This window comes from Cryptomeria japonica, chromosome 9 (assembly GCF_030272615.1).
Source record: "Cryptomeria japonica chromosome 9, Sugi_1.0, whole genome shotgun sequence".
NCBI lineage: Eukaryota > Viridiplantae > Streptophyta > Pinopsida > Cupressales > Cupressaceae > Cryptomeria > Cryptomeria japonica.
The window spans coordinates 366,049,644-366,338,001 of record NC_081413.1 but is presented as its reverse complement, the minus strand read 5'-3'; the positions used below and the strand labels follow the sequence as shown (position 1 = coordinate 366,338,001).

At 37.1% G+C, this 288,358-nt stretch overlaps 1 protein-coding gene across 2 annotated transcripts; it reads left to right on the top strand.

The window, feature by feature from the left end:
- The first annotated feature begins 66,336 nt into the window (after nt 1-66,336).
- Nucleotides 66,337-244,272, top strand: LOC131076832 (protein LOW PSII ACCUMULATION 1, chloroplastic). 2 transcript variants are annotated; one of them, XM_058014167.2, is made up of 9 exons: nt 66,337-66,672; nt 104,263-104,366; nt 133,603-133,738; nt 134,244-134,475; nt 167,893-168,050; nt 168,172-168,360; nt 187,019-187,119; nt 189,863-189,959; nt 244,056-244,272. In XM_058014167.2, the coding sequence occupies exons 1-9, from the start codon at nt 66,418-66,420 to the stop codon at nt 244,128-244,130; spliced, it is 1,347 nt and encodes a 448-aa protein (XP_057870150.2). In that variant the 5' UTR covers nt 66,337-66,417; the 3' UTR covers nt 244,131-244,272. The 2 variants fall into 2 exon arrangements, with proteins under 2 accessions (XP_057870150.2, XP_057870151.2); XM_058014168.2 differs by lacking the exon at nt 189,863-189,959.
- The last annotated feature ends 44,086 nt before the right edge of the window (nt 244,273-288,358 follow it).

Here is a 288,358-nt window from a genome sequence, read left to right as displayed (position 1 = left end):
CAAGGTAATCATGAAGAGGTTAACAAGAATACATACAGGTTACATTACCATAACATCTATAACATTCCGAATATCTGGACTAATATATGGGCCTCAAACACTGTTCCGTCCAAAACCAGATGACTAGTTTGACATCAATGATAACATCATTCACACAAGTCTAACAAGACCAATTGTATGCTATGAATATATGAGTGTCATATAATGAAGATCATGCCAAGTTGTATGTTGTCCATAGATGGATGTTGTACTACATTGTTAATAGAAGGATGTTGTACTATGTAAAGGGAAGCACTCAATACTTAGAGAAATTCAAACCATTATAAACAAGGAATTAGTGTTTGTATAATATTAATGATTCTATTAAGCCATTGTATCATGTGCACTAGTTATTATGGTCGCACACTCTAATGAACTTGTCTAGGTGGGACACTTAAAATTGAATGCCTCCAAGAGTGAGAGGGTCCTACATTAGGAATTAATGCTCACAAGAGTGAAATATTATGCAACCTAGAATTATGTTGTTGAGAATGAAAACATGTCCCACCTTTAATAACTTTTCATTTCTCACCTTTATATTTCGACTTTTGATTGTCTTTATTTTTTCTTTATAATTATAGTATTTAATTTAACCTCTTCAATAATTGTTTTTCTCATAAATATTTTAGTCTCTCCTTTTAAATTTTTCTCACTCATCAGCTCCCCTTGATTTTTTTCTGACTCTGTGATGTTTTGCTTTCAATTTTTCATCCCTCCTAATTCCCTCTTCCTTTTTGTGTAAAATTTTGATGAATTTTTGTCCATAATTTTACTTGCTTTCATTAGTTGCTCTTTGTCGAGAGTTGTCGCTTCAAGAAAATTACATGTTGATGGAAATATATCATAGTCCTCCATTTTCCAGTGAAATAGTCCATTTAGGGAACTCGTATCATCTTCAAAATAGTCTTCCAACTTGAGAACACCTTCATCATTGGGTTCCATGTCTTTGCATCCTTCATCCATACCCACTCTTTGTCTTCAGACTTTGATTTAGAGGATGCTAACTCCTTTCTCACCGTCTAGTTTCTTAGGTCAATGATGTGTTTTCTCTCTTTACTCTTGTATTCCACTTCTAAGTGTGGTTCTCCTTGGCAGTAATCAACCAACCTCATCCAAGGAGTGCAGTAGATGACTTCTATAATAGAATAACTACTAAGTCCAAGAGAAAATAGTGTCCCCAATGGCTTATTCACATGTTGGTCGACACCTACCAAATGGAAGGTCAACAACCAAAGTGTCAGTTTTCTAAGGCATTACCAATTATCTTGTGGTAGTATGTTTACTCTTGACCCTCTGTCGATAATGGTGTTTGTCAACTTCTTCCCTATTATTTCCATCTCCACTCTGGTTGGTTTCCTCTCAATGCTCATAATCAACATAGGATTAATGGCCTAATTACCTTTGGGGGTGGTTTCACTATCGTATTCTCTTGTGGCTTACATTAGTTCTAGCCAACTTTGTAATCATTGATGTGTTGGTAATTGCTATCTTCAATTATGGCATAGTTTGTAAAAAGTCTATCACCTTGATGGGTGTGATTATCTATAGCTCTTGTCGATCTATGTTCTTCTCTGACTTCAATTGCAATGATGTACATGTATTTTTGTTGGAGGTTATTTATTTTTTCACTTGCACTTGTTCTACTTCTTCTCTAGCTTCTCAAAGTCATTCCTTCTATGCACAAGAGTCTAGGTACACCACCTTCTTCATCTATGCTCTCATGATTTCTAGAATTACCTTGCCTTGCTTCTCCATGTCCATCATATTAATACCCTTTTTCTTCGGCAAGTTAGTGTCTCCATCGTCACCTAGTCCACACCATTTTCACTATAATTTTAAATTGTCTTTCTTATTATGATAGTCTCTCATAAAGTGTCTTCATTCACTACATTATCAACACTATATGATAGGACATCCTTCAGAGTTGTATTATCTCTATGGTTTTGATGGATTAAACTTTGTGTATGTGAAGAGTACTTGCATACTTCTAGTCTTCAAATTATATGGCACTCCTTTATTGAATGACCCATCACCTAACAAATATCACAAAACATCTTTCTAGGACAATTACCTTTCACATGCCCCTCAATTTTTCACTTATTACACCATAGTTCATTATTTTATTTATTGGTTCCTTTCTCTTCCTTCAATTATTTCATCAATCTCATCATATCCTATCATACGACCTGAACCATTTTGTATTCTTTGTCACTACTACCTTCAGTTCTCTCATAATCATTTGTCTTCCTCTTCTCTTAAGAATCTATTTTGTTTTCACTCTTAATGTCCATCGCTTGATTATAAGAATCAATGTGTGAGGATGGGGGTACTACCTTCATTTTCTTCCTTTAGGAGGGAATCAATCTCTCAATGAACCACCTTTGTTCAACCCATCAATTGGTTGGTCTCCATATTACCCAACAACTCTTTGAGCCTATGATTATAAGCTCGTACATTCTTATATTTCTATTGTTTTATGTTCTAAATTTTAGAAATAATCTCACTATTGCCCCTAAAGTAGTCTCAAACACCTTCTTCAACATGTCCAAAGAGGCTATGGAAAAAGCATCATTATGTGAACCAATCGATGGCTATACACCAAAGCGTTGTTGTAAACATTCTCAACAAATAGTCCTTGTCCTCCTCAGTGCTTTCTATCTAGATAGTCTTACACATATTTCATGTTGGCATTATGTTGTCATTGATGTCAACCAGTATAGGATAACTACCAGTATGAGTGATGTTTGTGCAACACTATCATGGAGGAGTATAGGATGAGATATCTCTGATATCACCTTGTGTTGCAGAGCACTAGTAAGGTAAGGAAGAGAATGTCATTCAGATGAATGACCACTAGAGTCACCGACACACAAGTTAGTGTTTGACTTGTGTGGATGAAATGGATAGGTTACCGGTATAGTATATCATCGATAAGGAGAGTATGTCAACTGGTCAGTGAAGTGTTGACAATGAGCAGGATGCTTGGATGTTGCTTGTGATGAAGAAGTAGAAAGTTACCTAAATTACATCAACATCGAAGGAGAAGGATGAATAGGTCACCAAGATGCTGTGAGGTTGCAGAACAACAAGACTCCCATTGGATAGAGATGACTGATAGTGAATGTGCCCACTCCAGATCACATGTGCCTGGTTGAAGATATGTTGCACAAATAGGGAAGCCACATGTGTGCATTGAAGGATGCTGATGACAAGGAATCACTACCACTGGTAAGTGGAGCTTATCTCCTATTATGCATAATGTATATTATAGTTCTATGAGATAAGAAAGAAGAGGTAAAGGTAGATGTTTGAAGGTTCACATCAGGTTTATCAGTGAATCAAAGGAATGCCTCAAGTGCTCAAGGTTATGCACTAGACCGACAGAGATGGCTTGTTAAGATGTCGGTGCAGATAATTTGTGATGGGTCTGTCACTTTAACAAACTGGTTGACATATGGTCTGACCTGATCAGGAAGAAAGCAAGGTTGTGCAGATGCCTTAGATGGAAACTGTTGAAGGATGATGACATGGTGTCATCAAGAGTGTTTACTGATATATAAGCCCACTGGTAATATGGACAAGGTGCGGAAGCAGAAGACTTCCCACCTGATGAGAATGAGCATGATATGAATAGACATGTCTCATGACCAGTTAAGGTGTACCACCGGTAGTTCAGCAAAGGGCAGACATGAAGGTTAACCGGTAAAGTGTGAGATACTGACAGGGTTAGTAAACCAGCAGAAAAGAAGAACTGGTTGTGTGTTTGGTTGGTGATCCTATCTGAACCGACACACCGATCCAAGATAGAAGTTGGTTGAAAAAGGTGCCACATGGAGTCAAGGTGGCGGACTTGCATACAACAATAGATGGAATGTGCACCGACGAGGTTGTTGAAGAGTTGGTTGATATTAATGGTGGATCTCGTAAATCATGGGATGTGTTGCAGAACCTTGCAGAGGTTTGTGGCTCAAGGTATGAAGGACAATAGAGGGCAAGCTCAGAGTGATTGAGGATATTGAGGCAGATGAAGGAAACCACAAGACCAATCTTGGTGATTGACCAAGAAATCAGCTGACAAGGGAAAAAGCAGATTGCCAAAGATAGAAGGTGTGATCAAGAAGGAACGATAATGGTAGTGATGTGCAAATAGTTTTCTAGGTGATCAGATCAGATAAGATCTGATTGGATTTGGTTTGCCTCGAGGTTGATGAGGAAACCCTAACCACTTGTGATTTGAATTGGCTTTTGGCGGGAAGACTAGGCTATAAATATGCAAGCCAAAGATATTGTTAAGGGTTGCTGAGTAGAAGAAGATAGAGTTGTTGGGAAGTGACTGAGTGTTGTATAAGAGAGTTACATCAGTCAGAGTGAAAAATGGTAGAAGATAATAGTGACTGGGGAAGTGAAGGTTAAACCGGTATGGTTTGAGCAACTAGTAAAGCAGCTAGATTGCATCAAAGGAGATAACCAGTAGGTGCTTATACCAGTAGGAAGACAATTGAGAGGACTGAAGAGCAGAAGAAGAGTAGAGGTGAACCGGTAGAGGTTACCGACAATGCAGCAGCAGATGAGAGTAGCAGAAGAGTGAACCGTTGTAGCAGAGAAGGTGTCTCGCAGACAGAAGGAAGTTATGTGTAGAGGTTGCAAAACTCTTTTGTAACCAAAATATTAGTTTTGTATTTGAATGTTCATTGTGGTCACTACGTTGCAGCTCGGTGCAGGGGTTGTAGCAACTTTAGGTTGTAGCCCATAAATAAGTTAGGGGTTGGTGCTCCTTGGGTTGGTGCCCTAAACATTATAATAGAGATTCATTGTGAGGCTGGATTGGAGCAGTAGTCTCCAGTAGCATTGCTCACCGAGGCTTTTCCCATCTTGGGTTTTCCTCATATGCTAGTGTTATGTGATGTCCCTTTGTGTGAATGCATTTGTGTTTAGTCTTCTCACTAACCGGTAAGTCTTCTTTTAGCTAGATCTGTTAATCGATATACTTTCATAAGGATACTTAAAGGGAAAAGTTTGAGAACCACTAATTCACCCCCCTCTCAGTGGTGCATTGTGTCTAACAATTGGTATTAGAGCAAGGTCCATGTTTATCAATCTTTCTCTCGCTTGGGTAGATCCTATCTAGGACACAATGGTCTATTTAGTATTAATTTTTGCACTAGTTTTTTATGGTTCAAACTAGTCCATCTGGAGTTGTAGAATGGAAGTCTACTTGTCCTCTCTAGGGTTTGATTTATGGATGTCAGTAGTTAATGGCCTTCCTAGGAATGTCTGTCCTCCCACCGGCTCTGAAGAAGAAAGAAGATGCATCTGCAATGAAGAAGCCATGAAGGCTATATTCAGTGGGCTCACTGGTGATGTTTCCTCACAGGTGGATAAGTGCAGATTGGCAAAGAGTCTAAGGGATAGACTAAAGAAGCTTTATGGAAATGAACCCTGCACCATTGGATTAGTTTGTGAGAGTGAGAAGAACAATGTTGCTGACACCTGTACAAATGACAGAGGTAGATCAGATTATTGCAGTAGCAATGGTGGTGAGGAGACTCATCTCTTCATGGCCCATGAAACAGATATTGAGAATCACACATCAAAAGGGGTTAATAAAGATAGACCCCATCGGTATGATGTGTTTGGTAGTGATAATGAAGAAGATGAAGAAGGAGATAAGGTAGATAGATCTAGCCAGCAAGATCTATTTGTTAGTGAAGGTGAAGAAGAAGATGAAGCAGAAGTTGATCTTGAAGGAGAGATTGTAAAAGCACTTAAAGAACTCAGTAGAGTAAGAAAGGAATACAACTTATTCAAGAATGTTGCCATTGTAGAGCAGAACCGATTAACAAAATGCCTTTAAGAATCTGAGAAAATCATCTCAAAGTTGAAGACTCAAGAAGAAGACACCAAGGAGTGTCGATGTAATGATCTAGCATCTATGCTAGAAGTTAAAGATAAAGAATGTCTATAATGGGTTGGAGAAATGGAGATTCTCCGAATTGACCTTGAGAAATGTCAGGATGAGCTCAAGGTAAGAATCTGGTTTGATGGCAACAGTGATGCCTTGGACAAAATGTTGAAGAAGCAAAAGCATGCCAAGGACACTAAAGGTTTAGGAAGTGATGTCGGTGAATTCTCCACCAGCAAGAATATCCCCCACAATAACATTTTATTTGTCTCCTCAACTGGAGAAAACAAGGGACAAACCTTCACAGTCAAAAATGCTCCTCGGAAGAAGGTTGACCTAACCACAACCGGTGAAGACTTGTAGACAAGAATGAAGACCAGTGCTGCAAGAAGGAGGAATAATGTAGATCCCAAAGGTAAAGGGAAGATGGGAGAAGACAGCTTCACTGGAAGTAGGAAAATGAGAAGACAACAAAGAGGACCTCCTACCGGTAGAGGACAAAGGAGAGCTACCACCCACAAAACAAGACAGGTGTGGGAAAAGAAGAGATCAAATAGAGTAAATGCAAGGAATGGTCAACCCAGGATCCATCCTCAAAGAAGGATAAATGGAGATGCTAGACCGATAAGATCTCCCCATGCATGGAAGAATACATTTGTAAGTCATATGCCATCCTTTACTGGTTATTTCTTTCCATGTAATGGCTATGGCCATAGAGTAGAAGAATGTGGAAAGGGATCTAGAAGAAACTATCTAAGATCTCATAAAAATGATGCATATGAGCATAATGCATCTAAGGGTAGAAGCATGCATATCTCCTCTCCTGGTTATGCTAGGAAGAATCCATTTGTTGTTCCTAATAATGTAAATATTGTGTGGTATAACTGTAATGGATTACGTCATAGAGAAGTTGAATGCAGGAAGAAGAACTTGTAGTCATATGGAAGTTGGTACAGCAACTATGCTCTGCAAAAAAGTGGGTACAAAGCATATGAAAGTTAGAGACCTGCATGGAACCAATGGAGAAATGTCCCTGCAGAAGCAAGAGGTCCACCGATCTCAGTTGCTAGTCATAGCAACATGACCAGAAGAAGATGGTCAAATCAGTATGTCAAGAGATTCCCCAATCATGAAGTTGGGATGGATGTTGTGTGCTACTATAGCACTACTTTCGGCTATGAGGCATAATCAAGAAATGGAAGAACCCATCAACTGAAAAAGGAAAGACCTGCTCCCAAGACTGAAAAATGGGAAGCACCCATAAAGGCCAAATGAAATTGATAACCCCACTACCTTGAAATGATAAATCCCTTTACTTCTTGTGAAACAAATGCCATTTGAAATTGATTTCATAAAATTAAAAGAGTGATTACACATGATCCATATTTCATGAACGAAGGAAACATAAATAACACATCCATTTAGAAAAATAACCATGCCCTCTTCAATGGAATAAGACATCATTTATAATGATAAAAAGGCGACTGAGGCACATATATCATTTTACAAATGACACTAAGGAAGTAATGCAGATCACAATTCATGCAAGAAAATAAATAGAGGGAAGCTTGCAATTCTTCTTTTAAAGCTTTTACATCCATAGAAGAACATCTATAGGCGATTTAATCCTAGAGACTTCAAAAATTTAGAATCCTTATCTCTTACTCCTTGCAAGCTTTTATAATTTTCCTTGAAGAGCCTTACCGCTCAGCATAAGAAATTTGGGAGTAAGGCCAAGATGGCATTGTCAATTGCTTCCATGTTGGTGAATTTTCTACCATTAATTCATTCTTGATCTTTGGTATGGGGAACATATATTCTTTGTTCATGATTGAGGAGCTAACAACCTACATTATTTTTGTGATCTTCTTGACTTTAAAGTATATTTAAAACTTTTCTAGTTCATGCATGTGCATCCTTTTTGTTATCTATTTCCACCATTCATTCTCGATCATCACCATAATTCTAATGGCCAAGAATCATTACCCATTGAGGTGGATATATGGGTTACACACATGGAGGATTTGCGAGCTCTTTATGGCCTTCTCAACCCCTTTAGTGAAGCTTCCTCATAGATTTGACACGTGGTAGGAAGGTGGATATTCTCAAGGAAAAACCCACAACATAGTTTTAATTCTTTGTGGATGCAACACATGGAAAACAAATGGGAATTAGACCAAAATGAGTCTAAATTCTGAATAGATATAGCTATTTGTCAAGCATTTATGGGGTACACCTTGCCCGAAAAAGTGAAAGAATGTTGCCATCTTTGCAAATGAGAATGAGAGTCAGAAGGTTGGCTGCTATAGAGGAATCTACAGTTCTTGGTGACTCATGGGAGAACCTTCACCTGCAAAGGGGAATCCTAAATCCCTAGTTTTGTGATCTCGATGTTTCATCCATTGGGCTTTCTGGAATCCATGTCGGATATCTCTGATCGGATCTTAGTAATGGGCTTGCTAAGAAAAACCTTCAAAGGTTTATTGCACCTACTTGTTGATATTTGAGCTCCTGCAACCAAAGAAAAATTTAAACATTAGAAGGTTATTAACCACATAGCCTGAACAAATATCAAACCTTTCTCAAGAAACTATGGATATCATCCTGAAAAGAAATACAAATTGGGCTCAAGGAAATCAAAGTGATTGGGCCACAGGGATAAATGTTCGAGGAGATCATAATTTCTGAAGCAAAGGTTTGTCGAATGAAATAAAAGATAACATAACCCTGCACTTAGAGACAAGAAACGTGAGCAGTGAATATCACTTTAGAATATAAGATTTAGAAGAACTTTGATAAAAAAATTGGGTTTATAATATTCAAGTTTGCACATTAGAATTCTATATGTAGGGATGAATGACTTATTTCACCATATATTTAATTTGTCAGATAAGATTCCATAGGAGTATTAAATGTGAATTTATTCTAAGGACTCACAAAGATTCGTGATACATGACAAGACATTCTACATGTGCAAACTATAATTATAAAATCAAGAAAAAATCATCAAGAAGGAAATAAATTTTATATCCTAACACAATATTAAATATATTTATTTTCTCTTTACCCAAGGTGTGCAATTTACATCATCCTTGTGTAATGTGACATAGTATTTGACATGGGAAATTTCTCTGCTTGAGACCATCACCACGTGTCGCCTTTTCCTAAGAATTATTTCTTGGGCCAAAACTAGTTATAGGAATAAAGGTAGACTTGTGCGAAAAGGTTGGCCTGTCTATATAAGAAAGCTTTTATTAACTTGAGGAACTCTCTCTGGTACCAAGAACTACCTACATCAACTAGAAGAAAGAAAGAAAGAAAGAAAGAAAAAAAAAATTATAATTTTGTCTTTTTGAAAATGATGTTTCTAATATCATGTAATTATCGCCTTTAAAAAGATACAAAAGAATATATACAACTTTTACTAGATTTCTTTGAATGTATATCAATTTCCTTTCTCTCTTGCATGGAATTTTAATTTTGATGATGCATTAAGATGAATAATTCTAAATCATGTTGTCTTTTGTTTGTCCCCTTATAAAAAAATGAAGGCTATCGTTTATCGTATAAAAATACTGATAAATGAAATGGAGATACCTATTTCCAATGATATTTTATCTCCTTGTTTTTTCTTTTACCTTTTAAGATTTCCTTATTATTACAACCTCACTTTTGGTCCTTTTCTCTTGGAAATCCATGACACTTCGAAAATGGTCTACAAAATTCTGTAAAGCCCCACCAGGAAACCCCTAAGGGTTTCAGTTAACAACACTCAATTAGAGTGCAAATTTTTTTTTTATAATAATCAAGAGCGTTAATACAAAGTTACAACATTAAGAGAGTTGAAGTTAGCTCAAATCATAATTAGGTATGACATTAAAATACATTGGAGTTATCTGACAACTTAGATATCTCAGCGGAAGGCTCAACAATCCTAAGAGGTTTCCTAACGCGATTACATAACCTTACACCTAACTCAACTTGCGTCATCAGATCCATTAATCTGGATATCTTAATTATGGGATAATGCATAGATCTTAATTACATATGTGTTTCAAGGATATGACATCTTAAAATTTTAGGAGGCGTTCATTCACTTTAGAGGTTAGGAGGCCATCGAGAAGTTATTTATCCAATGCACTTAATTTCATAATTACATTATGAGGCCCCCAAAAGGGTTCATGTGTCTAATATGATGAAGTTCATTCCTTGGGTTTGTGATATCCATTCACAATTGATTTCATCCTTTAATGTTTAAAAATATGCCTATTGAGATTCGTTCATTTAAGGTTACACTACGATTAATTAAACGAGGATTCCTTCATTTGATCTTAAAATATTCACCCTCATTTGATGTCCTTCTTAAATATTAAAAGCATGGTTGATAAGAAAAATTCATTCCTTAAAGATTAACTACAGTTACTAGAATGGGATTCCCTTCATTAGATTCCGTGCATAGTCAACTGATGAGTTGAAGTTCTTTTATGAAAGGTATAATGTGAGTAGTCATGGTATTCATTTGAAGTTTTAATAATGCAGATAAATGGACAAATTTCATTAAGATGGATATGCCTTAGAACACACGAGGGCATCCTTCAATTTAAGGTAACGTCAACTAGATGACATTTATCATTTCAAGATTAGAATAATTAAGATCATAGTGTCATTCTCCTAATTGGGATTTAAAATACAATTATCTTATTGCATATCTCTTTTTTTTGTTAAATGAAATTAATAGGAGAGAGATACTTTTACTAAGGTTTAATGTATAAGCAACTAATCAATTATTTTCCCATTTTAGATCAATTTTAGCAATCATGAGGGATTCCTTTTATAAGGATTAAAATATGGATATCTAATTGAGTTCACCCAATTATAAATTTAATCTGGTGAGGATTATGGATTATAATTACAACATGGATTATTAAGTATATACATCCAGTATACAACAAGAATACCTAATTGAGTCCACACGGTTATCAAATTAATCTGGTGGGTGTTAATGTTAAGATTAAAACGTGAAATAACTTAACAAATTCATCCTATGTAAAGAAACATAATTAACAGGGCGTGATTCATTTGCTAAGGTAGAAAGATAGATATTTATATGATGTTCATCCTTTAGATTTCAGCCTAGGAATTGTGACATAAATTTTAACTTTGTTTCCTTTTTACATTAGTTCCATTTATATTCTTAATAACAAGTTAATCGAATAAAGTATTCTAGCAAGATTCTTTCCACTATTTCATTTTAAATTTACATTATCAAATTACTTTTTTTTTACAACTTTAATTTCAATATTTAAATTACCTTTCCATATTCATAATTCACAACATTTTATAAACTTAAATAACTACATTTATCCATATGAATAATGTTATGCACTTTAATTTGAATTCATTAAATTTCCACCATACACTTTGCAGGAATACAACCATTCAAGATAATTTAAAACACAAAACAAGGTACGCTATAAACATCGCATGACACAGAATATGATCTCGGAGTTCACCCCAGATGGGCTACATCTCCGGGTCTGCTCAACTGCAAGACCCCTTTGGTATTATATATAGTTAAGGTTACATATTTACATGTCTTTACAATCTTGCCTTTTAGGCGATCACAACCAACTACAATGACAATTTCAATCAGTAAATACAACTCTACAAATTTTCCAAACTAAGTTCACATAAATGTAAGCATTTCTCATTCGGGTATTTTACTTAATCCTTAGATACACATCACTGACATGTTGGTCTGGAACTATACACTAGCACCCCCCAACAATTTTTAAATTCCCTTGCATATATATAAAACAAGTATATGTAAATCCCAATTTACGTCTATCCGATTAAAATTATCGTCTGAACACTAAGGGGTAATTCACGGGATATATATTCGTTACGAAGGGGCCAAGAAGCCACATATAGTTAATATTATATGTTGATATAAGAAATTCCTAAGATATCATTTATTAAATATCCACAGCTACCCATAGTTTATGATTAGTAATTATCAATGCCAGTTATATAAATCAGAATGAGGCAGAAAACATATATTTCTATATGAGTTTTCGAATTTTCCAATGTTCTAAATTCCATATATTAATTATTACTCGGCTTATTAATATTAATTAAATAAGGGAGAAAAATCTAAATTTAAATAATAACAAAGACTCCATATAAAATCAATATAATGCTTTCCCCCCTTTTTTTTTTATTTCATTTATTATCATACCCTAAATTTATTGTTTTATTATATATTTTTTTTTTAATACTAAACAATTTTTAAAAACTACATAAAATAATACATAAACAAAAAACTTAAAATGTCAAAAAAAAGAGAGGCGTAGCCCTCACGGGTCGCGCAGGGTTTCCCTGCGGCCCACGGTGGACGCAGGGATTCCCTGCGGCCCACGGTGGACGCAGGGGAATACCCTGCGTGCCACTGTGCACCATAAGGAGAAATGGGGAGGGGGCGGCAGCGGCGGGAGCCGAGCTTCGGCTCCTCCGCCCGCCAAACCCTAACCCATCACGTCAAAAAAAAATTCTCTTTTTTTTTTGTTCTTTCTTTTTTTTTAATATTCTTTCTCTTTTTTTTGTGTTTTCTTTTTAATAGATTTTTCTTTTGAAAACAAATCACAGCTGGAAACCAAAATGTTTTTGAATGAATACTGAAGGCAATACACACAATCACAGCCATTTTTGTTTTTCTAATTTTATTTTTTTTATATATTTCTAAAATGTATAAGCAAGGATTGGGGAAGATTTTCTCCCTTCTAAATGTCCAAGTAGCCATGTCAAAACTTGAATCCAAGAACAACAAGCTCCCAAAACTGAATCTAAACTAAACTTCAAGAACCTTCATGGTTTTTAAAAAAAAACATTTCTTTCTTTTCTTTTCTCAACATTTCATGGAGATCAAAACAATAAACAAACGGGTAGATAGAATCCTACCTCCAAATGCATTCCGGGAAGAGATTTCTTTGACAAAGAGCTCCACCTGCAACTCCCATGCAAATCCCCCATTTTTTTTCCAAAAAAAAAAGCTCCCAAGCCAAAAAAAACCCCCAAAATGTCTCCAAAACTAGGTTAAAAAGGAAAAGCCCTAATTTTGCCCTAATTTTTAATTTCGAAATTAGGCATTTGTTTTTGAAATAAAATGAATGAAAATGAAATGGAAGTCATTCATTTACCTTATTTAATACATCTCATTTGTTTTCCTTATTAAAATTATAATGCTTCTATTTCTTTTTAAATTTTTAATTTCTCAATATCGATTTAGTTCTACATTTATATTTTGGAACTATTGACCGGGTAAGGCATTTTGATTAATTTAATTTTCTAAAAAATCAAACTTTTATACTATATCGACTTTACAAGTAAAGAGAAAATAATTTCATTTAAATAATAATAATTTACCCCTTTTTTTTCCAAAATGCGAAAACGAGTAATTTAATTCTATCTCTCCAATGACTTTAAAATTTTTCCTTTCTAAAACGTATAACTCAATAAATTCATTATTTTAAAATTAGCTATTAAATTAACTCGCTATAACATAATAAAGCGACATTTTTAAATAAATGACTAATCCAATGCAAGGGTCTTGTTTATTCAAATTCCTCAACTACAAATGCATAAATGTTACAAATGCGTAAATGAGCACACTAACCCCAGTTAAATACCTTAAGCTAGCTACAATAATAATTTAAAGCAAATCTCTTTAATTACTGATTAATCGTATAAAAGAAACTACCTATTTAAATTTCTATATCTCTAATGTGTACGTTTAATCATAATTTTAAATTTAATACTTAGGATAACAAACCTCACTTACCTCGCGCAAGGCACACAAATCGAGGAAGTCCTCCAAATCTCTCGACACGCATCCCAATGAAAGGCAAGCCCCACGAATCCACACACGATGCTCACCTAACCATGGCTAAGGCAAGACGAGAGTTATATGACCACTAAATCCGAATTCAAAAGATGAAAGAGCATACTCAACCTTGCAAATTCCAAAGGAGATGAACCTTGCCCTAAGCGGTGTTGAAACTGCAATCTCCTGCACTCATGAATTCATACAAGCATGCATATACAAATACATATTCAATGAAGGCGTTAGCTCAAGATTTATCTCAAGGGTTAGGAAACAACTACATTTACACGAAAATCGATACAAAAGCACAATAATAAGTATGCACAATTTATTTATATTATCTAAACTACACATTGCATATCGGTTAATCTACCATTCAAGAATGCCACATAGGAAGTCAATCAAGGTTAAACGGGTTTTAAAAGTCCGACTAGGGTATGGGCATTACAAATTCAAAGAATACAAAGCTTCCACCATACAAAACGTGCACCTGAGGCACTTAGGGAAAACACCAGATGTACAAACTTACCCAAAAAGGAGAGCACATGTGTTACAGTACTTATTTGAAAGAAAAAATAACTAACCTAACCGACACTGCCCTTAACTAAAAGAAACCATTAACAAGCTTTTTAAAATAACTTCCCTACCACCTTAGGCTTTTTCTCCTTTCAAATTTAATGCGACACTAATAAGAATAGGTGTGTGATAGATGTCTATTGAGGGATCTCTCATATCTTCTAGGGATACTAACATATGTAAACTTGAAAGTCACCACCCTAGAGATAACATGATGGATGACCTTAGCTACAAAGGATCTTGGTTAGAGTTGAAGAGATGGCAACTCTAATCACTTGTGCCTTTTGTCATTGAATAATGCCTCCGATATGACATCCACATGAGGGTTGAATGTAATACGAATTAGGCTTCTTGTAGAAGCATTTTCTTTTAAAGTTTAAATTTTCACACAAATTGGGTTCTAGTTGTTTTCGAGTTTCTTGGCTTCCTCAGAGTGATCTTTAGGGAGTTGGCAATCTTCCACCTGCTTTGATTAACATTCAATTGTGAATGATGAGAAAAACAACTCTAACTCATCCCAAAAGCTATCATCACCAGCTTCATTTGTCTTCAAGTTTTACACCTCTATCTTTTCCTTGTGGAACCATTGATTGCCTTTGTCTGGGAATGCTGAGTTTTTCATGGGGAAAACCTTTTGTGGAGTTGGTTAAAATCTTTCGATAGATTTCTCCTGAGATACTCTTGGAATAGCAAGTTTTGATATAGTGTCTGGTTGTAGAATTTCTTCTTTTTGTTCATTTGAATTACTTGAGCGCCAAACTACTAGTCTACCTTGTTAGACTTTTGTGGATATTATTTTCATTCATATCGAACCAGTTATCTGGTTTGGACCGAACAACATATGCAATTCACTGTTGTCAAACCTATTATTCGGTTTGGTCTGGATGTTGTATGTAGTCGGTATGTGTAGAGAAGGTGTTGTGCCTTCTGAGATGTGATGTAATAAGATGGAGTTGATATAATGGAGTGATTTTTAGAAGACCCCTATCTCTAGAATTCTGAGTTGTGCTTACATTGGTCCCAGTAATGGTTACATGTTCCAGTATCAATGATTTTAGTTATGTCAGGTGTATCTCTTCATGTCTCATGGTTCAGTATCCTTGGTATGAGCAGAGTTTGTATTTTGGAGTTTTGGAGATGGAATGCTTGAGTTTTGTGATAATGGGTTAGTATCTATGGGTCTAAATGAAACTGTCCCATTTTGGTAATCAGGGTATATGCATCAGTAAAGGAATTGTGTAAAAGGAAGCGTGTAAAGCTCTTGTAGAGGCCGATTCAGCTTTCATATTTGTGTTCAAGGCTTTATTGGGTAATGTATTGTGCTAGGTCAATACATTATTCTCATGTATGAGTCCTCTGACATGTATATATATAGAGAAGCATATGGTATGGGATATGTGAAAGTGCATGGTGTGTGTGTGTGAGAGAGTATTATATAGGAGCAACAAAGATTATAGAGAAGAAAGTGTGAAGTGTGAGTTGCGGACAATGAAGGCAGTTGGTGCAGAATCACTATGCAGATAGTGTTGCAGTAATCCTTCTTTGGATCTGCTACAAAGGATAGTTGTACAGAGATCTTTCATTGGATCTATTGTAGGGTTTAATAATTTTGATCTTTTCTTAACTTGGAACTAATCTCATGCATTTGGAGATGCAATCCTTTTTCAGTTCATTCTTACTTGTTGTAGTGGGTATTCCGACAATAAGTCATCTTTGTAACTTTGCAGTGAGCCATTTTTGTATTTTGGTGAGCCACCCTTCTGTAAAACACCATATACTTAATTATATTCTCTTGAGAGTTAACACTCTCTATGTTTTTTCCCATTTGGGTTTTCCATGTATAAATTATGGTGTTTCTCTTCTGGCTATGTTTTCATGTTTATTCCACATTTGTTGTTTTATGTGTGTTAAGTATAATTGATGAGTTTGATATTTTGGAAAAAGGTTTAAGTTTGGAGAAAGTTTTAGAACTTGTGTGAATGTTGATTCACCCCCCCCCCCCTTCGTATTTTGGCTCCTTCAACCAATTCAACAATTAGTATCAGAGCAAGTTGGTCCCTTGTCTGAAAGCTTAACTGCTTGAGGGAGATTTGTGTTGGTTTAATCATGACACCTATGTGTATGATTGAAGAATTTAAACTGGATGAACACTTGAAGATAGCTCTTTAAGATTTGGAAAGTGTTAAATTAGAGAATGGGTATTGAAAGAGAATGTGAAGGTAGCAAATGAATGTGTGCAAAAGCTGAGAGAAAATCTGAAAATTTAAATTGCATAAGGAGGTTAACAATTAATTGAAGTAGGCAAATAAGATTGTTAAATATTTGATGCAGAAGATTGAGGAGAAGGATAAGTTAGAGGAGACCCTAAAAGAAACAATCAAGCTAATGTCTGAGGAATGTGAGAAGCTAGAGAAATAAGTGAAGAAGGTGATGATAGAAAATAAGGCTCTTGATAGTAGCGCACTCTTGGAAGACCTGATCAACATGTAGAAAGCTCATTGGACAAGATCGGACTTGATTTTTAACCCAGTGAATGTTTGGATTAGAAAGATAAGGATAAAAGAAAAGAGGTTAAAGTTGAGAAGAAATCAGAAGATGCAAGAAAGACCTGGAATCAAATTACTAATGTCAGAAGGCCACTAGTTCATCAAACTAATGCACAAAGGTACACATATGTTAATGCTTATTGTTTTCAATGCAATAAATTAGGACATAAAGCTATAAACTATAGAAGCATCTAGTGTTATAGTTGCAAGAGGTTTGGTCATAAAGTAAATCATTGTAGAAACCATGTTGTGAGTCATAATCATATTCCAATTGGAGAAAACAAGATGAATTACAACTCTCATGGATATTTTTATTCTTGCAATGGCTATGGTCATAAAGCTAATCAGTGCAGATATAGATCTCATCTAGTAAACACTACAAGGAAGGCTATCAATTGTTTCAAGTGCAAGCATTCCACACATTATGAGCTAATCAATGTGGAAATGGAAATATGGAAAAATCTACTAAGAAGAGTGTGATGAAGAATGATAAATCAAATAAGGAAAATTTGGTCTAGAGAAAGAAGGAAGTGAACAAAAGAAGTGAGCTTGATGTATCGGAATCCGGTGTAGGCACCTCTTCCTCCAATAACTGAGTATATTGCTTTGGCTCAGGGGAGTTCTCTTTCAAAGGAAAAATATTTCATCCTCCCCTGTCTAAGTGGCTCATGTCGTTGATATGGCATGACTATGTTTAGAAACTATCTAGTAATCGAAGATATTTTGTCAACATCATCGATAAGGCAGTTCTTGGTGGCAAAACCCTAAAAGGAGATTTTTGGTAAGATAAATATTGAATTTTTTAATACATTCTTTCATTATCAATCATTTTTTGGTGTAGCTAAGGTAGGGAGATCCAATGAAGGACATTCCTGACTTGCAGCCTATAACACAAAACACCATGAAAGATACTAGCAACCAGTAACACAATACTAGATCTAACAAATAAACAGATAAATAACAACCCTAATTGGTAGAAGTAACACATGATATAACTGGTAACCAGATAAATCAATCATTACAACCATTTAATGAATTACATATGCCTTCAGTGGCTACACATGCTGGACCGCATCCCAGGATCACAAAACAATCCATACAATGCAAATCTAAGATCCACAGATCTTCTGCTCAACAAATAGGCCTCTGATAAGAGTTTGCATTGTTCTGCACTGATCTAGACCTCAGTCACTTTAGACTTCAGTCCCCCTAGACCAGAATCTCTTCAGAAACTACATCTTCGCTTGATATTTTCTTCCTCTGACCTCTATCCTGCGAAATGAATCTCTAAATTTTCCCTTTATACCATCCGCAAGTAATAACAACTCCATCAGGTCGGCCCAAGACCAATCGGTTCAAGATGAAACATGTAAATAATAACATGTCAGCCCCAAATCACCAAGAACATCTTCAAAATACATAGAACTGCATGCAATCCTCTGGAAACATCGGACAAGGCCCAAAACAACTTCGCTCAATGATCCATAAGTTACAAGAACCACCCACAACTCGATTCATCTTTGCTCCATACACTAAAAGACCAACCAATAAGAACATACCAATACTAGATGAATATCAGGATTGATATCTCACTAGGATCAAATCCAATGTCAGTTTGAACTACTCTGGTGCTCCTGTACTAGACTCTTTGGGTTAATTGAAAAGTAAGTCCCATCACTTGATCTAGTTTGGCGATTTGTTAGTAGGTACTTGCAACTGCCTCAAGGGTTCGATGGTCTAACTACATATTCTAGTTGCCTCTCCTTGGTGATCTACCAGTCCACCCTGCAGCTTGCCTCGGTTCGACGATCTATTCAAGTCTCCACCCACTAACTGCCTCAAGTTCAATCTCTAGGTTTGGTGGTATGATTGCAAGCCTTGTACTAACTCATGTTTGGTGATCTGAACAAGTGTACAAGCTGCCTCAACTTCCTTTCCAACCAACCGATACATAACCAGGTCTTCTTTGATCAACAGGTTCATAACCAACTCTAATACCACTTCGTGCAGTCATCGGTTAGGAGGAACCTCAAAGAGATCAATCTGAGTCGCTCAGCAAGAGTAAACACAACAAAAACACAAGGATATGATGGAGGCAATGCAGAACTAAATTAACATATCATAAAAAATGTTTACAATCAACTGGTAGAAACCGGGTTACAGAAACCGATTCACTGGCCTGCTAAAACATGCTTAATTACTGAACATGTCACAATTGGGATATCAAATATTTAGATCTATCTTCTATGTTCTATCTCTCATCTTATCTCTAATTTCCTTATATTCTACTGCTCAATTACAATGATTTATACGATCCAAAGGGATCTGGTCGGCCCAAAAAGGATCAAATGCCGAAGAACAAGACCTAACGTGTAAAAACAACAAGGTCGGCCTCTGCTAAAGAAATTCCTCTGAAAAATCCAAAGGATGAAGTGTAGATAAAAGAGAAGGTCAGACACATGCTAGGGAACATCTGAATCAACGCTCAGGGCTCCATAAGCTAGGAAAGGGATTCGGTAGATCTCGATAGATTACAACCAAGCAACCAATACTAAAAAAATGTCTCGGAAACCAGTAGCAATATCTTACCAGAAAATGATCCAAATGCTCTATGATTTGGGAATAAGGTAGATGGTCAAATCCTCAAGCAAAATTTAACTCCATGAGATCTGGTGAGCCAATGCCAGAAAATGCACAATGAAATGAAAAATAGAAAGGAATTATTATTTTTTAGTTGATGCAAGATTACCATGAACCGGGGATGCTCCTACATCATTTGTGTTTGATAATATTATTGGCAATTGACACTCATCAAATTCATTTTGTTGTCATTGATGGCAACAAGTTTAGATGGAAATCATTTACCCGCATTAGGAGGCATATACCGGTAGACACTGACATTGGAGTATCCAGGACTACATTAGCACCGGCACCGGCATCAGTACTTGAAGGAATTCGACATCAAGGAAGATTTATTTAGTAAATCATTTTGTAATTATTGTCGAGGCCGACATTGAATATCTTTTGTAATGCATTGTAAGTCGACATAAAGCACATTGTTTGTAATGGGTATATAGGTCAGTCTACTAGGTCATTTTGATAATGACATAGGTGAAATAGAATATAACAGAACTGTATAATGCGAAGTATATGTATGTAGATCATTTGTATGTGAATGTTATATCATGCAATGATCTATAGATAGTTTGGATAGCACTCTTGGAGGAGAAAAGATATCGGTAGTAGTGTTTAAGGTTTACGAACCGGTACAGAGCAGAGCTAGAACCAAAACTAATGCAGAGGTCGGCAACAATAGGGTGATAAACCCACCTACACACCTTGGTCTTCTTTACCTTAAGTTTCCCTCACGGATATGATTCACACCTCAATTGTGAAATCAAACTCTTACCCCTAACCAGGGATGGCACAACACTTCTACCACTTCCTAAGACCTATCAAGATCTTCCACAATGCTATTTTGAAGCACGAGATAAATATTGGCTTTTGAGGCCTAGACAAGCCTACCGGTATAGGTCTACCGGCACAGCTTTCATAGGTTTACCGGCACGAGTCTACCAGTTAGTAGCCCTATTTCATTGTCTTTTTGGACTTTTCTCTAGATAAAACCAAACAAAACCCTAAAAAAAATTAGGTTTCAGACACCCTTTTGGGATTATTATCGGATTCCAAAAGATTGGAATTCCACCCTATTCCTGCACTCTTCGACACCTACTTGGGTCACAGGCCTAATTGATCGAGTTAGACTGATTTCATAAAGGAGGTATATGAGAATGGGATCACAAGAAGGTTCCAACTCTTTAGGAAGTTTCTTCTATGTTCAAATACTCCAACTCCATCAATTCAATTCATCATCTCATCATTGTTCATTGTATGCTCAATGAAACTCATCTAATCTAATCTAAACCCTCAACCGATTTAGACTAGGGCTTGGTGGTAATGTACCAACCAACTCCTCTGACCTCACCCCTTTGGAATCTCAAAATACATGTCCCTAACTTGCATTCTACCCATGACCATCGGATCCCAATGAGTAGATTGCGAGTTAGGGTCTTATTTGCAGTGTAACCCTTGAAAATGGAGGGTTTCAAACCTGCACAGGATAAAACGCTTATAACGTCCACTAAAATTTACTTCAAGAGGTCAAACCAAATGCATTGGAAGGGTGTTTCAGGGTTCTTTCTAACCAAATAAAAAACTCATCAGTAGATCTCACGCTCTGTACGAATAGTACAGAAAAATATCACTGTTATGGCGAAATCAAACTTGTTCTATTCACTTTCTCCACCAAACTTTACAAAACTTTTGACTCCTTCTTCCTATGGTTTTCCAAGCATATATAAACCTTTTCCAATGTCTATAACCAACTTTTGAATAGTTAGGACCATTGGCGAAGTAGTTGGCATCATACTGGCAACTTTGAAAAGTTGCTTGACAACAAATGCTACATTTTGCAACTTAGGAAAACATCGGTTATTAACCATCTAGACCTTATGGAAACACATCCAAGGTCATTATTTGCCATGTCTTAGACTCCAAACACCTACGATAACATCCTAGGTATACTAACATTGAAAATCCAAATTCCAAGCCTTCATGGCCTAATAGACCTCCAGGTTTATATGCTCACCTAAGAGATTATTGACCATACAAATAGGCATTCAATTACATCAAGGGTGATCATTGATCCAACTCATTATTACATCACAGATGAACCTATAGACACCACCATGTGCTTGAAAATAGATGTGTAATGGAATATACTCTACACCATACTCTCGGGACTAAAAGAAACTCAAGTCCCTTGAGTTGGGATATCTACAAAGTGAGTTATGGTCTTCTGAATGGCCTCAAAAGTAATCCATGTAGAATCCTCTAAAGGTTGATTCTTCCATTTGACTAGGTACTCCAAGTAAGTCTTCCTCCTTGTTTTCTTGCTAACCCTTTGATCCAAAATGCACTCAATCTCAGGTTTGAGAGGGGAAGGAAGTCCTTCCAACATAGCTGGACTAGAAGAATCAAATGGACCTGCAACACAAACATCATCCACAGAACCTTTATATTCATATATATCAGATACATTGAATATAGGAGATAAACCAACATCAAGGGGTAGATCTATCTTGTATGCATTTGTTCCACATCGTTTTAGGACCTTAAAAGGGCCTATCTTTTTCATGAGTAGCTTGGTGTACTTCTCCTTAGGGATTCTTTCTTTTTTGGGATGAATCATCACCATGTCTCCCACTTTAAACTAAACATCTCTCCTTATGACATATGTTGCTTGCTTATACTTTTCAGTGGTTTGTATCAATCTATCCCGGACTTGTTGATGTATGTCTCTCATCACTTCAGCAAAATCATCCACTTGAGCACTCATTTCAATATTTTGCACTTCTTTGAGTTCAAGAACACCTCTAGGATGGGTTCCATATACAATTTGGAAAATACTCAGTCCGGTACTTCTGTTCACAAAGTCATTATATGAGAATTTTTCTTGTGGAAGAATAGTATCCCAAGTGACTCCATGGTCCTTAGTCAAACACCTCAACAAATTACCAAGGGATCTATTAATCACCTCTGTCTGTCCATCAAATTGAGGGTGATAAGAAGAAGAGTAGGACAAATGTGTCCCTAACCTATGCCACAAAGTCCTCCAAAAATGTCCTATAAACTTAGGATCCTGGTCTGAGATAATGCTTAAAGGTAATCCATGAAGTCTAACAACCTCCTTAAAGAACAAACTTGCAATATTGGAAGCATCATGTGTAACTTTGCATGGCAAAAATTGTGCCATTTTGGAAAACCTATCCACAACAACATATATACCGTCATATCCTAATTTAGTCCTGGGAAGACCTAAGACAAAATCCATGCTAACTAAATCCCAAGGTTTAGTAGGGATTGGTAATGGAGTATATAGACCTGCATTTGAACTTGTCCCTTTTGCCCTTTGGCATACCACACACTCTGTCACATACTTTCTCACATCTGATTTCATCCTAGGCCAAAAGTAGAATCTCCTAACCAATTCAAGTGTCTTATCAAGTCCAAAGTGTCTTGAAAAACCTCCATAATGCTTTTCTTTTACAATATTTTCCCTCATACAGCAATTAGGAATACAAAGTTGACTGCCTTTGAAAAGTAAGCCTTCTTGGAGGATATAATCAAAAAAATCAGTATGATACCTTTCATTCATGTCCTTACAAACTTCATAGGCCTCCTTGAAATATTCATCTCCTTGATACATGTCTTTCAAGGCATTGATTCCCACGCTTTCCAATTGAATCTCCTGGATTGCTAAGTTCATTCTACTAAGTGCATTGGCAACTTTAGTAGGTACTCCTTTCTTATGTAGGATAGTGAAAGTGTGAGCTTGAAGATAGTCCATCCACTTCATATGTCGGTGATTTAGTTTCTCATGCTTGTTCAAAAAACTTAGAGCATGGTTGTCAGTATATACAGTAAACTCCTTGGGTAAGAGATAATGTCTCCACTTCCTAAGAGACTGCACCATAGCATACATCTCTAGGTCATATGTATAATACTTTTGTTTTCCCTCATTTAGTTTCTCACTAAAAATTGTCACTGGCCTACCTTCCCAACTCAAGACTCCTCCTATGGCCTTATTTGATGCATCACATTCAATAGTCAAAACCTTATGAAAGTCAGGGAGTACCAAAATAGGTTGCTCTGAAATCTTAGTTTTCAAAAAATCAAAAGATCTATTAGCCTCCTTAATCCAGACAAATTGACATTTCCTGCCACCTTTTATGGTTTCTATCATTGGTGCACTAACCCCACTAAAATTCTTAATAAATTTTCTATAAAAACTTGCTAATCCATGGAAACCTTTTACCTCACTTGTTGTTTGATGGGTTGGCCAATTTAAGATTGCCTCCACCTTAGATGGATCCATTTTCAAATTTCCTCGAGAAATCACAAATCCAAGGAACACTAGTTATTCCTGCAAGAAGACACATTTATCCAAAATGATCTTCAACTGCTCCTAATGTAACCTTTGCAACACCAAATCCAAGTGTGTTAGATTTTCATTCCTGTCTTTACTGAAAAATCAATATATAATCTAGATATAATACTACAAAATGATTAATGAAAGGCTTAAGAACCTCATTCATGAGTCTCATGAATGTACTAGGGGCGTTGGAAAGTCCAAATGGCATAACCATCCACTTAAATAGGCCTTCATTGGTCTTAAAAGTTGTCTTCCAATGGTCTCCATCTCTGATCCTTATTTGATGATAACCACTTTTCAAATCCATTTTGGAATAATACTTGGCCCTTCCTAGACAATCCATCAAGTCCTCCATTCTTGGCATTGGGAATCTATATCTGATTGTTATCTTATTGATGACCCTAGAGTCGGTACACAACCTCCATGTTCCTTCCTTCTTAGGAGCTAGTACTGCAGGGACTGCACAAGGACTTATGCTCTTCCTAATGAACCCTTTCTCAAGCAATTCTTGGATCTATCTTGCAACTTCTGCATTTTGTTCAAGGGTAAGCTTGTATGTTTCCTTATTGGTTAGTGTAGCACCTGGTATGAGATCAATACAATGACTGATTTCCCTTTGAGGGGGTAAGGAATTGGTACTATCTGCAACTATTCCCTTATACTGATCTAGCAGATTTTGAACTTCTTTAGGACCTACTTTCCTTTTTGTCTCTTGGTTCTTAGGCTGCTTCTTAGGTTCACTCCTAGGCTTGAGAACTCTGGCAAAACAAGGAGTATCCTTCTCCTTCAAACCTTTCATGAACTCTTTCTCATCTACTAGGATGACACTAGTCACAATGTGTTTATTCTTACTGTCATCCGAAAGAGGTGTCATAGTGAATTTCACCCCATTATTGGTAATGGTGTAAACATTCTTCCTTCCTCATGTCTAGCATCTAAATCATATTTCCAAGGCCTACCTAGTAGTAGATGACAAGCATCTATTTCTACTACATCACACAACACCATCTTTGTATTCACCTATTGAAAATTCTACCCAAACTTGCTCACTAATCAAGGCTTGTTGACCTTTGTTCAACCAAGACACTTTATAAGGATTGGAATGAGGTATTCTTTGCAAGTTAATATTAGTAACCATTTCGACAGAAGCTATGTTATCTGTGAACCTTGAGTCCACAGTGACTTTGCATACCTTGCCTTGTACTTTGCAGGAGGTTCTGAAAAGATATTTCCTCTCAGGTGGTTCTTTGACGGTTGGCACTTTCAAGAAGGTCCTATTGATCATCAAGAGTTCTCCTTGCTCTGGATCTACAGACTTTGAAGTTGATGTGTGTTAGGAGGTCATGCTTTGACTATCTTCTTCTTGTATTATATGTGCCCTCCTATCACCTCCTTGGCTACCATTGCTTAGTTTCTTAGGATATCTAAATGACTGGTGCCTAACTTGGTTGCATGAAAAACACGTACCGGTAAATACACTAGGTCCTCTTCCACTGAATCTTCCTCTACCATTTCCCCTCCTTCCTCTAAAGATACCTATGTTCCCTAATTCTCCCTCTTGATTTTGATGGTTGGACTCTCCTTAGGGTTTAGGAGATGATCCTCTTCCATTGAAACCACTTTGTCTTTGAAACTTGTACCCTTTCCTCTATTACTATATTCTCCTCTCCTTTTTTGGTTCTCCTCAATCCTAAGTGCCATCTAAAAACACTTGTGCACTGATTCAGGGTTAAAAAAACTTAGTTCATCTTGAATATTGGTTTCTAGGTACCTCTTCACATTCCAAATAATTGATCATTGCTTCTATCCAATCTATACACTCTTATGGATTCATATTTCCTGAGAATGTGGGTAGTTCTTCTCTATCATCTCTTCTTCCTACCTTATTGAGGGCTTCAACAAATTGCCTTTGATCTGCCGACATCAATAGTCTCTCTTCTTCCTCTTCTCCTTCTCCATCAGATGTTGATGCAACTCCCTTGCCTGCCTGGTCTTTCTTCAACCTTTCTATCTCCTCCTCCATCTTTTTATTCTTAGCTGCCTACTCCCTGACTATCTTGGCTAACTCCATGTTTTTCATGGGTCTAGTGGGAATCTCCTCACTATTCTCTGTTGCATCTTCCATTGATTTATTCTTATCTAAGTCTCTTCTGACGCTCTGATACCACCTTATTGTTAGGCCCAATATGGAAAGCTAATGTACAGAGAGGGGAGGGGTGAATCAGTACTCCAAAACTTTTCTTGAACAATATCTTTACTGTTATGCATAAACCGAATAGTGCAGTAACATAAAATAAAGTTAAAACAAATAGATAACAATCATACATGATTCACTCCGTAACACATATATTTTGGTTACGCAGAAACTCTTGGCTAGAGAGAAAAACTATGGTGGGGATGGCACCCACAACTTCACTACTGCAATAATAAAGAGTGCTAGGTTAGAGCTATATGTTTAGCTATTTCTGATAGCTTACCCTATTAGGAGTAACAAGATCTGTTAGATCTACCTTGCTAAAGGATTTTACAACACTTGATCCAAATGCTGCACTTGGTTAGAGGCTTTACAATTTATAGACTTGATTAGAGTCTTTTACCCTGTTAAAGGTTTCTCTTTCAAGTTCACAATATTACAATAAAATCATTACAAATATCTGCAACTTTACATTTGAAATGTTATAGCAGATTCTATGTGCTCAGAATAGATTACCTTGCTTATAGCATACCTCGGTAACCCATATAGTAACTCGGTAAACCCTTCTGTTTACTTTGTTCTTCGACTGTTCTCTGAAAAACCTTCTCAGTGACCTCATTGTCTCTATAACAGTCTTCTTACATTCATACATACACCCTTAACTCATGTTGTATAAATAGATCTCTTAAGACAGCGAACCAATTCATTGCTTCGATCTTACAAACACGATTTATTGAATGAATGATCATGCAAAATATTTCATTGGTTAGATGACCTCAAAATCATACACAATCTTCTAGTGCAATTTCCAATGTGATAACAGTTAGATGTGCCTTGATCTTGTAACACGTTTTCGTATGCATGTCCAGGTTCAATGAATTTGGTAACACGTTTCACTCGGTGTATATCAACTCAGTGTGTCATCTTTGCTGCTCGGTAGACATGAAAAGATACTCGGTAGACAGCTCGGTGTATACTGCATTCTGTGACTATTTTCTTTTGTAACTGACTAGATTGTGCATACCGACTTCTTTGTGTGTACCGACTGCATGATTCAATAGTGTTAACCAACTGTATATAGTATAACTTTGACATAAAACTAATGGCAATTTGATAAGTAGTAACAATCTCCCCTTTTGACATTAGTTGAGATGTTTGACAAAAACTACTTTCAAAGTTATAACTCAAAAATCTATATACTTTGCAAAATGATTATACTGACAGTATATACAATAGTCAATAAAATAGTATATTCAGATATACTCCCCTTGTCAATATATTGTACATAACACTAATTTTGCATGCTTGGTGATCTTTTTTGTGTGCTTTGCTTACTGTTCTGTATACTGCTCAATTCATTGCTCTTGGATACTCTGCTTACTTTTCTCGGTATACTCCCCCTATATACTATACTCTGAATATTGTATCAAAACTGTATCACTCCCCAAATATATCGTATCACTCCCCCTTTTTGACAAACATCAAAAACTTAATTTCCATCTAGGGGTGGTAACTGATCAAAAATAGATTTGTACTTGTTCCAAGCGTCGGTGAGAGTGATAGAGAGTGCATCCTTTACACTGTCCATTAAAGAATTTTGCGCTTGAATATCAGCCAAAAGTGATATTAAGCCATCAAGAGTGCTTCTCTCTTGTGTAGTAGACAAGTATGTGGCTCGGTTGATCTGTTCTTGGACTGATGAAAGATGAGGAAGGAATAATGTCTGAAGTGTCATTATGTCCATCCGGATCTTGTGTTCTTCATTTCTTAAGTCCAATTGTTGAGCCATGAGCTATTGTAACCTTGTATAAAAATTCTAAATTGGATTTGGCTCTGTGGTCAACTTGCTTGAGAGATCAATGATCTCTTTCTCAATTGTCTCTGTTTTATTCTTAATGTCTTTAATGAATAAAGAAAATGTGTAGAGTTTCTGAAATAAATAATGAATGTGAGGAGTCAACTCAGCAATAAATTTGACAAGTTTGACTTTGCCAATAGCTAGAGCTTTTTGTACCTCTTCTATCATTTTTGCAGTGAGCTCCTTGTCTTTTAGTTTTCTCAAATACTCAGATGCATCAACTCCAAATGTTTCTATTTGATTAAGGAGTTCATCCAGTTGAATATGGATGGCTGCATCAGTTGACATTGTAGCTGTAGGTAGCATATCTGATAGCAGTGTCTTCACCTTCTGAAGTACTTTATTCTTCTTTTGTATGGCCATCTGTTTTTCTTGTTCGGCCTTTGCTTTGCATAGTTCACCAAAATCAATGAGTGCTTGCCCCTTTAATTTTGATAAATCCACATTGGGAAACACTATTGGTTTAGACAAATCAACTTTGAAACTATGCTTTTTCACCTTCTTCTCTTTACCTTTGGCCGGTTGGACCAAGACAATAGCTTGGGAGGCTTGCTGACCCTCAGTAGGTTTCTTGGTAGAGGCAACACTATGGTCACTTCTTGTAGCCTCTGTGGTGTCTTTTGGTGTCTCGATACTGGGTGTCTCAGCTGCAACATTTTCAGTGCTTGAAGGTGCTTGTGAGGTTTGTTCTTGAGTTGTACCTGTTGGGTCTCAAATCAACAGATTGGATAGATTCTAAGGAAATTCCAACTCCTATGATCAAACCCTCCAATTGACTTGGCCAACTTATAGAGTGAACCTATTTCGTTACTAACTCTCTCTCTTTAGGCTCTGCAGGACCTAGGTGGGTATACCTACTCACTAGTTGTTCCTTCAACTAATGCTTTTTATAGCAGATTTAGTTTCTTAATCTGATATCTCCCAGTTGCAGAATGGCATAGGTTCCTAGAATGGAGATATAGCAGATGAGTCCAAGATTGTTGTTGTAGAAGCTATTCGATCTATGTTTCCTAATTACTTCTATTGCTTTAAAATAACATATGATGAATATGGTGATAAGTGTAATCTGAATTTGACCAGTGCCTTCCTTGCTGTTTGGGCTACAGAGTCATTATACTTTCTTCAGGACTTATCATGCGAGCCTGTGAGACAGTTTTTTAATCCACCCTTTTATAGACCTGTCAGTTATTATTTCTTTTGAGATCAATTTGAATGCTTATATCATATGTTGATTGAATGAATTTAACCCTACCTTTAAGGGACCAATCAATGAAGTACTGCAAGGAACAATTACAATTCGCAAGCAAAACTTTTGTTTCAACCTTATAACGTGAAGCACAAATTTGATTTCAAGAATATGAATAACCTTATCACTTTAGATAATATCACAGACGATTGCCAAAACAAAGTGAAATAATCCACAACACATACGCAAAGAAAAACAACAGTTCATAGCATGTATTCCATCGAAGTTTGTAAAACTTACAGGCTATCATACATCGCCATCTTCTTATTGTGTATCCTTTTTTTTTTTATATTACAAAAACCATTCTCATATATATATGGGAACGAAAGCTATTCATGAAAAGACACGTCTTTTCGAAATGCTAATCATTAGTTTAAACGTTTCTAACAAACTTAAGCAAAAAGAGATTAAGAATTCCTAAATGATGAATATAATCATCATCTTTAAAGGTTTTGATTTTAGCACTTTGTTTCTTCAATTCTTCTCCTTGCGACAGATATTTGAATATCATCTGGTTGACGGTAGGGGCCATGTCTTTACTTCGATCCATTTCTGACAAAGCCCAATCTTTGACGCTGATAAGCTCATTCCGCAAGTCCTCCAGGGATATTACATCTCCTTCTTTATAGACCAAGGGCATTCCAATAGGTCTCCCATCATCCAATTCCTTAAGATCTCTCCTTAGCGCATCTTCGAGTTTAACATGATTCTCCATGTACGCTATCCCTTCAGTCTTCTCCTCTGGCGTCATTGTATCGACACTATTCAGTACTTCATGTAGTCGTGCTTTTAATCTCTCATGCTCTGTTAATGCCTTTATAGTTCCATTATATACCTTCCAATATGGTTCGACATGCGAAAGCATGGTGTTAAACCGATGTCCAATGATATCATTGACCAGTTTATCCATCTTTTGTTGGATACTATTTGCATGTTTGGTGGCTTTATCTGCTTGATACTTCCAGTACAGAGCATCGGAAACATCATCCAAGCTACGTCCTGTGGGGTATGAGGTGTATTCGCTTATGGGAGTCCCTGTCTCAAGTTGCAATATTTTTGCTTGCAACTTTTGATTCTCCTCTTTGGATTTTTCATACAACCCCTTATATGTGACATTTTCTCTGACCAAAAATTCTGTCTGGTCCAGGTTTAATCTGGCAACATCCAAGTTTAATTTAGCGGTGACCCTAGGGTTCGTCTTTCCAACCTGATGAACCATGAGGTGTCCAAAGGTTTCTTCAATATCCACAATGATAGGCCTCTTCCCCTTTGGATATAATGCCCATTGTAGGAGAGCCTTCTTGTCAAGATCATATCCAGAGCCTAGGAATAATTTGTCTATCTCCTGAGGCAACACTTGTTGATTCAAATCTTGATTTTTCAGGAACCCATCAAACAGAAGTGCTGAGTTTATATCCCAAACAGAAAAGATGATTACACTGGCCTCTTTTAGCAATCTTCTCCCTTTCTCAGGGGTCATATCTTTCATGAGGATATCGATTTCATCCTGCAATTTCTTCATCTGTTCTTCTTCTGGTCTTCCAGCCATGCTTCGTTTAACATGTGCCCCTTTGTACTGGTATAAAAATGAAAGGAATTCCCTTGAAGAAGCGAATCCATCATCAGCAACAAAATCTTCATGTTCAGTCATTCTTATATCGACTACATCCTTAATGTTAATCTCACCAGTGTCCACATTCATCTCTGCTTCAAAACCAGGAGGATAATCTTCCCTAGGGGAATTAGCAGGGATACTACTAGCAGTTGATTTTGGTGACATGTGAGCCAATGGTTGACTATCCTTCTCAGTGTTGATAAAATGAAGGAATTGCGGGGGCACTCTATGCATGATCTCTTCTTCATGTTGAAGTAGCCTTTTAGCTACTTCCAGAGGATCTTGGAGGTTCCCAAGTAAATCTCCATCTATCATCCCCCTTGCCCTTTTCCATTTGTAGGCCTCCCAAGTCAATTCACTCTTTTCTCTCAAAATCCTGGCCTCCTCTCTTTCAAGATTTTTAATCAGGTCATCTGGCATTTTGGCCACATGTATTCCAGCTTTGAGTTTTTGTGACGCTCTGGCAGCTCTTATATACCCTTCAGGATCGAAGTTCTCTCTAGGTTCACCCAGAGTCATGCCATAGTAGTCTAACTTATTCTGTAGTAAATGATAGCTTTTTTAACTTTTAACAACAAAGTCAGAAAAAACCAATAAACCTGGAATGATGGACTGCTTACCGAAATCTATAAGGTGTTTGGCACTGACAATAGATAATTGTCTTACAATCTCCAGGCTAGCCACCCTGTTTGGTACTGTAATTGGAAGCATGTGTGGTCTTCCTTCATACCCAAATACCCTGATTTCTGTGTGATTATCGTGGCAATACCAATCACCCCAATTGTGATCAATTTGTGACTCCGGAGAGAAGTCCTTTGGCCTGAGGAATCTCTTTATTTCAGGGGACAGAGTATAATCTCTGTGTTTCCCAAAGGCCGCACTAAGAGGTTTCACAAAATATTCCTAAAAGTGCCAGTACTGGTTGTTCATGAACCTCTGGTCCCATGCAGAAACCCACAACTGAACTGGCTTCTTCAAACCATTCTTATCATAAGCTCTAATGCAGAAATCATCTGACCAGAAGTTGATCTCTTGTCCACAATAAAGAATAATATGCATTAATAAGGAGTACAATGAAAAATGTATGTTCACGAGATCCCCTTTTAACTTTTCCAACCCATGATTTAAGGCATCTGCAACATAAGTGGCATAATCAAATGACCTAGGGTCTTTTGATTGTAAATCAGCACACAAAACCATAACCCCAATATCCATGAGTGGATGAGCCTCTAGGCCCAATACTTGGGCTGCAGCATAATATGTATACTTAAAATATGGATGGAAGTGGTTGACATCAAACAGCACCTTGTCATCTTTGCTGAACGGAACAAATGCCCCACCCACTTTCGGCCGGTGAATAGGTAGTCTCCAAGTCCTGTAGATGTTTTCCAAGCTAAAGAATTCTTGTGACAGTTTCTGCATATCGATTCTCTCCTCCACTTCCTAGTCTAAATCAAATACCATATCAATAGTTTGTTTGTTAATCACCACTAAGGGATTCCCTCTGTAATCGCATATGGTTTTGGTTCTCGGATTATAACAATCTACCAGAGCTTTCATTAATTCAACATCTACAAACACGTTTGGGACTACCAATTTCCCTAAGTTCTTCTTCCATAGATTACTTATGGGCTCAGGAGCATCCCTTCTTTTGTAGCTAAATAGGAATAATTCATGTCCTCTGATTTCAGTCCAAATGTCTCCCAGATTTTCAAATCTATCCTCCAATCCTTCTTCTTCGCTTTTGATCTTTTTAGACCTTACACTAGATGTGGGACATTGGTCTAGCAAATCCTGAGTCAGAGCTCTCCCTTCCTTCTTTTGTCTTTTGGGCTTCTCTTCAAGGTTTAGTTCTTTTCCTTTCCTACTCTTTTTAGAAGAAGAAGAAGAAGGTTCCATGATTTCAGCAAATACGAGAGACAACACTTACTTGGAGAAATGCCCAGCTCTTCTGATTGTCGTTCACAAATTTCCGCAAGTTCTTCGCAATTTTCAGTCTTTTGGCATTAATCTGGCTCCTATGAAAATTCGATCAGTTCAGCTATAATCGTATGGGCAACTTGTGCACAGTTAATGTTCTGCGTCTACAACGGCTACTCAAGTGTTTAAACTTAATTGCAGATGTGACATTCTTCACTTGGGTCTTTAACTCTTTTGCAGGAAGTACAGTTCGATCAAAATGATCGTAATTCAAGTTTTCGATGAAACCCTTGTCTTTGACTGAGTGTTTTAATCTTTCATCAAAAGCCCATTCTCCTCGATATTACCTTTTCGGTGAGTAGCCCATGTCGAGAAGCCATTTTCAAGACTCACCGAAATCGTCTTTTCGTCGACAAACTTTCTTTTGATAAGTCATTTGCAAGTTTCATCGAAATCGTGTTTCGATGAGTTCTGTTCTTCGGTGAAAGTTCATGCAAGTTCATCGAAAGTCCTTTTCCTTCGATATCCTCTTTTATCGATAAAACACCTCTGTTCTTGTTCGACATTATGTTATCGATGAGATTTGCATTTCGATGAATGCTTTATGAGTTTATTCGGTAGTTATATTTCTTCGAAATCACTTTTTGCCTATTGCTTTTTGTTTTCACTTTTCGATGAAACTTGGAGTATCGATGAGCAGTTTCCTTTATTTACCGAAAGTGATATTCCACCGAAGACCTTTTGCATAGTGCTTTACACGTCATGCTCTATTTCGATGAAAGCACTCTTTCAATGAAACTCCTTTTGAAATGCTCGATACAATTTCTTGGCCGAAAATCTTTTAGTCTTTCACGCTTATGGAAATATTTTTTTTTTTATATTTCAAATATAGTGTTCAACAGTACCTTCTGCTGCTATAGACTTGTGACTTTCGGTGCCTTGTGTTGTATTCTGAGGAGTTTCGGTAGAGATAGGTTGATTGACCGGGGGATAAGGCTGAAGTTGTTCTAAAATGGATTCACTAGATACAAGTTTTGCATATGTAGTGCCTTCTATCATTTCCTGCTCCGGTGCTTCTGTATCCATGACATCTTCATCTTTTTGAATGGTGTCAACAAGGTCTTGTTCGATAGCATCAGGACCTTGCTCGGTGACATCAGGATCGTGCTCGGTGACATCAATGATTTCAACTATAGTTTGTTCACCGGCATCCTTGATTTTGAAGATTTCTTGCCACTTTGCTTTTGTCTCATTTTCTACGTCAATATATAGCCCATTCATCAGTTTTAAGGCTCCTTGTTTGACAAGAAACTTTGAATTGTAGGTTGTCAGATGTTCCTTTATTTCAGCTACTGACATATCAAGAAAGAGATGGACTAGACTTCTTTCTCTGATTTGTTTCTCTGAGTCCATTGCATACTTCCACCTATTATCAATATGCAAGTAAAGTTCATTTGGAAGTGACTTAACTAGTTCCAATGGAGCTAACCGGAACTTTAGAAGTGTGCAGATGACAACTTCTTCAATTTGTCTCTTCTCATCTGTATTTCTAGTTTCATACTTGACATATCTAAATGAACCAAATCCTCCATATTCTTTCAGATTAGCATAGAAGTTTTCAACACTATGTATATTTACCTTCTTGCTCTTGACAATCTGGAATTTGTTTGCATCTTCTGATTTGGTATCACTAGACTCTTTTGCCAGAATGAGTCTCAGAGTAGATTTCTTGTATGTCTTTGTTACCTTGGGAACAATAACACTCTTTTGTTTCTTACTCAGTGATGCTCCAGATGCTCTTGTGTTAGGTCTCTTTGTTGGAGGAGGAGTTGGTAGGGCCTTTGAAGTGTCCAGTTTCTTTCTTTTTAATATTTTACCCTTAGGCAATTCGGTGCTTAGTGTTATAGCTGCCTCTTGAGCTTCTGATTCCTCTTCGATGATGGCAAGAGTGCCTTTGACAAGTGTGGAGGAAGATTCTTCTCCAAATTTCTCTGACAATGCTTTAATCATCTTGGTTGCCTTTCTTGTAGCTTTGGGTACTACAATGCTCATTTTTACATTTTCCTTAACTTCCTCATAGGTTCCATACCTTAGCTCGGTAGCATGCCTTGGTAATGTAAGAAATGCATCAATTTGTTGTTGTGTGATGCAAAAGTCAATCTCATAACCCATTGGTGGCAAAGATTGAGTCCTTGGTTCCACAACATTCACATAATAGTAATCAGTGTCTACCTCAAAGCATTTGTCATCTTTATATTTCTCCACTAGCTGGGGTGGAATTCGATACCTGTTATGTATTTTCTCTTGAAATTTACTGAAGTAATCATCCATGGTATCATTGAAATTATCTCCTAACTTCTTAATGAAGTCATTAATCTGATGGGTGATTGGTCGGTGTAGCTCCCAAACAACTTTACCGACTGATGGAAATAATTTTTCAAAGTAGAAAAACATGCATACCAGTAGTGAACCAAACTTTAGAGTATTTTTCGAGTTGTTTTTCTTTGGCTTCCTGATTGTGTTCAGATTCTCAAATAGGTTCTTCAATAATACCTCACATAAGTCAATTTTCATTCCCTTTTTCACAATTTTATAAGCTAAGTCAACTGCTGCACAGGGTACACTGTTTTCACTTGCTGATTGGAAGAAACAGTAACCAATTACTCTAATAGCAAACTTAAGTTCTGCATTAGTGACATTGTTTAGTTTCAGTCCTCTGTAATCAGATTCTACTCTGATTAAACTGATTAATTCCTTCTGTGATATCATCTTCTGTGCCCAGACATGATCATAGATAGGATAACCGGTGATCACATGAATGATTTCCTTGGTGATTTTAAATGGTTGCTCTTCTAGCCACATGAAATCATCATGAACTCTGCTCAGAACAAACTTGACCCACTGGGGTTTGAACCCACGGGGATAGGTTAGGGCTTCAGTTAATCCCTTGATCTTAATATGCTCATACTTGCTATCCATTTTACCATTGGTGCACAATTCATCATATGTGTCTCTGATTTCAACATGACCGAGTTCTTCAACACGACATTTGGTGAAGAATCTCACATCTTCGACTGACAATACTCTGTCCGGGATGAGTGAAAAGGCGGTTTTGTCATCCGGTTCGGAAGTGACTTTGGGAGTCAAAGAGTATTTCAGTGAGGGCTTCTCTACATTCTTGACAACTATGGGATCTTGGATCTTGGGCGCCATTTAAGATTTTAGGTAAAAACTAGTAAAGAGTCCTTAGGGTTTCAGGATTTCAAATGACAGACGCTTTACACTCAGCAGATAATAACAATTTGATAAGATCGGTAAACTAGCTTAACAGTGCGATGAGATTGATGTAAATACCTTGGATTTTCTTTGAATGAGGTTTTGATCGCCTTGGAATCGCTTGCTCTGCTCTCTTGAAAACTTGGTAAGTGTAAATGACCGCAAAAATGCTTTTAAGTACACAAAATACCTTATCAGGCTCCGTGCGGGTTAGGTCAAAAACATTAAATGCACTCGGTTCCTCTTTAACCGATTTACTCTCTTTTATCGTTTTAACCGAGTAACCAAGCTTCCTTCATTTACCGACTTGACAGGCTTCCTATATACACCGACATGACAGGTTTCCTATAAAGTGCTTCAAAAGACTTTGATAGAATTTCAAACTTAATAATACATCTTAACTATGCAGATTTTGAATTTAGTACATAATAGAATAGGAACTGTTATGATTTTAACCTTCAGAGAATGCAGTCCCTTCATACCTTTACCGATTAATTTGGAATAGGTGCACCTAACTTGGTAGGTAAGGTGCTTTCTTCATTTGACACAACTTCCTTCTTTATCCAAATCATCTTTAATTTTTCTTTTATTTCCTTAGTGTCTTTTCTAGGTTGATCTCTGCAATCTCCAGCCAAGTGTCCAACTTTGTGACAATGAAAACATGTCATACCAGGATTTCTCCATGATCTTTTTTTGTTCATTCCAAACCTTATAAAACAGTTGGCACTTATATGTCCATATCTTCCACAACATTCACACCATATCCTTGTATTGTAATCCCATGGTATTGCAGAATACTATCGGTAAGGATCTGTGTGAGTTTGGTAACCTCTAGCATTTGCTCGATGTGCATACCACATGTAGTTCTTTTACTTAAACCAACACTTCTCGGTACTATGTCCATATCTATTGCAGTTTCTACAAAACCCTTTGAATTTTGCCTTTTGATAATTGTTAATAGACTTTGTCCTACATTGATTAGATGTGTGACCATATTTATTGCAATTGTAACAATAACCATTGGACTTAGTGACATTCGGTTGCTTACCTTTTCTGATTTGGCATATGTTGGTAGTGTGACCTTGATTTCCACAGTAGTTTCAAATAGGCTTCTTTCTTTTGATGTTATTCCTATTTCCAGCTTGCTTTGATGATTCTCCTCTCTCGGTAGTATGAATTCCTTTCTCGGTAGAGTCTTTTCCTTTGTAACCGAGTCCTGCATCTCTATTGGGTCTTCTTGTATTTAGTTGCTCATCCAACATCTTTGATGCTTCATAACTCTTTTTCAGTGTTTCTTTGGATTTCTTCTCTATTTCAAGCTCATCGGTCAACTTTGATACTTCAAGTCTCAATGCTTGGTTCTCATCATTCTTCAGAATTGTTTCATGATGTGCATAACCTAGTTGATCTGATAGGTTTTGTTGAATTCCAGTCAACCTTGTGATTTCATCATTCTTATCTGATACTAAGACTTCAAGTTTTTGATTCTCTCTTTGTAGATCTCTTGCTTTATCCTCAGTTGTTCTCAATGCATCAAGATTTTAAGTCATCTGTGTGCTGAAATGTTCATGTTCTCTTTTCATTGCTTTTAGTTGATCAGCCAGTGCTTTGTTCTTTTCTTTCAATACTCCAATCATTTCTTCAGTTTCTTCAGATATACTATTCTCAGATGATGTCTCAATTTGTTCCACTAACTCTTGAGAGTCCTATAAATCATCAGATAATCTTCTTCTCACTTTCAAAGAATTTTTGCATTTGCCTCTGCATGTCTGCAATCACTTGATTAGCATGATCCAGCTCTTCTTGCGGATGCAAAATCCTCCGAGATTGTTTATAGCCTTCCATTGATAAGATCTTTCTCTTTAGGCAGTTAAACCTTTTTCCAAGATTGAAGCTCTGATACCAATTGTTAGGCCCAATATGGAAAGCTAATGTACTGAGAGGGGAGGGGTGAATCAGTACTCCAAAACTTTTCTTGAACAATATCTTTACTGTTATGCATAAACTGAATAGTGCAGTAACATAAAATAAAGTTAAAAGAAATAGATAACAATCATACATGATTCACTCCATAACACATATATTTTGGTTACGCAGAAACTCTTGGTTAGAGAGAAAAACTACAGTGGGGATGGCACCCACAACTTCACTACTGCAATAATAAAGAGTGCTCGGTTAGAGCTACATGTTTAGCTATTTCCGATAGCTTACCCTGTTAGGAGTAACAAGATCTATTAGATCTACCTTGCTAAAGGATTTTACAACACTTGATCTAAATGTTGCACCTGGTTAGAGGCTTTACAATTTATAGACTTGATTAGAGTCTTTTACCCTGTTAAAGGTTTCTCTTTCAACTTCACAATATTACAATAAAATCATTACAAATATCTACAACTTTACATCTGAAATGTTATAGTAGATTCTATGTGCTCAGAATAGATTACCTTGCTTATAGCATACCTCGGTAACCCATATAGTAACTCGGTAAACCCTTATGTTTACTCTGTTCTTCAACTGTTCTCTGAAAACCTTCTCGGTGACCTCAGTGTCTCTGTAACAATCTTCTTACATTCATACATACACCCTTAAATCATGTTGTATAAATAGATCTCTTAAGACGGTGATCCAATTCATTGCTTTGATCTTACAAACACGATTTATTGAATGAATGATCATGCAAAATATTTCATTGGTTAGATGACCTTGAAATCATACACAATCTTCTAGTGCAATTTCCAATGTGATAACGGTTAGATGTGCCTCGATCTTGTAACACGTTTTCATATGCATGTCCAGGTTCAATGAATCTATTAACATGTTTTACTCAGTGTACATCAACTCGGTGTGTCATCTTTGTTGCTCGATAGACATGAAAAGATACTCGGCAGACAGCTCGGTGTATACTACGTTTTGTGACTATTTTCTTCTGTAACCGACTAGACTGTGCATATCGACTTCTCTGTGTGTACCGACTGCATGATTCGGTAGTGTTAACTAACTAGAGTATATAGTATAACTTTGACATAAAACTAATGGCAATTTGATAAGTAGTAACACTTATGCAGAGGTCATCAATAGTAGGGTGATAAACCCACCTACACACCTTGGTCTTCTTTACCTTGAGTCTCCCTCACGGCTATGATTCACACCTCAACTGTGAAATCAAACTCTTACCCCTAACCAGGGATGGCACAACACTTCTACCACTTCCTAAGACCTATCAAGATCTTCCACAATGCTATTTTGAAGCACGAGATAAATATTGGCTTTTGAGGCCTAGACAAGCCTACCGGTACAGGTCTATCGACACAGGTTTATCGACACCGGTCTACCGGTTAGTAGCCCTATTTTACTATCTTTTTGGACTTTTCTCCAGATAACACCAAACAACAACCTAAATAAATTTATGTTTCAGACACCCTTTTGGTATTGCTATTAGATTCCAAAAGATTGGAATTCCACCCTATTCCCGCACTCTTCAACACCTACTTAGGTCACAGGCCTAATTGATCAGGTTAGACCGATTTTACAAAGGAGGTATATGAGAATGGGATCACAGGAAGGTTCCAACTCTTCGAGAAGTTTCTTCTATGTTCAAATACTCCAATTCCATCAATTCAACTCATCATCTCATCATAGTTCATTATATGCTCAATGAAACTCATCTAATCTAATCTAAACCCTCAACCAGTTTAGACTAGGGCTTGGTGGCAATGTACCAACCAACTCCTATGACCTCACCCCTCTGGAATCTCAAAAGGCATGTCCCTAACTTGAATTCTACCCATGGCCATCGGATCCCAATGAGTAGATTGCGAGTTAGGGTCTTATTTGCATGGTAACCCTTGAAAATGGAGGATTTCAAACCTGCAGAGGATAAAATGCTTATAACTTCCACTAAACTTTACTTCAAGAGGTCAGACCAAATGCATTGGAAGGGTGTTTCAGGGTTCTTTCTAACTAGATCAAAAACTCATCATTAGATCTCATGCTTGATATGAATACTATGGAAAAATATCATTGTTATGGCAAAATCAAACTTGTTCTATTCACTTTCTCCACCAAACTTTACAAAACTTTTGACTCCTTCTTCCTACAGCTGTCCAAGCATATATAAACCTTTTTCAATGTCCATAACCAAATTTTGAATAGTTAGGACCATTGGCAAAGTAGTTGGCATCCTACCAACAACTTTGAAAAGTTTCTTAACAACAAATGCAACATTTTGCAACTTAGGACAACATCGGTTATTAACCATCTAGACCTTAACACATCCAAGTTCATTATTTGCCATGACTTAGACTCCAAACACCTACGACAATATCCTAGACATGCTAACATTGAAAATCCAAATTCCAAGCCTTCATGGCCTAATACACCTCCAAGTTTATATGCTCACCTAAGATATTATTGACCATACAAATAGGCATTCAATTACATCAAGCGTGATCATTGATCTGACCCATTATTACAGCACAAATGAACCTATAGACACCACCATGTGCTTGAAAATAGATGTGTAATGGAATATGTTGTGCACCAGGAACTCTATTTGGCATAGTAGATGCAGTTTTGAGTTCATTTTATTGTTTTACTTCAGTGGAAGCTTGTAGTCAGTGAGACTCTTTAGTGATGAGCAGTATGCTCTAGGCAGTGTGCCTTCCTACATGTGCAGGCCCCCATTATATGTAATATCCTTTCATATGCCTAGTGAACTGACATTTTGGGTCACAAATCCTACCGTGGTTTTTCCTATTTGAGGTTTTCCACGTACAAACTCTGTGTGTTATGGTGTTCATTTATATGGATGGTTTTATTTGCTTCATGCTATATGTTTATTTGTTTATCGGTTTATATGTGTATGGTATAAAAGGGTAAAATCTTGTGTTATAGGCATCACACTGATTCACCCCCCCCCCCCCCCCCCCCTCTTAGTGTTCTTGGATCCCAACAATTGGTATCAAAGCTTGGTACCTCGGAAGAAGTTTAATAGCTTGAGGAAGATCCTGAAACCAGAATCTTTGAAGATGGCTATGGAGAAGCAACTTGAGATGACTCTTGAGGATTATGATGTTGAAAGGATGAAGAACTTGAAATTTCAAGATGAATTTAATTTTGTTAATGAGTTCATTCTTATCCTACAAGAAAGGTTATCATCAACTCAAGCCAAGAGAAAAGAACTTTTGCAAAACCCGGATGATGAGGAAAAGAATGCACTTAAGGAACAATGTAAGAAACTAAATCAAGCAAACATGCTCATGAAGAATGAAATACAAGATCTGACTATGAGGCTATCAAAAGATATTGAAGACAAAAAGAAGATGGATGATAATCTTGTTATATCTCTGAAGAACAAATTTGATGAATGTGGCAGATTGACTCATGAGGATAATCTATTGAGAACTGATTTGGCGCACTCCTAGAATAATGAACAAGAACTTGAAAGACAAATAACTACTCTGAGAGATGGTCTGACTACTGCAAGTGAGTATAAATAAAAATTCAGGATTAGTGTTGCAAAGTTGGATGACTTATTGAAAAGACAAAGGCAGATTGATGATTCTAGATGACTTGGATTTGTACAAGGTGAAAGCTTTGGTGTTGCAAATGAAGATCAGACAACCGGTATGCAGAAATCATCAAAACAGAGGAAACCGGTAAGGCAATCTAATGCTTATAAATTCAATGGTAGATGTTTTATTTGCAATAAATTTGGGCATATGGCTAAACAATATAGAAATAAAGCAAATCAAAACTACAATTATGTTCCTGATCAATGCACAAATTGCAAGAAATATGGTCATCGATCAAAATATTGTAGAATGAATGTTAAATGTCATGCATGTGGAAAGTTTGGACATTTTGCTAATCATTGTAGGTCAAGGAATGACACCGGATTTGTCAAAGCAATTCAGAAGAACAATGTTGCATGCTATGCATGCAACAAAATAGGTCATATTGCTAAGTATTGTAGAAGCAAGACTCAACTGGTTAGCAATGATAAAGATAATGAGAAAGGAAAGTAGAAGGTAGATGAAATACAACAAGATGACCAAGAGATGGGTTAGAAAATATAAAGAACCAAGTGGAGATGGATCTACACCGGTAACTCCACCAGTAGAACAATGTATTCCTCCACTGGCAAGAAATTCAACCAGTAACTGAGGCATAAGACTTAGAGGTTGGCAAAGTCATTGCAAAATCCTTCATAATACCCCGAAGGAGATCTAAGGAGATCTAGAAGAAATCAAGAAAGTTGTGTTCATCATAGATAAAGGTTCACCCTGGCACAAGACTGTGAAACCGACACTCGGTAGGGTTGTTCACGAAGCATTTATTACAAACAAAGATTAGGGTTTTATTCACTGATAAAAGGGGTAAGTGAATTCATTTTCACTCACTGAGAATTCAAGCATTCAGAGCAAAGAAAAGGAGAAGTTCAAGTGAATTAAGAGCGTGCAAAGGCATTCTAAAAGGATTTCAAGCAGTTATCTAAGAAGCACTGAATCTTCCACTGACGTTCACTTTCAGGTATTCTTTAAAATGGCATTTGGATCTTCAACTCCTACTTTCATTTCAAATCCCACCATTGTCGAAGTCAATGATAGGTTAAGGCCCGTATTCAAGGAGGTTCCCAAAATTACTAAGAAAGAAGACTCTGCGGAAGCATTTTCTAGGGTTCCTAACGATGTGATGTATGTTGAAGACGTAAGGGCATACATTCACTGCACCCTGGAGGATCTAGGCACAAAGGACATCAAAAGCATGTATCAATTCATGATACTAGGAGACTCTGGAACCATCAAGCTGGAATACAAGACAATTGAGGATCTAGGGTTAACCGGTATTCTGTACATACCAGAATTCAAGGATGAATTCATCAAATACATTTTGAGTAGGCTTCACAATGAGTTCATCTAGTTGGATAGGCCTTACATGATCACTAAGGAGGCTATTCAAGCAGCCACCGACTTACCCAAAGTTGGACAAGAACCTGCTAAGAAAATTTCCAACACAAAGGTCGAGAAACTCACCGGTGCAACTCCTGATAGTAGATCAATGAGGATCAGCACAATCACTAACACTGATGTGAAATTTGAAAGCATGATAATAGGTTATAAGGTAACTCAATCTAATCGATTGAATTTTGTTGCTAGTTCATGCATTCATGTTGCATATCAGATGTTGAGGAATAATGCAAAGTATGATTTATGTGAATGGATGAGGAGTGATTTGATGTTGAACCTTGGAAAGATCAAGGGAATCAAGAAAGGAACTTTTAGATATGGTAATCTCATTGTATGTCTAATGCTTTACTTTCTGAATGAGCTACCTAGTCTTGGCAAGAAGCGTTGGGCTCATGACATATCGGTAGGTATGCAGATCAAGGAAGCAATCACCGGTCTTGGCACCGACAAAGATGAGAAACTTTGGCGGTATTTCAAAACATTCCAAGAAAACATGAGGCAGAGGGAGAGAATATCAAAGAACATTATGGAAAAGTACTCCACTGATATCTGTTTTATGGTGAAAACCAATGAAACCCTTACGGAAGCAGTTGAACCTAGGACAATATGGGTTACAGAGCTTGGATATGAGGTGGATGATAGCATTTTTGAACTCTATGCAAAAATGTTGCTAGAAGCCCCATTGGATGACAAAACAGAGCATTTTGGCACAACAGAAGAGAAGGCCCTTGAAGTCAAAACTGGTTTTAACAGGAAGAGAAGAGAGAAGAAAATAGAAAAGATGTCTGCATATGTACAGGATGTAATTCATAAGATAGAAACTAAACTAGGTTCTGGATCCAAACTGGTAGTAGAATTGACAGTGGCTAGTACTGCAGAGGTGAAGAAGCCCGAAGCTTACATTTCAACCATCACTTCTAATTTTGACCCTCGGGACAATGAACCTCTAGCTTTCAAAAGGGTTAAAAGAAAGAAAGTGGATCAACCATTGGTAGAGCAGAAGAAGATGGAGCCTAGGAGGAGACTTGTCAGAAAGGCAACTAAACCTACAGCACCACCACCTCTGGCAAGGAAGCCTATACAAAAGAGGAAACCAGTTCTATCCACTCTGGCAACCCCAAGTAAAAAGAAGAAGAGTGATGACACCGAGTCCGGTAAGACTAAAATGACATGTGCTGAGCTAATTGATGAAATAACAAAAGATGGAATTTTGAAAAATGTATCTATGTGTTATGAGAACTTAGAAGAAAATGAGCAAAATGAAATAGAAGAGGCTATTTTGTTACATATAGACATTTATAAGAAATCCTTAATAGAAATTTTGAAGGAGATACCTCTATCTTTGTATAATAAACTTGATGCTAGAAGACTTGACATTGTCAAGAGAGATAGGAAAATTAAGGAAGTAGCACTTTTGGAAATGTGTGGTTCAATAAACAATGAGGAAATGAAAAGATGCATAGATGTTACAAATAGGACAATTTTCAGTAGTAAACCCCGACAAATAAGCCTTATGATGGGCAAAGTTAATGAGGTGATAAATGAGACCAATAAGGGTTGGACCAAATTCTTCTAGAAGAATCTAGATTTTCTTACATCTCAAGAAGAATTTGCAAAGGCTACATCTTCCACCATTCCAGATAAATCAAAAGGGAAAGGTATTCTGGATAGTTTAGCTCCAATTTTGAATACACCAGCAGTAACTATAGATATACAGACACAACTGGCTAAGGAAAGTGTACAATCTATACTGGCACAAACTATTTTTGAGCAAGGAAATATATAGGTTACAGGGAATATTGTGGATAATACTCCACCGGCAGTAACTGACACTGCACCAAGTGGCGAAGCCATCGGTGCAAAAGAGGTTGTAGAGGATAGGGTAAAGGGAACTGAATCTACACCGATAGTTAAAACTGATTCCCTAACAAAGGTTTTGGCAATTGACACTTCTCAAGCTGAGAAGAAATCAATCACTAAGATGAGTCCAACTAAGTTGATGATGATGGCTACTCAGAAATTATTGAAGGAGGGTACTACAGATAAGGGAATAATTGATCAATCAGTTACAATATTACATAATTTAATCCCTGATTGTAAGATTGAATATGGAGCAAGCCCTTCCGGCAAGCTCAAGACTCTAACCGAACATATTTATAACAATTTTAAATCTCTAAGGCAGATTGCAGACCGACAAGCTTTAGAAAGATTAACTATAGCTAAAAGAGCATCCTTTGACCAGATCATAAAAATGGAGAAAAGGAAAATTGAGGCCAAACTCATTCTTATTGAGGTTTGTTTAAAATAAGGTACATGTATCTACAAGGTTTGTTGTAACATAGGAATTCTTACGGCAAATGTAGATAGCAGACTAAAGGAGTTATATGATAAGTTAGCTAGCATTGCAAACTCTTTTTATGGATTAACCGCACTAACAACATCTGTTGATGGACAAATTTTATCCTTGGAGAACCAAATTTTTTCTTTTGAGAAGGAGAGAGGTAAATTCATTAGGAGAGCAAGAAGTCTTAGAGGATTGGTGAGTCCCAGATTAGATTCATTGGGTGTTCATAAGAGAGAGTGCATGGACAAGATTTCTAAACCCACACCGGTAGATGTCAAGGAGAAGGAAACACTTGCCCACTTACTAAGTGGACTAGCATCCATATCTGACACCTTCCAAACAATCTGGGATACATATCTTCAGTTGTTGGATAAAGTTTACGCAAAAAATTTGAAGTTGGTCAAGCTCCAGTGAAATTAACAGTATTCATTTATTCTTTTGTTCTGAATTCTTTCAATTCTTTCACCGGTCTTTGGAATTGATGCCAAAGGGGGAGTATATATATATGTGAAAAATATCAGAAAATATCACATGGGAAGGACATCAGGATATCAAAAGGGGTGTATTTCTCAGGGGGGGCATATTTTAGTGGAACTGACAGGGAATCCATTTTTCACACGAGTGTTGCCATCAATGCCAAAGGGGGAGATTGTTGGCAATTGACACTCATCAGATTCGTTTTGTTGTCATTGATGGCAACAAGTTTAGATGGAAATCATTTACCGGCATTAGGAGGCATATACTAGCAGACACCGACATTGGAGTATCCAAGACTGAAGGAAGCCGACATCAAGGAAGATTTATTTAGTAAAACATTTTGTAATTATTGTCGAGGCCGACATTGAATATCTTTTGTAATGCATTGTAAGCCAACATAAGGTACATTGTTTGTAATGGGTATATAGGTCAGTCTGCTAGGTCATTTTGATAATGACATAGGATGTGACATAAGTGAAATAGAATATATCATAATTGTATAATGTGAAGTATAAGAATGTAGATCAGTTGTATGCGAATGTTATATCATGCAATGATCTGTAGATAGTTTGGATAGCATTCTTTGAGGAGAGGAGATACTGGTAGTAGTGTTCAGGGTTTATGAACCGATACATAGCAGAGCTAGAACCAAAACTCTATTTGGCATAGCAGATGCAGTTTTGAGTTCATTTTATTGTTTTACTTCAACAGAAGCTTGTAGTCAGTGAGACTCTTTAGTGATGAGCAGTATGCTCTAGGCAGTGTGTCTTCCTGTATGTGCAAGCCCCAATTATATATAATATCCTTTCATATGGCCAGTGAATTGATATTGTGGGTAGCAAATCCCACCGTGGTTTTTCCTCTTTGAGATTTTCCACGTACAAACTCTATGTGTTATGGTGTTCATTTATGTGGATGGTTTATTTGCTTCATGCTATATGTTTATTTTTTTATCGGTTTATATGTGTATGGTATAAAAGGGTAAAATATTGTGTTACCAATAGAACACTGATTCACTCCCCTCCCCTCTCAGTGTTCTTGGATCACAACAAATATTGCAAATAGTAGAAGACTAGCAGAGAAAGATAGTAGAGCATGCAATCATGGAAGGAAAAATGATTGTCAAAGAATCTAGTAGCATGAAATTTTAGGTTTTGGAAAAGGTATTCTTGTATGAATTCGACCTAGAGAAAATCATAAATGTTGAAGTTGGTCCGAGTGATGTTGAGTTGTAGAGAGTTAAGGAATTGGAGTGCAAAGGTCTAAATCTGTGGACTGAATTCCCTTGGTTTGATAATGCAAAGGTTATCGGGGTGATCCTTAGTTGTGTGTGGGATGAAAACATTGTGTTGGATAAACCCTAAGGAGGTTATCTCGAAGAACACTGGATTATGCGATAATGGAGATGTTTCAGCTAAGAAGTCAATTAAGAATAGAGAAGTGGAAACCGTAACTGGTGTAAAGGGTGATCAATGAGCATTGATCATTGAAAGATTGTCAACCCTATGGTGAGGTATGTTGCCTACAACATTTCTTATAAGAAATATTTCAGGAATAGGGAAGGTGCCACTTCGGCAATTACAGTATATATGACACATATGCTTTTAATGGAAAACAAATCATTCGACTTGTGTGAATTGTTGAGAGAATTATTGCTGGAAAATGTTAAGATGTCAAAAGTGCGAAATTATCCTTTCTGGTTTGGTTCATTGCTTGTATGTTTAATCATGTATTATTTGGGATCCCTTATGGAAAAAGAGAATGTTATATGGGAATCTAGTGTCCCAGTTGCAAGGAAGATATTCAAATATTTGAACAGTCTAGATAGTAAAGAGGAAGCTTGTAATGCATATTTCAAATCCTTTTTGGACATGTGGCATGTTGGCTCGGTATCCCCTATTTCTAGTTTTAGAGGTTCTTCCTCCAGAAAGAGGAAAGGAAGAGAATCTATTTCTATGAGTGTTTTAGAGTCAAAGAAAACCAAGAAGGATTTGCATGAGAGAGATATTCTTGTATTTGAGGATCCACAGTCTCTTGTAATTGAAGGAGAGCTAGTTGTGGAAGCTAAAGAATTAGATGATTAATCAAATTTGTTGGAGTTGGTTGGTAGCATTAATGGAATCAAGAAAATTGGCAAGATGTGGCTGACTTTAGTTGAGTCAGGTAGAATTGAATTTTTTTTGTTGAATCACTTGATCTAGAATAGCATGACCATTGAGGATATTAGTAATTTTCTTTTCGAATCCTTGAGTGAAATTCTTACGGAGAGTTATTTGCACAAGCTGTTGAGGTTGGACTATTTGAGGAAAAAGGAATTGATCTGCAGAATCTGTTGAATGAATGTGTTGATGCATAGAAAGCTCTATCAGTGTGTATTGAGGAATTGAGAGACTATATCTGCAATGCTAGCAGAGTCTACAAGTATTGCACCTCTTGGCCAACAGTTGCAATGAAGCACAAAGCCAAAATTGATGTCATTGAAGATGAATTGAGTGCTTTAGGAAAATGTTTTGATTTTTTGGAAGATAAGGATGGTGAGAAAAGGAAAAGAATAAACTCTCTTCAAGCTAAACTCTTATATTTGCAGAGGTAGAGAGAAGACTTCACAAGCATGTTTTGGAAATTGAAAGAGATTGTTGAGGCAAAGATGGAGCACTTTTCAACATTGCTTGGCAGTGCAGTTGAGTATGAGTATAAATTATCTGCTCCAGACAATTTATCCCATGTTGTTGAGATGTTAGTGGAATGCATAAGCATTTTAGTTAGCATTAAACTAGCCATAAATTCTTGGGAAGTTCTTTCGGAACTAAAGGAGAAATACAAACTTGTCTTTCCAAAGAAGAGAAGCTTAAGGTAATATCTGGTTTGGTTTTTAGCAATTTTGCAACTATGTATATACTTTGTTTTTCTTTCTTTTCTTTTTCATCAAAGGCATCCTTTGTCCTTGATGTCAAAAGGGGGAAAAGGGAATATGAATTTTGGAATTAAAGAGATGTATGAGTTAGGGGGAGTTGAGTTATATGCAGATATGTTTTGGATATGTTTTGCCATCAATGACAAAGGGGGAGATTGTTAGACTTGTGTGAATATTGTCATCATTGATGTCAAACTAGTTATCCGATTTGGACCAGATAGCATATGCGGTTCATTGTTGTCAATCGTATTATCCACTTTTAGTCTGGATGTTGTATGCAATCGATATGTGCAAAGCAGGTGTTGTGTCTTCTTAGATGTGATGCAGTAAAATGGAGTTGATATAACAGAGTGATTTTTGTAACATCCCTATCTCCAGAATTATGAGTTGTGCTTACATTTGTCTCGGTAACAGTTACATGTTTTGGTATCAACTATTTTGGTTATGTTAGGTGTATCTCTTCATGTCTCATGGTTTGGTATCCTTAGTATGAGCAAATTCTGTATTTTGGAGTTTTAGAGATGTCATGCTCGAGTTTTGCAATAATGAGTCAGTATCTATGGGTCTGGATGACCTTGTCCCATTTCAATAATTAAGGTATATGCATCAGTAAAAGAATTGTGTAAAAGGAAGCATGTAAATATCTTGTGGAGGTTGACTCAGTTGTCATGTTTGTGTTCAAGGCTTTATTGGGTACTGTGTTGTGCTAGGCAGACACATTATCCTCGTGTATGATTCCTCTGACATGTATATATAGAGAAGCTTGTGATATGTGAAAGTGCATGGTGTGTATGTGAGTATTATGTGGGAGCAACGGAGATTGCAGAGAAGAAAATGTGAAGTGTGAGTTGTAGGCAATGAAGACAATGGGGGCATAATCAATGTGCAGATAGTGTTGCAGTAATCCTTCATCGGATTTGTTGCAGAGGATAGTTGTATAGAGATATTTCACCAGATCTATAGTAGGGCTTGAGAATTGTGATTTGTGTTTAACTTAGAATTGATCTCATGCATTCAAAGATGCAATCCTTTTTAGTTCATTATTACTTGTTGCAGTGGGCATTCCGACAGTTAGTTGTCTTTGTAACTTTGCAGTGAGCATTTTGGTAGTGAGTTGTTTTTGTATACTAGCAGTGAGCCACCCTTTTATAAAACACCATATAACTAGTTATATTCTCTTGAGAGTTAATCGTGGTTTTTCCCGTTTGGGTTTTCCACGTATAAAATTCTTGTGTTTCTCTTGTGGCTATGTTTTCATGTTTATTCCACATTTATTGTTTTATGTGTGTCAAGTATAATTGATGAGTTTGATATTTCGGCAAAAGGCTTAAGTTTGGAGAAAGTTTCCAAACTTGTGTGAATACTAATTCACACCCCCTCTTAGTATTCTAGTTCCTTCAACCAATTCAACACACCTTTGTAAAGGGAGATTGTTTCTAGAAGCAGAATGCCTGTTGGGAAGAAACTTTCCAAGAAAGGAAGAGGGATATGCCAATCTTGGTCAAGGTCCATCTCTTCTAGGGGATAATCTTCTTTCTTCAAATCTTCGACATTCATGAACCAAGAGACTAAGGTTGGGGATTCTCCCTTCTTTTCTTCTTCTTGGTTTTGTCATTTCTCCATCTCAATGGTCTCCAATTGTTGTTGAAAGTTGCACAACATCTCACCGGTTGTAGGATGATTGTAATTTTCATAATATGACATGATGAATGCATCCTCTGTGGTCATTTGTGGGTATACGTGAAAAAAGCCATCCATTACTCCTTCGGGTAGATAGAATCTTCAACTACAAAAGGAATTCCAATGTCCCATTGGGCATGCCAAGAAAAATTTGTTGATCCTCGAAATCGGCTTTCGCCAATTTCCAATGGTAGTTCAGGAAGTTCACAGGTGTGGGACCAAATGTGACTTATGAAACAACCTCTGGGATTTTAGAAGCCAACTATTCATTTAAAATGGGTTTGGAAAAGGAAGAGGGAAAACCAAAATCCAAACCAAAGCCTTTCAAAGGAATGGAAGCTTCAATGAATGCAGAGATTTTACAAAAGACTAGAAGCAGTTTGCTTGGAGAACCTATTTTGCAGATCAAGACCAGTATGCCACATACCCTTCATTATTGGGAAGAGAACAAAATGAACAAAGTAACTCAAACATAGTTCATAACATTCAAATCTTCCTGTGGGAAGCACCCATAAAGGCAAAACAAAATCGATATCCCTGCTACCCTGAAATGACAAATCCCCTTACTTCTTATGAAACAAGTGCCATTTGAAACTAGTTTTTATAAAACTAAAAGAGTGATTATACATGATCCATATTTCATAAATGAAAGAAATAGAAATAAGACAACCATTATGAAAAATAACATTGCCCTTGTTAATGGCAAAAAAAATCATTTATAATGATAAAAAGGTGACAAAGGCACAATCTATCGATTTACAAATGACAATAAGGTGGTAATGTAGATCACAATTAATGCAAGAAAATAAATGGATGGAAGATTGTAATTATTCTTTTAAAGCTTTTACATCCATAGAAGAACATCTCTAGGAGATTCAATCCCATAGAATTCAAAAATTCAAAATCCTGCTCTCACTCCTTGCAAGCTTTTATAATTTTTCTTAAAGAATGTTGTTGCTTAGCATGAGAATTTTGGGAGTAAGGCTAGGATGACAATGTTGTCTGCTTTTGTGCTGGTGAATTTTGGGCCATAGATTCATCTTTGATCTTTGGTATGGGGAACATCTATGCTTTGGTCATGATTGAGGGGCTAACCACCTCTATTATTTTTGTGATCTTCTTGAATTTAAAGCATCTTTACAACTTGTCTGGTTCATGCAATGGGCATCCTTTTGCTTAGCTATTTCCATCACTCATTTTCCATGACCACTGTTATTCTAATGACCAATAATCATCACCTACTAAGGTGGAGATATGGGCTACACACATGGAGGATTTGAAAGCTCTTTATGGCCTTCCCAACCCCTTTAGTGAAGCTTCCTTGTGGATGTGACATGTGGCAGGGGACAATGATTTTCAAGGGAAGACTCATAGCATAGTTTGAATTCTTCATGGATGCGATCGGTGACGGGAAGACAGGAACTAGGCCAAAATGATTCCGAGTTTCAAATATATATAGCTATCTACCGAGCATTTATGGGGCACACCTTGCCTAAAAAGTGAAAGGATGTCACCAACTTTGCAAATGAGAATGGGATTTGGAAGGCCAGTTGTTGTAGATGAATCTACAACTTATAAAGGCAAGGCCATAAGGAAAAGAGATCACACAATCATAACATGTGGCCCAATGAGATGCAAGGGTAGGTAGGGGCAGGTAGGATAAACAATAGATAATTCCATAAAAGGTGGATCACCCACCTCTCCTACAACCATATTCCTTAGATATGCAATTCCCTAAGTGTTTCATATACAAATTACTATGATATGCATTATCCTAAGTTAACTTAAGTGTAATTACATGAGACATAAATTACATGAACACCCCCCCTTAAGTGCAACTTAGTGGAATGTAGACTCAAGCTAACAATGCAAGATGGGTCTCAAGAACTAGGCCATGTTAGGTAACCATGTACAAATGCAATGCAATCTCTCGCAAACAAAGAAAGAGAGAAAAATCTAGTGGGAAAAAATCCCAAACACGCAATGCTCTCAATGAAGAATGAGAAGAAAAAACCTCATGTGAGGAAAAAGCCCCCCTCCATAAGAGAGAAGAAGAGAGACCATGAAGCCCCACTCAATGTAGAATTTCCTGTAAAGATGGTCCAATGATGTCGACCAAAATTCCTCCCCATTAGGAATAAATTGAGCTAATGTTGCACCAAGAATGTCAAAGTGTGCCAAAACTAAGATTAAGAATAACCAATGAATCATTCACTACAACATAATAAAGATCAGGCATGGAGACAACCTATATGAGCATCAACTGGATACTCAAACTACATACATTCTCATATGAGAGATGTACCAAGTCTCAAAAGATAATTCCTAATCTATTGAATACAGGAGGACCACATCAAATATGCCATTAATGACAAAGTACAAAGAGGTGTGACACTTTATATTAGAGCAAGAACAACATAGCTCATGCAAGAGAATACAACATGATGATGCAAATTTAGAAACATGAAGATGATGCCACCAAAAAGATGCCATGTAGAAGATCGCAGATGAAGATGCTTCTAATTTGTGTGTCACCAAGAATAATGTAGGAGCTATTGGCCCCCCCTAGCTGTCGGTTGAAGGATGTTGCAATATAGTTATGATAGGTGGACAAAAAAAATGTGTTCCCAATTTGCTTTTTTAATGAAATTTTGTTTTTGAAAAACTTAATTAAAAGTTTAATAAAAAAACATTTGTTAAAAACCCCATAAAAAACTTTATTGAAAATTAATGAAGAAAAAATTGATTTTTTTTTTTTTTTTTTGGAAAAAACTCTATTAAAAATAAAGTAAAAAACAAATACATTTTTTTAATTTAATAAATTATTATTTTTTTATTATTTAAAAACTTCATTAAAAAAATTAACAAATTTTAATTTAAAATATTTTAATAAAAATTATTAAAGGAGAAAACTTTATTAAAAAATATTTTTATTAAAACTATTTAATTTTTAAAGTTTTTAATTAAAAAATAGATTTCATTTAAATAAATTTAAATAACCCCTTAAGGGGGCTGCGGGGACACCTGCGTACCTACAAATAAACTATGATACGTAAGGTTTGTGGGGCATAGGTTGTTGGCAATTGACACTCTATTGGTTGGTTTCACTATGTTGTCATTGATGTCAACATGATTTTGTGTTCCGACTTCATATGGTGTACCGACAGGCACTTCACAGATTCTACACTGACACTGACACCGACAGGTCAGAAAGATTTATAAAGATTTATTTGGTCACCGACAATGCAAGCTAACATGATATAGTAAAGGTTATCGATATTGGAGGCCGACATATCTTGGATCCGACATTGGCAATTTGTTTTAATGCTTATACATTTATGTTATCAGACCGACATATAATCAAATATTGTATATATCTTTGTATGCCGACATAAGGCATAAAATTTGTATAGGGTATATAGGTCAGTTTGATTAGATCATTATGAATGGATATAATGGATATGTGAATGTATGTGAGGAATTTATTCAGAGAGATTATGTATGTGAGGAATTTATTGTAAGGGTTATTCTGGTAAAGGGGTTTAGGGTTTCAAACTGGAACAAATAGAGCTTAAACCAGAACTATATTTTGGCGTAGAAGATGTTATCTTAGCAGTTCACAATTCTTCGGATTGTTGTCTAGAATTTTATGTAGTCAGTCAGGCTCCTATTGTGAGTGAGCAGTGTGCTCTAGGCTGTAAGCCTTCCTGCAAGTGCAGGCCCTTCATATTTTGTAATATCTCTTCATATGGCCAATGGAATGATTGTGGGTCATAAATCCCATCGTGGTTTTTCCTCTTTGAGGTATTCCACGTATAAATCTGTGTGTTATGATTCTCATTTATGTGTTTGGGTTATTGGTTGCTTTACTTCTTTCAATTCTGTATGTATTGGTATATCGGTTGGTGTATTTATGTTTCAATAAGGCTAAAATCCACTTTTCTGGTATAACATTGATTCACCCCCCCCCTCTCATTCTTATTGGTTTCCAACAATTGGTATCAGAGCTTTGTGTCTCAGAGGAAGTTTAACAGCTTGAGGAAGATCCTGAAACCGGAATCCATGAATATGGCTTTGGAGAAGCAGCTTGAGATGACACTTGAAGATTATGATGCTGAAAGATTGAAGAACTTAAAGCTAGAAGATGAATTGAATTCTGCTAAGGAATTCAATCTTGTCCTACAAGAGAGACTATCATCTGTTCAAGCTAGGAGGAAGAAACTTTTGCAAAATTAGGATGATGAAGAGAAAAATGCACTTAAGGAGCAATGCCAGAAATTGAGTCAGGAGAACATGGTTACGAAAAATGAAATGCAACTTATAACTATGAGGATGTCTAAGTGTAAAGTTCTGATGCCAATAGCTAACAAGATGAGAGGGGGGGGGTGAATCATACAAACTTAATCTTCCATAATCTCAACAGATTCAACCTCGGTAACTTAAACTTCAACAATATAACCAAAAACTGCTAAACATGCAAACTCATAAACATATAATCATCATAACACATATAACACCAGATTTAACATGGAAACCCAAATAGGGAAAAACCACTGTGGGATTTCGGACCCACTAAGAAATATACTCTTCTAGAGTATTCTTGGTTAAAAGCAAATCCTGTTAAAGATTACAAACACATTGCTAGATGTGACCCGGTTAAGGGATTTCCCTCAGATCTATTAGGATCTTCACTTTGTTAGAAGTAACCTTGTCAAAGGATTTCAAACACTCATTTAGAATGTTACCTTGCTAGAGGGTTTACAAATAAGAGTGTTAAGTCCACTCGGTTAAGAGATTTTCTGTCACTCACAAAATAATAGTAATAAAAATATATCTGCAACTTCACATCTAAAATGCTAAAGCAGATTCTATTTTGCTCAAACTAATCTAGTCATAGGACTTATCTTGTCCCTTTGTTGGGTTCCTTACTTTGTTATTCAAACATGTCTTCAAGCTTTTGTGCTCGGTAATCACTATGTAGCATCCTTGTGCTTACACTTGCCCACATACATTGTTCATCAACAATTTCTTATTTATAAACAATTTGCTAACCACTGAATATCCTTGATCACATTTCCCATGATCAATCTTAGCCATCAGATTTTCAAACTTGACTAGGTTCAATGCATCCTTTGATCTGAAAATGTTTTACCTCACCTTGGGACTTGCATTCCTTTCTTGGAACTTGCATAAGGTTATTGCGGTTCAATCTGTGTTGTAGATCTTCCCGCCGATCTTCTATTGCCGTAGATCCTTAACAAACTTCATACACGACATACCAATCATTTAATCAACTCCATCTCATCAACATCCTTCATTAAATAATGCTTTTATCCATCCAATGTGATCTGTCATAACTCGGTTGCAACTTGGTAAATACTAAACTTTACTCGGTAGACATTCCTCCTTCATTAATCGATATCGATAACCTTAGGGTTTATCGACTAGGTTCCTTAGGGTTTACCGACTAGGTTCTTTGCTCGGTGACATAGTATAGTATTAACCTTACAATTAACAACATATGTAGGATATCAAAACAATCTAAACATCATGATCTCATCATTGTCTAACACGGTAATAGTTGCCCATTGAATAACTTATTTCTCCCCTTATTCATCACATTCTTTTTGTGTCACTTACCAACCACTTAATACTCATCAAATCAATCTCCTCAAGATATGGCAACATCATACTGAATCAGAAAATCAATTTCTTGACATCAATGACAAATATAATGTTATAAAGATAGTTATCATCATTTTTCAGTTATATCAATAATCTTCAACAACCTTCTCAATATCCTTAATGAATATCAACAATCTTTCTTTCTATTGAAATGCCAACACTAAGGAGATTGGGGACAGAAAGAAAAAGGAAGAAAATCTTGTTGTATCTCTGAAGAACAAATTTGAAGAATGTGATAGGTTAGTTCATGAAAATGATATGTTAAAAACTAATTTGGTACAATCCTAGAGTAATTGGCAAGAGCTTGAGAGACAAGTGATAATACTAAGAGAAGATTTAACTACTACAAGTGAGTACAAATAAAAATTCAAGATCAACTCAGCACAACTTGATGAGTTATTGAAGAGACAGAGGCAGATTGGAGATTCCAGTGGACTTGGATTTGAGCAAGGACAGAGTTCCGATACTGCTAATGAAAATCAAAACCATAAGGCACCGGTAAGACAATTCAATGTTTATAAATTCAATGGTAGATGTTTTGTTTGCAATAGATTTGGTCACATGGCTAGGCAATGTAGAAATAGAGCAAATCAGAATCCTAATTCTGCTCCCGGTAAATGTTCTAAATGTAATAATTTTGGTCATAAGATAGAAGATTGCAAAATGAATGTTAAATGCAATGCTTGTGGAAAATTTGGACATATGGCTAATCAGTACAGGTCAAGCAATTTCATTGGTTTTAGCAAAGCAATTCAAAAGAACAATGTTACATGTTATGCATGTAATGAAGTTGGACATATTGCTAAGTTTTGTAGAAGCAAAAATCCACCGGTTAGTAATAGAGGATCAAATAAGAAAGGAACAGAGAAGGTTAGTGAAATCCGGCAAGATCATACTCAGAGATGGCTTAGGAAGACTAAAGAACAATCATTAGATGGGAATGTCCCGGCTACTTATCCAATAGAAGAGGTTGCTCCTACATCGACAAGAAGCTCCTCCGATAACTAAGGAAGATGCCTTAGGGGTAGGAAAAATTCATGAAGATTCTGCAAATGCCCAAGGAAGAGGTTATGGAAGATGTTCCAAACATTGGAGAGGATTATTCGGCATGCATATGTTCTGACCAAGATCTGGTATCTTTCACCGACAGTCATTTATGTCAATAGAAGATTAGGTTTTTTCTTGATGGTTAAAAAGTCGAATACACTTCATTGTTAACCACCCTACATTCAGAGCAATTTCGGAGCGATTCAGAGTGACTAAGTGTGATCAAAGGCTATTCAGAGGCAATTAGATTTCTTCTTGAGTGATTTCACCGGCCTCTGGAATAATTTGTTGAAGGTTTTCACTGAGAGTGATCAAAAGGTATTTATCTTGAAACATAGAAGTGGGATCATCTTCTATTCTTGGTTTTGTTGCAAACCCAACTGTCGTGGAGGTTAAGGACCGCCCCAGGCCAATTTTGAAGCAATATCCACATGTGGCTACCTTGGAAGATTCAGTTGGAGCATTTTATCATGTTTCGGAGGGAGTTGTGTATGTAGAGGATATTAGGGCTTATATTCACTATCCTATCGAGGACTTGGGAACTTCAGAAATCAAGGGAATGTATATGAGCGAGCTAATGGGAGAATCTGGAAAGATCAAACTAGCATATAAACATATTGAAGAACTAGAGTTTACAAACATTCTAGATATTTTGAAGTTTGAGGATGAGATAATCAGATATGTACTAAGAAGAGTACATGGGGAATTCATATGGCTGAACAGACCTTACAAAATCACCAAGGAAGCCATCCGAGCAATTACTGGTTTGCCATCGGTAGGGCAACATCTAGACAAGAAAGTTTCAAACGACTTCATGAGGAAGATCACTGGTGCTACATCTGACAAAAGATCCATGAAAGTGAGCACTATCACCGACACCAACATCAAATTTGGTAGCATGATTATCGGATATAAGGTAACTCAGTCAAACCGATTGAATCTGTTTCCAGTTCATGCATTTTGGCTGCATACAAAATGATGAGAGATAATGTAAAGCTAGATCTATGCGGTTGGATGCTTGATGAGTTGTTAATCAACTTAGGAAATATTAAGGGTGAGAAGAAGGGCACTTTCTGGTATGGAAACTTGTTAGTTTGCTTGATGCTATATTTTCTGAATGATTCACCCGGTTCTGGCAAGAGACAATGGGCTTTTGACATTCCAGTAGGAAGACAATTGAAGTAATCAATTGTTGCATTAGGGAGATAGAGAGATGATAAGATATGGGTGATGAATAATGATGAACAAAAAATACCCTAACTAGTACTGAGAGGGGGGGTGAATCAGTACATAAAAAAACTTCTCCGCAACTTATCAAGTTAAAACAATGCTAACTGGTTCTCTTCATAACTGAACTTAACCATGGCAATACCAGTTAAACACAGTAAGACTTCAGACAACATAAACCAGTAAAAATGAACACTTCAAATACATTCAATACTTGATAACTACTTCACCCATAAACATATGCATGTGGTGTATCAGCAATACCATAACCATTAGCTCTGCATGCATAATCACTCAAACAAAGAATGCTTAATCATCAAATGAAAAATGCACAACTCATGACACACAATTTTTTCACGTGGAAACCCAAATGGGAAAAACCACGGTGGGGATGAATACCCACAAGCTTGTTTTGAGCTCTTTTGAAGCTCACTCTGTTAGGAGCCTAGTTCGGTTAAAGACTTTACAATAAGGTTCTGCTAGGAACCGATCCTGTTAAAGATCACCCGGTTAAAGGATGGCTATATACCTTGTTAAAGGTTGAAACCCTATTAAAGGTTACCTCGCTAGAGGATTTAAAGAACTCAATGAACTTGAGTCACCTGGTTAGAGGATTTACAGTAAGCCTATTAAAGCTACCCGACAAAGGGATTTTCCATCTGTTGAAATGGTTAGAAGACAACAGGTAAAACTCTGATCTGATAACAACACTATATGCTAAGGCAAATCCTTTTCGGTTCCTCTACTCTGCAATCACACTTTGTAGTTTTCACTCATTGGTCTGGCAAGTATCTCATCACTCGGATACATACACAACTTTTGCCAACAACAACAATATCAAAACTCATCGACCTTATAGACAAGAATTAGGTCGGTAACACAAACCCTAAACCCTAAGCATCTTAGGTTTATAGTTACAAGCGATGCAATCCTAACCGTCCAAACACTTTTCATAGAATGAAACAATCTCAAACAGATCACAAGTCATTCTGCATCATCCATTCTTCACCGCACATAGAAATCAGTAACCCATCACGCTTTTTTCTCATACCGCTAAGAAGAATGTTCATTCTTGAGGTAGACATTTAATGCAATCGATCTTCACATGCAAGATCCTCAAGGAAATCCTTCAAGTGCACAAAACTGTCGTGGCATTTCAATCTCATCCTTATTTCTTAGCTAACTCATCACAAAATATCATCGGTTGCATCACACAAGCTAGATTGCCAAATCGGAAACCCTAAAGCTGAGACTACCAACCAGTAGTCACACTTAGTGAAACCCCGACACCGGTTCACTACAACTCTTCATATCAGTTGACCTATACCGCTTCCAAGCTTCATACTGGTGTACTTGCTTGAACACATATTGACATCAATGACAACATACTTTGTCACCGCTTCATCATATGCCAACAATGGGGTTATTTAAAGGCATTTTAAAAATCTATGAGGTCTAGGGTAAGGGTACTTGAGCATATTGTAGAGAAATATTATACCAACATTTGCTTCATGGTGAAGAAGGATGAGACTCTCATGGAAGCAGTTAAGCCACGAAAGATTTGGATCGAAAAAATGGGCTATGAGGTAGATGCACAGATTCTTGATGCCTACGCAAAAATGCTAATTGATGCACCAATAGATGAGACAGAGAAGCCCTGGGGAATTGCACAACAGAAAACTCAAGAGGTTCAAATAGAGTTCAACCAAAAGCAAAGGGAGAAACAAGAAGGAAAAACAAGTAAGTTTGTGCAGAAGGTCTCACAGGACATCAAGGCACTAATTGATGTTGTCACAGAGAAAGGCAGAAAGAGGAAGGATCCAAAAGTTCATATTGAGCCTGTTACTGTAGAATCTCAATCATAGGATGACACACCGTTAGAATTTAAGAGGGTTGTTAGGAAGAAACCAGAGGAAACAAAGGTGGAAGAAAAGAAGCAACCAGTTAGGAAGGTCACAATCAAGCTATCAACACAGAAGCAAGCACCTAAAGCTACACCTGCAACTGCATCCGGTATTGCCAAAAGGAAGAAGAAGGATGACACTGATTCTGGTAAGGTTTCACCTAAAACTTGTGCAACATTGGTAGATGAAATCACAAAAGATGGCATGCCAAAGAATGTTAAATTTTATTAAGAAAACTTAGAGTAGGATGAATAGAGAGAGGTAGAAGAAGCAGTCCTATTATACGTGGATATCTATAAGAAATACTTAATAGAGATAGAAAATCAAATGTCGACTGAGTTATATAACATGTTAGATGCTAGAAGATTATCTGCTATGCAAGAGGATAAACACATTAAAGCTCAAGAACTACTATCTATCTGTGTTACTATAGCTCTAGGTGAAATGGAAAAGACACTCGAGGTGGCAGACATAAAAGTTTTCAATAGAAAACATAGGATAACTAGTCTGATGCTAGGGAGAGTGAATGAAATAATAAAAGAAACTCAAAAAGCATGGGTTAAAGTTTTTAGAGAAAACAGAGGATTCTTTACTTCACCGGAAACCAAGATAGACACTGTAGATACCCCGGTTGAAGGAAAAAGAAAGAGGATTATGGGCACTTCACCATCAGTTTTGAAAAATATTAAGATAGTGGAAATTGAGCCATTGGTAAATACAGATGTACAGATTGAGGATACTGTTTCTATAGAGGAACTGACAGTTACACATGCTGCACCAAGTGGCGAAGCCACCGGTGCAAGTGAAGAGGTTATAAAGGATAAAACATCGGAGGAGAAAACATGGGAATCCGACAGGAAACTAGTTGTTGGCCCATCATTGTTGTCAATTGACATTTCTCAGGTAGAAAAGAAAACCATCACAAAAATGAGTCCCACTGAACTGATGATGATGGCTTCTCATAAATTGATGAAGAAGGGATCCATAGATAAGGGGATTATAGATCAATCAATCACTATTCTACACAGATTGGTCCCAGAATGTAAGATTGAAAATGAAGCGAGCCCTTCCAGCAAGCTTAAGGTAATCACTGAGCACATATCAAAAAACTTTCAATCCTTACAACGAATCTCTAACCGACAAGCACTAGAAAAGTTAACTCGGGCTAAGAGAGTTGCTTTTGGTCAGGTAATTAAATTAGAGAAGAAAAAGATTGAAGAGAAGCTAATCCTAATAGAAAATTCTTTGAAACAATGTACACATATATATAGGGTATGTTGTAACACTGAAATACTTACAACAAATGTAGATAAAAAGATAAAAGAGATTCAGGAGAAAATTGCAAGTATTGCTAACTCTTTTGATGGATTAATTTCATTGACTACATCAATTGATGGTCAAATTTTGATCTTGGAGAGCCAAATTTCTGCTCTTGAGAAGGAAAGAGACAAAATAATTCGTAGAGCCAAAAGTCTAAGAGGCTTGGTGAGTCCACAATTGGATTCACTCTGTGTACACAAGAAAGAATACACGGATATGGTGGGAAAGCCCACACCGACAAAGGTAAATGAGAAAGAATCTTTTGCACATTTATTGAGTGGACTTGTATCTAATTCAGGCACATTCAAAACTGGCTTGGATACTTATGTGGAGTTACTGGAGAAGGCTTATCTAGAAATTTTGAAATCGGTCAAGCTCCGGTAAGACATTTTTGGAGGTATTCATTGTACAGTTCTTATTCTTTGACATTTTTTTTAGGCAGTGATGTCAAAGGGGGAGTAGTATAGATGTGAAAAAGAATAAAAGAGTTGCATACATTAGGGGGAGTTATGGATTTTTGATGATTTTGGAGATATGGAGTATTTTGCATATTTAGCTCAGGGGGAGCAGGGCAGGATGAAACTGGCAGATGAAACCTTGACCATTTTTCACATGAGTGTTGCCATCAATGCCAAAGGGGGAGATTTTTGGCAATTGACACTCTATTGGTTGGTTTCACTATGTTGTCATTGATGGCAACATGATTTTGTATTCCGGATTCATATGGTGTACCGACATGCACTTCACAAATTCTACACCGGCACCAACACCGACACCGAAAGGTCAGAAAGATTTCTTTGGTCACCGACAATGCAGATCGACATGGTATAATAAAGGTTATCGGTATTGGAGGCCGACATACCTTGGATCCGACATCGGCAATTTGTTTTAATGTTTATACATTTATGTTATCTGGCCGACATATAATCAGATATTGTATATATCTTTGTAAGCCGACATAAGGCATAAAATTTGTATAGGGTATATAGGTCAGTTTGATTATATCATTATGAATGGATATAATGGATATGCGAATGTAATATGATGCAAAATTATTCAGAGAGATTATGTATGTGAGGAATTTATTGTAAGGGTTATTCTGGTAAGGGGTTAAGGGTTTCAGATCAGAACAAACCGAGATTAAATCAGAACTATATTCTGGCATAGAAGATGCTATCTTAGTAGTTCACACTTCTCTGGATTGTTGTCTAGAATTTTATGTAGTCAGTGAGGCTCCTATTGTGATTGAATAGTGTGCTCTAGGCTGTAAGCCTTCCTGCAAGTGCAAGCCCTTCATATTTTGTAATATCTCTTCATATGGCCTATGGATTGATATTGTGGGTCACAAATCCCACCGTGGTCTTTCCTCTTTGAGGTTTTCCACGTATAAATTGTGTGTTATGATTCTCATTTATGTGTTTGGCTTATTGGTTGCTTTACTTCTTTCAATTCTGTATGTACCGGTATACCGATTGGTGTATGAATGTTTTAATAAGGCTAAAATCTACTTTTTCGGTATAACACTGATTCACCCCCCCTCTTAGTGTTATCAGTTTCCAACACAGGTTACCTGTTTTACCTGCAGGTGTCTACGATACCTGCAGATACACTTGTGATGTTGCAAGTGTCTGTGGTATGCAAGTGGCCTACATGCCTTACAAAATAATTTTTAGAAAGAAAAACACACAAAATCAAAATGCTCTGAACAAAATGAATGCACCCCCCTTTTACAAAATTATTTTTTATATTTTTTTAATTAATTTTTTTGATTAAGACAAAAGAAAAGGCAAAAAAATTTAATAATAAAAAAAAATCATACCTTTTGCATTAGAATCGTATCACCAAGACAACAACTAGGGGGAGGCAAACTTTTTTAAAGTTTAAGTCAACTGCTTCAATTTTGGCAAATAAACAAGTGATCTTGAGGTTTTTGGGCCTTTTGAGCATGATTACAATGTTAGATTTTGCCCAAAATGCTCCAAAATCGCAGATCGCTCCTAGGTCAAGTGACCACCCTCCACTTTCAAACGACTGTAGATTTGGCCTCTGGTGTCAGATCTAGATGAAAAAAAAGATGATTCTAACTTTCTCGAACCTCCTCAATCCAATGGTAACCTCAAATCTAACCCAATAAGATCCAACATTAATTTACAATAAAAAGACCCCAAATCGCACCAAATTTCTCTCAAATGGCAAACCAATGGCACTCTAATGGCTTTGTTACCATGTAAGAATTGTCTATGAAGGTAGCCACCCAAGATCTAGAGGCAATGGAATGCACAAGAACAAGAGATAGATAATATGTGACAAGAATAAATTGTATTCCTATCAATGATGCAAATAGTTGGATTAACTTACAATATGTACATGAGCTTGGTTATAAAGGTAAGACGATAGGGAAAAAAGAACACACAATCATGAGATGTGGCCCAATGATATGCAAGGGTAGGTAGGGGTAGGTAGGAGAAATAATAAATAATTTCACTAAAGGTGGATCACCCACCAAAGGTGGAATTTCTCCTACAACCATATTCCCTAGATATGCAATTCCCTAAGAGTATCATATGCAAATTACCATGATATGCATTATCCCAAGTTAAGTGTAATTACATGAGACATAAATTACATCAATAATCTCGTAGGATCCTTTGATCCATTCCTTGTGAACTTTGACAATTTTTGCCAATCCACATTCAAACTTGCTGGAGGAGTCACCATCTTTCTCACTACTTACTCCCTTGTGTGTCAGACCTGAGTGGATTGTTCCAACTACTATATTTTGATGCTTTCCCTACACTCTCATCCACTCATGCATCCTCTACACGTCAACTTCCAATGTCCTTAACACTCTAGGCACATCCAGGTTCTGACTCATACCTATGCTCCCTTTGTTCAAGGGTATGCTATTCAGATTCTCCAATTCTTGGTTCCACTAAGATGGATAGATGACATAATATACCTGTGATTTTAGAATTTCTCTCTTCGTACTCCTCATCTGATGTTGATTGTATGAACAAATTGTCTAATCGTTTGACTGGATTTTCCTCAAATGTTTCTTATAATCTTCTTCATTCTCTTTGTTCTACAATCCTTATAGATTGCCTGATTGCTTGGTCTTGACCACCTTGTGGCCTCTTCTTACCTTTATTGGGATCTAAGGGGATGAATCACTCAAAGTTGATTCAATTTATTTGAAGGGAATGATGCCAAATGTTAACTTCTATACTTGATATATTAAATGTAGGAAGTAACAATAAAGATGCCAGTGCATACTAGATACAAGAGTAATATATGTCTATATTCACACATGCAATTATTACAGAGAAGAAGAATAAAGATGGTGGGCCAATGATTATAGTTGATATGTCTCTCTCATATTACCTTCCTTGATGGTACACATCATATTCAAAGGACTCAACGGTTGCCAAGAGGAACACAACCATCAATCAATCGACACATATAACTACCCAAGAGTGACAACAAACTTAACATGGACAATTAATACATTGTCAAATAACTAATATTATCAATTTCATAAGTTGATGATCGAGTTTGGAAGCTTATTGGTGCCACTAGGTTAGTTTGGTGACAATTTGTGTATTAGAGAGATGCACTAAGCCTTGGGATGATTGTTGTAAAGTGTTCCCTTGCTAATTGAGGCTACAACAACCCATTATTAGCTCAAAAAATTCACTCAGATGTTGGATCATCATATAGCAGTATTTTTTTGGCTTACATGAGTGTTGGGTTAAAATGTGGTGAAGGGAGACAATGAATGGTTGTTTATGCATGCTAAAAAAGTGTAATTTCAAAGATTTCCTCTATTGAATAAGATCGTATTTGACCATAATCAGTCTTAGCAAGTGCTCAAAAATAAATATCTGACGTGTCCCTTGCTATCCTTGGAGTACTTTGAGGACTATTATGTAGGATGTGGAGCTGTCATGAGCCAATGTGTGGCGTTTAAGGCATATAGGATTACAAATTTATGGATGTTCATCACTGTTTAGTCCTGCCTAAATCAAGCAATAGTTCTGTAGCATTCCCCCACACACTATCTTAGATTTAAGCATCCTCTTGATCATATTAGAGATTTCTCAAATGGACGTGTTGTATGTATGACATTCTAATGTAATGTCAACCTTTGTTTAAATTCCTTCTTGACTTTATTGCACTAATTGATTGAATGCATGTTTCTTGTATCGACTATGAAATAAGTGAATCCATCATTTGCAAATCTAGGTTGTTTCTCTATCTGTTTAGAAACCAAAAATAAAAGAAGTGACAAATTTATATATTTAGATGCTTGCTTGTTCTCTTCAATCATTGTTTATTTAATTTCTAAAAGTTGATCTAGCAGAAGTTTCTTCCTTGTGACCAACCAATCAATAACTCTTTAGATGTTTTAAATACCAAAAATCTCCAAAACATTTAAAAAAAACGAAACAAACATCATTTTATTAGACACAATATAAAATAGAACACTATTAATACCAAGAAAACTCTAAACCTCTTGTAACTTCATCTTAAATCTATGAACTTGTTCTCTCATAGAACAAAGAACCTACACACACTTCAATGCATTGCTTCCAATTCATACACCAAATAGATCACATAATCTTCTTCAATTGATATTTAGTCAACAATCACCAAGTTAGATATATCCCACCTTTATATTTCCTAAAATACTAAGTATAAATTATCAATTTACCAAATCTTTAACCTAAGAAAAGTATTGTGTCGATAAAAGAGCAAGGCTAAAACAGTGAGCATTGCAAAGAAGCGCGTGTGCAGCTAGGCAGGGTCATGGCCATTGCAAACGTCGTAATTTCTAGTAATATGGTCGTCCAGTGTTCAACACCTACTCGGGGATTGGTAGAAAGAAGAATAGCCACATTCAGACTAAAGCATCTAATATGGGCAAACAAAATTGGTTGTGCCAAAGGGAAAAAATGCAGAGCTGCAGTTATCTGTGCCTCTGCCACAGAAACTACATCCATTAACTCCACAAATGCTAAGGACGCTGTCAATTTGGGGCTTTCCCTTTTCAACCAAGGCCGGGTAGTAAAAATTCGACTCATTCCATTTCATTTCAAACTTCAAGGAGCTTTGCTCTCGTTTCTTAGTTTTTTATTCAAATGAGCTTAATGCAGCCGTACAAATCCTAAGTAATAACGACCTTTTGGGGCACTTTTTTTCGCCTCTCTTAGGTGGATAACGTTTTTCCTATTTATAAATCCTTAAATAAAAACAATTAAATGATAATTGACACTTTTTATTTGAAATCCCAGTGTGAGGAAAACCGTTTAGAAGGGGCACATGCTCATTTTCTTCTCCTTCCTTTCATCAAAAGTGTTTACGAAGAGCTCAGATAGAGCCATTTGGAAGTGGAAAATGCTCGCCAAAAGTATTTACAAAGACCTCATATAGAGCATATACAACAATTACTGTACTGCTATACCCACTCAACTACTCTATGCACTTACAAATCTTACTCCTACAGCCAATTGAAGTTGGCAATTCTCACTTTCTCACTCTCTTTCTTTCGCGGGCTTATGCCTTTTATAGATAGAATATATTAGAATTGTACTTTCGTGAATAGAACTACTTCCGAGCATTAAGGAACATAAATTATTCCGCGTCTTCAATGTAAGCCTCTTTTATGGAAGGCTTCAAAGTAAGTTGCTATAGCCATTGCTAAAATAGGTGGCTTAGACAACATATCTATCAACATTGTTAGTTCCCTTTTAATATATTATCGCCAGATGGAATTATGGTAGAGATACCATCCATTTATAAGGTCTTGCTTGTTGTAATCTGTTTGTTGCCTGCGAATATTGCAAAGGTTGGTGGTTAGTACAGGCACAATAGTTTCTTTACCAAACAAATAAAGTCTTCATTTTTTAATTGTTTGAAACAGTGATACAATTCTTTATCATACAGCAAATATACTCGAAATAAAAACCTTTGAATAACAACAAATAGGCTGATCACCTTGAAGCAAGATGACACCCATATCATATTCACTCATATTTGTTTCTACCTCAAATGTGTTGCAGGAGTATCCTGCCAGCCCGTGCCAAAATAGGAGCTTTAAAACGAAGTCTAGACATGCATCGAATGGATTTAGACACTTGGCAGGTGTAATGTTGAATCCTATAATTGTGCCAGCATCCAGCCTGCCTGTGCCAAGTGCCATAAAAGCCAATGTAATTGTTGGCTACGTGGGTGAAGCCAAGTCAGCAACGGCTGGGTTTTTGTAACCGCTGCCTATATTTGGCAGACATGAGAATCATTCTGAGTCCGCAGTCTCCTTCTCCCGTGCATGTCTTGCACTTGGGGAATCTTTTGGAAGAAGATGTAAATAAAACTTTATGCTGTTTGAAGAATAAGCAATATATACTGGTGATGAATGTTGTACAAAGATTGATATGAAAATATATTGAGAATCCCTTGAAAGTGGATGTAGCCAATTTATGGTGAACCACTATAAATCTGGTGTATTCTTTCTGTGTGTGTGATTGTTTTGTTTTTCATTGTTTTATTTCTGCATTTTTAGTTCTTCATTTGTTCTATGTTTCTCTTAAAATCAACAAATTGGTATTAGAGCTTGGTTGAGAAGCTCAGTGCAGATTTGGTTCATTGGGAAATCTGTGAAGAATTTCCTAAGCCATGGAAGAAGCAGACAAATGGAAGATTGAGAAATTTGCAGGTTAGAACTTTGGCATATGGAAAGTCCAGATGGAGTCATTATTAATCAAGCAAGATCTATCACCCGCTTTGCTTGGAAAAACCAAAGGAAAGGGCTCAATGTCGGATGAAAATTGGGAGAAGATGGACATGTAAGCTCGGGCAACTATCTTCTTATCGCTGTCCAGCAACATGCTCTTCAATGTCTCAGCTGAGAAGACCACGAAGGAGTTGTGGGACAAACTATCTTCCTTGTATGAGATTGCATCAGCTTCCAATAAGGTATTCATCATGAAGAAATTGTATAATTTGAAAATGCGAGAAGGGGGAGTTATGTCGAATCATTTAAATGAATTCAATACATTAGTCACCCAATTAATCTCTGTGGATATTAACTTAGATGCTGAGATCAAAGCTATTTTATTATTGTGTTCCTTACCGAATAGTTGGGAAGGTGTGGTGATGGCAGTGAGCACTTCGGTGGTTGCCAAAAGTAAACTAGTATTTGATGACATTGCTGCTACACTTCTTAGCGAAGACATGAGAAGAAAACATCAAGAGCCTTCTTCCAGTGATGCATTAAATGCTGTAAGCACTGACAATAGGGGGAGAAGTCAAGAACGGGGAAAAAATAAAGATCGTAGAAGATCAAAATCAGCAAAACGATCGAAGTCTCGAGGACGCAATGGTGCTTGTTGGTTTTGTGGGAAACCAAGACATACACAAAAAAATTGTTGGAACTATAAAAAGGCTCAAGACAAAGTAAGTAATAATGAAGTTAATGCTGCTGATGATGGTGTTTTGGTTCTATCAGTAGGTGACATGACTGCAGACTCATGGGTACTTGACTCTGGTGCTTCATTTCATGCCACTCCATGTCGGAGTGCTCTTACCAATTATCAGGGAGGTATGTTTGGCAAAGTTTTTCTTGGAGATAACAAGGATTGTGACATTGTAGGCAAAGGTGATGCCTTATTGTTTTTAAAAAATGGTAATAAATGGTTATTGAAGGACGTGAGGCATGTTCCAACACTCCAAAGAAATTTGATTTCTGTAGGTCAGTTGTATACTCAAGGGTCCAATGTTAATTTTGCTCTAGATTTTTGGAAAGTGACTAAAGGTGTGTTGTTGCTTGCAAAGGGAAAGAAATTGGGAAGTTTGTATGTTTTAGAATGCAATGATGAAGTGGGAGCAGCTTTGACAGTTGTGGACAGCGGTTCTGAAATTTGGCACAAAAGACTCGGGCATATGAGCAAGAAAGGATTAGAAGTTATGCTGCAATGAGGACAACTTCCAGGCCTAAAATCCATTGATTTGGTTTTGTGTGAACATTGCCTTTTTGGCAAACAAAATCGGAGTAGTTTTTTGAAGACGGGCCATGATACTAAGACCACTCCATTGGAACTTGTGCATTCCGATGTCTTTGGTCCAACAGAGGTACAATCAATCGGAGGTGCAAATTATTTTCTAACTTTTCTTAACGATTGCACTCGTAAAATTTGGATTTATATGTTGAATAAAAAATTAGAAGTTTTTTCCAAGTTTAAAGCTTTCAAAGCTCTTGTTGAAAATCAAATTGGAACTACACTTAAATGTCTCAAAACCTATAATGGGGGTGATTTTTGCTCTTTGGAGTTTGACTTGTTTTATGTAGACGATGGCATTCGAAGAATCAAAGTGGTTCCGTTCACTCCTCAGGAGAATGGAGCAACTGAGAGGCTGAATCAGACTAATTTAGAAAGAGTTCGCTGTATGCTCTCCAATGCTGGTTTAGGAAAAGAGTTTTGGGCTAAGGCATGTAACACTACCGTTTATTTGATTAATCGAGCTCCCTCATCTCAATTAGACTCTAACATTCCGGAGGAGAGGTGGACTGGAAAAAGGATTTCCTACAATCATTTGCGTGTTTTTGGTTGTGAATCATTTGTACATATTCCAAAGGAGCAGAGGACAAAGCTAGATTTCAAATCTAAGTGATGCATATTCCTTGGTTACGGTGAGGATCAGTATGGTTTCAGGCTGTGGGATCTAGTTGCTAACAAAATTGTCCATAGTCGCGATGTTGTTTTCAATGAGAGGGCATTTCCAGGTTTGCAAAAAGATAGTATTTCTTTAGATAACTTAATTAAGTTTGATATGTTTGATTTATGGAGATCATTTGCATAAATCACATGGATCCACTGTTACTTTCTCTTCTCCTCTTGTTTCTTCGGTGTCTTCCACTGTTTATTCGCAGCCCTCTCCTGTTTGTGCTCTTTCACAAATTCAAACGCCAGTTTCTACATATGCACTAGTCCAGGCCATGGATGTGCCATTTCAAGCCCTGGATGCGCCATTTCAGACAGTGGATGCGCCGTTTCAGGCTGTGGATGTGCCACTTTAGACTGTTGATGCATCGCTTCATCCAGATAGAGGACAAACTATTGGGGATATTGTACAGAGAAAGGCAGATTTCAATTTTGATCTCGAGGGAGTTCAATCTCAGTTACAAAATTTATGTCTTGATGAAGCTCCTCCACTACGCAGATCAACTCGTGAGAAGAAAAGACCCTTGAAGTATGATGATTATGAACTTTTGCTGTTTGATTAGGCTGAGCCAACCACATTTAAACAAGCATGTAAAGATAAAAATTCTGTCAAATGGATGGCAGCTATGAATGAAGAAATGGAGTCTCTGCAAGTCAATAATACTTGGGATTTGGTTCTTCTTCCACCAAATCGAAAGCCTTTGAAAAACAAATGGGTTTAACGTTTGAAAGATGAAGATGGAGGACGTCATAGGTACAGGGCCAAATTAGTGGTGAAAGGTTTTGCTCAGCAACAAGGTATCGATTTTAATGAAATTTTTTCACTAGTTGTAAAAATGTATACAATTCGTGTTATTCTAGGCATGGCAACTCTTTATGATTTAGAGCTTGAGCAATTCGATGTCAAAGCACCCTTTCTTCATGGGGATATTGATGAGGAATAATACATGGAGCAGCCTGAAGGCTTTGTTCAACAGGGACAAGATCATTTGTGTTGCAGGTTGAAACGGAGTTTGTATGGGCTCAAGCAAGCCTCAAGATAGTGGTACTTAAAATTTGATAGTTTCATGACACAACAACATTTTATTAGATGTGAATTAGATCTGTGTGTCTACTATAAAAGGCTTGCAAATGGTGAGTTTGTTATTCGTTTACTCTATGTTGATGATATGTTGATTGCGGGCACTAGTGTGTAGATTGTTAGTGAGTTAAAACACCTTTTAGCTCTTTTTTTTGCCATGAAAGACTTAGGGGCAGCGAAGAAGATTCTTGGGATGCATGTAATCAGGGATAGAAATAAAAGAGAACTTAGATTATCTCGAGACAAATAGATTCATAAAGTTTTGGCTAAGTTTAATATGTCCAATGCGAAGCCTGTCAACACACCCTTGGGTGATCACTTCCGTCTATCATCAGCTATATGTTCGAAAACTCTAGAGGATCAAGAAACCAGGGACAACATTCCATATTCTCCTGTGGTTGGCAGCCTCATGTATGCTATTGTTGGTGTTGGAAATAAGCCACACCCGGACCAACGATGGACTGGTCCAAGAGGGGCCAGTAGCTCAGTGGTAGAGCACTCCAACAGTGTATGGAAGGTCCTAGGTTCGACTCCTAGCTGGTCCATGTCTCAACATGGTATTAGAGCCAGGAGCCCCAAGCACACGAGAGGTGTGGCTTAAGGGGGGGTGTTGGTGTTGGAAATAAGCCACACCCGGACCAACGATGGACTGGTCCAAGAGGGGCCAATAGCTCAGTGGTAGAGCACTCTAGCAGTGTATGGAAGGTCCTAGGTTCGAGTCCTAGCTTGTCCATCTCTCAACAGCTATGATTTGTACAAGATCGGATATTGCTCATCCAGTGGGAGTTGTGAGCAGATTTATGAGTAATCCAGGTAAGACACATTGGCAAGCCAATCAATATATTCTTTGTTATTTGAAAGGCACTTCTAATCATGTTCTATGCTTTTGAGGTAAGAACCCTCAACTTCGTGGTTATTTTTACTTTTGCTGGGGCAGCGATCAGTTGGGTATCTCGCTTGCAACAAGTGGTTGCTCTCTCTTCAATTGAGGCTGAATACATTGCTCTAATTGAAGGAGCCAAGTAAATGATATGGCGACCAGCACCTTCTCTGCTACACCGATTCACCTCTCTTTGCTGCTGCTTTACCAGTTTACACTCTACCGGTTCTCTCTGCTGGTCGCCTCTTCTCTTAACTGCTTTGCTGCTCTCCACCATTGGTCTGGATAACTCAGTCAGATATCTATCATCTGATTCCTACCGGTCCTCAACTTCCCTTCTTTGCAATTTGCTATGGCTCTTCTATGCCGGTTTAGTCACCATTGCTTTCCTCCTCTCTCAGACTCAATGGCCGACTACTGACTACCTTGCTCTTACCGGTTGAACTCTTCAACCTGATTCTCTCTCACACTCTGACTCTCGATGAGAACGTGACTGATTTTCTCTCTTTTGTAGCAGCAACACTCTCTCCTACAACACTCAATCACTTTGCAGCAGCTATATCCTCTCCCACCCAGCAGCTCTTAACAATATCTTTGGCTTGCATATTTATAGCCTAGTCTTCTCGCCAAAACCATATTCAAACTTGGCGCCTTAGGATTTTCTTCACAGATCATGAGACACATAGAATCCAATCAAATCTAATTGGATCTCGACTCAGTGATGGCCATCCTGCACATATCTGCTATCTTCACACCTTTCAAAACACGCCTTCCTTTTTCAGCCACCTGCAATCAATCTGTTGGCACACCTCTTGGTCAATCACCATTAATGAATCGATGGATTGCTTCAACAACTTCGATCTACATCCAGACAATCTGCATCGATCAGTGCACGCCATGGATATGGTCAGATTCGTTCTGCCTCGAGCCGCAACCCCTCTGCAAACATCCCTCGAGCTTCACAGTCACCATTAATGCTGGACCAACTGCCAACTACCTCATCATCACTCTACACCGACCTGTGCAAGTTCGCCACTTCACCTCCACGTGGCATTACTATTGGTATCCACCTTGGCACACTGCTCTGTCGGTTCAGCTTAGTCATCGACCACCCACATAACCGGTACACACATACCGATTCACTGACCCTACCGGCACAAATCACCGTGCCGGTTATCCTTCTTGCCATCAACTTTTCTATCCTGCCGGTGTAACCCTTATGTCTGCACTTCACTGCTTTGCTGGTGAAACACCTCTATGAATATGTTCACTTACTGGCAACATAGCTACTCCGACATCTCTCTTTATCCTTCAGTTTGCTGCACTTCTCTTTATCAGGTGAGAACCTTATCTTGCTTGTCTCTTCTCTGATGTTTCACCGGTTGACATAACATGTCTAGTATCACCGATGCAGATTCCGGTAGATGTGTTTGCCGGTGGACAACATACTTTCCTTCTTGCCGGTGAGACACATTGATGACACCAAGTCATCAAACTCCAACTGTTCATCATCAACCTTCATCGGCATCCCAATATCACCATGTATGTTCCTGCAGACTCACTAGCGTCCTTCTTCATCTAATCGGTTCTCCTCTCGACTGGTTTGTCAAGATGACAAACACACCATCTAACTCTTCATTCTTCCTTCAATGTCTCAGTAGCACACCTTGTTTTCACTTGCTTATCCGGTGTGCATTTCTGATCTCATGCTCTGGAGGCTTCCTCATCTTCCACTTGTTCATCCGGTCTCTACATTCAATCACTTGCCTATCTTAGGGAATCATTCTGCCGGTACAAGTGTGACTTTACCGAGGGGAGGATACATCTTCAACATGCATATGTCCCGATATCTTTCCATATGTTAGCTTGCTCACAGAAGCATCTTACTTTGTCAACCTATCACATAACCTGTGATAGCTTCTTCATCCGGTGGGAGTCCTGCTAGTTAACCTTACACTAGCAATCCGGTGGCCTACCCATACTTCACCTCCGGTGTTGATGTGATTCAAATAGCATTCCACCTCTTCATCACAATCAATAGCCCATCATGTAGTCTCTTCATTCCAGTTGTATGCAACACCATATCAACAACCCTTTTATTGAGTGGTCACTTTACTGCACCTCTAGCATACCGGTACATACTAGTTCTTCCTTCTGCATGAAGATGGTCACCTGATTGTCACCAATGACAACACATCATTTCTTCTCCCATACCGGTCCATCTTCTATTCCGGTTGACATCACACTCTAATGCCAACAGCCTCTTGTTCACTTAGTTGACATCAATGTCAGTGATACCGGTAACGTCCTATACCGGTTGACATCAATGACAACACAATGCCAGCACCAGCTTAGCCTCTAAATGAGATTAACTACAACCACCCTGGAAGGATCTTTGACCTTTGAAGATGATGATCCCAAGGAAAGATTTCATCACCTCAAAATATACGTGCCAAGGTCACCATATGGTTGCCTAAATTTGCTCATCAATTGATAACAGTTTCGCACCACAATAAACACTCAAGCTTCCATATTGAAGCCCAGTCAACCTTTAATCTGACTGAAAAACCTCATGCTACTTTTGCTGTCTTATGTTGACTTGCTCAAAGATCTTTTCATTGCCTGAACCTTCTGTCCAGTCCCATGCCAATGAAGGCACCTCATACCCAATGATGAAGTTGCACAAAAAGGGAGGAATCCACACCTTGTCTTTGCCTTTAAATCGTTCAAAACTTTGTCCAAAAAGGTAGTGATCAAAAGTAGCAGCATCCAACATATTTAACCCCAAGACCCTCAGTAAGAATTTCTATTAAACTTAATGCTCCAGGCATGGAATATTGCTGCTCTTAGTTGCCTGATGTAATAAGTTAATCCCACATCTAATCATAAGTCATCTCTATGCCTAGTGCATTATGAAAAAGGCAGCCAAAAATAATACATTCTTGCCTCAGCTTGCAAGCCAATCTTGAATATGCAATTACTCTTCAATGATTATGGAAACTGTAGCTGCTCGAGTGGGAAGAAACCACATCTCGATCTTACAGCATATCAACCCAATTCTAAACTCCATATGTCTTGCTGAAAACTTCTTTTTACACAATGTAAAACTTGTTTGGGTTTGCCTCTGAAAATGCACTAGGAATGAGGGTTTTGTCCCTGCTAAAACTTTCAACACCCTATCGATCCTTGTATGTATCTGCTTTAGTGAAGCAGGAGGGCTTTCGTCCTCAACTCCAATAAACCATTGGGGTTTTTGTCCTATTGGCAAGAGTTTGGCCATACATACAAATGTTTGAATCTTTGTAGAGAAAACAACAAACTTTTGAATCCTCTGTATGTCACAAATGAGATCCCCAACTATCTTTTATAACCATCTTGAGAACTTTTTGGAATGTGCAATATAAAGTCACTTTATAATTTATTTAAACCTTATACCCTTGAAAAGTGAGTTATTTAAGTTTTTAATTATTTTGTGCGCTTTAGGCACAAGGTTAAGTGTTCAAAATTTAAAAATTTCCATTTTCTTTCCAATGAGTTATTATATTGAGGTGCTCGCTAAATTCTTTTAATTAAATTGGCAATCTTAGTAAAATTAATTAAAGTATAGCTCAATATAACACCTGAGTTATAGAATCACTCAAAAAGCATCAAATTGAAAATTGATTGTAGAGGAGTGATACCAATGATGAATGATGATAATCGGACCGGATTGGGTGATTTAATATAAATAGATGCTCTTTCCAAGAATCTTGGAGAACACACCAGAAGCTAGAAATAACCTCTAAAAGTGCCCTCTAAGTCCTATAGACCATCTGAGCTCATTGGTAATGCCAAATAACCACTCTAATAGGATTGGCACACACCCAAAAGGCCAGAGCCAATTGCAAAGCAAGATAACAAAAAAATGGGGACATTACCGTCCTCCCTTCCCGAAGATTGGCTATCATCGAGCAATGACAACTCATCCCCAAATCCTCCAAAGTGATCCATATTGAAACCAAATATGATCCTAGGGTGCCAAGTTAACCTAGGATGTAGCTCCATCCACTCAAAACACTATCCTATTGGACACTTGTACAAGAGACATCCTGAAAACCACATGTAAGAAGAGCAATCAAATACTACAAAAACTTGGTCAACTCCTCAAATAATTGCTCTTCAAAGAAACCAACCCAAGGCACCATAGGAGTAAGCTCAAAATAGTCAAAATTAACTCTCCCATGCCCAACACCTTGCACTCCCTCATAACTGTCATTGAAATCTAATTTGCTGTCCCAAACATAAGTGCAAGCTAAATATAAGCATAACAATAATTTGGTGTCCGAACATCTAACTGACACCAAAATTAGTTAGTCAAACCTGTCATTCTTTCCATCTGAGGCTCAAAATTAACTCAGACAATGAGCTTATTTGACAGAAATTGATCAAATCTGCAGTTCTGCAAGTCTAAATAATCAAAGTACAACATTTGCAAAGGAAAACATTTGCTGCAATACTGAATTATCCTGGCCAAAATGAAATTTCTGACCGTGCCCTTGGCTAGAAGTGTCTTCCCAAAGTCACCTGCTTAGTAGGAAACCAAGTTTTACTCACAATCTCTCTCCAGCCCACTTGCAGTAACTCAAATGGAATCATATGATGACTGAAACAAGAGGTAACAACATTATTATCACTTTTTAGGTTCACATCTTGCCATGGGATGTTTCTTCCATCATCATTAGTCACTAATAACCCTTGACAAAGATCTTGTGCATAGATACCAACCCGAAGAGTGTCTTACCACATTGTTGTTGCGCTACTTTGATTTCCATGTGGACCCCACCAAGAGTGCATTTGATGACACTTGTAGATTCAACATCAATGGTGTCCTCTTCGTCAAACTATAGGCCACAACAGTACTCACTTTCTTGTGCTAAACCCACAAGGTCAACTGTCAACCCATGAGGATCCAATCTACAATAGTCTGCTGCAAGAAGTAAACAACAACGATCCTGGGTGGCCCAATAGAGAATTTAGTTGGATCCACCTCATAATCACACACCACACTTGGATCCTACATCTCACTTGTATCATCAAGAATAGGAGTCACCTCATCATCCAACTGAGTGGATTATCTAAAGTCTAATCAACAGTCATCACAAATAGTGGGTTATCAACCAACTAAAAATTACTCCCAATTTCTAATTTAGACCTATCTTCTTGGTGCCTGATATATGAACATGCCAATTCAGGAATCTTGTTCTAAGTCAAAGTCTTCTTGGATTTGGTCGAGCTCTTCAATCACTTGCTTGATTTCCTTTGCCCTTTCTCTGTTTTCCTTCTCTCTTCAATATAAAGTAGCTGATTTTCTGCTTCTAGAAGAACCATTTGCATATTCTCCAAGGCCTCCTTTGTAATGTTCCCTTCTCTGCTATAGTTTGCTTTGGGCTCTATTGGCCAATTTTGAGGCCCGTTGGTCAGTCAGAGGCAAAATTAGGGTTTCCTATTTTCTAGGAGGATGTTTCGGCATTTTTGGTGACCTGCATGTTGGAGTTTGTCAGTTTGGGTTTTGGATTCCTTCTGGCTTTTCGGAAAGCTTTGCAATGATGGTACATGCATAATAAGCAGCAGAGTTTGGCAAACTTAACTTTTTTTAGTAAGTGGAGGCGAGACTAGCTTATTTCTTTGGGTTTTCAGAGAGCTTCGCGATGGTGTAACATGCAAATGAATCTGAAGACTTTTTCAAACAATTTTTTTAGTAAGTTGCGACGATTGCTCAGAATGTGGTAAAACTCACTTTGGAAACACTTACTATTTTTAGTTGTGTGCTATTTATAGTAAGCACTATTTTTGGCAGGTTGCTGTGGTCCAGTTTAGAAGCTATGGCAGGCAGTGCAGTTTATTAGGATTCCAGCCTTTAGATTTTTTTGAGCAATATTCGGTATATGACAATTAAAGTATTTTTTAATACTTTATTATTTTCCCCTTGGCCTAGGCGTAAATGGTGTATGACATAAAGGGGGTCGATTTGATATTTAATTTATCAACTTATAGCCTAAGTTTGGACGCCCATGGAGGTGTTTTTCATTAAAAGGGATTATGACTTTACAATATATTTGATATTTGCTTAAGGGAGAAATACATTATTGCTAAATAAAATATTTAAAAGTCATTTCCCTAAGTTTATGTTGAGCGCTCACTTATTATATTATTGGCAATTTTAATAAAGTGACTCATCTATGCACTTGGGCGATTTGGGAAGGAGATGGAATGAAATGAAATGGAAGGCAAATTAAAAGAAATTTGAATGTCAGTGTTTAATCCCATATCGGAGGGAAAGGAAGTTCGATTTGGAGAGAAGATTATAAATAAAGGCCTTGGGCTCTCATTTTGGGTATCCTTTAATATAATAACGAATTGCTATCGGAATGCTGATTGAATGCTTCGAGGATTGTCTCCTCCTAGATTGAATGCTTGGCTTCTCACTAGAAAGATAGCGACTAGTTGAGACTTGGGACTGTTCTTCACTCAGGAGAATAGATGGAATTCATTGCAAAGTTTGTGTTCGAATTTTTCTGATTTTGGAGTGCTGTGTGTGAGTTCCAGGTTGCTGATTTTCAGTGTGCTGTAGGTGTGTTTTGCTCATAAGTCTCTGCGTGGTCTTCTGCCGGTTTTGGGTATTGGCTCGTTTTTCTCTATGCTCTAGGCGATCATTCGTGTAAGTTTTTGGCGCTTATCTTGGAGTCTTTAATTTTATAATTGCAAATCGATTTTCTGCCCTAGCCGTACCATGTTGGATCTGCCTTGGGATGCATGCAAATAGTTTTGGGTATGTTTGATGTGTTTTATCAGTTCTAGCTTAATCGCCTATCTCTAGCTTTTAATTGCATTTGATTTGGGGTCATTCCGTTTTGTGTGGGCAAAGTTGTGAGCGATTTTGTGAGTTTTGTAGCTACTGGTCTGCGTATTTCCAGCTTGCTGTTTGCATATCAGATTCTGAAATTGATAGTGAGAAGTGTGTTTTTTGGAGTGGTTAGTCATTGGTAGTTTTGGAGTGCATATCTTATCATTTGCAGCAATGGACAGTGATGTTCATATTCTGAAATCTCATGCTATATATTGTAAAGCTGATTAGTAGTACTAACAACTATTTCTTTCTAGAATTGTAACACAAGATCCACTGAATAAGTGGAAGAGGTTGGCCTTGCCGCCTATCTTTCTTATTGTAATGCTGTCCTCCCACTGAATAAGCGGTTGAGTAGATTGTATTTATCATTTTCAGTCCTCCTGCTAAATAAGTGGTCGAGTGATTGTTATTTATTTCAGTTTCTTAAATTTTGTAATTTGGCTAGTTGCACCGCCAAATTGCTGTGGAAGTCTCTCTCACCCACTGGATAAGCGGAAGGGGCTGGCTTGCCGCCCAACATTGTAATCTGCATTGTAATTTCCAGTTGATCATTGAAGCTAACGATCCCCTTGTCACCGTATGCTCTCACCTTCCCACACTGGGCTCTTGGTGATCAGAAAGTGGAAGGGTTACTTTCAACAGTGTTTTGATTATCATTTTCTAACCCTAACGGGTGCTTGTAATGTTTATAATTGGAAATTTTTGAAAAAAAAGTAGGGGGATATTTCATCCTTAGTTTCCTTAAGCTCTAAGGTGAGCTTATTAACTTCATCCTCATTTCCTTTCAATGCATCAACGTACACTCCAATAATTTTGAAGATGTAATCCCTGTTTGAAAGTAATTGCAAATAATCTGATTTCATTGACTTGAAAGATTCTTCAACCACCTACAAATCTACAAGAGAAAATTCATCTTCCATGCCCTTTTGTCTCCTCTTAATTTTGGGCTTCCAGTAGAGATCTTTAGTGATCTTATGAGGGTCATGGAAATGTACAAAGGCCGCAACAATCATATCCTCAGTGAACTTCAGCTGATTCTTCAAACTTTTTGTCTCAAAACTAGCACTTTGAAATATTTATTTGATTGGCCTTCTAAATCAGCCTCCTTAATGCCATCATCTTTACATAGTTTAGGTTCACAAGTTAGTACAGCCCCTTGGTTAAAAGGAAATTCATCAAATGCTGCAATAATTGCAGATCCATATGATAAATTGTCTTCCAACAACTTGTTGATTCTTCCCATTTCTGTAGTCACCAAGTAAACATCCTCATCATGATCAACCTCCTCATCAAATTTGGTATCTTCCAAGTTCCTCATTTTTGGTTTCCAAAACCTCATTATGAATAATACAATCATGCATCAGTGAATTGCTGCTACAAAACACACATGATTCATTATACCTTTCAATGGTGCTGTTAATAGCATCAAAGGCCTCATAAGCCTTGATGGATTGATTTGAATATATAGCCAAGGATGCTGCTTTGTCATCTTTGTTAAACAAATCTTCATCAAATGAAGATTCATGCACTCTAGCGTAGTCATTCTAGGACTTTGTCATACATCCTTTTTAAGGCTTTTTCTTCAAGCTGTATAGCCTCTGTAATGTCCCCTTCCTTGTGATGATGCATTCAGTGGTCCATTGGCCTATTCCGAAGACCCGTAGGCTATGTGGAAAGGTGATTTAGGGTTTCCATGCTCTTTGGAGTTCCGACCAAGCTTGTCAGGGGTGGAATGTGAACTTACTATTTTTAGTAAGTTAGGGTTTGGCTGTCAAGATGGTGCAGGATTGCTAAGCTCGCCAAGCTTTTTCTCTGGTTGCGAAGATCACGATTTTCAGAGCATTATTTCATGACTTACTATTTTTAGTAAGTGGCAGTTTGGGCATTCTATTTTTGGCTGTCCTGGATTTGGTCCTGTTCCTGTTGCAGCACAATTTAGTGATCCCCATTGCTCAGCCTCATCCAAATTCTGTTGATAATCAGTACTGGAGTTATAAGCGATTTAATTAAATATTATTCCTTATCCTAAGGTTATTATTTAATTATTTTATTATTGATTGATGTTATGGGGAATTGTGCAGAAATTGATATTTTTCCTAAGTATTGCCTAGGCGAATTATTTGATGGATATAAGGAGACTTTATTTTCGATATACTTTAAAGTTATATCATGCCAAAATCGTGGTCTTCTTCCTAGGCGTGATTTTTGGACTTGGGAAGTGGGCGCCATTTTGGGTCCACCACATGAAATGCAGTTTGAATGAGGTGAATTTGGAGGCAATTTCATTTGAATTCCAGACTTGAAAGGCTATTTAAACAGGTGTTTGGCTCCTCATTTGGGTATCCAGAGAAAATATATCGTTATGCTATCGACTCCAGACTTCTTCGAGGGTGAATACCTCCTAGATCCTTCCTTCCGGTTTCGACTGTGAGACATCACTCCTAGCTGTGGTTCGAAGCTGTGAGCTATTTGGTGATTTTTGGGTGTGTTGGTGAAGAGTTGTGTGCTGCTGCGTTTTTTGGTGTTGCTGGTGTGTGTTGGCTGGAAGTGTATTTTGCTCGTAGCTATCTGCGTGTTGAGTGCATCATTCTAGGTGAGGGCTCGTTGGAAGCGTATCGGAGGGACAATAATTCTCCTACATTTGTGTGGCATTTGGAGAACTCTCCAATTTACAATTGCAAATCAAAGTATTCAGCCAAAACGCCATTTCCAGAATTGCCTTGGGTTGCGTGCATCGCAGTTGTTTCTCTCCAGTCGCAGTTTCAAGGTATTGATTTGATTGTTTATGTTATACGCCTCATTTGCATTTGGTTTGGCATGATTCCATTCAGTTTTGAGAGGGTTACAAGCATTTTATTGGTTTTTGGGATGACTGGTTCTGCATTTCCTTGTATCTGATTTCAAAACAGCAAGTAGTGTTTATGGTGAGAATGTGTTATTGAATTCTTGAGATATGTACTTCATTCTACCTTCTTTCACATCTCTATCTTTGTAAGAATTGCTTCAGTAGTACTGACCAATTCATTGTATGCTGCATTTCCCACTGAACAAGTGGAAGAGGATGGCTTAGCCGCCTGTATGTTTTGTAATTCAGCTTTTCCTCCCACTGAGCAAGTGGTTGAGTGATATTGTCCTCCCGCTGCATAAGCGATAGAGTGATTTGGTTTTGTTATGCTCTTGCTACCTTGGCTGGTTTACCGCCAAGTTCTTGTTCGTCATCCCGCTGAAAAGTGGAAGGGGCTGGCTTGCCGTCCAGGATTGTATTTGCATTGTAATTTCCAGCGGATTAGTGAGCTAACGAACCCCTTATCACCGTATGCTCTCACCTTCCCACATTGGGCTCTTGGTGATCAGAAAGTGTAAGGGTTACTTTTCTGTAGCATTGGGATTATATTTCCTAACTTTAACGGGTGCATTGTAATATTTGTTGTGTTAAAAAACCGAAAAAATAAGAGGGAATATTACAGTGGTATCAGAGCTGGTTTTTCCTGCCAGCCTGTGAAGTCAGGGTAAATAGAGTTCTCCATCAGTGACAGAGACGTCTGCTACTAGAACAGAGAACAAAGACGTCAGCAGTATTAGATTCCCGCAGTGCGTTTTGAAGAGGCTTTTTCAGAAGTCTTGAGAAACAGAGATAAGGAAGTTGATTCAGTGGACTTAGCAGATTCAATGGGGGAAAGACTATTTTGACATAATGAACCAACTATGGCTGTAGAGAAAATAGAGAAGAAATTTGACACTATGATGGACATGATGTCCTTGATGATAGCCACCTTTAGGCAGAGTGCTGGAGGAGGGCATAATCAAGATCCAAATCAGAATATGAGTGGTAATAATGTCAGCACTTCCAACAACTCCGGTGGTAATGGAAATGGCAGCAACAATGGTAGCAATAGTAATGGAATGCTTGTTGGATCGATGACTAGGCCATTGCAACCTGTTTTCCTTCCGAGGGAAACACCGCCTCTTGAAGTGGAAGTTCCTGTAGCTGAGGAGATTCGGGCCAGCTTTGTGGAGTATGCAGCATTTCCCCCAGAGATTCAAATTGCTATGTCTCTTGACCAATACATGAATCAAAGGAAGAGAAGGGAAGGGAGATATGATAATCATTACTCCACTCCCAGAGATTTTCAATAGGCCCTTGGGAAGGTCACTCTAGCACACTTCGATGGAAGCAGTGTGAGCACTACTAGAGCTTGGGTGCAAAAGTTGGACAACTACTTGTCCTTGAGACCTATGCCCGAAGAAGAGGCCATCAAGTTCGCCACCTTGCACCTAGATGGAGCTGCTCACGAATGGTGGTACCATGGGTTGATCACCCTTGGTCACAACTTGATCCATACCTATGCTGAATTCACCAACAAGTTGATAGAAAGATTTGATATCAAGGATCCGGAGGTGAAGTTTAGAAAGCTAGCACAACTCAAACAACAGGGTTCTGCGGACACCTTCATAACTAAATTTCAAAGTCTTTCAGTTATGGTTAGTAGTATCTCGGAGAAAAGACTGGTGGTCCTATTCACTGAAGGACTTGAAGAACCATTGAGAGATTGGGTAAAAGCCTTTGACCCGCCCACTTTGGCTGATGCAATCAAGAAGGCTAGAAGCATGGAGTTGGTTGCCCCTAAGTCTAAATTTCAGTCAGCCTTTCCCATTCTGTAAAGACAAGAAGAAATTTTCTAATCAGCCTAAGATGTTCCCTCCCCGGATGGATGATGAGCTCCATCAAGATCTTCGGAGGAAGAATTTGTGTTATTCATGCAAGGAACCTTGGGTTCCGGGCCATAGATGCCATGGAAAGGGTAATGCTCAGCAAATGAAAGCATATTCAGCTGATGGATCAGATTCTGAAAATTCAGAACAGCAGCTTGATTCGGAGGAAAGTGAGTATGAAGAGGCTCCAGAAGGGCCTGAAAGTGATCAAGATGATAAGGGTATAGTTGCCCAACTCTTTAGCTTCCAATAGTTGCCCAACTCTTTAGCTTCCAAAAGAATGAATCATTCAGAGTTCGAGGAGCATTGGGAGAGCACCGACTTGTTGCTCTAATTGATACCGGAGCAACTCACAACTTCATTGATGCTAGGATTGTTGCAAAGAGAGGTCTTATCACTAATGATGTTGGAGACTTCAAGGTCATGGTGGCTGATGGATCAACAATTTGTTGTAAACGGATGGTGTCGAACATGTCAATGAAGCTTGGTAATTATGAAGTCAAGGATGACTTCTATGTTGTCAATATTGGAGGGACTGATGATATGGTCCTCGACATTCAGTGGCTGCAATCTCTTGGTGAGATCACTCTTAACTTGCAAACCATGGAGTTAAAGTTCATGACTGAAGGGAAGAAGGTGGTTTTGCGAGGGATGTCTAATGGGGGTCCTCGGATTGTATCCTTGAAGAGGATGGAGAGGCTGATCCGTCATAACCAAGTAGAGTAGGCAGCAGAATGTGTGTTAATGCCATCAAACCCATTAGAAGACAAGGGCAACTACACTACTGATATTCAAGCTCTAATCACAGACAAGAGCAAGGTCTTTGGAAATCCGCCACTTAGAAGATCTCATGAGTGTATGGTCATGCCATCCCACTCATCTGAAGAAAGGAGAAGTTATCCTGAAGACATTCAGGCTTTGATTTCAAAGAGGAGCAAGGTGTTTGAGACTCCACCCCCGGGTAGGCCGCCTGAGCACGGTACTGAACACATCATTGAGTTTTAAGAGGGTACTAAGCCTATCATGATTACTCCTTACCGTTACCCAAAGAAGTAGAAGGACGAGTTTGAGAAAGCCATTAAGGAGCTTCTAGACATGGGTTACATTAGGCCAAGCAAGAGCCCCTTTGTTTCGGCTGTTGCATTGGTGAAGAAGAAGGATGGGACCATGCGTATGTGCGTGGATTACCGAGCCTTAAATCAAAAAACCATCAAGAATCGGTACCCCATTCCTAGGATTGATGAGCTCATTGATGAGATGTATGGTGCCGTGTACTTCTCCAAGATAGACCTCAGATCGGGCTACCATCAAATCCGAATGAGGGCTTCTGATGTTGAGAAGACTGCTTTCAGATGCCACTATGGGCATTTCGAATTTCTAGTCATGCCTTTTGGTTTGACTAATGCTCCAGCCACATTTCAGTCCTGCATGAACATGATCTTTCAGAAGCAATTGAGGAAGTTTGTGATCATATTCTTCGATGACATTCTCATCTTCAACAAGTCTTGGAAGGAGCACTTACAACACTTAGATGAAATTCTTAGCATTCTAGAGTCTGAATCATTGTTTGCCAAAGAATCTAAGTGTGAGTTTGGAATGAGGGAGTTGCTCTACTTGGGGCACATCATCAGTGCAAAGGGTGTGAAGGTGGATCCCGAAAAGATTAGAGCTATCCTTGATTGGCCACCACCTGAGAACATAACTCATTTGAAAGGATTCTTGGGTCTATGTGATTTTTACAGAAGGTTTGTGAAGGGTTATTCTCAGTTGGCTGGCCCCTCACAGATCTCACTAAGAAAGGAGCCTTTGAGTGGTTTGCAAAGGCACAAACGGTGTTTGATCAGTTTAAGGAAATCATGAGGTCATGCCTGGTTTTGGCCTTACCAGATTTCACCAAGCCTTTTGAACTGCAATGTGATGCGTTAGGAGAAGGTGTGGGTGCAGTTCTTATGCAAGACAAGCATCCTATTGTCTTTGAAAGTAGAAAGCTGAGAGGGCCTGAAAGGCTATATTCAATCTACGACAAGGAGATGCTTGCCATAATGCATGCCCTTGCGAAATTCAGGCAGTATTTGGTGGGAAGTAGGTTCGTTGTTAATACTGATCATAACAGTTTTAAGCATTTCATGCACCAAAAAGATTTGAATGAAAGGCAACAAAAGTGGGTTAGTAAGCTTCAGGCTTATGACTTCGACATCGAGTATGTGAAAGGGAAGAACAACATAGTGGCAGATGCCCTTTCACGAAGACCCCATCTAAGCTCTATATGTGAGCTCATTGCTGATTGGAGGAACCTATTGCTTACTGATTATGCCAAAAATAAGTTTGCAACCAGCATTATTGAAGGCACTTTTTAGGGTGAAAAGTACAGTTTGGTTGATGGATTGATTTTGTATAAGGGAAGGATCCTTCTACCTGAATCGAAGTTGAAGGAGAAGGTATTGCAGACTTTTCACGACATTGCTCTTGCTGGCCACTAAGGTTTTTTCAAGACTTACAAGCAAATCCGAGAGAGATTCTCTTGGAAAGGGTTGAAGAGAGGTGTCTTGAAGTACATTAGGGAATGCCATACTTGTCAGAAGAACAAGGATGAACACACAACACTTGCTGGTTTATTGCAACTATTGCCAATTCCCAGTCAAAAATGGGAAAGTGTTTCTATGGATTTCATCATTGGGTTGTCAAAGGCTAGTGGGAAAGATTGTATCTATGTGGTGGTGGATAGATTGACAAAATTTGCTCATTTTTTTGCCATCACTAGCTCATTTACAGCAGCTCAGGTTGCTGATTTGTTCTTCCGTGAGGTGTTTAGGCTACACGGGCTGCCTAAAAATATTGTGAGTGATAGGGACAGCAAGTTCCTAAGCTCCTTCTGGCAAGAGATTTTCAGATTATGTGGTACTGTGTTCACCCCAAGCACGAGTTACCATCCCCAGACAAATGGACAAACAAAGATAGTAAATAAGTGGTTGGAGGGTTACTTGAGGAACTACGTTTTAGAGCAGCAGAAGGCATGGGTAAGATGGCTACATCTTGGTGAATATTGCTACAATTCCACTTATCACATGTCCATTAGGATGTCACCTTTCATGGCACTTTACTGTTATGAGGCCCCTAGTTTTGCTGATTTGGTGTTTGGAGATAGCAGAGCACCTCAGGCTAGGGATATGGTTCAGCAGTGTCAAGATATTCTGAAGGCATTCAAGGACAACCTCCAGATTGCACGGAATCGACAGAAGTTGTATGTTGATCAGCAGCGTATTGAGCGCTCATTTGAGGTTGATGATATGGTCTACCTAAGGCTTCAGCCCTTCAGACAGTCTACTCTCAAGAAGAGTGGAGCGGGAAAACTCAAGCCACGTTTTTATGGACCATTCAGGGTCATCAAGAGAGTGGGAGTTGTGGCTTACATGTTGGAGCTACCAACGAGTAGCCGAGTACATAATGTCTTCCACGTGTCACGCCTCAAAAAGGCGCTTGGGCACAATGTGATAGTCTCTTATGATTTGCCTCCTTTGGATGAAGAGGGAGAATTGGTGCTAGTTCCTTAGGCCATCCTTGATGTCAAGAAACAATTGTTGAGGAGGACTATTCGAGAGTATTTGGTTAAGTGGAAGGACTTACCAGTGGAGGATGCTACATGGGAGAATGAGGAGGTTTTACAGCATCCTGGCTTGTGATTGCTTGAGGACAAGCAATCTTGGGAAGGGCGCATTGGAGTGTCCCCTTCCTTGTGATGATGCATTCAGTGGCCCATTGGCCTATTTTGGAGACCCGTAGGCTATGTGGAAAGGTGATTTAGGGTTTCCATGCTCTTTGGAGTTCCGACCAAGCTTGTCAGGGGTGGAATGTGAACTTACTATTTTTAGTAAGTTAGGGTTTGGCTATCAGGACGGTGCAGAGTTGCTAAGCTCACAAAGCTCTTTCTCTGGTTGTGAAGATCACGATTTTCGGAGCATTATTTCATGACTTACTATTTTTAGTAAGTGGTAGTTTGGGCATTCTATTTTTGACAGTCCTGGATTTGGTCCTGTTCCAGCACAATTCAGTGATCCCCATTGCTCAGCCTCATCCGGATTCTGTTGATAGTTAGTAATGGAGTTATAAGCGATTTAATTAAATATTATTCCTTATCCTAAGGTTATTATTTAATTATTTTATTACTGATTGATGTTATGGGGAATTGTGCAGAAATTGATATTTTTCCTAAGTATTGCCTAGGCGAATTATTTGATGGATATAAGGAGACTTTATTTTCGATATACTTCAAAGTTATATCATGCCAAAATCGTGGTCTTCTTCCTAGGCGCGATTTTTGGACTTGGGAAGTGGGTGCCATTTTGGGTCCACCACATGAAATGAAATGCAGTTTGAATGAGGAGAATTTGGAGGCAATTTCATTTGAATTCCAGACTTGAAAGGCTATTTAAACAGGTGTTTGGCTCCTCATTTGGGTATCCAGAGAAAATATATCGTTATGCTGTCGGAATGACTCCAGACTTCTTCGAGGGTGAATACCTCCTAGATCCTTCCTTCCGGTTTCGAGTGTGAGACATCACTCCTAGTTGTGGTTCGAAGTTGTGAGCTATTTGGTGATTTTTGGGTGTGTTGGTGAAGAGTTGTGTGCTGCTGCGTTCTTTGGTGTTGATGGTGTGTGTTGGCTGGAAGTGTATTTTGCTCGTAGCTATTTGCGTGTTGAGTGCATCATTCTGGGTGAGAGCTCGTTGGAAGTGTATCGGAGAGACAATAATTCTCCTACATTGGTGTGGCATTTGGAGAACCCTCCAATTTACAGTTGCAAATCGAAGTATTCAGCCAAACGCCATTTCCAGAATTGCCTTGGGTTGCGTGCATCGCAGTTTTTTCTCTCCAGTCGCAGTTTCAAGGTATTGATTTGATTGTTTGTGTTATACGCTTCATTTGCATTTGGTTTGGTATGATTCCATTCAGTTTTGAGAGAGTTAGAAGCATTTTAGTGGTTTTTGGGATGGCTGGTTCTGCGTTTCCTTGTATCTGATTTCAAAACAGCAAGTAGTGTTTATGGTGAGAATGTGTTATTGAATTCTTGAGATATTTGCTTCATTCTATCTTCTTTCACATCTCTATCTTTGTAAGAATTGCTTCAGTAGTACTGACCAATTCATTCTATGCTGCATTTCCCGCTGAACAAGTGGAAAAGGATGGCTTAGCCGCCTGTATGTTTTGTAATTCAGCTTTGTCCTCCCACTGAGCAAGTGGTTGAGTGATATTGTCCTCCCGCTGAAATATGCGGTTGAGTGATAGTTTTATGTAAAAGTCCTCCCGTTGCATAAGCGGTAGAGTGATTTGGTTCTGCTATGCTCTTGCTACCTTGGCTGGTTTACCGCCAAGTTCTTGTTCTTCATCCCGCTGAAAAGTGGAAGGGGCTGGCTTGCCGCCCAGGATTGTATACGCATTGTAATTTCCAGCGGATTAGTGAGCTAACGAACCCCTTATCACCGTATGCTCTCACCTTCCCACATTGGGCTCTTGGTGATCAGAAAGTGTAAGAGTTACTTTTCAGTAGCATTGGGATTATATTTCCTAACTTTAACGGGTGCATTGTAGTATTTGTTGTGTTCAAAAACTGACAAAATAAGAGGGAATATTACAGCCTCAACCATTTCTTTGTCCTCAACACTACTTGGCTGCAATATTTTACTTTCTTTATTGATCCCACATATGCGATCAGGTGTCCAAGCCTTTTGACATGTGAAACATGGTTGCACTTTTCTCATTTGGTTCCTGCTCTTTTTGAGAGATCCCGTAGCCTATAAACCCAATGAAATCAATTCCTCTTTAGTCAACTGGTTATTAAACTTCTCAACTTTTTGCTCCGCTGATCTTTTTGAGAACTCATGAGTTATAGGTGAGACATCTTGCTTCCTCCTCCAAATGGCCAAGAAGTTAGATTGCAACTGCTTAGAGATATCATCATCCTCATTTAAAATTAAGCATGAGTTCTTTAACATTGTTTGAACAATGCTTTCTGATTTTAGCAAACAAGCATTGGACCACTTGGAGAATTATATCATTGCACTTGAGATCAAGAAAAATAACACATGACCTAACCTTAGTCATAACTTCTAAAATCTTAGCCCTCTTATAAAAAAAAGGATATCTAGAAGCACCCAACCCATGAGAGATTTCAATAGTCAATTGTATAATCTCCCTCATTATGTCATCATTGTAGGGAGTTCCATGAGTTGTAATCTTTGTGATCTCATTGAGAAAGATGGTGCATGCAATTCTCACGTTTTCATCCAAATATCTCATAATATGGGATTGTATTAGTGCAATGAAATATACTTATGTTCCCCATTTCAAACACTCACAATTTGATTGTTCTAACTTTGATAAATATTTTCCATTTCTCCAAACTTGCTAAGAAGAACATTATTTGACTGATGCTGAAACTTGTGCTGCTTTCCCAAAGCATAAAGAATACTTCCCACTTCTATTTCTTTCTTGGAGCCTTGAATAAGTCTATGCCTTTCTGAAATGTTCTGTTGAAGGACTCTTTTCCCTATCACCCATCTTCAATCATTGAAACAACACAAAGGTTGGCGTAATCTTTTGCTCTGACACCACTGTAAGAAGCCACCCTTGTTACTACTGATTTTTCGCTCTTCTTCTGTGGTTCAGATTTCAAACATTATAGCAAATAGTTTGCATAATTGCTGGCCACCTAGTTTCCAATCTTAGAAAGGTGATAATGTTTGTTGCTGATTTGAATTATCGAAGGTATTAATCAATAATCGATGTTTATACTGCTGTGTAAACTCTGATTTTGCTAGTTTATACAACTCTTAGTTCATGATATTTAATTGCAATGGTTTAACATGTTTATTGACATGCATTAACAAATAAGGAACCCTTGAATTTTATTGATAATACGATCCATATATTAAAATACTTAAATAGAGCAGTTTACATATAATTTTCTGACTTTTGAAACAACAATACATCGCCCCTTTTGAAGATGTTAAACACAGATTGACTCCATGGTCTTCTTACTCAGAAGACATAGCAGATAATTAGAAATTGAGCAAGGATAATATAACCTCAAAATCCACTCGCCAAGGTCACCTTATGGTTGCCTAAATTTCCTCATCAACTGATAATAGTTTTGCACCACAATAAACACTCAAATGTCCCTGGTGAAGCCCAATCCACCCTTAATCTGACCTGAAAACCTCACGCCACTCCTGCTGTCTTATGTTGATCTGCTCAAGGAGCTTTTTATTGCCTGAACTTGCTGTCTAGCCCCACGCCAATGAAGGCAACTCATACCCAATAATGAAGTCGCACAAAAAGGGAGGAATCCATGCCTTGCCTCTGCTTTTAAATTGACTCAAAACTCTGTCCAAAAAGGTTCTTTTGATCAAAAGTAGTCATGTCCAACATTTTAATCCCATGACCCTCGGTAAGGATTTCTAATTCACTTGTATGCACCAGTCATGGAATATTTATGCTCTTAGTTGCCTCATGTTATAAGTTTATCCCACATCTAATCATAAGTTATTGTTACGCCTAGTGCATCGTGAAAAGGCAGCCAAAAATAATACATTCTTACCTCAGCTTGCAAGCCAATCTTGAATCTGCAAATACTCTTCAATGAATATGGAAACTGTAGCTACTCAAGTGGAAAGAAACCACATCCCAATCTTATAGCATATCGACACAATTCTAAAATTCCATACACCTAGCTATAAACTTCCTTTTGCACAACTGCATAACTTGTCTGGATTTGCCTCTGAAAATGCACCATGAACAAGGGTTTTCATCCCCGCTCAAAGTTTCAATGTTTTGTTGATCCCTGTATGGAACTGCTTTGGTGAAGCAAGAGGGTTTTCATCCCCAGCAACAATCAACCATTTATGTTTTTGTCCCACTAGCAAGAGTTTGGCCACAGACACAAACGTCTGAATCTCCATAGAGAAAACAAACTTTTGAACCTTTTGTATGTCACAAATGAGACCCCTAGCCTTCTTTTATAACCATTTTGAGAACTTTAAGAATGTGCAATATAAAATCACTTCATATTTTAATTAAACCTTATATCCCCCAAAAGTGATTTATTTAAATATTTAATTATTTGAGGCACTTTAGACACAAGGTTAAGCATCCAACATTTAAAACTTGCCATTCTCTTTCCAAAGAGCTAATATACTAAGGTGCTAGTTAAATTATTCTAATCAAATTGGCAACCTTAGTAAAATTAATTAAAATATAGCTTAATATTACACCCGAGTTACAAAAATGGTTGAAAAGCATTGGAATAAAAAATTGATTGCACAAGAGTGTTACTAAGGATAAATAATGATAGTCGGACCTGATTAGGTGACTTACTATAAATAGACGCTCTCTCCAAGAATCTTGGAGAACACACCAAAAGCGAAATGTAATCTCAAAAAGTGTCCTTTGAGTCCTCTAGACCATAGAAGCAATAGTCAGGAAAAAAACCCGATTACTCCCGATTAATCGGCAATCGGGACTGTTCTCGATCAATTCCCCCAAAAAATCGGAATTTTCCGATTTTCAACAATTTTTTCCATTTTAAATCGCCAAAAAAACGCGATTAATCGCCGTGCGAAATCCCGCCAAAAAAAGCCGCCGCGAAAACCTTAGAATGTCCGCAAAAATCGATAAATAGACGAAGTTGAAGCCGAAAGGAAGCAAATAGAAATCCGAAAGGAAGCAATTAGAAGGTTTTTTTTGGTTGCGTGATAGGGTATTACCGGCGACTTCAAATTTTGAGGTATTTTTATTTAGTATTTACGATTCTTCCTACACTAGTTCCAAAGATTCTAAACTATAAATTCCTTGACCATGGAGACTTGCGGGAAACAATTGCTACATATATGAATTTTCTGTATGTTTGCCATTGTTATGTATGTATATGTTTGCGGGAAACTCATATTAAAACTAATATGAGACTGCACAAGACAGGTTTTTTAAGAATGGAGACTTGCAGGAAACCTAATATTAAAACCTCTCTTATATGTTTGCCATTGTTAATGTATGTTTTAATATATGTTTTAGTTTTAATAAAATTAAGATTATTGATATATGTTTTAAGATTAGGTATAAATTAATATATGTTAAAACATAGATTTTTAATATATGTTTCAGTTTGATGGCTATGGTAAATGCTATCTTAATATATGGTAAATGATATATTAAGATTAGGTATAAATTAAGATTAGAATTGATATATGTTTTGATATATGTTTTAATATATGTTTTAGTTTTAATATTAAACCTCTCTATGTATAAATTAAGATAATTTTGTTATTCTACTAAAGATTGTGTAATGATTTATTTATTTTGATGACAATATTCATATTTAATTTCAGATCTCTATTTCAGTCTGATATTATATGATTTTCAATATAATCTATTGATTGAATAGAAATCACTTTTTCATGCAAACTCTTGGCTTAAATTACTATGGAACATTTGGTAAAATCTGGAGCAAATATCCATAGGGGATATTACACTAACCACACCAATGCATAGTTAATAGGCTAAATAAATGGGAGAAGGATCAAGGTTAGAGATTGAAACTATTTTAAGAGGCCTAAGAAGGTAAGTAGTTTAATAAGCCTGTTACTGATCTACTAGTGAAAGAATAATATTGTTTCCCATGCATTATTCTATGGGATTGGTTTTACTATGTCTACGATTATTAAGAGGGTCAATATAATGAAATCTTTGGTTTAAGGAGTTTATTCTTGGAAAAATAGAAATCAAGGATTGAAAAGAGAGTTTATGCTTTAAGACAATGTAAGATTTTAAATAAATGATGGAGTAAAAGGGGGTTTATGAGAGGCCTAACTAGGATAACTAAATCTGGTAAATTTGTAAGCCTTAATGCATGAAATCTTAGCCTCATTCTAGAACCACAAATAGTATAGGGCATGACCAATAATAAACCCATCCATGGTGTAATATCCCCTTTTTCGCTCTAGTTTGTTTTGGGGACTGTTGGCCAATTCCAAGACCCTTTGGTTAGTTAGAGGAAGAATTGGGGTTTCCTATTTTCTAGGAGGATGCTTTGGTAGTTTTGATGACTTGCATGTTGGACTTTTACAGTTTTGATTCTGGATCCCTTGTGGGTTTTCAGAGAGCCTCACGATGGTGTGACATGCAACTGAATTTGAGGACTTTTCCGAACTTACTATTTTTAGTAAGTGTTGGTGAAGACAACTTATTTTTTTTTGGTTTTTAGAGAGCCTCACGATGGTGTGACATGCAAACAAATCTGAAGACTTTTTCCGGACTTACTATTTTTAGTATGTTGCAACGGTTGCTCAGAATGTGGTTAAAACGCATTTGGACACTACTCTTTTTAGCAGTATGCTATTTTTAGTAAGTGCTATTTTTGGCAGTTTCGGTGGTCCAATTTAGAGGATATTTCTGGTAGTGCAGTTTTCAGTACTTTTGGCCTTCAATTCACTTTGGTAGTTATTTAGCACATGGAAAAAGTAGTTTTAGCATATTTTAATGCCCCCTTGGCCTAGGCATGTGACTTATGTATTTATGGTTATGACTTGAGGTGATAAAGGATTATTTTATGTCATAAGGTTTGGGCGATTTATTGTTGAGGAAAAATACTTTATGAAGTGAAATATTAATAAGGCAAGATGGACGCCTTATGGAGAAATAAGTCAATTTTATAATATATTTCACTTATCTACCTTGGGCGCCACATTACTATTTTATTATCATTTTAATAAAGTATATTTGCTTCTATGTAAAGGTCGACTTGGAGAAAGGAGAAACGAAATGTAATTTCAAAATAACGTGAAGTGAATGTGCATTTGGGTTTGGCGTTCATTTGGACGGGAATGTGAATTTAAATTTGGAGACACAAAGTCTATAAATAAGAGTGTTGGGCTCTTGTTTTTGGTATCCTTGAATATTGCAACGTAGTGCTGCCAGAATTTCGGTTGAATGCTTCAAGGAATGCTTACCTCCTAGTTGAATGCTTAGCTTCTCGCTTGAAAGATAGCGACTAGTTTAGATTGTGAGGCTATTCTTCACTCAGGAGAATAGATGGAGTTCATTGAGGAGTTTATGTTTGATATTTTTTGATTTTTGGTGTGAAGTGTGCGAGTTGCAGGTTGCTAGTTTTCAGTGTGGCTGTAGGTGTGTTTAATTCATAAGTTTGTGAGGATCCCCTGTTGGTTCTGGGTATTTGCTCATCCTCTCCCTAAGCCCTAGGTGATTCTTCATGTCAGTTTCCAACACTTAATTCAAAGTCTTGATTTTTATATTGCAAATCGTACTTTCTGCCCTAGCCTTACCAAGTTGGAGCTGTCTTCGGATGCATGCAAAATATGTTTGGGTGAGTATGTTGCATTTTGTAGGTCTTAGCATGATCACCTACCTCCTAGATTTCATTTGCAATCAATTTTGAGTCATTTCGTGTAGTATTGATTGAGTTGTGAGTATTTTAATGTGGTTTAGTGTTGCTGGTCTGCGTTTTCCAGCTTGCTGTTCTTGCATATTAGATTCTGAAATTGAAGTGTGTAGTGTGTTTTGAGAGTAGTTAGTCTTTGTAGCTTTGGGAGTGCATAACACATCATTTGCAGCGATGGACAGTAATATTCTCTAATTTGAAATTCATGCTATGTAATGTAAAGTTGATTAGTAGTACTAATAGCTTCTCATTCTGAATTGTATCACAAGACCCACTGAATAAGTGGAAGAGACTGGCTTTTCCACCTATCCTATCTTATTGTAATGCTGTCCTCCCACTGAATAAGCGGTTGAGTGGATTCTTATTATCATTTTCAGTCCTCCCACTGAATAAGTGGTTGAGTGATTGTCTCTTTACTTCAGTTGTTTTGGATTTGTAATTGGCTGGTTACACTACCAAATAGTTGTTAAATTTCAGTATTTCTTTATCCCACTGGAAAGTGGAATTGGTTGGTCTAACCGCCAATTTATATTGCTCTCTATATTTTATTATGCTAATGCTAATGGGTGATTGCATTGTGTGAAAAAAATTGAAAAAAATTGAGGGGGACATTTCAGTGGTATCAGAGTAAAAGTTCCTACCATCCCGTTCCCTTGCTACAGTTATGCAACTTTCTTTATAACTGAGAGAGAAAAAAGATACATAATAAGATGACTACAGAGAGTTCTATATCTGGGTTGATATGAGAATTGACCATGCTTATGAGAGATCCTGACATTAAAAGGGCATACTCAATGAGTGCTGCAAAATCCAAATGTTTGGATGGGAAGGCTGCCTTGACATATGAAGAATGTGTGACAGAACCCCAAAATACTCCCTTAGACTTGTATGTGATTGGAAATAATGATGATTGCTTTGGTGAAAAGAACAAAACAATAGTTCTGAAGCCTAATTCAGATTCATTCATTGATGGTCTTGAGACTAATGAGTCCACTAATGTAGAGCATGTTGAAGGTAGTTTTAGTGGTGTTGTAGAATCAGCTCATGAAAACTTTCATGGTGATGACGTCTATGATGATTCAGATGAGTTCCTATCTAATCATGTTGAAGAGTTGGTGTTGGAAAATTTCCCGCTTGTTGTTGTCCAAACTTCGCAAGAGTTTTCACAAGAGGATTTTATGACGAGTAAACAAGAAGACCTCTTTGGTATGCATGTCACTATCAATGATAACCCATTGTTTGAGATGGGTATAGAGAAGACATATGACAATCCACTTTTTGAGTGGGAAGATGGATCATCACTTGGTTCTAGCATTGCTCCTGGTGAGAATAGCAATGTGTGGAAACCAAAAAAAGATTCAAGATCTAAATTGAAGTTTGGTTTTCAGCCATTTGTTGATCCATGTTCACATTATGAAATAATTGGTTATCCTCATGTTATACCCCCAGATTTGGATGATACTTGGAGCTATGGTGAGCACTTTTTAATTGAACAAAGTAATCAACCTTTTAGCATTTGGGATCCAGGTGTGATAGAAATTAAGTATGAAGAGGATCCAATATGGAATGAATTTACTTTGGATCCTAATATTGTATTGGTCTTAAAGAGCAATGTTTACATGGAAGATGGCATTGATGGTATTGATGACATGACTGATTTATCAATGCATGTTGCTGATCTTGAGCATAGACATAGTGGCTTCGTTGATCTAGATTCATAGTTCATTGTTGAGGGTGATAAAGAAGAGGCACATGTGATTTGAGACAGCCTAGAAGACTTTGATGCCAAGTATGATAGTTGTGATTTTGGTATTCTTTATAACAGGAATACCTTTACCTTGCATGATTACGATTGGAAGAATGAATTGTTGGTTTCTGCTGAGAATGAAATACACACTTTATCTAGATTGGAAGACATTAGAAGCCTAGTTGAAAAATTCATCTTCATGACACCAAGAGAACAATATGAACAAAATGTTCCCCTTGTTGATTTGCACATGATCAAGAACACAATGGAAGGAATAAAATTGGTTTTCTTACACATGATGCATGATAGAGATGTTGCCATCAAGTTTGCAAATGAGACTTTTCTTTGAATAAGCAATTGAGGGGAGAGGTTGGTTATGTAATATCCTAGTAATTTTTTTTTTTTTAACAGTAAGAGTTACAAGTAAACACAACAACCCGTTAAGGTTAGAGAAATCATCCAAACTGCTGAAAGGGAACCCTTCCACCTTTTGTTCACCGAGAGCCCAAGCTGGGAGGGTGAGAACATACGGTGTTCCGGGGATCGTTAGCACCATAAAACAAACTGAAAATTACAATGCCTGGGAGGCAAGCTAGCCCCTTCTGCTTATCTAGCAGGATAGAAACTAAACTCTTGGTGGAAAACCATCCAAGGAAAACATGACAAGAACTGAAACTCAATCACTCTACTGCGTATTTCAGCGGGAGGACATTACATTAAGCTATCACTCTACCGCATATTTCAGCAGGAGGACCATTGTATTGAACTTATCACTCGACCACTTATTCAGTGGGAGGACTGAGTAAAAAAAACTGAATTACAAAACTTAGAAGGCGGCAAGCCAACCTCTTCCACTTATGCAGTGGGGTTTACAATTAAGAGCAGCAAGAAGGGATGATCAGTACTACTGAAACAACCTTACAAAATAGAGATGAGATGAGAAGAGTAATTGCAGATTTCTACAAAAAGAATATAATTTTCTGTTACAACTAATCTGCAGGCTGAAAGTACAATTCAGCAGCCTATGGAAACACCAAAATGCTCATAACTCCCTCATTTTTCACCAGAATCAATTCAAATCAATCCCAATGCCACAATATAACACTAACAACAACATCCAATCCAAACTACAACCCAAACAACCCACTATTCATTTGGCACACATCCCAATGCAAGTGCAAAAACCCACGCTATACCTGGGAAGTTCGATTTTATCTAGTAAATTCATTGCTCATTTAAAACTGCTAAAAACTCACACATCGTATCGCCATGGCTAGGAAGGAAGGATGAGCCAGTACCCAGAATGATGGAGTCGCCTGGTTAAGAGGTGTGAGCAAAATATACTTTCAGCAGTCTCGCGACTAGCAACCAGAAACACTCAAATCCAGCATAGAACACTCCATTTTCTGCAACTCATTCACCAATCAGCAATGGGAATACAAGGACACAACTAGGTACTATCTTGCAAGTACGAAACTGAGACTTAGCTAGGAAGCCAACTTCGAAGCTCAGATTTTCAGTAGCCAAACCGACAGCATAACGATTCAATTTTCAAAGATGATGCAAATGGGAGCCTAAGTCTCATATTTATAACTTCACTCCTCAAATCCAAATGCAATTCCTCCAAATTCAACGCCTTGCATTTGCATTTCATTCCACTACATGTGGACCCCCAAAAGTGGCACTATTTCCCATAAGTCAAATCCCACGCCCAAGGCATGGACCCACGATATACTTTGGCCAATATTTAGAGATAAGTCACAAAATAATATTTCTTTCAAATAATTCAACATCTCCTTAATAAACATGAAGCTCGCCAAATACTTAGGAAAAATATGGACATTAATCCCAAATATAATAAATTAGTAGCAAAATCAGATTAATTAAATATTAAACCTTAGGATAAGGAAAATAATATTTAATTATGTCGCCAATGACTCCCGTACTGATTATTATCACAACCAGGATGAAACTGAGCCTAGACGGTCACAGAACTGCTGCAGAATCAGAACCCTGTCTACTGCCAAAAATAGAATTGTGCCACACAGCCACTTACTAAAAATAGTAAGTCAAGAACTAATGCTCAGAAAAGCATGATCATCGCGTCCAGAGGCAAAACATGGAGAGCTCAGTAGGGAAGTAACACCAGAATGGCCATTCCCTGACTTACTAAAAATAGTAAGTCCTTGTTTCATCAATGTTGGACCCTCATTCTCCATTCCACCTAGCCTATGGGTCTCAGGAATAGGCTAATGGACCACTGGAAGGTCATCAATGAGAAGGGGACATTACAAGTGAGTTCACCATTGAGCTTGATTCCACTAGGCTTGCTTTCAAAAGTGTCCAAGAGACACTTCTTGAAGCAAGTGATCAACAATATGAGGCCAAACATTTGAGAGAGCAAGAGAATAGAGAAATGGCTAAGGAGATCAATCAGGTAATGGAGGAGCTTGATTGCATTCAGGAGTATGATCTTTCTCTTTATCCCCTAAGATCAGAAAAAGTGATTTTGGAGCAGCAAAATATTTGGGTGGAGCATGATTATGATGGTAATCAGCAGGTTGATAACCTGTTGTTTGATATAGATGCTGATTGGACATTTGTTAATCCACTTTTCAAGTTTGATGTGGGAGTTCCTTTTGACTTCAGTGATGAGGGTGGATCACATTGCAGAGTTTGGGACCTAGGTGTAATTTGCAACCATGAGATATTATTTCAAAATTGGAGCATTGATCAAATGCATACTTTTGGGCATCTTCTTTGGAAAAGAATGGATCAGATTTTTCAGATTTGGGCTTGCTGTTTGGTTGTAGATTAGTCACTTCACTTTATGGTTTGCTCTCATTCAAGGGAGTTGGTTCAATTTTTTTGGTCATGCAAGTAATGGTTTTCAATTGGAGATTGCTTGGAAGTGTTTTCTAGCCACTTTTATTTATTTTTGAGCATTGGAATGCTCAACTTTCATGCTTATACTTGGAAAATTCATTGGTACTACTGTTGTCCTCTATGTAGAGCACTTCAATTAGATTGCACTTAATTGATTTCAATCATTTACAGCAGTAGTTATTGTTTATTTCAGACCTTCCAAACTCAAGGAGTTCTCTTTATGAAGGTTCGTGTTGTAAAATTTAACAGTTTAACTCCAAAGTTGGTCCAGGACAGTGAACTTGTTTATGCTATGGCTCATATTTCAGAGAGCCTTGGAGTTGTGACAAGGGGCGTTAGCATTACTGTCCACAATCTGATCAACTTACACATGAGTTCAGATTCTAATCAACAGATGTGTTTGATGGTTCCTTTTGCTCATCAATTAGTGGATTGGGAAGATTTTCTGAACAAAGGATGATTCTATGTGGAGTTGGAGTCATTAGAGAGGATATTTCCAGCCTCGGATGTAAGCAGATGTGTTGTTTTCGATGACGATTTCCTGTGTTGCAGTAGTTGTTCATCTTTTTGGATGTTGATTTTCCTAAGATCAGATTTCAAGTCAATCATTTCAGATTTGGTGGGCTGCTGGTGGGCTTTTTTCAGACTTCACAGTCTCTTGGCAAGATGGGTTTATGGTCTTAAATGAGAGGTATGGCGAGTTGGGGCAGTGAGTATTCGTGTATGGGAAGTGTTCAAGCTCTAACTAGTGGTTATCCCTATGCTTTCTCTTCTACTTATGGTTGGGACAATGAATCTTTGTTTTCTTTGATTCATCATTCTGAGGTGCTTGGAGTGGGAACTGTAAGAGATTTCAGAAGTCTCCATGGTTGTATCAAAATAATTCAATTGAGGCCTAGTAGATTCATTTGGAGTTATGGGGATGAGTCTGTTGAGCTCTTGCAAATGATTGTTTTCCTCTTTATAGGGAGATTTGGAGAAGTCACATTTACGGTCATGGCTCTGCTTGACACCTTGGGGAGATATGTTGTGGAGTTTGATTGTGACTTGAGTAGACTTTATTTCCTATTGCCCAGGCTTGTGATAGACATTGGCATTGTTGATATTGATTACTCAAAGCTTTATGGGCATGAGATGCTGCATGATATTGATTTCAGTCCTTCAAGATTTTTCAGTTTGAGTATCATGGATGGTAACGTTTTGGAGTCACAAGGGAGGTTAGTGTAGTTTTGGCATGAGGTTTTCACTGATTTGATTAGAGTGGCGCAACATCGGCATGGTGGGTTCTTCTTGAGATGGACATGAGACCCTGGGATTGTGCTTGCTTTGGTGTGGATCAGTTTAAAATTTTCTGGAGTTGTGGTGGCATTGCTTGAGGACAAGCAATTTTGGGAAGGGTGGACTGTAATGTCCTCTTTTTTGCTCTAGTTTGTTTTGGGGACTGTTGGCCAATTTCAAGACCCGTTGGTCAGTTAGAGGTAGAATTGGGGTTTCCTATTTTCTAGGAGAATGCTTTGGCAGTTTTGATGGCTTGCATGTTGGAATTTACAGTTTTGATTCTGGATTCCTTCTGGGTTTTAAGAGAGCTTCTCGATGGTGTGACATGCAACTAAATCTGAGGACTTTTTCGAACTTACTATTTTTAGTAAGTGGGGGGAAGACAACTTATTTTTCTGGGTTTTTCTAGGTTTCCAAAGAGCCTCATGATGGTGTGACATGCAAGCGGAACTAAAGACTTTATCCGGACTTACTATATTTAGTAAGTTGCAACGGTTGCTCAGAATGTGGTTAAAATGCATTTGGACACACTATTTTTAGCAATATGCTATTTTCAGTAAGTGCTATTTTTGGCAGGTTTGGTGGTCTAGTTTAGAGGCTATTTTTGGCAGTGTAGTTTTTAGTACTTTTGGCCTTTAGTTCACTTTGGCAGTTGTTCAGCACATGGAAAAAGTATTTTTAGCATATTTTAATGCCCCCTTGGCCTAGGCGTGTGACTTATGTATTTATGGTTATGACTTGAGGTGATAAAGTATTATTTTATGTCATAAGGTTTGGGCGATTTATTATTGAGGAAAAGTACTTTATGAAGTGAAATATTAATAAGGCAAGATGGACGCCTTATGGAGAAATAAGTCAATTTTATAATATATTTCACTTATCTACCTTGGATACCACATTACTATTTTATAAATTTTTATTATCAGTTTTATAAAGTATATTTACTTCTATGTGAAGGTCGACTTGGAGAAAGGAGAAACGAAATGTAATTTCAAAATAATGTGAAGTGAATATGCATTTGGGTTTGGCGTTCATTTGGAGGGGAATGTGAATTTGAATTTGGAGACACAAAGTCTATAAATAAGAGTGTTGGGCTCTTGTTTTTGGTATCCATGAATATTGCAACGAAGTGCTGCTTGAATTTCGATTGAATACTTCGACAGATGCTTACCTCCTAGTTGAATGCTTAGCTTCTTGCTTGAAAGATAGCGACTAGTTGAGACTATGAAACTATTCTTCACTCAGGAGAATAGATGGAGTTCATTGAGGAGTTTATGTTTGATGTTTTCTGATTTTTGGTGTGAAGTGTGTGAGTTGTAGGTTGCTGGTTTTCAGTGTGGCTGTAGGTGTGTTTAATTCATGTCTTTGTGAGGATCCTTGTTGGTTCTGGGTATTTGCTCATCCTCTCCCTAAGCCCTAGGCAATTCTTCATGTTAGTTTTCAACACTTAATTCGAAGTCTTGATTTTTATATTGCAAATCGTACTTTCTGTCTTAGCTGTACCATGTTGGAGCTATCGTGGGATGCGTGCAAAATATGTTTGGGTGAGTATGTTGCATTTTGTAGGTCTTACCTTGATCGCCTACCTCCTATCTTTCATTTCCAATCAATTTTGAGTCATTTCGTGGAGTATTGATGGAGTTGTCAACATTTTAATGTGGTTTAGTGTTGCTGGTCTACGTTTTCCAGCTTGTTGTTCTTGCATATCAGATTCTGAAAATTGAAGTGTGTAGTGTGTTTTGAGAGTAGTTAGTCTTTGTAGCTTTGGGAGTGCATAATACATCATTTGTAGTGATGGACAGTGATATTCTCTAATCTCAAATTCATGCTATGTAATGTAAAATTGATTAGTAGTAGTAAGTTCTAACAACTATCGCATCCTGAATTGTATCTCAAGACCCATTGAATAAGTGGAAGAGGCTGGCTTTGCCATCTATCCTATCTTATTGTAATGCTGTCCCGTTGAATAAGCGGTTGAGTGTATTGTTATTATCATTTTCAGTCCTTCCGCTGAATAAGTGGTTGAGTGATTGTCTCTTTACTTCAGTTATTTTGGATTTGTAATTGGCTGGTTACACCGCCAAATTGCTGTTGAATTTTAGTATTTCTTTATCCCACTGGAAAGTGGAAGTGGCTGGTCCAACCGCCAATTTGTATTGCTCTCTTTATTTCATTATGTGAACGCTAATGGGTGAATGTATTGTGTGAAAAAAATTGAAAGAAATTGAGGGGGACATTTCACATGGATGAGCATCTCTAAGTCACAACCATCCTCCTATTAGGACCTAGGTATGGTATAATATTTGTTTTACCCACCAAGAGGTGGCTTGAGTCAAATATAATCTAAAGGTCAGGGGTAAAAGATATAATATTTCATTGACACATGTTCTTTTCACTTTTTCCATTGTTAGACTTGATGTACAATGCAAAGGTAAGTATCTCCCAAGTCTCTTGTTTATCTAGGCTTGTGGATTCAATAACTATTTTGATCATTTTAACAGATTCGGTTAACACCCTGGCAATCTCCAAGCATTAACCTCATTATGACTATTCAAATTAGGCAAAAATTTACTGCCTCACATATACCAGTGATGATTTAGTGCTGACAGAGTTGCCTTATGAATTCAGCTGTTTATTCCCATGGGAAGCAATTACAGTTTTATTCATATCACTGAAGTCTTTGAGATGCATTTGAAATCCAACCATAGCTTGTTCTGGAATCAATCAAGCTAAAGAAAATTCCATCCTATTCATGCATTATAGTATCGATACTTTGGCATGCATGTTAAATATTCCAATTTATATTTGAACTATGCTAGGACTTCAAATTTTGGCTGTGCAAACTTCCGGATCCAGGCATTAGTTGTATTGCTGTCTGCTTCTTGTGTTAGTTGAGTTTTTGTTTGCTGTAGAAATGTTTGCTGTGAGTAGAAACTTTTCATGATTCAAAAGTAGCTTGAGTTGCTGAACCATATGCATTCCTACTTTTTTATTTATAAGTTCATTGGATTTCACAGATAAAAGATGCAATTATTCAGTTTGAAAAAGCTCTTAGTCTAGACCCAAGTCCAGATGAAGCAAGAGCAGCTCTATACAACAAAGCTTGTTGCCATGCCTCCAGGTACAAATATCATTTACTTTACTATTATGCTGTAATCAACCAATAGTGAATGGAATATAATAATTTTTGTAGCTGCACAACCTCCATATAACATATGTTGGAATTTCAAATTATTTGTCAGGAACCTCTAGATAGAAGTTGATTTGTATTCTTGTCATGTTCAACCAGTAGAAGGTTGTTCAAAGCATACTGAAAGTTTACTGTACTTGTGAAAACATTATGTTTAAAGCAGAAATTTATCCTTCATTTCTGGATTAAGGAGGATACAAATGCAAAAGAAAGGGATAAGATGATTTTTGTGGATCACTAGATATGTACATTACATAGATATAGCATGGAAAAGTAGATAATATTAAAAAAACGCTTTAATTTTGTATATGTGTGTGTGTGTGTAATGTCTCGTTTTAGGAACAAGGCAATATAACCACAACATGCAATGCTTTGATACCACTTGTAATGTCCCCTTATGTTCAAACTTAGGAAATAGGGACAATTAACTTTCAAAAGAATTAATTGCAAGAGACTTCTTTCCTTAAAGTCTCAAATAACACTTTAAATGATAATGAATGAAGTAAGAATAATAGTCTATGATACCACTTCTATAAGATTGTTCTTATGCTATACAATTGATATAATATACGTGAACAATATTACTGCTAACAAAGATGATTTTGATCACTATATCTGCATTTAGTGCAATACAACAATATTAAGATTATCTCTGCTGTTTTTGTTATGACTGATATCAATTATGCAAGGATGATCTTTAGTATAAATTATCTTTCCAATCGCTTATAGCGATGAATGCTATTTCCTGATCTCACTTTATAAACTTGCAAGGGTTCTCAATATGCTATTGCCATGTCTGATCTTTCTTAAATGTATGCAATAATTTTTCCAATCACTTGTAGCAATCGTGTGACTTGCTGCTCCTGATTTATCTTGTTGAATATGTAAAGTTATATGATATCGCTTATAGTGATATGATGCTGTTTCTGATTCGTTTTTATGAACTTGCAATGCTGGTGCTTGTTTTGACGTTTTCACACATCGCCCCATTGCAAATGGGGACCCCCACTTTTTTCTGCTTTCTAGGTCAGTTGTAGTGTCTTTTTCTATTAACCTTTTACTTGAGGTAGTGTAGCTCTGAGGTTGTCAAGAGCTGATCAAGTCATGTCTCTTTGAGTTGAAGTGAGGTTAGTTAGCTCTCAGGGCTTAGGAGGAGAGCGATTTGGGATTATCATTTCATTTGATTATCAACGTCATATGCCTCCAAAATCAGAGATAAAATCGAGTCTAAGCATGGAGGACTGTCAAAGAAAGTTCAAGGATGCTTGAGATGAGGATAGTCACAGCATAGGCAAACAGGATGAGGGTGTGTTGATGACAAAGGGCCCTAAGATTGAAGAAGTAAGTGTCTCTATCAGTGAAATTACATAAGTGAGGTCACTGTTAGTGACCCCCTAAAAGTCTGACCTACTTCATCCCACAATCAGTGCCCCCTCAAAAGTCCGACCTCATTCAGTCAGTGTGGTGTCCAAAGTCTGATCTCTTTCTTGCTCAGTCAGTGACCCCCTGAAAGTCCGATCTAGATGAGGAACCCCTTTTTCTTAGCAAGATAGACATTTCTAAGGGTAAATGCTTATGTTTGATGAGATTGAGTTAGTTGAGCAAGCATAGCTAACATCTTTTGTTCTCAGTCAGTGCCCTATCAAAAGCCTGACCTCTCACAGTCAGTGCCCTCTCAAAACCATGACCTCCTAGAATGACTGTCAGTGCTTGGTGAAATCTCTGCCCAAGGATAGAAGAAGGTTCTTAAGTCAATGATCATGTTAGTGGTGAAGGAAAGATCAATTCAATGTGTCAAGTATGATGAAGGCAGGATTAAGGTAGATCATCAAGAAGTTTGAAGGTATTGTCAATGCCCTCCTAAAAATTCAATCAGGCGGGATGTGTCCTCATTTTGGTGAGTTTGAATGCTGGTTGAAGAAAGTGCCTAAGGTTCTGAAAGTTATTGTTGTCTTAAGGTTGGTGAAGTTTCTGAGAATGAGTGGAAAGTCCTTGAAGTGCTAAATGAACAGGTTATATTCATGCTCCAAGCATTGTCAATGACCTAGCAAATCCCTAATCAGCTTGCACTTATTGTCAATGACCTAGCAAATCCCCGATCAGCTTTTACTTATTGTCAATGACCTAGCAAATCCCCAATCAGCTTGCACTTACTGTCAGCTTGCACTTATTGTTAATGACATAGCAAATCCCCGTTCAGCTTGCACTTATTATCAATGACCTAGCAAATCCCTAATCAGCTTGCACTTACTGTCAATGACCCATGAAATCCCCGATCAGCTTGCATCACTGTCATTGACCCTTGAAAACCCCGAACTTCTTTGGAGGCTTCTAGTGAACACTTAAATTCTCCTTCATGCTATTAGGAGATGAATGATTTTGAAGATCAAGAATATCATGCAAGTGATCAAATGTTGAAGGAGATGCAAAGGAGAAAGGGAGGAAGAGATCACTGTCAATGCCCTATGAAAACCCCGACCTGCCACTGTCAATGCACCTCTAAATCTCCGATCACTTTTTGATGACTGTCAGTGCCCCCCTTAACGCCTGAACTCCTTAAGGAGTCACTTTTAATCCACGCCTTGGGAAGGTAGTGAGTAGTAGAAGGTCCCAGACCTGAAACCAATGAAAATTAAGACATGCATCAGACCTAAAGTCAATAAAAATCAGACATAAAAGTGGAGTCTCAGAGTAAAATATGACTTCAGATTTTAGAACATCAGTGAATCAGACCTTGAAATGTGAAAATCAAAGATTAAACAAATGGAATTCATTTCTGATTTAAAGATCGAAGTTGTTCTCTTCTATGTCTTGATCAAGTTGTGTTTTCTTTCCAGGTTTTGGAAGCAAAGAAGAAGGAACTTCATCAACAGATAGGGACATGCAAGGGATCAGCTCATGGTGTTCAAACCTAAGGACATGAGAAGACAAAGAAGGATTTGCAACATTAGGAAGATTATGTATCCAAGATAAGTTGCTTCACGACATCAAATTTGCTAGGGTGCAGGGGACTCACACATCAACACCAGCATGCTCAAAGCAAAGACAAGGAACATTGTAACCTTGCTAGAGCGAGGCATCATAACCCCATCCCATGCATATGCAATGATTACACCCTCAAGAATGCCGTTGAATGAAAGGTGTCCCAAGTTCAAGGAAGCACAAGATTCAGCATGAGAGTGCACGTGCTAAAAGAAGAAAATTTTCACAATCTTGAATTTACTCCGAAAATCCAAGAATCATCGCCAGTACATTAGGGAGATTGTTCCAAAAGAGTTATTCAAAGTTAGAAAGACTGATCCCCAAGGATGATGCAATTTGGGAATATCTTCTACCTTCATCTCATTCCCTCCATCATCATTGTAGGTGCTTGGAAATGTTGAATATCAAGAGATATGCATCAATCACCTACAACTTGTGATGAGTTACAAGGTGTACAACTAGCTAAGGTGGCACCCAGTTATCACTTATCCAATCTTATCATTAGGCGTCCAAGTTCGGTGCACTTGACTCATCCAGCAAGGCAGATAACTACCACATGGAGACACAAAATCCGATGTACCTACCCTCACCATCTATTGGTCGAAAATTCAAAGGAGGACATATGCCCCATAAAATGTAATTTTGTCATTGGTAAAGCATTAAATGCTTTGTAATGGGTGTAACAAACCCTAATTAGGGTTTCTATCTTTTGATCTTGGCCATTGATTGTGAATCAATATGAGCCACTCATTGTAAAGAGCTACCTATATAAGGCTCAGTTTTTTCATTTGTAAAGGTTAACAGTTTAGCAATAGCGAATAGTCAATAGTTAGATAGCTAGAGTAGATTAGGAGAAAAGAGAGATTGTTGTCAAGACATTGTTGCATGAAGAATGTAAATTTCATTGAAGATATGGTGAACTTCATATGTTGATTCAAAAATTTTCATGGGGTCTACTTCTCATTTATTTTTATGTTGATTAGATGGATGGAAGATCTTTGTGTATGATTGATGGTGAAGCTCCTATGTTCATGCTTCATACTACTAGTATTTCATTGATTGTGAAGTATCTTGCGTAGTCAAATGAACTCATATATCCAAGCTTAACTTCAATTTCTGCTTCTTCACTGATATGCATCGTCTTGATGGTGTCTATGTTCGTGGTAGTGATTTGAACATCATATGCTCTTCTTAGAAGATTGCACTAAACTTTGTGGAGTTGTTGCTTTGCATGGCAAAGAAAAGTATTTGATGAAAAATGGTGTTTTAAATTAAATTATAACTTAAGGCAAAGGTTGGGCGATTTATTTTAAAGGAATTGCTTAAGTTATATTGATATCTAAGTCATTTCCTTAATTATATATTGGGTGATTTATTGTTGAGGAAAAATACTTTATAAAGTGAAATATTAGTAAGGCAAGATGGACGCCTTATGGAGAAATAAGTTAATTTTATAATATATTTCACTTATCTACCTTGGATGCCACATTATGATTTTATTGTCATTTTTATAAAGTATATTTGCTCCTATGAGAAGGTCGATTTGGAGAAAGGAGAAATGAAATGTAATTTCAAAATAATGTGAAGTGAACGTGCATTTGGGTTTGGCGTTCATTTGGAGGGAATGCGAATTTGAATTTGGAGACACAAAGTCTATAAATAAGAGTGTTGGGCTCTTGTTTTTGGTATCCAATAATTTTTATAATGAAATGCTGCCAAAATGCAGAGTGAAAGCTTTGGGGAACGCTTCCCTCCTAGCCATAGCTTGATTTCTTGCTTGCAATGCAACTAGTCAAGCCAGAGACTGCTTTTCATTTAGAGGAGTGGATTGAAGATAATTTTGCAGATTTATTTGTTCGATTTCTGATTTTTGGGAGTGCTGTAGTGTGTTCTTGTTTCTAGTTGCGGAGTGTGTTGAAGTGGATTTTGGGTTGCAGGTCTCAGCGTGTCATTCTCCTCGTTCTGGGTATTTCATCTATCTTTCTTTATGGTTTAGGCGATTCATTTTGCAAGTTTATAGAGCTTAAAATGGTGTTTTGGATTTTATTTTTGCAAAATCGTACCTTAGCTAGCTGTACCATGTGGCTGAGCGCTTTGGAATGCAAGCATAAATTATTGGAGTCAGTTTGGCATGTTTTGCTGTCCGAGGAATGATCACCTACCTCCTAGTGATCAATTGCTTTCAATTTCGTGTCATTTGGTTAAGAATTGGGTGAGTTGTGAGTGTTTTAGTGGGATTTGGTATTGCTGGTCTGTGTGTTTTCAGCGTGCTGGTAGTATATCAAAATTAGAGTTTTTGGTGTTTGGAGTTGTTTTTGGGGTGTGTGAATTCATTGGTGTGAAGAGAAATGACTTGGTTTCATTTGCAGCTATTGGTCATGTTATTGCACTTGGTTCATCACTCTTATATGCTATGATTCATATTGTAATTCCGGTAGTAGTACTAACAACAGTTTCTATTGTTCTTTCTTGTCCCACTGCATAAGTGGAAGAGGCTGGCCTTTCCGCCTATCTTTGGAATAGTGATTTCCCTTAAATTGTAATCCATATTGTGCATTGTAAAGCTGGTTAGTAGTACTAACAACTATCTAATTGGATTATTGCTCTTAGTCTGACTGCATAAGTGGAAGAGGCTGGCTTTGCCGCCTATTTTGAATATTGTAATACTGTCCTCCCGCTGCATAAGCGGTAGAGTTGATTGTAATTTCATTTCTAGTCCTCCCACCGAACAAGCGGTTGAGTGATTGCATTCTCCAGTTCTTTAGCTTGTCCTTGACTGGTTTACCGCCAAGTGATTGCATTGTTTTCATTATCCTGCTGTATAAGTGGAAAGGGCTGGCTTGCCACCCAAAGATTGTAATCATTTTCAGTTATTGGCATCTAACGATCCCCTCGACACTGTATGCTCTCACCCTCCTAGATTGGGCTCTCGGTGATCAGAAAGTGGAGGGTTACTTTCAGCAGCATTTGGTTTTCATTTCCTAACCATAACAAGTGTTGTGTTGAATGTAATTGTGAAATTTTTTTGGGAAAAATTAAGGGGGATATTACATCATTCCATGCTTAATGGTCATTAGTTATCTTTAGGCTAAAAGCTATTGATTAGTCTTTATACTCTAATCATCTTATAACCTTTAATTACAGATTTCCCCCTTTACAATTATTTGTTATTGCTGTTCATTGCCAAGTGTTTGACCTTGATTTTTTGTTTTGCTTCCTATTTGGAATAGCAATGGTCTTGATTAGCTATTAATTTGTCCATGATAGTAATCAGCGATGTGGAGCATTTAGGCTGCACCATAGCTCCGATGCATATTACTACCCATGACACTCTTGAATGATATCCTCATGCTTTACCATGGAAATATCAATTGCTCTGTTCATTATGTAAGCTCTTAATATCAACTTAATATCCCCATGCTGCTGCACATGTCATAGTTGGCATTTGGTCTTTAAGTCGCTGCTCTACTTTTAATATCTTTTGTTGATATTGGGCTTGCCTTGTTTGTCAACTTCCATCATAAATTCCTTGTATTCGTTGTATTAGTGGGATTATGATCAACATGAGTATGGTTGTAATTGCCATTTGTTGCATTGTCTATGTTTGGTTCATGGGTTTACATGGGGACATCACAGTCTCCCCTCCTTGAAAATGCTTGCTGACAAGCATTCTTAAATTGTCAAGTCTATAATAGGGTCCCAATTAAATCAATAGAAAGCTTCAACACACCTCCTTTGCTTCATGTTGTCATCATTGAACTCACAAAGTGTAACAATCCTTATCATACTATGAGACAATCAAATGCCATGATGTTTGTTTACCAAGGTAATTCTTGGATTCCAAATTGTCCTTATGAGTGTACCATCATGTTGCCGCTGCTCCACTCTGATTTTAATAATCTGATTCTCCTGCCCAAACTGTTATCGCGTCTTTGGAAATCTTAGGGAGTGTTTATTGTCTATCTTCCAACCGAAATAGATGTCATGGTTAGTCTTGTCCTTGACTAATGGAAAGACTTGGTTCAACCATATGAACAAAATTTGAACACAAATCCTCATGAATTCAAAAGATAAACCCAATTGTTCCAACTTATTGCAATCATGAATGACCTAGAACATTGGTAGGAATCACTGTTCATTGTGATGGAGGTGAAGATCTGAATTGTACTTGGAGAATCTCTCATTATTAGCTGTCCCCACACTATGAATGGTTTAAAATCCATTTGACTACCAATTGGTAACCTTATAGGAAGTATGTGCATAGTCGCAATGACACTCATTAGACATTTGATATTTGATTATTGAGTGAAATAGTGAATTCCACTTATATATTGATTGTGAATTGTATTCTCATACAATTTGTTGGGATGGTGACCAAAGATGACACCACTTGAAATCGTCTTGCCACTTCGAACACAACTGAAAGCTTCATTGTTGGAAAATGTATCAGGATCCCAAGCTTTGATTTCAATCTAATCATATGGTTTTTGAGGAGATGTGTTATTTAGTTCGAAAAGAGGGTTATCATATGTTCTATGAGCTTCAACCTCAAACAAATATCCATAAGTTGAATTGTATCATTAGTTCCAAACGTAGATTTAGCTATTTCCAAACCTTATTTGATTCTTTGGGCTAACGGTCATAAGTACTATGAGTATAGCTTAGTCTCTTGTTTTCTTTAATTCTTCCTTTGTCCTATGGATCTTGAATTTCTGCTTCTTGTAGGGTTTGATGGTTATTTATCAGTTTAGATTTCTCCAAGGTTTCATGATTTTCAGCTATCAAACTCTTCATATTCTCTTCCTTAACCATCAAGAACTTCAATATCATTTGTTGATTGCGTGTGTGAAACTCTTGATGCCATATCGTGCTTTATTTGACAGCTCATTTCTTGTTCATCCAAGTGATCATGTCTTTGCTTGATTTTTTGCAGATTCTCTTTTGCTTGTGAAGTGACCATCTTGGCATGCGTAGCCTTCTCATTCCATCATTCACACAGTTGAAGAGTTCTTTCCACATCCTCGGCACTATCCATGATTCGTTTCTTGCCATAGCTTCATAAAAGAGTCTTCTCATCTGCTTGTCTTTATACTTTGATATTGCATTCCCTTGTTTATCTTCTTCAATGTGATTAGATTCGACACACAATGTATCCTCTTGTTCACTGTCATGGAAAATGTTATCCTTCTCATCCACACCCATTGACTTGTTAGTGGATGCCATGTACTCTTCAAGAGATGAAGGAGAATCATGATTGCCATTCTTATTTCTAGAATCACTAGACAAGTTACCCCTCAATACATGACCCTTGGGATGGAGTGAGTGCTATTTCATCCTCATGAGTTATTTCATTGGTATATGGAGACAAAATTTTATTTTTGGATATGTTGGAGACTACTTTCTTGTCTTGTCTTTCTTGAGATGTTGGCATGAAATCACGGGTTGTTGTTAGCTCCTCAGTAGCATTACCCTTAATGGTGATTTTTGGATAAGTGATTAATTTTTCCTTTAGTTACTCCTCTCCGAATAGCCCTTTTGTAACTTTGAGTTTTTCCTCTGTGATTTCTACTTCCTTTAGGCGAGTACTTCATCCTTATATCTATGTAGTTTCTTAGAGGCACACCATTTTGTAATCCTCCATTTATTCAATCTTGACGAAATTGCTCATGTAGATCCATCAACGTTGGTTCATTGCATTGACGTTCAACTCTAGATGGGAATGTTGGTGTTAGTGATTTCGAACATGCTATAGGTATATGCTTATTTGGAGTTTGATTATTGATAGATTGAGTTTTTGTGCCTCCTTCATTGCCATTATCATTTACTTGTTTTAGCATGCCCAACAATTGAGTCAGTTTCTCTTAGGTGTTTCTATTGTGCCATGGATGGATTCATTTTAGTATTGAGTTTGTACCAATCCTTGAATGATCCTCATCTTCTGCCCATCTGAAATGTTTTCCCCACAAGCTGGTAGGTTCAATAGCTTTGATACCACTGTAATGTTCCGTTTTAGGAACAATGCAATATAACCACAAAATGCAATGCTCTGATACCACTTGTAATGTCCCTTTATGTTCAAATCGAGGAAATAGGGACAATTAACTTTCAAAAGAATCAATTGCAAGAGACTTCTTTCCTTAAAGTCTCAAATAACACTCAAAATGATAAGGAGTGAAGTAAGAATAATAGTCTATGATACCACTTCTTTTGTTGATATTGGGCTTCCCTTTTGATCTATCAACTTCTATCATAGATTAATTGTAGTTGTTGTATTATTGGGATTATGATAACATGAGTATGGTTGTAATTGTCATTTGTTGCATTGTCTCTGTCTGTTTCATGGGTTTAGATGGGGACATCACAATGTGTATAATATATATGTAGATATACATATTTATACACACATATATATATGTAAATATAGTGTTCCATGAGCGTTGGGGATGGGGGGACAAAGGGCCTAAGTTTTGGGATGGCGGGGGGATGGTAGGGGGACGACGGCGGGGGGTGGTGCTGATATGCATAGAGTACTTGAAAAACTAGTTGTGAAAAGATTTATAAGAATTACATTTGAAATGAAACTTTGGCAAATTAGTAAAATTATAAAATAGTAAATTTGTAAATACTAAATACTAAGATTTTTTGAATACTAAATAAAATTTGACAAATGAAATTGTCAAATTGGAGATTTCTATTTTATTGAAAATATCATAAATATGATTACATAATTACAATGAGTAGCATATAAATATCATAAAGATTATTACAATTACTAGCATGATATCAAAATAAGTGCAAATGTTGAAATGTCAAAATGCAGTGAAGGGAGGCCTCTAATCATTTGCAAAATCCTCATCATTGGAACTACTGGACTCCTCATGGTTCAAGATCCTCCAAACTAACACCAACCAACCTTGCATCTAAGGTTGTAGCATCCTCATCAACATGTGATGACTCCTTTGGCTCTACATCCCATAGTGCATCTGGACTCTCTTTGTACACAAGTGTCTTGTGGACAATGAGACGCAAAACACTATGTACCACAAGCTTCTTTTCTCTCCTAGAGGTACGTCTATTCGTCTTAAGAGAGTGACGTAGACCAATTCCTCTTAGGAGCTGAAAAACTAGAAACCCGAGACAACAAATGAATTGCTAGAGCGGTCAAAGAATTCTGTCCATGACAATTCCACCACAAAACTGGATCCTCCTATGCCATAGTTGTTATATCCTTCGTAGTTGCGTCTAAATAACTACTAAGAGTGGCAAATTTGGTCCACTTAGTGCGAATTGTGTCGACATTTCTAGCGTCATACATCTTATCAATTCTCCTAAAGAACCATACCTTCACCTCATCATCTTGAATCGGTATAACTCTACTAGGCCTAGCCTTGTACCACTTAGGATTCAAGGCATAGGCAACCATATGCAAGGGAGTGTTGAGCTTGTCCCATCTGTGCTGAATGACTGGCCAAATGTGCTCATTGTAGAATGCTAAAGTGGGGTCTTTCACTTGCACAACAACCCTCATCTCGTCAAGCATAGAATCGATGCACTCATACACCTCTCCAAGGGTAGGTGCGTCCCCATCCCCATATCTGATGACCTAGAAAACTGGAGCAATGATGGAGACTATGTATTTTGCATCACTCCAAAACATGTCACTCTTCACTATCTCCTTCGCCCTCCTTGTCTACTCCAACAATAATAATAATAATAACTCTAATTGAAGTCTCAACCCGAAGTTTGGAAATTCATCTAGTAAAGTTACTATTTTCATGGCTAGTGCTCATTTAGTTATCAACCCAGGGACGTAGTACTTGAAATGGGTCTACACTATATATGCACTAAGTTCCTTCAATGGCTATTCTGCATTATTGCAACAACTAACATTATGCGAAAAGGAAAGGCAAGATTGGAAATTATGAAAGGCTACAGGAAAAACTTATAAAAACAATGCTGGAAAGATTTAATATAGATAACAAAAATTACTCTGTTCTAGCTTGGCTGCAGGAACAGTCAGTGGATCTGTTTCCAGTGGTTGCAGGAACAGTCAAAGCAAGAACTTCTACTGCAACTAAAGAAAAACTAATTTCAATGAGCACACACAGGATCACTCACCAAGTGGGCCCCCTTGGATGAGTGATATCAAGCTTCCAGAAAACTACCTTTAACAGATTAGAACAACATGATTTTTATTCATTGCTTCTGGAAAGTGATTACATGCTTTTGAAAAGAAACTTAAAAATGCTTATTAAAAATCCTCTGCTCTATTCCTTTCTCTTCTGTCTAACCTCTGAGAAAAAAGGAAGAGCTTATTAATAAAGAGAAGATCGACTACAATAGACAACACAAATCACACTCAAAAGAAGAGGCGGATGATTGACTGATAAAGAAGATAACTAGAGCTTGGCTACAGGAAACGTGGATCTAAACCAAACCACAGTCTTTGCATGCCATGGCGGTGTTTTGCAAATTCAATGCCTACTAGAGTTAAACTTCAGTAGTGTTGCTTGGCTGTTCCGCCTATGCCGTACCTTGCGCTCGCTCAACTCCTCTTCAGTTTGATCTTTAATTATCTCTTGCGTGATCTTTCCTTCTTTAGGCGCAAAAAGAGAATATCCACTGCGGCATCATTTATTACCTGCACTACAACAAAAACAACATACAAGGACATACATACGCATTTTATTTAATTAACACATCTATTAATTCACATATGATATTACCCTAAATAATCTGCATAGCAACAGGATCAAATCACATGGCTGCAGGAATAAATGGCATGGCTGCAGGAATAGACCAGCAAAGTTCAAACATGATTTCATAAGTTCAGGTTTAACACATGGAATACATATAGTCAATTTACAATACATCACTACTACCATGCAAACCAAAAGATGTCAAAAACCTAAGAGTTTTGATGATAAAAACATGACAGTCTCAACTTATCATGCCCCCCAACTTTAAGAGCTTGCTGATCCTACAGCAAAAGGAAAATTTCTGACTCTTGCAGTAACTCTCAAATCACCAATGGTGCCCTGACCTGTCCCCCTTGAAGCCAAGTTCCAATAAAATCCTTTCATTTTTTCCAGCCTGGACCATCTAGCTGATTCTTCTGTGACTGCATCATAGTTTTGTTCCGCAGGCTGACATGCCAAAAGCGGCCACATAAGGATTGGGGGCTGAAAGATCAATGGTAGCCAATTGTTGGCTTTCTCCCTGCTTAACTGTATATATCTGGGGGCTCTTTGCATGGCTGCTTGAAAATTTTGTAGTGAATAAGGTTCTCCTTGTTTTAACTGTTCTGGTAGATTATTCCAGTGCTGAGTTAACCCTTCTATTGCAGCTGTCCTGTCATTCTGAACCAAATGTTCATATGCTTGATAGATTTCTTCTCTCATTGGAAGCACTAATTTTCTAACATCATCTCTTACCAGTAATTTCTGCCACTCATAATAAAGAACTCTTGGTGCTTTTGATTCTCTCCTTAATGGTAATGGACAGTCAAACTCTAATTTTTCATATTCCTTGGCTTGTGCCCCCATGATCTCATTTTGGATCCATGACATTAAAGCTTTAATATGGATATCCCCAATATACAATAAAGGGTTCCACTCACTGTTTGAGGGTACAATATAGTTATGTAAGTACAATTCACATAGCAAAGTCTTCACAGCCGGTGGAGAGGTTTGGTAAGCATAAAAGAATTCTTCAAGTGTTTCTAAGGAAGGGCTAAGGTCCCTAATTATGCGGTTCAGTCTGAAGTTCAAATAACGTTCCTTCAAGTGCACTGCATAAACCCTTGGAGGTGACCTACACTACATCAACTCAGGAACCATACCAGCAATTATTTCTACCTTAGCCTCTAATTCCTCAATTCTGTTATCTCTCTTTTCAATTTCTTTTTGCTGTTTATCAATAATCCCTTGCAACCTAGCCCTCTCTATTTCCCATTGTCGATAAAATGTTAAAGCAATAGATAAACTACTTAGGGATGAAGGAGGTCTAATAGGTGCTACCTTAGACCGTGGGATTTCCTCAATAAACTCCTCAATCCGTGCTGGCATTTCTCCAATATTTTCCTCAGGTTGCTGTGGAATGTCTCTAATAGTTTCTTCAAACTGCTCAGGAATATCTCCAACAATTTCTTCAGGTTGTTGAGAAATATTTCCAATAGTTTCTTCAAGTTGTTGTGCCACAAAAGCAAGATTTGCTAGTCTATCCTCATCAATTTTTACTTGGATTTCATCATCTGCAGGGCTTCCTTCTTCTTGAATTTCAATATTTGCAGGGCTTCCTTCTTTTGAAGTTTCCACTGTAATAACCTCTGCCGGATTACCCTCAAAATGAGCCTTTTGTGTCTTACTATGTGTTCTTCTCACATAAACCTTTTGAGTGGCTGCAGGAGTTGCTTCAGTTGCTGCAGGAGTTTTTCTTTTTTTCCTACGCCTCTTGGTTGCAGGAGGAATTTGAGTTACCTGCGGCTGGGCCATGGGTTCTTCATCTGTTTCATCCCTTTCCAACTCCTTCCCTTTTCTTCGAGGAACTGATGAATCTCTTTGAAGAGAAGTACAGGGTTGTTCCATATTTGCTTCAGCTGTCTCTTCCTCCATAATAACTGCGGCTCCTTCAGCAACAAGCAAATCCTCGTCTTCAGCAACTACGGGGGAAGAGGGTTCCACAACATTTTCTTCTTCAACCTGCGGATTCTCTGCAGCAGGGGCATCTTCAACCCTAAACTGCAGTATATCCTCAAATACGCCCCATTCCATTTGTGAAACGTCTCTCAGGGACCGTTGTACAAGAAACTTAACCAATCCATGATGGCTAACGGAGCGATTTCCATTTTTCTGTGTCTCCTTAGCGCTTGTAAAAATGAGGTGGTATAAGAAATTAGGAACATTCACTCGCCGACCATGCCGTAGATGACTAAGTAATTTAAAATGAGGTGAATGCAGATTTGAATATCGCCCCTCACATGTTATGTATTTCATAACATACAAAGCTACCAGAGGCCACTTTGCTGGTAGAGAAACCCTTCTAGTTCCTTGTTTGTCCACCATTAGGGGTCCATCCGTGGAAATTGTGAACTCTGCCCTGACGCTCCTTGCATCTTTTGATTCTGGAAATAGTTCTCCTTCCTGCGGCAACCCCGTTACTTCTGCTATTCGCTGCTCCGTAGCAATAACCCTCAAACCTTTAACTGTAGCTTCTCCTTCATTAAAGGAATGCATAAATTCTGAAGCAATTTCTTCGTTATAATCTCTGATTTTCAAGGAGTAATCCAGCCAGCCGTTGTGTCTAAAATAGTGCTCACAAAGAGCATCCTGCAACAACACTTTATGAACCGTTGGCTCATGGTGAATTGGATCACCACCCATCTCTTACTCTGCTATTTTTTACTCTGCAGCTGAGAAACAGAAGACCAAAATATCTAACAGACTTGCTAAATTGAAATTCCCATACATATCTCAATTCTGGCGGCAGAATTTATTATTCCCTTACGTGAAATAATAGCATGATAAGCAATGATGGAAAGAAATCAATTCGGAGTACCAAAAAGGACGGATAATCAATTACTTTGGAAACCTAACCATAAAGCACCCCCCCAACTTAACCTAGCACGTGTCCACACAAGCTGATGAGATTTCGGGGAGTGAAGCGGATTTATAATCATAATGAACTAATAAATGCATAATTAAAACAAAATACAATATACACATACCTGCACTTGTATGAAAAATGATGGCAAAATGAAGTGAAATGATAGGTAAGAACGTGGGATGGAATGACATGGATGGAATTTTATTTACGGAGAAGAATATTCCCATAGGATATGGAAATTTTTTATTATGAAACGGCAAATATGTTCACTGCAGAGGCTGCAGGAACTTTACCTTTATTACTTTTCTTAACCGCAACAGGAAGCTGATGAGTTGCTGCAGGATCATTATCAATTGTTGCAGGAACCTTATCAATTGCTGCAGGAACCTTATATGTTTCATCTTGTCGAGCAAATTGCTGCAGGAACTCTTGTTTAGTGGTCGGCTTATGATATAAACGCAGTCGGTGACCATTTACTAAGAGTTTGAATCGAACAGGATCAACTATGGACAAACGAACAACTCCATTCTGGAAAACTTCTTCTATCTCATACGGACCTAACCACCTGGTTTGAAGTTTTCCCATAGCATCTTTATATCTGGAATCATACAGTAGTGCCCAGTCACCAGCTTTGAATTTCTTGTCCTTGATATATTTATCATGCCACTTTGCTCTTTGATTTTGAATCAATTCTGTCTATTGAACAACTATTTTCCTCCATTCATCTAGAGCATTTAATTGCTGAATGCGTTCTTTCTGTGGTTTAGATAATGTCATATTTAATTGCAAAGCTGTCCTCAGAGTTTTATGCTCAAATTCAATATGCATCATTGCTGAACCATCTCAAAAGGTGTAAAACCAATTGGTGTCTTCCAAGTTGTCCTGTATGCCCAAATTGCTTTTGGAAGCCTCTGAGACTAGTCTTTTTTATGAATAGATACTGTTTTTGTAAGAATAGCCTCAAACTCTCTATTTGTAACTTCTACTTTTCCATTCGCTTGTGGATGATATGGAGTAGATTTTCTATGCCTTATATTGTATTCATTGACCAAAGCTGTTATCAATGTTGAAGTAAATTGAGGTCCCTGGTTTGAGACAATTTCCCTTGGTACTCCATATCTTGTAAATATCTCTTCATAAAGAAACTCAACCACCTTATTATCTCTTGCATGTGTCATGGCACGAGCTTCTACCCATTTTGTTACATAGTCTGTACATACCAAAATATAAGATCTGCCATTAGAAGGTGGATCAATTGGGCCAACAAAATCTAATCCCCACTTATCAAATGGTGCAATTGATATTTGTGGATATAGTGGCATCTCATTAGATTTTGTAGGTCTTCCCATTCGCTGACATCTGTCACATTTCCGTGTGTACTGTGCTGCATCCTTATGTAATGTGGGCCAATAGTATCCTGTATTGAGTATTTTCAGTGCTGTTCTTTTGGCAGCAAAATAGCCTCCACATGGCTCATCATGACATGCATGCAGGATGTCATACGTTTCATCTTCTCTGACACATCTTCTCATGACTTGGTCAGGTCCAGTATAAAATAGACAATCAGCAATCCATGAGAAGTTAAAACTTTTTTCAACTAGCAACCTTCTTTCCTTAGGAGAGAAATAAATTGGCATCTTAGCAGCAGCTAAATAGTTGGCAATATCAACATACCAAGGAGTGTGAGCTTGAATGAGAAATAAATGTTCATCTGGAAAAACGTCATCTATCACTATAGAATCTTCTTGTAATTGAAGTCTTGAAAGATAATCTGCAACCACATTAGACTTCCCTGGTTTATCAACAACCGTGATATCAAATTCTTGCATCAACAATAACCAGCGAGCTAATCTACCAGTAATTGATGGTTTATTCATGAGATATCTAGTTGCAGTATGATCTGTATGCACAAATATGGGATATCCTATGATATAATGTCTAAATTTGTTAAGTGCATATATGATAGCTAGCATTTCTTTTTCAGTGACTGTGTAATTCAACTCAGGTCCCTGCAAGTTCTTGCTAATATAATATATTGCATTTTCCAATTTGTCAATTTTTTGTCCTAACACTGCTCCTATTGCATAATCAGATGCATCTGTGTGGATTTGGAATGGTAGAGACCAATTTGGGCCTTTAAGAACTGGCGCTTGAGTCAAGGCATGCTTAAGCTTTAAGAAAGCTTCATTGCATGTTGGGGTCCATTTAAACTCCATATCTTTAGTAAGCAGTGAATATAAGGGGCTTGCAATTTTACTGAAATCTTTGATAAACTGTCTGTAGTATCCAGCATGACCAAGAAAACTTCTTACATCTTTTTGCTTCACAGGGTCATTGATATGCTGAATGACTTCAATTTTTGCTGGATCCACCTGGATGCCTTCTACAGAGATATGATGACCAAGGACTATTCCTTCTTCCATCATGATGAAACATTTCTCACTATTTAATGACAAATTGTAGTCTTCACATCGCTGCAATTTTTTTTTGAGATTACCCAATGCTTGCTCAAATTCAGAACCATAAGTTGTAAAGTCATCCATATAAATTTCCATAATGTCTTGAGAAATACCAGAAAAGATACTGATCACTACTCTTTGAAAAGTGGCTGGAGCATTACACAACCCAAAAGGAAGAACAAAATATGCATACGTGCCCCATGGACAAGTAAATGTTGTCTTCTCTTGATCCTCGGGGGCTATCTGGATCTGATTGTAGCCACTAAATCCATCAAGGAATGAAAAATATCTTTTACTAGCTAGAGAATCCAATACCTGATCCACAAATGGTAATGGAAAATGATCTTTTCTTGTTGCTAAATTCAGAGCTCTATAATCAACACATACCCTCCATTTTCCTCCTTTTTTAGGGACTATGACCAGAGGTGATACCCATTGGCTGTTAGAGATAGGATAGATAAACCGAGCCTTTAATAACTTCTACAATTCTTCTTTAACTATCTCTTTCAAGGCAGGATTGATTCTTCTTTGAGGCTGTTTGAGTGGGCAACACTCTTCCTTTATATAGATAGGGTGGGTGCAAACTGCTGGATCTATCCCATGCATATCCTTCTATTCCCATGCAAGAGCATTTTTATGAAGTTTTAGCAAGTCCACAAGGCCCTCTTTTTGAGTATCTGATAGATCTCTATTGATATTCAAATATTTATTCAACTCCACTTCTATCTTAATAGTAAGATCAATTTGGTTCATCTCAAAAAAATGAGAAAACGGTAATTCCTGCGGCAACAGAGTATGCAATATATCAGTGGCTGCAAGAAAGTCCAAACCTGCAACATGCGGAACCAATTCCTGCAATTCTTGGTCTTCTATTAATTCATTTATCAGAATTTATAAAGAATTGATTCCTCATTATGTAATTGCATGAATGGGCCTCGATTAATCATCATGATTAATAGAGTCAACTTCCTCAGATTCTTCTCCCAAAATAGGTCAAACGGCTTGTTGTTGTTCAAGCTGGGCTTGTGCTGGAGAATACAAGGCTAATGTTTTTGTAGAACTCCCATTTGAAATAGTCATATCCCCTGATCTACATCCAATATATGCATCAGCTGTGGCGAGCCAAGGTCTACCAAAAATCACCGAATATCCTCCCAATGTTGCTTTTGGAGATAAAATAATAAAGTCTGCAGGATATTCCCAAGAATCCAAAATAACTACTACATCTTCAATGATACCATCAGGTCTCACTGTAGAGCTATCAACAAGCTGTAGAACTGTAGGTGTAGGCCTTAAACTATTGATCTCAAGCTGTTTCATTACTTCCCCATTAATGGCTGCCCCTAAATCAATCAAAACATTCTTTATTTGACTGCCATTAATGACTATACTCACAACAAGACTACCTCGATCAGAATACTTTTGAATGACAATTTTGCCTAACATAATATCTGCCAGTTGACCCATAACATGCACTGTTTTTGGATCCTTTTTCTTCCTGCCAGGGTTTTCTAGACATGCTTCTCTCAATGCCTTACCATATATGGGAACATCTTTCATTGCTTGCAACAATGGAATTTTAACACGAATATGCTTCGGTTGATCAATAATATCAATGCTTTGTTGTTGTTCTGTGGGAACTTCCTTTTCTTGCAATCTGTGGGGGAATGGTGGCAATATTTGGTTTTGAGGTATTGTATCTGTTGGATGAGAGATTTCTTGCTACTCTTGTACCTCAGTGATAACTGGATGAGAGGGATTAGGCAGAGTTGTCCCAGACCGGAGGTGCATATCATTTAGAGATAAAGAATAGGTTTGGTATTGATTCAGATCAGCTGAATAAGCTTGTGGTTGTTGCTGAGACTTAATATTAGGATTTGGCAACAATTGAGTAGGCAACTGCGTTGGTTTAGGAGGTACAACAGTAGCTGCAGGAGGAGGCATTAGCGTAGAAGGTTGTGGCTGCTGGATAGGTGATTGATAACCAGAAGATTGGGCATTCCATGGCTGGCTCCCCCTCCATTGAGAAGTAGGTTGCCAATTCCCTTGAAATTGGTTTCCTTGGCCCCGAGGTGGGTACCAGTTCCCTTGTGGCTGCTGCCACTGTGGCATTTGATTACCAAAATGCTGCCCTTGGCCTTGAGAACCATACCAATTTTGATAATTACCAAAATTTTGAGAATATGGCGATTGCCATTGGTTATTCGGTGCATAAGAATTTCCACTATAACCAGAGAAAGAAAGTGGATCTGGAGGCATACCTTGTCGTTGGAAATTTGGTCTTCTTTGAGCAACATAGAAGACTTGCTCGTCCTCACCTTGAATTGGCTTGAAATCAGGTACCTCGACATTTGCAACCATTTTACATCTGCAATCCTTCTTTCGCTATTTACAATGAGGACAGAATTCTGCAAGAAATGCATCAGCTTCCTCATGCTTCTTCTTAGCTGCCAGTGTATCCAACTGGGTAGCCATATTGTTTATAATGTCCTCCTTGAAGTCATTTAACAAATGACTAAGCTCCAATCTAGAAACTCCAGTTCTAGATGCTGATGATGGTGCTCTTGGTTTAAAACGCCTGTTCTTTTTAGAAGAAAATCTGGAATACTTGCAAATTTGTCCTATTTCAGCCCAAGTGGACTTTGTAATGTCACCTCCTCCCATAAGATCCAAGGAATCAGTGCATTCATCATTGATTCCCCTCAAAAATATCAACTTGAGGGAATCTTCATTGAGAGTACTATGCTTGGACTTTTTGACACTAAATAGGAACCTTTCCAGATAATCTTCAAGACTCTCCTCTTCAGTCTGTGTCATTCTAAAGATATCATCACCATGACGATCAGTACCTCTACAATAATCTTTGTATTTTGCAAGAAACAACTGTTTCATCTCATCCCATGTATTGATTGTGCTACTAACCAAGCTCATAAACCATCTCAAGGATGACTCCTTCAAAGTGGCAGGAAAATTTTTGAGTCTATGGCCATTTGTAGTATAGTCAAAACTCCTACAGAGAACATCAAACTCAAACAGGAATGTGTCCGGATCCTCTGTCACCAATCCATAGAATTTAGGGAGTGAAGATGCTGGAATGTTCTTGAGATTAGCATTATCATGCTGATCAGATATGGGAAACTCAAACGTTGGACCTGGTGGTGGTGGTGGATTATTCCCACCAGGAGGTGGGTTCCCTTGCATTGGACTTTTGGTGGTTATTACTATAGGAAATTCTTTTGCTTGAAGACCAAAAAAGAACTGAAGACTACCAGCCAGAAATTCGGATTCAGGATGGTTCAAATTCTGTGGGGCTTGGTAAAGTTCAACAAACGGATTTATATCTGGGAAATTATCTTCTGCATGATTAGAATAATTGGGCAGGAATCTACCTCTGGGGTCTCTTCTTCTATGCATGTAGATTCATGAAATTTGTGAAATGATCAGGTATACCAAAAACAATTGACTGAAAACTGAAAAGAATAATAACTATAAGAGGTTCTTAGTTTGACACCATCCCCGGCAACGACGCCAAAAATGGCTACTCCAACAATAATAATAATAACTCTAATTGAAGTCTCAACCCGAAGTTTGGAAATTCATCTAGTAAAGTTACTATTTTCATGGCTAGTGCTCATTTAGTTATCAACCGAGGGACGTAGTACTTGAAATGGGTCTGCACTATATATGCACTAAGTTCCTTCAATGGCTATTCTGCATTACTGCAACAACTAACATTATGCGAAAAGGAAAGGCAAGAATGGAAATTATGAAAGGCTACAGGAAAAACTTATAAAAACAATGTTGGAAAGATTTAATATAGATAACAGAAATTACTCTGTTCTAGCTTGGTTGCAGGAACAGTCAGTGGATCTGTTTCTAGTGGTTGCAGGAACAGTCAAAGCAAGAACTTCTACTGCAACTAAAGAAAAGCTAATTTCAATGAGCACACACAGGATCACTCACCAAGTGGGCCCCCTTGGATGAGTGATATCAAGCTTCCAGAAAACTACCTTTAACGGATCAGAACAACATGATTTTTATTCATTGCTTCTGGAAAATGATTACATGCTTTTGAAAAGAAACTTAAAAATGCTTTTTAAAAATCCTCTGCTCTATTCCTTTCTCTTCTGTCTAACCTCTGAGAAAAAAGGAAGAGCTTATTAATAAAGAGAAGATCAACTGCAATAGACAACACAAATCACGCCTAGAAGGAGAGGCAGACGATTGACTGATAAAGAAGATAACTAGAGCTTGGCTGCAGGAAACGTGGATCTAAATCGAACCACAGTCTTTGCATGCTGTGGCGGTGTTTTGCAAATTCAATGCCTATTAAAGTTAAACTTCAGTAGTGTTGCTTGGCTGCTCCGCCTATGCCGTACCTTGCGCTCGCTCAACTCCTCTTCAGTTTGATCTTTAGTTATCTCTTGCATGATCTTTCCTTCTTCAGGCGCAAAAGGAGAATATCCACTACGGCATCATTTATTACCTGCACTACAACAAAAACAACATACAAGGACATACATACGCATTTTATTTAATTAACACAGGTATTAATTCACATATGATATTACCCTAAATAATCCGCATAGCAACAGGAACAAATCACATGGCTGTAGGAATAAATGGCATGGCTGCAGGAATAGACCGACAAAGTTCAAACATGATTTCATAAGTTCAGGTTTAACACATGGAATGCATATAGTCAATTTACAATACATCACTACTACTATGCAAACCAAAAGATGTCAAAAACCCAAGAGTTTTGATGATAAAAACATGACAAAGTCTCAACTTATCACTCCTCCCCTTCATTTTCTTGGCCTTGGCCCACCTATTCCACTTTGCTGTCATAACCATGAGTTGTAGTGCCTCTTGCAACTCAATCATTCTCTCCAAGAGAATGAAATATGATGCATACCTAGTCTCAACTGGTTTCAAGAACTCCTCCTTCAAGAAGGTCTTGAAGAGTGCATGTAAAGTGTGGTGTTTGCAGATAAACATCTACACATCTCTCGCATCATTGACCACTCCTCTAATCCAATCAATCTTTCCCATGTCCTTGAGTGCATTGTTCATGGCATGCACACAACATAGAGTGCACCAAATATGTTTGTAGGCTGCCTCAATAAGTTTCCTTGTAGCTCTTCACACATGCGCTACATCTGTCATTACGTGGACCGCATTTTGTGGCCAACCTCCTCAATAGTCTCCCTGAGGACCTCAAACTAAAAATTAGCATCTTTGTGATGCCCTATAGAATCAACTGCTTTGAGAAAGTATGGGTCCTCTGCACATGTAACCATGATGTTGATGAGTGGGTGATGGCTAATGGATGCCCACCCATCCATAACTATGTTACATCTAGACTCCATCCAACATGCCTTCATCTTCTCCATCAAAACATTGATCTTGGATTAGTTCTTACCCAAGATTGTGGTCCTTAATTTGGTCTCACCTAGTGGCACATATGATGGTCCTCCCCTTGCTACCATCGATATTATCTCCTTATAATAAGGAGATTGAGCTACATGAAATGGGATGCCATTGGCAAAGAAGAACTTGCCGATGGCATCATCTATCTCATCCTTCAGCTACACATCGGACAATTAAGCTATGGGATTACTTTGCAACTTGCATTTCCCCTCACTCTCTTGTTATTGGGCCACAACATTGGAAATGGACAAAAGTCCTAACATTACTCCTCATGTCTACAATGTATGCCTAGATGCATGTAGCTGGCCCTACTGAAGTTGTGCCCTACCAAACAAATTAGTAGGCATTGCAAATGCACTGTCATCAAGAATGCCCCAAAGCTTGTTGATCTCAATTCATTCAATGTTTTTAGGATCTTCCAAAAAACGACACAGGCCCACACCTTTTCCTTAAAGAAAATGGAAGTGCACATTAACTCTAGTAATGTTGCCAAACCGTGTAAAATCACAAATGTTGCATTGCCACTTCCTTGTGCCACCACCTGTCCCCGATGCGCTTGGTATTTTTAATGCAAATTGTTTGAGAGGAGACCTAGGATCATAAGGATCCTTAGCATATTGTGCCAGTAATTTGGAAGGGCAATTTGTACTAGTTGCTGCACTTGCCATGGAACTAGATTGGGCTCTAGGATCAGCCCCATGGTAACCCCCCTCAGCTTTAAGTTCATATTCTGAATCATTTCCACTATGATAATGAATTTCTAACTTATCCTCATTGATGTCACGAGAGCTCATTGTGACATTGCATTTCACAAAATCAAAATGAAAATAAATTCAATAAGCACCTAGTTTTAGCCTAGATTAATAAATTTGAAGACAAATTCTAAAATTTGATGGTGAACCTTGAGGGAAAAATGATGAATGATACCAATGTTAACTAGCATTGGAATCATTCATCATTTTGCCCTGAAGATCCAACACCAAATTTGATATTGAAAATGAAACAAAGAAAAAACAACAAAAAAATTGAAAATCAGAAAATGAAACAAACAAAAAACAACAAATAACCTACCTGTGCTTGAAAAATCTCTCCAAAATGTTGTAAAATCCTCCTCTTTTTCTTTCTCCTCATCACTCCTCTTACACTTGCACTCACTCAACCTATCACTTTTCACTCCTCCAATCACTCTTTTTTGAGTTTTCTTTCCTCTTCACCCAGTTGTTAGAAAAAATCATAAAAACAAATGTGTGAAAAAGAGAGGATTTAAGGGGGTTTTCTAAAGCATAGAGGGCATGGGTGGGGCCTACATCAAATTAGGGTTTGACGTTAACCCTAAAAATGAAAACAAAAAATGAATTTAAAAAAATACTGCACCCTTTTGATGTTTTAATACGTCTGGCAATGGGAGATACCTAGACATCTCTGAGACGCTCGAGGGATGCTTGCATGTCCTTGAGACGTGCTAGAGATGCTTGGGCGTTTCCCCATCTTTGGATGTTTTGGCAGGGCACCAATGATGGCGGTGGGACGATAGGGGACACCTTGTCCCCATCCCCATGTCCTAGAGATGTCCTCATCCCAAAAACGTGGGGCTCGTGGGGGGGGGGATGCGTCCCCGTGGTTCATTGCATATATATACATACACATACACATACACATACACATACACATACACACATACATACATATATATATATAATATGCTACTTGATGTGAAGGGAAAGAATAAATAGTTGCATAAGTGTGTCAACAAAATCTAGGCATATGAGTTTGATATAGAGAATGTTGTTGTGCATGTTGCACACACACCCCTGTCTCGAACAGGTGACCCCCCTTGCTTAGTTTGCTCGAGAAAGAAAGTGCGATGGGAAGCCAAAATCAACAAAGCATTGAATTTAACCATGACATTGACCAGTGTAGGGGTTTATCATTTGATATCACTTCTACGTGAATACTGAGACAATCCCAAAGGATCATGACGTGATTTCTATCAAACACCTTCAAATCGCCGAGCAAAACCCCGATGAGATCAAGCATGGAATCACGTGTTTTCTCCTAAATGCCTGAGTCTCCTGAGCCATCTCCCGTGTTGATATGATCCCAAAGTATAAGTTACGATTTCCTCCATTTTGCCGATAAAATCCCAATAGCGCTCTACGTTCGGCGAATGGAAGCCAAACGATGAATTTACCTCTGCAAATCACCTTGCAAAGCCGAAATAAACCCCGAACTCACATTCTTTCCCAAAGGCCCGAGTTTGGTAAGCAGAGAGGGCAAACAATGAAAATCGCAAGTCGAACGCCTTCAGAAGAATCACACATTTTCCTTTGCAGACAACAAGGCCCTAGTCGTTGCATCACAACCAAGTCATGTTGACAAAAATCGTGCATTTCAAGCCAAAAGCCTGAGTTACAGAAGGCATTTTGTTTCTTAAGTCCAAGGTTGCTGAGAAAAGTCGCACATTTTCAACCAAATGCTCGAGTTTTGTGAGGGGCATCTTACATAGAGTCGCATTTTTTTTAGTCAAGTGGTCATGTTTTGTGGCAAGTGGAAGGCGTCTAAAATGAAACAGAGACAAGTTCGCGCATTTTATATGCAATACTGAATTTCGTCAGGGCTAATATCGCGCTACTTCCCCGAAGTTCTCAGGTAAAACAAAATAAAAATCGCCCAAAACACCATAGGATGCTGAATTTGTTTCATGGTTTGAAATCGCACCATTTAGGCCCGATATTTGCCCCTCCAATTTCGCCCATGGAAATGTAACTAAGGGGGGCGATCTAAAGTTTAAAGTTGGCCAATAAATAAAATCGCACCAAAAAGACTAAAGGGCCGAAATCCATAAAAGTAATTAACTCACAAATGCCCCTCATAGGCCGAAAAACTCTTCTAAAGTCCAAGTTCGCACAAAATAGCCAAATGTGCCGAATGAAAGGGAAAGACAAGCCTCTCAAAATTGACTTAGAGGCCGAAAAGGGTAGGAAATAGAAGTCGAAAAACAAAAGAAGTTCAAAATCTCACATTAGGAGAAATAGTCAAAATCGCGCCAAAGGTCTAATTTCGCCAAGAGGGTCTTTCAAACTTAAAATTCAAAAGCTTGCAAAATTGACTTGTAAACCGAAAATGATTAACAATTCGCATTCACCGATTAGGTCAAACAAGCCGAGAATCTTGAAGAAGACTAAAATCACGCAATTCGGCCAAGTTAGCCGAAATTAGAAGCCAAAATCATGCAATTTTAATCATTTGGCCAAAATCATTCAAAAGCAAAAGTCGCATAGGGGGAGGGCATTTTAACTTAAGGGTTTAAATCTCGCCTTTTAGCCTTAAAACCCTAATTTTGCAAAGGGGAGTTTATATTATTTTAAAGTGCAAACGTCTTCCATTTTCGCCAAACCAAACCTGACATCGCCTAAATTTAATGTTTGTTAAATTAATTTATTTAATTTTTCAAAATGATTATTAAAAGTGGAATTTACTATTCGTAAGTTGAGGACAACTTGAAGCACAAAGTGAAGCCTTGATCGCGATCGACGCCGAAAGAGGAAATGCTGGACCGCACCATAGAGCGAAGACGAAGGACGGGGAAGTGCACCACGGACCACAAAATTGAAGTCCACCAGCCATACCGAAGACAAAGAACACATAGAGTGCTACAAAAAGTGCATTCTTGGAAATTCACTGTTGGAAGAAATTCCAGAAAATCAGTTTAAAAAATTGAATTGTTTTATTGTAAAAGACTGCCTATGGGCACCACCTAATGAATTCAAAGTGAGGGGACACAGGTCAGATATTTCCAACTACCAGATAGACCCAAATTGAAGCCAAATAGGTGTAGGTAGTTGAAAATGTGGTTGGAGGGATAATTGAGAATTGAGTAGGCATGGGTTAAAGATGCTAGGCTTCTAGAAGGCAGATCAGGGCCCTTGGATGTAGTCAATCCTGGCCCTAGATTCAAATTGTAAAATCTATAAAAAGCAGGAGGCCTTTCTTTTGTAAAGGGTTAGATTTTTAGACAGTTAGATTGTTAGATTTTAGTTAGATAGTTAGAGTTCTATAGAAGGTTAAATTTTAGTAGTAGCATAGAAATGCTGCAGAAATTGTTGTAATGCCAGTCAAAATCAATATATGAACATTGAAGAATGGTGTTTGTTATCTTGGTTTTCTTCTGTTTGCATGGTTTCTTTCAGCAGGTTTAGATAGATCCTTTTGGTGTGCAGGTATTTGATGGATTCGGGTTCATACCATTTGGGATGTGCTGAATGTGTATCCCTTTGTATGGTTAGCCCGAGCCTTTAAAATTGGTTTAGTTCAATTGCAGGTGTCTGTTTGAGCTGCACCAGAATTAGGTGCTTAGGCATGCACCTGCAGTCTGAAAACCTTTAAGTTCCCTTGAAGATTGCACCATTCTTGTGAGGTTGTGAGTTATTTTGGCCAAGCAGGAATTGGTTATGTTGGATCCGTCTACTCGCACACCAGTCTTGTTAATTTTAGGTCTCCTATCTCTTCTCTTTTGCTTTTATTTTGCAGTCCGAGAATTGCAGTAGACCAACTTGTTGCAAAACGTAAGGCCCCTTGTGCTCCCAGCAAAACACAACGACCGTTGAGTTATCCCACAGTCATGAACTGACATTTGGAACCTTGAGGTTGTCCCCTTTGATCAACTAAAACAGCATTAGGGATTTCCTTATTTCAAGAGAGGATAGGATACTCAGCGAGAACATGCTATTCTGCATTGGTCGAAGAGAGTTGTAGCGATACGACTTTAGCCACGTCAACAAATGTGAAGGGAAAGAAGAACATAGTTGCATATGCACTATCTAGGAAACCTGCTATTTACTCCTTGGCAGCGATTTCAATTGATTGGAAGGCTTATCTTTTAGTAGAGTATACCAAATTTCCAAGAACACCTTTGCATGCAAATTGATGGATGGTAAGGTTCAGGATGATAGATATAGGGTGGTGGATTATATCATCTACTATAAGGACAGAATTTACTTGGTCCCTGAATCAAATCTAAAAGAAAAGATTTTGAGAGCCATTCATGATACCCCACTTGCAAGACATCTAGGGTACTTCAAGACCTACAAGCAGGTTAGAGAGAGATTCTTGGGGAAGGTTCTCAAGGATGATTGCCTTGTGACATGTTTGTGAATACATGTCCACTTGTAAGGCATTAAATTAATTGTTTAATGTTATCCAATACAGCACTTTCAGATCTGGTTGTTAGTCCAAATAATTAATGACAATAGCAAAACTTACTAGTGACAACCCTTGAACAATGAATGAGTAATCAGTATGAATTTTTTGATTCGCTTTGGAACTAAGAATCCCCTCACAACTTACTGTACTGCTGTACAAAAAAAAAAATGGCTATACCGAATTGGTGCTAGGCTGAATTACAATTCTAAAAATTGATATGACTGGCATAGGCTGCAACAGTTCCAAAAGGTTTGAAAGTGGATAGTGGAAGGCTAAAATCATTGATATGTATGGCGTAGCTGGCTTAGGAAGAACCTTGTATAGTTGAGTTTATTAGTAAGAAAAATCCTTAAATTCTTGCTCAAAATGCTAATAACATCTGGGCAGCCAAGTACCAATTTGGAACAGCTATAGGAGGCTTCAAACCCTCAATAATATTGCTGAAATTACAATTTTTTTGCAAATATGAATCAGAATAACTATGCTTTAGATTTTTGAGTGGAATAGCTCCAAATAGATATGATGGTTTTCATCCTTTTAATTTCACACACTAAGGGTTTCAACCTTGAATGAATGTGCACTTTTGAAATTTGAACTCAAAATACTGACAATTAGATGCTTTACTTTGGGTGCTTGCTTCTCTTTTATAGGCGCCCCTTTCTAGGCCCTATATTAATATCACTTTTCTCTTTCTGTGATTTAAAAAGTACTGTGAAAATAAAATAACACATGAGCCTTATAATATTTCATTTATAACATTTAAATTATCTTTTTCAAAAAGATAATTGGGCCCAAAGTGCAATGCTATTATGAAATTATTTCCCTTATTTTGTCTCATAACCTACAGGAAATAGAAATAGAAGTAGAAATAGATGACAGGTCTTTAATTAAATCCTTCATCTTTAGAAGAAAACATAACATTGGAGGGTTTTCTTTGAGTCAAATTGAATAAAACCTTTGGCCTCGTGTTCAAGTGTGTACTAGCCTTTGTCCTAGGGGAATCCAAAAAGATACACAATTTTATTTAGCACGATCATGAACCACCCTAGAAAACATTGTAAAGATTATGAATAGGAATTATAAATTATTCAAATTAGGTTAGTTTCTATTTATAGAGAGCTTCTTCTTTTAATTTGAAGAGTGGTTCTACTATACCTCTATTCCATTTTATGTTAATTTGAAAGATATGAATTAAATTGCTAATACTTACAAAGTTTAATCTAGAGCATGGTTGTTTTTAGCATTTTTCTGCAAATTTTATTTGCCATAATTATGCTTTCCATAATTGGCTTGTCATTATCTTACAAGGAAGAATAATATATTTTACCGAAGCTGATTTTGGACAATTTTGCTTATTCAACTAATGCAAGTGATTAACTAATGTTTCGTACAAATATTTGTATTGTGGTCTAAAAGTATATGGCAAAATAGTTTAAATAATTAAAATGTACATATATTGTATTGTAATAAACTTGTTTTCAAAACAGAGAAGAAGGAGGAAAAACAGCAGAAGCTTTACGGATGGCTTTACGGGATTATAACCTCAATTTTAGTGTAATTCTCAATGATCCAGACATGGCTGCATTTCGGGCTATGCCTGAGTTTAGGGAACTTCAAAATGAGGTCAGATGACTTGTACAATGGTCCTTTAATTCTGATTGTATTTCAATCTGAGACATATTTGATGTAGAAATTTTAATATAACAGATCTTTGGTTGCTTTGATTATTTTTTTGATTTCAGATATATACAAATGGTTGATTCTGATGTTAAATTTTTGCTATCAACATGTTTCTAATTTTTTTTCTCTCAATTGCACAATTTTAAGATTAGTTTTGTGTGCCTCCTATTTCAAATTTATATAGTAAGGTTGAAACTAAGCTATTCATTGTAGCACTTGTTATATACTTGGAAAGTATATTGTTACCTTTTAGGATAGTTCATGTGGTTGATAAATCCAAAATTCTAATAGATGACCAACTACGGTTGCAGAAAATGTGGTCATATGAGTTGTTTGGTAGTTATGAATTCTTTTGAGTTCAACTGTGCAGCTCTACATATGTTAACACCTTTAGCTAAAACATTTACTGTTAATAATAGTATATACAATTGCTTTTCTGATTGTGCAGGCTAGATTGGGTGGTGATGATATAGGAGGCAGTTTCAGAAGAGACTTGAAGCTTATTAGTGAAGTGCAAGCCCCGTTTCGAGCTGTCCGAAAATTTTTCTATGCAGCCCTGTGTGTTGCTGCAGGAATTTCAACCTTTTTCACTATACCCAGGCTGTTTCGATCTATTCAGGGGGGTGATGGTGCTCCAGAGCTTTGGGAAACTGTCGGGAACACCGCCATTAATATTGGAGGTAAATGGCTTCTGAGGGTTTAAGAAGTAAACATATAATTAAGATACTCAGGACTTATGCTAAACCTTCTTGACAGCTAAGTACTCTTCAGAAGTAGCTTATTTGATGGAAGTTACATACTCATATTGATGTTCCCTTATTGACTTATATTCCAGGCTTACATGATAATTAAGAGTGACATTTTCTGTATGCTTTAGTGCGACACAGAGGCTGCTTTAACCACCCATTGTGCATGGCTAAAGATGGTTATCTGATGAGAGTTACCCATTTAGGAATGAATAGATACTATTCCAGCTGATAAGTTGACTTCATATGAGCGGATTTTTATCTCCAACCTTAAAATTATTTGGCCTGATTGACCACGCTTCTGACTTGGGCAGACTAAGTATCACACATATTAAGAATAATAAACCAAAGGGCATTAGCTCCCTATAGCATAATGTTATGAATTTACATATATGATACAATAAGATAACTAATATTTGGAAACATCATAAAGGAGGTTGATATCATTATCACTTTAGGAGTAGGGCCTCCTGCCAGAAGAAAACTACTCATATGCAGTAGGCTATCATTCCCCGAATTGCTCATTTTAATTTTTAGGGATAATTTGTTTCTGTTCCCCCATCATATCTAAGATGTCAATGATAGTTATGTTATTTGGGGTTAAAAAGGCTGTAATGCCCACTTCGCTTATCCCAAATTGTGCACATGCTTGGAGTAGTAATAAGGTCAGTCACACAAGTTTTTAGCAGTATATTTTATGCTAGAATGGATAACAGGTAAGTTTGTGGTTGAAGGATGATTTAAAGGAATTCTCGGTGATGGTCTGGAACATTACCACAGTGCTCCAGGATGTATCGAATTATCATATGTGCTGTATGAAAATTTGGGCATTAAAACATTGTTGTGTATTTGTGGCTAATGATTGCTTTTAGTTGCTGACAAAGTAAGTTGAAGGTGGACAAAGCTGTTGAAGTATATGTTGTTGTTTAATGAACTGCTGTAGGATGCTTCTTTGTTGATAAAGTCACTAGTAAAGTTATTCTGTTGGCTGATGAAGTGCTGTAGGTGACTTTGGCTGACAAAGTGGTCTGAATGGCTGCGGAAGTTGAAAGCAATTGATGAAGTGAGAAATGAGTATTCTGTAGCATATATGTTGCTATTGAAGTTTGTGGGTGGAAATGTTGGCATTTTGAAGGTTGAAATGGCCTTGACTTTGGAAAAGGCTGTGAGACTTTACCTTGTTTGTGTGACTGTTTTGGGTAGTAAAATACAAAGGAAGTGGACTGTATTTGGTTTTAGAAACAACCACTGAATGAGGTCAATAAAACAATATTATTCTTGTTGGTTGGTTGATAAATTTGGAAGACCTCTCGCTATGACCTTTGGAGTCTTGAGGATCAGTGATTTGGTTGATTCTTGGGCAGTTGGGCAGATGCAAATATCCAATCATTCCACTTATCCAACTGTTCATTTCCTAGTGAAGTTGACTGACCAAAGGAGAGGAACTATGTTGATGATAATCTCGAGGTATGAGTTGAAGAGGACTTAAAATGTTGGATTCATTTTTTTGGATCTTTTTCTCTTAATGACCTTGATTAAGTGTTGTTCTTTTTCTAAGAGAAGATGTCCAATGTGTAAGCCTGTTGAGAAGAATGATAAATGCAAGTAGTTTCCTATAATCAATGTGCCAGAAGGGAAGAGAGGAAGGGAGTTTTAGATAACTGCAATTACAGTCCATAATGATATTTAATCTCCCTCATAACTCGATCATGATAAGTGCAGTGGGGAATGATTGACTTAGCTTTAGAAAATTGTTACAAATTGTTTTTGATGTACTTTATATATTAGTTACCAAAAATAATAGAGCATACAAGTTCACATTTGTGTTATTAGCTTTTGTTTGTGTTTTAATTCATATCTTTTAGTGTGACATAAAATAGAAGGGAAAACTCCCTGCAAAATAAAAACTAACATAATATGAACATTATGTACTTGCTATTTACAATCTGTACAATGGTTTGCTAGGGTGGCTCGCTCATGTTGAATAAAATTAAAATTTTGTCTTTTTAGATTCACTTAGAGCAAAAGGTTGAGTTTATGTTTTTTGACTGAAAGTAAATCCTAGACATTATGCTTGCATTGTTGAGCTATAAGCAGAGACTAAACAATGTAAACACACAAGAACTGATTAGCTTAAATACATACAATAAATATTATGGGCTAAGTAGGACTGTTGTATTCAAAGCTACAACTACCACTTTAACACCTATTGCAACACAAAGCTTTCAACAAATAAGAGATATTTAACTCATAAAGGTACAATAACACATAAGACAACAATTTTTACAGTAATTTAGTAGCAAAATAGGTGTAGAATAAAAATCATGATTACTTGGTGAATGACAATTTAATCTCTCATAACTTGATCATGCATTTATACGAATTGGGGAACGATTGACTTAGCTTTTAGAGTCACATTTTTTTTTTATGTACCTGATATATTGATTACCAAAAAAGATTAGAATATATAAGCTCACATTTATGTTACAAATTTGCGTTAGTGTTTCAATTGACACCTTTTAGTATGACACACAACATTAAAAATGTGCAGTAGAATAACTCTTAGGAATTAGAAGGGGAAGATCCCTATAAAACAAAAACTGACCAAATATACTTGCTAACAATCTGTACACCAGTTTTTAAGGGTGGTTTGTGCTCTTGCTGATTAAAATAAAGTGTCTTTTTAGATTCACCTAGAGCAAAAGATTGAGATGCTCTTCAGCTCAAGGAAAATGATTTTTATGCCTTTTGAAAATCCAAGACACACTTGTGTTGTTATTTATAAAGCGAAGATTGATAAATACAAATACACAATAATTTAATAGGCTTAAACACATACAACACACATTATAAGCTAATCATGACAGTTGCATTCAAAGCTACACCCATTGACTTAACACCTAATTCAGCACAAAGCTTTTAGTAAAAAAGTGATGTTCAACTCATAAAGGTATTGTAATACTTAAGAAATAACACCTTAAGAAATAACACTTAAGCAATAATTTAGAAGCAAAATAAGTGTACTAAATACTATTGAATGAATAATAGATTGTAGAATAAAAATTATGAATACTTGGTGAATGATAATTTCAGTAACAAGAAAGCATGAAATTACTATTAAGAAATAAGTGCAGAATAATATTGATTTATAATGTTTATAGAGCTATTGCATGAAAATAAATAAAAACTGACATGGTACTTCAACTCTATCTATTGACTTGATTGCATGTAATGTAATATATATTAGAAAATCCTATCTTTTAAAACTAAATATTGAACCTATGATTGCCAGTTATATTGATAATATAAATTATTACAAATTACCAATTTAAAATCTCAGGTCTCTCACATGACAAAAGATTGAATGGTAGATGATTAAATATAGTCAACTCTAGGCTAATAATAGAGAATGTTAAAAATACCACTTCTTGAAATATGCTTTAATTATCTATGACATCATCTAAAAACAGTGTAGGCTATTTTGAAGCCATGTTTGTAATATTCCCAGTTATTTTTTCGGTTTTCAAGCACAACAAATATTACAATGCACCCATTAAAGTTAGGAAATATAATCCAAATGCTATTGAAAAGTGACCCTTCCACTTTCTGATCACTAAGAGCCCAATGTGGGAAGGTGAGAGCATATGGTGATAAGGGGTTCGTTAGCTCACTAATCATCTGGAAATTACAAAGCAAATACAATGCTGGGCGGCAAGCCAGCCCCTTCCACTTTTCAGCGGGATGAAGAACAAGAGCTTGGCAGTAAACCAGCCAAGGTAACAAGAGCATAACATATCCAAATCACTCTACCGCTTATGTAGCGGGAGGACTTTTACATAAAACTATCACTCAACCGCATATCTCAGCGGGAGGACAATATCACTCAACCACTTGCTCAGTGGCAGGACAAAACTGAATTACAAAACATATAGGCGGCTAAGCCATCCTCTTCCACTTGTTCAGCAGGAAATGCAACATAGAATGAATTGGTCAGTACTACTGAAGCAATTCTTACAAAGATAGAGATGTGAAAGAAGATAGAATGAAGTACATATCTCAAGAATTCTTTAACACACTCTCACCATACACACTACTTGCTGTTCTGAAATCAGATACAAGGAAAACGCAGAACCAGCCATCCCGAAACCCACTAAATTGCTTGTAACTCTTTGAAAAACTGGATAGAATAATGCCAAACCAAAAGCAAATGAAGCGTATGACATAAGAAAACAAAACAATAGCTTGAAACTGCAACTGGAGAGCAACAACAATGCACTCAACCCAAGGCAATTCTGGAAATGGTGTTTTGGCTGAATAGTTCGATCTGCAACTGTAAATTGGAGAGTTCTCCAAATGCCACACCAATGCAGGAGAATTATTGTCTCTCTGATACGCTTCCAACAAGCCCTCACCCAAAATGATGCACTCAACACACAGGTAGCTACTAGCAAAATGCACTTGCAGCCGACACACACCAGCAACACCAAAAACACCAGCAACACACAACTCTTCACCAACACACCCAAAAGTCACCAAATAGCTCACAACTACGAACCACAACTTGGAGTGATATCTCACACTCGAAATCGGAAGGAAGGATCTAGGAGGTATTCACCCTCGAAGAAGTTTGGAGTCATTCCGACAACATAACAATATATTTTCTCTGGATGAATAAATGAGGAGCCAAACACATGTTTATATAGCTTTTCAACCCTGAAATTCAAATGAAACTGCCTCCAAATTCACCTCATTCCAACTGCGTTTCACTTCAAGTAGTGGACCCAAAGTGGCGCCCATTTCCCAGGTCCAAAAAATGCGCCTAGGAAGAAGAGCACGATTTTGGCATGATGTAACTTTGGAGTACTTCAAAAATAAAGTCTCCTTATATCCATTAGATAATTCGCCTAGGCAAGACTTAGGAAAAATATCAATTTTTGCACAATTCCCCATAACATCAATCAGTAATAAAATAATTAAATAATAACCTTAGGATAAGGAATAATATTTAATTAAATCGCTTATAACTCTAGTACTGATTATCAATAGGATCCGGATGAGGCTGAGCAATGAGGATCACTGAATTGTGCTAGAACGGGACCAAATCCAGGACTGCCAAAAATAGAATGCCCCGAACTGCCACTTACTAAAAATAGCAAGTCATGAAATAATGCTCCGAAAATCGTTATCTTTGCAACTAGAAAAAGAGCTTGGCGAGCTTAGCAACTCTGTACCATCCTGACGACCAAACCCTAACTTACTAAAAATAGTAAGTTCACATTGCACCCCTAACAAGTCTGGTCGGAACTCCAAGGAACATGGGTACCCTCAATTCATCTTTCCACATAGCCTACGGGTCTCTGGAATAGGCCAATGGGCCACTGAATGCAACATCACAAGGAAGAGGACATTACAATCCGCCCTTCCCAAAATTGCTTGTCCTCAAGCAATCGTAAGCCAGGATGTTGTAAAACCTCCTCATTCTTCCATGTAGCATCCTCCATCGGTAAGTCCTTCCACTTAACCAAATACTCTCGGATGGTCCTCCTCCTCAACAATCGTTCCCTGACATCAAGGATGTCCTCACGAACTAGCACCAATTCTCCCTCTTCATCCAAAGGAGGCAAATTAGAAGAGACTATCACATTGTGCCCAAGTGCCTTTTTGAGGCGTGACACGTGGAAGACATTATGTACTCGGCTACTTGCTGATAGCTCCAACTCGTAAGCCACAACTGCCACTCTCCTGATGACCCTTAATGGTCCATAAAAACATGGCTTGAGTTTTTCCACTCCACTCTTCTTGAGAGTAGACTGTTTGAAGGGTTGAAGTCTTAGGTAGACCATGTCATCAACCTCAAATGAGCGCTCAATACGCTGCTGATCAGCATACAACTTCTGCCGATTCTCTGCAATCTGGAGGTTCTCCTTCAATGCCTCCAGAATATCCTGACACTGCCGAACCATATCCCTAGCTTGAGGTGCTCTACTATCTCCAAACACCAAATCCGCAAAGCTAGGGGCCTCATAACCGTAAAGTGCCATGAAAGGTGACATCCTAATGGACATGTGATAAGTGGAATTGTAGCAGTATTCACCAAGATGTAGCCATCTTACCCAAGCCTTTTGCTGCTCTGAAACGTAGTTCCTCAAGTAACCCTCCAACCACTTATTTACTATCTCTGTTTGTCCATCTGTCTGGGGATGGTAACTCGTGCCTAGGGTGAGCACAGTACCACATAATTTGAAAATCTCTTGCCAGAATGAGTTTAGGAACTTGCTGTCCCTATCACTCACTATATTTTTAGGCAGCCCATGTAGCCTGAACACCTCACGAAAGAACAAATCAGTAACCTGAGCTGCTGTAAATGAGCTAGTGATGGCAAAAAAAGGAGCAAATTTTGTCAATCTATCCACCACCACATATATACAATCCTTCCCACTAGTCTTTGGCAACCCAGTGATGAAATCCATAGAAACACTTTCCCATTTTTGACTGGGAATTGGCAATGGTTGCAATAAATTAGCGGGTGCTGTGTGTTCATCCTTGTTCTTTTGACAAGTATGGCATTCCCTAACGTACTTCAAGACATCTCTCTTCAACTCTTTCCAAGAGAATCTCTCTCTGATCTACTTGTAAGTCTTGAAAAAACCTTGGTGGCCAGCAAGGGGATGTCGTGAAAAGTCTGCAATACCTTCTCCTTCAACTTCGATTCAGGTAGAAGAAAGATCCTTCCCTTATACAAAATCAATCCATCAACCAAACTGTACTTTTCACCATGACAGGTGCCTTCAACAATGCTTGTTGCAAACTGATTTTTGGCATAATCAGCAAGCAATAGGTCCCTCCAATCAGCAATAAGCTCACATATAGAGCTTAGATGGGGTCTCCGTGAAAGGGCATCGACCACTATGTTGTTCTTCCCCTTCACATACTCAATGTCGAAGTCATAAGCCTGAAGCTTACTAACCCACTTCTGCTACCTTTCATTCAAATCTTTCTGGTGCATGAAATGCTTAAGACTGTTATGATCAGTCTTAACAATGAACCTGCTTCCCACCAGATATTGCCTGAATTTCGCAAGGGCATGCATTATGGCAAGCATCTCCTTGTCATAGACTGAATATAGCCTTTTAGGCCCTCTCAACTTTCTACTTTAAAGGACAATAGGATGCTTGTCTCGCATAAGAACTGCACCAACGCCTTCTCCTGACACATCACATTGCAACTCAAAAGGCTTGGTGAAATTTAGTAAGGCCAAAACCAGGCATGAGCTCATGATTTCCTTAAACTGATCAAACATTGTTTGTGCCTTTGCAGACCACTCAAAGGCTCCTTTCTTAGTAAGATCTGTGAGGGGGGCAGCCAACTGAGAATAACCCTTCATAAACCTTTTGTAAAAACTGCATAGACCCAAGAATCCTTTCAAATGAGTTATGTTCTCAGGTGGTGGCCAATCAAGGATAGCTCTAATCTTTTCGGGATCCACCTTCACACCCTTTGCACTGATGATGTGCCCCAAGTAAAGAAACTCCCTCATTCCAAACTCACACTTAGATTCTTTGGCAAACAATGATTCAGACTCCAGAATGCTAAGAATTTCATCTAAGTGTTGTAAGTGCTCCTTCCAAGACTTGCTGAAGATGCGAATCTCATCTCAGAATATGAGCACAAACTTCCTTAATTGCTTCTGAAAGATCCTGTTCATGCAGGACTGAAATGTGGCTGGAGCATTAGTCAAACCAAAAGGCATGACTAAAAATTCGAAATGCCCAAAGTGGCATCTGAAAGCAGTCTTCTCAACATCAGAAGCCCTCATTCGGATTTGATGGTAGCCCGATCTGAGATCTATCTTGGAGAAGTACACAACACCATGCAACTCATCAATGAGCTCATTAATCCGGGGAATGGGGTACCGAGTCTTGATGGTTTTCTGATTTAAGGCTCGGTAATCCATGCACATACGCATGGTCCCATCCTTCTTCTTCACCAATACAACAGCCAAAGCAAAGGGGCTCTTGCTTGGCCTAATGTAACCCATGTCTAGAAGCTCCTTAATGGCTTTCTCAATCTCGTCCTTCTGCTTCTTTGGGTAACGGTATGTAGTAATCATGATAGGCTTAGTACCCTCTTCCAAATCAATGATGTGTTCAGTACGGCGCTTAGGCGGCCTACCCAGAGTTGGAGTCTCAAACACCTTGCTCCTCTTTGAAATCAAAGCCTGAATGTCTTCAGGATAGCTTCTCCTTTCTTTAGATGAGTGGGATGGCATGACCGTACACTCAGGAGATTTCTAAGTGGCTTGCTCTTGTCTGTGATTAGAGCTTGAATATCAGTAGTGTAGCTGCCCTTGTCTTCTTATGGGTTTGATGGCACTAACACACATTCTGCTGCCCACTCTACTTGGTTATGACGGATTAGCCTCTCCATCCTCTTCAAGGATACAATCCGAGGACCTCCATTAGACATTCCTCGCAAAACCACCTTCTTCCCTTCAGTCATGAACTTTAACTCCATGGTTTGCAAGTGAAGTGTCTTAGCCTTTGCAGTGAAGGGATTGAGTCAGGTGGATCTCCTCAAGAGGCTAGGTCAATTGAGTGATTAGGGGTTATTTAGATCATTCCTAGGGTGTTTTTTGTGTACTATCCGGTCGCACTTCAAGTTGCTAAATCAAACCTTGGTTGAATGCATAATGTCCTCCTAGGTCCCATCCCTTACATCAAGGACAGAGCGAATTCGCCTTAAGGAGTCTGGAATGTCATCTTGATCCTCAAATATCCTGAAATTTGGCTGTCTGGAATGTCATCTTGATCCTAAAATTTGACTATTTGAAAAATTGAAGAATCCTCCAAAAACTAGATTTTGCATTATAACTCCTGGAGGTCCGAAACCACTCTCAAACATCCTGACAATATATATGGAATATAACTTAAAGTATAAGAAAGAAGAAATACTTAAATGTTATATTCCATATATGAAAACTGACTGAGAGACTAACATGTCAAATTTGGCTGCTGACCCTTCCAAAGGGTCCAGAGCGAATTTCCTTATATCTCCCTTCTTGGTCCTAATTTGCCTAATAAACCTTATCCCTATGGCATGGTTGAGAGAGTATTGAGGTGTGAAACAAAGTGAAGTGATGAAAAGTGAAGGATTTGAGCATAATTGCAAATTTCTCTCTTGACCCTTCCAAAGGGTCCAGAGCAAAATTTTTTTAAGCTCCTGACCCTTGCAAAGGGTCCAGAGCGAAATCCTCCTAATAGCTTATTTCTTCACTAGGGACATTGAATGGTGGTCATGCATGGCAGAGAAAAGGATCAAGGATCAAGTCTAAAGCAAAGATGAGTGAAAAAGGATGAGAATTGAGCCTAATTGAGCAAATTCGCTCTTGACCCTTCCAAAGGGTCCAGAGTGAATTTCTTCATAAAACACTATATCTTGCTCAAACCTATGAACTAACTCATTCCCAAGCAATTTTGAAGGCAAAATTCTTGTTTCTAATGATTAAAGGATGAGAAATGGAGTTTTGTGAAGGAAAATCAAGCAAAATGTAAATTTCGCTCTTGACCCTTCCAAAGGGTCCACAGTGAAATTCCTTTTAAGCTCCTTACCCTTCCAAAGGGTCCAAAGCGAAATTCCTAGCAAGACTCTCTATTTTGCTTAATGCACTAGAAGGACCTTGTTTTAAGCTAAATAGATGGCGAATTGACTTGATTATGGTAAGAGGAGATTTGATAAGTCAAGTTTGAGGTGAGTTGAGAGGAAAAAAAGTGTGAATTGAGCCTAAAGACAAATTTCGCTCCTAACCCTTCCAAAGGGTCCAGAGCGAAATTTCTTAAACACCTATTTTCTCCTTGTTTGAGGTCAAAATCTTAGTTCCTAAGGCATGGTTGAGAGAAGATGGATATATACTTGCCTAAAGAAGTGAATGGAAGTAAAGTCAATGATGGATTTGAGGTCAAAAGACAAAATTCGCTCCTAACCCTTCCAAAGGGTCCAGAGCGAAATTTTTTCCAAGCTCCTGACCCTTCCAAAGCGTCCAGAGCGAAATCCTTAGGAGGACTCCTTATTTCATCTAATGCACCGAAAAAGATCTTGTTTTAGGCCAAATTGAGGGCGAATTCACTTGATGATGATAGAGGAAGATTTGAAAAGAAGAATGGTGTCAAAATGCAAATTTCGTTCTTGACCCTTCCAAAGGGTTCAGAGCGTGTCATGTCCCCTTTCTAGAGTGGACATCAGAGATGGAGTAGTTGGCCTATCATTGGAGTCTCGCAGGCTAGCAGAGGTTGATTGGGACTCATTCAGTGCATATAGTGACTGGATTTTGGCTTTACAGGCAATTTGGAGCCAGTTTGGAGCAGTTCCTAGATTTTAGGGGATATCCCTAAATTTTAGGAGGTCGTGACAGTTGCCAGTCTTGAGGTTATTCATGACCTTTCAGATGGTTTCAGTTTCAGGAGATTTGGGTGTGTTTCCTAGTTTCTAGGAGCATCCCTAGATTTTAGGTATGAGACTGCCAGTTGATCCATGATTTCTGACATCAGTCACAGACAGGTGACAGGTTCAGTTTCAGGCTTTTGGTGTGTTTCGAGCTTTCTGTAGCTATTTGGGTTATATTTTTAATATGTTTAAATATTTCCTAAGTTAGCGTTTTAATATTTTAAATAAGGCTATGTCTATAGCCATTTCAGAGTAATAAGGGCTTTTTGGCTTCATCTGGATTCGTATGCCCATGTGTTATAGCTCGTTGGAAAGGTCTTGAACTTTTCTAAATGATTTTCACTTGCCAGGGTCCTTTTGGCGCTTGGAGTTATTTTATATTGAAAAAGTGGTGTTTTTTCTATTCTTGGGCGCCCAATATTGGGAAATATGACTTTATATTAAAGCGCACTTTTCATATATCTTTAGGGTTCGATTTGGAAGGAAAGAGATATAAGGAGAAGGAAAACTAATTTCTCATTATCTTTTACATATTGAAAACTTGTTTGGTGCGATAATGCTCTGGTAGAGCAATTCTTCAATCTGGGACGCAAACCCCATGATTGGTACTGGCTGGGACGTAGCCCTCAGCTATTGATTGGCAGTGGATTCTTTTGGCATTGGCATTATTGGTCAGAGTGTATGCGCTATTCCTTGTGGAGATTCAGATTGCTTGGTGAGGGTTTCAGTAGGGTGGTTGAATTTCCCAGTTGGGGCGTGATTGTTTCAGCTTGATGCCACCATTACAGCAGGTACACTTTACACTAGAAGTGGTGAAGACTTTCATTCAGCCATAGCTGGTGTTCTTGGTTTGTGTTCATCATCTACCCTTCAGTTGGCACCATTATTGGATGTAAGCACATCCCAGTGCATAGGGAATAATCTGGATATTATAAATCAGAAATCTGCTTGGTACGATTTGTATCAATTATGATTTAATTGAATGTTCTTACTTGTTTCAGCTTCCTTCCTTATTTGCCGTTCTTTATTCATTACTTGCTTATATATTCAAAAAAATACAAACAGAAACCAAACATTCTGCAGCTTCTCTCTATTCTGTAAGACCATCAGCAAAATCACAGGAAAAATATAGTTTATTAGTTTTAAAATTACAGCGGATCAGCAAGGGGATCCATCAAGGATCTTTCAGAGCGAAATTTCCTAAAAACTATATTTTGCTCCTTGTTGAGATCAAGATCTTGATTCCTAAGGCATTGTTGGGGGAGAATTGTTAAGTCTTGCTTTGAGAAGTGATTTGGAGCAAAGGAAATGATAGAATTGAGGCTAAATCACAAATTTCTTGAAACCTCTTTTGCTCCCAATTTTGTGTCAAGCCTAGCGTTGATTGAGGTGGATTGAACTTAGAAGCATCCTTAGCCATGCATTTGAGTGAGTTGTGGTCACAAAATGTGAAGAATTTATCCAAAAATGCCAATTTCGCTCCTGACCCTTCCAAAGGGTCCAGAGCGAATTTCATTATAGGTCCTATCCTTGGCCAAGGTCCAAAGCGAATTCCTTCTTTTAGGCCTTTTTGGGGGTCAAATCAATGATGTCTTCAGGAGAGAGGGATTGAAAGGTCAAGTCTAAGACAAGGCTAAGTGAAAAGGAGTATGAATTGAGCTTAGAGGATCAAATTCGCTCCTGACCCTTCCAAAGGTACAGGAGCTAATTCTTTCAAAATCTACATCTCACCTCCAGTTTGGGTGGAATCCTTGGTTCAAGAACCTTGCATAAGGAAGAATGACCTTATCCAAGCCTTAAGGACCTATAATCATGGTTTGAGCTAGTAGAAATGAGTAAACTTGATGAATTTGAACACAAATGTCAAATTCGCTCTTGACCCTCTCTAAGGTACAGAAGTGAATTTCTTCTAAAAGTGTGTCTTTTCCTCCTAGCTTCAGGGGAAATTGATTCAAATATCTTCTTATTGATGATTTAAGGTAAGAAATGCCAAGTTAGAATGAATATATATCATGTATTCTTAATCATCTTTTGTTTGTTTTTTAGATCAACAAGACCGGGCTAGAAGGAAGAATAGACAACGGCGACCTATTCAAGTTCGATCATCATTAAAGGCACCTCAAATTCGTGGAGGAGGATTCAACGTGCTTCTAAAGTGTTGGAAGACTTCAAGTGTTTAAGGAGTTGCAAGCTATCCTCAAGATCTTCATTTTACCACATGGAAAAATCATAGGATGACAGAGAAGAAGGATCTTACAAGCACTTCAAGGCGAAGTATGCTACTAGAGAAGGAGTGACTCGACCGTGAGGAGGCCTCATCAAACACATGGGAGTCAAGGAGGTACGCTATTCATCAGATACATTAAGGACGAAGGAGGATCAACCAAAATCAGTGCAAAGGTACATTGAAGAATCGGATAGTTTCAGAAGAGCTAATCAAAGCTAGCTTCTCATCATCATCACATTGAATATGAAAAATATACAATGTTCCTTGACCAAGCACAAACGCAAGACAAGGTGGCATCCCAGTCATTGTTCCTCCAGTCAAATAGCTCCACCTCAGCATGTCCAGATTCAATGTACCTGACTCACTAGTGATAACACAAACTACGAGGCACCTACCCCTGACATCAATTGGTCCATTCTCATGAAATGTAATTTTATCATTGGCTGAAGGAGTTTGTTATAACAAACCCTAATTAGGTTTTTTATCTTGTAATCCTAGCCATTGATTGTAAATCAATTAGAACCATTGAAATGTAAGGAGCTCTCTATATAAAGCTCTGGCTCTTCATTTGTAAAGGTTAAGAGTTAGTTCATAGAGGTTAGAATAGCTAGTGATTAATAGCAAATAGAATAGCAATTAGAGTAGATTAGGAGAAGGCATGAAATTGTTGCCTAAATTGTAAATGAACTCCATTTTCATTGAAGTTAAGGTGAAATGTGTTCTTTCTTGCAATATGCATGGTTTCTTGTTGAATCTTCAATTTTAGATGGTAGATAATTAGATTGAATGGAGAAAAATTGTTGAATGCACTCACGTGGAATCCACCTAGTCCAAACCACTAGCCTCTTGCTGATTGTAAGTGCGCCCTGCGTGGTCAAATGACATAGAATGAGCTTAATCTCAAGTCATTACACGTCTATTGTTCATGCATTAACTTGAATGATGATCAGTGTTTGACAGTAATGATTTGAACATCTTCAAAACTACCCTAGAAGATCGCACTGAGCTGGTGTTGAATTGTTCAGTTTGATTGTGAGACCTAGCCTAGTAGGACTCCACCTAGTCGTTCATCCATCTTCTTGCATTCTAGGTCTTAGATTAAATTCTCCAAACCTTGTATCTTTTGCCATTTCTTTATCTTCCAGCTAGCAGATATGATTCAAGTTCCAGCAAATTAAACGCTCAGGCAGTCAAATGTAAGTCCCCTTGTGATTCTAGCATAATCACATCATACCACAAGAGCTTATCCATACGTAGAGACCCTACATATAAGAACCTTGGAGTTTTCTCGAATGATCCTTAGGCGAAATCTTCAGCATTCAAGGAAAATTTGTTCATGAGAGGATAAGATACCTTGGTATTTTATTCTGTGTTTGCATGTGCATGAAAAACACATCAACAGGTATCGATATGGAGTAGTCATAACCGGCTTAGCTCCTCCTTTAAGCTCAATGATGTGTTCTGCACCTCTTTCGGGAGGTCTACCAGGTGGTGGATTCTCAAACACCTTACTTTTGTTGGTTATCAAAGCCTGGATGTCTTCGGGATAGCTTCGATTCTCCTCTAATGATTTGGAAGGCATGACCATGATCTCAGGAGATCTACCAAGATATGGCTTCCCAAGGACCTTACTTTTGTTTGTGATCAATGCTTGAATGTTTGCTTAGTAACTGCCCTTGTCTTCCAATGGATTTGACGGCATTATCAAACACTCTGCTGCCCACTCCACTTGGTTATGGCGGATCAGCCTCTCCATCCTCTTCAATGAAACAACTCTAAGACCACCATTTGACATTCCTCTCAATACCACCTTCTTCCCATCAGACATGAATTTCAGCTCCATGGTTTGCAAATTTAATGTGATCTCGCCAAGAGATCTCAACCACTAAATCTCGAGGACCGCATCATTAGTCCCACCAATGCTAACCACAAAAAAATCATTTCTAATTTCATGGTTTCCCAACTTTAGAGACATGTTGGAAATCATCCGGTTGCAAGATATAGTGGAGCCATCCGCCACCATGACTTTGAAGCTTTCCACTTCCTTTGCCACTAGCCCCCTCTTTGCAACAATTCTCTCATCAATAAAATTATCAGTCGCTCCTGTGTCAATGAGAGCAATGACACGGTGTTCTCCTATCACACACCGAACCCTAAGGACTCATTCTTGTGAATGCTCGAGAGTTGAGAAACCACTCCTCTGTCTTCTGACTCGATTTCAGGCCCTTCAGGAGCCTCTTCATACTCGCTGTCCTCAATTTCAGTCTTCTGTTTTGACATTTCAGATACTGATCCATCTGCAGAATAGCACTCCATTTGATGCAAATTGCCCTTCCCATGAGACCTATGCCCTGGGGTCCAAGGTTCTCCGCAACAATAGCAAAGATTCTTCCTCCGAAGCTCTTGACAGAGCTCATCATCCATTCGTGAAGGAAACTTCTTGGTCCGATTTGTAAACTTCTTCTTATCCTTTCGGAAAGGGAAAGTCTTGGACTGAAATTTCTTCTTTGGGCCAGCCAACTCCATGCTTCGAGCCTTCTTGATTGCATCAATCAAGGTGGGCAGGTCAAAGGCTTTTACCCAACCTTTCAATGGTTCTTCTAGTCCCTCAGTAAATAGGACCACCAACCTCTTTTTTGAGATGCTGCTAACCATAATTGAAAGACTTTGAAACTCAGTTATGAAAGTGTCCAAAGAACCTTGCTGTTTGAGTTGAGCAAGTTCTCTAAATTTCACCTCCGGGTCCTTGGTATCAAACCTTTCAATGAGCTTGTTGGTGAAATCAGCATATGTGGTGATCAAGTTATGACCAAGGTTGACCAACCCATGGTACCACCATTCGTGGGCCACTCCATCCAAGTGCAAAGTAGCGAACTTGATGGCGTCTTCTTCAGGCATAGGCCTCAAGGACAAGTAATTGTCCAACTTCTGCACCCATGCTCTAGCTGTTCTCTTAGTGCTCCCATCAAAATGTGCTAGAGTCACCCTTCCAGGAGCTTGTTGATAATTTCTTGGGGCATAAAATTTGTTGTCATTCCTCCTTCCTCGCTTCATTTTCTGATTCATGAACTGATCCAGGGTGAGGATATCTCGGATCTCTCTAGGGAGAGAAGCATACTCCATATAGCTGTTCCTTATTTCATCAGCTGTAGGTATCTCAATTTCAGCTTGTTGTGCTTCTCTTGGTAGGAAGACAGGTTGCAGAGGTCTCGAGGTTGAACCTCCATTGTTGCTCCCATTGTTACTCCCATTTCCATTTCCTACAGGAGCATTAGAAGTACTGGCTTCCGGTCCATTGTTAGGTTGATTAGGGGCCCTAACAACATTCTGGTTAAGTTTGGCCAGCAATTGAGACATCATATCCATCATGGCATTGAATTGTCTCTCAGCCTTCTTATCAGGTGCCTCATTCTATTCTGTAGCCTTATCTACCATTGAATCCACTGAATCTGTAGAATCCACTTCTTTCCCTCTGTTTCTCAATACCTCTGAAAAGGTATCTTCTTCCGGCACTATAGGAATTTGAAACTGTTGTCTCTTTTGTTCTCTGTTGTAGTAACGAACGTCTCTGTCACTCATGGAGAACTTTGACCCCTCTAAAACTCATAGGTTGGCAGGAAAACCAACTTTGATACCACTATAATATTCCACTAATTTTTTTTTGTTTTTTCAGAGCAATATCATGTTCACACCAATCACCCGTTAGAGTTAGAATAATGAAATCCAAACAACTGGAGGGAACCCTACACTTTTTGATCATCGAGAGCTCAGACTGGGAGGGTGAGAGCATGTGGTAGCAAGGAATCGTTAGAGATAAACTGCTAAAATACAATAACAGGCGGCAAGCCAACCCCTTCCGCTTATCCAGCGGGAAAGCAAGGAACTTGGCGATAAACCAGCCAAGAGAACAATACTTCAAACACAAATCACTCTACCGCAATATTTCAGTGGGAGGACAAAATTACAAAACAACTCAACTCGATCGCTTATGCAGTAGGAGGATCATTACAATCAATATCACTCATCCGCTTATGCAGTGGGAGGATCATTACAACCAACATCACTCATCCGCTTATGCAGTGGGAGGACTGAATTACAAAATATCAGATACAGGCGGCAAGCCAGCCTCTTCCACTTTTCAACGGGATATGAAGAATGCAATCCAGAATGGTTAGTAGTACTACTACTTAACCTTATAATAGAGAGGAAAGAGAGAGTAGAAGTATATTGCTGAACACATGAGATTATGATCATCAAACTAACTCAATACCAAAAATAGCAGGCTGGAAATGTATAACTAGCAACCCATAAACTCACTAAATTGCTCATATCTCACTCAAATCTCCTTCAATTCACCCCAAATCACTCCCAAACCAACACTAGACAAGCAGCAACTAAGAACAACCCAAAGAAGAGCTACCGAACACTCCAAAACACCCTACACGCATCCCAATGCACTCACCAAAACCCACGCCTAGCTAGAATATTTCGATTTGCAATATAAAATCTAAAACTCAAAATATGGTGCTACAAACTTACAAGATATATTGCCAATAGCATAAAGAAGGTTTGAGCTAGTACCCAGAATGACCAGTCGCTCAGGTAGGGAGGTATGATCGAAAACTTGCTTCAGCCATAGGGAAACCAACAACTCCAGAAAACACACCACACTTCGAAAATACTGAAATATGCATTGAAAATGTCACAAGTATACACCACTCAGCTAGGTACTATATCTCAAGTACGAAACTGGTAATACTAGGGAGTCGCACTCCGAAGCTTCAAAGTTCATACGCCAATCCAACAGCATAACAATGCAAATTTTCAAGATGGCAAAATGAGAGCCCAAGGCTCATGTTTATAACTTCATGCTCCCCATATTCAAATGCAAATGGTGCTCAAACTCAACTCAAACTCCTTTCATTTCATTTCAAGTTTCCACCCAACATGGCGCCCACTTCCCTTCTTCCTAGGAAAAGTTCGAACTTTACCTTTGGTGACGTTTTTTTGCAACATAAAAAATATAAAACATGAGATGTTTTATCCTTCCAAATTGCCACCACATATTACGCCATTGACTTAGGAAAATAACATATTGATATCAAATAATTATTTTCCCCTAAGTCATCCTCAAAACATTTAATCAGTAAATACAAATATTTAAATATTAACCTTAGAACAAGGAAATAATATTTAATAAAATCACTTATCATACTGATCGTCAACAAAACCAGGATGAAGCGGAGTAAAGAAGACCATAGAACTGTTGCAGGATTAGGACCCTCTCCACTACCAAAAGTAGAAATGCTCCATACTGCCACTTACTAAAAATAGTAAGTCATGAATTACTCCTCCGAAAAGCATGATCTTCGCACCCAGTGACAAAGCATGGAAAGCTCACTAAGAGAGTATCATCCAAACAGCCAACCCCTAACTTACTAAAAATAGTAAGTTCTCGCTTCACCAACATTTGAAACCGTAATTCTCCATTCCACATAGCCTACGGGTCTTTGGAATAAGCCAATGGACTACTGAAAGCACATCATTGAGAAGGGGACATTACATGGATATTCCTAAGCAAACTTTGGTGGAAGGATGTGTGATGGAGGTAAATCAGGCTTGTGACTTTCACAGATGGTACTTTGCATTGATGGCAAGAATGGAAATTTTTGAGAAAACCAAAGAGGATTACAATAAGTTAAGCACCATGATCAAGGAATTCATGATAGGATCCTCATTGCAGCGAAGGTTGTTCTTGGAGGGGAAGTGATTGATGAGAAGGATATGGAATTGAATTAGTTGAAAGATAAATGAAAGCTATCTTCTTCAAGGCAACAAGATCAATTTCAGAGGATCATTTCGAGGATGCTTATTCATGATTTTTGTGAACTTTGTTCATGATCAAGGATCAGAATGGGAAAAGACGTTTGGCACATGTACAACTGACTTGGCGTTCATGGAGTATAAGGTGGAAGTTGCGCCAAGTGCACCAATGGAAGAGATCGATATCATCATGTTGAGATTCATTGCATTTTCTATCAAGGAAAAGGATAAGGGGCATATCATCCTAGATGATAGTTTGTTATAGTCTTAGGTGGCATAGATTTTTCTATTTGTTCTTGTTCCTTGCATTTTGTGCCAATGAGGATGTTTTATTTTCCATTAGTTGGTATTTAATAAAAGTTAGTGTTGTGCGTGTCGCATACACACCCCTATCCCGGACAGGGGACCCCCCTTTCTTATGTTTGTCCAGAGAAGAAAGTTCGGTGTGAAGCCAAAATCAACAAAGCCTTGAATTTAACCATGACATTGACCAGCGCAGGGGGTTTACCATTTGATACTACTTCTACGAACATACTGAGAAAATCTCGAAAGGAGCATGACGTGATCACTCTCAGACGCCTTCAAATCGCTGAGGAAAAACCTTGATGGGAGCAAGAAAGGAATCACGTATTTTCTCTTGAATGCCTAAGTCTCCCGAGCCATTTCCAGTGCTGATGTGATCCCGAAGTATACTTCGCGAAATCCTCTCATTTGCTCGAAAATCAGAAAAAATGAGAATCACGCAAATAGGCTTCTTGAGTCAAAAATGATAAAAGACTCTCAAATCGGCCTCTAAGGCCGAAGTACAGGTTCGACAAAGTTCTCCAAAATCGGCCTCTAAGCCGAAAATAACAAAACCTCCAAATCACTAAAACTCACAAAATAGTTTAAGAATCCAAAAAGGAAAACTGTCGCGCATTCTTGTCTTAGAGCCCGAAGTTTGCAAAATGGCTCTATGAGCCGAAAACTGTAATACTCCCCTTAATTTTTTTTTATTTTTCAATATCAAGATTACAATCACACCAATCAACCGTTAGGGTTAGAATAATGATATCCAAACAACTGAAGGGAACCCTACACCCTTTGATCACCGAGAGCCCAGACTGGGAGGGTGAGAGCATACGGTAGCAGGGGATTGTTAGTAATAATTTGCCGAAGTGTTGAATACAATAATGGGCGGCAAGCCCCTTTCCGCTTATCCAACGGGTGAATCAAGAAGCTTGGCAGTAAACCAGCCAAGAGAACAACACTCCCAAAACATGAATCACTCAACCGCAATGTTTCAGCGGGAGGACTGAACACATCAAACAAGCTCAACCCAACCGCTTATGCATGGGGAGGACCATGTAACAAATATCAAAATATAGGCGGCAAGCCAGCCTCTTCCACTTTCCAACGGGACTGCTTACAATCCAGAAATGGTTAGTAGTACTACTACTTAACCTTACAATATAAAATAGAGACATAGAATAGAGAAGTAATGCTGTCCAATGCTGATAAATTTCTTCAAACAGTTACTAACTCCCAAAAGATCCTTCAACATGAATTTATGAAATCCTAGGATCAATAACACGCAGACCAGCAACTTCAAGAAACTAAGAAATTCTCAATTTTCTCTCCAAAACTCACCCAAAGCACCCCAAGTCACTCCCAAATCAACTAACCTACTCAGACTACGAAAGGCACTCCTAAACACCAACTTCTGGAAATCTGTAATTTTATGAGAGCAAGTTGAAAACCCACCAAATCACTCATATCTTTCTCTATACTCAACGGAAAACCCCCAAACTAGATGCAAATGAAAGATACAAAGAAGGTGATAAGGATATAATAGATATACAACAACTAACAATGCCCCAAACACAAGACACACAACCCAAAGCACCTCCAGCACAGGGCATACCAAAGCATAAGTTCGATTTGCAAGATAAATTTCAATACACCACGAAAATCAATGCAAACTTACAGGAAGAATCGCCTAGGACATCGAAAAGCAAGGAGCCAATACCCAGAAGCAGTAAATGAAAATATGCTTCAGCCATTACTTCCCTAGCAGCCTGAAAACACACCAATACTTGAACTACAGCAGAACGCAGCAATTCCACACTTCAAGAAACTCGCAAATATCACTGAAAGGACATGTAAAACAACTAGGTATTGTCTTGCAAGTACGAAACTGCACTTAGCTAGGAAGGCTCACTTTGAAGCTCAGATTTCAATTGCCAAACCGACAACATAACAATGCAATTTTTCAAGATATCCAAATGGAAGACCAAGCACTTGTATTTATAGTTTTTTCCCTCTGAAATTCAAATGTAAATGCTCACAAATTCACCTCTCCAAATTTCATTTCATTTCACTAACATATGGTGTCCAAATGACATTTCATTCCACTTCCCAAGGTGGGCGCCCAAGTTGCATTTTAACCAATAATTAAACAAGTTCAAACTTGCCTAAGTCTTCAACAATAACTTAATGCATTCTCCAAATTTCAACGCCTAACTTAGGGAAATATAACATTGATATTAGATATAAATATGTCTTTTCCTAAGTCACCCAATATATCATTAATCAGTAATAAAATAATTAAATATTAAACCTTAGGATAAGGAAATAATATTTAATTAAATCACTTATGACTCCAATACTGATTATCAATAAAATCTAGGATGAAGCTGAGCAATGAAGACCACTGAACTGCTACAGGAACAGGACCCTGTCCGAACTGCTAAAAATAGAATTGCTCAATACTGTCACTTACTAAAAATAGAAAGTCATGGAATACTCCTCCGAAAAACATGATCTTTGCACCCGGAGAAAGAGCTTGGAAAGCTTAGTAAGACAACATCATCCAAACAGCCAAACCCTAACTTACTAAAAATTGTAAATTCTCACTTCACCAAAGAATCAAATGCATGTTATGCCACCCTGGAGCTCATCAAAAACCCAGAAGGAAACCATAGACAGAACTGAAGAATTCCCTCTTGGTAAACCCTAAAAAGCATGAGAAGAACTCCACAAAAGTTGGAAACCCTAATTCTCCTTTCCAAATAGCCTACGGGTCTCCAGAATAGGCCAATGGACCATTGAACTAATCACTGCAGAGAAGGGGACATTACAATCCACCCTTCCCAAAATTGCTTGTCCTCAAGCAATACCATCACAACTCCCAAAAATTTTAAACTGATCCGCACCAAAGCAAGTACGATCCCAGGGTCCCATGCTCGTCTCAAGAAGAACCCACCATGCTGATGTTGCGCCACTCTGATGACATCAATGAAAACATCACGCCAAAATTGCACTAACCTCCCTTGTAACTCTAAAATGTTACCATCCATGATGCTCAGATTGAAAAATGTTGAAGGACTGACATCACTACTGTGCAGCATCTCATGCCCATAAATCTTTGAGTAATCAATATCAACAATGCCACTATCTATCACAAGCCTGGGCAATAGGAAATAAAGTCTACAGAACTCACAATCAAACTACACAACATATCTCCCCAAGCAATCTCCAATTGAAAGCCATTACTTGCACGACCAAAGAAATTGCACCAACTCCCCTGAATGAGAGAAAACCATAAAGTGAAGTGGTTAATTTGCAACCAATCAGCAAGCCCAAATCTGAAAATCTGATCCATTCTTTTCCAAAGAAGATGCCCAAGAGTATGCATTTTCAATGCTCCAATTTTGAAACAATATCTCATGGTTGCAAATTGCACCTAGATCCCAAGCTCTGCAATGTGATCCACCCTCATCACTGAAGTCAAAAGGAATTCCCACATCAAACTTGAAAAGTGGATTAACAAATGTCCAATTAGCATCTGTATCAAACAACGGACTATCAACCTGCTGATTACTATCAGAGTCATGCTCCACTCAAACATTCTTCTGCTCCAAAATCACTCTTTCAGATCTTTGGGGTCAAAGAACAAGATCATACTCCTAAATGCAATCAAGCTCCTCCATTACCTGATTCATCATACTCCTCTTGAATGCAATAAGTAATATTCCCCTTAATTTTTTATTTATTTATCGATAGCAAGATTACAATCACACCAATCACCTGTTAGGGTTAGAATAATGAAATCCAAACAACTGAAGGGAACCCTACACCTTTTGATCACCGAGAGCCCAGACTGGGAGGGTGAGAGCATACGGTAGCAGGGGATCGTTAGTAATAATCTGCCGAAGTGCTGAATACAATAATGGGTGGCAAGCAAGCCCCTTCGGCTTATCCAGCGGGTGAATCAAGAAGCTTGGCGGTAAATCAGCCAAGAGAACAACACTCCCAAAACACAAATTACTCAACTGCAATGTTTCAGCGGGAGGATTGAACACACCAAACAAGCTCAACTCAGCTGCTTATGCAGCAGGAGGATCATTACAAGAAACATCACTCAACCGCTTATGCAGCATGAGGACCATTACAAACAGATATCACTCAACCGCTTATGCAGCGGGAGGACTAAGTAACAAATATCAAAATATAGGCGGCAAGCCAGCCTCTTCCACTTTCCAGTGGGAATGCTTACAATCTAGAAATGGTTAGTAGTACTACTACTTAACTTTACAATATAAAATAGAGAGATAGAATAGAGAAGTAATGTTGTCCAATGCTGATAAATTTTTTCAAACAGTTACCAACTCCCAAAAGATCCTTCAACATGAATTTATGAAATCCTAGGATCAATAACACACAGACCAGCAGCTTCAAGAAACTAAGAAATGCTCAATTCCCTCTCCAAACTCACCCAAAAACACCTTAAATCACTCTCAAATCAACTAACCTACTCACACTACGAAAGGCACACCCAAACACCATCTTCTGGAAATCTGTACTTTTATAACAGCAAGCTGAAAACCCACCAAATCACTCATATCTTTCTCTATACTCAACAGGAAACCCCTATAATAGATGCAAATGAAAGATACAAAGAAGGCGATAAGGATAGAATAGATAAACAACAACTAACAATGCCCCAAACCCAAGACACACAACCCAAAGCACCTCCAACATAGGGCGTACCAAAGCATAAGTTTGCTTTGCAAGATAAATTTCAATACACCATGAAAACCAATGCAAACTTACAGGAAGAATCGCCTAGGACATCGAAAAGTAAGGAGCCAATACCTAGAAGCAGTAGGAGGTCACACAGAGACTTATGAATGAAAATATGCTTCAGCCATGACTTCCCCTGCAGCCTGAAAACACACCAATACTCAAATTACAGCATAACCAACAATTCCACACTTCAACAAACTCGCAAATATCACTGAAAGGACAGGTAAAATAGCTAGGTACTGTCTTGCAAGTACGAAACTGCACTTAGCTAGGAAGGCTCACTTCGAAGCTCAAATTTCAATTGCCAAACTAATAGCAGAACGATGCAATTTTTCAAGATATCCAAATGGAAGACCAAGCAGTTGTATTTATAGTTTTTTCCCTCTGAAATTCAAATGTAAATGCTGACAAATTCACCTCTCGAAATTTCATTTCATTTCACTAACATATGGGATCCAAATGACATTTCATTCCATTTCCCAAGGCGGGCGCCCAAGTTTCATTTTAACCAATAATTAAACAAGTTCGAACTTGCCTAAGTCTTCAACAATAACTTAATGCATTCTCCAAATTTCAACGCCTAACTTAGGGAAATATAACATTGATATTAGATATAAATGTCTTTTCCTAAGCTGCCCAATATATCATTAATCAGTTTTAAAATAATTAAATATTAAACCTTAGGATAAGGAAATAATATTTAGTTAAATCACTTATGACTCCAATACTGATTATCGACAAAATCCAGGATGAAGTTGAGCAATGAAGACCACTGAACTGCTATAGGAACATGACCCTGTCCAAACTGCTAAAATAGAATTGCTCAATACTGCCACTTACTAAAAATAGAAAGTCATGGAATACTCCTCCGAAAAACATGATCTTCGCACCCAAAGAAAGAGCTTGGAAAGCTCAATAATACAACATCATCCAAACAGCCAAACCCTAACTTACTAAAAATAGTAAGTTCTCGCTTCACCAAAGAATCAAATGCATGTTCTGCCACCTTGGAGCTCATGAAAAACCCAGAAGGAAACCATAGATAGAATTGAAGAATTCCCTCCTAGTAAACTCTAAAAAGCTCGAGCAGAACTCCACAAAAGTTGGAAACCCTAGTTCTCCTTTCCAAATAGCCTATGGGTCTCCGCTATAGGCCAATGGACCACTGAACTAATCACTGTGGAGAAAGGGACATTACAAAAACCATAACAAAGCCCAAATTTGCAGATTCGACCTCTAAGGCCGAAAAAACACTTAAACCTTTAAAAATTGGCTTAAAGTGCCGAAATGCAATGTTCTCCCAAGTTCGCGTTTTAGGCTTCATAAACCGAAAAAGAGAGGGAGGGCGTCTAAGTTCAAAATCGCACACAAAGTCGCTCTCTAGGCCGAAAATCACCAAACTTCCCAAATTGCGCAAAAGGCTTCAAAGAGTCGAAAAGGGTTAATCTCGCAATATTGTCATGTAGGCCGAAAATCATTAAAGTCCACAAAGTTGCTCATTTGGCCAAAAAGAACAGAGAGTATAAAATCTCTCAAAATGATTCAAAATACTGAAAAAGTTAATGAAAACCAAATTCGTGCAGAACCAGCATTTAGGCCAAAAATAGAGTAAGAGCTCTAAATCGCGAAAAGCCCCCCATTTAACCGAAAATGTCTAGGTTGCATTGAGCCGAGAATGATAGGTAAGTCATTAGTTCGCATTTCGACCTAGGAACCTGAAAATCGCGCGTCTTCTTCAAAAGGCCGAAAATGAAAGACTAAAGTCGTGCAATTTGCCTTAGTAAGCCGAAAATCCAAAGCTAAAAAGCCGTAAGCAAAAAGGGGAATAAAAATCGACACTTTTAGTCATTTTGAAAGAGAGACAAATCGCACAAATTGGCTCAATTAGCTGAAATTCGAAATTCGAAAGGAGAGCCTTTTAACTTGAAAGTCGAAATCTTGTAAAAGGCCTTTGCGGCCCGAAATTCGCAATAAACAAACATTGTGATTTAAAATAAAGATAAGTTAAAGATCGTCCCTCATTTCACCTATTGAACTCGAAAATGCCAAAAGGGCTTATAACCTAAAAAGTAAATCTCTCAAAACCCCCCAGTATGCTCGAAATTCCAAGACTTAGGTGATTAAAAAGGTAAAATCACACGAAATTTCACAAGGGTGGTGTTAAAATGGAAAGCCAAAATCTCACATTTTAGGTGAAGCGTTCGAAATTGGATATGCTTTTTAAAAAAAAGAAAAAGAAAAAGGCTTACACTTAACATCTCGCAGTTCACCTCTCAGGCCTGAATTTTGTCTAAATTGGAGAGCGAATCAAGACGAAGGATCGGATTTCACATTTGCAGAGAGACATTTAAAAGATACATTTCACAAAGAGCTTCTCAAAGCTCGAACTCCACTGAGACGAAGCCAGACATTAAATAAAATATAATATTTGTCAAATTAATTTAATTAATTTTTCAAATTGATTGATTAAAGGTGAAATTGATTGTTCACAGGAAAATGACATCGGGAGGGGCTAAAGTGACAACTTAACACAAGATCAAAGCTAGGCACTGGAAGCTGGAGAAGAGGATGCAGAGTGCAGGATCAACGATGAAGCATTGGGAAGCACGCCACCATGAACAACAAAGTTAGAGTCCTCCAGCCAGACTGAAGACCAAGAACACAAAATGCTACCAAGTGTGCAAACTCATAAATGCACAACTGGATTTAATTCCATAAATTCTGTTTAAATAATTGAAATTGTTTAATGTAAAGCTGCCTGTGGGTCCCGCTCAAGATATTTTGAAACAAAGTGGAACACAGGTCAGTTGTGGACAGTTATTCCCAACTACCAGGATGTAATGTCCCATACCTGATCTATTTCAATATATTAAAATTGATTGATATTCTTTAATTAGTTATTATCAAGTGCTTATCTATTTTCTTCATTAGATGATTAATGTCATTAATCATAGTTCTTAATATAGATATCAAACCTTGCTACTACTTCTATTTTAGGGGAGAAGGGAGAAGGGTTTGCGTATGTTACCAAAGCGCTTAGAGACTAACTACAATAGGTTCCCTCAAAGTTTACAGATCCAAGCCCTTACCTATCTTGGGTCTATACCCTCAAGGCTTATGGGTCACTGATCCCCACCCTATCTTGGGATTTAACCTATTGCTTGGATTTAGACTGCCCCTCTTTGGAACATCTCATTCCCATCTTCTTAAATACAGACAGTAATAACATGATTTAGACTATAAGTATAAATATTTCTTATGTATTATGAATATATATGTGAAATTACGTATGACTGTCATACATATTGCAGTCCATATTAATATTACTATCATTTCCGCATAAGAACATTATTGGGCTTCATATATTAAGCATACTTATTAAACACATCCCATGCATACCACCAAGAACAAGGATGTTACTGCCTATAACTTAATAACAGATTTGATATGATCTGATCGATGGTGATGTTACTGGATACTTTGATTCCTTTTTCTTTATATCTCTCAATGTGAGGGAGAGGTCATACCTCTTCATCATGTATGCCCTTTGGTAAGAGACGCACCCTTTCATCATTAACACCCTTTGAAAGTGTGCAACTCTTCATTATTGGTTCTCTTCTCCCTTTTATATCTTATTGTTGAGGAAGTCACAAATTTTCCTTCCATGTCTTTTAACCATTCATTAACTTAATTAAATTTTAATTAATTATATTTAATTATATTCTTTATATTATAATTTAATTTTTAATATTTTAATTTTATTATTATTATTTATTATAAAATTATATTTCAAAGTGGGGACATTACACAGGAGGACCGAATTAATGCCAAACATGGATAGGTAGTTGAGAAGGTGGTTGGGTGGATAACTGAGAAGTGAGTAGGCATGGGTAAAGGCTGCCAAGGTTCTAGAAGGCGGATTGCAGTTGTTGGATGCAGCCCATCCTAGCCTCTGATTCAATATGTAAATTCTATAAAAGGTAGAGGCCTGTCTTTTGTAAAGGGTTAGATTATGGTTAGATTTTTAGGGTCAGACTGTTAGATTTTTAGGCAGTTAGAATAGGTTAGAGTTTTGTAGAAAGTTAGATTTTAGTAGCAGCATAGAAATGTTGCAAAAATTGTTGCAAGCGCAGTTAAAATCAATATATGAACATTAAAGAATGGTGTTTGTTATCTTGGTTTTCTTCTGTTTGCATGGTTTCCTTCAGCAATTTAGATAGATCTTTCTTTTGGTGTGCAGGTATTTGATGGATTCGGGCTCATACCATTGAGGATATGCTGATTGTGTATCCTTTTGTATGGTTAGCTTGAGCCTTTAAATCGTGCTTAGTTCAATTGCAGGTGTCCGTCTAAGCTGTGCCAAAATTGGGTGCTTAGCCATGCATTTGCAGTCTGAAAACCTTCCAAGTCCCCTTGAAGATTGCACCGTTCCTGCGAGGTTGTGAGCCATTTTGACCAAGCAAGGATTGGTTATGTTGAATCCGTCTACTTGCATACCGGTCTTGTTAATCTTAGGTCTCCTAAACCCTTCTCTTTTGCTTTTATTTCCCAGTTCAAGAATCAGATACGGACCAACTTGTTGCAAAACGTAAGGTCCCTTGTGCTCCCAGCAAAACACATCGACCGTTGAGTTATCTCGCAGTCAAGAAATGACATTTGGAACCTTGAGGTTGTCCCCTTTGATCGATTAAAAGAAGCATTAGGGCTTCCTTATACAAGAGAGGATATGATACTCGACGAGATCATTCTATTTTGCGTTGGCCGGATAGAGTTGCAACGATGTGACTTTAGACACGTCAACAGTTAGGATATTAGGTAGTTAGTTGTAACTAACCCTAATTAGGGTTGCTTTGAATAATCTTGGCCATTGATTTCAAATCAATCTTGGTCCTTAATTTGTAATAAGAGCTCTATATAAGATTTGCTCATTTCATTTGTAGAAAGAGACTTTTGTGAAATTTTTGCCGAGATAGTGCCAAAATAAATACAAACTCATTGAAGCTTGGTGAGCTTTTGTGTCGTTTTGGGTGTTAGCATGGTTTCCTATTTCTCAAGTTAGATAAAGAGTTGTTTACATGAAGTTAGTTGAATGGAAGATATTGTTGTTGATTCATGGTGAAACCTACATGTTTATACCATTTTGAATTTGTTGATTGCAAGTTGCAGTGCATGGTTAGATTGAACTCCATTAAAGCTAACCTCAATTGAATTACGCTCGTTGATTCGCATTGTCTTTGGTGTTAATGTGTGTGGGTGATTTGAAAATCATTTGCAATTCCTTAGAAGATTGCATCATATTTGTGTAGTTGTTCCCAATGGCGAAGAAAAGTGTGATTTGGTTTCACTAAGTTATCAACAATTTCTTGCATTGTTAGAGATAGATTAGACTCCTAAACTTCATCTTTTTGCATTTTATTTCAAAGAACTTTCATAGATTTAGTTGAAAAGAGCCCTATTGCAAAATCATAAGTCATTTTGAGAAGGAATTAATAGAATCCTAGAACAATTGTGTAGGTCCCTTTGTGTGAACCAGCATATCACATCTATACCCTAAGTCTATCCCCAATTTAAAGTTGATTGTTCACATTGTAAACCTTGGGGTCACCTTGTTTGATCACAAAAGCTTAGCATTCGAGGTTTCCTTATTCGAGAGAGGATAGAATACTTGGTATTTTTTTTTGTGTTTGAGGTGTCGTAAAAAACACATCAATAGAAACAAAGTAAATGAGAATGGTGAAGTTGTGAGGAACAAGGCAAGATTAATATGCTCAAGTCGAGGGTATTGGTTTCAAAGAAACATTTGCTCCTGTTGCTCATCTTAAGGCTTTAAGGATGTTCTTAGCATTGGCTAGTTTAAAAAAATTCAAAGTCTAACAAATGCATGTCAAATCATCATTTTTGAATGGAAACTTAAAAGAATTGTATATTGAGCAGCCTAAAGGGATCATTCTATCGGAGAATAAGGACTATGTATTTAGATTACAGAAAGCACTTTATGGATTGAAACAAGCCCCTAGGGCTTGGTACTCAAGACTGGATAAGTATCTACAACAAAGTATCAAAATTAAAGTTGATCATCAGTTAATTGTTCTAGTTTATTTGAATGACATCATTTTTGGGTAGCAATGATGAGATGTGCCAAGACTTTGCAATTTGGTGAGTTATTTTTCTTCCTTTTGGCTACAAAGTCTCAATTAGATAGAATACTTCTTTCACAGACCAAGTACATTAAATAAATGTTAATGAAGTGAGTACACCCATGGTCACAGGATGCAAGTTGAATAAAGATGACGAATCTTTTGATGCTAATCAAACACATTATGGATCAATGATTAGGAGTTTGTTATATGTAATAACTTCAAGACATGATATTATGTAGGCAATTGGTGTGGTGGCAAGATTTGAAGCTACACCTAAAGAAACTCATGTGTAAGTGGTTAAAAGGATCTTTAAATATTTAAATGGTATTTGGAGTTTGGATTGTGGTATCAAAAAAATCAAGATTTCATGTTAGCGGCATACACTGATGGGGATTGGTCTAGTAGTGTGGATGACAAAAAGTACAAGTGGAGATGCATTCTTTTTAGGAAATTGTTTTATTTCATGGTTAAGAAATAGGCTTTGGTTTCCTAATCTACAACAGAGGCAGAGTATATTGCAACAACATCTTGTTGCACATAGGTGTTTGGATGAAGCAAATCTTGAAAGATATCAAGATAGAATATAACCATCCATATTCATATGGATAATACAAGTCCAAACAATATATCAAAGAATCTTGTGATACATTCTTGAACCATACACATTCCAATCAAGTATCATTTCTTAAGGGAACAAGTGGCAGACTAATAGATGAAGTTAGAATATATTGCTACACAAGAACAAATAGCTGACATCTTTACAAAACCTATCCTAAAAGAGACTTTTGAGTACCTTAGACAAAAGTTGGGAGTCATATCTCCTTTATTTTGATGCAATATATGATTTAGGGGGAGCTCATAACTACACTATCTTGTAGCTCCAAGGATTCCCTTACCATTGATGTCGAAGGGGGAGAAGTAGAGAAGGGTGGAGCATTAGAGATAGGAGCATTATATATTCACATATTATTTCTAAGAGAAGTTGCCATTGAAGAGAAAGGGGGAGATTGTTGGAAAATTGTTGTCAAATTGATGTCAAAGGCAAATTCAAGTAAATTGTAAATGGCTGAAAACCACCAATCAGTTTTATCTTAGCAAGCTTTTGCCATGGCCAACTGCAAATTGAGGTGTTGAAATTAAATTAAATATCTTTGCCTTGGGCTGATCCATTTTGATACCCAATTAGTGTTTTGAAAATGCATCAAACAAATTTTTAATTTAATGGTCCGACCCATGTCTTGCAGCCCTCCTTGGTGTTTGGTGCCTATTTTGAAGACTTTAAATTTCAAATAAATATATTATTTTTCTTGTTGTGGGCAGACCTATTCTAGCACCGCTTTTGGAGGATTATTTTGCAAATAAACAATTTAAATATGGGGCCAACCCCTTTGCATTTGGGTGCCCATGTTGAAAAGGTGCATCTACAACAAGGGATTGCCTCCTTTGTCAAATAAGATGTCTCTTCATGAAGTTGCCTCATTTGATGAAGATATAAACAGGTTGTGGATGATTGTGAAGAAGGATTTGATGACATAGAAGACAAATCATATATACACTAGCAAATTTGAGAGCAAAGAGAAAATATAGAAGGCACATTTTATGAGGGCTTTGTAGTAGATTTATGATCAGCACCATAGAAAATGTATACACAGCACTATAGCAGATTTATGAGTAGCATTATAGCAGATTTATGAGGAGATTTATAATAAAATTTTGTAGAAGATTTTTAGAGTTAGAAGTTGGTGCCTCTTATATAAGAAGATTGGTGTTTTGCTGAGTTGGCGCTCAATTGTGGGGATTGGTGTCTCCAGTGGGTTGGTGTCTACAAAACATTAAGACGGGATTGTTGTCTCTTGTGGATTGGTGCCTATGAAATTTGTAACAAGGTTTAATATAAGCAATATTTTGCCAATGTTTTTTCACGCAAGGGTTTCCACGTAAATCTTGTGATCCTCTTGTGGTGCATATTTGTTTGATCTTGCATGATTGATATTTCTTTGATAATTAAGTTTTGAAAAAGTAAAAGGTTGTCTTATATTGATCCCCCCCAACCCCCCTTCCCCCTCTCAGTATAAGCTTGTTCTTTTCACTCCTTTAATGTAAAACAACTGTATTACAATATGTTACAAGAAGATGAAAGGTTTCATGAATTTTCACCTGTACAGGCCACTTTAGCTTCCCCAAGTGTTGGCTCCTCTGTAAGATGAAGTGTTGTTTAGCTTTGTGGGTGTATACTGTACTGTCTCTAGGGTTTTATCTAGTCGTACACAACAAAACTGAAGCAATGTATTCTGTTACACAATCAATGTCAGTCTTAATATTAGGTAAGCAAGGAAGGTGAAAGTGCAGTAGTGTTAGACAGCTTGGTGGGTGAATGTTGCATAAGGTGCAAGGTGTGAAGATGGTTTGGAGAGGTCCTAATCCAGTCTAAGGTGCTTGTGATGCTTCAATCTTTATAGCCACTAATTTTACACCACTTTTTATTCTCATATAGTGTATCGCTCAGCCTTTCCAAAGAAAATTATATAAAGATATGCTCAATGAATTAAAAATTACAGTTACTCAGTTTCAATGCTGTCAAAAGAAAAAATATTTCAAGTCATTGTAAAAAGGAAAAAGATGTGTAAAATGGCTAATTAGGATCCATTCTTAATTCTAACAACTTCTTTGACTTTTCCTCTGCAGTTTTCTTACCTACCATGTGCAAGATAAAATGAATTATAGGTTTCTCACCAATCTTAGGCTTATTGCAGGAATAGGTCTGAAGCATGCTGGTCTAATCCAATTATGATTTAATGAATTCAATGGCCAACTAACCTGGTTAGCCCTACAAACAAATAATAATTAATGTGTTAACTAAACCTGAACAAATTATGTTATGTTCCCATTAGGTTGAAAACCTACCAATACCAGTGAAAATAATCGTAAAATGATCTATTATACACATTATTCCACATTTCTCAGTTTTCACATATCAACTAATTTGCTACATAGTGTGTCTGTATTTTGGAGACCTAGCAAAATTTCCAGAGCAATCTCATTATTTTTCAAGAGATGAATGTTATAATGACATCGAAGACAAGTACTAAAGTACCAAAAATAATGGCCAACCTCCCTATCCCTAATAAACATAGTAACAAAAATTGTTTTCAAGCACAAGTAAACACCGTAATGTTTAGAGAGCCTGAAATCCCAGCAAATGCTTCCGATAAAAGAACAGTTTGAGATGCCTGTTATCCAGTCTATTACTTGAAGACTTTGAAAACATAAATTTATTTGCTACATTGTTGATTTCAACCTTTATATCAACTAATGAATTTGTATCAAAGTATATATTATCTCTTTTGGCCAAGTTCCCTCTTATTTGACATTCTTACCTATGAAGCTCTCCAAAGCTTATTTATTGAGACTCAAGATTAAAATTATGAAAGGATATTCTTGTAAGACAGAGTTTTCTCGTAGCTTTTTTTCCTGTGTTTTCTCACTCAAACTCAATGCCAATGTATCTTTCTTAGAAGAACAGTAATTAGGCCTTGTAGTGCTTTAGCACATTAGCAGCATTACTTTTGCTTAAATTAAGAAACGTTGTATATTATATGTTCACCATTGTAATGTAATGGAATGTTGTCTAATCAAACTCCCATATGTTTGCAGGTATCATCATACTTGTAGCACTGATCATATGGGAAAACAGGAAAGAAGAGGAGCAAATTGCTCAAATTTCTCGCAATGAGACACTATCTAGATTACCTTTGCGTTTGTCAACTAATCGTGTAATTGAACTTGTACAGTTACGAGATACAGCTCGGCCTGTGAGCATTTTTAGAAGTGTACTTCATTGATTTTCAATTGGTTGTAAAGCAAAGAACTTTGTATCTTTTGGGTTTTGTCTTCACCTATTCATGCAGTATTCTTAAAGAAGTTTATTTGTAGGTAATTCTGGCAGGAACAAAAGATGCAGTGAATAGAGCAGTTCAAAGAGCTGAGAAATTTCGTATTGAACTTATTGAAAGGGGAGTTCTTATAGTGCCCTTAGTGTGGAGAAATGAAAGAGAAAACCCAATCAGAAAGAAAGGCTTTGGGGGTCGACGAAAGCTCGCTACTGCAAACTCTTCATCTGCTGTAAGATAAAAATTTGGCGCTACATGTATTTACACTGTGCAGTTTGTTGCATTCTTAGTTAAGGGACATAAGTGTAGCCTTATAGCACTTATTTCCATAATTTCCTTTCATGTACTTGTGTAGTGCAGGTTATTGCACCTTTAGTTAAGAGGAACATGAATGGAGCCATATAGGACTTGTTTCCATAATATATTCCTTGAGAGTTTTTATAATGATTTTAACATCCTTAATAAGTCATAGGAGACTTCTGGATAAATCAGTGACTGGAAAAAAGTGAAATTCATAGCCCCGCATGGAACAGTCGTGAATAGAAATTACATGCTTTATGCCATCTCCTGGTTCTTAAATACGTGTCATTTTGATTTAATTTAATTTTTGGTTGTGTAAAGTGAGTTTATTTCACTTCATATTCGTGTGTGAGGAGAAGGGTAGTTTGTTCTATGTTTGGGCAATTGAGCTAAGCATAATGTCGGATTCAGTTCAAGAATAACTATGAGAGGGTTCTTTCTGATTAATATGCCTAGAGCCTTTAACTATAAGTTCATTATTTTTATTTTTGCAGTTAATCTTTTGATTGTGCTTTATTATTTGATCTAGTTAATACACTAGATGCTTGAGATGTGATTTCCCCATCATATTTCTGAAATCAATCAAGCATAAGAAACATATTTTGGTCCAGGGGTGGCAGCCCTAGGAGATCCTCAAATTAGATAGTAATAGAAGCAATACTTGTATATGGCCAGAGTAATCAAATAAGAAACACTTATTAATTTTATGCAGCAAACAGTCATGTTGAAGCTCCTTATTATCTTCGCTAATGAAGAAAGACACAATCTTCAAGAGGGTAACTTAGTAAACATGACAGCATGACAGTAGGCAGATGTTAGGACAGTCATATTAACAAATAAATGCATAATATAGGGTTCTCCAAAATGAATGATCATAGTCAAAATGTGAGGTCATGCCTACAAAACAGTGACAAGAACACTTAGAGGATCCAAGTAAATGATAATCACTCAATCATGAGCGAGCCTGAATTCATGGAACACATAATGACAATGGCAGCTCCCAGTAGTAAGGGACGTGGTTGTATGAATGAATGAAGAAATGTCAAAACAGTGAACATTTTCACCTCATTGCTGTCCCTAGGAGGAAGTATAGATCGTGAAAACAAATACTCAAAATTTCCAAACCAAATTGCGGATCAAGAATCATTTCAGAACGATTCCCTTCCAGAGACAATCTCTATATTATCACTGGCCAAGGAATCCAGGGGGTATCGCCAGATTAAACAAATGGATGATTAGTTACATTAACCGTGATCACTAACTAAGAGGGCAAACCAATTAACGACATAATTAGTTAATGTTTGCAAAGGTCTGGGAGATACAACTCATATCATACTCCTTCAATTGATATATGAGGTGTTGACGGAAATATATCAGATTGTGAAGTCACAAGGAGAGCATCGGATCATTTTTATTTATTTCTTTATCTATATTGGATCGCTCTTTAAGAGCAGTTGCCTTATTGGCATAGAAACGGTGGCATACAATTAGAGATTATAATCATAAACAGTCCATACCTTGCTTACTTCTAAAGTCGAATCAGACAGCAATCTACATCATCGCTATAGGTGATCAAGAAGAGACATATAGCATATTAACATCGCCTTATCTGGAACAGCTCAAGCAGTAGAAAGGAAAGACTTGCAGCATATTAACATTGCCATATCAGACACGGCTATAAGCATTTAAGAAGTCAGTTGCAGCATAATCTGCATTATCAAACCAGGAATAGAAAAGGTGCAGATCAGAGCCTAGCAAGAGATCATCATTGCATAATCCACACATCCCATATCAGAGATAGCAAAGATTTCTCTATCTTATTGCAGAGCTGATAATCAAAGATATTCGTTGCATCATTCTTGAATAACATATATTGATTAAGATTACAAGTAATATATCATATAATCTTTAATATTACCATAATATAAGTAGTATCAATTAGATAATCATTATTAAGTGGCATCAATTATTATCAATTTGTGTTTTTAGAGTCTTGATTGGAAAGAAGTCTCTTGCAATTGAAATTATAAGAAATTAGTCCCAAAAACCTAAAAGATTCATAAGGGGACATTACATGAGAGTTCCTAGTGTAGCTAGGAGGTGTATCCCACCATTGGCTTGTACATATCTCTCAATGTCTCTTTGGGATGTCTATTATTGCCGTAGGCATCTCTTATTGTATGTCAAACCTATAAGCATTAGGTATCTCTTCCTTTGCATTCTACCTTCTATTTGTAAAAGCATTCTATGTAAGACCTATGGGCATTATGCATTGTAACAAGGACTCTGGGGGCTGTTTTGAAGAAGCTCTTTAAGAGGGATCTAACAAGAAACTCCATGAGAGCTCTTTTAGCATAATTTTGAGAAAAGTGAGATCTAAATTATGACAATAGGTTTATCATGTAGTCTGGAATGTATGATCTTCATCTTGACATATATTTTATCCTCTGGCATGCTAGTCAATGAACTCTTGCATCATGGAGGATCTTCATCTTTTTTAATGGCATATAGCTCCCATAAAATGACTTATTTTATTTCTGCTTTTGACATAAGTCACTTTATAAACATTAATTAAATAAAGTCACCTGCAATTTTAGTTTAAGGCAACTTAAATTAATTAATCAAAATATTTTCCTTTTAATTTTGAATTAACCTATGAGAATAAAATGGGCTAATGAAACACTCCTGAGCACTTATGTCAAATTAGGGGACATTACATGGAATATTCTAATTGATTAAATAATTTTCTTTATTCTCTGAATTAGCCTATGGGAATAAAATAGGCTAATGAAATGCTCCCAAACACCTAAGTCAAAGAAAGGGACATTACATAAATCCTTTTCTTGTAGATTGAGCATTTGTGTTCATCTTTTTGCTTGAGGATGAAAGGCCTCTTGGCATAGGGATTTGGAGGATGAAAACCCTTTGGATTTATTGTGTGGATTGAAGGACAAAAACCTTTTGCTTCGTTAGAGTGATTTCATTCAAAGATCACTAGTGTGCTGAAATTTTGTAGTTTATATTCAATTTTAGATGATTATTTGAAGATCTTGAAGATTACAAGCTTGTGGTTATTCTCTAGTTCTGGTTTGTTGTTTGTTGATTCTTGTGAATCAAATATTTTATATTTGATGTGTTTGAATAGTTGTTCTTGATTGTTTTCTTATTAAGTGTAGAGTATTCTATGCAGATTTTAATGGTCACATCCTTCCTTTTTACCAGCACTACAAAAGAAGATAAGGGACTAGAACTAGAGCTAATATGCCCCATGTCTAGTAGCTCCTTGATGGATTTCTCGATTTACTCCTTGTGTCTCTTTGGGTGACGGCAAGGAGTAGTGATCATAGGCTTAGCTCCCTCCTCCAATTCTAAGCTGCTCAAAACCTCTCTCAGGTGGTTTGCTTGGAGGAATATCACTACAAACCTCTCTCTAAGGTTCACCTCCCACATGCCTTAAACTTGTTTAATCTTCATCACATGGCCACCAAAATGGATGGTTCAACTTCCAATTATGATCATGTCCCCATTTTTGTGCCTTCCTGAGCATTAGTTCTTTTCATAGGTTAGCCTATTATTAGTGATCCCTGTAGGCTAATGTGGTGATTAGGGGGCCCTTTGAGGGTGATTCAGGGTTATTCAATTGACCCTTTGGGTGTCTATTTCGGTACTCTCCATCTCAGTGCATCAGTTTATTTGTAGTTTTCCTTCCAGAGGTCTTTCGTGCTCTATTTGTACATACTTGCTATTTTTAGTATGTCTCTTGAGCATTTGGACCCATACTACTCATAGAAAGTTATTTGGATGGTTGGAGGCACCATGACTATTAATGGGTAGTTGGCATAATTAATTAAATATTTCGATATTGACATTTATTGGAGTTAATGATTATATTAATTTATAAGTTTTGACTTTAATAATATTAATTAAATTAAAGACTTTATATTAAGGGGATATAAGGAGTATTAATTGCATAAGCTATTTTAATGATTATAAAGTCATTTATTAATTCTTATGAGGGCGCTAACTACATTAAATGATTAATTGAGATGAAATGAAATTATAAAAGTGCATTTCATTTTGTCCAAGTCATGGGTTTTTGAGAAGGTTATAAAAGGGCTCTTGAGAGCTCATTAATTCATTCATGTTTTGCAAATTGATGAATCTTTTTGGAGAGCAAGGGTTTGTTGCTGAAAATTCAAGCTTATTGAGAATGAAATCCCTCAGTGAGGATAGCGTTTGCAGGTGTGAGAGATCACACAAGAGAACTTAGTGGATAATCTCATCCATAGATTATACTTGAGCTTACTGCATGTATTTGGCATTGAGAAGGAGCTGGAAATGGCATTTTATTTGCAGGTTTGCAACTGCTAGGGTTTGGAGCAACTTCAAAGTGATTTGCAAGCAAAATTCCAAGTTGGATATTTGAGATTTTGTGAGATATGGAAGATTCAACCAAGAGGGTTTCATGACAGCATTATGGCAATCATTTTGATATCTGCTGGTTTAAGTTTGCATAGCTAGGTGCTAGTGTTTTAGACCCTTATTTTAAGAGATTTTAATAATTTGGTGATCAATAAGCTCCAGCGGTGACTTAGACAAAGACTAATCATAAGAAGATCTAATATAAACCTTTGTCAAGACCCCAACATTCTATGGATTCAACACTTGGTGTCTTGGAAGAATAAAAACATAAAGCCAACAAAACAAAGAATGAACTTGTCCACTTAATGGAATTCACAAGGCTTTTGATAGTTATTGCCTCAACAATTCTTTATACCCTTTTAAAGTGTGTCTTTCCCTTTCAAACACCAAGGAGATCTTCCTGAAGCTCTCCCTTAGCTCATTGTGCAAGTAAGTTGACTGTCACTGTCATGAAGAATATGCTTCATATGTTTCAAGGTGCTATTATTCTCTCATTGCATATCATACCAAAATCTCTTCTCCCAAAATACCTGATAGGGTGACATGATTGAAAGGTTTACGTTATTGCATTTGATAGCCATCTCTAGCATTTTGCCTTGTGTGGATTGTTGTAATATCCCCTTGATTTTTTTCAATTTATTTCTAGTTACAATCACAACAAGAACCTGTTAAGGTTAGGAAATCAAGATACAATAATGCTGAAATTAACCCTTCCACTTTCTGATCACCGAGTGCCCAATATGGGAAAGTGAGAGCATACGGTGTTGACGGGATCGTTAGCTTCAAATAACTAGAAATAATACAATGCTTGGGTGGTAAGCTAGCCCCTTCCACTTTTCAGCGGGATATGGAGAATATTAAAAATCACTTGGCAGTAAACCAGCCAAGGATGATGCAAGGAACTGAAGAACAATCACTCTACCGCTTATGCAGCGGGAGGACTAGAAATGAAATAGCAATCAACTCCACTGCTTATTCAGCGAGAGGACAAAATTACAATAGATAAGAAGGCGACAAGCCAGCCTCTTCCACTTATGCAGTGGGCCAAAGAACAACAATCCAAGTATATAGCTGTTAGTACTACTAATCAGCTTTACAATGCAAACATGGATTACAAAATTACTAGAATCATTGTCCAGACTAGGCGGCAAGGCCAACCTCTTCCACTTATGCAGTGGGACTAAGAGAGTTCAAAAAAATTACTGTTAGTACTACTAACAAGCATTACAATATGATTCATCATGGATGTTCAAATGCCAAAACCCAAACTAACAGCTGCAACTTATTACCAAGACTCTTCACACCACACCCATAGACTCACACTCCTGAAAACCAACTTCAACCCCAAAAAACTAAATCTGATATGAATGAACAGTAGGCTGGAAATACAGACCAGCAACACTAAAATCCTCACAAACACTTCTAAATCACTCCCCACACACTCAAATTATCTCTAAACACACTCCAAAGAACCCACACACTTTAAAACCAACTCCACACAAGGAAACGCTCCAAACTAACAATTTTTCAGATTTTGATACGCAACCCATGCACTGGAAACACACAGACCAGCAACCTAGAAACTCACAAAAATGCTCGTAACTCTATTCACACTCAACGAAATGACCCCCAAACAGATGCAAATGAGAGATACAAGACAGACGATGAGATTAGAACAAACAAACTGCACCCAAAACCCCCAAATGAATTTATGCACGAATTCCCAGGCAACCCAGCATAGTGCGGCTAGGAAAGAACTACGATTTGCATTCAAAAATTAAATACTCAACATTAATCTCTACAAACTTACAAACGTGATCACCCGTGGCATAGGAAGAGAACGAGTCACTACCCAGAATGATCTGAAACACGAACTGAGAGTTATGAACTAAAACGTGCTACAGCCACGCCAAAAACCAGCAACACTGAAATCCACACCACACTGGAAATCTGAAAATGCACTAAAATCGAACCACACATTCAGAAGATCCAATCACAGTTAGGAGTGATGTCTCACACTCGAAGTCTGTCAAGAGCCCTAGGAGGTATTCACCCTCGAAGATTGTTTGGAGTCAATCCGACAGCATAACGGAGTAAATTGTCTGAGATACCAAAATGAGAGCCCAAGTCACTTATTTATAAATTTTTGCCAACCAAATTCAAATTCAAATGCACTCCAAATACGCCCAAACCAAATACCATTTCATTTCATCCACATTTAGCATTTCATTTCATTTCATTTCCTTGCACAAGTTCGCCCAATTCACATTCACCCAAAATCGCCCTTTTTAATAAATATGTGTCATAAAATAAAGTGTAAAGTGGGTGGCCAACTATGACTTCCAAATAAAAAATATTACTAAGGCAATATACTTAGAACATTGCCCCATTTGCCCTGAGTTATAATTTAATTATTAACACCATGACGACCCCCTTGAAGTCATATGCAAATTTTGCCCAAATAGACTTGGGATAAAATTAATATTTTCTCCCTTCCTAAGTCGTCCATCCATAAAATAATCAAATATTAATACCTCATGCCTAAGGTATTAATATATTAAAAATAATACCTTCTCCTCAAATATTGATTATTGCCAAATTGAGCTGGAGACTGAAGTGCTGGAAATCACCAAAATTGAACTGAACTGCTAAAAATAGTCATCTGAGTGAATACAAGATCCTGCCAAAATAATACTGCCAAAAATAGCCACTGAGTTGAGCTGCAGAATCCTTGCCAAGAATAGCACCAAAAAATGCTTGAAGAACAACTGCTCAAACTGACCTGTCGGAAATAGCCATCTGAACAGGCCTGCTGACATCCTGCTAAAAATAGAACTGCTAAAAATAGTACTTACTAAAAATAGCATACTGCTAAAAATAGTAAGTGTTTCCAAGGTGATTTTAACCACATTTTGAGCAGTCGTCGCACTTACTAAAAATAGTAAGTCTGGAAAATGTCACTCGATGTAGATGCATGTCGAACCATCCTGAAGCTCTCTGAAAACCTAGAAGAAATCCAGAATCCAAATTGTCAAACTCCCACATATACCCCCTAAAAACACCAAAGGATCCTCCTAGAAAATAGGAAACCCTAATTTCTGCCCCAGACTAGCCTACGGGTCTTCGAACTAGGCTAACGGCCAACAAAACTAATCACCGCGGAGAAGGGGACATTACCATTGCCTTTTCTTATCTCTATTGTCATATAACCTTTTTTCACTGTCACATTGTCAAGCTATTGTCTTTGCTTGAGATCTACTGTCATCACTGTGATCCATGATGTTTTTCTCCGAGTTTGGATTTCTTTTCAAGCTTATGACATCGTCCTGCAATACTTTATTGGTCTTGTGGCTTGCCATGTAATTCAACTATAACACAATATATGGATGGTAGGACAAATGTAACCTATTGCTTTCTTTAGTGAAGGGCTAACACAGTTGAACGATGACAATTTGGGGCAACCTATTGCTTTCTTTAGTGAAGGGCTAAAGGACTATGAGCTTAAGTATAGCTATGTAGAAAAGCAAGTCCTCACTATTGTAAGGGCATTAAAAAAGTTCAGGCACATGTTGTCCAACAACAGGATCCAGCTCTTAGTTGCACATGCAAGTGTCAAGGATTTCCTCCTAAACAAGGACATCAATGAGAAGAGGGCTGGGTGGATAACCAAGGTCATGGAGTCTGACATCAACATCAAGATCACCAAGCTTGTAAGAGGCAGGGGCCTATGTGAACAACTTGTCTCATCTTCTGAGACTACTTCAGAGGTTGCCCTTGTGTTACAAGAAGATCAACCGAATGACAACAACACTCAATTCGGTTGGGTGAGTGACATGACCACCTTCTTAATGGAAGGTAGATACCCCCAAGGTCTAGACCGGACCAAAAGAAGGCATTTCAGGTTGCAGTCCATTCCCTATGTCTTAGTGGAGGCACTCTTTTCCGAAAAGACTCCAACGGAGTCTTACTAAGATGCATCGAGCAAACCTAAGTCAACAGACTGTTAGAGGAATTTCATGATGGCTCTTCAGGGGGGCACTTCTCTGCAAGGACTACGACTATCAAAATAATGAGGGCTGGTTATTACTGGCCATCCTTATTTAGTGACTCACATAGATGGGTGAAGAATTGCAAGAAATGTTCTCTCTTCTCTGGGAAGCAAAGGTTAGCTTCCCTACCTCTTCATCCCATCCAAGCAGATCAACCGTTCGCCCAATGGGGTTTAGACTTCATTGGCATGATAAATCCACCTTCCAGTGCTGGCCATAAGTGGATCTTGGCCGCAACGAATTACTTCACTAGGTAGACAGAGGCAGTTGCATTGAGGGATGCCACTGAGGCCTCAGTGTTGGAATTCCTTGAGGGAATTGTGACAAGATTTAGTGTTCCCTCCACCATCATATCAGACAATGCCAGGGCATTTGTTGGAACCCAAATCAGTTCTTGGACAGTTAAGCATGGTGTATACTTGAAGACATCATCCAACTATTACCCTCAGGGTAATGGCTTAGTTGAAGCCTCCAACAAGAACCTCATCAGGATAGTTAAAAGGACAATTGAAGACAATCAGAGGGCATGGCATATTAAGTTGAAGACAACCTTATGGGCTAACAGGATCACACCCAGGAGGGCAATTGGTAACTCCCCTTTCATGCTAGTATATGGGAAGGAAGCAAGACTCCCAACTTCCCTAGAGTTACCCTCTCTTGAACTAGCACATCAGCTAGAATTGATAGAAAATGATGCCATGATAGTAAGGCTAGTAGAGCTGATGGAGCTAGAGGAGGTTAGAAGTAAGACTATGCATACACTTGAGACTCATCAAAAGCAAGTCAAGAAGATTTTTGACAAAAAGACGACTAATAAGGTCTTCAAAGAGGGAGATCTAGTTCTCAAGTGGGATGTAGACAAAGCCAAAGCTGGGCGACACTCCAAGTTTGATGCTATCTGGAGTGGTCCATATGTCATCACTAGTTGCAAGGAGGCCAATGCATTTCATCTCTCCAAGCTTGATGGCGAAGTTTTTTCAATCCCAGTGAATGGGATTCATCTCAAGCCCTGCTTCTGAAGAGGGTATTGATAATTCATAAGTGCTTATGCACATGCCACGTTCTCCTTAAGAGGGTGTGCGCTCTAGTTCCTAGTTTTCCTCCAAGTGATGGAACACGCATGTTTTGGGTCTTTTCAATGACTCAGTGCCCAATGGATTGTTCAAGGCTTCTGGACTTCATGCTTAGCAGGCAAGCATCCCGCAAAAATTGCCAAAAATGTTGTCATTTTATGACACCCTTGGTCCATTAGTGAGAACCGATTAGAGATATGTTCCATGGACCAGCGCAGCCCCAGTTGATCAAGGAGAGAAGAATCATGAGGTGTGAAGTGTTGCCTTGTTGGGAGGAAGTTCCTCCCTTGGCCTTTTCTTCTTCCCTGAAACTCCGGAACCTCGAGGTTCCGAAGTTCCCTTCTTTCCCTCATCTTTTCTCCAGTTTCTCCGGAACTCCGGAACCCTGAGGGTCCGAAGTTCCTTCCTTAGCTTAGCCCCTCCTCTCCTTTCGCCTGGAACTTCGGAACCCCAAGGTTCCGAAGTTCCTTGTCCCTTTTCTCCTTTCTCTCCGGAACTTCGGAACCCCAAGGTTCTGAAGTTCCCAGCCTTCCTTTCCTTCGCCTCTTCTCTTAAGCTTCTCCTTTCCTCGGAATTCCGAAACCTCGAGGTTTTGAATTTCCCCTCCTCTTTAACCTTTCCCTTTCTTCTTCGAAACTTCGGAACCCCGAGGTTCCGAAGTTCCTTTGCGCAGTTCCCTGGAACACCGGAATCCCGAGGGTTCCGAAGTTTCCTTCCCTTGCCTTGCTCAAAACCCTGGAACCTCGAGGTTCCGAGGTTCCCTCCTCCCCCTTCTTCCTTCTTCTCCTCGGAACATCGGAACCCCGAGGTTCCGAGGTTCCTTCCCCTTTTGCCTTCTCTCTCTAGTTCCTCCGGAACCCCGAGGTTCCGAAGGTCTTTTTCCTTCTCTTCTTCTCTCTATCCCGAAACTGCAGAACCCCGAGGTTCCGAAGTTCTTCCCTTGTCTTCCTCACTTCGGGAGTCCGAGCTTCCGAAGTCTCCGGGCTTCCTTCCGACTGGCGACACTTCCGGATGGCGTGATCGACACTCAAGGCTTTTAATGCTCCGATAGCTTGGTGACTTGTACACTTTCTTTTGTGGAGCCACAAGGGTGCATTAAGTGTTTTTGGCAGGATTTCCATCAAGGAAGGTATGGGGCCATGCTTGGTGACTTATGTCATGACTGACTTTGGAAGATTAGTCAATCCACCTTCCTTAGAATTGCCTTTTGAGGTATGGCTAGGTTGCTTGCATGTACAAGCCAAGTGCATGCACTTCCCTGCACTTCCAGACTGACATGAAGGGGTCATGATCACCATTGTAACCCATTTCTCTATATAAGGCTGTTAAGCCTCATTGTAAGAGGTTCTCTCCCTGGTGCCTTGAGCTTTCTTATGCTCTTCTCTTCTCTTGAAGACTTGTAATCTTTTGCATTTCTGCAACTATAAGATTAGCCTTTGGCCTTATGATTAATTGAAAATCTCTATTCTTGCCTTCCTTCAACTTATGTATGATGTGTATGTGTTCTTACCTTCATTATAAGTGTATGTTCGTGGTTTCCTTTCACATGTATGCTATGTTAATTGGTCTTCTGAGTGTGACTTTGTGGGATCCTTCTCCCCTCTTAACATTTAGAAAATTCTACCCTCCAAATATGCGTTTGGGTCACTCATGCAATTGAAGCTTAGGCTTTTCAGTTGATTCCTTGTGCCATTTCGGGTGGGGAGAGGAACTATCTATTCTTGGTGCATCACCTCCTTTTATTTCAAGCAATTCTCTCTTCCCCTTACCTTTGCAAATTGTTAAGATAGGCTTAGGAGTTAGTTTTGAAGTGTTGAGTTGGTTCAACACTTGCACCTAGAGTGAGGAGGCAGTCTGCCTTCTCCGGAGATTCAACCCCCTTGCGCAAGGTCCCACACTTCGGGGTTGTTTCCATGTTTCACAAGGTTGCTGAGTTGATAGCTTAGCAAGGGTGCAAGCTTTTGTGATAACAACAACTGTTGAAGTTTACAACTAAAGTGTGTAAATTAACATATGAGATATCTTTCAGTCATGATCCACTTTCCCATGAACTGTTCCAGAAGCATCTTCAAACTTGATATAATCTCCTTCATTCTTTGCATCTTCTTTTGTTACACAAAAACCTTCAGTATACAATGCTAGAAAGATGTTTGAGAGATTACAATCCAATTTGGCTATAGGAACTGTTATTTTTTCAAAAAGTGCCCCTTGTATAGTATCCAAGTGAAGATTTGATATTTGTTGGCTAAACAGGGATTCCCATGTTTGCAAAGTTCCTCCAAAATCCATATTCTTCACTATCAAAGAAGCCACTTGTGTACGAGACAAACTATGGTGCCCCATTTTATCATTGCACTGCAATCATGATTGCTGAAATAGTTTTTTCGTGAGATTTTACAAAAAGGGTATTCAATTCATTGGTGTTGCAAGAGAGCCCTTCAGTATCATTCATGAATTCATGAAACAATTACTTTCCCTTTTGAAGAAGGTCAAACACGTATATTAAGGCATCGAGCCATATTCATTGTTGTAATCTTGATACAATGTTAAGGTGTCTTCTTGCATTTTCTTTACAATCATAATGTTTATCTGTACCACTTCATCCATTTCTTTAGAAACAATAAATGGTCATGATTGTTGGTTAGAGTTGACAATTATCAAGTTACTTTCAATAAGATACTTCTCCAAAGAGACCTTTGAATTGTTCCAAGAATGAATATGTGTGATGTCCCCATGAACCCGTCAAGTATTCTTAATATTGAGAAAGCTCCTTGTATTATCTTTCTAAATAATAAAGAGCATTCAAAACCCATACAATGAAGACCTTTATATTTCTGTAAATTACGGGCCTAAGAGTTGATAAAAGATTTAATAAGTTTTAATTTTAAATTGAAATTTATTCATAACAACGGAATGACAGCTAGAAATGGATATGTGAATTGGAGAGAATCATCGATTAAGGAATGTATATTGAAGAGGCTGAAGTCTCACAGCCGCGAGAAGCAATATATAATTATTTCATCCCATATGATCGACGCTCTATCCTGAGGAAAGTCGGAACTATCAAGCAAAGAGCAAACAATTCCCTTAATACATCAATGTTTGCATACATGATGAATTGTCTAAAGTGATGTGGTTGAGACTAGAAAATTAGGAGTATGAGAAGGCAACAGGTAATACTAAGTCTTCCACTATAGCGGTTAAGGAAGAATTCATATCGTTGAGAATTCAGAATCCTTATCAATATGACAGAACTTGTAATAATTAAGATCAACGGACATGATAAATACCAACAATGGTCAATGAAGGAAAGTACCGACTAATCAATAATTAGTCAAACCAATGATAATTAATAGACAAGGCATCGATGGATAGTGATTAGAACTAAGGAACATTATTACTAATTGAAGAACACCCATAATGAGAGGAGTGTGATAATTCCCTATTTAAGAGACTAATCACTAAAGATAACATAACCAGCGATTAGAGGTGCTAATGAAAGGACATGAGTCATGTCCTATACACATGGCTTTCCAACCCAGCAACAAGATATAAGGAGGCACTTTTCCTCATTCAAGGAAATCATCAAATAGATATCACCTCTTTCCTTCTCATCCACTTGGATATGCTTTGTTTAGAGCCAACAGCCTAATCGGCTTTATTGGTGCAAGTACAAACATCATATATCAAAGATGACATATAAGGGATTGCACAGTTCAGATTGTATATTAGATACAGCATCCATTAAAGTGCAAGTATCATTGATAGATAGACGCAGCGCTGATCGCTTCTAAGTGACTACTTTCCCACTACACAATATCATTGATAATTCATATATTGCAGCATTGCTATAAGCAATAGATATCGATTGCAAGTTTCCATTGTAAATCAGAGATAGCATTATCAATTTATCACTGTAAGTGATAGAATTCATCCTTTACATTGTATAGATCCATTACATATCAGACACTACAGTTGCCATATTAAACATATTGTATGCATCTTAATCATACATCAGACATTACAATTATCAGATAATGGTCATTGAGCATATATCTTCCATTGTATATATATCAAAGATCCCATCTATATTCATTGACTTACTCAATTCATATTCATTTGACATAGTAAGAAAGGAAGATTGGAGTAATAGCCCAAGCATACCTTCATAACCAAAGGTGTAAGGACCTCCATAATTTAAAAATAACTTAATTCACAAATTTACGTGTCCCAATATACAAGATTAGATTTGAGAAATTATATTTTAACATAAGGTTAGAGTACATAAGGATTAGTACATAAGCTAATATCAAGGCAGAACACTAGGACTATTCATTTACACTGGACCACAAGGTCAATTACAAAGAATACATAGGGGTCAAATCCTGAAGACAACCATGATAGGAACTCTGACATTTGTCTCCCACGATCACATCAGGGGTGAGAACATTGTTGGAGCACGTATCCGCCCTACCACGAAGTAGTTACACTTCCCCGGAATCTTTCATGAAAAGAAATATTCCCGACCCAACACGAGGGAGTCTAACCATGCAAATCTGGCAAGAGTAATGGAATTGTGCAATATGGTATATCTTCATTCTAACGCTAGTGTAAGGATGGCATAGGCACACAAGGTGCACAAATTACGCATAAGAAGACAAAAGAAACAATTCTTCTTATCCATCTAAAATCATTTCAAGATTACAATTCCATCTTAATCACATTTATCCCAACAAATAAGCATAACAAGAATTATCTCAACATGGAGGAAACACATGATTCATCCATGCATCTATTCTTGAAGCCCTACTTTATTCTATAGATAAGAATTACGTACATGGGATTCTTAAAGAGAGTACATCATATCTAGTAATTCCAAAAGGCTTCTTCAACATAGAATCTCACTATACTACACATGCATATGACAACTTCATCCTTGATACAAACTAAAATAAAGTAAGAAAAAACACATAATTGCACACAAATGCATCAAACCATGCTTATTCACAAGTATAGTTATAAAACTTTGTTAACATCTTTCAAGAAATTCATTCCAATAAGATATATGAAGCAATTGAACTCAACAATAATAATCCTTATCATGCATTAATATTGAGCGGTCAACATCCTTCCAAGACCTATGAGAGCTCAAGCTTTGATAGTCATATTCATAATACATATTACTAACCTTCAAATAACTAAAATAAGTAGGAAATAGCTAAAATTTTCCATCATTTGTTATTAATATGCTACATATATTGTTGGTTAAAAGCAGCTTTGAACATTAATATAAGAAACCGAACCAATCAATTACTTAATATTGAATCAAGATTAAAGATAAAATTATAGTTCCTATCCCTAGATATTTAATATCCAAGGAATCCAACCATTAACAAGAGTCTTTTCTTAATTTGACCCTAAGCATACCATTTCATATTTGATTCAAGCCATAGGACTTATGGTCTTTATCGACACAAGGATTTAACTACTCTCAATTGCAAAGAAATACAAGTATTTGAATATAATCATTTCTTATTTATTCAAGCTACTTAACCCTTAGCTGTAAATTGAATATCACATATTATCATGCCAAAGATGATCCAAAATTATTTTATCCGGAAGCATATAATAGATTATCTCTTAACCCCTACAAGAAACAATTCTGTGTAATGCCCTTCCTGGCATGTATTATAATTCATTAAACATGTGCATGAATCCTTCATAATCATAACATGCGTAGATGAATATACATGATTCCATCATCTACATACAACCATGTATGTGAAGAATATTCACTTACAATCATATTGAAAACAGCAATGGAAGTAATACAAAAATGCAGATTCTAGGGAGTAACAATATAGGTATCTGTCATTAAAAGAAAGTAAAAACCACCAAATATACCTTGACTGCAATAATTCTAGTTTCCTTTCTGCAATCAACTTCTTTTATGCTCTCAAACAGATTGAAATTGTCTTCAGAAAGAAAAATAAAAATATATCTTTCTCATTATAATTTATATCTTCTATTGACTAGACTAGACTCTAATTACTGATTTCTCCTTCCAGACTATGTTTTATTGCTACACTTAAAAACAAAGATTACGTAACCCCAAAATGAGAACCAATTCATTGTTTATATATAAAACTTGAGAAAGGATTAGATTTATTTGTTTTTAAAAATTGTTTTATTACATCTTATCTTATCTTATCCAAGAAGATATCTTTTATCCTTCAAGGAAAAACATTTTTATCTTTATCTAAACTTATCCTCCCAATAATAATTATCTTAATTATCTTAATTCATAATAGAAACTAAAGAAATAAAATCAAAAACCTTTTTCCTTATTATTAAATTCATTTTAAAACTAAATTCTTATTCTCTCTCCTTAATCTTCTTCTTCCTACGTGGGAAGCTAAGTTAGAAATTTCTATTTTCTGATTTTTATTAACAAAAGTAAGAAAGCTTTTTATGTTAAATATAATTTTAAAAAAGATATGTTTTTTTAAAGTAGTGAAATTTCTTGTTTTTACTTTATAAAACTATCTTTATAAAGTTCCCACGTAATATGCATGTCATCCTTATTTCTCTACTTTCTTATTTTCTTATAAATATTCTTTTTTTTATTATTATTCATTTTATATTTAAATAAAATGATAATTTTGTTTTTAGATTTTTAATATAAAGAATATTTAATTTATAAATTAAATATTAGATAAATTTTTAAATAAAATATGTAAATATTAATATCATGAGATATCTTTTAGCAAAATATGAAAATTCTAATATTGGTAATAAAATAATAATTTCTAAACAATAATTTAGTCATTAATAATATCTTGATAAAAAATAGTAAAGAGTTATATTTTAATTACAATTCGATGTTCATAGATAACATAACCATTAATATATATACATAAATAATAATTAATGAGATGATTAAATAAATAATTAATAAAATAAGGTTGTGACATATAGGGGACATTACAATATGTTCATCAAAGAAGATTTGTACTTTTGTCACCTCACCACCAAGAGTAGTCAAAGGGTAACCCTGGAGACTTCCTACTGCTTTTAGTAGCAAAAAAATTTCAAAAGACATGGCGTATAGACTATGAAAATATGCTTTTGATCCCACATCAATCTACGGGTAGCATGCTGCCTATACAAGAGGTGCAATGATCTTGTTCACAATTCTCTTCACTGCAGCTACTATAGCAGTAATATCCAAATACTTTGTTTGGAAATAGAGGTAATGGAGGTGCAATCCAACATATCTGATAGTTGGCATTCCTCTTGTTCTGTTGCAGCAACTGGCAGCTTATTGAAAGAAACCATCTTCTTCCATTTTATTTTGAAGATTTAGCGGGAAATTTGCTTCAAAAGCATTCAAGGATGCTCAGACACTGCTTCCATGCTTAAGTATCAAACTGTTTTGATGGAAAAAACATAGAACTTTCTGTTTTTGCCTTATCAAGATAGTGGTTCAGTTCTGAATGAGAAATATTTACAGAACAGAAAACTTCAAGCAAAGGGGTATGCCACAGGTCAAACAAAGACTTCTGAAGAGAATTTATTTGTACAGTAGGTTTCTCCACCAAAAATTTCAACTCTCCAAGGGCAAAGCTTCAAGCTTTTTTTCTATATTCCTTCATGCATCAGCATAGCTCCAGAGCTTTCCAAGTCTTCAAACTTTTATAGAAATGAAGCAAATGCAGCCATAACATTAGAGATGCATCCTTCTGTAATATGCATTCTGACCTCCTCTTCAGTTCAAGAATGGCAGCAGCACATGATGCATGAGGACAGTTATGTGCATGAAGAGTAGTATATCATCAAGATGCCATCTTTTGGTCTTTTCATGATATTTACTGTCTAGTGTCTAAGACTCTTCCAACCATTATTTAGAGCCTTGAATCACTGAATAACATGGCTCTTTGATACCAACATTTTCCTTTTCTTGTTATGAGCATCAAACTAGCAGATCTAACAAAAAATCACTGGCAATACTTGCTACACAATTTGATGATGTCCTCATACAACTCCAAAACCTAATAAAAGTTCTAAAATATCTTCATGAGTGCATAACTTTAGGCAACCTGAGGCATACCTGGCAGAAAATAGGAGAGGAGCATGCATATCCAACAATGTGGACAAGATCCAAACTGACTCTTAGCCAAGTTTCTCACCTTCTCCTGTAACGTGGATAGACCCTTCTTCAATAACCTGCAACACGGACAAAACTTAGGGTAGCAAGGTGTTGGTATCTCGGCAAACATGGAGGCCTCTATTATTGCAGACCAACACAAGACCCAGAAATGCTCATCTACGTGCCCTAATCCAGCTATGAAACTTTAACTTACAATCCATCTAGATTCAAAACCAAGAATTTAAATTACTGGAACTTCTAATGGAACTTCTAAAATACTCTCCTAAGAAGCCATTTAGGCCAAGCTGGCAAAAATCTGAACTGTATTGTATATAGTACATACTATATGTCACTGGTTCTTAAAGAATACAAGTCACTATTTGTGCCTATTCACATTCTTAATATGTAAAACTATATACAAACCATATTTGATGTTACAAATACATTTTTGAATGCCACTAAGCTCTTGGATTCTGAAAACTTAACCCCATGTTCAGAATTAACCTCAAATTGACCCGATTGAAAGATTGTCCCTTTATGTGGGACACAATCCACAAACCAAAGTTTCTTTGTTATCATAATGATTTTCATTGTTGATTTATGGATTTTAATAGTCAATTTCAACAAAAATTCATAGAATAAAAAAGAAAACTAATATTTCTAATTATGCTCTTTGTAGGTTTGTCTGATGTAACTAACTCATAATCAATTTAACAATATTATCATGCTTCAAAAGAAAATTATATGTGAGATATTTTAGTGATGAAATTATTCAACTATATGAAGTCTATCTCTTGATTTGACTTTGGTGTTGTAGGTCATTTACAAATTCCAATGAAAAAGTGGTTGACATTCATAGTAATTTGCTTGACCATTGTTAGTTTTGATTTTTGGTAGGGTGAATTTGGCAAAAGAGCAAAAGATATTGTCACGAAGACGATTGTAGAAGTTGAGAAAAGATTCAAGGCAGAGATTGTTTCTCCAAGTGCATGGGAAAGGTAAATGTAGACCCTTACAACTAAGGAAATAGGAAACAAAGATAACTCAAAAAACCTTGAAGATAGAGAGAAAGGCTTCTTGTCCTGTCTTCAATTCAATTGATAACTGAAATGGGTAAATACATAAAGTGAGAGAGATGGCCAATCAATTGTCAACTAACCTTTATTTACAAGGCTAATTAAATGCACCTTTCCTTATTACTAAGTTACAAAGCATAATGTTGTGTTTTTATATTTTGCATTTATCTCCAACATTTATGTATTTTTATAAGTTTACATATGATTTGCATTTATGACAATTAGACAACCTTAATGGAGATATATGTATAATAATGAAAATCATATACTCATGTCCTTTTCCCTTATGTTTTTGGTCCATTAAGACTAGATTGTACTATATGCATCAACTAGTGTGTAAGATAACATATTCCATGTGGAAGTTAGGAAATTAAGTTGTTTATATTAATCCTGCCATCATTCACCCCTAGTATTTGATTTCAATCTCCACATTTATCATTTGTCACCCTAGTTCAAGTCTGTGAGTGTAGAATTAACTGAGACCATATTCACACCTGCAGATCTGAACCTCTAACTTTTAAATTCAAATTGTGGTCCATCCCTCTATTCCCACTTACTAAGCTGACTAAATCATGAATATTTCAAATTGCATACTAGAAAGCTGAAATTGAATTGCAAAAAGACACACAGGATTTACGTCAGCATTGCATCATCATCCTAGGAGTATATTACTTGTTTTCCTATTGTTAGCAACCTGTGTTCATCACCATTGAATTGGCTCATCCAAGGGTTTGATTAAGGGGAACAAGACCCTTGCAATTGAGTAGATCACCAAAAGTATTATGTCCCTTGCAATAAAAATATAAATCTATCCTTTGACTTAACGAACTTTTCAATACAGATAGATTTTGTAAACATATCTGCCACTTGTTCATGAGTTGAATAATATATAAGCTCATTAATGCACCTCTCAAACAACCAGTAAACAAAACCAAAATGAACTATCTGTGTTTTTTACCTGCATGGAAAACTGAATTGTTATAGTCTTAAGTTCTTAACCACACCATGAATATCACAAAATATACCTGTAGGTTGCTTTTGATGTAATTGCAAATTAGACAAGATCTTCTTCAGCCAAGCTGACTCACATACAACTAACCAACAGCCTTGTACTGTGATTTTGTCAAAGACAAAGCAACAATTTGTTGTTCTTGCTTACCCAAGTTGTTTTGCCTGATCCAAGATCAAAGATGCATCTTTTTTTCTTTACTTCTTGTATCAATTGATCAGCCCAATCTTATGCTGTATGATAAACTAACTAAAAATGAGTAAAGACAGGCATATATGTTGCAAACATACACTCCCCATTACAAATGGGGACCCCCACTTTTTCATTTTTGGCCTACTATTTTAGGTTTAGTCGTCTTCAAGCTTGGTAGTTTTCTTAGTCTTTAGCCTTTGCTTGTGAGAGGAGGTATGTTTTGTGAGTGTTAGGATTGAGGGAAGTTGTCACTGTTGTCATGTTGCAAAAGGATGTCAAATTTGTTGATGTTGTTCAAGTGCAAGATGTCGTTGGGCAAGGAGTGGTAAGTTTGCTTGTAGTTCCGTTAGGAATTGCAAGCACAATGCCTAAGATCATGAATTATAAGTTTGCTTAATACAAGACCTAGAGGGGCAAAGATAGGGAAATTTGACTAAGTTTGGAGCTAATCCCCCTACATTGTGTACAAAGTTGTGAATGTACATATGCAATATGCCCTCAAGATTGTGCAAATACCTACTTCAAAGCCACCTTCATTGTGCATGTTGTCATATGAAAATTTTCTCTGTGTTGGTTCAAGGGGGGCTTCAATATGTATGTTTTGTGCAAAAACAAACCCTAGTATGTGCCCTAGGTGTGGTATGGAGGATGAAAATTTGACTGAGTAGAAGATCAACCCCCTTTGTGGTGTGTATGGTTGTGCAAGCATGCCACTGTGGTGCGCTCCCTCAAGAATGTTTTGTGCAAGCCTAGGTGTCATTTGTGTTCCACCTTCACCACCTTGTGCTAGAGCACTTGCAATAATCACACCCTTTTTTGTGCACATCAACACCTTCTACTTGTGCAAGAACATGTGTTAAGGATGCTCCATATCCTATTGTGCTTAAAGCCTCATCAAACCCACTCCAACATCTTTTTGTGCAAAGGTAGGTCTCGTATGCACTCAAGGCTAGCAAGGATGTGTAACATAAAATTGCCTTAGTCTTGAAGGACCCTCTTGTGGCATGCATGGACTAACCTAACTTTATGCATGCCCACACCTTGAATGTGCCCATTTTGCCTTGTGCAAGCATACCCGAAAATCCTGCTCAACAATTTGTGCAAACCAACATGCAAGATGCGCTCTTCATTGTGCAGAGCTACCCTTGAATCCCGCCCTACACTAGGTTATGCAAGATCCTCCTCTATATGCACTCAAGGGGAAGGCGATTCTAAGGTTGTCTAAGAGTTTAAGCTCGCTCAGGGTGTTCATTTGTGCAAGGTAACCCATAGATCTCACTCCTTATGCTTTTGCGCAAACAAGGTCTCCAAGTGCGCTGAAGGCAGCCTTGTGCAAACATGATCTTAAAATGTGCCATGCTTCTCATTTGTCTCCAATGTAAATAAATGTTTATGTTTATCATCATAATATTGATTGTTTGTCTTAGCTGATGGTTGATTCAGTTTTTGTTTATAAATCTGCAGTTGGATTCGTGAGCAACAAGAGTCTGAAGGAGTAACACCAGGAGAAGATGTGTACATAATCTTACGCTTGGATGGTCGTGTTCGAAAATCTGGTCAGGTATGTATATCGTGGCCAACGCTTTTCTAAATTCATATTGACATTCTGTTTGTGTCATTTCTCATTCTGTGTGGGCAGTGTAGTAATGCTTCCATGCGTGAATCTACGTTCCATAAAAAAAAAGAATGGAATATGTCATTTATTTTTTAGGATACAATTATGATTAAACTAGATAATTATATTCAGATAAATGATTTCGTATTATTAAGAAGTGTTCCAGCCAGTAAACATTGGTTTTACAATACAATTTCAAATTTACTTAATTGCCAGGATTGCAGCTTGATTGCTCTAAAAAGAATTCTGGAGCTTGTACTCCTAGGTAATTAGCATCATTTGAAACTTGCAGGCATTTGAGCTTCTTATGGTAAATAAGAGTTTATGATAACCACCCCTCAATTACTACTATTGTTTTTTGAAACTAGTTCTTAGCTCACCAAGCATCTTTCATCTAACTTAGAAATGCTGACTTCATAACTTCTCCAACCGCACTTATAGTGATGGATCTATGCCACCACTCATACACTTACACTTGAAAGCCAACGTTTGGGTTATTCCTAGACCTAGAACTAAATCTTTGTGGGTTTTTTCATGATGACCTTGCCTACAAACCCTTTTTTGGGAATTAAAGGCTCCATATTTTGTACATCATATGTAGAAGAGATTCATTGTCACCTCTTGTATGAGATTTCTGTTCTGTCTTTTATATCACAACTATTCATTAAGCTGTTCTTTCACTTAATTCAATTAAAATAGAATGGTATCAAACACATTCCAAGCAAATATTGGTTCAATGCGATCATTACTATACAAACACACAAAATACCAAATAGGGACAATATCATTCCAACATCATGTCTCCACATACAGATGGCTCAAGTATGCATCATCTATGCACAATAGGTACACATGGGGGTTAGCTCAAGCATATGTCATATAGTCCTTAGTTGATTAGCTCATACCCATATAACATGTACACATAAATTGTAAGGGAAAATTAGTGCGTACAACAAAACATTCTGGTTTTTGATGAATGCTATTTCCCCTAACTCATTTGTTGGATTAGAATTTGCCCCTTGTTATGGGGAAAGTTTCATTGCATACATAAGAGTACCAAGAATCCTTTGCATGGTATAAGCATGGATTTCTTTAAACTTAAAACATGGAGAACTCAAGGATGTATGTTAGGAGTGTGTGTCAAAGACAAAGTTGGTAGTACCCTCAATTAATAGGTTGTAACTATTGTAATACTTGTGATGTAATCATAAGTTTAAATGAGGTATTGGATGTATAGCTCTACCATATAGGTCAAAAATACATTGAGAAAGAGTGTTTATCAATCATGTTATAAGTAAATTGAGTTGTTTTCAGAATGTTCAAATCTAATATCTATATGAATGTAGATACATATTGAAGGAACAATGGATAGATGAAGATCGTTCTACATCAACTCATAGGCATGGCAATTGTGAACTAACATGCTATGAGTTTTGAAATAAACTTGCTTGGATTGAAATTTTGCTCTGTTATTTTGATTTACACTAGTGATGCGTTTTAAATTCACATAGTGGGTAACTTGACATTAACCATTAGACTTAGTGGAAGAAGATGAAAGTAAACTGAATATATGAGGTGTAACCTAACTACAAAGAGTGGTCTTTGATACATGTTATTTCAATACATTGTAAGGTACCAAGGATTAATTGGTAACTGTGTGTACTCTATGGCATGAATATGAACCTATCTCATGGAAAATCAACATAAATTGAAAAAATAGAGGATTGCATTGACTGTCGATATATGTGCTTTCAAACGAGATGGAGGTCCCATGTAGTTCTCTTAGGATTTCAACTATCAAGATGAGAATTGACACTTGCTAAGTTAATATTACCTATACAAAAATTCTACATGTCATAGTCAAAATAGAATAAATCTAGTCATATCCTTCTTAATCGAAACACAACATGCATCAACAAGGCCACATAAAAATGATCTTTAACTTTTAAGGAATTAACAATAATGATCAACTTGCTTTATGCATGAGCAATACTCAAGTCACACTCAAGATTGTGAACTACACTATATCTATTGGATCATCATATCAAGATATACAATCAGTAATAATAACATGCAGTGTCCCCATTTTCGGGTTCTCTTGCTTTGCAGTAGGCGTTCACTTTTTGGGTTTGTGTCAGTTTGTTCAAAAGAGTAATTTGATGTTACCAATGAGCTCAGATGGTTTGATGGAGTTATATGACACTTTCAATTGCTATTTTCAACTTTTGGTGTGCTCTCCAAGAATCTTGGAGAGGCTGCCTATTTTTAGTAAGTCTTTTGATTGGCTCCATTTGTCATTATTTTCATCGGGAACACTCTAGTATGATCAAATTTCGATTTTGATGCATTTCATCAATTTTCACAAATTGGTGCATAAATGGTTTATTTTTAATTTTCGCTAAGGTTGCTAAAAAGTAATTGAAATATTTTAAATGCACCTTTGTGTGATAGCTCATTAGCACCAAGGCGAAGAGCTTTAGATCATGGATGCATAACATATGGACCTTTTGTGTCAATTTTTTGTTATTTTAATGAAAAGATTTTTTCAGGAGTTAAAGTGGCGTTTAAATTAAAAAGTGAATCTTAAATGGAGTTTTTTGAGATTTTAGAAAGAAACTGTATAAATAGGCATTTTAAAAGTGATTTTTTTTCAAATGGTTTTAACATGGGCACCTATCCTATAGCCACTCAAACCCTTAGCTTTCCAGATGCTCTGTAACTCCTTGATGACTCTTCTAATCTCCCAATGGACAACCTTTCTCCTTCCAATCCTAGGCACCCAAAGCATGACCCTTCATATCCCAATGTGAACCCCTCAAGGAGGGCAATTTATCCATTTTTCTTATCAGCATTACATTTTTTAACTGTTGAAAATGCAATTACAATTAGTCATAAAGTACAAATATTAAATATTTTCCTCTCATGTTCTATGGAAAACTTTCCAAGGAACATGGAGACACATGAATGCCATAGGAATTGAAAGGTTAATGTCATCTTATCTTAACATTCTCCCATTGACATCATACATTGCAATTACATTCAGGAGATACATAAAATAAAACTAAGTACAATGATGAAGGACCATGGCTTTCCTACACAAAGAGAACTTTTTTGTGGTCATTGGCTTCATAAGAGAATCTACAACATTATCCAAAGTGTCAACCTTTTTACCAAGACCTTAGCATTCCTCGCACAAAGTGATATTGAACATCAACATGCTTAGTACGAGCATCACACATTAGATTCTTGGCCAAACATTTAGCACTCTGGCTGTCACATCTGATCCTCATATACCTACAATCAAAACTAATGTCAAGACCAAGTCTTTGTAACCATACTGCCTCCTTAGAGGCATGTGCAGCATCAATATGCTCTACTTCAGTGGTGGACAAAGCAAGTATAGACTGCCCCTTACTCATCCAACTCACACCACTCCAAACAAAGTAAATACATAGCCACTAGTGGACCTTCAACTATCCAGGTCACTTTCCCAATTTGCATCAACAAATCCTTGTATGTCCAACGACTTAACAACATCATCAATACCATGATAAACCAAACAATAATTAGAAGTATCTTGCAAATATCTAAACACCCTCTTAACAAATGTCCAATACTCTTTATCAGGATTAGACATAAACCTACCTAGAAATCCCACTACATGGGCAATAGTTGGTCTAGTGCAAAATCATTGCATACATTAAACTCCCAATGGCACTAGCATAAGAAACTTAGACATATCCTCAAAATCATAGTTGTAAAACTTGGACTCGACAGGCCCAAAAATTTTAAAAACTTGAGACTTGCCAGAAACTCGAGGAAAAACTCGGCAAATTTATCGAACATTTGAAAATATATAAAGTTTTTAAAATAGTCTTCAAAAAGATACATATTATTAGATTTGTAGAACATATGACCCATTTCCATCACATGTAAATCAAAATTAAATACCATCTACACATATATTAGTGCTAATGATAATTATAATCCTTAAAAGATATTAATATAAGTTATAACAATTATTTTCATTTTTGCAAACTTATAAAATATCTATTTGATATTTAAAAAAAAATATATAATATTTCATATAATAAATTTAAGGATATTCAAATTATTTTATTTTCAAAAATAGATATTAAATAGAAATTAAATTAAATTATTTTAAAAAAATAAAAAAATATATATTTAAAAGTAGACTATACATTTAAAATATATTCAAATTATTTTCTTTCAAGAGTATTTATTAAAATATACATTAAAATATTTTAAAATATACTCTTATCTAGCCCTCTAATAAAGTTAATGATAAATTAAATATATATACACAATGAAACATATATTGGAACTCGACAATCATTAAACATATATCGTGTTCCTTATTAAATTATGAAACAAAATATGAAACTCATTAAACATTGATAATTTAATAAAGTATGAAACTAAATTAAACCTATCTCTTTTATATTGCCTCCGTTAATCGTGTTGTGTGCCCTAAACAACTGTCGCATGCAAAGCAAAGGTTGATCAAAGTGGGCAAAAAAAATGGCATTTTTTGTAAGTTTTCCATTTTACCTTCTAGTTGAATGATTATTGAGGCAAGTATTGACGATTTTATCAAGAAAATTCATGGTGAGTTTATGCAAAAAATCGGCCGCAAGTTAAACCACAACTGACTTGGGGCCATGAATGAGGCACAAGTACTTTCAATTCTTGAGAGTTTACTGCAATGTTTTCAACTATACTCAAAATCATCATTAGAACTCGGACAAATGTCTAAACACAACTTAGTACCAATCGGAAATGGAATACTTATTAGCTTACAATCATGCAATTAAACCTCTACAAAATAGTATCAACATACTTACTCTGGATTAACCAAAGCGTTATGTGAAACCAATCTCTACTAATCTCCATCCCAAGCTCATATTTTGCAGCATCCAAGTCTTTCATATCAAATGTGCCAAAAAGTTGATCCTTGAGTTCTCTAATTATCACCTTGTTACCAATAAACAACATGTCATTAACATACAATACAATAATTAGTTTATGATCACCAATAACCTAATATAAACACAATGATCCTCCTTACTTCTCATGCAAAAGCATCAAACTTCTGGTACCACATCACGGGTGATTATTTCAAATCATGCAAAGATCTCCTTAACTTGCAAACCAATTGTTCTTATCTTTCACAACAAAATTGTCAGGTTGTCAATATAAATCAGCCTCAAGATCCCCATGCAAGAAAGCAGTTTTAATATCCATTTTCTCTATCTCAAATGTTAGTTTTCATGATCAGATTATCCACAATAAACAGAAAACTAAAGTTGCACAGTAAAGCATACAAATAGAGGATCACACAACACAAGACTACCCTGGGAAAACCTCCCTCTTGGAGGAAAAACCCAGCAACAAATCAGATCTAGATCCTTTTATTAATTGTAGAATACAATGGCAATAAAGATCAGATTACTTATCTGATATAACTGTCAACCTAGGGCAGAATTAGAGTTATAGTCGTAACCCAGCTAGGGCACAATGTAACAGCAGAAGATAGCAGACTTATCTCTTTCTTATATAAGAACATCATCAGCATATAGCTTCCAGCTCTTCGTAGTTCTTCATTGAAGATTGCAGACCTAATGATGTTTGTAGACCTTCAAGAGGAACTCGCTATCCTCTTCAATGTATTCACTGTCCAAGATCGCATGTATGGCAAATGTTGATGGCAGAAGTAATTCGCTGATTCCTTGATCAGAAGTGGTTCGCTTGCCTTCAATGAGGATTTGCTAACCTCCAGAATGAGTGGGCAGATCTTGCAGAGCTAACTTCACATTGATGATGAAAACTGAGTGATGAATGCATACACATTAATCTCTATTTATATTTGGCGTGGAGACCAATTCAAGTCGGCTTCACCTTAAGTTTTGTGCCAAGACTTAATTACAATTATAGGGCTTATACGTTACCTTATGTCTTGCTCTATTTTGGCGTACTAATAATGATTAAGTTATATTGCAAGGGGAGTGCACCTATTTAGGGCCACACGTTACATGAAGTGATATGGGGTCGGCCCTATAATATGATGAACATGTTTCATGTTGCTTGGCGTGTAGGAGATGAAGGGCCCAACCCTATTCGAGTTTGTGCACATAGAGATAGGGCCCAACCCTATTTACACGCCTCCTTAATGAAGCAGGGCCTAGCCCCCTTTTGGGATTCGGACAACATTGGAATAGGGCCTAGCCCTATTTGTTTTACACATTACATATAAATACAATAGATAGGGCCCTGCCCTATAAGGATTCGGATGATGCCTTAAGGCAATCCGAATCCTATTTATTTTCCTAACCTAGTTACAAAATCAACACTCCCTCTTAACTAGGGAGGAAAATAAATACATAACCAAATTCACATGGACAAACCCATGGTATGAACATTTACAAGGTTTAGGATTAAGGCCCAACCCTAATAGTTCAATCAATATACAATTCGTGATTTGATCACGCAATTACATTACAATGAACCTTTACATGATCTTCTTAGCAATGCCTGCAGAGGAAGAAGCCAATGCTTCACACTTTCCTGGGAACCTGCATATAACACCATTATCTTTCATCATGCACATCCACAGAGGATGAAAGAGACCTTTCCATATGCACACCTACAATAATTAATACTCAAAGATATATGTAACCATATAACATAAATCATGCACAACCGCAGAGGATACATAAACTTCTCCCAGAGAAGGACAATCTGTCACCTTGCACACCGCAGAGGGTGAACTCACCTTGCACTCCGCAGAGGGTGGAAAGAACTGCCACCTTGCACTCCGCAGAGGGTGGGAAATAACCGCCACCTTGCACTCCGCAGAGGGTGAGAGAGAACTGCCACCTTGCACTCCGCAGACGGTGGATGATACACCCAGTGTATCATGGTTAGTATCATCATAAATAAACAATAGACAAGGAATATACATTAGATATATATTATCAATTCCTCTATTAAGCCATAATGATTAGAACCCAAGAATGAAATTGAGATATTAAAAGATATCAAGACTCCCTCTAAAACCCTATCTAAATAAAGAATTCACAGACCTGATGATTCATTCTTACTTACAAAGTGGACCCATAGCATCTTAAAAGAGAGAGATGAAAGGTAGACTTTCATAATTAGTCCGATGACAAGATCTGATTGAGGTAGGGCTTCTCAGGTCATGCATGAATGCTTTCTTTAGAGAGACATAATTTGAAAACATTATCTTCAAGAGTAGACATTAGGTTACCTTAGAGACATGATATAGTAAAACAAAACACCAATCCTTACAAACCCTCAAAACACAGATTCAAACATATAGATAGAAGTCATTTACCTATATTGGGATCCTAATACACATCCATATATATATACTATCACTATTCAGCCATGAACACATTGAATATATAAGTGATAGCAGGTATATGATAGCAGAAATATATAAGGATGACAGTAAGTATCAAAATAAGGTAAGTTTCAAATCACCTACAACTTCACTTACCTATCTCCCTTGAAATAAATTGAGATTCATCACCTTTGAAGGTTCTAAGATACTAAGAGGATGAGGAATCCATTGATGCAAATGAAGGACCTTGACTGTGCATGTAATCATCTGAAAACCCTAGATCTGCACTTAGAAGTCCAGGCTGTAAATCTGATCATTGCACATACAAACCTAGGCTCTGATACCATGTTAGTTTTCATGATCAGATTATCCACAATAAATAGAAAACTAAAGTTGCACAGTAAAGCATACAAATAGAGGATCACACAACACAAGACTACCCTGGGAAAACCTCCCTCTTGGAGGAAAAACCCAGCAACAAATCAGATCTAGATCCTTTTATTAATTGTAGAATACAATGGCAATAAAGATCAGATTACTTATCTGATATAACTGTCAACCTAGGGCAGAATTAGAGTTATAGTCGTAACCCAGCTAGGGCACAATGTAACAGCAGAAGATAGCAGACTTATCTCTTTCTTATATATGAACATCATCAGCATACAACTTCCAGCTCTTTGTAGTTCTTCACTGAAGATTGCAGACCTAATGATGTTTGTAGACCTTCAAGAGGAACTCGCTATCCTCTTCAATGTATTCACTGTCCAAGATTGCATGTATGGCAAATGCTGATGGCAGAAGTAATTCGCTGATTCCTTGATCAGAAGTGGTTCGCTTGCCTTCAATGAGGATTTGCTAACCTCCAGAATGAGTGGGCAGATCTTGCAGAGCTAACTTCACATTGATGATGAAAACTGAGTGATGAATGCATACACATTAATCTCTATTTATATTTGGCGTGGAGACCAATTCAAGTCGGCTTCACCTTAAGTTTTGTGCCAAGACTTAATTACAATTATAGGACTTATACGTTACCTTATGTCTTGCCCTATTTTGGCGTACTAATAATGATTAAGTTATATTGCAAGGGGAGCGCACCTATTTAGGGCCACACGTTACATGAAGTGATATAGGGTCGGCCCTATAATATGATGAACATGTTTCATGTTGCTTGGCATGTAGGAGATGAAGGGCCCAGCCCTATTCGAGTTTGTGCACATAGAGATAGGGCCCAGCCCTATTTACACGCCTCCTTAACGAAGCAGGTCCTAGCCCCCTTTTGGGATTCTGACAACATTGGAATAGGGCCCAGCCCTATTTGTTTTACACATTACATATAAATACAATAGATAGGGCCCTGCCCTATAAGGATTCGGATGATGCCTTAAGGCAATCCGAATCCTATTTATTTTCCTAACCTAGTTACAAAATCAACATCAAAGTCACAAGCAGCCACAGTAGACAATAGGAAATAATGGAAAAATGGTACACATGGGAAAAACTTAGCTAATAGTAGTGCTACTCAGCAATGAACCTTCAATGGGACAGTTAACTCTAGGCCTCATATGCCTAACTTTAATCAAAGAAATAACACTCCAATTGAAAATGAACCAACTAATCAAGAATATCATAGGGAAGTATGGACGGATTGGGAAATGAATTTCAGGCTGAAAGGCCATTTCCAGATTACTTGGCTTTCAAGGAAAGGAATAGACCATGTACAAGTGGAAGTGGTAGGCCAGATAATCATGAATTGCATAAGAAGGTTGGTAAGTTAGCAATTCATTACTTTGATGGTTATAGAAAGACTACCACAAGAGCTTGGGTGCAAAAACTTGATACTTACTTTCAACTTAACTCTATGGCTAAAGATGAAGCAATAAAATATGCAACTTTACATTTGGATGGTAGTGCACATGAATGGTGGTACCATGGGCTAATTACCTTAGTCCATGATGAAATTGTTTCTTATGCTGAGTTTATAGAGAGCCTAATTGATAGGTTTGATAAGGACCTGAGATCACACCTCAAGGAGTTATCACAACTGAAACAATGGAGTTCAATGGATACTTATATTGCAGATTTTCAGAGGTTGTCGATCATGGTCATAGATATTTTAGAGACGAAGTTGATTGTATTGTTTTTTGATGGGTTGTTCAATCCTTTCAGAGGTTGGATAAAGGCCCTTAACCCACCCACACAGGATGCCATCAAAAGGGCAAGAGACATGGAGTCTTCTACCTTCAATAGCAAATTTCAATCAAAGGGGTTCCAAAATAAGAAGGATAAGGACAATAAACATTTTTAAAAAGATTCAAATCAGAATAAGGTGTTTACAAGACTCTATTAAGACCAACTCAATGACGATTAAGACTAACTCAATGACCTCTGAAGGAAGAAATTGTGCTTCAGATATAAAGAACCATGGGACCCAACTCACAAATGTTCCATCACAGCCAAAGCTAAGAAAATTAAGTTCTATTTAGTTGATGAAAATCGGACCAGCAAACTGATCCAGAAGATAAAGTGGAGGATAGCTCTGTAGAAGAATCAAAGAAGGAACATGAATGTGGAGGCATACGTGTCCAAATATCTAGCTTTCAAAAGGTTGGATCTTTCAGAGTTAGGAGAGTATTATGTGGATAGCAGATAATCACTCTTATTGACACAAGTGCTAGACATAACTTTATTGATGGAGTGGTAGCCAAGAGGGATTTAAAATAGAAGAATTTGATAGCTTTAAGGTAATGGTAGCTAATGGGTTTACCCTCACAAGCACCAGGAAGATACCTAACTTGAGGATTCAGCTGGGTGATTATGAGATCAGAGATGACTTCTATATGGTGAGCATGGAAGACACAAATGTAGTCCTTTGTATGTAGTGGTTGTATTCTATTGGTGAGTTTTATATGAATTTGCAAACCATGGAAATGAAATTTGAAGCAGATGGGTTGAAGGTTCTACTTAGAAGCATGTAAAATGGTGGGCCATGAGGAACTTTTGATGTCATGGATTTCATATTCCATGAGTTTTATATACATTTGACAATACTTATGTGATTGATGTATACTTGTGTATGTTATCAAATTAGCTTCTATTTGATGATGTTATTGTGTCTCTAGGTTTATTTAATATAGGGTGCATAAGTTTTAAATCCTTAGAAATCACTAAATTTCTTGGGTTTTTCACTTTGTCGAGTTTCAGTTGATTTTTTTCGCTGAGTCTAAGTCCAATCCCGAAACTTGCTGAGTCTGAGTCATGTCCAAGTCTCGTAACTATGAGTTCTATTCCTTTGACAATTTTGTTGTTGCCATTGAGTTCAGTTTTCAATGTGTTTCACAGTGATGTTTTAAGAAGCATTTGTGGCCACCCAAGTTCAGATCCACATTTTTTAGAGCCCATGACTATTTTATAATGTCACTGTTTTGGCTTCAATCATGTCTCCTCATCTTCAATGACACCTTGGCACATTTAGTTTCAACATTTGATGCTCTGTTGGTATTTCCATAATTCAATGGGGATGATTTTAATTAAATGCTTTAATTATAATATTTTATTATAAAGTACCACTTAAACATTTAATTAAAATCATCCCTGTTGAATTACAGAAATACCAACAGAGCATCAGACGTTGAAACTGAATGTGTCGGGGTGTCACTGTAATTATTTATCAAAGTGACTTATGCCTTGGAATGTGCACCCATGTATTGGAAATGATGAAATATTTTATTTAATCAAACTTTATGTTTGTTTGGGTGTTGAATTTTGGGAGACATAAGGGATTCAATAAATTAATATTTTATTTCTCCTTGGTGCGTTGGGTTTTGGGAGAAATATAAAAGGCTATTTTTGAGCTCTTCTTGGTATCTGAATATTTCTGTGTTGCGGATATGCTGCTGGCTTATGCAGGAACTCTTTGAAGATGAAACCCTTCTTAGAGAATATCATCTACGGTGATGTAAGATCCTCTCTAGGTGATTGTTGATATTCTCACATAGAGACTGTTGGATCATCATTGATAGTAAATTTTCCAGAGTTTGATTTGGGGTTTTTGGAAGATGAAGATCTTTAAATCTTTTTGATTGCAAGTATTTTCCCTTTAATTTTTGGAGTGATTACAGAGAGTTGGAGTCACTCTTTGAAAAGGGATGATTGCATATGCTTCTGGGTATAGTCCTACAGCTTGTTAAGAAGAACCAAATCTTTCTTTTTGACTCAGCTAGAGTTTAATATTCGTGATCTATTTCTAGGTATTATTCCAAGTGATCTCTTCATGCTAGGCACTTGATTTGGAAACAAATTATTTTATGAAGAATTGAATTTTTAAGCAGCAAATTGACCCTCCCAGCCAGCTGCCCTTGCTCATGGTGGCTTGATTTGGCATTTGATTTATTTCTAGGCTGCTTGGTTAATGTCTTCTTCTTCATGGGGTGGCATCGAGGGTTGAAGATGCTTGTGTGATGGTGTTTTGACTGAGTTAGAGGTGATGAAGCGCAGAGTAAGTGTTTTGAAGTTAGCCATCCCTTATTTACCATATCCAGTTTGCAATAGCAGTGGTTAGGAAGGATCATTTTGCTGCATGAGTAACATATCTTGCTTATATCAGTCCTAAAAAGGAATTTTGAGTAGGTTTCGTGAAGTTCCATGTGTTTGAAGAGGATCGGAAGATTTATTTGCTGCATTTGGAGAGCACGTTTCAAACGAAGAAGACTTCTTGTTTCCTGCTGTTGACTGTCCACTGTCTCAGCTTAATCTCAGGTCTTTAACATTCAGTTTGGCTACTCTTTTGAGGCACTTTAGTGCCCTTGACTTGCTGGTTAATGTAAAAATCAATGTATGTTGGTGTTCCATATTAGCCATGATGTTATTTCAAGTATATTGTTACACATTTTAAATGAATGATAAAAAGATAACTCTGCTCAGACTTTATCAGCAAATAAACTTAATTTATGTTGTCAAGAAAACTCTGTAATTGGCCAAAATCTTTCAAAACTAATCAGGGGTCTACGCTACAGTTAGGATGATAGAATCGCTCATACTTTCTTTCTCTTTCCACCTTGACAAAGCAATATTCTAGTGTTTAAATTTATCGAAAGGAGGGCTAAGGTTGATTAATTACCACTATCAGGCTTATCTGAAGAATTACCTCTATTTTTATCCTTTGATGGACATCCATTCTTGTTCAAAAGATTTTCCTTCAGTATAGGTAGGGAGAAGGCTGCCAAAGGTTGTGGAGTCTGAATTTTCCCTACATTTGAATTTCCTTGAAAGTTTCCAAGGCCTTTTCATCAACCCATTTTGTGAATATTCTGCAAAGAATTAGAGACCATCACACTACATCTCTTTGAGGCATACTGCGAAACAGTTAACTTCCCTTCTGTATCGATCAAGGCATTCACAACTACTATCTCTAACAAAACTCCCCTTTCCATTATACTTTGATGACAGTCCAGACCCTCACTGAAAGCTCTTATTTTGGTGCAGGTGTGGAGGATGCCAACAAAGGTGGTGGCATCCAGGTTTACACCTGCCAATTGCATTTGCTTGAAGGTTTTTAAATTTTTTCAACAGATTAGTTTGTGCATATCCAGCAATCCTAGTATTCCATGAGAACACATTTCTTGTTATAAATTTCATCCAACCTCATGTGTCCTCTGTGCTCCCATATTTCTGCATACAATTCTCCTGGGCAGTTGTAATGACAGCTCTTTTCTTTTGGTGAAATTCCTCTTCAATTGCAAACCCTCCAGCCATGCCCAAAATAAAACTCCTTACAAGGTCACGAAACTGCTTTAAATTGCCTCCTTCCTACATGTTATTGTGGTAGTCCTTTCTAGTGTGAGGTGAGAGATGAGGATGGGAATGCCATGCCTCATTAATGGCATGACAAGCAACCTCCTCCTTCCCTACTATCCATGTCCTTGCTCTTTATTTGTCATCTTCCCAAAATCCCTTTGTCCTTTTGGCTTTTATGGATGTCCATACCCTATCATGGCGCTCGTACCTACTCATTAATTTTGTCCCTTCCATCTCTTTCTCTTTTGTTTTATTTTTATTTAGTTTTTCACCCACAACGGGAATGTGTTGACGTGTATTTTGTACACCATCATACACAGAATAAAATACCAATAGGCATCTTATCCTCTCTTGAGAAAATAGTCTCTAACTGCTGAAGATTCGCGTAATGGATCAGTTAGGTGGACTCCAAGGTTCTTTTAGTGGGGTCTCCACGTGTGGACAAGCTTTTTTAGTGGTATGATGTGATTTGCTGTTTCCTCCAAGGGGTCTTACGTATTCAAAGTTCGAAGATTTTACTAAACTAAAAGGAATTTTCAAAAAAAGCAAAAAGATAGGGTTTAAGAGGTCTAATCTAGCCTAACCCTATGAATGACTTAGCATGGACGAGATTTGGCAAGACTCAACCAACTTCAATTTTGCCATAAGATAACAACTCAATTGAAATTAGTGCGATCTTCTAAGGTAATATAATGATATTCAATGCATCAAAGACCAAGGACACTACTACGAAGGTACATATCCAAGACACAATGATAATTGAAGATTAAGGACTCAAAGTGTTCTCCAGTCGACCACGCAAGGCGTTCCTACAATCAGCAAGAAGCTAGTGGTTTGGATTGCGAATCCTACCAAATATCAAATCTCACACTTAGTCTTTCAAATTAACAAACTACTTCGATTGAGCATGATTCAAGTGTATCAAACAACCATGAAGATAACTCAAGAAATTTGCAACAAAACACCATAACTTCAATATTTTATTGATTTCCAAGTCATCATGTACAACAATTGCTTGAATTTCTCTCTTCAAGACTCAATCTTACTACAAAATAAAATTGTTTTAATCTCTCTTCTCTATTACATCAACTATTGACTCTTCGACTACTAACTCTTTAATGAAATGAAAAATGGGGGTATAAATAGCATCCCCAGTTACAATGAAAGGTCCAGATTGAAAGTAAATCAACGGACAAGATCATGACACCTAAACCCTAATTAGGGTTTGTTACAAATGACCTCCTTTTTACTGAACAATATTAAATACATAGCCAAATATTAAATTTGGCACAAAAACCTAGGAGGTATCAACCAATGAGGAATAAGATGTCATGTCATCTGCAACAACCTTTCATCTAGAATCTTATTCCCTTTCCAATTCTCTTTCTTAGCATATGCAATGAATTTTGTCACGATTCCTTCGATTTCTGTGATTGGAATCTCGGGAAGATTCTTGATACTCTCTTCTAAGTGGATGACCTGATCGAATGCATCTAGAAGAGCTGCGTCCCAAGTAGGTTCAAGTTCCTTCGTTCTATCAATCAGGAGCATGGTGGCATACATCTGATCATACTGCTCATCTGTAACATCTGCGTCCTTGCGAAAGATGATCTTGATTCTATCCTCAAATTCTTGTATATCCACATCTGTCTCGACCTTGATCCTTCTACCAAGAATGGTACGAAGTACCTCAAATACTCTGTCCTGGATCGGGTTGATCACCTCCTCAACTTGACCACATCTAACACTGATGTCCTCGAAGAGAACACTCTTTATATGGAGTAAGGTTGACCACTGAAATAAACTGTGAGAATCACCTTCCAAGATCCTCTCCTGCGCTAAAATTCTTCTGGATGTGTGTCTTATTACTTTCAAGACAGGGATGACAACGTCCTTGGTATGGGCAAATGCAGCTACTGTTGCCATCAATCTGTGGATTATCTCAAGAACTTGGATAGCTTGATGAATGATCTTTGTCACTCTTGAAACGAAATCTATGGCCACTGTATGAGATCTATCCATCCAACTACATGTACGCTGGACCAGGTTCCTGAATCTTTCTGCCTCATTGATCGATTGAAGGGGCAATGCTTGCACTGGTGATCTAACTGGATCCTGACGTCCCAAAGGTTCATTGATGTGACTGAAATATGTCCTCCATGCACCTCTCTCTCTCTCAAGCTTTCTATTCTTTTCCACTTCTTCTCTAAACTTGTCCTTCAATGCCTCAAATGTGTCGGTGGCATCATCTAAAGTCTGCTCTGCTGTGGATGGTCCTAACTCAATAGTCTGTACATCATAATCCTCTGCTAGGATCTCACCCTCATATTTATCTGCTGCCGGTGTAGCTATCTGCAGTTTTCTAGATCCAGTCTCATCTCGAATCATCTTGGACATCTTTGTAGCCTTCTTCTTCTCTGTTACTTCATGTGAGCGTCCAACAAGGCTCTCTAAATCAATTGCATTGTCCTCGTCCTCAATTACGATCACCTTGGTTAATCTTTCCTTCAACCAATCTGGAATATTCGATCTTGTCTCTTGAACTTGAATTTCTTTATGTACTATTTCTTCTTGTCTGGGAGGAGATGTTACTTCATTATCTTCTTCTAACTCATAGTCTTGGAGAGATCCATCTGACGAAACATGCTGTGCCTGTCCTTCCTCTTGCCTGTCATTCTGTACCATAGACTCCATGGACTCTTCCACTCGAACTGTTCTATTCTCTGGTCTAGAAGAAGTACCTGGTGTTTGATCTTTGTTGGCACCTTGCTTTTTCTTGGAAGACTCCTTCTTTTCTGATCTTTCCTTTCTCTTCGAACCTCTCGAATGGAGATTGCCCTCACTGGCACATCGAAGGTTACCTTCACCTGAATTCCTAGGATTGGGATTGCCTTCACTCACACTGGCTCCGCCTTCGGCTGGTTTCTCTTCCAAAGTAAAAGACATAGCTATGCCTTGTTCTCTCAACTTCTGATGCTGAACGTCTACCCATCTGCGAGTACAAGACAAGACTGGTGTCATCAAATCATCTAAATCCACGACGTCAGGCTCATTCCAATCCAACCTTATTGTTTTGCTTTCTCTATCATAGGAAGACTGGATGTGCCTGCCATTGTCCTGAGCTTGGTCGGCCACTCTGTAAATCCTGCATTTCCTGATGAAATCCAAAGACAATCTAGAATGTATCTTTCGTTTCACCTCGAGATCATCTAGGAGGTTCATCATAAAATCCTCAATTTGGTGCTCATGTCTAAATCTTCTACCGACCGTCTCCTCTAAATGTCCATGTGGATCAAAGCTATTTCTCCAAGCAAAAGATGAAAAAGAATACAAGGCTAACTCCTTCTTTGCGTCATCCATGGCTAAGACATTAGGACATACCTCAACTGAATTACCCAAAATAATAGGTACCTGAACTCCATTCTGATGTCTGTGTCTGAATGCCTTCACATATGCTGCCAACTGCCTTGTTACTTCAAGTAACACAATTCTGTCTGTCGGATACCTCGGCAACATGTATGGAGGTAAAGGACATCCATGCACTCTAATGTAAGTGAACTTGGGAAACTGAATGAACCAAGCACCGTACCTCTTGATGAATTCCTGGGCATCCTGAGATAATCTGTTGTGAATCCCTCCTTGCAACGTCCTTGTGATGTTCATCGTGAAAGTATCATTAACTAACTTGTAGTTTTTCCCTGGCGGATGATGCAAGTAGGCATAGGAATCACAAGCTCTGACCTCGCCGGGTCCTCTTCCAATCATTCCTCTGTGAGGTAGTCCTGCGTACTCAACACTCCTGATCAAAGCATAGATGACGTATGAACTCATGTGGAAGGACTTAGTAGCCCTGAGTCTTCTCAACTGTACGTCTAAGCAATGGCTAATTATCCTAGCCCAATGTATCGTACCCTTTCCTTGAACAATCACTTGGATGAAGTAAAACATCCACTTCTCAAAATAGAAGGCATGAGGTGCTCCTGTAACTCGGTTGAGCATAGTAATCAAATCTCTGTACTCCTCCTGGAAATCAATCCGATGCGGTGTGTTCGGTACCTTGCTTAGACGGGGACGACTCTTGAGTAGCCAGTTCTTGTTGATTATGCTTAGGCAAGCATCTGGATCATCATCGTACACTGATCTGGCTCCTTCAATGCTCTTATATATCATGTCCCTGTGCTCTGGAAGATGGAAAGCTTCACTTATGGCTTCCTCTGAAAGGTACGCCAAAGTGTTTCCCTCATTGGACACAATTGTCCTGGACTGTGGATTGTAGTGACGGGCACACTCGATCATCAACTCGTGGCACTGAATGGCTGGAGAAAAACCGGCCGCCTTAATGATGCCACTCTCTATTATTCTCTGGGCGACAGGTGATGGCTTGCCAATGTAGGGGACCTCTCGAAACTTCTTCGTGCTAAAGTTCCCCAAGTTGGTATCTCCAATGCTGCTCCACTTCGACACGATCTTGGTCTCCACTTCTTCGGTCTTCTGATCTTCTTTCATGAGAGCTGAGCGACTGGTGGATGCTCCCGCCTTCGGGGTCGCCATACCTACACAACATTTCATTATAAGAACTACATTTTGCAATGAATAACGTAAATAAGAGAGAGAAGTTTTTAGGAAACGTCATGATAAGTCTTAGAGTTATCATTTCCTAAAAATAGCAACGATTGAGCCAAGAGATTCGAAACTCAAAATTTCAAAATTTAAAATATGACGACGAATGAATAAAACAATAAAAATTAAATCGCCATACCTCAAAAGAGAGCTAACTTCTAAAATGCAAAAAGGAAAAGATCGCCTAGGCAAAATTGATGGTAAAAATAGATCTTCAACGTGGTCTCCTCAAAAAATATCAACTTCGCCACCCTTGGATTGAACGTGATCTTCAAGTCTTTAGCAAATTCGCCTTTGATGTGATCTTCAAACTCGCTCAAATGGGTCTTCAAGTTCGCACCACCCTAGATAATTAAGCGCCACCTTTGGTCTTCAACGTAATTCGCACTCCACACAAGATGATATTAGCGCCACCTTTGGTTTGAAATCGCACTTCTTTCCTTCTCCTCAAGATCGCATGTGAAAGGATAAAATGATGATGTGAAAATGATAATTCCACTCCCCTTATATAGCGCTTGCAATCGATTTATCCCTTAGGCCGACTTGGAGATAAAAAACACTTTTTAAAAATGATTTTAAATGATTTGCAATAAAATAAGAAGGCCGACCTCCTTAAATGAGCGCTTGAAATCGATTTTATATTAATTAATTAATTAATTATTAATGCCTTGCGTTTTTTTATTTGCAAATTTCGATTTTAATAAAGGCAAAAATAATTAATAAAGATCAACGCCATATTAAATGCCAATTTAAATAGGATTTTCAATTTTTTATCGATTTTAGCATTTAAGGAAAATTTGAAATGTTTATTTGGCGCCAAAACTATGAAAACAAAGGGGACGTACCTTATCGCTCTGGTCCCTTGGAGAGGGACAGGAGCGATCCATTATTTTGTCTTGATTTTGCATTTTTTCACGTTCAACTCCTTCATCTCCACGTTCAATATCGATCATCATGATGAGTCCTTCGAATTTGATCATCTTGCATGCGTACTTAAATGCCTTTTGAGTGTTCATCGCCCTTGTCCCTTGGAGAGGGACAGGAGCGATCTCCAAATTTCCACGTTTAATATGCATCTTTGTTCCTCGATCTTTCATTGTTGGCGAATAACATCCTTTGTTCGTGTCTTCCACGTTCGTTCCATTTGTTCGCATGAGATTTTTGGGTGTATTAAAGGGATCATCGCCCTTGTCCCTTGGAGAGGGACAGGAGCGATCCATGTTTTCTCCTTGACCTTGTCAACTTTAAACCTTGATCTTCGTTGTGATGTCCTTCAAACGTCGTCCTTCACCTTACCTAACTTCGCCTAGCTTTGATCTTGAAGGAATATGCGTGCTTTTGATAGTATCGCCTTGGTCCTTGTCCAAAGGACAGGAGCGATGTGAGTTTTTTAGTATGTTTGACAATGCTTGGACGTTCAAAACTCTTGCATGTGGTCTTCAAACGATGCCCTGAACCTTGTTCAACCTTATGAAATCTTGTCCTTACGTAAATCGTGCACAAAATGACCAATGCATCTAACATCGCCCTGGTCCCTTGGAGAGGGACAAGAGCGATCTAGGTCTTAGGGTGCGAATTTCTTCATTATAACGTCCCTTGAGTACTTGTGCTTGCTAAAGACGCCTTGAAATGTCCCTCGCCACTTTGTCTTGACTTGGATCGACCTTGAACTTTGGAGGAACGACCTTGAACTTGCATAGGAAGTATCATTACCATTGTATCGCCCTGGTCCCTTGGAGAGGGACAGGAGCGATCCTCCCTTTATGGCCATTATTTTCACCTTGCCAGGTTCCAAGTTTATATTCAACGGACTCGTCACGCTCTACTCCATTCGTCCATGCCTTAACATCATCTGTAACTTTGCAAGAAAATCATTTATAACAAAAATCGCTCTGGTCCCTTCCTGAGGGACAGGAGCGAACTAGGCATTTAGGACCTTGTGGACGTCTAAAAAATCTTCAATTTATATTCAACGCGTTCATCTCATGTTCTTCCTTGCTTTTGAACGTATACTTGTCTTGATTTTAGCTCGGATCTTGCCTAATGAAGGAAATCGCTCTGGTCCCTGGGAGAGGGACGAGAGCTACAAGGTACCTCGCCCTGGTCCCTTGGAGAGGGACAGGAGCGATTTGGTCATTCTAGGTCATTCTCCTTCATTTTTGCATCTCAAATTATATTCATTTGGTAAAGCATCTTCCTCAGGACGTCCTCAAATCATCAAGTCATCAAAATCTTGCAAGGACAAGGCGAAATTTGATTTGTAGCTCCGGTCCTTCACTGAGGGACAGGAGCGATTTTCCTCCTGGAGGCATTTCTGTGCTCATGAAAATCTTCAATTTATATTCAATGGAAAGATATCGCCGTTCTCCATCACTTCCAACTTGAAATTTGTCTGGACTCTGCAGGGATGATGAGATATTTGAAAATGAGCTCCCGTCCTTCACTGAGGGACAGGAGCGATTTAGCTCCTACAGGCCAAAATAACATGATTTTTCACATTTTAACACTTCACGAGGCGAAAACAAATCAATTCCAATGCCCAGGATCAAAATTAAAAAAAAGTCAAAATTTGGTCAAAATATTCAATCGGACAAAAATTCCCATTTCACTTTCAGTACTTAGACAAATTAAAGTTCTGCATCAACATTCCAATTGAAAATTAGACCATTTTGGCGAATTTATTACATTCAAAATTTGCATCCTAGAAAAGGAAGCTCAAAAGCTCTCAAAAACTACTGGACTCCGGCCTGAAAAGACAAAATTTAAAACCCTAAGGCTTGACCCTAAATCCAGACGACTAACTAACTAGCAAAATCCTAAAAACGAAAACAAAAACGAGCGAAAAACAAGCAAAAAGAGGGGGTCCCCATTTGCGATGGGGCGATGTGTGAAATGGTCACAACAGAATGTAATGCATAGAGCAATGTAAATAATTATACATTACATTTAACCATATAGAAAAGAAGCAAAAAGGATCACAATAAAGTCACCATATACTTAATTCTTATGTCTTTCCGAATATGCTAATAAAATAGCATGTACCAAAGGTCATATTATAAAACTTTTCACATGCAACTTGTAATGTCCCCTTCTCTATAGTGATTAGTTTTGTTGGCCGTTAGCCTAGTTTGGAGGCCCGTAGGCTAGTCGGGGGCAAAAATTAGGGTTTCCTATTTTCTAGGAAGATTCTTTGGTGTTTTGGGGGGGTATATGTGGTAGTTTGATAGTTTGGATTCCGGATTCCTTCTTGGTTTTCAAAGAGCTTCAAGATGGTTTGACATGCATCTGCATCGAGTGACTTTTTCTAGACTTACTATTTTTATTAAGTGCGACGACTGCTCGGAATGTGGTTAAAATCACTTTGGAAACACTTACTATTTTTAGCAGTATGCTATTTTTAGAAAGTACTACTTTTAGCAGTTCTATTTTTAGCAGGATGTCAGCAGACCTATTCAGATGGCTATTTTCGGCAAGTCAATTTGAGCAGTTGGTCTTCCAGTTGGTGCTATTCTTGGCAAGGATTCTACAGCTCAACTCAGTGGCTATTTCTGGCAATACTATTTTGGCAGGATCTTGTATTCACTCTGATGACTATTTTTAGCAGTTCAGTTCGGAGCCCCAACTCAGTTCAGTTTTGGTGATTTCTAGCACTTCAGTCTCCTGCTCAATTTGGCAATAATCAATATTTGAGGAGAAGGTATTTTTAATATATTAATACCTTAGGCATGAGGTATTAATATTTGATTATTTTATGGATGGACGACTTAGGAAGGGAGAAAATATTAATTTTGTCCTAAGTCTTTTTGGGCGAATTATTTCACCTTCTTTTTGGATGCCAAAGTGTAATTTCATGAATATTATTTTTTAAGCATTATATTTATCAAAAGTGGCTATATGGATGAAAATGTGCTTAAGTTATAATGTTTTTATGTTGCAAAGTCTGGACCAAGGGAAAAGTTCGAACTTTAAGACTAGGTGGTGGATTTTCATCTTGGGCACCATATACTTGAAGGAAATGAAATGAAATAAATCGCCAAATGTGAGTGGAATGAAATGACATGTGATTTGGGCGAATTTGGAGGCATTTGCATTTGAATTTGAATTTGAATTTGAATTTTCAAAATCTATAAATGAGAGGGTTGGGCTTCTCATTCATCATCTATGAAGAAAATTATAACGAAGTGTTGCCAAAATTTGGAGTGAAGCTTCGAGGAATGCATACCTCCTAGCTACTGCTTGGTTTCTTTCTTGTAATACAGCAACTAATTGAGCTTGTGACAGCTCTTCATCCAAAGGAATAGATTTGAGGAACAATGTTGCAGATTTGTGTGTCAGTTTCAGATATTTTGGAGTTTTTTTTGAGTGTTCATGTTGCTGGTCGCGGTGTGTGCTGAAGCGTGTTTTTGTTTGTAGCTCCTTGTGTGTGCGTTAGGTCATTCTGGGTATTCGCTCATTCATCTCCTATGTCATGGACAATTCATCTTGTAAGTTTTCGTTGGTTTTCTTGGAGTATTGAATTTTATTATGCAAGTCGAAGTTTTCTGCTGTAACGCCTTATGCTGGGAGTGCTTTGGGTTGCGTGTTGAGTGTTTGGGGTCATATTGCTGTTGTTTTTCAGTTCGTACTTGGTCGCTCAATGCTTCTTGTTGGTTTGGGTGTGTTCTTGGGTGATTTGAGTGGGTTTTGAGTGAGTTAGGAGATTTTTGGTGTGGATTAGTGTTGCTGGTTATGCATTTCCAGCTTGCTGTCATATATATCAGATTTTCGAAAGTTGGATTTTGGGTGTGTTTTTGAGAGTGTGAGTAGATTGGGTGGTTAGGTGATGACCGGAGGTGTTGTTGCATTTGTCATCTCATAATAAGCACTTGATTATCAAATTTCATATTTATTGTAATGCTGGTTAGTAGTACTAACAACAACATTTTGGCTTTCTGCTGTCCCAGTGCATAAGTGAAAGAGGCTGGCTTAGCCGCCTATCTTAGATTAGTAATATTTCTTATATTCAGAAATCATTGTAATGAATTTGTAAAGCTGGTTAGTAGTACTGACAGCTATCTTTCAGATTTCTTATTGGGTTCCCACTGCATGAGTGGAAGACGCTGGCTTGGCCGCCTATCTTGAGTTTGTAATATTGTCCTCCCGCTGAATAAGCGGTGGAGTTGATATTAATTTCCATTTCTTGTCCTCCCGTTGCACAAGCGGTTGAGTGATTGCATTCTTCAGTTGATTGCATTGTTTTAATATCCCGCTGTATAAGCGGAAGGGGCTGGCTTGCCGCCCGAAGATTGTAATCATTTTTAGATATTGGCATCTAATGATCCCCTCGACACTGTATGCTCTCACCCTCCCAGATTGGGCTCTCGGTGATCAAAAAGTGGAGGGTTACTTTTAGCAACATTTGGTTTTCATTTCCTAACATTAACAAGTGTTGTGTTGAATGTAACTTTGTGAAAAAACAATTAACGGGGATACCACACAACTGTTCATTTCTCACATACCAGCCTAACATGCGAAGCGGTGTAAACTTGGGTGGGAAGAGTGATTTCAAACCAGCTAGCAAGGAGGGAGTACCGGGTTCGAATCTGGAGGTAGAGGCAGGGGAATAGGAAGCAGGAACAGGACATAATGATTCAGAAGGGGCCTCGGGAGATAAGCCGGATGGTCCATAGAGGTTTCTTGAGGATCTCGGAGGGACAAGTGTAGCATGCTCTGGGGAATTGAATTTTGGGGGTCAAATTTGTGGGGACCCATGTGCTATTGTTGAGGTGGAAAAAAGGAAGGGCAAACAGGGACCGAAGTTCCATAAACCACAAGTCTCGCTTTTTGGGGTGAAACCCACTGGAAAATCCTCTCATTCCTTTTCTTGCAATCTCTCAGATCCTAAGCATGGTAAGTTCGCCATTGCTGTACTTGATTCTGTTATTGACTTTAACATTTCTCTTATGGGAACCTCCTTAGTCAGAAAGTTCATGGGACCTAGACCAAATATTGAGGTTGTAAGAGCTTTTGTTAAAAGAAAATGGTGTCTTAAAGGTCAAGTGGAAGTTTCTACGCTGCCAAAAGGTTTCTTCTCTTTTGGCTTTTCTTGTGAGGAGGACACAGTGGCTATTCTCTGTGGAGGACCCTGGGTTATTGGTAAGGCTTTTTTAGCTTTAAAAAAATGGTCCCCAAAACTAGATCTGTCGGATTCTGCCTTTGAAGTTGTCCCTATTTGGGCCCGTCTTCTTGGGTTACCAATGGAATATTGGAATGAAGATGTGTTTAAGGGGATAGCTAGCTCTTTTGGGGAACTTCTTTCTATTGATCCCATGACTGCTGCCAGGAAAAGGCTTGTGTATGCTAGAATATGTGTTGGTATCTTTCAATCTAAGTATATGCCCACCTCGATTGATATTGTGTTTAAATTGGGAACTTGGGCACAACCTGTAGAGTTTGAGACTCTACCTTTTGTTTGCTTTAACTACAAAAAATCAGGCCACTGGGCTAAAAAATGTCCCTCTAGAATCCAGAAGAAAGTGGTGAAGCCAAATGAAGGGAACCAGAAAGTGTGGAGAGCTGAACCCAAGGATGGGGAATGCATTCCTGAGATGATGGAACCATCCTTGAATGCAAATGAGCAAAGATGCGATAAGGAGCAAAACATTGTTAGCAAAGATGCTGAAAATGATTCTTACAATGAGAAAGAGGAAGGCCAGGTGTCCGAGGAGCTAAAAGAAACCCACAATTCCAGATCGGTAGGGGAAGTACATTTGGAATCTTCCACAGGGACAATTGGTAAGTCACCATCTTTGAATAAGGATGAAGGTACTGTTGTGGTTGATTTTGGGACAATGGAAAAGGTAGATATTGCTAATCCTAACTTTGGTGATGGAAAATCATTTGGAGTAGATATTCCTCTATCTCCTAAAGTGGTTCGGCCAACTTTTGGGGATCAGAGCATTAATGTGCTAAATGGGGAATGTTCTATCTCTGTGGTTTGTTTTGATGATTCCCCTATTTCTAAGGAGAATCTTAGTTCTTTTAAAAAACCAAGATCTGGAAAGCCAAAGCATATGGGTAAAGAAAATAAAATCTAGGAGGAATCTGACGTGGAGGATGATCTACCCTTTACACAAGTGGAAAGGAAAAAGGGAACCAAAAAGTCAGCAACTTCTGGTGTCTCAACAAGAAATAGGCTAAAGGCTTGCTGTAGTAATACCAAGAGTTTGGGACGAAAGTCGTCAAAATGGCATAGGGAGCATGACAATCTTTAGAGCATTGCAGATGGGATTCAAAAGACTATCCCTGAAATATGCTTAAGCAATACCCCTCGTAAACTATGAAGATACTGACTTGGAGTATAAGAGGGCTCAATGGCCCGCATAAGCAGGATATTCTATCAAATTTTATTAGAGATTATAATCTAGACATTATGGTTACTCAAGAGACCAAGATACCAAAAGAAAAAGTTTTGAGAACGAATTTTTTTAAGAATTGTGGGATTCACTGTAATAGTTCTGATGGGGCATCAGAAGGTTGTGCTATTTTTTGGAATGACTTTTTTGTTATGGGCTCTTGCATATGGGAAGATGCTAATCATGTAGTTGTTGGATTCAAGCATATTCATGATTATTTCTTCTAGATTTTATCCAATATATATGCCCCTAACAATAAATCTAATAGGAGGAAATTTTTGAAGAATCTAGCCATGTTTAGAGATCAATTTCCTAATGAGAACTGGTTAGTAATTGGTGATTTCAATACTCCTCTTCAGGATATGGAGAAGTTTGGTGGTTCTCAGGTTCAAGTTGATAAAAAAAAGACCTTTTGGACTTTATCAATAACTAATGCCTTCATGATCTGGATCTAAGGGGAGCTTCTTTTACTTGGACAAACAAGCGTACTGGTAACGACCTTATTCAAGTAAGGTTAGATCATGCTTTAATCTCTAATGGTTGGTTTTTTCAATATGCCTGCACTCTGAATGCTCTTTCAAGGGTTGGGTCTGATCATTATCATGTTAGCCTTCAAGTGGAACCTATGATGGGTAAGAAGAATCCTCCCTTCCATTTTGAGAGAATGTGGATTGAACATTCTCAAATTAAAGCCAAAATATTGGAATGGTGGAGCACTAAAGTTGAGGGTACTGCCATGTTTCGGGTGGCCAAGAAATTAGAGGTGATCAAATCTGACATAAGAAAATGGAACAAAGATTGTTTTGGAAATATTTTTCAGAATAAAGCCAAAATTCAGTTAGATTTAAAGGATATTCAGGACAAAATCCAAAAGGAAGGCTATATTGAGGACTACTTAATAAAGGAGAATGAGATTCTTTCCCAATACCATGATATCATTTCAAAAGAAGAGGAGTTCTAGAAACAGAGATCTAGATCAATATGGTTGGCCTTTGGGGATAAGAATACTAGATTCTTCCATATGTCAACTCTTAAGCATAGAGCGGTGAATAGAATTTCTAGGATTCAAAGGAATAGGACAGTTTTTGAAAAGGAAGAAAACATCAAAGAGGAAGCAGTGAGTTTCTTTTCTAACTTGTTAAAAGCTGAAAGCTCGCTCGATGAAATCAAGCAAGAGGATTTTATTGATGTCATTCCTAGACTGGCTGATGATGAATGCAACAAACACCTAATTGCTATTCCCTCATTGCAAGAAATTAAGAGAGCGGTTTTCTTGTTTGAAGGAAATAAGGCCCTGGGCCTTGATGGCTTTCCCATGTTTTTCTTTTAGATGTTCTAGGAGATTGTGGGGGAAGATGTGGGAAATGTCGTTAAAGAGATTTTTGGCTCTAGAAGAATTCTGAAGGAGATTAATTCTACATTCATTGTGCTTATCCCAAAATACCCTAGAGCGGATTCGTTTGAGGCTTTTCTCTCTATAAGTCTTTGCAATTCCATCTATAAAATCTTTTCAAAAGTTCCGACTTCTAGAAATCTGGAAGTACTTCCTCATTTCATTGCAGATCAGTAGAATGGTTTTTGTTCCTGGTTGCCAGATCCTAGATTCTATCATTACAGTTCATGAAAATATTCATTTTCTTGAGATTACAAAACACCAAGGATTCTTGCTCAAATTGGATCTATTGAAGGCTTATGACAAAGTTGATTGGAAGTTCCTGATAAAGGTTCTGACGGCTTATAGATTCTACAGTAAGTTCATTGATTTGATCTAGCAACACATTTCTACTTCCAGACCAGTGGTGATAATTAATGGAGCCCCTTCAAATTTCTTTAAAGTCTCGAGAGGCCTTCGCCAAGGAGGCCCTTTATCGCCTATCCTCTTCACCTTGGTGGCGGAAACCTGTGGTAGATATAAGCCCAAAATGATTAAGTGCGGAGGTTTGAAACGGTTAAAACCTACATCTGATATGCTGGTCTGCTCCCACCAGCAATTCATAGATGATACCATTGTTATGGGGGAAGCTTCAGTGGGGGAAGCTCGATCCTTAAAGAAAATCTTGGAAGATTATATTAAAGCTTCAGGACAATGCATAAAAGCTCTTTGTATTTCATAAACACCCTTGAAGCTAGACATAGGAAGATTTCTAAAATTCTTGGATGCTCTATTGGAAGGCTTCATGCCATTTATTTAGGTCTTCCTCTCTGCTCTAAAGTGCCTGATTCTTTTTGGATTTCTTTGATTGATAAATTTCACAAAAAATTGGCTGGATGGAAGGGGGCTTTGTTGAGTCAAGTTGGGAAAGTGCAGCTTTTAAAAGAGATTCTCCGCTTGTTCGAAATTCCCACTAAATTTGCTGAAGCAATTGATAGTATCCAAAATAATTTCCTTCGGTTGGGAGTTGAAGAAAAGAAGAGAATGCCTCTTGTGGCATGGGACTCTATTTGCAAACCTAAATGGGGTGGCCTGGGTCTAAGAAGTATCTTGGATTTTAATAATGCCCTCCTTGCTAAGCAATTTTGGAGAATCTTTAATTCGAAAGGAGAATTGACTATTATTTGGAGAAGGAAATATCTTCAAAATATTGACTCTTTTCAGACTCTTCTCGATGCCAATGATATCCCTTTTGGCTCTCCCCTCTGGAACTTCACTGTTCGTGCTTGATCCATTATTAACACTGGAGTTGGCTGGAATTTGGGGTCTGGAAGGGGCATTCTGTTTTGGGAAGATACATGGATGGGTCAATAACCGCTCTGCAACCACACAGTTTTCAGTAAGTATATGGAAAGATGTAAAGTCAGGTTTGGAATCTGGGTGGTTGACTATTGCATTGATAACAGGTGGGTTAAGTTAGGTGAAATTAATGCTGACTTGCAACCCCTTCAGAAGGCCTTAAATTCTTTCTTGTTGGATAGGAATGTGAAAGATCAAATGATTTGGAAACTATCTCCTTCGGGAGAATATTTAGTGGCTTCAACTATGACCCTTTGTGTTGTGAATCATAATCCCCCCCCTTAGGTTGGTGTTTGGTCGAAAAACCTCATCCCTAAGATTGATATATTTCTCTAGATCTTGATGTAGAACAAATCCTAACAATTGACAATCTTTGCAAAAGAGGTTTCTATCTCACCAATAGATGCTTCTTATGTGAGGAGGCTGAAAATATCCATATGGGGATATTTACTGTAGTTATAGAATGTAGATTGGGTTATTCCCTCTTCTCTTTTGGATGCCTTCAATCAATGGAAAGGATTGATTGCTAATCATTCTTTGAAGTTACTTTGGTCCTTTTCCTTCCCACATCTGGTCTAGGGTCTATGGAAAGAACGTAACAATAGAATTTTCCGGAATGTTGCTTCTCCTCCTGTAGTTGTTTTCAACAAGATCTGAATAGCTATCACTGAGAACTTTCTCTTGGCTAGAATCAATCAAAACACTAAGGGGAATTTTATTTCACCTTTTGATTCAGATATTGCATCTAGATGGAACATTAAGTTGGATTATCCTAAGGATCCCAGAATGGCTAAATCTCCCAGAGATTATGCTCATTGGACACTTCCCTCCTCTGGATGGGTCAAAGTCAATTTTGATGGGGCGGCCAAAGGAAATCCAGGGTTGGTTGGGTGTGGGGGAATGATTAGGGATGAAAATGGTAGGTTGTTAGCAGCAATGGCACTCCCCTTGGGATGTCAGACCAACTACCTTTTCGAGGCTGTAGCCGCCTACCATGGGTTATTGTTGGCCAGAAAAAATTAATGCTAAGTCAGCATGGTTGAAAGGGGACTCTAATAACATTATCCAATGTCTATTGGGTAATCATAAACCCTCATGGAATATAAAATGTTGGATTGAGAAAGCTAGGGATTTATTAAAAACTTTCCAAAACCATAACATTTCTCATGCCTACCGAGAAGCCAATGGTTTGGCTGACCACTTTGCTTACCTTGTAGTTAATAGAAATGATGAAAAAGAATGGGGGTTAGAGGATAATCTATCGGCTGAAATAAAGGCCTTAATGTTATATGATTTGGCCCAGGGGAGACAGGTTTTAAATGATCATATAATGCCTTTCTTTGATGGCTTGCATTACAATCATTAAATGTGTCATTTTTGCGTTACTTCTGGTTGGGTCACACACTTTCTGGGTATTTTGTGGTCTACTCTGGAATTACCCGACCCTGCTCATTACCGCCGTTGTTGATCCCATGGGACGAGAAAGGAAAAGGGTGGAGCCCTTGAACTGTGAAGAGCTCAAGAAGAACAAAACAATTTGGTGTATCCTGGATCAGGGAGGGCTCACTCCATTGAAAGATTACATGGCGCCAATGTAAATGTCACGAAGAAATTTGCTAAGGGTTTAAAGGATGGAAAAATTCAAATTGAGGGCAGAACGGTGGAAGTTGATGACAAACTCATTGCCAATGTCGCGGGCCTATCAATGGAAGGGGCGAAGTTCTATAGGGACGGGAAAATCGTTGATGTTGCAGTCAAGAAATTCCCTAGAAATGAGAAGGAGAGGGCAAACCTCGCAAAAGTCAACAAAAGTAGCTATGACATGGGTAACATTAAATCTATCTGGCGCTTTGTTCTTGTGGTTTTGATGGAATATATTACCCTTGATGGGAGATTTACTAGGGCCTATGGGCATCATTTTGTTTTGCTCAATCATTGTAGGCATAAAGAGAAAATCTCTTTCCCCTTCTTCTTGGTGGCATTCATTAATGCAAGTACTAAGGACCACAAAAAAATAAATCCCTTGTCCTGCATGGTGGGTTGCTCTTCCTCATCCGTGAACATATCAAAACCCTACCCTCTCCCTCGACTAGGGTTCTTGGTGCTTCTAGTGATTTTGAGAATGGGGACCATGTTAGTCTTTCCTCGGATGAAGAAGATTGGAACACTGATTTGGAAGACTCTGAATCTGAGCCAGAGTCCTCTTTGAAAATTGGCCACCAAGCAAAATGCGGCAGAACCTCTCTTGTTTCAACTTCAAATTTTGATTCTCATCCTTCCCACCAATCACTTACAGATAAATTTGTTCAGGCCCCTAATCGAAGTGATAGACCTCCCTTCCTGAAGGAGCTAAATATCAACTCTCCTTATCTCAACATGGAAAGGGAGAATCCTGATGATGTTTTGTCCTTGGCCCATGATGTTGTTGTTGACAATTTCAGTATGTTTAAATGGGCCTTCCATGATATTTAAGATATCAATGTGAAAATTCAGGCAATTAGCAGTAAACAAGATTCTCAAGTCATAGAATAGTGGATGGTTGATAAGAGAAAGGCAATTGTGGATTCGATGCAGAAGACTTTGGGAATTGTTAGTGATATGAAGAAAGACTATGAATGTAGGATTTCTCAGCTGGAGGAAAAAATCAAGAAAGACTTTGAACGTAGACTAAGTAAGATAGAGAATAAATACCAGAAAATTAATGAAAATTTGATATCTTTGGTTACTTTCAGTCATAAAGTGGTTAAGAATTTGGTTGACAACTTAAATACCATGGTTGGCAAACTTGAAGCCATCCATCAGGAAGGATCTATAGTGGGTGTGGAGGCACTCGATAAAACGCCTGAGGAAATAGTGGGACCTTGCAAGAGAACCAGAGCAAATCTGAAGAAGGAAACTGCTAATCAGGATATTCAGGAGCTGAAGAAGATTACATTAAATATGACTCCGCTAGAATTTGAGGCCGTTGAGGCCCTTAAAAACTTGTACTAGTTTCTTCCTTTTTGCTGTCTCTTTCCTTGTTTTTGGCTTTGTGTTGGTTTTTTGCTACCTTTGGGCTGCGGTGTGTTGATGTGTGTTTTATGCACATAACATTTAGAATAAAATACCAAAGTACTTTATGTGTCTGCGGAGCTTGAGAAATGGGTGCTCCAGGATGGAGTACCAACTGATTTGACGGTTGTGGAACTTGATTCATTATTGGCGTATAATGCACCAAAGCTTGACTTAAATTCTGAATTTGATCTGCAGCCGCGTGCGACCCCAAATTGAGCAAAGGTCCACTAAGATTTTGACATAGTACCTTGCTAACTTCTATTGCCTTTGCATATGCTTTGTTCAAATTTGCTGGAGAGGGATTAGTTCGCACAAACATTGTTGTAAGTGGATCTAGAGCATGATAGTATATCTCTCGAGCATTTGGAATAAGATAAGGAGTCTGCAACCTTATATAAGCCTTCTGAAACCGGTTGTTGAATGAAGTAATAGTTTCGTGCTCTTGTCTTTTACATTCAACAAACTGTCTATGCAACTCCGATGGGGAAATCTGGATACCAAATTTTCTAATGAATGCATCCTTCAACTACTCCCATGAGGTGATAGATCTTGCAGGTAAATGGATAAACCAATATTACGCCTCTTCCCCCAAGGAATAAGGGAAAAGTCTGCAAGCAACATCTCCATACTCAATTGGTCTATTTCTCAAATGGTCTTCAAACATCTTAATATGATCTTCCGCTGTCCGGTTCAAATCATTAGCATTGTACTTCGAGCAAAAGTTCTCCGGATTCTTCGACATCTCATGAATGTCATCAAAAGCAAGCAGTGACGGGTAGGTGACCAACCAGGTGGCACCGTTTGGAGGTGGACCCTGATTTTGATCCATCTCTTGGTCTTCCCCCTGAAACTGCTAGTCTCCCTCTTGTTCTTGATCTTGAAATAGAGGATTTTGAAAAATATTATCTCCTCTTAGTACGTCCTCTTGATTGAACAATCTGTCTCTATCTGCTATGTCTGAACTTGGTGAAGCCTCTCGCCTTCTAAATCTGGATCTACGAGGAGTCCCCAACTCGCAATGTCTGTGTTCTCCTGGAGATGATCTTAGAATTCTCTGAAGTCTTTCAAGTGAAAAGGAATTGATGCGATCCAGCGTGACCTATCTGGGATCAATTTGGACTTGTTGTAATTCTTGAGCAAGTAGATCCCTTTCAATTTGCGCTTCAAATTGTGCGTCAATTCGTGCTTCAAATTGTGCGTCAATTCGTGCAGGTATCTCTTCTTCTTTGTCTAGCACAAAAGAAATTCCAATGTATTGTGGTGCACTTGTTTTCACTTCCCAAGCAAGATTGTTCAAAATGGATATGATATTTCTTTCGTCTCCCAAGTTCGGTTGCTGGAACTCAAATTCGTCTAGGTCAAGTTCGTTACTTCTATCAGGATTAGGCAGCACCATCGTGACTCATACTAAACTTGGAAATCCTCCACTGATTCAATTTCTTCTTTGTTGATTGGTAGATTGGTTCTGACGATCAATGGTATAAGAAACAATGACAACCGGAGGCAAGTTTCCCAATCACTCTTCTTTATCGACTACTGCTCTTACTCGTCTGAATTTAGCGTGACCACTTTGGTTTCTCCAAGCAAGAGTGTTGAACTGTGAAATGATATCTCTTTGTTCACCTTGAAAAAGTTCTTCTTCAGGCAACACCATTCCGGAACATAATCTTCAAAAGATAATTGCAAAGGCCCTCCTTCTAGCGCCAAAAGATGTTGATGTGTGTTTTATGCACATAACATACAGAATGAAATACCAAAGTACTTTACCCTCTCTTGAACAAAATCACCTCAGATGCTAAGGGTAAGATCAACTAAAATGATTCCAAGGTTTCTATAGTCAAGTCTTAACAAGTGGGTAACTCAATGGTCGATGTGAACTATTGTTTTCACTTGGGGACTTACACAATTATTCGAATTAACTTTGCTTATCATGAATATGGAATGGGTGTGATGATAACTTAGGATTTGGCAATGTAGTTCTGGACTTAATTCTAACAAGACATTCTAAAAAAAGGACAAAAGGGAATAGGGTTCAGGAAATCTATTCTAAGCCTAGGAATGTAGGAAATGGTGAACAAATTCAGTGGAATCAAACTAGGCAAGGTCTCACCATCAAGTCGAACAGATTTTGACACGAGCTTAGTGCAATCATCTAAGGTATACTTATAGATTTTCAAATTATCACTATCAAGCATTGAAACCATCAAGTTAATGCATAACAATGGATATGTAATAATCGAAGTTAAGTTTGCATAAATTTCCAGTTCACCACGCATGGCGCACTTACAATCAGCAAGAGGCTAGTGGTATGGATTAAAGGATTTCACACAAATATACTCAACAATTCTTTCATTCAATCTAACAAACATTGAAAGCAAATTCTATTCTAAAATTCTAATCTAACTTGGAGGAATTGAGAACCTTGAATGCAAGACAACACTTGAAAAACAAAATCACTATCAAGTCGAACAATGATTTATATTTAAAAGTTGTAGCATATACCAACAATTCTACAAAGTCTCTCTTACAAAATGAGAGGCAATGAGGTATATATATAGTCTCATACATAATGGATGGCCAAGATTAAAACTAAATCAAGGGCCAAGATCATGCCATCAAAACCCTAGAATTGCCCTAATTAGGGTTTACATCAAAAATGGTGCCACCAACATATGGCCCAATAGAAAGATATCTAGTCATCAAATAGGGAATCTTCTAGAAGATTGTCCCACATCTCTCTCTCTCCTAGCATACTCCAAGAATCTAGCCAATGAGGAATAGCGGCTATCTCCATACCATCATCGAGACACATCTCTCGATCAAGCCCTCTCAATGCCGAGATAACATCATCATCATCATCAGGAGTATCCCTGGTCAAATCATATACATTCTTTCCCAAACTAACCTCTAAAAGAACAGTAGGGGATCCCAATTGATCATCATCCTCATTTGGTGGAGCAAATGTCACTTTGGCATGTAAATCCTAAATATTTTCTAGTAATATCACTGTGTTTGAACTTTGAACATTGCTCAAACTCTCTGTTATGTTTTGGCACTTCAACTTCCTTGATTGATGAGACACTGAAAGGTGGTGAAGGAATGATAGGCAAAGGAATGATAGTCTTTTGCTTCTTCTTCTTGACCTCCTCAATCTTCTTCCCTCTAGCCTTGACTTCTCCTGGTGTGTTCTTCCTTCGCTTGGGAGCTTGACTCTCCTCATCCGCATGAATCGTGATATCACTGATACTCCTCTGATCATCCTCGGAAGCAGATTCTTCCTGTTTCATCTTTTCATAAGTGAAGGAAACACCCATATCAACTAATTTGTTCATTTGAATATCTACCCATGCTCGGGAGAAACTCAAGATCTCTCTCATCAATACATTCAAATTTGTTTCTTTTGTTAGGAACCGAAAGGGCAACTGAGAGGGGGGGGGGCGGGGGTGAATCAATTGTCAATGAATTCAAACCCAATTATAACTTAATCAAACTTGATACTTAATACCGGTAAACTAAACTTATTGCCGGTTAACAGATTAGCAATTAATATCAATACCGGTGAAACTTAATGCATGAAACAGAAAGAGAAACAACATCCACAACACATAACATAGAGATTTTGACATGGAAACCCTGTGTCATGCCCAAAATTTAGGGCAAAAATGGAACGATTTTTTTTTTAAAATACTAATTAATTAACAAGTTCGCTCACACGACAAGCGTTAATGAATTTGTCATAACTATATTCGAGCTAATTCTAAAACGAACCAAGCATCGATTATTGTTTAATTTTATTTGCGGAAATCTAACTGGTCTAATTTTATCTCCACGAGATACCTAGTCATTAAATTTTATTAAATCAATCACGTTAAAGAATTAGGAGAGGAAGATTAATTCAATCTCCACTATGACTATATAGTCTAAACATCCATTTTTAAATTTTAATGCTCTAATTAAATTAACTAGGGCAAAATTAAGCATTTATCACATTAAATACATTTGAAATTATAAGGCTAGGCTTTATTCTTAAAATTATATATTTCTCTTTCTTTTACCTCCTATTAGTAATCATGCGGAGGTATTTAAATATTTAAATCTCTTTTAAATACTTATTCCAAAATATAACCAGAATATATATATATATATATATATATATATATATATATATCCTTAAAAAATAACTTACCAATGTAATGGTCAGTATGCCTTCCAACCCTAATTAGGGATTTTTTATTATATATATATATTAAATGACTCTAAACTATCATATTATTTTTATTTCATTTACCCTAGCCCTACCTGAGCTAGGGTTTAATCTTTTTTTTTTTTATTACCACTTAATTTTCCACAGGGCCGAAACCCCATGGCGGCGGCCACGATTCTTTTTTTTTATGCAGGTTTTGTTTTTGAAGGGGCGACGGGGCTGAAGGCGCCACTGTGTGTACACACAGTGGCGGCGCGGCACCACTGTGTGTCCACAAAGTGGGAGCCGCTGGTGGCGGACCCCACTGTGTGTCCACACAGTGGGAGCCGAAGCGGCCCACACTGTGTGTTCGCACAGTGCAAGCCGCGCGGCCCACACTGTGTGCACACACAGTGGGGTCCGCTAGCAAACCAAAATTCCCCTTTTTTTTAATTATTTTTTTTTTTAAAATATATTTTATATAAATATATATATATATATATATATATATTTATATTTATATTTATATAAATTTATAAATATAAAAGTTATAAGGGTGAAAATATATAAATATATTTTTTTTTCAATAAGTTTTACATGCAATTTTTTTTAAAACAAAATAACAAAGGAAAAACATTATGTAAAATCAAATTACATGCGCACATATATATATATATATATATAAACTTAGGCTCTTTTTATTTATTTATTTTAATTGCTGATAAAAAAGAATGAAGCAAATCTATTGTTAAGCTATTTATCAACACTATTTAGAAATACAATTTAGAAATACAATTTAGGAAATACAATATACTTTTCTATAATAAATACATTCATTGATTTCTCAACTAATAAAAAAAACAACTAATTTATTTACATGTTAACAGCAAATACAAATCATGATTTTCTGCAATTAAAATGGAGATAGATTCTCAGCTAAAAAGAAGAACTCAGATTTAAATAAAAACTGACTTTTTTTTTTTATATTACAAAAGAAGCTTTTGCATGCAAATCAAAGCAATCCCTTTACTTTTTCAAAATAGAAATAGAAACATATCTGGCTTTTTACAACTCTTTCAATATTCTGCAAATATTACAAGATGTTTCTTTATTTAACTACAATAATAAATCACATGTCCTATCTCAAAATTACAACTTGCCTCTCATTCAACGAACGAGGTATATTTCTACTAACAAATTTAAACAAATAACTGCAAATGGATTTAAGTATCTTCAACAATAATCTTCTGCATCTTTTCACTGTTCCTATTCTCTTCTCCTGACTTTTCCTGCATAATAAAACACAATATGACCACGGAGTGCTCACCTCCCAGCCTAGGCTAACTGGTAGCCACCCCCGAGCTCGGAGAACCAATTCCTAGACGGGTAACAAACAGGCAAACACAGAGAAGGCAAAATACATACAGATTTTCAGACACACTCCCAACTTGGCTTCACAACACCACACTTTGGTGATGATCTTTTCAAGGGTGGTAGTGGACCAATACCCTGAGGAGAACTGCAAGTATGGAAAAACAAGTAGCCACCTCATGGCACAATAAATGTATCAAGAATCTCAACCCCATATTCCTTATGCCCCCCAAAGGCATTCTAGCCTTATATCCCTCCTTATGACCCCCATTGCACAAACAGGCCATGCAGCAAGGGTCACACAAAGATCCCTTGTGATCGCTCTCAAACGAGAGTCTCTCACTCGAGGGTTGTCACTGCTACCACCCACAAGATCCTCTTCTCTCCCAAGAGTAAGAGGTCTTGAGAAAACTCCCAAAACACAACAAGCATAATGAAGGATTTTCAAATGAAATTCTAAAACAAGACATACACAAAAACACAGATTTCTTTCACCATTCATACACTCAAACACATGCAAGAAAATAACCATTTTAAAGAATAATCAAACCAACCTTATTCTGCCCAATGGTAGATTTGATATTTGAGGAAGAGCTGACCAATCCACGAATCTTCTTCCTTCTACCCTTAGTCAATTTTTCTATTCCAAACTATTATTTTCTTTTCAAAATTTCTCGTTTCCAAAAATGGAGAGTGGGTGATTACCCTCCAATTCTCAAAAATCTTGCTTAAGAAGCTCATTCTCTGAGTTCTCACAAGTTTCTAAAAACCAAAAAGGAAAGAAAAGCAGAATGCAAAAAGACTCTCATTCCAAAAGGAAAAATCTCAACTAGATTAAAACTTCTAATTTTCAATTTTCGCACAACTCAAAAAAACCAATTTTTAAAGCGTTAAAAAGATCATTTAAAAGTAGAAACTTGCCTAAAATTACCCCTAACCCCTAGGTATACCTTATGGGATTTAGGAAACCCTATTAAACTACCCCTAGGTGTTCATTTAACCCATTTTAAACTCCTCTGAAGTTTATTTTCGGGTCAAACATATGTTGACCACCCCAAATATTATATTCCCAAAGTATTCATGACAACACATTATATTATTTAAGAAAACTATAATTAAACACTTTCCCACCAAGAGACAAAATAAAACATTTAAATTTAAATTCACGCATGTGTCAAGTGACACAAATAAAACACTTTTACAAAATAAAACATGAAATTGTCTCTTGTGGTTTTTACATATTAAATTTAAATAACACTTAACACTCATGCAGCATATACTGTTACAAATAAAATACAACACAAACGGGGTGTTGTCTCTCCAAATAGACAACCCCGGGCTTACGAACATACATAAGTCTAGGTTTGGTTTTCCGTAATTTTCCATGGTCACATGGTAAATTTCTTGCGCATCTCAATTCACACATTAGTACTTCCAAATATCCATATATAATATAATTCAAAAGTATAACAATACACATCATCACTTGCATAAAATTTTCATCTGCACAGATTAAATACATCTTTCATCAAGCAATTTCACATAAGCAAATTTCATCCCAATTCACATAAACTAAACCACACATCATAGTTCTATTATCATAGTAAAGTCCTGCAAATTAAATAACGACATCTACCATTGCAATATCATCCTATCTAACAATCAAGTAGTGTTCTATCTCATAAAGCATATAAGTAAAATCATCAAATCATAGCAATGTTATCCAAATCCTGAAATCATGTAAGTTCTAAGTCTCAAAATGCATCAAAATAAAGTATCCATAATAGTCTAAATATAAAATCCACTGAATGACAGACTGAGTCGAGGTGAGGCCTCACACCCTGTAAGGGGAAAAACCACGGTGGGAAACCTTACCCACAATCAAATGATACTACTGCAAATAGTATGTGTATATAAATGGGGTCTGCACATGCAGAAAGGCCAACCGCCTAGAACACACTGCTCAAATGGGAGTCGCAATGACTACAACAGGATGGTTAAATCCTAGAATAATGTACTGCTCAAAATAGCATCTCCAATGCTGGATTCAGTACCGGTTAAGCTCTGATAAACACCTTCAAACCTTCCTTGAACCTTCTCTATGGTCTGCTCATATGATCTTCAATATTCGCACATACTATGTTACAATACCATACCATAACCATATCCTATCTCTCATCTCACAAATGAGATCTTACATATATAAAAAACCTAAGACCAAATGTGTAGGTCGGCTCACTAAGAATATTACAATTAAATTAATTACAAATAAGTCTTGATGTGATGCATCATGTCGGCTCAATACATTTACAACAATATTTAATCAATAAATCATCTCCATAACGTGTTGTGTTGATCTGGAATAGATAACGCATACTGGTCCATAACCTAGACCAATCTTCCAGTAACAACAAATATGTCAACCCGATTAGACCAATAACCAAAACACCAAAATCAAGTATCCAAACCATGTCTTCGACATAATCAAGTGATCTCCAGATGATAACAAGTCATCAACTATGCCGGTGAACCATATAACCTGTCGGTAAGCATATACCGGTGACTGTGCATAAGTCACTGACCTTGCCGGTGAACACAATGTGCCGGTTCAACAGTAAACCAATATAACCATAATGCTAAATTAACAATGTAGATCTTCAGAAGGATAAGTGTTGACATTAATGACAAAACTAATGCAACACGTCCATAATACCAACAATCTCCCCCTTTGGCATTGATGGCAACACTAGATGGAAAAACATCTAAGTGTCAAAGCAGAATGCCAAAAACCAAAAACCAACAATCTCTAGAGTAGATCAATACCAGAAATCAAAATCAAAATACAAAGAGTACATATCTCTCCCTCAATGAATAATGTCTCCAAAAGAATAATGTTTATCCATAGATCTCTCTCCCCCTTTGACATCAAATGCCAAAGCAATTAAAAAAAATTACCAGAACATACAACCAACTACTCCCCCTGAGAAGTAGCTCTCCTCCATCAAAGCCGGAAAAAGATTTCTCTGTTAGTTTCTGTCGGTTTGATGCCAATCTTCAATTATCTAAGTCTCTACCGGTGAGGGTATTACCCCAAGCTGCTCTCTGAGACATTCAAAGGTTTCCTTAGGCAAAGGCTTTGTATAAAGATATCTGCAATTTGCTCTTTAGTATTCACATAAACCAATCTTACTTCTTTTGCTTCAACATTCTCTTTCAGAAAATTATATTTGATAGAAACATGTTTAGTCTTAGAGTGAAATACCAGATTCTTTGATATATCAATTGCTGCTAAATTATCACAATAAATGATTATAGGTTCTTTGCATTTTACCTTTATGTCCTTCAACATTTGCTTAATCCATAATATCTGAGTACAATTAGTTGTTGCTTCAACATATTCTAATTCTACTGTTGATAATGATGTACAACTCTGCTTCTTGCTTATCCATGAAATAAATCTACTACCAAGAAAGAATGCTCCGCCAGTGGTACTCTTCTTGTCATCTACATCTCCTGCCCAATTTGCATCGGTGCCTAAATCAAAATTTTCATCTTTAGGATACCACAAACCAAGATTTGTTGTGCCTTGTAGATATCAGAAAATCCTTTTTACTGCTGATTCATGATTTTCTTTAGGATTACTCTGAAATCTTGAAACAATACATACTGCATTCATTATATCAGGTCTGGTTTATGTCAAATACAGTAAACCTCCAATCATAGATTTGCATCTTGTCGAATTAACAGAAGTTGAATCATCCTTCAATGTCAATTTATCAGTTGTAGTCATAGGAGTACTTACTGGTTAGAGTTTTCCATACCAAATTTCTTCAGTAGTTCCTTCAAGTATTTTGTTTGACATATGAATATACCTCTATTAGTTTGTATAATCTGCAATCCTAAAAAGAATTTTATCTCCCCGATCATAGACATTTCAAGTTCTTCCTGCATCTTGTTAGCAAAGTCCTTACACAATCCATCTTCTCCTCCAAAAATGATATCATCAACAAAAACTTCAATAACCAAGATGTCATCATTAGTCACTTTGAAATATAAGTTGCTGTCAGCATTACCTTTAGTGTAACCAAGCTTCAAAAGATATTTGTCCAATCTATCATACCAAGCTCTAGGAGCTTGCTTCAATCCATACAAAGCTTTCCTTAATCTGCAAAACATATCTTTAACATTTGTCAATGAAAATCCACCAGGTTGTTCAATGTAAACTTCCTCTTCAAGATCACCATTCAGAAATGCACATTTTACATCCATCTGATATACTTTATAGTTCTTATGAGCTGCAAATGCAAGAAATAATCTAACTGCCTCAATTCTAGCTACTAGTGCAAAGGTTTCATTATAATCAATTCCCTCCTTTTGTGAATATCCTTTGCAAACTAATCTTGCTTTGTTCCTGATTACCTACCATCTTCATTAAGTTTATTTTTGAATACCCATTTAGTTCCAATTACATTTTTGTCTTTAGTCCGAGGAACTAATGTCCATGTATTGTTCTTTTCAATTTGTTCTAATTCATCTTCCATTGCTTTTATCCAATGTTCATCTTGACATGCTTCAATAACATATGTTGGTTCAATTTGAGAAATTAAGAATACCTCTTCATTTGTTTGTCTTTTTCTTGTCATAACTCCTTGATACTTATTCTCAATTATCTGATTTTCTGGGTGATTCAGTCTTACATACCTAGGTTTATTCACATGTTGTTCTTCAGTCACTGCAGAATTCTCTGATGATGCCGGTATGAGTGGATCCACATTCTATACTGGTGCACTCTGTATTGGTTCATTTATGATCATCTCAACTGTTGGTTCAGAATCTACAGACCTTGAATTTCTTCTAAGGTGTTCATCTATCTTCACATTAGCACTTTCAATGATCTTCTACAATCTTTTATTAAAACATCTATATGCCTTGCTCTTAGATGAATAACCAAGGAAAATTCCTTCATCACTTCTAGGATCAAATTTACCAACATACTCATCTCTCCTAATATAGCATTTTCTTCCAAATATTTTGAAGTATTTAAGAGTAGGAGTATTACCAAACCATAGTTTATAAGGGGTCTTACCGGTTTCACCTTTGATGTGAACTCTGTTGAAAGTGTAAACCGCTGTATTCGCTGCTTCTCTCCAGTACACATGAGGTAGATTTTCTTCCAATATCATGCTTCTAGCTGCTTCCAAAATAGTTTTGTTCTTCCTTTCCACAATTCCATTCTGCTGAGATGTCCGGGGTGCTGAAAGTTGTCTTTTGATTCCATTCACTTCACAGAATGTATTAAATTCCTTAGATGTAAATTCTCCTCCTTGATCAGATCTCAAACATTTGATTTTCTTACCGGTTTCATTCTCTACCATTGCCTTGTATAACTTGAATTTTCCAAAAGCTTCTAATTTCTCCCTGAGAAAAGTAACCCAACACATTCTAGAATAATCATCAATAATTAGCATAAAATATCTATCTCCCTATAGACTTCTTGTTCTTGCCGGACCACATAAGTCAGTATGAATTAAATCAACAACATTATTGGATTTCTCAGAAATACCCTTAAAAGTTGTTCTAATTTGCTTTCCCATTTGACATTCCTTACATACCGGATTATGAGGTTTCACAATCTTAGGTAGATCCTTTACTGCCTTAGTTGAACTGATCTTTACAATGCAATCAAAATTCACATAACAAAGTCTCTTATGCCATAACCAACTTTCATCAATATGTGCAATCAAGCATGTCTTATCACTGTTGTTCAAATGAAAGATATTACCTTTAGTCTGATTGCCGGTTACAATTTCGAATCCAGTTCTGTTCATGATTTTGCATTTACCATTCTTGAATTGTAACTGAAATCCCTTTTCAACTAATTGACCAACATTAAAAAGATTATGCTTCAAACCTTCAACATAATAAACATTGTCAGTATTGTGCTTACCATTCAAAGATATAGTGCCTTTTCCTTTGATTAAACAAGCTTTATCATCGCCAAATCTTACTAGACCTCCATTATATTCCTGAAAAGATAAGAATTTACTCTTATCACCAGTCATATGATGTGAACATCCTCTATCAATGATCCACATCTTTTTCTTCAATTTTAGCTGTTAGGGCCTGCTCTACCAGTGGAATAGTAGGTGTCGGGTGATCTTCTTTTATTGCAACAAATGCCCATCCATTGTCTATCGGTTCTTCATCAGAATCATCTGTAACTCCTTCATCAGCATAGTAACATGATTTATCTCTGTTCTTCTTAAATCTATATCTCTGATATTCAGGGTTAGGCTTTATGTTCTTTTAGCTTCCTCTCTCAATCTTGCATGTCTACCAGGACATCTAGATGCTATATGACCAACTTTATTGCAATTAAAACATTTAAACGATGTTTTACCTTCATACTTCCAACTGGACCTTTAAGCATTTTCCTTGCAAATAGTGCTTCAAGTTCTTCCAGTTCTTCATTTTCCCTCCTGATATCTTCAAGTTCTTATGCATAAAGTGCTTTCCAATTAGTTTTGTCAGATGATGATGATGATGCTCTGAAGGCTAAATCTGTCTTAATTGTAGCAACAGGACCAAATTCCTCAAACTCAAATGCTGAAAGTTTTCCAACCAAGGTATCTCTAGATACTAATGTATTAGGCATTGTTCTCAACTCATTAATAGCAGTTACTTTCATTTTGTATGTCGGTGGCAAAGCTCTTAAAACTTTAGAAACAATTTCATCTTCACTTAAGGATCCTCCACAACATTGTATTCCTAAAACAATTTCATTAACTCTTTCCATAAAAACAGAAATTCTTTCATCTTCTTCCATTTTCAAATTTTCATACCTAACCCGGTAACATTCCAGTTTTGCAATTTTGACAATGGTATCTCCTTCATTCAATGTTTCCAATTTATCCCAAATAGCTTTAGCGGTAGATTGGTCTAATAATCCCATGATTTGCTGATCTGATAATGCGCTCAGAAGTGCTTCTCTTGCTTTGCAATCATTTTTTTGATCTTTACCCAATGTTGGTGGATTAGGTTGATTCGGAGTAGGACCAACATAGCCATTCTTTGTAACTTCCCATATGTCTCTTCCAATGCAATTCAGATGTGCCTCCATTCTGATCTTCCATATGCCATAGTTAGTTCCATCAAGTTTAGGACTGTCCTTCTTGAAAATGTTTGTTGCCATAGGATTTCCTCAAGCTGTTAGGCTTCTGCAAAAAGAGGACTTAGCTGTGATACCAATTGTTAGGAACCGAAAGGGCAATTGAGAGGGGGGGGGGGGAGTGAATCAATTGTCAATGAATTTCAACCCAATTATAACTTAATCAAACTTGATACTTAATACCGGTAAACCAAACTTATTGCCGGTTAACAGATTAGCAGTTAAAGAGAAACAACATCCACAACACATAACACAGATTTTGACATGAAAATCCCGTAAAGGGAAAAACCACGGTGGGAAACCTTACCCACAATCAGATGATACTACTGCAGATAGTATGTGTATACAAATGGGGTCTGCACATGCAGAAAGGCCAACCGCCTAGAGCACACTGCTCAAATGGGAGTCGCAATGATTACAGTAGGATGGTTAAATCCTAGAATAATGTACTGCTCAAAATAGCATCTCCAATGCTGGATTCAGTACCGGTTAAGCTCTGATAAACACCTTCAAACCTTCCTTGAACCTTCTCTATGGTCTGTTCATATGATCTTCAATATTCGCACATACCATGTTACAATACCATACCATAACCATATCCTATCTCTCATCTCACAAATGAGATCTTACATATATAAGAAACCTAAGACCAAATGTGAAAGACCTGAGTGGAGTAGATTTCAGAACCAGTGCAAGGAAAAATATGGATCTATGGTGGGTGACTATTGGCAAGATGGACAGTGGAAAGATTTATCTCAAGTTGATCCTTCCTTGGGAAGTCTGAACAAAATAATGAATTCTATGGTGGTGGTGGAAGATGAAGATCAATTAATCTGGAAACTCACAGTAAATGGTAAATTTACTGTGGCCTCTTTTTATTATCAGCAGTTTTCTAAAATGGAGAGTCCTTGTTGGGCTAAGGCTTGGGTGAAAGCCCTAACCCCTAAAATTAATATTTTCTTCTGGACAGCCCTTCAAGATAAAATTTTAACTATTGATAACCTCAGAAAAAGAGGTTTGTTTTCTTTGTATGCAGAACGAAGAGACCATCAACCACCTTCTCTTTCATTGTCCCTTCTCTGCTGCTGTCTGGGGAAGATGCCTGGATCACTTCAATATCAGTTGGAGTTTCCCGGAATCAGTTCAAGAGGTTTTTAATTCTTGGCAGCACCCATCAAGGAATAAGTCCACTATTTTGTTGTGGAATTTGGCCTTACCCCATATGTGCTGGGGTATATGGAAAGAGAGAAACGAAAGAGTATTCAGAGAGAAGGTGTCTAAGGCTCAAATTGTGTTTGAGAAAATAAAAAGAAATATATTAGAAAATATGAATATCATAGGTGGTATTGCTAATCCTCAAGACAGGGATGATCAAATAATTTTCAAGAAGTGGAGATTAAAAGGTCGTGATCACTTTCAAACCAATCCTAGAGAGGGTGTGATATGGGAATGTCCTCCCAACGGTTGGATGAAAATCAACTTTGATGGAGCTTCAAAGGGTAATCCTGGTATTGCGGGATGTGGTGTGATTCTAAGGGACGAACGGGGAAAATGCAAAATTATTAAATGCATACCTATAGGAAATCAGACAAATCATGTTGCTGAGGCTATGGCAGCTTATCACGGGATGGTCCTAGCAAAGGAAGCCAACTGCATCAGAGTCTGGTGTGAAGGAGACTCATTGAATATAATCAACTATTTGAACAAGAAGTTCCTGCCATCTTGGTCAATAAACAATGCTATTAAAGCAGCAAAGAAAATAAGTGAGACATTTGAAATGTGTGTTTTCACACACGTGTACAGGGAAGCAAATTCGTGTGCTGACTGGGCCGCCAACCTGGCCTGTCAAACAGAGGAAATCATTACTATTAATGGTGAGAGTGAACTCGCATGTGAAGCGAAATCCTTGCTCGATCTGGACCCTATCCAGACGAGGCAAAGTGGCACCATCAACCATAATTTCTAAATGCCTCTTCCACTTATTTCGAAGCAGGTTTACTACGGAGGTGATGTGCATTTATTTAAGTGTCTTTTCATAATTGCTTGGCACGGATTCAGGGCTGTTTTTTATGGCAACTACAGAAACCAGAGAAGAAGAATCAGAGCCGAGAGAAGGAAATTCAGGGATTGCGAAGGAAAAATGGGAGGGAATAAAAAAATGTTCGAACCTACCTCTTGCTCGGAATGAAGGAAGAACAAGGAAGTTTGGGAAATTCTTCAGGAGGGGGGTTTGAGTGTGTTTATGGAGAGGCTTAGTAGGAAAGATCCAACGGTCACTAAACACTTTGTCAAGAATTGGAAGAATGGCAAAATTTTGGTGGGGACCCAGATGATGATTGTGGATGAGGAGATTATTGCTGAAGCCACGGGGATGATGACAGAGGGTATGAAATTTTATAGAGATTGTAGCATTTCTGATAAGGCAGCAGACAAATTTCCTGTCATGGAAGGTGAGAAGAAGAAAACGGTGAAGGTCGACAACTCCTATCACTCCCCAAAATGTATATGCAAGCCATGGAGGTTCGTTTTATTTGCTACAATTACCTGTATAACTTTGGATGGCAGGTTTACGAGAGCTTACGAACACCACTTTGTTTTGCCCAACCATTTTCGCCATGGGGAAAAGGTGAGCCTGCCGTATTATCTTGCACGTTCCATGAACCATACTATCAAAGAGATACAGAAAGATCCCAAGGGAGACCATGCTCTTCACTAGGGTCTTATGGCTCTTGTATATAAAGTGTTGAAAGGGAAATGCATTGAAAAACCTATTAAAGGTAAAAATGCAAGAGATGAGGACACAGAGAGTGAGGTTAGTGGTTTTAACTTCGACTTGGAGACTGAAGGTGACTCGGAGGAGCAAAGTAAAAAGGAGAGGAACAAGGCTAAAAGGAAAAGGATAGTGGTGGATTCAGATATTTTAGAGTCTGAGGCCGAGTCCTTCGAAGGTAAATTCATCAAAAATAAGAAAGGGAAAGGCACCGGAAAGCAAACCCAGAGGAAGAAGAACATCACCAAGGGAGGTAGCAAAGATATTAATCAAATTTTGATTGATTCTGATGAGGAGGCAACGGAGAATAAAAATGATGATGGGTAGGATAAGGAGGGGGATGAGATTCCGGTTGTGGGCAACAATGAGGATTTGAATACTCAAGGTATGCAGAAAGAGGATCAAGAGGACAAAAGGGGTAAATCTAGTGATTGTGTTGGAGAAAATGAGAGTATTAAGGGTTTCTGTGATACCGTCAGCACAATGGTGAAAGACATAGGCAGCCTGAAGAAAGATATGAATGTTGTCAAAAGAGCCACGATAGGCGACAAATCCCTGTCTGAAAATGTCAAAGAGTTGGTGGTGGCAATTAATAATGTTGAAGCCATTGAAAGCATGGTGAGTAAAATTATTGCAACTGAAAAAAAGGTTAAGGAGATGGAAGAAAATAAGGAGGTGAAAGGGATGGAAATTGCTATGAACAATTTGGGTAGCAAAATTGACAGGATGGAACTCACAGTAAAGAAGATAGCTGAACAGAACTTTCAAATTCTCAAAGCCTCGGTGGACAACATGAACATTTTGATTAACAGATTTGATAACATCAAAGAGAAAGAAGGCGACAAGGATCAGTTGGAGAAAAAAGGTCACGAGAAGAGGACTAGAGCCAATACCAGGAATAAGGGCGACATCAAAGGTCGAGAGCTGGATGATTTAAAGACCTCTGTGGACAACATGAAGCAAATGGTGGTCCACGCTGAAGATATCATGAAAAATATCTAGCTGTCTCGGTCTCGGTCTCTGTCTCTGTCTTTGTGTTGTCTTTTTGCTTTCCTTTCGCTGTCTTTTTCTGGTTCTTCATGTTATGTGTGTTGAGATCCCTTTTTGTTCGGATGGGATCAATTTTTGTTTCTGAAGTGATCAGGCACAGTTCTTTCTAGCTCTTTTGCTCTCCTGATATGTAAAAGGTTCGGGTTCCTTTCAAAAACCTGTTTTTACTTAATCAAAACTTAAGACCAAATGTATAAGTCGGCTCACTAAGAATATTACAATTAAATTAATTACAAATAAGTCTTGATGCGATGCATCATGTCGGTTCAATACATTTACAACAATATTCAATCAATAAATCATCTCCATAACGCGTCGTGCTGATCTAGAACAGATAACGCATACCGTTCCATAACCTAGACCAATCTGCCGGTAACAGCAAATACGTCAACCCGATTAGACCAATAACCTAAACACCAAAATCAAGTATCCAAACCATGTCTTCAACATAATCAAGTGATGTCCAGATGATAACAAGTCATCAACTATGTCGGTGAACCATATAACCTGTCGGTGAGCATATACCGGTGACTGTGCATAAGTCACTGACCTTTCCGGTGAACACAATGTGTCGGTTCAACAGTAAACCAATATAACCATAATGCTAAATCAACAATGTAGATCTCCAAAAGGATAAGTGTTGACATCAATGACAAAACTAATGCAACACATCCATAATACCAACATCTTCTAGTTCTGACCAATTAGACAATAAAATCGCTTTTTTCATTTCACTCTTATATTGTGGATGCGTAAGGTCCTTATCATCTAATACTTGATCAGGAATGAGAAAAAGTCCACACTTCCTCATGAAATCCACTGACATTCTGGACCACATTCTTCTCTTTACTGCTTGCTCGTCCATCAGGTTGGCCCAATAATCTTCTATGTCTACCTTGTGGATGAACTTATCTCCCCTGATCCTTCCAACTTTCTTATCTGGATAAAATCTTTCTCTTTTCTTGTATGTTGCAAATCGATAGAATGCAAGCTCTTCAACTGCTGTGTTGGTTGCTCATGCGGATTGACAAACCTCCAATGTCTTTCCCATTAAAATAGGAAATGACATGCCTGTTATGTGCTTTTCCTTCTAGATGGAATCATATTCCAGAAGCTGTATCACCACTTCCAACAAGATCATTTTGTCAAAAGGATACCTAGGAAGCCTGTAAGGTTCGGATTGAAATCCATGAATCCTTAGGTATGTGAAAGTGGGAAACTGTATATACCATGATCTATATTTCTCTATCAACTCTGTTGCCTCGAACAACCTCCTGTGGACCCCGCCTTGCAACATTCGCGTGATGTACATAGTGAATACATCATTCACTCTCTTATAGTCTTCAATTCGATACATGTTCTGCTGTGGATAACACTCATAACTCCTGAACTGTCCTTGTCCATTCCTAACTTCACCTCTGCATATCAATCCCTTGTAAGTAACAAATTGTGCAAGCAGGTACACCAAATAGGAAGCCATAACGAATGACCTGGATCGCTCCACATTCCTCAACTGAAAATTCAGATTGTCACTTATGATTCTAGACCAATTAATCAACGTTCCTTTCAGACAATCTTGGATGAAATAGAACATCCATCCATCATATATTGCACCCTGTGGCATCCCCATCACTCAGTTAAGCAGGAATACTAAATCACTATATTCATCTTTGAAATCTGTGCACATGAGTGTTTTGGGAGCCTTGGAATGATGAGTCCTAGGATCAATCATCCACTCCTTGTTCACTATGGTCTTACATGTATCCATCTTCTTCTTCTATCGGTCTTCATATTCATCCTTGGTTATATCTTTCATGTCTGCTCCATGTGGAATTCCAAACACCTCAGCAATCGCATCCTCAGCAAGGTAGGCAATGATGGCACCCTTAGAAGTCTTGATCATTCGGGAGCGAGAATCATAACATCGTGCACACTTCAGGATAAGCTCACTGCACTGTATGGACTGCGGGAATCCGGTGGCCTGATAAATGCCACTCTTCGTAATGTTCACATAAGCTGGGGAAGGAATCTGACTTCCAATTCCGAACATCCACTCTCGCATCTGGCACATGTTCAAAAAATGCATGTTCATGTTTGTAATCTCCTTCCATCTGGATGACATCTTGGATTCTAGATACAATCCCGTCTCAACTATCCTCAGTTGTTCTCTCCTTTCTTTGAGTCCGGACTTCGATATCGTCCCTGTACGAAGCTAAAAGTTAGAACTTTGGAAAATATCCCTGACAAAAATTCTGATTTCCAAATGATTTAGACAAGTTGGAGTATGGAAATCAGGATAATGATCCACATTCTCAATAGATTTCAACAATAGAATGCAAAATGTGACAAGGTTAGAGAATAAAACCCTCATGAAATTCATTAAAATCAATAATTTTCAGACACCTCCTTATACTAAGAAATTCTATTCAAATTGGAGTGCAAAGGAGTATACCGGATCAAACAATGACTATGGAAAGGTGTGAAAGGTTGTGTTTTCACACAAAATTACGTCTGAGGACACCTTCCGAGGTCAACAATGGCTGCCAGCAAATCTGAAGACAACCTACAACTTCACAAATTAATCTCTAAAAACATGTTGCAATTACCTGAATGTGCACAAACTTGATGAAAATTGATTTTCCAAGGCAAACATGAGAAAATCTGAGTATGTATGTAGGGTTGGAAATAAAAACTTAGTCTGAAGACAAGTCTGAAAATGGAGTTTTCAGATTTACCAGCACCCTTAGGAATGATGATAAACTCAAAAAATGGCCCTGGAATGAAGCAAAAATGCTTCCCAAATGAAATCGCCAAGTTAGGTCGGTGGCTGGAAATGATAATTTTTTGAGGACAGCCCCCCTACAACGGAGTTTCAAACCTGCAACAGCGTGTAAATGGTCTGAAAATGCACACAAAACTCCACAAAATTCCTCCAAATGCAAATCGCGTAGGTTGGAGTTGGCTAGGCAATGAAAAATTAAGTCTGAAAATTAATTACCAGCCAACAATGGAGGTCACACAAGCTGCAATAATGGCGTCAAACTCAAATCTGGAAGTTACCACAACAAGGAATGACAATGGCAGCCACCAAAAATGGTGCCAAATAATTTTTAAAATAAAATCGCCCTCCAACTATGGCGCCATCTCCTAAAATCACACAAGTCTGAAAAAATGTCTTCAAATGTACTCCAATGGCTGTCAAGAAAAATCTCCTAAGGCTGGGAATGGAGAAAAATGAACAATGGAAACAACTTCAGCCTTCAATGTGTCAACTTGACACTTCACTAAAAATCGCCAACTGGAGAAGATTCACCCAAATCAGCAACACACTTGGCAAATATAATAATATTATAATGTTGGCTTTCTCCTTTTAAATTTGCTTTCACCTTTTACTTTCACCACACAAGCAATGTGGGATAAAACACTTGTACTTATACTTGCTTGGCAAAAGTTGATTTGCTTCTAGAAGGTGAAAATTATTAAATGCTCATTGCAAATCATTTATTAATTGTTTTTATTTTTTAAAATAATCGTTGCAATTCATAAAAACAATTAAATTTGGGGCCCATTCATTTTAAATATTCCAAAATTTGAATCAAAATGGCCATTTGGGGGAAAATCGATTTTAGTTGGGACAAAAATCCCAATAAAAATCATTAAAAATTATTAAATACCCCTTGAAGGGAAAATTGCACTATGTAGGGATAAAAATCCCATTAAAAATCTTCATCAACTTTGCACAATTGGGTCCAGGGGAAAATCAAACCATATTGGGATAAAAATCCCAACTAAAAAAATCACTTAGCACAAAAAATCATCCTAGGGGAAAATCGACCCGTCTGGATAGTCATCCGAACACAAAAATCATCAAAACATTCCTAGTGGAAATTCGCCTAGGGTCTGGAATCACTACCCACATAAAAATCCATAAAATCTCGTCACAAAAGTCCTGGTGGAAAATCGATCCATGTCAGGAATCATCATAAAAGTCCTCCGCAACTTCATCCATACTCCCAGTGGAAAAACGAAGGTAGTCAAGAAAACTCCCAACACTTAATCAAATTCTCAGTCATCAGGTGGAAAATCGCCCCTAGTATGGATTTTGAATGGTGGAAAAACAGGGCATGTTTGGATTTTGAGGGAACCATGTCCAGTCTAGATTTTGAGTGTGGAAAATCATGGGTAGTCAGGAATATGAGGGGAAAAACACCTCTAGTGTGGAATTTTGACCTTTTAACTCTTAGAATATGGATTTTCATCCGGAATATGATGATTTTTCCACTCAAAACCACTAAGAAACTTCAAAACTCAATAAAACTCGTCTGGACTTGGGCAAATTCACCAAAAATTTGAGTAAAACACTAGGAAACCTATCGGGATAAAGTGCGAAATCAACTTGAATACCTTCGTAGGAGCAAGAAAATAACTCCAAAAAGTCCTGAAACACCTTAGCACTTTAAAATCACCGACATGGACAATCAAAAACATGTTGACGCTCAAAAGGTTTACACTTAGACAAAATTAAGATCATTTAGAATCTCAACTTTACGTGCTTGATCCTATAACTTCAAAAACCCTAAACGACAATTAGGCATGATAAAAAATTCGAGACTCGGGAACGGGAAATCAAAATTGCCCACTATGCTACCAAAACCCTAAACTAAACAATGCAGGAAGCAAGAAAGAGGGGGGTCCCCATTCTCAATGGGGCGATGTGTGAAAAGGTCACAACACGGTGCAAATGGCGTATCTTAATGCAGCTTTTTGATATAGTTCTTTGTTAAAGGGTTTCGATTCCCTTCAAAACTTGTTACTATTCATTTCTCACATTAACATCGTACTTTAATTGAATTATTTCACAGTTAGAGAAATATAGTAAGCCATTTTTACAGTCCTCTGTTCTCTACATCTAAATCTCTTCTGCCAAAATCCTCCAGATCCTTTCAATTGCAAAGTGCTTTGCCTGATTATGAATGACAGCATACCATGGGTAGATATCCAAATTTTAAACTAGTGAAGTAGAGAATCTTTAGGATTGAGTTTGAAACGTTTCACTAATCTTAACATTAACAATGCCATCAGCTTGTCTGGAAATTGTGTCCACCAGCTACGTCAACTATGCCGTTGATTGCTGCAAATTAGACATTCCTAACTATTTTACTAGTCCAAAGCTCTTCCACCCTGCATTTAATCAACAAAATTTGTGCTGGCTGGTCTGAGTTGTTGATTTCCACAAGAAGTTGCACTTCATGTCAATCAGTGATTACATCCATCTTTCAATTGCCAGTCATCCAATAATCAGTAGAACTGTTTTATATAGCTTCTTCAAGGAGGCGTATTTATCTCAAAGACCTTGATAAATTTCTGCTCACTTCTTATTTCTTCCTAGCATCCTGATTTTTCGTCGTATGGTAACCCTTCATTAAGTTTAATCCTTCTTTATGTTTCTTGTTCATCCCGCTTTTCTTAAAAAATGGCTTATAGAAATTTGCTATATTGGCCTTAAATCATCCAGCATATTACAAAACCTTTGAGATCAGTACAAATCTGGTGAATTGGTGTGTGGTTTGCTCTACACATTCCTCATTAAAACCCTTTTACCTTGTTTCTTCTTTACTTGTTTCAAAGTTAATGCATTTCCGCGGAAGAATTCAAACTTGAAAACTTGGAGGCAATCCTTTTACCTTGTTGCATATAATAATGATTTTATTGTAATAAAAATGTTTTTCTTTTCCATCGCTCAGACTGTAATTTAGGCACCGTCTCTAACATACACCTATTTGATCAATCTCCATAAATCGATGTTACAGACATCCAGTGCTTATTTTGCCATGTGGAACAAGTACACTTTTCACGGGCTGCAAAAGCTCCAGAGGTATAAATCTTAATAGTCACTGTTCTGGCAAACAAACATTATTAACTGGTACAAAATTTATACATACTAACCGACTATGTAGCGCGTAGGCTTTGGGTTCTTAAAAATTAGCTTAAGTATTGTATTCCCCTTCCCTGAAATCACTTCTCGTTATCAAATTATTCCCCAGTTCTACCTTCAACGATCCCAAATTGTCGATTTCTCCAGTCACCCTTTTACAACCTCTTATGGATTATTAAACCTTCACACAACTAGAAACTTAAGCACAAAAGGATTTGTGAATAATAATGTTAGGATTGTGATACAGTGGTAATGACGGGAAGCTTGCAAATGCGACTTCAAAAACTGTTGTCTGTGCCTTCTTCAACTCCTCACACATACAGGGCACACCGAAGTTTACTATTTTGATGACTTCAGCTTTTTCCTTATCACAGTCCTGTTTATCATAAAGTTACTTTACAAAAATCTCTTCAATTTCTGGGCGCCCACAGGGTCACCTCTGTTTACATTGAGGCTTGTAGGTACCATTCAGGTCATGTCTTTGGTAAAACGTGACTTCATATCTCTTCTTTTACTCTTTAAAGATTTGATATAAAAGCAATGAATTTGACTATGTGAGTGGTGTTTCCGTTTTGTGTTCCAGGGTATGCCGGATTGGGGGGAGATGATTAAGGAATTGCCTCCACTGGACTCCTTCATCAGCAAATTAGAAAAGTGATTAAGTTATGCAACATAATTTTTTAATACCTTGGACAAGATGTATAAATGACAATTACGTTCAGTTATAATTTTGTTGTATTTTCAACTTGCTTTTCTTGTTGAATTGATAAAAATAATAAAAGTAGTTCAAATTTCTAGTACTAATTATGCTCGTTTTTGGTTTTGAGTGTGTGTTTGTTTGCATCAATATTTGTGATCCATCATCAGGATGATAGAAAGTTCAAGGAGTAGAAAAATTATGGATCATAAACTTCAAAAAGGATTATATGAATAGTCAATGTGAAAATAGACTCCTTCATAAACCCGTTTAAATGAAAAAAATTAAAAAAAATTAAAAAAAATAAAAAAATAAATTGATAGTATTGGTAATGAATAAGATATTTTCCATATTTTATTACAACAGTCATGGTCTTCCTCTCTCACAATGGACTAAATACAAGAATGAGTCTTCACCCCTACTTCATTCCTTGCTACCAATGTTGAGTATATATGAAAGTGATTATCAAGATAAAATTTACAATTAGTTTGAAGTGATTACTAAAACACAATTTATGATTATTCTCTTGTTCCAGCAAACTAATCTATTCTTTAACTATTAATCTTTAATTAATAATTATTGATTGATATTATTCAAATTAAAAAATATATATATCAATAATATCAAATATTGATTGTCTAAGGGGTTGAGCGTAACTGGCTAAAACACTAGGTTCTCACTGTGGAGACCCAAGTTCAATTCCCAATAGGGACATCTGAAGAGGAATTCTAAGTAAGGTCTTGGGGTCCATCTAATGGAACTCTAAGTTGTGACTCTTGGCCTTCCATAGGATGGGAAAGTCTTGGGGTCAATCTAATCAAACATAATAATAATAATAAGTCAAAAGCTATTCAGGCTTCGGCCAATTACCAATCAAAAAAAAATATATATCAAATATTGATTATAGATTGTGATTTTAATGCAATTTTAAATTATTAGAATAAGAAAGGGGTGAGAAACAAGAATCAATCACAATTAAATTTTATAGAATTTATCATTATTGTAAAACTTTAAAGATAAATTCATAAATAAATTATTTACATGGATAAATTGATGAATATATTTCAACAATATTACTAAAAGATTAGATAGATTTATGTCTAATGGTGATTAGACCTTTCTTCCCTTTTAAGTAAATATAATATTCTTCTCAAAGCTCAAACTACTCTTCAATCCAACTTTTTTTTTTTTTTAAAGAATGAAAATTGGAAAAGTGTCTCTTTAAATTTGAAAATATGTGGATAGGGGATTTTGAATGAGCAATCAATGTTGATAATTGATGGTCAATTGGTCATTTTGAAAAAGGATTTAAAAAGTTTAGTACTTTTAAGAAATTACAATATATTAAAGATATCAAAAAAAAAAAAGAATTGAGAACATTTCAAGAATATCCTTGAAGAACTAGAAATTGAAATAAAGAAGTTATTGATAAAGGAATGATGACATAAGTGAGGTATAAAAAAGAAACAACATTAATGGAAAACTATTTGAAAATGTTAGTAAGGAAAAATATTTTTTAGATATTAAAATTGAGAGAATTATGGTTGAAAGGTGGTGATAGATTTTTATTTTTTTTTACATCTCCACCAAATCTAAATCTAGGAGAATTCTAAACAAAATTACAAGTATTAAAACACAATAAGAAGATCTTATTGACAGTAAAAAAAAAATCAAGGAAAAAGTGGCTTGTCCCTTAAATAAACTTCTTAACAGTATGGAAGGTAACTAGACTTAAAATATCAAGAGAAAATTTTAGAAGACATGCCCAAATTAGTTAATCAAGGTCTAAATAATTTCTTATATGCTCCTTTTCAAAAAATGAGATAAGACTAGCAACCATACAACTTCGTCTAGATAAAGCCCTTGATTTTTATGGATTCCCAACAAGATTTTTTCATAAACATTGGAATATTGTAGACAAAGATGTATGGTTAGTTGTAGAAGAATCAAGGAAGAAAGGAACTCTTCTAAAAGATTTAGATAATACCATTATTACCCTTATCCTAAAGAAGGAAGCTATTATAACTTTTGATGGCTTTCATCCTAAATCTTCGTGCAACACTATATGCAAAATTATATCTAAAGAAATTGTGAATAGGCCTTAAATACTAAAGAGCAAAGTGGTTTTGTTTCTAGTAGATGTATTATTGATGGAGTAACAATATCACAAGAGACAATCCACTTCATAAATTATACCAAGAGAAATTGTATGATATTAAAAATGGACACTAAGAAATCTTAGGATAGAGTGGAATGGAGAACTCTAATGAAAATTATAAAAAAAATTTGGTTTTTGTAAGGAAATGTTAGATTCTAATTTTAGCTTTATAGCTAGCCCAAGATACCCCATCTTAGCAAATGGTAGTTCACAAGTTTTCTTTGAGGTCTCCATCGAGGTGATCTAATTTTCCCATTTTCATTATAATCATAGTTGATGCTTTGAGAAAGACCATTCAAGTAGTTAATAAAAAGGGAAATGAGAAGGAATTATTGTCACTAAAAATTTGAAATCCTTATCTTGTCGATAATTTGTTGATGACACATTGATTTTTGGATTCCAAGATAAAAGAGACCAAATCAATAAAGAAAACACCCAACATTTACATGAGAGCTTCCAGACAATAAATCAACAAAACAAAATTTGAATTTTTTTCTTCTACATTAAACCAAAACTTCAAAAGAAAACTATGAAAATTTTAGAGTTCAATTTCAAAAAGCTTTCAAGTACTTAGGTACTCATTTATTTGAAGGTTGCTATTTTGCCAAGCCTTTGGATCCACTTCTTGTTGTAGGAGTGATCAACCTCTTAGGAGCACAAACAACTATAAAGTTCACAAAGAGAAATGACAAATCGTCGGAAAGAAAAAATGTATTGAGATGGCAAACAATGTACAACCCTTTGATTATAAAGGCAATGGCAAGGATGCAAGCACCAATGAGGTGCGAGAGTAGGTGCAACTACTTGCTAACTACTTGAGACAAATATTAATGTAGGAAGGAAATAGCTATTGACAACTAATCTAAGGTTGGACCTAAGCATAATGAGTAAATAATAATTTACTCCAACACTCCCCTCCCTTAAGTGCAACTGAGGGAGAAGATTATTGTGCAATAGAGAAACATGCAATATGGGTCCTAACTACAAAATCATTTTAGGTACCTATGTATAATGAAAATGTAATGCAATGAAATGGAATTCTTAGAAACGGAGAAAATGAAAAAACCTCATGGGGGAAAACTCCTCTCCAAAAGAAAAAAGAAACAAGATGCATGGATGGATGACTCAATCACAACCCATAAGGACTACATACACCATGTATATACAATCAAATATCCCCCCATAGGAAGGAAGAAAGGAGACTACATAGCCCCCCTATAATGATTAATGTCTGACGAAAATGGTGAGTGCTTGAACACAAAACATAGTTCAATGCCTACAAACAACTTTTCTCCCCTTGGGAAGAAGATATACTAAGTACAAATGCAAGAATGTTTTTGATTCTAGATAGGAATTGGTAGGAAGTTGGATCCAAATGTAGGAAGATGATGTCTCTAAAATTTTCTCATGTGTTGCCAAGAACTTGGATGAAGATGTCACAAACCGATCAAGTACATGCTCAATAATAAGAGAAGATGACAAATAATGAACCAATAGAAACTAATCTCAAACAAGATCCAAAGGAAAAGATGAAGTGATAACAGTCATATCCATCATCAAATTGGAGAGATAAACCCTCAAATGTGTCTTCCAATCCAAAATGTGAGACTCCACAAACAATGCACCAATGTTTGGCAAATAGAAACCCCAATCAGGAAGACAATGATAAACTTGTTATTTGGGAATGATGAAAGTCTCCAGTGAAGGCTAATCAACTAACTTTGACAAAGAATCAAGAACCTCTGAAGCATATGAAACCTCATTTGAAGTTTCCAAATCCTCCAAAGGATCACAACCATGGGTTATCGGCTATAAAGAATGAATATGTACTTGAGAATTGAAAAGAGGATCACCAAGAGATGGTGGAGTATCATGATCTCTATATAACCCTTGAATATGAGTCCAAAGAGCATGACAACACTCAAAGTGAACAAGTGAATCTAAAAAGTCATAATCGACATTATCAAAAATAATTCTAAAGATATGAGCCCTATAGCCTTTCCAAATACTATACTCTCAAGGTGTGCTAGTGAAAGGAATTTCATTATACAAATAGAGCAATAAATTACCCTCATTAAGATGAGTGATGATAAAATCATGTCATTGTTAATAATTCCCTTTCTCCAAAGTAAAAGAAAAACCCATAATGATGATTTTTTAAAAACAAAGAGATACTACCATCACAAATATAGCTTCCCCAAAAAAATAGCCAACACTAGAAAACCTTATTTGAACTTTAAAAAAACAAGAGGGGGTCCAATATGGGTGATGATTTCATAAATGAATCGTGCAACAAGTCAACAGACCAAACCACCGAGCTAAGCATTCACCAAGTTGGGTACAACTACTTGCCAACTATCTGACACAAATATTAATGTAGGTAGGAAATCTCTATTGACAACTAACCTAAGGTTGGACTAAAGTATAATGAGCAAATAATAATTTACTCCAACACTTACAACTTGTCCTCATATAATAACTTCAAGGAAAAGCATATGTTTATCATGTGTAGGGAGGGTCCTAATGCTTAGGAAATCATCTTTGCAATTCCAAAATGTTTAATGACATGCCTAAAAATCCCTTTGTAAACGTGTCAAAATGTTGAACAAAAAATGAGAAACAAATTTAGGCAAGGCTCTTTGGAAGAGAGAAAAAATCCTTTGAATACATGTGATAAAATTTGTAAACCAAAATATGTTGTGCTGGGTGGGTGGGTTTATGAAACCAAATGATCTAAAACAAAGCTTTAGAGCCAAATCAGTATGATATAAAAAAGAAATGAAATAGAAACTTCATCACGATGATTTAAGATGAAATTTGATGGAGATTCAAAAGGTAATATGCAAGCATCCAAAGTAGGATATATTATTAGAAATGAAGATGGTAATCTGATTAGAGCAACTTTTAAAATTTTCAAAGATGACCAATGATGTAGAGATTCAAGCTCTTACCCTTGGTCTACAAATTTTTCAATATTTACAATTGCAAAACTTTAGAAGTAGATGATGATTCAATAACAATAATTATTGAAGTTAAAAAGAAAAATTATCCAAATTGAAAAATCAACAACTTGGATATGATGGCTCATCAAGATTTCATATATGCAAGAAAAATAAACAAACAATAGACCATTTTTTATTGAATTGCCAATTTGCTAAAAAATGTTAGCCATGGTTTTGGCTAGATTGGGTTGGAAGAGTACCTTAATGATATACTTAATCTCTTTCAATCTTGGCCTATTTTGAAGGAACATTCTACTCTATCTAGAATTTGGATAATTAGTCCATCAATTATAAATTTAGAAATCCAAAAAGAAAGAAATAGAAAAAACTTTCAAGAAAAAGTACTGCTAGAGTTAAATTTCTTCAATAAATTGGAAGCAATGATGGTTGAAGTTGTTAATAACATAATTGTATCACAATCTCTTAAAGTGAATATTTTATTATCTAGACAATGAAATCACAATAAATTATCGCAGTCTTAAAGTTTCCCTTGTTAATTGGGATGAAAGAGTTAATTTTTCAAAAATTAGAAAAAGATATAAAACAGAAACTTCATCATGATGATTTAAGATGCATTTTGATGGAGCTTCAAAAGGTAGTACAAGAGCACTTAGAGTAGGATAAATTATTAGAAATGAAAATATGATTGGAGGAACTTTGAAAATATTCAAAGATGGATCCAACGATGTAGAGATTTGAGCTTGTACCCTTGGTCTACAAATATGCAATATTTACCATTGAAAAACTATAGCAATAGAGGATGATTCGATAACTATTATTATTGAGGTTTAAAATAAAAATTCTCAAAATTGAAAAAACAACTTTTTTTTACAATTCTAGTCTACCTTAGATGTGTTAGAGAGATTATTTGTAAATCATATTTACAAATAAGTCAATGTTGAAACTTATTTCTTGCAAATTATATAATAAAAATGAAAGATGATTATATAATAGATTCTATTATGGATCCTTGACAAAAAGATGGCAAGAGTTAAGTAATTTCATTGATCCAATCTAAGCAATCAATTTCTAGCACTCTTACATCCGTGAAGAATTCATTATCAAGCACTTTTAGAGATCTTCAAGGTTTCATATTCTTCATTCAACCATTGTGGAGCAAAATTACATCATTCCTATGCAAACATGTGTGTGTGATTAAGGTTTTGTCATGTTCATGTAATTTCATACTGTTGGGATCCAAGAACACTGAGAGGGGGGTGAATCAGTGTTCTGCCGATATGAACAATTTTTATCCTTTTATACCATACACATATAAACTGATAAACAAATAAACATATGACAAGAAGCAAATAAACCATCCACATAAATGAACACCATAACACACAAAATTTATACGTGGAAAACCTCAAAGAGGAAAAACCATGGTGGGATTTGTGACCCACAATATCAGTTCATTGGCCATATGAAAAGATATTACATATAATAGGGGTCTGCACATGCAGGAAGGCACACTGTCTAGAGCATACTGCTCATCACTAAAGAGCCTCACTGACTACAAGCTTTCTGCTATGCCAAATAGAGTTCCGGTTCTGGCTCTTCTCTGTACCAGTTTATAAACCCTGAACTACTACTGGTATCTCTTCTCCTCCAAGAATGCTTTGCCAAGCTATCTACAGATAATTGCATGATATAACATTCGCATATAAAATGATCTTCATACATATATTTTGCATTATACTGTTCTACTATATTCTCCTATATCCACACATTTTTTTATATATATTCTTCAAAATAACCTAGCAGACTGACCTATATACCCATTACAAATAATATGCCTTATGTCGGCTTACAATATATTTTATTCTCCATACCTTATGTACTATATGTATTTCGTGTGTATGCTTGATGTATTGAGTTTGTATATAGAGTGTTTAATGTCGGCCTCGATAATAATTACAAAATGATTTATTAAGTAAATCCTCTTTGATGTCGGCTTCCAATGAAGTATTGATGTCGGTGCAACCCTGAATGCTCCAAAGCCAGTATATGTCGGTACATGCCTCCTAGTGTCGGTATATGACTTCCATTTGATCTTGTTGCCATCAATGACAACAAAATGAATCCAATGAGTGTAAATTTCCAACAATCTCCCCCTTGTTAGGATTCCCACAGATACTGAGAGGGGAGGTGAATCAGTATCTAACCGGTGAATTGAATTTCTTAACTTAAAACATGTAGAACATATTATAACAGTGTACTGATATGCAAGAAATAATGCAATAAACAGAATTAAAAGCATCCACATGAAAAGCACACCATGACACAAGGATTTAACGAGGAAATCCGCTGTGGGAAAAACCTCGATGGGATTTATGACCCACAATATTCACTTACTAGCCAATAAGAGAATATTACTTACAAGAGGGGCCTGCACATGCAGGAAGGCCAATTGCCTAGAGCTCACTGCTCAATGGGAAGTCTCACTGACTTACAATGTGGATTATACAAATCCAATAACTTGTACTGCTTTACAATAGCATCTATAATGCTAGATCCAGTACCGATTTCTGCTCTGTTCTTTACATAAAACCTTTAACCTATATTTCGCATAATAGGTATGCCTAATATCTTTTTTCTTTTTCACTTCCTTTCACTTACAAAATGTCTACAATGATCTCTCTTATATATAAGAGTCATTTTACAACTTGCCAAGTCGGCTTACAAAGTTTTTACAATAATAAACAAAATATAATATATCAAAAATCCTGTCGACCTCTGTGTCGGTATGCTTCCTTTCTCTGTGCTGGTGCCGGTGGTCTGAGTGCCGATGTAGAGTGTGATCTGTTGATGCCGGTGAACTATCTTTCCAGTGTAATGCCTTGTCGGTGCCATAAGATTGTAAGGTTTCCATCAATGACAAAACCTTCAATCACCTACAATGTCTCATTGGAGTGTGCATATGCCAACAATCTCCCCCTTTGGCATTGATGGAAACACTCATGAGAAAATTCAAAAGTGTATCCAAAACTTTAATCCAAAAATGTTTCCAAAAATATGTTACCAAAAATATAAGAACTCCCCCTAAGTAGATAAGTCTTTTGCCGGTTATTTTCTCATACTACTACTCCCCCTTTGGCATCAATGACAAAGGTTGTCAAGATGTCAGTAGAGTTGTAGTCTCAACTTTGTAACTGGGTAGTTACAATTTGAAATAGATCCGCCAAAATCAAGTTTATACTCTCCATAAACTTCTTATTGTCTCTGTTCTTTTAACTGTACCGGTGAGGTGCTGCATATCCTCTGCTGATGTTTTCTATCCCTATATCAGTGCCTCAGATATTTCCTTCCGCAATGATGATAGATAGTCCAATCTTGGACTCAGTTTTAGTCTCAGAATTCTTTGCCTTATCCACTATTCTCTCCTTTTCTCTTTCGAACTTAAGTAACTCTTCCTCAAAATTTGTCATCCTTTGCTCAAAAACTGATAATGTATCAGGTGAGTTAACAAAATTATCAGCAAGTTTATTGATTTCATCCTGTACCTTGCTCATTTTCTTATCTATGTCTACTGTCAAAAAGTTTGTCTTGCAGGTGTCTTTGTACAGAGTTTTGTATTCTTTCAATAAGTTACATAGTTCCGGTAGAAGTGTGTCAAATTCCCTAGTACACTTCTTTATCTGATCTTCAAAGAATTTTTGTTTTTCAATTTCTACCTTATTCTTCAAAGTCTCTTCCTTTATTTGCTCGACAGTCACTGTGTTCTTAGTGATGTATTTACACAAAGTATCAAGTTGTTTTAAAGAATCTTTATTGTCTATGTTACAATTAGGAGCAATTACCTTCAAAATTGGGATTGTGTCATCTATAGCTTTATAAGCTTGTGAACTACAATCTGTTATCCTTTTGATTGAATCTAAGAGTACTTCAGTTACATTTGTTGATTTGTGGCCTGCTGAGGAGGAACCAACATTTTGAATTCCGTCGATGGAGGAAGTAACCAAGCTTGTTGTGACCTCTGGTAGGTCCATTTGTGTTTGCATTTCCTTAAGCAACGGTATGCTTCCTTTCTTTGTGTCGGTGCCTGTGGTCTGAGTGCCAATGTAGAGTGTTCTTTTATCTGGTATTCTCTGATATTTTTCACATATATGCATACTCCCCCTTTGACATTAATGTCAAAGACCAGTGAAAGAATTGAAAGAATTTCAAAACAAAAGAATAAATGAATGCTGTTAGTTTCACTGGAGCTTAATCATCTTCAAGATTTTAGGGTATGCCTTTTGCAATAACTAAAGATATGTATCCCAGCTAGTTTTGAAAGTATTAGAAATGGATGCTAGTCCACTTAGTAAGTGGGCAAGTGTTTCCTTCTCTTGGACATCTATCGGTGTGGGTTTAGCTATCATGTCCATGCACTCTCTCTTATGAACACCCAATGAATCTAATCTAGGACTTACCAGTCCTCTTAGACTTCTTGCTCTTCACATGATTTTATCTCTCTCCTTCTCAAAAGCAAAAATTTGGTTCTCCAAGGACAAAATTTTTCCATCAACACATGTGGTCAGTGTAGTCAATCCATCAAAAGAATTAGCAATTTTAGCTATCTTATCATATAACTCCTTTAATCTGCTATCTACATTAGCCGTAAGAATTTATATGTTACAACACACTCTGTAGATATTTGTACATTGTTTTAAACAAACTTCAATAGGAATAACTTTTTCCTCAATTTTCTTAATCTTTGTTTCTATAATCTGATCAAAAGCTATTCTTTTAGCTGCTATGAATTTATCCAAAGCCTGTCAGGCTGCAATCTGCCTCAGAGATTGAAAATTGTTAGAGATATGCTTTGTTAGAGTCTTGAGCTTGTCGGAAGGGCTTACTCCATCTTCAATCTGATAGTCAGGTATTAATCTGTGCAAAACTGTGACCGATTGATCAATTATTCCTTTATATGTAGTACCTTCCTTCAGTAATTTTTGAGTACCCATCATCGTCAATTTTAACTGCCGGTATGGACTCAGTTGCTTTTACCTTGTCCATCTCAACCTCTTTTGCATTGGTGGCTTCACGACTTGGTGCAGTGTGAATTACTATCGGTGGAGTATTATCCACAGTATTTATAGTGTCCTATACATTGCCTTGCTCAAAAATGGTTTGTGTCGGTACAGACTATACACTCTCCTTAACTGCCAGTTGTGTCTGAATATCTATAGTTACTGTTAGTTGTGTCAAAATTGGAGTTGAACTACCCAAAATACCTTTCCCCTTTGATTTGTCAGGAATGGTGGAAGTTGTTGCCCTTGCAAATTCTTCTTGAGATGTGAGAAAATTTGGGTTTTTCTGAAAGAATTTGGTCCATCCCTTACTAGTCTCATTTATCACCTCATTTACTCTCCCCATCATAAGGCTTATCTGTCGGGGTTTACTACTGAAAACTGTCCTATTTGTAGTATCTATGCATTTTTTCATTTCTTCATTATTTATAGCACCACACATTTCCAAAAGTGCTACTTCCTTAATCTCCCTATCTCTCTTGACAACGCCAAGTCTTCTAGCCTCAATTTTATTATACAAGGATAAAGGTATCTCCTTCAAAATTTCAACTAAGGCTTTCTTATAAATGTCTATATACAAAAAAATAGCCTCTTCTAATTCATTTTGCTCATTCTCTTCTAAATATTCATAATACTTTGATACATTTTTCAATATTCCATCTTTTGTAATTTCATCAATAAGCTTAGCACAGGTCATTGTGGTCTTACCAGTTTCAGTATCATCACACTTCTTCTTTTTTCTTGTGATTGTCGGTGACTGGTTTCCTCTTTTGCATAGGCTTCCTTGCTGGTGGTGGAGGTGCAGCAGGCTTAGTTGCCTTTCTAACAATTCTCCTCCTAGGCTCTGCCTTCTTCTGCTCTACCGGTGGTTGTACCATATTATTCCTTTGTACCCTTCTGAAAGCCAGAGGTTCATTATCCTCAGAATCAGAATCAAAAGTGATAGGGGAAATGTGAACTTGTGGCTTCTTCACTTCTGCAGTACCAACCTCTGTTGGTTTAGCTACCTGTTTGGATCCTGAACCCAGTTGAGTGTCTATCTTATAAATTACATCTTGTACATATTCAAACATCTTTTCTATTTTCTTCTTTCTTCTCTTCCTGTTAAAACCAGTTTTCACTTCAAGGGCCTTCTCTCCTGTTGTACCAAAATGCTTTGTTTTATCATCTAATGGGACATCTAATAGCATTTTTGCATAGAGTTCAAAAATGCTATCATCCACCTCATATGCAAGCTTTGTCACCCATATTGTCCTTGGTTCAATTGCCTCCATAAGAGCTTCATTAGTTTTTACCATAAAACAGATATCAGTGGAATAGTTCTCCACAATGTTCTTTGATATTCTCTCCCTCTGCCTTATGTTTCCTTGGGATGTCTTGAAATACCCCCAAAGTTTCTCATCTTTGTCGGTACCAAGACCGGTGATTGCTTCCTTGATCTGCATACCTATTGGTATGTCATGAGCCCAACACTTCTTCCCTAAACTAGGTAGCTCATTCAGGAAGTAAAGCATTAAACGAACAATCAAATTTCCATATCTAAAAGTGCCTTTCTTGATTCCTTTGATCTTACCAAGGTTCAGCATCAATTCACTCCTCATCCATTCACATAAATCATACTTTACATTATTCCTTAGCATTTTATATGCAACATGAATGCATGAACTAGCAACAAAATTCAATCAATTGGATTGAGTTACCTTGTAACCTATTATCATGCTTGTAAATTTTACATCAGTGTCGGTGATTGTTCTTATCCTCAGTGATCTGCTATCAGACATTGCACCCATGATTTTTTCGACCTCATTGTTGGAAACTTTCATGCCAGGTTCTTGTCTGACTTTGGGTAAGCTGGTGACTGCTTGAATATCCTCCTTCGTGATCATGTAAGGCCTATCTAGCCAAATAAATTTGCTGTGAACCCTGCTTAGAACGTATTTGATAACCTCATCTTTGAATTCTGGTATGTACAGAATACCGGTTAACCCTAGATCCTCAATTGCTTTGTATTCCGATTTGATGGTTCCGGAGTCTCCTAGTATCACAGAATGATACATTCTTTTGATGTCCTCTATTCCAAAATCCTCCAGGGTGCAATGAATGTATGCCCTCACATCTTCAACATACATTGTGTCATTAGGAACCCTAGAAAATGCTCCCGCAGAGTCTTCCTTTTTAGCAATTTCGGGAACCTCCTTAAATACTGGCCTTAACCTATCCTTGACTTCGACAATGGTGGTATTTTCAATGAAAGTAGGAGCTGAAGATCCAAATGCCATTTTGAAAAATACCTAAGAGTGAATGCCGGTGGAAGATTTAGTGCTTCAGATAATTGCTTGAAATCCTTTCACAATGATTTTCCTCACTCTTAACTTGCCTTTTCTTCACTCTGAATGCTTGAATGCTTGGTGAGTGAAAATGATTTCACTTACCCTTTTATCAGCAAATAAAACCCTAATTTTCTGTAATAAATGCTTCACCAACAACCCTACGGATGTCAGTTTCACAGTCATGTGTCGGATGAACCTTCATTGATGATGAACACAACTCTCCATATCTCTTCTGGATCTCCTTAGATCTCTTCTGGGGTAATATGCAAAATTTAGCAATGACTTTGCCAACCCCTAAGGCTTATGCCTCAGTTACCGGTGGAATTTCCTGCCGGTGGAGGAATACCCTGTTCTACCAGTGGAGTTACCGGTGTAGATCCATCTCCACTTGGTTCTTCAGATTTTCTAACCCATCTCTTGGTGTGATCTTGTTGTATTTCATCTACCTTCTTCTTTCCTTTCTCATTATCTTTATCATTATTAACCGGTTGAGTCTTGCTTCTGCAATAATTAGCAATATGACCTATTTTGTTGCATGCATAACATGTAACATTGTTCTTCTGAATTGCTTTGACATATCCAGTATCATTTCTTGACCTACAATGATTAGCAAAATGTCAAAACTTTCCACATGCATGACATTTAACATTCATTCTGCAATCTTCTGATCTATGACCATATTTCTTGCAATTTGTGCATTGACCAGGAACAAAATTATAGTTTTGATTTTCTTTATTTCTACATTGTTTATCCATATGCCCAAATTTGTTGCAAACAAAACATCTATCATTGAATTTATAAGCATTAGATTGCCTTACTAGTTTCCTCTATTCTGATGAGTTCTACATACCGATTGTCTTATCTTCATTTGCAGTACCAGAGCTTTCACCTTGTACAAATCCAAGTCCTCTAGAATCATCAATCTGTCTTTGTCTTTTCAATAAGTCATCCAACTGTGTAGCACTGATCCTAAACTTTTCTTTATACTCACTTGTAGTAGTCAGATCATCTCTTAGAGTAGTTATTTGTCTTTCAAGTTCTTGTTTATTGTTCTGGGAGTGTGCCAAATCAGTTCTCAACAAATTATTCTCATGAGTCAATTTGCCACATTCATCAAATTTGTTCTTCAAAGATACAACAAGATTATCTTCCTTCTTCTTTCTATTCTCAATATCTGTTGATAACCTCATATTCAGATCTTGTATTTCATTCTTCATGAGCATGTTTGCTTGACTTAGTTTCTGACATTGTTCCTTAAGAGCATTATTCTCCTCATCATCCAGTTTTTGCAAAAGTTCTTTTCTCTTGGCTTGAGCAGATGATAACCTTTCTTGCAAGATAAGAATGAATTCATTTGCAGAATTCAATTCTTCTTGCAATTTCAAGTTGTTCATCCTTTCAACATCATAATCCTCAAGAGCCATCTCAAGTTGCTTCTCCATAGCCATGTCCAAAGATTCCAGTTTCAGGATCTTCCTCAAGTTGTTAAACTTCTTCTGAAGTACCAAGCTCTGATACCAATTGTTGGGATCCAAGAACACTGAGAGGAGGGGGGTGAACCAGTGTTCTGTTGGTATGAACATTTTTTATCATTTTATACCATACACATATAAATCGGTAAACAAATAAACTTATAACAAGAAGCAAATAAACCATCCACATAAATGAACACCATAACACACAAAATTTATACATGGAAAACCTCAAAGAGGAAAAACCACGATGGGATTTGTGACCCACAATATTAGTTCACTGACCATATGAAAAGATATTACATATAATAGGGGTCTGTACATATAGGAAGGCACACTGTCTAGAGCATACTGGTCATCACTAAAGAGCCTCACTGACTACAAGCTTTCTGCTAAAGTAAATTACTGAAAATGAACTCAAGAATGCATTTGCTATGCCAAATAGAGTTATGGCTTTGGCTCTACTCTGTACTAGTTTATAAACCCTGAACTACTATCGGTATCTCTTCTCTTCCAAGAATTCTTTGCCAAGCTATCTACAGATCATTGCATGATATGACATTCGCATACAAAATGATCTTCATACATATATTTCGCATTATACAGTTATGCTATATTCTCCTATATCCACACATTTTTTATATATATTCTTTAAAATAACCTAGCAGACTGACCTATATACCCATTACAAATAATATGCCTTATGTCGGCTTACAATACATTTACAAAAGATATTCAATGTCGGGCTCGACAATAATTACAAAATGATTTATTAAGTAAATCTTCCTTGATGTCGGCTTCCAATGAAGTATTGATGCCGGTGTCGGTGCCGGTGCCAGTGTAGCCCTGAATGCTCCAAGGCCGGTATCTGTCGGTATATACCTCCTAGTGCCGGTATATGAATTCCATATGATCTTGTTGCCATAAATGACAACAAAATGAATCCAATGAGTGTCAATTGGCAACACATACAACATATGTGATTACATTCAAAGAACAAAGCATCATCATCAGCAATTGTAGATCTAAGGTATATCTTTCCAGTATTTATTTTAGTATTTGATGTTGGCAAGAGACTCTACAGGTATGTTGTGATGTTGTCATTGATGACAACTCATATCATTTTTGGCATCTACACCTCATATTTTCATCATTCTGGTAGATTGAGTGAAAATTGCTCGAGTCTGGTAAGGTTCGGTAAGATGAACAGGGTATCTGGAAAAATGTATAGTGTTTTGGTTGGTAGATTATTCTGGTTGATTATTTTTCTTTGCAGATCCATGAGATGTGTTTTGGATATGTAATTTACCTTATTCCAAGTTTATAGCCTCCGGTGATAAGTTTTGTGTAAGTTAGAAGATCTGATAATCATGTTTTGGATAGAACAATGGTTATCAGTGGTAACATGTGATAATTTAGTTTGTGGATCTTGCGGATCAATTTTTGCAGTTAATTGTGTGTTCTAGGTTGGTGATCTGACCTATGGAAAGTGTGTAAATATTTTGTTTTGGTCCGCTTAATTGTTTTTGGATAAGATTGAAGCTAACGTGTGTACACATTTCATCATTTGTGACGTGTTATTGTAGCCGACTTGGTCATGACCTAAATTAGCGATGCAAATATATAAGATAGGTTTATTTGATCATTTTGGTGTTCGATGATTGTGCGGGATATGTGTATGAGCGATTGTGTGCAGTTTTGTGTGCGCAAGGTAAAGATTTGTGCTTCGGTATGTTGCACAATATCATAACAGAGTAGTATTGCAGAATAGAGTAAGAATATGTTTTGTGCTTAACTGAAACTATTCCAAGCATTTATACATGCTATTTAATAGTTCATTTTCATGTATGTTACCTTTGCAACTCATTTGTAAGGCAGTGAGCCTTCCAAGTTATAGCCCTTATTTTTAAATTGAGTAGTGAGCTCTAAACAGTGTGCCTGAATGCATGTGCATTCCCCTATGTAATATTTCTATACTTTTAACAGCGCATATTCATATTGTGGGTTAGAATCCAACCATGGTTTTTCCCTTAACTAGGTTTCCACATAAAATCTTTGTGTTATGGTGTTGTTGATCTTTTCTTTGTGTTTCTACACTTTAATTTCTTTCATATACATTAAGTGATTTTATAGTTAGATTGTCAAAGTTAAAAAATTGCAGAACACTGATTCACCCCCCTCCCATCTCTTAGTTTTCATTGATTCCAATAATTGGTATCAGAGCCTAGTTCCTCAAAGGAAGCCAAACAACTCGAGGTTGATCTGAGAAGGTGAATCAATAGATTCTGGTAGACTTAGAAAACAGCTGGTGGTTTCTCTTGAAGATCTTGATCATGCACATGATGAGAACCAACAAGTGAAAGAAAATCTCAGAGATGTTGAATAATACATTGAAACATTGAAGGACCAATTGAACAAATCAAGGGAAAAGAGAAAGGAACTTGTTGATCAGCTTATGCAAAAGGAAAGTTAGAGCATTGATGAAGAAGCCTTGAGGGAAAAGACAGAAGAATGTGATAGACTAGCTAGAGTGAATATAGTCTAGAGGAATGAAATGGAAGCTATTGTGATGAGATTGACAAAAGAGATTGAAGAAAGCAAGAAGAATGAAGAAAATATTTCTCAATCCCTAAGAGATAAATCTAAAGAATTTTGCAGACTTGAGAGTGAGAATGGACAACTGAAGCTTGATCTACAAAATGCTAGACAACATGAGGAAGATCATTCTTATTAGATATGATCTTGATGTTGCAAATGAATAGAAGGAGAAGTTCTAGATCAGTTTAGCTAAGCTTGATGAAATGCTTGCAAGTCAAAAGAATCTTAACGACACTCAAGGTCTTGGGTATGAGAAAGGAGAAAGCTTCGAGTTCAGTCAAAGCAATCCTAAGACTCAACAATAGAAGAACAACTCAAGAAGGCCTCTGGTAAGACAACCTACTGCTCATAAATTCAATAGAAATTTTTTTGTTTGCAATAAATTGTATCATATGGCAAGTCAATGTAGAAATAGGATGATCAATAATGCTTCATCTTTTACTCGTCAATGTTTCAAATGCATTAAGTATGGTCATAAGGCAAATGTTGCAGAAGTATGATGAATAACCTTCATGATAAGAGGAATACCAGATGTTATGCATGTGGTATGTTTGGACATTTTGCTAATCAATGTAGATCAACAAGAAATCAGATGAATTTCAGACCTATGCAAGGAAATTTTGCTTGCTATGCTTGCAACAAATCTGATCACATTGCTAAGTATTGCAGAAGCAAAAATGTGAATAGGAGAGGTCTGGAAGAAAAGAATAAGAATGAGAAGCCAGACGAAAAGGGAAAAGCAAAAGTTGAGGAGATCAAAGATAAGATGAAGAAGACATGGGTTAAGAAGACTAATTCAGAGGCTGGAAGTGGGTCCGCACTTGATTCTGATGTTGGACCTACATTCGGTAACTGAACCTAGGCATTCGTCCTTGGGGGAGTTATAAAACAAATCTTTCAAACCCCTTGTTTAAAGATATGTGCCTGTTTTTGGTAGGTTGCAAAGGTATTTATGATTGTAGATGTTTGTGGTAGATTTCTGAAAGACTTGAACCTATTTGGAGATCCGGTGAAGAATTTCTGATAGATATAGAGCATCCGGAAGAATTAGGGTAGAGTGCATTTATTTTAGTGAAAAGTTAGGTTAGCGAAGAATAAAAGGTAACTTTTCCTCTTCATTTCTCACTTTGCGATTGAAGAGAAGAAGTATAGAAAACTATGTGAAGAAGGTGAACAAGCGGAATCTAGTGCTATTGATTTCTGAAGAGATTTGGCAAGTAAACCTAATCTAGCGTCAAAGGTATTTAGCAGTGAAAACCCTCTATCGGTTGAAGTTTGAAATTTGAATCTGTAAAAATGGTTGCATCTGGTACTGCAACCTCTTTGGTTGTCAATATCACTGAACGTGCTTGTCCCAACTTCAAAAATCATCCATTCATTTCAATGGAGGATGATCCAAAGAGTGCCTTTTCATCTGTACCCCATGGAGTGCTACATATTAAAGATATAAGGGTATACAATCATAGTCTGACTGAAGAATTAGGAAGCTCACAATTGCTAAATATTTTCAACAATCGGTTATCCGATCAAAGTTCCATGTTGAAATCTGAATTTCAAGAATTGGAAAGAAAGGGTTCTGTTTAATTTGTACAATTTCTTATGGCATATGAGTAGGAGTGGATTCGGTTTATTCTGAGTCATGTTCATGATGAATTCATGTGGTTGGATAGGCCGCATAAGATCATTAAAGGTGTGATTTAGGCAGTAATAGGGTTGTGTGCATCCAGTCCATTGCCATCTTTGAAAATAGTGAAGAATGACATTGTAACCAACGCAGTTGGATCAAAGTTTGATAAACCTGCAATGATTATTGATGACATTTTGGAGGATGACATCTAGTTTGTATCCATGGTGATAGGATACAAGATTTATTACTCCATCTGAATGAACTCTATATCAGGTACTACAATATACATTGCATATGAGATGTTAAGGGAGAACAATAAATATGATCTTTGCAAGTTTCTTCGAAGTGAGCTCATCAAGAATATAAAGAAGATCAAAGAAAACAAAAAAGAACCCCTTTAAATATGGTACCCTACTTCTGTGCATATTCTTCTATCTCAAGAATGGGATTCTGGGAGTTGGTTTGGTACAATGGGCATATGATAGGCCTATGGAAATATAGATTAGGGAGTATCTCTACAACTCTGGTGATTTTAAAGTCCGAAACAAAAATTAATAGGGATATTTTAAGAACTTTCAGGAGGAAGTGCATGAGAGGAAGAGAATTCCTAAATCTAATATGCTGACACCATGTGTTTCATGGTTGACATTGATCAGTGTTTGATGGAAGCGATGGAACCTTGAACTTCATGGATTTTACCAATGGGATATGAGGTTGATGAACAAATTTTGGAACTATATGCACAACATTTATTGAGCCAATCGGTGGACTCTAATGAAGAAAGGTTTTGAGCCTATAAGGAGAAGAGCCTAAATATTCATCAGTAATTTAAGAGACCAATCATTCAGAAGAAGGTTTGGAAAGAGGTTGAAGCTTTTGCAGAAAGCATGGGGATATCAAAAGAGGTCGTCCAAAAAGCAAGAGAGGAAAAAATTACCTCTAAAGGGCAATCAGTAAAAAATGAAGAAGGAACTGGTAGTAGTCCCTAAGGCTAAAGACAGAACCAGAAGTATTACTCCAATATCTCAGCCTCCCAAGACAAAATCATCAGTTAAGTCATCCGGTGGAGTGGAGAAGAAGAAATCAGTAAGATTTATGGTGGTTGATGATGAAGAAATTGAATCGGATGAGGCAGTAAGAGAAGTAAAGGGAAAAGCTCCTAAGGCCACCAAGGTCTCTAAGGAGAAGCCATTCGACAGAACAAGATCTAGCAAGAAACCTAAATCTGAGCTTGATGAGGCATTGAAATAAGGAAAAATTCAAGGTAACTACACTATTGTGCCTCATATTTCATTAGATCATATTGTTAATTCAGTTGTCGAAGATGGTAATTTGAAACCACTATCTAAGTGGTATGGAAAATTTGATGAGAGTGGGAAAAGGTCATGAGAAGAAGTCATAGTTGAATACATGAATGTATATAGTAAAGCCTTGATAGAGATATCATCTGTAATTCCAAAGAGTTTGTGTGACATTTTGGATGCTTGGAGACTAACAACAAATAAAGAAGATGATAAACTGAAGGAATATATATTAGTCAATTTGTGTGCAGTTATTACTAAGGAGATAGATAGATAGATTACTCCAGTTAGCAAAGGATAATTTTTGAAGTAAGCACAGAGTAAATAAAGTTATGTTTGGTAAGATTGATGAAGTTTGTGAGGAAATAAAGAAAATGTGGAGAAAGTTTTTGCAAGAAAATCAATATGAAGTCAATCCGATAAAGGATCAAGTTGAATCCCATCCAGAAACTAAGAAAACCAAGGTGGATACACCTTCAATTTTGGAAGTGCATTCAGTTGAGCAGACAGTGGGTGATACTTCTGTTCTAGAAGTTCAATCAGTAGATCGTGTAAAATCCAATGCTTCAAGAGAAAGTGGAATAGAGAATGATGCAGGTCTGGGTGAAGCTGATAAAGAAGATAAAACATAGATCCTTCTGGTACTTGGAAAGGAAGTTTTTATAGAGGAAAATATGGAGAAGAAAGAAGTCAAGGTTGAAGTTGAAACTGAAGCAAGAGACACTGTGAAGGGTAAGTGGGTCATTAATGACCCAAAGTTTATACAAGGACCTATCAATCTTGCTTCCCTATCTCCCATTCAAAAACTTCATTTGGCATCTTTTGCTCTAGCCAAAGCCAGTGAAGACCTTCTAAAATCTCACACTGAAGATAGTTTGTTGATGAACAAGGGAATCAATACTTTGGAGAATTTAATACCCTCATTCCAAAAGGATACATCTGATACTTCATCCGGGCAATTAAAATTTCTAATTGATTATGTTAATTCTCATTTTGAATCCTTTGAGAAATTTGCAGAGGTAAAGGTCAGGAATGAATTTGAAGCTAAAAGGCTCTGCACTTTGAAGAAAATGATATCAAATGACAGACCCACATTGAGTAATTGTGTGAAAAGCATGCAAGATGCAATAGCCATAGGTGGAAACTTGTATAAATCATGCTTATCTCCGAACAAGTTCACTGCAGATATTGAGAAGTCTCAGGAGTACAAGGATCAGTTGGAAATCATATCTAAGTCAGTTGATTCATTGTCAAATTCTTTGAGCCAGCATGAAAATTAGGTAATCTCTTTTCTTGAGAAGATTTGAAGTCTGAGCTATGACTGGGAAAGGATAATTGGTAGAGTTGGAGAAATTAGGAGTCATATTGTCCCTAAGTTGGATATAATGCTAAATTCTCTTCAAGATGCTTAGAGTGCTCTCTAGTTAGGTGATCCAAATGATCTCAACATCGTAGAAGCACAGTCTTATCTTCTGAGTAAATTTATAGTAGTTTTTGAGAATCTGCAAAAGGGTTGGGATAGTCGCTTGGACTCTTTGAAGAACCTGTATGCAGATATCTTCAAGTTTTTGTGAAGAGTGTACAACATTTTTAGCCTCAATTCTTAAATTTTTGGTATCTTACCTTTGTCATTGATGTCAAAGGGAGAGTGTATAGGAGTGAAAAATATTGATCTAAGGGGGAGTTCCTTAATTCTTTGATTCTTTGAAATCCAGTGATCTAATTTTTGGTTGTAGTGCATATATTTTGGTTTTGATCTAACACTTAGTCATTTTTCACTAAATGTTGCCATCAATGCCAAAGGTGGAGATTGTTGGCAAGAGACACTGCAGGTATGTTATGATGTTGTCATTGATGACAGCTCATATCAGTTTTGGCATCCACACTTCATGTTTTCATAATTTTGGTAGATTGAGTGAAGATTGCTTGAGTCCAGTAAGGTCCGGTAAGATGAACAGGGTATCCAATAGAGTGTACAATGGTTTGGTTGGTGGATTATTGTGGTTGAGTATTTTTCTTTGTGGATCCGGGAGATGTGTTGTGGATATGTAGTTTACCTTATTCCAAGTTTATAGCCTCCAGTGATAAGTTTTGTGTAAGTTAGAAGATTTGTTAATCATGTTTTGGCTAGAACAATGTTTATGTTTATCAATGCTAACATGTGATAATTTAGTTTGTGGATCTTGCAGATCTATTTTTGCAGTTAATTGTGTGTTCTAGGTTGGTGAGCTAACTTATGGAAAGCATCTAGATATTTTTTTTTGGCCCACTTAATTGTTTTTGGATTAGATTGAAGTAGACTTGTGTACACATTTCATCTTTTGTAACGTGTTCTTGAAGCCAACTTGGTGGTGACCTAAATTGGCGATGCAAATATGTAAGACAAATCTATTTGATCATTTTAGTGTTCGATGATTGTGCAAGATATGTGTTAGGTCCAGAGACAACTGAGAGCGGGGGGGGGTGAATCATTTGTCCAATAAATTCAAACCAAAATTAACTTAACCGAAACTTAATGCTTAATATCGATAAACCAAACTTTATGCCGGTAGACAATTTTATTAGTTAATTGTAGTATCGATAAATATTAATGCATGAAATAGAAAGACAATAACATCCACAACACATAACACAAATATTTGTACGTGGAAACCTTGTAAGGGGAAAAACCACGATGGGAAACCTTACCCACAATCAAATGATACTACTGCAGATAGTATGTGTGTACAATATGGAGTCTGCACATGCATAAAGGCCAAGTGCCTAGAGCTCACTGCTCAATCACAAAATTAGAGTCACACTGACTACAATTGGATGGTTAAATCCAATTATAATGTACTGCTCAAAATAGCATCTTCATATGCTGGATTTAGTACCGGTTTAGCTCTGATATGCCTTCTCAAAACCTTCCTTCAATCTTCAAATGATGTTTGTGTGTATAGCTCTTCTTATTTTCGCATATTTGCACTTACTTACATTCCCATATCAATCTCATAAATGAGATCTTACATATATATCGAAGCCTAAGACCAAATGTGTAGGTCGGCTTACAAAGAATATTACAATAAAATTAATTACAAATAAATCAATATGCGATGCATCATGTCGGCTCAATGTATTTACAATAATAACAAATCATCTCCATAACATGTCGTGCTGATATGGAATAGATATGCTTACCGGTGCATAAACTGGACTTATTTGCCAGTAACAACAAATATGCAAACCCAATTAGATCAATAACCAAATCGCCAAAACCAAGTGATCAAATAATGTCTTCGACATAACCAGGTAGTCTCCACATCATTCCAAGTGTCGGTGAACAATATAACTTGTCGGTAAACCAAATACCGGTGACTGTGAATAAGTCACTGACTTGCCAGTGGACAAAACCAAAGATCTCCAAGTGCTGATAAGTGTTGACAAGTGTTAACAAGTGTTGACAAGTGTTGACAAGTGTTGACATCAATGAAAAAACCATATCAACATATCCAAAATACCAACAATCTTTCCCTTTGGCATTGATGGCAACACAAGATGGAAAAACCATCAAAGTGCCAAAACAGAAATGCCAAAAATCAAAAACCATAATATCTCCCCCCTAGGAATAATCTCTCCAAAAGATAATGTGTTTTTCCATAATATCTCTCCCCCTTTGACATCAAATGCCAAAGCAATACAAAACCAAATACAAATACAAAATACCAACTACTCCCCCTGAGAAGTAGCTCTCCTCATCAAAGCTGGAATAAAAGATTTCTCTGTTAATTTTGTCGGTTGATGACAAACATCAACTGTCTAAGTCTCTACCAGTGGGGATAGAACCCCAAGCTGCTCTCTGAGATATTCAAAAGTCTCCTTAGGCAAAGGCTTGGTAAAAATATCTGCAATTTGCTCTTTAGTATTCACTTAAACCAATTTCACTTCTTTTGCTTCAACATTCTCTTTCAGAAAATTGAATTTGATAGAAACATGTTTAGTTTTTGAGTGAAATATCGGGTTCTTAGATATATCAATTGATGCCATATTATCACAATAAATAGTTATAGGTTCCTTTCATTTTACCTTTATGTCCTTCAACATTTGTTTAATCCATAATACCTGTGTACAATTAGTTGCTGCTGCAACATATTCTGATTCTGCTGTTGATAGTGATATATAACTTTGTTTCTTGCTCAGCCATAAAATTAGTCTGCTACCAAGAAAAAATGCTCCATCAGTGGTTCTTTTTCTGTCATCTACATCTCCTACCCAATTAGCATCTGTGTATGCACATAAATCAAAATTTTTATCTCTAGGATACCATAAACCAAGATTTGTAGTGCCTTGTAGGTACCAGAAAATCCTTTTTACTGCTGATTCATGATTTTCTTTAGGATTACTCTAAAATCTTGAGATAATACATACTGCATTCATAATATCAAGTCTTGTTTGTGTCAAATACAGTAAACCTCCTATCATAGACTTGTATCTAGATGGATTAATAGGTGTTGATTCATCCTTCAAAGATAGTTTATCAGTTGTAGTCATAGGTGTACTTACCGGTTTAGAGTTTTCCATGCCAAATTTCTTTAGTAATTCTTTCAAGTACTTGGATTGACATAAGAATATACCTTTATCAGTCTGTGAAATCTGCAATCCTAAAAAGAATTTTATCTCCCCAATCAAAGACATTTTAAATTCTTGCTGCATTTTATTAGAAAAGTCTTTACACAATCCATCTTCTCCTCCAAAGATTATATCATCAACAAAGACTTCAATAACCAAGATGTTATCATTATTCACTTTGTAGTATAGATTGCTATCAGCATTACCTTTAGTGTATCCAAGCTTCAAAAGATATTTGTCTAATCTAGCATACCAAGCTCTAGGAGCTTGCTTTAATCCATATAAAGCTTTCCTTAACCTACAAACCATATCTTTGTCATCTGTCAAAGAAAATCCATCACGTTGTTCAATATAAACTTCTTCTTCAAGATCTCCATTCCGAAATGCACATTTGACATCCATTTGATATACTTTATAGTTTTTGTGAGCTACAAAAGCCAATAATAGTCTGACTGCCTCAATTCTAGCTACCGATGCAAAGGTTTCATTGTAATCAATTCCTTGTTTCTGTGAATATCCCTTACACACTAATCTTTCTTTGTTTTTGATTACCTTGCCATCTTCATTAAGTTTATTTCTGAAAACCCATTTAGTTCCAATTACATTTTTGTCTTTAGGCCAGGGAACTAATGACCAAGTGTTATTCCTTTCAATTTGTTCCAATTCATCTTCCATAGCTTTAATCCAATATTTATCTTCACATGCCTCATTGATAGTTGTAGGTTCAATTTGAGAAATAAGATATACCTCTTCATTTGCCAATCTTCCTCTAGTCATAACTCCTTGATATTTATTTCCATTTATCTGATCTTCAGAGTGATTCAATCTTACATACTGGGGTGTTTTTACTTGCTGCTGTTCTTCAGTGACTGTTGAATCCTTAGATGATGCTGGTGTAACTGGATCAACATTCTGTACTAGTGTACTCATAGTAAGTTCATTTGTGATTATCTCTATTGCCGGTTCAGAGTCCATTGACCTTGAATTTCCTCTAAATTGTTCATCAATCTTCACATGTGCACTTTCAACAATTTTTTGCAATCTCTTGTTAAAACATCTATATGCTCTACTCTAAGATGAATAACCAAGAAATATTCCTTCATCACTTCTAGGATCAAATTTTCCAATATACTCATCTCTTCTAATATAGAATTTACTTCCAAATATTCTAAAATATTTAAGAGTAGGAGTATTACCAAACCATAGTTCATGAGGGGTCTTACTAGTTTCACCTTTGATGTGAACTCTGTTGAATGTATAAACTGATGTATTGACTGCTTCTCTCCAATATATATGAGGTAGGTTTGCTTCTGATATCATGCTTCTAGCTGCATCCAAAATAGTTTTGTTTTTCCTTTTCACAACTCCATTCTGCTGGGGTGTCCGAGGTACTGATAACTGTCTTCTGATCCCATTCACTTCACAGAATATATTAAATTCCTTAGATGTGAATTCACCTCCTTGGTCTGATCTCAAACATTTGATTTTCTTACCGGTTTCATTCTCTACCATCGCCTTTAATAGTTTGAATCTCCCAAATGCCTCTGATTTCTCCCTGAGAAAAGTAACCCAACACATTCTAGAATAGTCATGAATGATTAGCATGAAATACCTATCTCCTTGTATACTTCTAGTTCTTGCTGGACCACATAAATCAGTATGAATTAAATCAAGAATATTGTTAGATTTCTCTAGAATACTCTTGAAAGTTGCTCTAACTTGCTTTCCAAATTGACATTCCTTACATACTGGATTGTGAGGTTTAACAATCTTAAGTAAATCTCTTACTGGCTTAGTTGTACTAATTTTCACAATGCAATCAAAATTAACATGACAAAGTCTCTTATGCCATAACCAACTTTCATCAATATGTGCAATCAAACATGATTTCTCATTGTTATTCAAATGAAAGATATTACCTCTAGTCTGATTACCGGTTGCAATTTCTAAACCAGTTCTGTTTAAGATTTTGCATTTACCATTCTTAAATTGTAACTGAAATCCTTTCTCAACTAATTGACCAACACTCAAAAGATTATGCTTCAAAACTTCAACATAGTAAACATTATCAGTATTGTGCTTACCATCCAAAGATATAGTTCCTTTTCCTTTGATCAAACAAGCTTTATCATCTCCAAATCTTACTAGACCTCCATTGTATTCCTGAGAGGTTAAGAATTTACTCTTATCACCAGTCATGTGATGTGAACATCCAGAATCAATAATCCATTCATCCTTATCTTTAATTTTAGTTGTCAGGGCCTGCTCTACCGGTTGAACAGTAGGTACCAGTTGATCTTCTGTTATAGCAACAAAATCCCATCCATTGTCTATCGGATCATCATCAGAATCATCAATAACTCCTTCATCAACATAGTAACAATATTTGTCTCTATTCTTCTTAAACTAGTATCTTTGATAATTAGGGTTAGGCTTATATGTTCTTTTAGCTTCTTCTCTTAATCTTGCATGTCTATCAGGACACCTAGAAGCCATATGACCAATTTTATTGCAGTTGAAACATTTAAAGGGTGCTTTACCTTCATACTTACTTCCAACTGGACCTTTAGGCATTTTCCTTGCAAATAGTGCTTCAAGCTCTTCCAGTTCTTCATTCTCCTTTCTGATTTCTTCAAGTTCTCTTGCATAAAAGGCTTTCCAATCATATTTATCAGATGATGATGATGATGATGCAGATGTAGATGATGCCTTAAAAGCTAAATCTATCTTAATAGTAGCAACAGGACCAAATTCCTCAAGTTCAAAAGCTGAAAGTTTTCCAATCAAAGTGTCTCTAGATACTGATGCATTAGGAATTGTTCTCAATTCATTTATAACAATAGATCTATCTGATAATCCCATAATTTGTTGATCTGACAATGCACTCAAAAGTGCTTCTCTTGCTTTGCAATCATTTTCCTCATCTTTAGCCAAGGTTGGTGGATTAGGTTGACCTTGAGTAGGAGCAGTATAACCATTCTTTGTAACATCCCATATGTCCTTTCCAATGCAATGCAAATGTGTATCTTTGTTGCTGTTTCAAGAACGACATGAACGAAGGACACACATGACTACTTCACTCTAACTTCTTAGTATGTTTTGCTAACTTGGGATTAGTGGGAGGTGTGAGCTTGCAGCAAATCAATGGATCTGGTGTGATCTATCCGAGGAGGGGGCGGGTGAAGAGAGAGTGGCATTGGTGCCTACAATCTATCCATAGATCTTATTTTCTCCATATCCATCCTGATCTTCCATATGCCATAGTTGGTTCCATCAAGTTTAGGACTGTCCTTCCTGAAATAGTTATAAGACATTAGATCTCCTCAAGTTGTTAAACTTCTACAAAAATAGGACTAGGCTCTGATACCAATTGTTGGGTCCCGGAGACAATTGAGAGGGGGGGGTGCTGAATCAGTTGTCCAATAAATTCAAACCAAAACTTAATGCTTAATACTAGTAAACCAAACTTTATGCCGGTAGACAGTTTTATCTGTTAATTGCAGTACCGGTAAAGATTAATGCATGAAATAGAAAGACAATAACATCCACAACATATAACACAAATATTTGTATGTGGAAACCATGTAAGGGGAAAAACCATGATGGGAAACCTTACCCACAATCAGATGATACTACTACAAATAGTATGTGTGTACAATATGGAGTCTGCACATGTAGAAAGGCCAGTTGCCTAGAGCTCACTGCTCAATCACAAAATGAGAGTCACACTGAATATAATTGGATGGTTAAATCCAATGATAATGTATTGCTCAAAATAGCATCTTCATATGCTGGATTCAATACCAGTTTAGCTCTGATATGCCTTCTCAAAACCTTCCTTCAATCTTCAAATGATGTCTGCGTGTATAGCTCTGCTTATTTTCGCATATTCGCACTTACATTCCCATATCAATCTCACAAATGAGATCTTACATATATACCGAAGCCTAAGACCAAATGTGTAGGTCGGCTTACAAAGAATATTACAATAAAATTAATTACAAATAAATCAATATGTGATGCATCATGTTAGTTCAATGTATTTACAATAATAACAAATCATCTCCATAATGTGTCGTGCTGATCAAGAATAGATATGCTTGTCGGCCCATAACCTGGACCTATTTGCCGGTAACAACAAATATGCAAACCTGATTAGATCAATAACCAAATCGCCAAAACCAAGTAATCAAATAATGTCTTCAACATAACCAGGTAGTCTCCACATCATTCCAAGTGTTGGTGAACAATATAACTTGTCGGTGAACCAAATACTAGTGACTGTGCATAAGTCACTGACTTGCCGGTGGGCAAAACCAAAGATCTCCAAGTGCTGATAAGTGTTGACAAGTGTTGACATCAATGACAAAACCATATCAATATATCCAAAATACCAACAATATGTGTATGAGTGATTTTGCACAATTTCACATGCACAAGGTAAATATTTGTGCTCCGGTATGTTGCAGAGTATCAGAATAGAGAAGTTGCAGAATAGAGTAAGAATATATTTTGTGCTTAACCGAAACTATTCTAGGCATTTGCAGATGCTATTTCATAGTTCATCTTCATGTATGTTAGCTTTGTAACTAATTTGTAATGCAATCAGCCTTTCGGGTTGTAGCCCTTATTTGTAAAATGAGCAGTGAGCTCTAGGAAGTGTTCCTGAATGGATGTGCATTCCCCTATGTAATATTTCTATACTTTTAATGGAGTATATTAATATTGTTGTTTTTCCCTTAATAGGGTTTCCACGTAAAAATATTGGTGTTATGGTGTTGTTGATCGTTTCTTTGTGTTTTTGTACTTTAATTTCTTTCATACGCATTAAGTGGTTTAAAAGTCAAATTATCAACGCTAAAAATTGCAGAACACTGATTCACCCCCCCTCTTAGTGTTCATTGATTCCAACATTTGCATTATTTCATTCAAGGTTAATTCCTAAATTGGTGTTTGACTTAGACAAATCCCTATTCCCAACAATTTCCCCCTTATTTTTGTGCATAAGAAATAGGTATAGAGTTGCATTCAGGAGGATCGATAGGATTCACAAAGATGAACAGATTCACCTTTTGATGGTGATAAATTTGGAGGATCGGGGCGACCAGTAACATAGTCTCAAAAAATAAGGTTGAACTTCTAGGAATAGATCTGAATCATCTTCTTCTTCTCAAATATAGGTTTGTGTCTCTGTATGACAACTGTAGCTCATTGTTTGTGCTCGACCTCTTCAATATTCACCCATTTACCCTAATTTTAGCATTTTCATAATTCAATTTTAGAAAGAGGGAATACAGCCCTAACCCGAGTGGAACCTAATCAAAATTTCAGAGCTTTTTTTTTAGAGGGATCAAGCCTAGATCTATTAGGTCCCTCTTTTTTTCAATGTGATGGTCTTTTAAGCAAAATTAGTGGTTTTGCTATGTTAATTGATGAAACCCTAATTTTCACCATTACATTTTGGTGAACCCGACTCCTTACACCACTATTTTTTATTTGTGTTCTTAGTTATGATTTGTGAGAATTTTCATTTTCAAAATTTTACTCATAGATTATATTTTTAATTAAATTTCATAAATTTAGAGGTTAAATTCATAAAAACCCTAATTTATTTTGGTTAATTTGATTTGTGGGGTGCATAATTTGTAACTTTTATTTTTGGATTTGATCTTAGAAAATCATAATGGCACTTAATATATTTGATTTATTTACCATTTCACATATTATTATATTATTTTTCACTGATATTTATCATAATCATGTTTTGGATAATGGTTTCTTTCACTTCATATTGCTTCTTTTCATTCATAGCACTTTGGCATACTGCATTTTTAGAATTTCTAAAATGCTTTCTATTAATCAATTAAATATCAAATCTTTTATCCATGATGCATGTTGTTTTATGGTGATATTTTTAGGAAAATTCATTAAATATGTAGATCACATAAAAGCTTTTGTAGATCATAATCGTAGAGATGCTAATGAAAAAACTAATTCTTGTACCTCTCCTTCGGTATCTAATGCGAATGAAGAATGACCTAATATTCCTATCAATGACCTCTCTACTAGAGAGAAAGCATTGAAGAGAAACATGGAGCCATCTTCTTCTCATACACATAACCTAGCACAAAGACGACAAGGTCAAAATGTTGGTGTTTTGTCTCTCTAGATCCCCCTTATTCTCCAAAAGCTTATCTTAACCATCAAAATATTTGTAGAGAAGATGATGTTATGAATTTCACTCATTATCTATCTCCGCACATAACATTAATTAAAAAAGAGGCCTTAGATGATAAGGATCTTCCTTTCCATCCTATCAAAGAGGATATGCATGATGATAGAAAGGAAATCTCCCTACAAAGGATATTCCTTATTCATCTACTTCTCCCTTTGTTCCTTCTAGATATGCTTACACTATAAATTTTAAAGAGATTAATTATAATACTACTTCTTCTCAATTAAAAAAGTCTTACAAGAGTGGTTATAACTTAATATTAAAACAAGGTTTTAGAGGACAAGGACTTGGAAATTTTGAACAAAGAATAAAAGTCCCTATAAAACCCCCTACACAAACTAGTCTCGAAGGTATAGGACATTATCATCATTCACCTATGGATGATCTCCTTAGAATAAAAAACTTTAAGGAGTATCTTGCAAGAAATTGAACCTATCATCCATCTAAAGGTGCTTCTTCCTCAAACACTCCTTTTTGTTTATATCATCAAACTAATGACCACCATGCTAATGATTGGATTTTCAAAAAAGTATGCAAGAACTAGTTGATAATGGAACTATTAAAATCCCAGAGATAAGACTTAATCCCATTGATGACCAAGAGAAATTAGCTACTAGAATCTTTTGGAGATTGAAGTATGATAAGAATGTTGTCTTTCATCAAAATTAATCGCAATCATAAGCATAAGGCAGATGATGAACATTGTCTTTTTCATCTTAGTTATTCTCATTCTCTTGGAAAATGTAAAACATTTAAAACATTTTTTCAAGACCTATATGATAGGACTCAGATAGCCCTTACAACCATTCTTGCACTTTTCCCTGGTGAAGATGTAGTGCCTTAGCACTCCGTTCACCCTTCATGTTGCTCCTCACCCTATGACACTAGTAGTAACTTAATTGGGGGCTCTTTTTCAATTAAAATTATCTTGGAGCAACAACATATTTCATTATTGCCTTAATTCTTGGGGGGAAAGAATAATATCCTATCTTTTCTCTCTATCTAAGGTTGCACTGTTCCCTTTAGGGGTTGCATTTTTCATACTTTGATGTCCTTTCTTGCATGAAATGATATATCTCTTATGATTATTATCTCCTTAGGGGAGTTTGTGATTCTTAATCTTAATCTTTCCTTCTTTGAAGATTACTTCTTCTTTAGAGTTTCATTTTACATATCTTGATGTCTTTTCTTGCATTGAATATTCCTTAATGTGAGTACATAGTGGATTTCCTTATGTGTAATCTCTCCTTAGGGGTTGTGTAATTATTCTCATTGTCCTTACACTTGGGGGCATAGATATTTCTCCTATCCTTTCTAAGGATCCACTTTTCCTATGATGAGTAATAATTTCTTATGATTTGATGTCATTCCTTGTGTGAAGTTGTTTTCTCAAGGATTCTCTCTTATGCAAGAGGTGTGTATCCTTGATTAGAACCTCTTTTACACTTGGAAATGTATATCTATTATAAACAAACCATTCACTTTGGGTCAAAAGTGTGTCATCCTTCATTAAGAATCATTTTCACCTAGCCATAGGAGGAAGGTAGGCATTCTTTTTCTCCTTCCCTTATTTTGGTAGAAGAAATTATGTTTGTTCAATAAAATCTTCTTGGAGGTAGGTGTCTTTTGAGAAAGTATCTCTTCTCCTCTAAGGATCCTCTTTACACTTATTGCAAGATTTCTCTTTTTCAACTATCAAATCCTTTCTTGTAAGAGTATTGCTTCTTTATCTTGAATTTATGAACATTGTTGCCTAAAAGGATATCTCCTTGGTGTTGAAGGTGGGTATACTTGTTTCTAGATTCCTTAAGAAATTAACATAGGCCTATGTTGACCTCTTAAGAAGGGGAATACATGTTTCCCTCTTTGTACCATATTGTACTATATTTTTGTATGTCTTAAGTGGGGTGTTCATTCTTGAAACCAGAGAAAACAAAATCTTACATGAGATGCTTCATGCCTGAAACTAGGCACGAAATTTATATATATCTTATATCAGGTGCACATTCTTGAAACTAGAGAGAACAAAATCTTACATGAGATATCCTCAAAACTAGACATATATTTGTCTTACATGGGGTTACACATTCTCAAAACAAGAGAAAACAAACTCTTAGACGATATGTTCCTGATACCAACCAACATTTGCATTTTTATTTCATGTCTTACACAGGTTATTGCATGCTCAAAAGAAGAGAAAACAAACTCTTATACAATATGCTTAACACCTGAAACCAAACACCACTTGCACACAGAGTAGGATGAGTGGAACTAGAAAAACACAACTAGGCTATTCCTACTATCCTCCTTGTAACATCTATTGGCAATATAGCATTATAACAGACAATGAAAGATTGTTGGCATTTCAATAAGGATATTGAGAAGGTTGTTGATGATTATGGATATAAATGATTAAGGATGTTTACTGTCTTGATATTATTATTTTGTCATTGATGTCAAGAAATTGATTTTCTAATTCAGTATGATGTTGCCATATCTTGAGAAGTATGATTTGAAGAATATAAAGACGTCGGTAAAAGACACAGGAAAGAATATGATGAATAAGGGGATGAATAAGGTATTCAATGGGCAACTATTACCGAGTCAGACAATGATCAGATTATGATGTTTAGATTGTTTTAAAATCATACATATGTTGTAAATTGTAAAGGTTAATACTATACTATGTTATTAAGTAAAGAAACTAGTCGGTAAACCCTAAGGTTATCGCTATCGGTTAATGAAGGCGGAATGTCTACCGAGTGAAGTTTAGTATTCATCGAGTTGTTATCGAGTTGTAACTGAGCTATAACAGAATGCATTAAATGTTTACATGTGATATTTAATGAAGGAAGCTGATGAGCTGGAACTGATTAAATGATTGGTGAGCCATGCATGAAGTTTGTTAATAAATCTAAGGCAAAGGAAAGTCAGCATGAAGATCTACAGCTCAGATTGAACCGCAATACCCTGGCACAAGTTCCAAGAAATATATGCAAGTTCCAAGGTGGGGTAAAACATTTTCAGATCGAAAGATACATTGAACCTGGACAAGATTGAAGATCTGATGACTATGATTGATCATGGGAAATGTGATCAAGGAGATTAAGCGGTTACCTAATTGTTTATAAATAGGAAACTGTTGATAAACAATATATGCGGGCAAGTGTATGCACAGGGATGCTACATAGTGATTACCGAGCACAGAAGCTTGAAGACCTATTAGAATAAAAGAGTATAGAAGCCCAACAGATAGACAAGACAAGTTCTATGTCTAGATTGTATTGAACAAATAGGAATCTGCTTTAGCATTTTAGATGTGAAGTTGCAGATAGATTTTATTACTATTATTTTGTGAAAGTGACAGAAAATCTCTTAACCGAGTGGACTTAACAGTCTTATTTGTAAAACCCTCTAGCAAGGTGACATTCTAATTGAGTGTTTGAAATCCTTTAACAAGGTCACTTCTAACAAGGTGAAGATCCTAACAGATCTGAGGGAAATCCCTTAACCGGGTCACATCTAGCAATGTGTTTGTAATCTTTAACAGGATTTGCTTTTAACCGAGCATACTCTAGAAGAGTATATTTCTTAGTGGGTCTAAAATCCCATAGTGGTTTTTCCCTTTTTGGGTTTCCACATTAAATCTGGTGTTATGAGGTTTATGATGTTTATATGCTTTTGAGTTTGCATGTTTAACAGTTTTTGGTTTTATTACTGAAGTATATGTTACCGAGGTTGAATCTGATGTTTTTATGGAAGATTAAGTTTGTATGATTCACCCCCCCCCTCTCATCTTGTTGGCTATTGGATCTGTACTTACATTAAGTATCAGAACTATCAATTGGAATCAGAGCTTTGGACTCCAGAAGAAAAGTTTAAAGGCACTTGAGTCAAAGATCCAAAGATGTATAAGAGGGATGCACCGAAGTTGAACAAGTCAAGTTTCTCTACATGGTAGAGAAGGATGAAGCTACATCTATTAGGAGTTGGAGAATATGTTGTATACTATCTGGAGAATGATTTTGTTACACCGAGCACCTATCCATTGACTATGGAAGAGATAAAGGCAAAGCAAGAACATATTCAAGCAATGATTGAAATAACATTTGCATTGACCGATTTAGAGTTTAATGATTTAGAAGGTTGCAATGATGCAAAGGCTATATGGGATAAGCTCATATTAGTATATGGAGGAGATGAACATGTTCAAAGAGCAAAAGTAGATAGTCTAAGAGGACAACTTGAATCTATGATGATGAATGAAGGTGAGAACATAACTCAATACAGTACAAGACTAAAGGAGATTGTCAATCAAATCAAAGGAGCAGGTGGAACTATTGAAGAAAAGGATATAACAAGTAAGTTGTTAAGAACCCTTCTACCAGCTTATGCAATCCGAGTCTCTGCAATCAATGAATTGAGGTCTATACCTAATATGCTAGTTTCTTTAGATGCTACTATTGGTAAGCTACATGCATTTGATTTAAGTAATTTTGATAACAGTGGATCTTCGGTAAATAAAGTTGAATATGCATTTAGTTCTTTTCATCTTGATGAATCTAATGATTACAATGAAAGAAAGTATAAGTACTCTGAAGGAGATCACAGTGGAGCAAGTGAAAGATTTCATAAGAACATGGAAGAAGTACACAAACTGTATGAGGAAAATCAGAAAGCAAGAAGAGTTTGAAGCACTACTAGCCAAAAGGTTACCGAGAGGCAAAGGTAAGTATAAAGGAAATCTACCTTTGAAATGTTTCGATTGTGATAAGATAGGACATATGGCTTCTAACTATCCTGACAAAGATTCTATTGAAAGGAGAGATTACCGAGATGACAGATAGAAATATAATCATTACAAAGGACACTGAGACTTCAGAAGAAGAGATAGAAAGACATGCTTAATAGTTGATGAAGAATCCAATGATGATAAATCAGATGAGATTGATACAGAGGAAGTAGTTTATGTGGCTATCAAAAATGGATCAGATGCAGAAAGGTATGAAGAAAAAGCCCTAATATCTCACATAAACACTAATGATTTTTGGATCATAGATAGTGGGTGCTCACATCATATGACAAGAGATAAACACAAGTTTGTTATATTAGAAGATTATGATGGAGGCTATGTTAGATTTGGTAATGATGCACCATGTTCGGTAAGAGGTAAAGGATCTATAACACTTCTTGATAATGCAAGATGCAATGATGTTTACTAGGTTGAAGTTTTGAAATATAATTTGTTGAGTGTAGCACAACTAAACAACACAAGTTACCGAATAGAATTTCAGAAGGGAATTGTCAAAGTTCATAACAAAAATGGAAAGTTAGCTGCTACTGGGACACAAACAAAAGGTAACACATTTCACCTTGACTCAACTCGTAATAAGTGTTTGTATGCAAAGATAGATGATACCTGGTTATGGCATAAAAGGTTTTGTCATATAAATTTTGATAATCTGATCAAAATATGTAAGATGCATCGAGTAAGAGGTCTATCGAGTCTTGAAAAACCTAAGAATGTTATGTGCCGAGGATGCCAGATGGGTAAGATGACAAGATCAAGCTTTACAAGTAAGTCTTACACTTCTAAGGGAATTTTAGATCTAGTGCACACTGATCTTTGTGGTCCTATGAAAGTTCGAAGTTATTATGGTGATAAATATTTCGTATTATTTGTGGATGACTATTCAAGGATGATGCCAGTAATGTTTCTAAAAGAAAAATCAGAAGCTTTTCAAATGTTTAAATGGTACAAGGCAAGAGTTGAAAATGAAACAGGAAGACAACTGAAATGTCTTAGATCAGATAGAGGAGGAGAGTTCACATCTGATGAGTTCAACTTATTTTGCAATGATCATGGTATTAAAAGACAAGTCTCTGCACTGAGAACTCCACAGTAGAATGGAATAGCTGAGAGAAGAAACAGATCTATTGTGGATTGTGCTAGAACACTGATGATTGAAAAGAAGGTGCCACAAACATTTTGGAGAGAAGCAATAAGCACTGTTGTTTACACCCTGAACCGAGTACAATTGAAGAAAGGTACTTTGAAGACACCATATGAAATATGGTATGATAAGAAACCTAATGTTAGTTATTTTAAAATCTTTGGAAGTAGATGCTATGTTCACAAAGATGATAGAAATGGCAAGTTTGATCAGAAAAGTGAAGAAGGAACATTTCTAGGTTATTCTTCTAGAAGCAAAGCATTTAAATGTCTGATCAAATCATCTAACAAAATAGTAGAAAGTGCAAATGTGAAAATTGATGAATTTGCAAAAAGAAATGATGAAGGAAATTCCAAGGAACCAGAAGACTATGATGAATTTGTCTATGTTCAACCGAGAAGTCTTACTGAGAAAACTGTTGAAGAAAATGAAGAGAATATCCAGTTACCGAGTGATGAAGAAGATCATACAGAGCCTACCGAGCCTGTATTAGCCAAGTATGTCAGAAGACATCATGCACCATGTCAGATTATAGGAGATAAGGATGATCTAGTGATGACAAGAAACAAACTGAGATAGAACACATGTTTGATATCTGAATTTGAACCGAGAATAGTGAAAGAGGCATTTAACAGTGAAGATTGGATAAATGCTATGACAGAAGAGATTGATCAAATCAAGAAGAATGACACATGGACACTAATCCCAAGACCGAAGGACAAGAATGTAATCAGTACAAAGTGGATTTTCAAAAACAAGCGAAATGAAAAAGGAGAGGTCATTCGAAACAAAGCAAGACTAGTTTGCAAAGGTTATGCTCAAGAAGAAGGAATTGATTATGGTGAAACTTTTGCACCTGTTGCTAGACTTGAAGGAGTAAGAACATTGTTGGCCTATGTTGCTTTCAAAAACTTCAAGGTATATCAAATGGATGTCAAATCTGCATTTCTGAATGGAATACTAGAAGAAGAAGTTTTTATTAAACAACCTGAAGGATTTGTTGAAGACAATAATAAAGATCAGGTATGTAAATTGAACAAAGATTTATATGGTTTGAAACAAGCACCTAGAGCATGGTATGAAAGATTGCACTCTTATTTGATTAAGATTGGTTTTATAAGGACAAGTGAGAACAACAACATGTATATGAAGAATGATGAAAATAGAATACTAATCTCAGCCATATTTGTTGATGATATTATATTTTGTGGAAATGACTCTATATGCAAGAACTTTGGAAATGAAATGAGCAAAGAATTTGAGATGTCATTAATTGGTGAGATAAAGTATTTTATAGGTTTATAGATACTGCAAATGAAAAAATGAGATTTTCATTACACAATCCAAGTACATAAAGGAAATCTTGAAGAAATTTTGAATGGAGGTTTCAAAACCAGTAAGTACTCCTATGACTACCAACTATAAATTATCAAAGAATGATGAATCTACATCTGTTGATGAGACACTTTACCGATCCATGATTGGAAAGCTACAATATGTTGTTCACAACAGATTAGACATAGCACATGCAGTAGGTATAGTTGCAAGATTCTCTGTAGATCCTAAGGAAACACACATGATAGCAATCAAAAGAATTTTTAGATACTTAAAAGGAACTGAGGATTATGGCTTAGTATATCAGAAAGGAAATGATTTTGATTTAAAAGTTTATATTGATGCTGATTGGGCAGACAACATTGATGACAGAAAAAGCACAAGTGGAGGAGCTTTCTTTTTAGGAGAAAGACTAGTGAGTTGGCTTAGCAAGAAACAAGGATGTGTTTCATAGTCAACAGCAGAAGCTGAATACATTGCTACAGTACTGAATTGTACCAACATTGCATGGATCAAACAACTATTGGAAGGTATAAATGAGAAAGTTACTGAGCCAGTCACTATATTCTGTGACAATACTAGTGCCATTAATATTTCAAAAAATCCTTTTATGCACTCTAAGACAAAGCACATCTCTATCAAATATCATTATCTTAGAGAAGAAGCTCAAGAGAAGAAAGTGGTGTTGGAGTATGTTAGCACAAAGGAACAAATAGCAGATATCTTCACCAAACCACTACCAAGGGACACTTTTGAATATCTCAGAAGTAAGTTAGGGGTCCTACCCCTATCTTCTACTCACTGACCGATTTCGGTGAAAGCATCAATCTGATGACTCTATCGAATATCTTTTAGGAGTTTATGCCAATTTATACACTTTAGGATGTTTTCTAAAAGTGTACAGGAATTATTACAGGAAATTATACAGGGAACAGGAATTAAAGACAAAATGCTCTGACCGAGACTCAATTGATACACAACAGTAGGAAATCACTTCATACAGGAAGAAATTATGTTTTAGTTTTTTACTTTTTGGCATTGTTGTCAAAGGGGGAGAAGACTACTATAAAGGGGAGAAGACTAAAAGAAGATTGAGAAGACTGAGATTGGAAAGAAGACTGAAGAAAAGAGGAGAAGTCTAATGTATGGGGGAGAGCATTTTAGCATTTCAGAATCACAACAATCTAAATCTTTTAAGGACAAATCAATTGGTTTTTCCATCAATGACAAAGGGGGAGATTGTTGGCAATATAGCATTATAACAGACAATGAAAGATTGTTGGCATTTCAATAAGAATATTGAGAAGGTTGTTGATGATTATGGATATAACTGATTAAGGATGTTTACTGTCTTGATATTATTATTTTGTCATTGATGTCAAGAAATTGATTTTCTAATTCAGTATGATGTTGCCATATCTTGAGAAGTATGATTTGAAGAATATAAAGATGTTGGTAAAAGACACAGGAAAGAATATGATGAATAAGGGGATGAAGAAGGTATTCAATGGGAAACTATTACTGAGTCAGACAATGATGATATTATGATGTTTAGATTGTTTTAACATCATACATATGTTGTAAATTGTAAAGGTTAATACTATACTATGTTATCAAGTAAAGAACCTAGTCGGTAAACCCTAAGGTTATCACTATCGGTTAATGAAGATGGAATGTCTACCGAGTGAAGTTTAGTATTCACCGAGTTGTTACCGAGTTGTAACCGAGCTATAACATAATGCATTGAATTTTGACATGCAATATTTAATGAAGGAAGCTGATGAGCTGGAATTGATTAAATGATTGGTGAGCCATGCATGAAGTTTGTTAATAAATCTAAGGCAAAGGAAAGTCGGCATGAAGATCTACAGCTCAGATTGAACCGCAATACCCTGGCACAAGTTCCAAGAAATATATGCAAGTTCCAAGGCGGGGTAAAACATTTTCAGATCGAAAGATGCATTGAACCTGGACAAGATTGAAGATCTGATGGCTATGATTGATCATGGGAAATGTGATCAAGGAGATTAAGTGGTTACCTAATTGTTTATAAATAGGAAACTGTTGATAAACAATATATGCGGGCAAGTGTATGCACAGGGATGCTACATAGTGATTACCGAGCACAGAAGCTTGAAGACCTATTAGAATAACATAGTATAGAAGCCCAGCAGATAGACAAGATTAGTTATATGTCTAGATTGTATTGAACAAATAGGAATCTGTTTTAGCATTTTAGATGTGAAGTTGCAGATAGATTTTATTACTTTTATTTTGTGAAAGTGACAAAAAATCTCTTAACCGAGTGGACTTAACAGTTAAGAAAGGTACTTTGAAGACATTAACCAATCCAAGTTTAATGTGCCCATATTTGATGTAGTGAGCCCATTATCTAATGCCATTGTTTGTCATGTCCCTCCTAAACATGTGGAAATTCCTCAATTGGATCTTTAGAATGGAAAATGTGATCCCTTGACTCATGTGAAAACATTTCAAAGTTTGTGACAATGATTTTTCTCATGACCAAAGACTTTTGGCTAGATTGTTTACTAGAACATTTAGGGATAAAGTATTGCAATGGTATTGTTCTTTGCCTCCTTATTCAATTAGATCATTTCAACAATTGATTAATGATTTCATTCAACAATTTCACAATAATATTGGTCCTACGATTACTTTGACTAATGTGATTCATTGTAAGCTAGGTGTTAAAGAAAAAATGACTGATTTTATTGGTAGATATAAGCATTTGTATTATCAAATTTCTTATCCTATGCCCAATCAAAATGTTCAAAGAACTTTTTTATTTCTAATTTGCAAAAAGACATTAGGGATAAGATTCTCTTTTCCGAGTTTAATTCTTTTATGCAGTTGAATGCAATACTTCATAACTATTGGGTTCAAATGAGTCAATTTGAACAATCTCCTTCAATGGCTCTGGTTGATAAGAATGAAAGTGATCAACAACATTTTGGGAAGTTTAAACCAAATAAGGGATTCATCAAGTTCAATGACAACAAAAATACTTAGGTAGCAGCTGCAACAACATGTGTGCCTCCTTTATCCAAGTATTTTAGAAATGAATTTACTCCTCTTTCTAAATATTTGCATAACTGTATGACATAATTATTGCACAGAAATGTGTTGAAACTTCCTCCCATCAAACCAATTGACACATCCAAACCTTTGCCACCTTGTCATGATTCTAAATTTTTTTGCCAATATCATTGTCAACTAGGTCATGACACTAAAAATTGTTATTCCCTAAGGAGTAGAATTCAACACCTTATTGATAATAATATCATATCTATAGCCAGTGTGAATAACAATGAAAATAAATTTGTAGCTACTGCAAATCAAAACCTCTATTTTTTACTAATCCTTTGCCTTCTCCTTCTACTAATGTGATTGAGTCTAAGAATCTTGCATTTCCTCCTAATGATCTTGGCCTTGAGTCTAATAATATGGTAAATCTTATTGATAAACCTACACCTCCTAAGGACCTATGCATTACCTTTTATCATAGTGACATTATTGAAGCACTTGATGGCCCATTATATATCACTACAAAGATCAAAGACATACTCTCATGAGGGGTTCTCATTGATTAAAACATGTATGGTGAATGTGATAACTGAATAATATATTTATACCTTACAATTACATCAAGTAACATATGATAAATCTGATGTGGTAATAAAAATCTTTGATGGTTTCTCTTGTCCTGCTATTGGTTCTATTACTCTTCCCATTGAGGTTGGTACAAAGTGTTTAGATGTCATTTTTTATCAGTCCTACGTCAGATCAATTTCGTGTGAAGTTGGGACATCCTTGGCTCTCTTCCATGAGAGAGACCCCTTCTACTATTCATAAATGTTTTAATTCCCTCTTGATGAAAAAATCATAACAATCAATCATAGCATGTACAAACCCATAGTGAGGAGTGGAGATGTTAATCTTGATTACTTTTGGTCTAAACAATTTGAGCCTCTTACACCTCCTAGTGATGCTATTTTTCAATCCTATCAAAAGTGGAAGAATGAAATGATTTTATCCCTGACTAAGCCTAGAGATCCTAACCCCTTTCATCTTCTTCATGATAGATCTATTATGCCTCCTCATGATGAACCTATTCTCCTTCCCACACCCTCTATTCCTCCTCTATATGATGTGGTCTCACCTCCTACAACTTACAAAGGGAAACAATTGACATGTCCTATCTTTCAATTTAAAAAAAATTGTCTCGAGCATCCTTCTTTAAATAAAGAGAAGAAGCCTATGTCTATTGATCCTAAACCTTCACAACCCTCAAGGAAAACTAGAATAAACTATTGTGTGAGAGAACACCAAGGGAGACGTCATTCCAAGACTCATGAAACTTCTTCTCAACCCATTTCTTCCTCAAATACTCTAAATATTGATATGATCCCATTTGTCCAACCTTTGCCTAACCCTAGGAAGGAAGTTCAACCTAAATCTCCAAGACATAAAATGCTTAAGAAAGATGATGGTTCATGTTATATTTGTATCAAAGATCCTATTGTTATTAATCTTGATGAAGAGATGGATGAAAATGATGTTCATGCTAACAATGTTGATGCTAATGATTCCAATGATGAATATGAATATGTTGATGTTGACAATGATTTATGTAAAAAAAATTCACAAGCATTAATCCTAGCTCCTAGTAACAGACAAAGTGATCTATCATTAGAGCATGGTCCTTATTTTGAACTTGTGGTAGCTCCATCTGTTGGATATTGCTGCTGCGAGGATATGTTTTTGTCATTGATGTCAACATATTCCTATATTATTGTGCTTTGACATTGCAGAGAGTTGTTTTGGTTGCTTCAATTTGTATGTTGTAGATGTGTTGGTGCGGATTTGTGATTTCAGTAATGACATATCTCTAGTTGATTCAGTGTTGGTTTCATGATGATATGTGGTGATTTGATCCATTGTGCTCTGGAAAGATTATATCTTGAGTTGTATATTTGGAGGAGTGTTTGGGATGTTTGTGTGTATCTTTAATTTAGATGGTTCATGATTCGGTACTTTGCAAGTTATCTTTTTAGTCCTACTTATTTCTGTTGAAGTGTTCTTGAATATCAGTGTGTTGCTCGATTGGAGATTTGGTTAAGTGGTATTGGTGCAGCTATTGTGGATGGTTCTAACATTCTTTTTGGTGTTTCCTAATCATGTCCTATTTGTTTTGCTGGTCCGCATTGATCATTTTTCATGTTATTGAAGATCTTATGGGTCTGGTGATGTTCTTCATGTTATGCAACATTTTCGATGGTGTAGCATGTTGTGAGATTTTTGGTGGTGTTGTGTGTTCATGGATTTGATTTGGGTCCATGCTATGTTGTCATGACATTGTATTGGTCTGGTGGTTGATCTATGTATTGTGTGAAGTAATTTTGTAATTAGGTCTTAAGGGTTGAGCTGACCTTGTAGTCAAGATTGATGATTTGTATAAATAAGTGTCATATTCATGTAATTTAGATATAGGTGTTGTGTCTGCATTATCAGAGAGTGATGTATGTGAGAACAAGTGAATTCATCTTTCAGTGAGAAGTGTAGAGTAGAAAGTGTTGGAGGGTAGACAAATATGCTTAACCGGAATTGTCATCAGGCATTTGGAGATGCTATTCTTTTAGTTCATCTAACTTGGATTATTGTCTGATCTTTATAAGGTACTGAGCTTTCCTCATGGTTGTAGCCCTTCTTGTTTTTGAGCAGTGTGCTCTAGGCAGTGTGCCTAAATGCTTGTGCATTCCCCATTATAAATATTTTCACATACTACTGCAGAGTATCATCTTATTGTGGAAAGGTTCCCACCATGGTTTTTTCCTTAACCGGGTTTTCTGCATCAAAAATATTGGGGTTATGTGTGTTGTTGTTATTGTGTTTATCTTTGTTCTTACTGTTGTATACACATAAAAATGGCTATGAGCTATTAAATAAATATTTATATTTATTTAATGTTTTTTCTTCTATTAAATAGTTGATTTGAAAAGATTAATTTATTTAATTCATTTCATGTCTTTCTATTAATTAATTTAATTGAAATATTTTATTAATTAATTCATCTATCTAGTTCCTCTAATTAATTAAATATCTAATATTTAATTATTCCCTCCAATCATTTGAATATCTAATATTTAATGGTTATTCTTCTATCCTATAGTCTCAAATATTAAATAATTTCTAAATTATTTAATCCCTTATCCAACTCACCTTCCATCTCCACTTCATCTTTCCTTTTCCAACTCATCAAACATGTGGCTAAAGATATTAATATTTCTTAAATTTTAATTCATCATTTATCTCCAACCTCCAAATTTAATGAAATATTGTGTATGTACACATATTTCTTAAATTTTCTTCTATATTCCCTCCAACATCCCTACATCTTAGGAAGGACTTGAGTCCACTTGTCCTCTCATGCCCAAATCTTCTCCAACCATCCCTAGATTCCCTCAGTCAACAACCCAGTCAAGGTGAGATGAGTGACACTTGTTTTCTCCTTCCCCCTTCTCTCAACCTTCACC

Bases quoted from the DNA above. Each gene is read 5' to 3' on its own strand.
- LOC131076832 (XM_058014167.2), top strand. From the start codon at position 66,418: ATGGCCATTGCAAACGTCGTAATTTCTAGTAATATGGTCGTCCAGTGT. The intron at 134,476-167,892 runs GTAAATGGCTTC...ATATGTTTGCAG, and splicing joins CACCGCCATTAATATTGGAG to GTATCATCATACTTGTAGCA. The intron at 168,361-187,018 runs GTAAGATAAAAA...GATTTTTGGTAG, and splicing joins CTGCAAACTCTTCATCTGCT to GGTGAATTTGGCAAAAGAGC.